The sequence below is a fragment of the Pelodiscus sinensis genome, chromosome 3 (assembly GCF_049634645.1).
Source record: "Pelodiscus sinensis isolate JC-2024 chromosome 3, ASM4963464v1, whole genome shotgun sequence".
NCBI classification, from domain to species: Eukaryota; Metazoa; Chordata; order Testudines; family Trionychidae; genus Pelodiscus; species Pelodiscus sinensis.
In genome coordinates this window covers 154,274,959-154,530,367 of record NC_134713.1, presented here as the reverse complement: position 1 = coordinate 154,530,367, position 255,409 = coordinate 154,274,959, and the positions used below count along the sequence as shown (strand labels likewise).

Here is a 255,409-nt window from a genome sequence, read left to right as displayed (position 1 = left end):
AGTTCTTTACTGAAATCTACAAGGTCAACTGTGAATCTAACCCAGAAATATTTTTCCTCCTCTGTACCTGCCTCTCTGTTTTTCTGACTTAGGTTTATCATAAAGTGTATGCAGTCGAGGTCCAAATATTTAAACTTGTGTGTTATGGAAACAAATAGTCACCCTAATAAAAAAAGTAATAACCACATTTCAGGTTTAAGTGGGGATGTTAAAATACACTTTTGCAAAAATTAATGTAACCACTGAAAATTTCACTGGTTACGTTTACACGCAGCTCTCCCCGCCCCTGCTGCTGCCTCTGTGAGAGGCACAGGGAGCCAGATGCCTGCCTCCCATCTCCCCCACTGCCTCTGATACAGAGGTAGCAGGGAGTGTGTGCATGCGCGTGCCTGTCACCAGGAGTTACCCGATGAGCTCAGGCTTATCAGTTAGCTGTGTACCCGAGTACACGTTAACATCCCTAGTTTTAAGACAGTATCTAAGTATTATGAGGTTAAGGAGGTACTCTCTTGGAAGGCAGATTATCTTACATCTGCTTAGTACCATTTCTTACACATTTCTGTGAAGCATCTGATGTTGGTTATTGTCAGAGATGGGATCCTGGGCTAGATGAACCAGGTGTCAGATTCAGTAAGACATTTGCTATGTGTCCAGGGGCTTCAGATTTTTCAGCTGTGAAGTTTTGTATTTATATAGTATTTATATAATTTTAGTTAGTTCCTCCAACATTATTTGGCTTCTCTGGAAATAGTCTTTGGTATTGGGAAAGCCACCCTGGCTTATTCCTCCAGCTTTGTCACCATTATGGCATCCAGTGTTCCCGCTAACTTTTTCCATCCACGAGTTACTACTGCTCACTGAGCTGGTTTTATGATGTCGCTGTGACAGCTGTCTCCTGTCAGCATAACACAGCTATATGAATGCTCTTACAGCAGCAGAGTTGGTGCAGTTGTGCCACTGAAAGCTAGTAAGTGTATTCACTACGGATGTTAAAATGCATTTAAGTAAACAGTTACCCACTGCAAATTTCAGTGTTGCATGCGGGAGAAAGCAGTTGGCTCCTGTTAAGTCAGCTCCCTATGCACACTGGGAGCCTGAGTGTAACTGTGAAGGTTAACCGATGAGCCCAGTTATACTTTCACACCCCTAGTACACATGGTCTCCAGGTTTGCCTACACTTAGGACTTGTCCACACTTAAAATACTACCATTGCTGTGCTTCAGTATAGACACTACTTACCTATGTAGGTGGGAGAGATTCTCCTTGGTGTAATTCACCTCCTTGAGGCAGTAGTTAGGCTCATGAACAAATTCTTCTGTTGACCTAGCACTGGCTATACAAGATTAGATCAATTTAGTTTACATGACAGAGGTAGCTAGGCCAATATAAGTTCTTGAGATAATCAGTTGCCAACCTGTACCATGAACACAGGAGAAGAGGGGCGCTGATGTCAAGGTATCCTATCCCAGTCCGTATCCTATGTCCACAGAGCAGGGAGGGGGGGCACAACAGGACTTGGAATGGAGGGAGTTTGGCTGCTTTTGGGAATAGTGCAAGGCCAGGGCTGGGGTGAGCCTGTCTTAACCCCACTGCACCACCACCCAGGAGCCACCTGAGGTAAGCGGTGGCCCACTGGAGCCGACATTCTAAACCCCAAGTAATGAATCCCCTTCTGCACTCCAAGCCCCTGCTTTAGCCTCAAGCACCCCTGCAAACACCCTCCCAGAGCCTGTACCTAGAACCCCAACTGCCTGCCCTAAATTCAGCTCAGTGCCCCTCTCGCACTCCAAATCCCTTAAACCAAAACCAGGGCCTGCACCCCAACCCTTTGCTACTGCCTGGTGAAAAAGAGGGAGGGTGGGGGAGGAAGGGAGGGAGGATGGAGTGAGCAGGGGCGGGGCTCAGAGAAGGGGGCACAAAGGAGGCGGGGCAAGGGTATTTGGGTTTGAGGTAGATCTTGGATTGTACTTAAATTCAAAAGGTGATCTCGTGCTTAAATAGGTTGGAGACCACTGTTCTAGCACATCAATTACTAAGTGATCTGATTAATCCTATTTTGCAAACAGCCACAGAACCTGAAGAAGTGCTGTATATGTAGCTCCAAAGCTGGTCTCTCACCAACATCTGTGCGCCCAATAAAAGATATTGCCTGGCCTCTCTCATCGCCTAAGAGCAACATGGCTACAAACAAACTCACTGTAACTCTCCTACCCGCTCATCCAGTGTCAGCAGGCGCATTAGCTGCCCTGCCTTGGGGCTGACGCGCCGTAACGCCAAGCGGGGCTTGCCCCTTATCTCGCCAGCCTGGCCGCGGCCTCAGCTCTGTACGAGGCAGCAGGCGGAGGTCAGAGGCCACAGGGCTCCGCCTGCTCCAGAGGGCAGGGCGGTCCGGCACCAGCCACGCCAGGCCCAGCGCGGCGCCCCGTCCCTTCGGCAGCGCTTGCGGGACGCGCCAGACACCGTGCCACCCGCCCCAGCCCCAGCCCACTGCCCCCGGCTGTGGCCCGGCTCTCGCGGAGGCGCCTGCTGCCCCGCCCCCATTCCCTGAGGGAGCGGCTCACACTACAAGGGAGCAATCCCAGGCCCATGCGACGCCGCTTGCGCACTGGCGAGCTGTCGGAGCGAACACAGCGCATGCGCAACAGCTCAACCGCCTTGGGGCAAAAGTGACGTCAGATCACGTTTTCAGCCTGTCCGTGAAGAAGCCGATGACAGCTTCCATTGCCCGACCCAAACATGGCCGTCTGCGTGTCGGGATGCGGAAACGTCCGTTAGGAGCGTACTAACTCCTGGCACATGCCACGCGCTGTGGAGGAGCCGGGTTGGGGCTGGCCGGCGGGGGAATCTCTCGGTTCATACAGGTGCGGAGGGCTCGGTGGGGAGGGAGCTGCGGGGCGAGCCCGGCCAAGCCAGAAGTGCGGGGTTCGGGGGGGCTCTGAGGTGCTTAGTGCCCTTTGCCCTGCAAGGCCGGGCTTGGGCCATTCCCTGGCTCTTCTTGATTTGGAGTCTGGGGAATTAAGACCAGTGGAAAAAACATCATTTGGCAGCACCGTCAGGCACTGGCCAGGGACTTAGGAGAACTGGCTGCAGCTACCAGCTCTAAGATGGACCCCCTGTGTGTTTGGGGTAAGGCAGGCTCGTGTTCCCCTTGTTAAGTGGTGCTGCTGTAACAAAATAGTAATAGAAGTAATCTGCCTCCCTCTGCTTCCCCGTCCTAGAGCTTTCCCCATCCCCTCACCTATGGGACTTTAAATAAACAGCCCACATCACCATTTCGTGTGTGTGTGAATTTTTTAAGGTGTAAAAGTTTTCCTCGCAGGTGGAAGACATGGACAGTTTTGTTGAACAATTGACAAGAGGGGCACAGGAGGAGTTTACAGAAGAGTCTGCATGGGATGGGTCTGCAGTAAGGATTGAAAGCAGTTCACTTCCAGCTATCCATTTACCTGTACTTCCGAGGTATCTTCAGCATACAAGTAAGTGTAATTTTCTGTTAACTGCTTACTCATAGTAGCACATACTGGTAACTAGGGCTACACTACAATGCTATTTCAAGATACTGGAGTATCCCGAAATAGCTATCCTGTGTCTTCACAGCAAGCCCATTATTCTGGGCTCACTATTCCTGTGTTCCTGTAATCCTCATTCTACGAGGAGTCAGGGACCTTTTGGAATAGCATAAGAACATGTGGCCAATACCAGAAGCCCCAGAGGGAAGGAACACAACAGGTAGTCCTCACATGATCCCTCCCCTGTCGCCCACTTCCAGAGAAACAGAGGTTTGGGACACCATTCTGGCTAATAGCCATTGACGGACCTAACCTCCATGAATCTATCTACCTCTTGTGGTGACCTTTCAGTTTAATAAATCAATTTGTTTGAAAGCCTTCTTTACTGACACCTCAATCTGGATCCATTTGAGATTTGTCACTTAAAAATAATTGCTCAGGTGTGGGAATCTCCCCATATCCTCTGCAGTCAAGACCAATATCAGTAATTCATTTATCTTCTTAGCAACAGCCTTTTTTCCCTTGAGTGCTCTTTTAGCACATGGATCATCCAGTGGCCCTTCTGATTGTTTGACAGGCTCCCCACTTCTGATGGACATAACACTCATTTTGCTGTTAGTTTTGTGTCTTTTCCAGAATGCTCTTCAAAGATGGATTTTTGGCTCTTCAAAGATGGATTTTATATTTTTATATTTGACTTGCCAGAGTTTATGCATCTTTTTATTTTCCTCAGTAAAATTTAACTTCCAATTTTTAAGGGACATATTTTTGCTTCTAACTGTCTCTTGTACTTTAAGACACTGTGATGCTTTCTTTTTTTTTTTTTTTTTAATTTGGCGTATGTGTTTAGTTTGAGCCACTATTATGGCATTTTTTAAAATTGTTTCTGGGCTTCTTGCAGGAATTTCATTCTTGTGACTGTTCCTTTTAATTTCTGTTTAATTAACTTCCGTATTTTTGTGGTGGTCTCCTTTTTGAAGTTATTTTGATATTTTCCCCCTGTACAAGCATGTTTAATTTAATTTAATTTTGGTCGCTATTATTGAGTGGGTCAGCTATATTCACCTCTTAGACCAGGTCCAGTGCTCCATTTAAAACTTTTCCCTCGTGGGTTTCAGGACTTGCTGCACAAAGAAGCAGTCCTTAATGGTGTTTAAAAATTTTATCTCCCTTCTTTTTATCCTGCTTGCCATCCTAAGGCAAAATATATCCAGTCGATATGGGGAAAGTTGAAACTCCCCATTACTATTGGGTTTTCTGTTTTTTAACCTCTGTTCTCTCCCTGAACATTTTACAATCACTGTCACAATGAGATGGTCAGTAATACATTCCCACTATACTCTCGTTATGTAAGCATGGAATTTCTATCCACAGAGATTCTGTTGATACTATTTGATTCATTATGACTCTATGCTTTTTTTTCCATGGATAGTGCCACTTCCCCCACCAGCATGATCTACTTTGTCAGATCTATATAATTTTTACCCTGTTTTCACTATATCCTATTGATTATCACCATCCTGCCAAGTTTCTGTGATGCCCTATTTTATCAGTATCTTTCACATTCAGTTTTACCCATCATAGTGTTCAGACTTCTAGCATTTGTATAGCACTTATAAAATTTATCAATATTTAGTTCTCACATGAAGGCAGACATAATTGAAAAACAGTCTTTTGACTGTTCTTCATTTCCCACCTGTACTTTATCAACTTCCAGCCTCTCTTCTTTATTAGGATGTAGAGTATTCTCTTTAATAAATATTCCCTTACCGTATCTCTGTGTCCAAACTGGACGCTCCACATTTCCAAACCTGCTTGTTTTCTCCCCAACTCCATCACAACCTTTTTAATTTTACATGCCACCATTTTGGTGAAGGTAGAGCCCATCCTTCCTATATAGGTTCTTCCTTTCCCAAAAGATTCCTAATAATCCCTCCTCTGAATACCATCATTTAATTCACACTTTTGAGACCGTGCAGTTCTGCCAAAGTGGCCCTGCATGTGGAACTGGATGCATTTCAGAGATTGCTACCATGGAGGCGTTTAGCAGACTAAATGCAGCCTCCAGGGCCTCTCTCCTACCTTTCCTTAAGTCAGTGGTAACTGCATGTACCATTACCACCAAGCAGTTCCTCCACACACACAGACACAGACACAGAGTTCTCTAAGGTCCACAACCTTTGCACCTGGCAGGCATTTAATCATATAGTTCTCCTGGGCATCACAAACTCATCTATGTTTCTAATAATTGAATCCTCCATGACTATTACCTGTCTCCTCCTAATAACTGGAATTCTCTCCCCTTACAAGGGTATCCTCATGCAAGAGGATATCATCACATCATCTGAGAGGAGAGTCCCAACTATGAAAGTCTTAAGGAAGGAGAACATAAAGCTAGAGCGGAGAGAAACAATGTTCTTTCCACTCCAGCTTTATGTTCTCCTTCCTTCCTTCTGACTTTCATTCTTCTTAGCACAGAAACTATCAAATTAGGTGTGGGACTGCTCTGCTGGATCCCTGAAAGTCTCACTTATGTATCTACCAGTCTTCCTTAGCTCCTTTGGTTCAGCCATGCTAGTCTCAAGAGCCTGTACTCAAGCCATGAACTGTGTGCTCTGAATGCACATATATGCCACCAGTTGATAAGGCAGGTGATTGTACGTGCTGCATTCAGTGCAATATGTTGGGTAGCCCCTACTCTGCTGCTGGACTTCTGCCTGCGTTATTTTTATTCTTGAAGGATTGTTTGTTAGTTTGTTTGGGGGGGAATGGGTAGGGTAGAGGGGGGAAGTTAGTGACCTCAGTCTAAAGTATGTTCAGTGTATCTGGCTTTCACACTCCTATGAATTCCTGTGTTTGCTGTTTCTGTTCACTAACTTCTCTACTTAGGAGCTGTTTTTTTTTTAAATTCCTGTTCTCCCTGAATTCATCCCACCCCCTTCTGAAGGGATCCTAGAGGACAGTGGTCCCCAACCATCTAAGGCTGCCGGGCGCAAGGGGGCGTGACCGTTCGCCTGCTGGGCGCTAGAGGGCGGGGACACTTGGGTGCCCGGGGGCAGGGCTCCCCCCATAGCCACGCGCCCCGGGGTCAGTGCCCCCCCCCCAAGCGCCGCGCGCCCAGAGCGCGGGCGGCTAATTCGCGCCCGGAGCCGCCCTTCCCCCGCCCAAGCGCCGTGCGCCCGGGGCCGGCCCTTCCCCCACCCAAGCACCGTGCGCCCAGAGCGCGGGTGGCTAATTCGCACCCGGGGCCGGCGCCCCTCCCTCCAAGCGCTGCGCGGCCGGGGCCGGCCCCCCCTCCAAGCGCCCGGGGCTGGCGCCCCCCCAAGCGCCGCGCGCCCAGAGCACGCGCGGCTAATTCGTGGCGTTCCCGGGGCCAGCGCTCACCATGCGCCATTCGCCCGGGCCAGCTCCGGCACCATGCATGCGCCACGTGCCCGGGGCCAGGCCAGGCCTGAGCACTTGGCGGGCGCACACAAACGGCTCTGTGTCGGGGACCACTGCTATAGGAATTAAGAATCAAAGGATGGAAGCCTTGACATTGGCAAAGCTATAGATTCTAAAATGATAGCTGTGGGTTTTTTTTAAGAATATTAGTCAATAGTTATGCACAAACTTATTTTTTTTCAGCAACTGGAGGTCGAAAGGCAACAGGATTTCAGGAAACTAAGACAGCTTGTTTCAATTACATTCACGAGGCCCTGCTAGAGAACCAGTGGCAGAGGGCTGCAGAATTCATGACTGCCTATTTGGAGACATTGGAGAGTACCTCTGCTGAACATCGGATGGCTGCCCCAGAGGTAATTAGGAATGAAAAATCAGTAAGCTCTCCCTCATCTGATGCAATAATTTAAAGGGGTATCTGAGATAATCCAGGACCCATATTTAGGCTTTGTTTATTTAAGATATATATCCCCAAAATCTAACTATCAGAGAGATTTTCTTAATTTTCCGGTGTCACCTGTTATCTATTTGTACAACTGATAAGAATGAGGGCCAGATATGAATAAATATTCCACAAATCATACCAGTAGAGTGTTCCACTTAAAATATAGATTTTTCATAATCTCATTCTGAAGCATAGAAATGACAAGCACATTTGCCACTATTTCCTCTACATATCTGTATCCGTTTGAAAACTGCATCTTGTTTTACTTCTCCACCATTTTCCTCCAGTACTGCATGATCCTTCTTGTGAGTCTCTTTCCTGATTCCTCTGTGCATTTCAACAGATGGGGGAAAAAAAATTAAATGCAGAGCTATTGGATATAGGGCTGTGATAGTGTATAAGTTTAAATGGTTAACTGATGAGGCTGGGCTCATTGCTTAACTTTCACCGTTACATGCAAGGTCCTCCTCCTTCCCCCGCCTGGCTGCCTCTGTATCAGAGGCAGCAATGGGGGTAGGGGAGGGAAGCAGGTGGGAGATGGGCTTTTAAGCAGGCTCCCTATGAGTATGTTGCCTTTGTATTGGAGGCAGCAGCATGGAGAGTAAGGGGAGGGGATGTGTGCAGGCAGAAGCCAGCTCCCTATGCGCACTGGTTTCCACAGAGCCACATACCGCCCCCCTCCTCTCCACTGCTTCCTATCCTTCCTCTCCCTTGTATGTAAAAACTGAAAACTTCAGCAGTTACACATTTACCAAAAACCCATGCATTTTAACATCTCTAACTGGATATTACCAGCTTGTTGGCATTGCTGATCTATCTCAGTAGACAAATCTTGATCACAAAGATGTTTTGGTTGGAAGTGGGCTGTCCAAGAGTAAGAAACGTACAGGCAGTCCCCGGGTTAAATGGATCCGACTTACATCAGATCCCTACTTACAAACGGGGTGAGGCAACCCCGCACTAGCTGCTTTCCCCCAGCAGACCAGGGAGACACGAAGCTAGCGCGCGCGCCCGTCCCCCCAGCAGACCAGGGAGACGCGGAGTGGCTTTTCTCAGCAGACACCTCAGCTTGAGAATAAAGGACTGAGGGAAGTGAGGTGTGGGAGAATAAAACTGAGCTCTGGAGAAATGTTTGGCTAGAGTTTCCCCTACAATATGTACCAGTTCTGACTTACATACAAATTCAACTTAAGAACAAACCTACAGTCCCTATCTTGTACGTAACCCAGGGACTGCCTGTATTTCCGTTTGCAATTTCATCTAGTTATCCTCATCTATTTTGGGTTATGGTACCATGAGCTATCTATACCCTTCATTTTAGCAGGTAACATGAAAGGAAAATTTCTTCTTTGCCTGACTTGTTGTCAGTGCATAGAAGTTACCTTCTGGCTTCTATATGCAGTTTTCGTGAATTTTGTTTAAGCATGAGAGTATGGTGACCACTTGTGAAGTTTCCATTGCAATTAAGCTTTATTTTCACTTCTTCTTCATGCAGGTATATTTTACTATAGCAGTAAATAATACACAATAATATTCTATTTGCAGTTAAACATAGCACAGTGATGAAAGACTGTGCACAACAGTGTTTTCACTTCTGACATTTTAATTCATTTTGGATTATTTTCTCCATTGGCAGGTGGTGTGGAGAATAGGAGCTGAAATTTTGTGCCATCATTCCAAAAGCAGCATTGAAGAGTTCAACTACTTTGCTGAGCGGATAAAAAATGTAGGAGTAAAAAACTATTTAAAGGTGAGGACATCTGTAAAAAGGCACTACTGAGTTGAATCACACTTGTCTGAAAATTTTACCACAAATAACTCTTGACACTCTTAAGAATATCACTGATTATTAGAAGCAAGAGACCACATCTTAGATTTGTGTAATCATTATTTTTCCATCCCATTCCCAGTGCAGCCTAACATCTTGTTTGCTTTATTGACTGCATCTGCACATTCTGCTAAAGTCTTTGAGATCTCTACTGTGTAACTGTGGCAGTGTTAGATAATGTGTAATTGAATAGTTGTGTAACTGCTTCACAGCAGCCTCGTCTGCCCCCCTCCCATCTGCTGCCTCTGAGAGAGGCAGCAGTGTGGATGAGGGGCAGGCAGCACCGTGGAGCTGTTTCTGGGGGGGCTAGCTTTTAGTCAGCTCTCCCCAGCACTGGCTTCCTATCTGTCTCCGCCCCCCCCCCCTTCCCCTGCCCCGGTCTCCTACAGAGGCAGTGGGGGGGAGGGCGGGGGAGAGGGGAGACAAGCAGTCTGTGGGCCTGACATATGTGGAGAGCCTGCTTGAAAGTTGGCTCCCCACATGTATTGGCTCCAACCTGTTCCCCTCACCCTCTGTGTTGCTGCCTCTTTATCAGAGGTAGCAGCATGGGAGTGGGAGGGAGCAGGCAGATCTGGTGCTTGTGGAGAGCCTACTTACAGACAGCGCCTCACAGGCACCAGGTCCTGCTTCCCCCTACCTTGCTGCCTCTGATACAGGGAGGAGAGTACATGAAGTCCATAGGATTTACTGGTAATAGGGATGTTAAATTTAGAGTAATTTACTCTGAATTTAGAGTAATTTACTAAACTAATAGTCGATACTAAACGATTAGTCTCATAGACTTTAAGGTCAGAAGGGACCATTATGATCATCTAGTCTGACCCCCTGCATAATGCAGGCCACAGAATCTCACCCACCCCCTCCTAGAATAATCCTCTCACCTATATCTCAGATATTGAAGCCTTCAAATACTTTGAAGACCCCAAGATGCAGAGAATCCTCCAGCTGTGATATGTACCCCATGCTACAGAGGAAGGCGAAAAACCTGCAGGGCCTCTGCCAATCTACCCTGGAGGAAAATTCCTTCCTGACCCCGAATATGGCGATCAGCTAATCCCTGAGCATGTGGGCAAGATTCACCAGCCAGATACCCAGAAAGTTCTCTATAGTAACTCCTATCATTCCTCCATTGACCTATTTCCCACTGATAATGAATGGTCAATTAGTTACCAAGATCATGTTATCTCATCAAACCATCCCTTTCATAAACCCATGGGCTGTGTCTACATTGGCATCCCTTTCCGGAAAAGGGATGCTAATGAGACACTTCGGAATTGCAAATCTGCGGGGGATTTAAATATCCCCCGCGGCATTTGCATTTATATGGCTGCCGCTTTTTTCCAGCTCAGGGTTTTTGCCGGAGAAAAGCGCCAGTGTAGACGCGATTCTCCGGAAAATAAGCCCTTTTCCGTAAGATCACTTATTCCTACTTTTAGGGGGGGGGGGGGGCGGGTCGGCTCTGGGCGCGCTGTGCTTGGAGGGGGGGAGTGGCGGCACGGCGCTTGGGGGGGGGGTGCACGGCTATGGGGGGAGCCTCGCCCCCGGGCGCCCAAGAGTCCCTGCCCTCTGGCATCCGGCAAGCGAACGGCCATGCCCCCTGGCGCCTGGCAGCCTCAGATGGTTGGGGATCACTGATCTACCTCCATATCCTTAGTCCTATTTGTTATGTTACCATTATCCCTGAGCTCTTAATTAGCCTCATTAAAGACTGTAGCAAAGTATTTGTTTAGATATTGGTCCATTCCTAGATTATCCTTAACCTCCACTCCATCCTTAGTAATTAGCGGTCCTACTTCTTTTTTTGTTTTTCTTCCTATTTATATGGCTATAAAACCTTTTACTATTGGTTTTAATTCCCTTTGCAAGGTCCACTCTACATGACTTTTAGCCTCTCACTTTGTCCCTACATGCTCTAACCTCAATAAGGTAGCTTTCTTTACTAATCCCTCCTATCTTCCACTCCTTATATGCTTTCTGCTTTTTCTTAATCACCTCTCTGAGGGTATGTCTACACTACCCCGCTAGTTCGAACTAGCGGGGGTAATGTAGTCATCCGCACTTGCAAATGAAGCCCGGGATTTGAATTTCCCGGGCTTCATTTGCATGAAGCCGGCCGGCGCCATTTTTAAATGCCGGCTACTTCGGATTCTGTGCTGCGCTTCTAATCCGAACTAGCCGGCATTTAAAAATGGCGCCGGCCGGCTTCATGCAAATGAAGCCCGGGAAATTCAAATCCCGGGCTTCATTTGCAAGTGCGGATGACTACATTACCCCCGCTAGTTCGAACTAGCGAGGTAGTGTAGACATACCCCAAGATGCTTGGTCTAACACACCTACCTATACTCTTTTTCCCTTTTCTTGGGATACAGGCTTGTGACAGCTTCTGCAACTTTAACTTAAAATAATCCGAGGCCTCCTCCACCTCAAGATCCATAATTTCTTTAGGCCAATCAACTTCCCTAACTAATTTCCTTAATTTATTAAAGTTAGCCCTTTTGAAATAAAAAACCCTAGTCTCAGATTTATTTTTGTTTATCCTTCCATTTAATTTGAACTGAATTAGCTCATGATCACTCGAGCCAAGGTTGTCCCCTACAACCATTTCATCTATGAGGTCCTCGCTACTCACCAAAACCAAATCTAAAATAGCATCCCCCCTTGTTGGTTCAGCAACTACTTGATGAAGGAATTCATCAGCTATCACATCTAGGAAAATCTGAGCCCTATTATTATTACTAGCACTTGTTCTCCAGTCTATATCTGGAAAGTTGAAATCTCCCATGATTATGCAGTTTCCATGAGTATTTACTTCATTAAAAACATTAAAGAGGTCTCTATCCATATCCAAATTGGACCCTGGTGGTCTATAACACACCCCAAGCACTATCCCAGGGGGAGGATCTGATAGTTTTCTTCCCCAATGTGATTTTTACCCAAACAGACTCTGTCTTCTCCATTCCATCATTTTTTATTTCTTTACAAACTACCTCATTTTTTATATACAATGCGACTCCATCACCTTTACCCTTATTTCTGTTTTCCTAAACAGCACATACCCTTCAATACCTGTACTCCAGTCATGCCTAGTATTCCACCATGTTTCTGTTATTCCTATAATATCTGGTTTCACTTCCTGGACCAAGATCTCTAGTTCCTCCATTTTGTTACCTAGGCTCCTCGCATTGGTGTACAAACATCTTAATTTTTGCTCTTTGGCCTCACTCACATTCTTTACCCAATTTGGCACGGACGTTGTACCTCCAATATGACCTATTAGACTAGTATCTACCCTACCCTTCCTCATGTACATTCTCCTTCCCCCAACTATATCCTTTCTTACTTCGTTTTCCTCCCTCTCAGTATTAAAATCCGGCGTGGAGATTACCTGGACATCTCCCAACCATCTTCCCCCAAATTCCTAGTTTAAAGCTCTCTTAATCAGTTGAGCCAACCTCCATCCTAGAAGTCTATTTCCCTCCCTACTTAGGTGAAGTCCATCCCGAGAGAACTTTCCTCTGTCCATAAATGCCTCCCAGTGACCATACATCCCAAAGCCCTTCTTATAGCATCACTGCCTAAGCCATCTATTGATCATCCTAATCCTGTCACATCTTAGTTGCCCTTCTCTAGGAACAGGCAGAATCCCACTAAAGATCACCTGAGCCTCAATTACCTTGAGCGTCCTCCCCAGCCTAGCATAGTCTCCCTTAATTCGTTCCAGCGAGAATCTAGCTGTATCATTTGTTCCTACATGAAGGATGATCAATGGATTCCTTCCTGCTCCCTTAATAATCCTCTTCAATCTCAGTTCCACATCCCGTATCTTAGCACCTGGCAGACAGCACACCCTTCTATTCTCTGGATCAGCTCTGGTTACAGGCCTATCTATTCTTCTCAATAAGGAGTCCCCAGTCACGTAGACCTGCCTTTTCCTGGTGACAGTGCGATTCTCTAGTCTATCTCTTGCTTCCTCTGGCTGCAAGTCCTTGCCATTCCTGTTTTCCCTTGTAAACCTCTTCAACCCATCCTGTGTCCTCCTGATGCTCATTATTGGTGTTGTCTCCATTAACTCTTCCTCTTTATCTATGGGACTAACCACTCTTCTCTTCTTCCTTACCCTTCCATCTTCACTATCTACCTGCTGTACCCCTTCTTCATTCTCCAACTCCACATACCTGTTCTTGAGCTCTATTTTTCCTTCACTGACCCATCTTTTCCTCTGCCTGGTTCTCTCAGTCACATGCTAAACGATTAGTCGATAGGGTGCCTCCGCCTTTGACTGTTGCTACACTTCAAAGATTAAAGTGCTGCAGGGAGCACGGGGCCAGCAAGGCAGTCCCCCGCTGGCACCGTGCTCCCTATGGTGTTTCAAAGCGGCAGCGCCACTTAGAGCCCAGGGATAGCTGGGGACTCCCCTGCTGACTCCAAGATCCATGCGGCACTGCTGCTTTAAAATGCCACGGGGGAGCCCAGTGTCAGGCTGCACGTGGCATTTCAAAGCGGCAGCACCTCATGGAGCCTGGAGTCAGCTGGGGACTCCCCCACTGATCCTGGGCTCCACGTGGTGCTGCTGCTTAGAAACACTGTGTGCAGCCTGGGGTAGTGTTTCAAAGCTCCACATGTTGCTGCCACTTTGAAGTATCCCCTCCTCTTCCCTCCTCTGCTACCTTGCTGCCTCTTTCTGATAGAGGCAGCAAGGGGAGGAGAGGTGGAAGCGACCTGTCAACCAGCCTGTCGACTATCCGATAAGCATTTACTTATCAGATAGTCGACTAGGTGTTCACATCCCTAACCGATAAGCCCAAGTTTATCAGTTAATTGTTTACTCGACTATACACTAACTTTGCTAATACACAGGTCTTTACCCTAGTTTTATAGTTAATTTAGAATCATGTAATGTATATGGATAGCATACATTTTTTCCCTTCCAATGTGTTTTACTTTGCAGTTATCAACATTGAGCTTTCCATTGCCATCATGTTGCCTGTTCACTTTGGCTTGGTGAAGTCTTGTAGCTCCTCACAGTTTGCTGTAATTCTGATTTAATCAAAATAATTTTGTCATCTACAATTTGCTTCCTTATTGTATACCCCCCTTGCCAGTTTCATATGCTAACGGTACATCTAGACTACACACTTTTTTCGAAAGAGGCTTTTTCGAAAAAGAGCATCTAGACTACAACCAATACTTTTGAAAAAGCAAGCTGCTTTTTCAAAAGAGAGCACCCAGGCAGTTTGGATGTTCTTTTTTGAAAAAGCACTGTTTGCATTATATAGCACCTTTTTTCAAAAGAACACTTTTTTTAAAAAAAAAGGCATTCTCCCTCCTAAAACAAGGTTTTCCATGGTCGAGAAAACTGCCGTGTTCTTCCTATTTACTTTTGAAAGAACGCTGCAGCAGTCTAGGCGCAGGGAAGGTTTTTTTTTTTATTTTATTTTATTATTTTTTGGGGGGGGCTACTTTTTTCGAAAAAACCCAGTAGTCTAGACACACCCTAGATTACTAAGAAACCTTGAGGTACTCTTATGTAAATCTTTTGGCATGATTAAGTTTTTCCATTTCATCTTGCTTTATTTTTTGTCTCCTAGCTAATTTTTGATTTGTGACAATATTACTATTTTATTTGTATTGCCATAGTACGGAGGAGCCCTTGTCATGGAACATGATCCTATTATGTTAAATGCTGTATAAACGTAGAACTAAAAGAGAATCCTTGTCCCCAACGAATTATTTTTACTCCTGTCCCATGTCTAATTAGTTTCTTTACTAATTGTGAAGGATCTTTTCAAAGGCCTTTTAAAAGTCTAAACAAACTATCCTCTGGTTCTCCCCTATCTACTACTTTATCAACCCGTACAAAAGAATTGTAATAAATTAGTGAGATATGATTTTCCTTTTTTGAATCTGTGCTGATTAGGCCCCATCATATTGTGATTTTTACAGATGTTTTCTTTGTTCTAGTTTTAGTTGTCGTTTTAAACCAATTTTTCAGTTACAGATGCAAGGTTTACTTGTACTGTGTATCAGATTGCCACCATTCCTTAAAAACCTATATATATATTTTTAAAATTATAGCACTTGCAGTGTCCTGCATTTTCAGTCTTTTATTTTGTTTGGTAAATTTCTGGGAAAATTTAAAGTTCATTACAGAAATTAAAAAATGGGTGAAGATCAGTGCAAAAATTAACTCAAGTTTTCTGGGTAAATTTCAGAGTTAAGATTGGGATGAGAGGACAGAAAAAAGTAACCAGTAGAGGAACATCAGGGTATTGTAGTAAGAACAGTTTAGTGCTTTGGCTTATTTTGTGAACTAAACATTGTCAGTACATGCACGCATGTGTGTGTCTGTATCTTTCCAACATTGCCTTACTTTAACAGTGTAAATTAGGAAGTTTTAAACAAATTTATTAACAAAAACATATCAAGCTAATATATCAACGTATCTGGAACATAACAAAAACATACCAACATATCTGGAATAGTGGCTGCTTTAAGTGAGGGATTTCATATTTTTGCTAGCAGCTCAGCCACTTCATTCTTAAGCTCCTTCAGAGTGTTGGATGTATGCCATCTGGATTGGTGACTTATTGCTTTATAAACTGTATTAGCACTACTTCTTCTGACATCTCCTTTGCGGATAGTACCTCATCTTTATTACCACAAAAGACCCGGTCTGAATTATGTGTCTCCCCAACATCATCTTCTATGGTGAAGACTGACGCAAAAAATGATTTAGCGTCCCAGCAATGTCTACACTTCCTTAGAGAGAGTAAAATACATGTCTCCTTTTCCTAATACTGTATTTATCTCCAACACTTTGTACAGACACATCATTTGAATTAAAAAATCTATGCAAAACAACTTCTAATTGGAATATTCCAATTCAGTCACAGTTCTAATTAACATGTATTTACACTGTGTTATATTAATGCTACTAATGTGGCTCTTTTTTTGCAGGTGTATGGTAGGAGGTAAAATTGCAGTGTGCTCTTTGGACAGTGTGATATGTATGACATAAAATTCAATATTATAAATCATGTAAATCATTGTAGGTCTGTTTAGAACACGTCTTTCATCTGTTGTGTAATGGACTGATTGATGATGCCTACCGGAACCTGTCCCTGGCAGAAGGCTGGAGGTATGGAGAACAAACAGCTGCTCATGATAAAGAAATGAAACTCATTCAGGCTTATAAAGGATTGCTGGACTACTATAACTGGTCTGAAAAGAGAAAAGCCATGTTAGAGCTTGGTGAGTACCAGGAGCTGTTTAGCTCTGTCATTCTCACAAGTCACCATGGTTTGCTGATGATCCTTCAAGGAGGAAACATTGGTGGTAAAAGCTTGCATTCAGTCTGATCACTTACAGCACAGAGAGCTTATAAAGTTCTGATGCATACATTTTATTTTATTTTTTTAAAAGCTTTAATTAATTGGATATGCAAAGTCTCCTCCAAAAGAATTGTTCTTAGCGGAGAACAAGCTCCTGGCTACCTTCTCAGTAAGAAAAATCTAAACATCTGGGTGGAATTTTCTGCTTACTTCATGATAAACTTGATCTGATTGAGGCTGGGTTTATAGTGGTAAGTGCCTTGGTTTCCTGAGAAATCATCTTGATGTTACCACTGTGGGAGTGGAGATCAGCTGAGATATAGGAAGTAACAGTCCTCACATTTAAATGAAGAAGGGGCCCTTGTTCTCAACAAGAAACCCTTAACTATGTAATTTCTTTCTCATGTTTTTCATGCCATATAATTGTGGGAGGAGGTGGAAAGTAACACTGGAATATTGTTTGACGTTTGTTTAAAAAGTCATTTGTTGTATCTGTGTGCTGTGAAACTTCTACAAGAAGGCATATTTATTATAAATCAAGATAAAATAAAGGTAGATGAAAATCCCCAGCACAGGATCCTGATCACTTAAAAATGTTATTTGAATCCTTTATTCCTCTTAGGGTCAGGAACTGAGAGTTTTATTTGAATGAAAATTATAAGTACTACCATAAAATATTTTCTGCACAAGGGTATGTCTACATAGCAACATTATTTTGAAATAACTAGTGTTATTTCAGAATAACTTAGTCCATGTCTACACCGCAGGTAGTTCTTTTGAATTAATGTCTAAATACTTTCAAGCTGAAGGACTTCGTACTCTGACTCCTGTAACCCTCATTGTACGAGAAGTAAGGGAAGTTGGAGGAAGAGTGCTCTATTTCAAAATAAGTGCTTTGTAGACACTCCCAATTTTGAAATAAGCTATGCAATTGATGTAGCTCAATTTGCATAACTTATTTCGAGTTAAGCCTTGTGTAGACATACCCAAGAGAAACAATACCATTTATTTTAGATTTTTATGGCTAGATATTAAAAAGTCACTTACCCAAAACTCTGACTACCCTTGAATATATTCCAAAACGTGTGCGTGTGTGTAAAAGATGGAAATTCCATCGACTACTCGACAAGTCAGTTAACTGTTACTTAACATCTATTCATTTGTCCTCATTTTTTAGCTTGCACTGAGCTTTATTCTCTTAGGTTAAGATGCTGTCTTTGAAGTTGGATTAAAAGTGTTGGCTTTTTTTTCTGTAAAGGCCACCATGGCTTGAATCCTAACTTTGTGAGACTACCACTTATGTACATTTAAAAAAAATCTTTTGGCAGATGATGATGATCTTGCACAGTTTGTTGAACAGGAAATGCACAGTTTCTTTCGGCAGGCAGCGGTAAATTTCAAGGAGATAATTAAAATACCTGGCGTATGGGACCCTTTTGTAAAGTGTTATGTGGAGGTAAGGACACTTCTTTGCAAATATTACTCAAATGCTCATTTGTCTTATCTTAAACAGAGTGGTTTGATCAAAGTGAAATATTTTCTGATGTTTGATTACTTGCAGTTAAGGTATAGTTAGGAAAGTGATTTTCTGAAATGCTGCCTTTTAAAACAATATATGTAATGTTTTCATGTCACATCTGCTTACAATCCTGATGAAAGGAAGCTTTTATTCTTGCAAGACCATCATAATTATGAGAATACAAGCAGGAGTCTACTAGTATAATCACTGGGTAAACTGGAGATGTTTTTGTTACTTGTGATGGTGCCAGTATTAGAGCATGGCTTGATTGTTCAGATATCAGATTGTATTTGTTGTACAAATGGAATCCTCTTTTAATTATAAGATGATTATAGTTGGATCCTGAAGTCACAAAACAAATATGGAATCTCACAATTTGATTTTCTGATTATAACTGCTAAATCAACTAACTTTTAAAATTGAATTAAACTTAAAATAACTTTAAAACAGTTTAATTATTCTTGCACTGCTAATGGCACTTGGTTTTCTTTGATGCTAGCAAGCCTTTCAGGATTTTACCTTCTCCTGGGATTTGCTATGCTATCTTATTAAATTGACCACTGTCATGGAGAATCTTGTTCACTAAAAAGAAATACTGTGACAGCAAGTATTTACTATATAAATGTTTAATGTATTTTCCCTGTATTTAATGACTTTTAGGTATGAACATTTTCATATATAGTGGAAAGCGAATTACATATTAGAGCAGTATTATTAAGACACATTAGATTTAAATTGAAATCTATTAGCATTATTCATTACTAATCCAGAGGCATCTAGTATTGCTGGGCTTACTGTCCTGTGCACATATATATATATATATCAAGAATCTTTTGCCTCACACTATTACAGAAAAGCTTCACCCCATTTTTCCTTATTCTTGTTACTTGCAGTCCAATGCCTATTGAAATTAAGGGATTATTTTCTTTGACTCCAGCAGGATGCAGATCAGAATCTGTTTTCAGTAGCACACAGAGATCAAGGATAGAACTGGTCACTGGGAGAGCTAACATTTGTGTTTAGAGAGGATCCCTCCAAGTTAAAGTTGGAGAACATTATTACAGGTTGTAGGGGGTAGGGAAAGTATGAGGAATCTGGTTGTGCAGTTACTCCTGTCTGATCTGTAGAGGATTTAATTCTTCAGGGTTGTCAAACAAAGACCTCTCAGAAACACTAAAATGGATTGTGTAGCAAAAGGCTCCTTTCCATCTTAGTAGTAAGTGATTTACAGGATTATCATCACAGTATAGTTTGTGACCATCTAAAACTAGTTGTGATATTTCTGATCTCTGTTACGCTATCAGGCTCTAACAGTGTGCTTACATTTTCTTCTTCACAGCTATTGGAATTCTATGAGGATTATGATGAAGTCCGGCAGGTGTTAAGCGAGTATGCTTACAATTCGAAGTTTCCTTCCAATCCCAATGCTCATGTTTATTTGTATCAGTTCCTAAAAAGACAGGGTGAATCAAAGAAGACACGGATAGCTGTGCTCAAGGTATAAGATTTCGACTATTTTGATATATTGTTTTTATGACTAGTTTTACAGAATATAAATTAATTAAATTGAAAAATAGATTTTCAAAAGTCTATTTCTGCTTTATCAGCAGTTACAGATTTTGTCCAAAATTTTTAACATATTTGGACAGAAGAGAAACCAAATTCTATCCTCAGACTATTGCAAGTCTTCTGATACCACATAGAAAATGGTGCAAATGTTTGGAAAAACAATTCTTAAATGTTTCCTCCTTGATATTTTATTTGGTATCTCATTCTATGGCCCCGTAAGTTATATTTGTGTTTAACTGAAATATCAGGAAACTTCTGGATCATTCTATTCCAGGGTAGGAGATGATGTTGTTGCATTTAATCTGTGTTATAGTTATGGTCTGCTTTTTCTGTTTTTCTGCTTTTTCCGTAAAAAGCATTTGGGCACTTAAGTAAGCCGTATGGTGGATTGAGAATTTCTCCCACTATTTCTCCTTTTTTAGGAGTATTTGTGTTTACCGTATGACAATATCATAAATGTTTCTCTGAGATTAACTATTCAAATTATTTCTGAATAGTAGAGTACCTGTCATTTTAAACTAAGGATGTAAAATCCCATTTAATTGGCTAACCAGTTAAAATATTGTTTAACCAGTTAACTGATTAAGGGGGGCGGGGATTGAGTAGTGCTAGAACCCCTTCCTCCCCCACCTCAGGCAGGGGCTGCACCAGCTGGGATGCTGGAGCAGCCTCTGTCTGCTGCGGGCCAGGATGCCCCACAGGCGAAGGGTGCTTTGGTGTCCTGGTTTGAGTACACCGGTGTGCGGTAAGCCTCCTGCGTGGCTGGAGCAGCTCCCTATTTGCTACAGACGAGGAGCTGCTCCAGCCCCATTGGTTAACCTTAACTGGTAAGCCTCACCATTTGAGGATGAGGCTTACCAGTTAACCCTTCGCATTCCTTTTGTGAGCACAGAGAGCTGTTGGAGAAAGAAATTCTCTATCACTAACATTGATCTGTCTTGTAATTTAACAAAGGTTGTCAAAAAAGGAGGCAGGGGCATTGTGTCTGTGTTTGCAAGGCATTTGAGGGTGAAAAATAGGTATCTGTATGCAGACAGACAAGAAGGGTTGATGGGAAATACTGAGCACAATATATTAAATATGTACCCATTCTTTTCCCTTTGTCTCTATCCTTTTCAGAGTCTCACACAGTGGAGATGTGTACACTGTGGCTGGTGGTATAATTTCCAGCTCAGGGAGACGTATGTACTCTAGCTTTGATCCTGTAGCTGTGGCAACATGCATGCAGCTCAGATTAACTGCCCGAGTACATATCTGGATTCTGGATGTGATTATTCTCAGTTAGCTAGCATAAATTGCTGTTCGTGCTAGGGCAGCTACACTGCAATTTTTAGTGTGCTAGCTAGCTCATTCAAAGCTAGCATGTGTATAACTGCTCAAGTTAGGAATTGTATCTTCAGCTGCAGTATAAAACATGTCCCTGATGCAGCAAAACACCTAAGCAGGTGCTTACCTATATATGAGTGTAAGGGATTTGCGGAATCATAATCTTAATCTCTGAAATCTTCTGGTTTTTAAGCATCATCCACTTGTTTAATTTCTGTCTTGTTCTATTTGATTGTGTTCAATGAATCATGCAGATAACTCAGTAAGTTTCATATTGTAGCCTGCAGCACATGAGGATTCTTGGCTAGCTTGTTCTATTCCTATGTATAGTGTGTGCATGCTGTGGCTGCAAAGTAGAATTTATCCAGTCATTTTGGTAAGTTATATTTTGCCATCTGAGGTAAACTGATCATAAAGGAAGTGGGATGCTTATGTTAGTGACAGGACATCAACATGAAGATTCAAACTTGGGATTGATAAGAGTGCAGAGCAAATTAACATCTGCTGTCTGTCTTTCACACATGTCTAAATTCAGATCTCTCAGTTCAGTCTTGATCATTTGTGGGACTGATTTTCAATTTTATATGTTAATGGTTTCTTGTTAGTTCAGAAAAGATGTTGATGTAGCTTTAAATAGACTTGCATACAACAAATTGTTCTACTTTTATCTTTAAATTTAATTTACTAAAGAAAAAATGGTGTTTGCTTTGTTTCTGCACAGAGATTTCAGTTGGATTTTCAGACATTTTCTGTGAACCATAGAACTAAGCTAGAGTAAAACTTCCTATTCTTGATGGTTATTGGTAGTTATACTCCTCTCCATACTAAGCTAATTTAGCTCCCTTTGGGTAATTCTGAATTGATTTGCCTTGGCTTCCCAAACTGTAGTAGGTTTTTTTGCTTACCATGTTTATAATCTTTTTAGCCACATGGTGGCACCAAAACACTTTACTGTGCATGTTCTAACATTGCTTCCTAAGTTTTTTAACTCAAATGTAGAGTCACCAAATATTCCTGCATTTTACAAAATTCCATATTTCCAGTATTATAACTTTCATCTCACCCAGGATTTTGGGATGAACTAAACAATAGTTCTGCAAATTAATCTCTTACTATAAATTAGACTCAAAGCAAAAAATTACATTTAGATATCCTGTGGTAGAACACAACGATGAATTTTATCACTTTTTGTCACAATTTTTCTAAAGTAAAAACTTATTAACTGTATGGTAATTAAGAAAGCTCTCTTCCCGTTCAGTGTTAACTTGTAATATTGTAAAGCCAATCTTGTGTATATTATTACTTATAGGCTGTGTCTACACTGGCCACTTATTCCGGAAAATCAGCTGCTTTTCCGGAATAACTTGCCAGCTGTCTACACTGGCCCCTTGAATTTCTGGAAAAGCACTGACGATCTACTGTAAAATTGTCAATGTTTTTCCGGAAAAACTATGCTGCTCCAGTTCGGGCAAAAGTCCTTTTCCGGAAAACTGTTCCGGAAAAGGGCCAGTGTAGACAGCACAGTAGTGTTTTCCGCAAAAAAGCCCCAATCGCGAAAATGACGATCGGGGCGTTTTTGCGGAAAAGCGCGTCTACATTGGCACGGATGCTTTTCCAGAAAAGCATCCTTCCAACGTAGACGTGCTTTTTCTGGAAATACTTATAACGGAAAACTGTTCCGTTTTAAGCATTTCCGGAAAAGGGTGCCAGTGTAGACGTAGCTATATTGTTTGAAAATGGGAAGAGCACTTTAAGAGTCCTATAAATGTTTATGCAGTGGGAAAAACATAGTATTTATAAGGTACATGCCTAACATTATAAATCGTGGGGTTTAATGTTTTTTAAAAGCCAATATCTTAATCTTTTGAGATGGACAAAATAAGCACAGAGTATACAATTCTGACCCCATTGTAAATAGTAGAAAAACTCCATAAATTCACTCAGATTAAGTGACTTATCCCAGGGTCCATAGTCATTGACTGATTAGGGAGTAGAAACCTAATGGCATATTAGGGTACATTGGGAGGAGCATTTCCAGCAGATTTAGGTAAGTGATTATTCTACTTTATTTGATGCTGGTGAGGCCACATCTGGAGTATTGCATCCAATTCTGGGGCCCCCACTAAAGAAAGAATGTGGACGCATAGGAGAGGGTCCAGCGGAGGGTAACCAAAATGATTAGGGGCTGGAGCACATGACCTATGAGGAGAGGCTGAGGGATTTGGTCTTATTTAGTCTGCAGAAGAGTGAGGGGGGATTTGATAGCAGCCTTTAACTAACTGAAGGGAGGTTCCAAAGGGGCTGAAGAGATGCTGTTCTCAGTAGTGACAGATGGTAGAACAAGGAGCAATGGTCTCAAGTTACAGTGAGGGAAGTCTAGGTTGGATATTAGGAAAAGCTATTTCACTAGGGGGGTGGTGAAGTACTGGAATGGATTACCTAGGGAGGTGGTGGAATCTCCATCCCTAGAGGTTTTTAAGTCCCGATTTGACAAAGCCCTGTCTGGGATGATTTAGTTGGGGTTGGTCCTGCTTTGGGCAGGGGGCTTAACTCGATGACCTCCTGAGGTCTCTTCCATCCCTATGATTCTATGACACCTGGTGTCTTTTCCCAGTCTGTCATTTAACTATGAGGCTGTGTGGTCTAGTGATCACAATACCTCTGTGAGGGAAATTATTTACAGATGCTTTTATAGCTAGGTAAAGTAAAGAGCTCAGTAGGATGAAGTTACTTGTCCAGAATGTCTCAATTAAGAATGGCCACTGTCTAGTTTTTGTTACACATTTTGAAGGTTATTTTTGTTCACCATGTGTTTGAGTTACTAAGATGATATAGTATTGGCTAAAAGTACCTAATGCGGGGAATACTGTTTATCACTGTACTTCAAGTCCTTGATATATTTCCATATGCTGCACTTTCTACTAAATAATGCATTTTTCAGTAGTCTATCAAATATCAGAAAAGTACAAGAAATGCTTTTTAAAGCTCACCATCTGGATAAATGGTTAAATAATCTAGTTCTCTCAGGCTGTTGCATTCCTTTTCTGGTCCTAGTTTACTCCATTTATTAAAATAAAACATTTTGCTTTTCTCTCTATTCTTTTATGATTCCTGATTGGTTCCACTCCTTGTATTATTGGAGGTGGGGGGAAGGGCTTATTGTCACTGGCTAATAAAGAATCTTGTGGAACATCTGGCTGGGTTAGCAATAATGGAAAAGACTGTGCAGAGCTAGTATACTAAGGAAATCCTGGGGAAAGAGTGAAATTAATGTAAAAGAGGGATGTAAATGAACACTGTGAACTAAGTTGTGCCTACTTCTATGCAGATGAATAAAAGGGAAGGCAGGCACAAGGCACTCACTGTTTGGAGTTTCTAATACCACAGCTGGTGCTAGTTTACAAACCTTGTACATGTATATACACAGAATTCACTACAGAGGGGCATGGTGTGTGCCTTGTACCTGCCTTCCCTTTTATTCATCTGCATAAAAGTGAGAGAAAAGGGGACCATGGTCCAGAACTAGTGCACCACCAGCCAATGAAATTGGGTCCATTCAAGAAGAGTCCACACAGCACTTTGCTAAAGGATGTTTTGGATGCGGCCTCAGGCAGCTCCTGATACATTATGCCTCCATTGGGCACAATGCCTCAGTGAATTGCCTGCCACCAAGATACTGCATCTCCCAATCAAACAAAGTGTCTTAAAACTGCAGTCTAGTATTAATTGTTTGAGTTGTTCTATATGACAGAATTAAAGCACCAAATTGGTTAAGATTCTATAACAGAAATATTTTTTTCCAGATTTTGCATGAGCTTGTTCCTTCTCATGAATTAATGTTAGAATATAATGCCATGCTTCAAAAATCAAGTAAGTCTGTGAATACTTGTTCTTTTTCTTTAAGTTATTCTGATTACATGTTTCATAGAATGTCTGTTGGCTGCTTCTTGTTTAAAATAGTTTTAATGTATTAAAAAAGTATGGTGTAAGGAAGACAGGAGTCTAGAAGACAGTCATTGACAGATAGTTACAAGCCCCTGCAAATAAATGCTTGTCTAAATAAAATTGTACAGAGTGGCAGAGTCTGTAGGCAACACAGCCAAGATCTCAATATTGATTAGTTATTTTGGTTCCTCAATGTTCGTGTGCTCAATGTGTTATCTTAATGAAGCCTCTGACTTTTTTTCAGAGAGGATTGATGTACAGCACTCTCCCTGAACTCAGTACCTATTATTCATTAGATCCAAAACCAAAACTCTCATCTCTTCCAAATGGACCGTATCTGAAAATAATCTCCAGAATTGGCATAGCCCCCATCTCGATCTGCTTGTCACTTGCAATATAAGTCAGACTCTTCTCTTGAATTGATCCTCTGAATTGTATATTGTAACTAACTTGTATGCAATGTGATGAAGGTTCTTTAATTCCAAGATCATTTCTTCCCTGTCCCCCACCTCACTTGTCTTTCTGAAAATGTTCCCTGGGAGGTTGTAGTATCTTTTGTGTTACAAGTGCACATATGATATAAGCACAATTTTTCAGATACTTTTTTCTGCTCTGATAACTCAGTCTTGTTTTAAAAATCCAGACTTGGCTAGCATATTATTTCCAGTGAGGTGCCTGCTTTATCAAGACTGGGAACAAGATAAATACATAGATCCTTTCTGGTTCAAGTGAGCATTAAACTCCTGATCCCATATAGTTCTAAGCACCCTATCCAGCACTTAAATTAAAGAAAGTAGGACACATGGCAATGAGAATATACTGCTCTTTGCAGGGGGTGTGGCACAGCAAGCAGAAGTAAGCCTATAAAGTGAACTTCTGGTTCTATTGACGTTCAATACCCAAAATTCTCCTTGGCTTTTGAAACCAGGATTAGTGCTCAGTGTGTATGTCTGAGTGGAAAGATTGGCACTTCTAAGAGAGTGTGTGTGTGTGTGTGTGTGTAAGATTTGTTCATTATTGTATTTTACCGTATAGAGTTGTGAGTCATTGCACATGAGGAACAAACATAGATTCCTTGATAGATTAGTCTTCTGACATGCCACAAGTGAAATTTAAGACCTAGATTTATAAAACAGGTTTGACTATAAGAGAAAAGTATCATATATAATAAACAATAGTAAATGTTGCCTTGTTGGAATAGCATGGAGATCTGTGGGCTAACTCTGAGGGGATTTGTGAGTGAGTCAGGTTTTTTTTTTTTTTTTAAATCTTCTGGCTTGTGGAAACTTGGAACAAACCAGAAACAGTGTATTCAATCTGCAGGAAGGGGATTAGTCAGGAGCATCATTTTTGGGCTCTCAGGATTTGCTGACCAGAGGCAGCAGTCATGTTGTAAGACAGTCAGTTTAAGTATGAGTGAACTTGGTTCTTCTAGATGATTGCTCTTGCAATCAGTAGTCATTGAGCAGGATTACAAAGACAGAGCGCTGTTCTACTACAAGCTATCCTCCAAAAACTGAACAGCTGTCCTGGATTCTAGATATACTCTGGTTTAAAATCACAAAGAGGGCATCATCGTGACCAGCAGAATGAAGGGGAAAACTAGATCTCGTTGCTGCTTGTTTTATGAATGAATGCAGGATTGTTCATTAACTTGACCTGTTTTAATTCCAGAAAAAAGAAAAAAACATAGACTGGGGCTGCAGGTTATTTTCACAGTCCTGGATTTTGCTGGGTGGAAGGAGCATGTAAAAGCTTGGAGCTGTTTAGCAAAACAGATTAAACAGATCCTGGAAAAGTAAGTATGGTACAGCTGCCATTGCCACACTAAGGGAATTAAACATTACAGTGTGTCAGTGTCTATGGAAACTAGGATATGTGCAGGTGCACTTTGATAGCAAGAAAATGGTTCTCTTGTATCCTTTCACAGGCTTGTTCTTTACTGAACAGAAGAGTAAACTCGCGAGTCCGGTAGTTGTTTACTGTCAGTGCCCAGCCAGCAGAGTGCCCTTTTAATAAAATGTCCATGGCACTCCGTAGTCCCAACCACTGCTTCTTTCAGTGGTAATACTACAGTGTTTGGTCTGCTACTGTTAGAATACTACAAGATCGAGAGATGTCATTATTACCCTTTATTCGGCTTTGGTGAGGCCACATCTGGAGTATTGTGTCCAGTTCTGGGCCCCCCACTACAAAAAGGATGTGGATGCATTGGAGAGGGTCCAGGGAGGGCAACCAAAATGATTAGGGGGCTGGAGCATATGACTTATGAGGAGAGGCTGAGGGACTTGGGTCTGTTTAGTCTGCAGAAGCGAAGAGTGAGGGGGGATTTGATAGCAGCCTTCAACTTCCTGAAAGGAGGTTCCAAAGAGGATGGAGAGAGGCTGTTCTCAGTAGTGGCAGATGGCAGAACAAGGAGCTATGGTCTTAAGTTGTGGTGGGAGAGGTCCGGGTTGGATATTAGGAAAAACTATTTCACTGGGAGGGTAGTGAAGCACTGAAATGGGTTACCTAGGGAAGTAGTGGAGTCTCCATCCTTAGAGTGTTTAAGTCTCGGCTTGACAAAGCCCTGGCCGGGTTGATTTAGTTGGGATTGGTCCTGCCTAGAGCAGGGGGCTAGACTTGATGACCTTCTGAGGTCTCTTCCAGTTCTATGGTTCTATGATTTTATTTTAAAAAGGTGACCATTGCGTGAGTAGTGAGCTCCTGAGCCACCAGGAATTGATATAGTCTCTGGCCAGCACTGAATGGGGTTAACTGGAACTCCAAAAGAAACCATCTACAAGTAGCTCACCCTGGTTAGATGTTTATAGTGATGAGTAGATGTCGGAAAACTGCTGAATGAAGGTGTTCAGAGGTGTGATCCTGGAGGCTTCTCTACTCCCTGAAAGGCAAACTGCACCTGACCCATTCATAATTGCTAGCTATGTGTATCAGTGGTGCCCTTTAACATAGTATGTATGTTTTGTATGTAAAAGGTGCTCCAGGTTGTTTCTAGCTCCGCTTAAAATACTTTCTCAAATATTAAGCTCTGTGGGACCAGGATTATATCTTATGTAAAATACCTTGTAATGTAATGCTTTTTTACACATAGATCTGGTATTGAGTAAAAGTGTGTGAAAACAAGAGCGGCCCTAGACTAGCTGCCAGCAACTGGTGCCCTAGTGAACCGTGCAATTGGCACCCTCACCTCCAGACCCCTCAACAATATTGCACCACCATTTGGCGCCCCATTTAACTTGGCACCCTAGGTGACTGCCTATTTCGTCTATATGGACGGGCTGCCCCTGCTTGAAAAGCATGTAGGCCAACATTCAGTGATGTGATGCAGCCTTTATATAAATATCAACCACTGTTGCTAGTCTCATGGCTTTTCAATTAAGATATTTTCACTGTGGGTTAGGATGAGAATTTGACTTACTAAACCAGGGATATCTTGGTGGTGTTTCTGTTTAGTGAAATCTGTTCAGAAGGCCAGCCTTATCTGCAATCTTGTGTTCTGTGAGTCAACACCAGAGTATATCCAAATGAACTGGGATGACTTCTCACTTTTATTGAACAGTTACCTCCATAAAACAGCCAGTTTGTCAGTCTCTTAAATGGCTAATTTTAAGATGATTTTCTCAGTGCAGCACCTGGGACACATCCCTGGTGTCACTTCAGATTTACAGGCCCCTTTAAATGGAAACAATTTTACTATCCGATTTCTTGCTAATGTAATCATTGTACTAACCTAGCACATAAGCCTTTTTCTGTATAAAATTTAGTTCTTATTTCAAACCCTAATTAGTGCCAGAATGTAGACTTTAAATGAGATGGCACTGCATTCGGTAGTGTAACTCCTGCTTTTCAGCTGGCAGTGCTATTCAGGGAAAAAATGGTATGGATTGGACCTCACTGGTCTGGCACCCTTGGGACCTGACTGGTGGAATTCTGGACTCTCCCTGGGTCGGTCAGCAGACCTAGAGGAGTTCCCCTGCCCCGGGCTACCACCTCCTGACTCCACCCGCCAGTCCCCACTGCCACAGCTCTGCTGCTCTCCAGGGTGGTGTGGCTACTGTGGCTCCAGAGCCTAAGGGTGCTGGAATTCTGCTATTCTGGGATGCCTTGGCTCCGCTGCCATGGCTCTCAGGCACGGGGACTGTCACAGCTCTAGAGTGCCGGAGCTGCTGTGGCTCAGGGGCTGCCGGGGCACCGCTCCCCAGGGTCACCGGGGCTGCTGGACTTTGTTGTCCCTGGCTGCTGCGACTTCCCGGATCCAGGGCCGCTAGGGCTCAGGGTGTTGGAACTTTGCTCCCCAGGGCCACCAGGGCTCTGCCATCACTTCTCTGCCCCAGAGATGCCGAGGCTCTGCTTCCTGGGGCTGCCAGGGCTGCCGTGGTTCCGCTGCTCCAGGGCTGTTGTGGCCAGCCCGTGGCCACCCAGCTCTCTGGTCCAGCAACAGCCGTGGCCCTGCCATATGTTGCCAGACCAAAGAATCTCAGACAAGAGAGGTTCAACCTGTAGTGAGCACGGCAGGGCTGTCAAATGTCTGGTGGACTGAGTATCACACACACTTTCCAGGTCCCTGTTATGAAATGTGCAAAATGTGCAGCACTCAGACCAATGCTTTGGTAATTTCCAGCTGTTACCTGCAAACTCTTTCCAGCTCTAGCAAACATCTTTACTGGATCATGGAGGAGTGGAACTCCAGAAAGGACTGGTGGCCAGCCTTCCACTTTAGTCACCATTTGGCTAAAATAAATTGGCAGGAAAATGAAAGTCTTGCTTGTGAAAAAGCATTCGTGGCTGGAATCTTGTTGGGAAAAGGTAATTTTAAATCATCTTTGCTCTGTAGAACAGATATATTGGCTAGTTCAAGCTTTAATGGCAGAGGATGTGTCTGGTGTGTGTTTTGAACCCCAAGATTTCAAGAAAGAGGTTGGCTTGATTCTGCAAGAGTGAATACAAGAAAGGCTCTAAAATGTTTGGTATTTGCCATTGAGGTGTAGTGTACCTTCCCCTTGTTGAATCCTTGGCAGTCAAAAGAAGAATGAACTAATAAACAGAATAAAATTAGGAGATTAGGAATACAAGGAAAAAATAGTTGCAGGTGGCACATTAGGCTTAGTACACCTGAAGTGGTCATTCCAGAAATACTGTGTGGAAGCTGCTTCCTGAGTGAGTGCTGGCTGTTAATAGATGTTGGAGGCACTATTCACTACTAACTAACTATTCTTATCTCAATAGATAAGGAAACCAAGGAAACTAAGCCTCTGAGTGTGGTGTGCCTAAAACTGTCTTTAGTTTAGCTGGGTGGTTGACTCTCAGAACAGATATGTGGTAACCATTAGGTTATCAGTAAGATCTCCAGTATAGAAAGATGTGGAGGCTTGAGAGATACTATCATGTCATGATTCAATAAACTTAGTGCTTGAATATAAGATATGCCTTTAGTGATTTTTTTTTTTTTGCTTAAATGTTGTGCATCCAAACTTGCTTATAAAGAGAATGATTTGATTTATAAGTCTTGATGCTGTAATGCATCAGTCCACTGTCTGTTGGACCAAGGCAAGCAGAGCTGTGTGAGGTGGATAGCTTGATGGCAGTTCATGGGGCACATGTGGGAGAAGTGGCATTGAAATAGGGAGATGGAGGTGAAATGGAGTGGAGCTCTCTTTGGGTGAATCACATGTGGCTCATCAGAGCACCACTCTAGTTTGCTTCACTAATCCTAGGTTCTTACAGTTCAAGGCCCACTTCTCCCCATCGTTCCTACAAATAGGCCTGTATTCCAGAGGGGCAGAGTCCTCATGTGGCTGTGAGGAGTTGCCAGCAGAATAAGCTCTTAATCAGAGTTCCAGGAAAATCCATGCTATCTGAAGGAGGATGACTAATGGAAAATGGCTGGTCCCTTGTGCCTACAACGCACTCTCACCATGGAAGTCTGGTGTAGAGGACCTTCTATGGATTCCTAAGGAGGGATACACAATGCCATGGGAGCAGCACCCCACCTTCTTCATTGCACCCCAGAGTGAGAGCTTCTCAGTAAAGTCCCTTTGCCCATCGTAGGAGATGATTTAGAAGGTAATCTGAAATTTGTCTGGTAGCTGGGATTTTCCAAGGAAAGGCAATGTCATTCATCCTTTAATGGATCAGCTTTTCCATTGCTAACATCTTCCAGATTTCTGAAAAACGATTTTTTTATTTTAAATATAAAGAGCCCACTTCCAACTACTGGCTGTTACCTGGTCAGTTAACTAATTCAGTTCCAGTTGTAGGGTGATTTTCTGGAAGCTCATTTAAGCTAAAGAAGTGACATGTACATGTTGAAGAGAGAATAGTTTTGCTAATGTTAGGACTTGTGTGTATATATAATTACTTTCTGGGCTAAATGAACTCTTTGTGCTCGTACGTTCTAATAGATCTGAAGGACGTTACAAAATTATACTTGCCAGAAAAAAAACAATGACATGTACAGTTACCTACACTCACTTGCCACTGTCTCTGAGAATGTGTGGGGGAGACTTTCTTGGTCTAAATATTATAACTGCTTATTTGGTAGTGGTAGTATACCTTATGCACAGACATCTTGTACTAGTGACTTCTATTAGAAATTTTTCTTTAAATTTTGTGTTCTTCAGTTTGTATCACAGTGTGGCTTATACTGTCATTTCATTTTTGTTTTAGATTGCAAATACTTCAGATATGTTTCACACCAAGGCCACAAAGCCAAGAAAGGAAGGTTTCAGACAATGAAGAAATTTGTGAAGAAACACAGCTCTTCTCATTTAAGAGCATCTGGTGTTTTGGATTCCTGCATCCACCTTTGATGTTTGAGAGGACTTTAAGGACCACTTATAAAAACTGCTAAATTATTTTCCCAGCATTTCTATGCGGCTTTTTTTCCAGGTTCTTGCTACTAAGAACGGTGAAAGTGGATTGTCAGCTCAGTGCTGGACTCAGCATATTGCTGATTGCAATCTTTGATTTGTATTCTTATTTATAATAAAAGGGAAGTAAATCCATTAGTAAGGGAATCTGTTTTCTTTAATATTTATTCCATATTTGTTTGTGTGAGATTTAATAAGCAGAGCTGACACTTCAGGACCATACATGGAAGTTATTTAGTAATTGTGGAGCCGTGTACCTATTGTTTACTGTTGTTGGGACATATCCTGCTCCTATTTTGACATTGCTTTAAATGGGAGCAAGTAAGGTCATGTTTCAAATCCAGTCAAATAGACCATGATATAAAATAGTTAATATTTGGCTGCAGCTAGAGATTTCAAGTCACTTGTTCCTGTATGGGAACTTTCCACCCTCTCACTTGCTTTGTTGCAAGAAAGGCAGACTGAAAAATACTTAAACAAGTAAACAAGACATGTTGCTAGTTGACACCATCTAGGGATTATCTTCTGTACTGAGAAATCCATGGAATCAATTACTCGGGGAAAAAAGTGTGTGGAGTGCCTGGGCTTAACTAAGTAGTTTATGGTTAGGGTTGGACATTTTTGTTCTTTAAATTTTTATAACTTCACCAGCTAATATCTATCTTTAAGCATTTTCTCCATTTTTATTTATTTACATTATCACAGTTGCAGGAAGTTTTGAGGTGGCGTGTCAGACAATATGAGGCAAGTCAGACAGACTATTTAATTACGGTAGACACAGATTTTAAAAGTTGAAGCTTTATTACCATGAAAATACAAATGGTCAAAATATACTAAGTAAGTATCCAAAAAGCAAATAGGTTTTCAAGTAACATTTTTCTTTCTTTGCCCATCTATAAGTTTCTGTGGAAACATCTGTGGAAACATCTATGGAAATATTTTTTCATTCATTATTACTACCCATTATTACATCATCTGTGGAAATATTTTTTCATCCATTTGTGTGTATGACTTTTACAAACATTTACTGATTAAAAATTGGATCCTACGAAACAAGGGATGTGAATGGGTAACTGGTTACCCGGTAAGCATTACTCCGAGTGGCTCCCCTCGTGGACAGGCTCCCACCTGCTACCCTGCGCAGCTGCCTTTATATCCGGCTGCTGGCCTTGCCACCAGAGACTATCGAATTATCGTGTAACTGCTAAGATTTTAATCGATATCTAACATCCCTAGTCCTGTTCATGAACAAGACTGAACATGAAACCCCCTCCTTCTTAGAATCCAAGTGTTAGTATCATGGGGTCACAAATTATGTGAAATCATCCATGATATAACATGGTTATGAACTTGGTAAAGGTGTTTTTAACAGATCCATGCATTGCTTGTATTAAAATAAAACTCATGCAATTACCTTTCACGCAGTAGTTATTTAGAGTTGTTCATTTTATGTTGTGTGCTTCCTTTTTGGAGTCTTGCACATCAGGATGGCTTTGTCTTTCTTTGGCTCAACAGGAACTAATTGGTGAATATGAGCCATTGGAAGACAAGGAGTTTTCTATAATCCTTTTGGCTAGTAATTGTCTTAGGGAAGGTGGCGGCAAAGATTAAGAAAGAGCTGAGAGAAACCCCTTTAGTCCAGTAATTATTAAAGAAAAGAAAAAATAGCATTTGATTTTAGGCCAAACTTAAGAAAAAAAGCTTAAATCTTTTTAGAATATAAAAAAAGTTTGTGTAGACCCTGATGTCTGATCAGCTTGGGGATCTTGGAAAATGATCCCTCGCTCTCAGAGGCCTTTGGGGAAAGTCCTATTCTCGCTTACAGACAACCCTCCAACCTGAAACGAATTTTCAGGTAACCATGCTACACAATCACATCATAAGCATCCAGGAATCCAGCCCTGAAATTAGCCGTGGTGCCAACTCTGCCCACATATCAATGCAAGTGAATTCATCACTGGAGCCAACAATATAAGCTACCAAATCAGAGGATCATTCAACTGTACATCCAGTAATTTGATCTATGCCATCAAATGCCAGCAATGCCCCATTGCTATATATTGGACAAACTGGACAGTCCCTATGAGGGAATCAGTGGACATAAATCAGATATACGTAAAGGGAACATACAGAAACCTGTTGGAGAGCACTTCAATCTACCTAATTGCTCTTTAAAAGATCTCCAGGTGTCTGTCTTGTCACAAATCAATTCTACAAGTCAAATACACTGAGGCTACGTCTAGATTGCATCCATTTTTCGGAAAAGGGATGCAAATTAGACGTATCGCAATTGCTAATGAAGTGGGGATTTAAATCTTCCGTGCTTCATTAGCATAAAAATGGCTGCCGCTTTTTTTCCGCACGGAGCTTTGCCAGAAAAAAGCACCAGTCTAGACACTGATCTTGCGGAAAACAAAGCCTTTTCCGAAAGATCCCTTATTTCCTAGAGCAGTGGTCCCCAACCATTAGAGGTTGCCGGGCGCCAGGGGGCGAGGCCATTCATCCGCCAGGTGCCAGGGGGCGGGGACACTTGTGTGCCCGGGGCTGGGGCCCCCCCATAGCCGCGCCCGGGGCCGGCGCTCTCCCCCCGCCAAGCGCCGTGTGCCCAGAGCGCGGGTGGCCAATCTGCGGCGCTCCTGGGGCCGGCGCTCACCATGCGCCATGTGCCCGGGGCTGGCTCCGGCACCGCGTATGCGCCACGTGCCCGGGGCCAGGCCAGCCCCGAGCACTTGGTGGGCACACACAAATGCCCCCGCAGGTGCCATGGCGCCCGCAGGCACCGCGTTGGGGACCACGGTCCTAGAGGGATAAGGGATCTTTCGGAAAAGGCTTTATTTTTTGCAAGATCAGCATCTAGACTGGCGCTTTGTTCCAGCAAAGCTCCATGTGGGGGGGAAAATAAGCGGCAGCCATTTTTATGCTAATGAAGCGGGGAAGATTTAAATCCCTGCTTCATTAGCAATTGCGATATGTCTAATTTACATCCCTTTTACGAAAAAGGGATGTAGTCTAGACGTAGCCAGAGAGGTGTTGGAATTACAATTCATCCACAAGTTCAATTCTTGCGCTGATGGCCTCAATTGAGATGAGGGATGACTGGGACATTATCAACCTAACATTCAATGAAGGTGCAAACAGCTCTTTGTGTAGATTCTTGTTAGTACCCTTCCTATCTATTGCTATCTTTTGATCCTTATCTGCTTCTTTTTAACTATCCAATCTTCAGGTGCTTATAGATTGCCCGTTCTGCCTACTTGTTTTTCCCTTTGATATTTTCATACTCTCTGCTTGTTTCCTGCACCCCCCCCTTTACTTTTTTTTCCTTACCCCTTCTCCCCTATTTATTTTGGGTCTGCACATCCTAAACTTAGAAGTCCGGTCATCTGAAGAAGTAGGCTGTGCCCACAAAAGCTCATGATACCATCTATATGTTTTGTTAGTCTATAAAGTGCTACCAGACCATTTGTTTTTTTTTTTAAGTTTATCCTGTACAGACTAACTTAGCTACCCCCTGAAACTTCAGTCATTGGTGGACTTATTCTTTGTGAATTTAAGTAATTCTTTTTTTTAACCTAGTTACACTTTTGGCATCTAGTGGCAACAAGTACCACAGGTTGACTATGATGTGTTAAGTATGTCCTTTCGTTTGTTTTAAACTGCTGCCTATTAATTTAATTGGGTGACTGCTGGCTCTTATAAAAACAATGTCTAGTCCTGTGGCACCTTAGAGACTAATATAATCATGAGCTTTTGTGGGCAAAACTTCTGTATTACAGGAAAGGATAAATACATTTTTCCCACACCGTTTATGATTTTATAGACCTCTATCATATCTCACCTTATTCGTCTCTTTTCCAGGCTGAACAGTCCCCATCTTTTTTTATCTTTCCTCATAGGGAAGCTGTTCCATATTCCTAATCACTGTTGTTGCCCTTCTTTGTACCTTTTATATACAATGGATTTAGATAGTCATTATGATACTTATAGTCGTCTTATCTGTCCTTTTTCTAACATTGTTAGCTTTCTTGACTGCCTTTGCACCTTGAGCAGATGTTTTGAAAGAATTATTCATGATGTTTCCACGATCTTTCTTGAGTGGGAATGGCTAATTTAGATTCCATTTTGTACGTGCAGTTGGGATTACATTTTCTAATGTGCATTACTTTGTATTTAGCAGCATGGGATTTCATCTGGTGTTTTGTCATCCAGTCACCCAGTTTTGTGAGATCTCCTTGTAACTCATCGGTCAGCTTTGGACTTGGCTGTCCTGAGTAATTTTGTATTTAGCAGCATGGGATTTTATCTGCTGTTTTGTCATCCAGTCACCCAGTTTTGTGAGATCTCCTTGTAACTCATCTCCCAGAGTGAGAGCTTCTCAGTAAAGTCCCTTTGCCCATAGTAGGAGATGATTTAGAAGGTAATCTGAAATTTGTCTGGTAGCTGGGATTTTCCAAGGAAAGGCAATGTCATTCATCCTTTAATGGATCAGCTTTTCCATTGCTAACATCATCCAGATTTCTGAAAAACGATTTTTTTATTTTAAATATAAAGAGCCCACTTCCAACTACTGGCTGTTACCTGGTCAGTTAACTAATTCAGTTCCAGTTGTAGGGTGATTTTCTGGAAGCTCATTTAAGCTAAAGAAGTGACATGTACATGTTGAAGAGAGAATAGTTTTGCTAATATTAGGACAGCTTTGGACTTGGCTGTCCTGAGTAATTTTGTATCATCTACAGACTTTAGCTCCTTCTCGTTTACCCGTTTTTCTAGATCATTTGTGAATATTAGCACAGGTCTCCATGCAGATCCTTGGAGGACCTCACTGTCTCTATTGACTGTGAAAACTGTATTTATTCCTACACTTTTTCCTATCTTTTAATCAAGTATTGATAAATGAGAAGGCCTTTCCTCTTATCCCAAGAGCACTTGCTTTGCTTGCAAGCCTTTCGTGAGGGACTTGGCAAAGGCTTTTTGAAAGTCCAAGTACAAATTACTTCTATGAATATACATTATGCAATTGAAATCAGAATCCAATCCTTCTGCCTTTGGTAATATCTCTCACCTTTGCAACAACCATCCTTGTATCTGCCTGTCCTTGGGTTTTCTAAGGTGTTCAGAATAAATGTTTTTCCTAACAGAAGCATCTCTAATCACTAGCTGCTCTTAACTCAGGTGTTGGAAGGATTGCATTTTACAGGGGGTGAAGAAGAGAGCAGAATTTCTTTTAGAAGAGATCTTGTTGCTTTTGAGTGTTGTAATAGAGAGAGAGAGAGAGAGCCTGAAGCATGGGCCTGGTGCAAGACTTTAAGGCCTGAACCAAAATAAGCAAAAGTTATGCTATGAGCAAGAGTTAGGGCTTGTCATAAAGCAGATGCGTAACAGCAGTTTTACTTTCCCGATACATGAACTTGGCACTGGTATTACTAACATTGCTAAAATACACTGAATATGTCAACACATTCCAGCAAGCCCTGACAAGAACACATAGCAAGTGATCAGATGGTTTGATAGAAGTGATGAGTAATAATGTCTTGCCTGAAACTGAATAAACGTTATATATAGATAGTATCATAGGCACAACCCGCTGCTTCAGATGAGTGGAGTAAGAGGCCGCACAGAAACCCCAAAATTTAAAGTGGGAAAAGAAGGGAAAGAGGGAAAAATAGGTGCTGAATAGTGATGTTTTGCCTGAAGCATCAGGAGAGAGTTACGGAGGTGGGCAGCAGATAAGGCAATGCATAAGTTGTGTATCTCAGATTGTTTTTCTGAATTCATAAATGGTGAGATGCCTCACCTTAACCCTTCATCCATCCTTGGTGGGATCGAAAGTCCTGCCATTCATGGGCATACATGTATTAAGTATACCTGTGATGTGCATAGGGCACTAATAAAATGCCTGTAGGTAAAAATTCTGGCTGAACGTCCACACCACTGAACTGAGTTTGTGGTCATCTTGGGCAGTTTGATCGAGGTTTACCATGTTGGCTGTTTGTACAGAGCTGGTGCCGTACACAGAAAAAACACACATGTAGCCAGCAACTGACAAGTGGTGTGAAGGATCTCCATTTCCTGAGAAGAAAATATAGCAATATCTCTTCCTTGCATCATTTTATCTGGTATTTTCTTCTAGAAATAAGAACAGCCCTACGGGGCCAGACCAAAGGTCCATCTAATCCAATATTCTGTCTTCTGAAAATAGCCAATGCCAGGTATCCCAGAGAGAATGAACGGAATATGCAGTTGTCAAGTGAACCATCTCCTGTTGCCCATTCCCAGCTTCTGGCAAACAGAGGTTAGTGACATAGTGGCTATTAGCTAGGATAGGCAGTGACTAATAGACCTATCCTCTGTGAACTTACTGTCAAGGACTCTAGCCCAGACGGCTCGGTTCGTTGTCTGACTGCAAAGAGACAGGCAACACCAGCAAAGTCCAATCACAAGCTCTTTATTCAAGAGTGCACGCAACAATAGAGAGCGGTCTGTCTCCAAAGAGAACCAGCAGCGATTTTAGTAACAGGTAGGCTTATGAAGACAGTTCCGTCACGTCATAAGCTCTTCACCCAAGCCACTTACCCCCCCTTTCTAGAAACTTTTAATATCTATGCATATCTTCGCCAACCATACATTGTGGGCAGAAGCGCTTCATAATGCATCAGCTACTGTCTTATCAATCACAAAAGGCAGGTACCAGGAACAAGGAGACAAGGGAGTTGAGCACAAAGGGCAAAAATAGGAAGGTAAGATTAGTGAAGGGGAACAGAAACAGGGAGTTACTTACCAGTTCCCAAAGCAAGCTATTCTACTTACAGTAGGTACAAATATGTAATTTATCACTTATCTAACTTTTATAACCTAAGTCAGCATGGAGGGTGCACCTCTGTTTGAACCACATTCCTGGTTCTGGTCAAGAATACTCCGAGGCCTATGAAATTAGCCTTTGTTAACTTCCCTTAGCATAATGTTGACCAGGCCTTGTTTTTCTGGGCCCAACATTACCTAGTTCTTTTTTGAACCCTATTATAGCTGTGGCCTTCACAATGACCTCTGGCAAAGAGTTCCACAGGTTAACTGTACATTGTATGAAAAAATACTTCCTTTTGCTTGTTTTAAATCTCCTGCCTGTTAGGTTCATTTGATGACCCCAGTTGTTGTGTTATGAAAATAAGTAAATAACACTTCCTTAATAACTTTCTCCACACCTGTCATGATTTTGCAGACCTCAATCATATCCCCCCTTAGTCATTATCTTTTTCAAGCTAAAGAGTCCCAGTCTTATTAATCTCTCCTCGTACAGAAGCCATTCCATACCCCCAATCATTTTTGTTGCCATTTTCTGAACCTTTTCCACTTCCAATGTATGTTTTTTTTGAGGTGAGGTGACTATATCTGCACACAGTATTCAAGGTGTTGGGTGTATCATGGGTTTCTATAGAGGCAATATGATAATTTCTATTTTCTTATTGCTCCCTTTCTTTGCTTAATAGCTTTTTGGTGAGGAATCTTGTCAAAGGCTTTCCGAAAATCTAAGTACATTGAATCCCCCTTGTCCACATGCTTCTTGTCACCCCTCAAAGAATTCTAGTAGATTGGTGAGGCACAATTGCCCTTTACAAAAAACATTTTGCCTCTTCTCCAGCAAATGATACTCATCTATATGTTTTCTGAGCGGAGAGTGTTGAAAATATCCCAAGGGCGGCAGGGTCCAAGAACTCTTCCTTCATAGGCAGGTAGAGAGATCAGTGAGGAATCCCAGCTTGTCACAATTGTGGGAGAACTTCAGTGGGTCAGGGCAGCACAGAACCAAAGGTCTTGACATGGGAAGCTGTGGTGGATTCCCCAAGATCCGTGGTGGTCTGAAACCCTGCCTGTTTTTACGGGGCATAAATTGCCCCGTATGGTCTTTTGCAAAAACATGTCTTGGGGGAACTCTGCAGTTTCCTGTCCCCTGTATGAGTTCTATTTAGACAACGAATTGGGTCCGTGGAGTACAACAACAAGAGACTGTCACTTGGTTGCCAGTTGACTTGAGGAAGTTAACCCCTTTGTAAAAGCTAATCTGGACACACTCCAAATATTTGTTCCAGAATGCAGATTATTTACCCAAAGAATAGTTTCAATTTGAAATGAAATTTTTAATTTTGAAGAAAAATCCAAGCAGCTTAAACTATATATGGAAATCTTCTACAACATGTTAACGTTTGAAAGGCCATTTTTCATCAACATTTTTTATAACAAAAATTTCAACTCTCTGTAGTGACAATACTCTGTCCTCCACCGGCATCTTCTACCCAAGAAGCTCAAAGTGCTTTACCAACTTCAATGGACTCTTTGGCTATGTCTACACTACAGAGAAAATTGAAGCAGTCGCAGTCGATCTTCCGGGGTTCAACTTAGCAAGTCTACTGAAGACATGTTAATTAGAACTGAGAGGGTGCTCCTGTTGATGCTGGTAGTCCTGTTTCTATGAGGAGTAAGGGAAGTCAAAGGGAGAACGTGCTCCCTTTGACTTCCTTCAGGGTACGTCTAGACTACATGGTTCCGTTGACAGAGCCATGCAAAATAGTTTACTCGACATAGTCAAAGAAGAGGAGATTTAAATAATCCCCATTTCATTAAAATAAAAATGGCTGCTGCACTGTGCCGACAATCAGCTGATCCGGCACAGCACGGCAATCTAGACATGGCGCGGTCAACAAAGGAAGCCTTTGTCGACCGCTCCGGTATGTCTCGTGATCAGCTGATCGTCAGCACAGCACGGCAGCCCTTTTTATTTTAATGAAGCAGGGATTATTTAAATCCCCGCTTCTTTGACTATGCCGAGTAAACTATTTTACATGGCTTCGTCGACGGAGCCATATAGTCTAAATGTACCCTCAGTGTAGACAGCAACAAAATTTGAGTTAAAATACTTCGACTTATGCAACTTCAGCTACATACATTGCATAGTTTATCTTAATTCAAACTTATCCCCAAGTATAGACCAGGCCTTTGAAAGAGAGGTCTTATTTCTGCTGGTGCCATCTCTTAATAAAAACGGTCCCAGACTGAGATATGAGAACTTTCTTGCTCCCTACTAATGCTTCCGCATGTTATGTGATAGGTCCTACACTGCTATAGGTCCTACACTGCTATAGTTTATCAGAGATTTTTCTTTACTTCAAGGAATAGTGGACTATAATTTGAACAGAAAGTTTGTATTGTATTGGTCTGATGTTGGGAGGGGCCTGTGGTTTGTAGCATAATGGCAGTTGTCAAGTTCTGAATGGCCATGGATTTTAGTGTTATAGACCAGACATGCTGCATGAGTATTACTGTACCAACCCCTGATTTGAAGCACATGAGCAAGGAAAGCTTTACAGAGGACGCTGTGATACAGATGGAGAGTGGTGGAGGTAGCCTCAAGCTGCTTGCCATGTTTGCTCATGCACTGGCGCCTGGGCCAAGAAACTTGAGTCATCAGCAGTGAGCATAGCGCACACACAGTGTAGAATGTCTGCGAGAGAGATGAGAACTGGTTTGCTAAGAAGTACAGTCTCAAAAGGCCACATTTTGGCAGGGCGCACTGGGAGGGAAATACGCAAATATCTAATGGGTCTTTAAAAACAAGTTAGATCAATTAGAGCTCACACATTAGTGCTAAAAGTGTGATTGTTGCATGGCCTCACCACAAGATATTTAGTTGTTTGTGTGCCTTAATTTACTTTTCCTACCTTCACATGCTTGGATTTTGTTTTAAGTTTAACCCTAGCTCTGAGTTTGTAGAATACCATGTTTGGTGACAGCATCCCTATGAAGATTTTTATCCTCACATACACTCAGGCTGTGTCTAGACTGGCCAGTTTTTCTGGAAAATCAGACGCTTTTCTGGAAAAACTTGCCAGCTGTCTAACCTGTCCGCTTGAATTTCCACAAAAGCACTGACTTCCTACTGTAAGAAATCAGTGCTTTTTGTGGAAATACTATGCTTCTCCCATTCGGGCAAAAGTCCCTTTTGCGCAAAAGGGCCAGTGTAGACAGCTGAGATTTGTTTTCCGCAAAAAAGCCCCGATCGCGAAAATGGCGATCGGGGCTTTTTTGTGGAAAAGCGCGTCTAGATTGGCCACGGACGTTTTTCCGCAGAAAGTGCTTTTGCGGAAAAGCGTCCGTGCCAATCTAGATGCTCTTTTCCGAAAATGCTTTTAACGGAAAACTTTTCCGTTAAAAGCATTTCCGGAAAATCATGCCAATCTAGACGCAGCCTCAATGTTAATGAAGATGGGATTATCAAGTGAATCTTAAACAGGATGTAGTAGCCCCTGCTTCCATCCCTGTAGAATCGGATGCAAGTTTGACCTAGCTCTTGAAAATTAAACAGAGGGTAGATTCTCATTGAAAATGATTCATTCATTTTTCTTCCCTGATATTTTCACAGCTGCAGCATGCTTTTGCATTGTAAATAGGGAGAGCAGATCTTTCTTGTTATACACATTCAATGAATGATTTTGGAACCTGTTGAAACTAAGTTGTAGGCAGGGAATAGATCTGTGAGTGCTTTGGGGGCATGAGAAATGTGCAGAGGGGAGAGGGAGGCTTTTTGCCATGTGACGTGAAATACCAAAGAAGCAGCCTGCAGGGTTTCTTCCCAGCCCACAAACAGACTTCAGAGGGGGGAGAGAGCCAGTGAGCAAGCAAACCTGAGCAAACACTGAGTTCTGCAGCTGGCAATTTGTAAAGCTCCGAGGATGAATGGGCTTTATCTTAAAGATGGCCAGGTTTCCTATACATCTGACCTCAGGAAACCTCCAGTGGAGAAGGTTAATATTTGGCCACACTGCCACAGATTTGGAGTTGCCATCTCGTCCCCAGACTTCCTTTTTTGCCTCTTTGTCTCCTTGCTATGTCAAGCAGGCATGCTTTGGGGGCACCCCCAGTGCCTGGACTATGGACCCCCTTTCCAGCCTCCTTTCCACCTGGAGTTCTGCACTGCCTATGAGACCTTTGGCTGCTGTGACCAGGAGAAGGACAACAGCATTGGAGCTAAATACTGGGAGATCATGGATTACATTGATCCCCAGGGCCACAAGCTGTGTGGAGGCTATATCAAGGATATCCTGTGTCAGGTAAGGCCGAGAGTTTCAAACTGCATGTTTACACTATGTTTTTGCTTTTGTTTGTGAGCATGCTCATGTGCTCTAGGCTTTCATTATAAGATGATTTCTCCACATGTCATCTCTTTTACTTTATGATGCCGTGGGAATGTATTGGATATCCGTATGGGAGAGGGAGGACGGTGCGGATAATGTTACTGGATATGAGTTGTTGCATAGTTTGTGTTGGGACCAAAGCATGGCCAGGTACCACAGGGATAGATATCTGATAAATGCATGTAACAAGTGACAATAGTTAATAATGAATTTCTATTTTTTGATACCTGTAAGTGCTGATGAAATAAAGAGGGAGTGTCCTGCTGTAAGGAGAGGGACAATACTAGCTCTTTGTAACAAAATGAAGGATTAAAAAAAATCAATATTTATTTTTCATTCTGCTCAAAAATACAAGGTGCCTTGTTTGGCAGATTATACAAGAACAGGATTATACAGAAACAAGATTAAATCAAAGCAGAACATGAAGCACAGTATTTTGATTCCCAGGTCCCATGATGGATGTGTTTGGATTGTGCTCCTGCCTAGTACACTGCAAATGCTGTGGTTATTAAAGTAGAACAAACATTAAACAGCCAGAAGATTCATACAGCTGAAAGATCCCAAAGCTTCGGGTGCCTGGCTGCCTCATTTGTGGGTAGAAAGGACCTGATTTTTAACAGCTATGCTAATCATGGACTGTATGTCAATACAAAGTAGCCAAAAATCATATTTTTGCTTATTACACGGGTATAAATTCTTCCAGCTAATCCTTCTTAGTCCTCAAATATTATCATCCATGTTTACTAAATACTTCCACTTTTATAGTTCCCCTAGTAAGGGAGTCTGGAGTCACCTTGGAGAAACCAACTTTCAGAAAAACAACATCAACATTTCATCAGTCATTTGCAGCCAATAAATCAAGAAAAAAATGTAATGTTGCCATGTCAGAACCTAATTAACATTAATGATTAATGATTGAGCATCCTATGGAGGATTTCTTATGAGTGACAGTGAGAAAATAAGCACACACAATGCATCTTTGTCCTTTGATCATAAGGCATATGTGTAGCTTAGTCTGAATTCATTATAATCGTATTTCATTGGATATTATAAAAATATTGGTATATATTTTAAGAAGTAATTGTCTGAGTAACCTGAGATTCTGTAATAATGACTTCTATATTAACTCTTTGATGAGAAGTGGTTAGTGACTGTCAGTTTTTAATGGATTGCTTCTGCTCCTATTGATGTTAATGGAGGCTCACGGGGAACAGGCTGGGTTCCTTAGTGAGAGTCAATTGTTAATTGGATTAACGGTCAGAAAGGTTCTACTGCATAATGCTTTTTTCCCCAACAGGAAGTCGGCTATAGCTCTTTGATCCAATAAGTAATAAATACAGCTCATCATTCCACCAAAATCAAGGATATAGTAATGATCGCAAAGTGTTGACATGTGATGAATACTGCACATGATAAAAACAAAAACAAAAAAACCCTAAAAAGCTTACAGTGTCAGGACACAGCTTTTGTCTTCCCAATGTGAAGTTCTCACATTGCCATCGCTATAGTCTGCATCTACAGTATGGGTCATATTAGCATAGCTATGGAACCATACCTTTGCCACTGTATCACTTGTAGTGGGGACATGGCCAAAGCCCTTTCAGCCAGGTGTGTGGCAGCCAGTGCATCCATTCTATGCTAGAAAGAGTGGAGAGCGAACAGGCCTGCATTTGACAGTCTTTCTGGTAACAGCAAGTTGCTGTTAGGAGCTGATGTTATGCACTACAAATAGCTTCCTCTTCGCAGCCCATAACAACAATTTTTATTGGGTCTACAAAACCCAGGAGCCATGCTATGCATTCCTGAGTTGCCATCTCCTGGCACCTTCTCGATATCTATTTACTGATTTACAGACAGAGAGCACTCTTGTAGTGGTTTAGAAAGCATTTTTCCTTAGCATCTTTGCCTCTGTCACAGCCTAGATTACCTGCATTTCTCTAATTTTTGCTTAAGTGAAAACAAAAGGTCACAACTCATCAGTTTGTGTAAAGTGACATGGCTCCATTGACTTCAGTGGAGCTACCCTGATTTACACCCACTGAGAGTCTGGGCTATATTTGCTGATTGATTGATTGAAAATATTGAAGGCTCCAAGATCTTCAGAGGCTGTAAAGGAGTAACTAGTCTGCAATATGACAGCTGAGGATCTGGTCCATACAGGCCATGTGAAGCCCTGGTCAAGACTTGCCCTTAATACCCTTAAAAAAGCACTGAAAAAAGGTAGGAGGGGGTTGCTTGACAGCTGGCAATCCCAGGAGGCTAGAAGCACACACTAAAATGGCAGTTCCATCATCCTTTGAGAGGATTAGCTGGCTGGTACAGAGGGAAGGCAAATCAAACCTCTTCAGACTAGCATTGAAAGATGTGATGTTAGCATGTGCTCGCTAATTTAGTAATTGGCATATTTTAAGACTGCTATAGATGAGACAGACTGCATGTAACATGGCACATGCTAGGGGCAAATCTAAAGGCTCAAAAACCAGAAGGTAAATAAAAAGGACACAATATTTATTTTTTAATTTCTCCCCAAAAAAACCCTCCAACCTTTAACCCAGTATCATGATTTGGGGGTGATTTCTGATGTTTGAACATGTGGGGTTAGCAAATATTGTGAATGAGAAGGAAGTGTCTCTGGGCCTGTCTGTCAGTAGTGAATGGAGATTCTTCTTTAGTTCAGGGGACAAGGGGAGGGCCTTTGCTTTTTGAACCAGAAGCATTAGAATTCTGACCTTACTTTCACCATGAAGGTCTACTTGGCATGAGTGAGACAACTACAATGTGCTTATGGGCCCCAGATTTGTCACAAATAATTACATTGTGCTACACTCACAATTACAGTTTGTTACACTTGGTGAGAAATTGATCATTTCTCCTGAAGGGAAAATGACAGACAAGTGACATCTGGATGTGGGGATCTTATTTCTTCAGCTCTACTAATCAGTTGAAAAGAATCCATTTCCTTTTCTCATCCCCCATCCACTGTCCTCCTCTCCCTCCACAGAGACAAATGACCAGGGATTTCAGTGAGACTGCTTAATCCGGGTGGTTTTACATAGGCCCTAAAGGAATGCCATCACCTCATATTTAGCCAAAACAGTGATTGCTGTCTGCATTCCTTGCAACACAGACAATGAATTGGAAATGTAAATAGTTTAGGAAACAGCAGAGGTTAGTGAATAGATGGACAAGAATGTCCTGCTTAGAGGGGAATGCTTTGTTCAATACCTTGAACTGCAGAAGACTGAACACCACAATGATAAAGACTATAGGCTGGCAGATGTTCATTAAGGATAGGGGGGCTGAGGTTGCTTCTTGCTCCAATGAGAAATGCATATCTCCCGCATATGCAAGCACATCGGGATATTCTAGCAGTTCTCAGCCTCCTGAATGCCATGGGCCATCTGCCTCACACAGGTGCAGCAGACAGAGCTCCTGAACTCAATGCAATGACACTAATGCAAAACCAAGGTGTGAAGCGCATCAGACTCCAGGTACATTGCAGAGTAAGGATATTAAAATGTGATTGTTTGGCTAATCGTATAATCAATGTAATTTGTAGTGACTCTACAGTTAGTTGAAAAGCACCTCTGCAGAGCCTCAGTGGGGGTAGCTCCAGAAGAGCTGACTCAAGCAGGGACTGAGCAGTCCTGGCTTGTGCTGGCTCCAGAGCCACCCGTGCTGCAGCTCTGCATCTTAAATGCAGTAGAATCAGCATGAGCTGGGACTACTCGATCCCAGCTCACGTTGAGTCCAGCAGCCCTGGCCACCGTGAACAAGGGTTGCTTGGTAGCAACAGCCCCTGTCCACGTGGGGCCCAGCTCCCTGCTGGGACCCCTGCGGACAGGGGCTGCTTTGCAGCAGCATCCCCTATTCCCCCGCCCCCCGCTGCCTCTGATAGAAGCAGAAGCGGGGGGAGGGGGAGGTTGGCGGCACCCTGGAGACAGTGCTGGGGAGAACTGCTTCAGTCCCTGCTCACCCTGCGTTCCCTGTGGCACTTCTGCTTTTGAAATGTACAGGAGCCCCAGACTGGGAACCAGCATGAGCGGGGACTGAAGCAGTCCCTGCTCGCGCCATTTCCCGCTGTGCCTCTACCTCCGCTGCCCCCCACAGAGACGGTGCTGGAGGGAACTGGCGTTACCAGTTCCCCCAGCACCGGCTCCTGCTCCCCGCTCTTGCTGCCTCTTTCTGACAGAGGCAGCAAGGAGGGGGGGAAGCAACGAGTTGTGTTGACCATCCAATAAGCATTTGCTTATCAGATAGTCAACTAGTCGCTTACATCCCTATTGCAGAGACTGCTGAAGAGAGTAGCAGAAGCTCTCTGAAACCAGGTTCAGGGAAGTACTGGTGAGATAAGACTGCTCTAAGAATTGCATGGCCTAACCTACAGTACAGGGCTCTGTCCAGTTCCCCCATTTCACCCCAGCAACTTCTCAGCAGTCTGTGACCACTCCTTGGTTCAGGATACTCCCACTCTGTGTCAAATATTATGAGAATTCAAATGGAAGCAGCTACCAAACCTAACTTTAGGAGATACACATATGTATACATGTGTGCACACTTCCCAGGGCAGAAGCAGACAGGTCATGGACAATATTCTCTCATATTTTTCCATCCATGTGCAGAATAAATTTTGTTATGTACAGTTAGGCATGTGCGGATGTGCCCCACCAGTGGAAACACATGCTGCTGGCTATGGGCGCTCTGCTAATCAGCTGGCTGGCATTTGAATCTCTACTGGGTGGCCGTCCAAGCACTCAGGTTACAGGAACACTGGTCACAGACAGTTGTAGCAATTCCTGGGGGGAAAAAGGCCATTCACTTGAATCCATGCTCACAGGCTGCTCTTGAGTCAAATGGCAAGCATGAAAAACCTCTCCGGCCTGGTGGACGAGGCTTTTCTGCTGAGACGAGCCAGTAGTTTCTGGCCCCCGCTTTTTATCTTATGGTAAGCAGAGGAAGGTCTCTATGGTGATGCAATTAGACATCAGGGCCTGATGCTCTGAGGTGTGGAAATCCTGACAGAGGCTATTATTTTCAATTAAAATATTGAAACCCTGGAGCATTTGCACAGTTGTCCATGGAGATTTGGATTATGATACATGGAAAATACTGTCTTAATAATTTTTACTTGTGGGCTTGCTGTGTTTTGAACTTATTAAATGACCGCTCAATGAAACTCTGCATATATTTGTGTATGCTGTGGTTGTAAAACCAATTAAGTAAGTAATCTCAGCTTTCCACAGGGTTTAACTGATTATGTTTTAGTTTCTACAGAGCTTGTGCCGACAAATATACAGGTCAGGTATTAACAGAAACACTATTTTCTGAAGGGTCCAACATAGAAACTCTGCTGGGTAAAAAGCTAGTGGCATTTTGCAAGATTAGGTAGGTGTTAAAAATCCCATTATATAGATGAGGAAACTGAGTCACAGAGCTGTGAGCATCCAAATGCTCAAACTTGAGTGCCTAATGTTAGGTACTTACACTATATCCTACATTTCTAAATATCTGATTAAGGTATGGAATATTAGGCACGCAAGTGTGAAAATTTCAACCTCAATATTCAGCCAAGATCACACAGAGAGTCAGTGAGAGATGCAGGAACAGAACCCAAGAGTTTAAAACCTCAATCTAAGATACATTTGATCATAATTCAAGGTTATGCATTGACTTCCATGGGACTCTACACGTAATTAAAGCTAAGTATGTGCTTAAATGCTTTGTTGAATCAAGACCTGAAATATCTCTGAAAAATGTAGTGGCAATGATATTCCAAGGTTGCTTAATCGTGGTTATTTATCTTACTGATTATTTGTATGTTGCTGACCTATGTGCTTAGATGAAGGCTGCTCAGTGCATCAGGGATGTACATATGCAGACAGACGTGTAATTAGCTTCCATTTATTTTCATAGGTATGCTCCCCATATGCTGCCCATCTTTATGATGCAGAAAACCTCCAGACACCTCTTAGGAACCTGCCAGGTCTTTGCTTTGATTATTGCTCTGAGTTCCATTTCTATTGCCGCTCTGCTATTACACTACTGACTAATGATAAACATATTCAGGAGTGCTGCGAGAAGAACAAGACCCGCTTTTGTAACCTCCTTAACATACAGGACCAAGACTACTGCTACCCTGATGTGCTGAAAAACACAGACCTCAATCGCAATCTGGGGTCAGTAGTGGAGGACCCAAAGGGCTGCCTTCAGCTGTGCTTGACAGAGGTGGCTAATGGATTGCGGAATCCAGTCCTGATGCTCCATGCCAATGACAACACGCACCGCATGTTCGTGGCAGAACAGGTGGGGATCATCTGGGTCTACTTGCCTGATGGAAGCCGACTGGAGGAGCCCTTTTTAGATATTAAGAAAATAGTGCTGGCTACCCCATGGATAGGGGATGAGAGAGGTTTTCTTGGGATGGCTTTTCACCCCAAGCACAAACACAACAGGAAATTTTACATCTATTATTCGTACATGGATAAGAAGAAAGTGGAGAAGATCCGAATCAGTGAATTCAAAGTTTTAGCATCTGATATTAACAAAGCTAATCCACACTCAGAAAGGTAAAGGTTATTCAGAGCCATTCTGAACGTATCATATTCTCATATGACCATATAGGAACCTGCCCAACTGCAACATCTGGATCTGAATGCTGAGCTTATGGCCATTCTCCGGTGCACAGACCCACAAGGGCGCATTAAGGAGACTGCTAAACAGAGACCGAAAGATGTGAATGCTGGTTCAAAGTCACACAGCAAGCCTAAAGCAGAATGGAAAACTGAACGAAATTCTCCTTCTCTAACCATTAGACACAGTGTCTCCTGTCCCTGCCCTGTAAGATCTAGCAGTACGGTGGCAGCCACAAAAACACCAACATTTCAAATAATGACCCCTGTAGAGAATGAACTTACACTCTGAAATTGCTTTATAAACAATAATGTTAAATATAAGGTAATACCTTCAATTATATAGGCTCAATATTTTTATTGCCCACTGCAAAGGTATTTTATTGCAGTGATAACATATGTATCACACGCATTACAGAGCTAAAGTTCTTAATGGCACCAGCTTGGTCTCACCTTTAATAAAAGCTAAATTGCTCAGAACAAGAATATCTTTCCTGGAAAGGCAGATGCTGTCCCTTTCACTCATAGAAAAGGATTGGGTACTAATTTTGTTGCTCATGAGATTCACAGTCAGGCTGAAAGACACACAAAAAGCTCCCCAAACTAGCCAGCTATTATATGAACAAGAAAAACCCTGCGCCCATTTCTCACAGGGAAGGCAAGAAGCAGTTTTCACCCAGTGTAAATGTTGAAATGCATTGGAAGATTCATGTTTTTGAATGAGCACTGGTATTTTATTTTGGTGCCTATGGTTGATGGTCAGGGGTGCAATGAAGGAAGATCTGGGGGGAGGCCTCTGACTGAAATTGGAAATTTGGCCCAGCCACTTTGGGATGGGCAGGCCAAATCCAAGTGGTGTTTGGGTCCCCCAGCTCTGCAATCCGTCTGGTACCCATGAGCTTTAGGCAACCCCAGTTCTGGGGGAGAAGACTGGAGATGGGCTTTTTCTGTGCTTCTTGGGGAAGCAAAGATATAGGAGGAGGAGGGGATTAGTCTGTTCCTGCTGGAAATGTTACACTTCAGCTTGATAACCTCTCTGGGGGTACATCTACACTAGTCCTCTAGTTCGAACTAGGGAGGCTAATGAGGGCTACCGAAATTGCTAATGAAGCGCAGGATTTAAATATTGATTAGCATATTCCTGGCCGGTTGCCATTTTGGAAACTGACTAGCCCAAAGTAACTGCTCATGTCTATATGCAGCAGAGAAGCGGGATTCCGAGATAAACCCCTTAGTTCGAATTAACTGTTACTCCTTGTGGAATGAGGTTTAACGGTTAATTTGAACTAAGGAATCCTGCTTCTCTGCCGCGTATGAACCACCAGCGTGATGGGTACTCTGCTACTAATAAATAATACTAAGGAAGTTTTTGCATTTTTGTAATGCCTTTCCTAGAGGGAGCCCAAAGTGATTTCTAAAGGAAATAAGCTTCCAAAGAACTCTCAGAGGGAAATACTATTGTCCACATTTTACAGATGGGGAAACTAGATACTAGGCACTCTCTAGTATCTTTCTTGGTCGTCTGAGCAGAGAGATCAAGGACTGAATGGACACTAGGAGCTGATGTGTCCTTTCACTTCTATAGATGGCTCTTCTGTGTGAAGATGAAAGTACCGTGGGGGAGGGGATAGCGGGGATGGAGCGTGCAGTGCTGCAGCCATGCTGTTCTGTGGCTAAACAGAGACCTTTAGCCCTCAGGCCTTACAGTCTGGCCCGTTTCCCTGGGCACTAGAAGACCCCTGACTGTGTCATCATCAAGTGCTAGAAAATGCACCCAAAAAAATTAGATTTTAAAAATCCTATTTTGAGTATAGATAGATACGTGTTGATAAGGATGTGAATGTTTAACCCCTTAACTGGTGGGTACTGGAGCAGTTCCCTGCCTGCTGCGAGCAAGGGGCTACTTCAGCCCCATGGGGGACCCGCCACGGACAGAGGCTGCTCTGGCTGGTCTGCAGCAGCCCCTGCCTGTGGAGTGCCCTGGGCCCACCGCAGGTCAGGGCTGCTCCAGCTCACCCAGTGCAGCCCCTGCCTGCGGCAGAGGGCTGCTCCAGCCTAGTGGTAGGTGGGGTCTGGAGTGACCTCCCCACCTGCCCTCTCCTTCAATCAGTTAACTGGTTAAACAATATGTTTAACGGGTTAACCAATTAACTGGGATTTTACATCCCTAGTGTTGAATACACTTCAGTGTTAATTATAGCTGAAAAGTGCCTTTGGCAGGTCAAACTTTCTAGGAGCTCTGCCTTACAGTAAGGGACAAAGATCCACTGAGCTCTTTGATGTTACCATTGGCTGAAAGGGCAGTGTGAAATCAATGGGAACAATGAGTGCCCACCTGCTGGTTATGCACGTAACATTGTCAGATTGCCATGTGCCTTGCAGACTTGGGGTATGTCTCTACCTTTAGGGTTGCCGAATGGTTTCAACAGAAATACCGGACACACTTGACATTACATCACAATCTACATTACATCTTATTTAGAAAATACCAGACATTTATATTTTCTCAATTTGTTTCCCGAACAGAAAGCTCAAATACTGGACTGTCTAGTTCAAAACCAGACACCTGGCAACCCTATCTATCTTTGAGCTGGAAGGTATAATTCCCAGCTCATATAGATGTACCCGCAGTAGCTCTGCTCGAGGTGGCTCCTAAAAATAGCAGTGTGTCCCCAGCAATGGGGGTGGCAGCTTGGGTTAGCCACTTATGTAGGAGGTCAGATAGGCTTGTACTCAAGATGGCTAGTCCGAGAGGCCACCTGTGCTGAATGGAATTTTAGACACTAGCTTGAGCAGAGGGAGCATAGATATCCCTGTGCAAACTAGGAATCACACCTCTCCCAGTTCAAATGTAAACATACTCATAAATGGAAGGATGAGATTAGCAAAGAACGTGAAAGGTCCTTGCTTAGTCTGGAACAGTGAGATAGCTTGGAAGGACATGTCATGCAGAAAAGAGGTCATGCAGTCTACTTATTGTGTAGACTGAGTAGTAACACATTTCTCTAACTCAGCAAGACACTGAATCTTGTCCAGTGGCTGCATCTGTGGTTATTTCTCTTTCCTTTCCTTTTTAGGAGTCTTTTGGAGCTTGAAGAACCAGCTGCAAATCATAACGGGGGGCAGCTCCTCTTTGGCCTGGATGGCTATATGTATCTGTTCACCGGGGATGGAGGGAAAGCTGGGGACCCTTTTGGAAAATTTGGGAATGCTCAGAACAAGTAAGCTAAAGGACAGGTTGATGCATCGCTTATGAGTGTAATGCATTGGCTAAGTACATGACAAGACAGAATTTAGACTTTTAGCAAAACAAGGGACTGAACTGATGCAAAAAAAATGCTGCTTTACTAGTTGGTGCAAACCAGGATTATCCCCAATTTACAGTACATCAGGCAGTGTCCTCAGTATACTTTTAGGATGAGATTTACGAAGCCTGAAAATTCAATAGCCTAGAAGATTCAGATGTCCAAATCCTTTTGGGAATTGGCATCCAAATCCCCTAAGTGGCTTTTCAAACTTTAAACTTAATATCTTGGAAGAATTACACACTGGTACTGGCTACCAGGCAAGCGAGCAATTTTACATGACAGCTAAAAATCTGCACATTGATGTTTCCTGTTCAGCGATTGCAGACTGCCCCTTGTTTTCCATGCCAAACTGCATGAGCAAGTCATTTACATTGAATATCTATACTGGTCCAACCCTTCTGCCCTTACAAGGGACACTTTATGATTCCAATTCTGATGTAAGCTATTTTTGCAGCTCCGTATACATATATAAATAACACATGACTTTTGCCAAAAACTTGAAAGTGAAATTAGTGCCCATGGCACAATGGTTTCTTTCTGAAAACAAAATCTTCTGTGCACACCTAGAACCAGTACAACCCAGGGAGCGGCAGTGCAGGTTTCCCCCACACTGTCCCACCTGACCTCTAAGGACTGGTTTTGTTACCACAGTCCACCCATTCCTTTGCTCCTCTGCTGAGACAAGGGTGCCAAATGGCTATTGTACTGTGCCACATGGAACTTCATGGGGAAAGCAGAGAGCAAGCAAGAGCAGAGAACGTCTTTCTCCAGAAAAACCACAAATCATGTGTGAGCTAAAGGAGAAACTCGTGTGCAGCAGAGGGAATGATTGCTCACAGCCAAGCAGATCTGATTCCCTTCAGGAGAGGGCTTTTCCCCCAACCATCTAGATATTTTGTTAGTCTTTATGGTACTGCACTTTTCTTTAAAGTTTTTTCAGTTAGCGTGTATCTACTCTGCACCATAAACTCGAAATAAGGTACACAATTTCTGCTATGCAAATTGCGTAGCTTATTTTGAGTCTATTTCAAAATAGGCTATTTTGAAATTTGGCACTGTCTGCACAGCACCAAATTTCAAAATAAAGTGCTATTTTGAGCCATCCTTTACTCCTTGTACAATGAGGTTTACAGGGATGATGAAATAGTGCATCTGCTATATTTTGGAATAGTGGACACATTCAAAAGATGCAGGGTAGCTATTTCGGGATACCTCTGGTATGCCAAAATAACTTTGATGTATAGACATACCCTTATAGACCAATATGGCTACCCCTCTGAAACTTCCCCTAGCCAGTTCATTTATTAGAACTGGTTAACATTTTAAAAAAAAATTAAATATTTTTGATGAAAAAGGACACATTTTCATGAAAATTTTCACAAAATAATGTTCTTATTTTCTCACCAACTCTTATATTAATATTTATGAGCTTTGATTTACCTGGCAGTCTCATTAACCTGTTGCTTTTGCCTTGATTTACTTTCAGGAGTACTTTACTAGGAAAAGTGTTACGGATAGATGTGAATGGGAAAAGCCCAGATGGAAAGCCATATCGCATCCCACCAGATAACCCCTTTGTCTCTGACCCCAAGGCTCTTCCTGAAATCTATGCCTATGGGGTCAGGAATATGTGGCGCTGTGCTGTTGACAGAGGGGACCCGGTTACTCATAAGGGACGAGGGAGAATATTCTGTGGTGATGTTGGACAGAACAGGTTTGAAGAAGTTGACATCATTGTTAAAGGAGGGAACTATGGCTGGAGAGCTAAGGAGGGATTTGAATGTTATGACACAAAGCTTTGCCACAATTCCTCCTTAGGTAAGCCAGAAACTTCTTGTGTGAGCTTTGCTTGAGACAGCACATGCCATGGAATACATATTTAATTAATGACTATACTGCTGCTTTTCCAATGAACCTCTGTAATCTGAAGTCATGGACGGGGGGGAGATGAGGAATATGTCCCTGCCCGGGGTGGCTGGTGGCCCTGCTGGGTGCCGAGACGGGCTGGGGTGAAGGAGGTCTGACCAGGAGGGAGGGTGCAGGAGATTTCCGATCCAAATACAAAAACATCCTGGCACTTCAAGAATTCTTTTTGTGTACCACATTACACACATGGCGAAGGGCCAGTGCAGACAACAGATGATTTTCTGTGGAGTCCAGTGGGCACTGGATTGGGGCCTAAGTGCATTATGGGAATATTTGCTTTTCTCTGAAACATCAGGTAGTGGCCACAGTAGTAGGCAGGATACCAGGCTTGGTGACATGATCTTATAGCAAATCCTATGTGGGAGGCAGTGTGGCCTATTGGATAGAGCACCAGACTGGGCCTCAGAAGACCTGGAGTCTATTCCTGGCTCTACTCCTTGATGACTTTGTCTCTAAGTCATTTCATCTTTCTGTGCCTCAGTTTTTCCAGCTGTAAAATGTGGCTAATGATCCTGATCTTCTTTGATATCACTCTGATATCAGCCGATGAAAAGCACAATATAAGAACTGGGTACAATTATGTTCCTTAAGGATTTTGTTGACAAACGCCATTTTTAAAATAATAAAAGGTAAACAATTCTGAGAACTAAGCTTGGCATATGAGTGTATGTATGTGGTATCTATCTACCCAATATATCTGTTGTGGTGATTGCTATATGATGCTATTAATGCAAAATACACGAGTAGTTTTTAACAAGGTCCAACACCGTGGCCTAAGAACCAGAAAGTTTACCATGTGCCTGTGTTAGGCTTGGCTGCTAGGCTTCCGATTTTAATTCATAACATTTTTCTGTCTGTGCTGTTCAGAAGAAAACCTCAGTCATTCTGGAAAAGTCTGGAGAGGTCTAAAAGTTTTCAGGAGCAGAATGTTAGTTCCCCTATCCTCACCAAAAAGTAAAAGGGCTGGAATCACCTTTCATGGTGCCAGGCAGAAAGGTGCCAGTAATTTACATTTCTGGTAATATTTGGCATCCAATAGAATGATTGTCAGTTGCTGCCCATGATTAGCATTTACTACATTGGGAGCAACTGCAGTGTATCAATCTGTTAAACTGAACTGCAACTTCCTGCTTCCATATGTTGTCTTTTCAGTAGAAATCAACAGAATGTTAATGTTAATCATTGTTACATTGCTTGATACACTTGGCCACATGTGTACTCTCACTGCAGATTTTACCTGCTAGGTAAATACGATAGCACGACTGAGCGAGTGAACTTCATTAAGCAACCTAGGAAGTTCCTTTAAAGCCTCAGGACCAAATTTTGTTGGTGTACATGAATGAAACCCCTTTGAAATGAACCAAGCAACTCCCATGTGCACTAGCCCTTTCGGTCTCCATTGCATACATCAGTATTGTTGGCCAATTGCTCTTTGATAAGAGAGTCAGTGAAAGCTGTTCTGTTTTGTGTTTAACAGATGACATTCTTCCAATATTTGCCTATGGCCACACTGTGGGGAAGTCAGTCACTGGAGGATACGTGTACAGGGGCTGTGAATCCCCGAACCTGAATGGCCTCTACATTTTTGGTGATTTCATGAGTGGGTGAGGACATTTTCCATTCTTTTCTATCCAGCTGTCCTTATATTTGTATGGCTCCCATGAATGCAATGCCTGCATATCTGAGCATTTTGAAATGCCCTGGCCCACAGCCAGTGAAAGTTCCAAATATTCAGCATATTTAGATCAATGGTTTGATTTGATCCATTACAGAGACAGCACCGGCAAGGTTGTGATATGGATCTGAACTTCACCCAAGTTACAGTTTTCAAGAGTGGGATTTTTATTCAGGCTCATCTTATACAAAAGAAAATTAAACTCAGTTTAAGAATAAGGGTTCCAACTAGCCTTTTACTTCCAGTGATGCATGATTTTTGCAGGAATTAACTGAGAATGGAAATTTGGAATCATGCAACATAAGGTTTTATTTTTCATCCAGTCGCCTTATGGCTTTGCAGGAAGATGAGAGGAGAAATAAATGGAAGAAGCAAGATATTTGCATTGGTAGCACTAAAGTCTGTGCTTTCCCTGGACTGATCAGCTCTTATAACAAATATATCATCTCCTTTGCTGAAGATGAGGCAGGTAATGCATCTCCTTAGTCACGTTTGTATAGGAATTTGGGTTCTGTGTTTCAGGGGTTTGGCTGCCCTTGGGAAATGTTAGTGAAGATTGACCAACTGCATAGTGCTGATGAAATACCTTAGCATTGCAGTGTGGTTGGCAAATGGTTCAGACAGTTGAGAAATCTGCCTAGCCATGAGACTTGTGAGGTTTTTTTCACCTACCCCAGACACACATGATGTACAGCTCAAGATGAGCTCATTATAGAACTCATGGCTCTCTTGAAATCTGAATCTGGATTGTAACTCACCCAAAGTTGGGTGGGAGGTTGGATTCATGTTTTGATTCAGGCCCATTCATATTGTTTGTTTACTTTTCGAAATTTAAAAATGTAAAAGTATGTGTCACTGCAATGGGATCGTATTCATTCCAGTTCTTGCATCCAGCCTAATCTCTTGGGTAGCAGAGTCTGGAAGGAAGAGGAAGTCCTTTAATAATATCTTATGGTTCAGTAGAATATGGATTGCATCCTTTTCTTGTAATGGAAAAGATCCTGGATGATCTCAGACTCAGGCACAATATTTTCTTACACATTTGGCTACAATTTCTAGAATATGAAAAATAAGGCAAGAGATAGACACCTGGGGAATGTAGAAATGTTATTTTATTGTGAAACACTAACTTAGTAGGGATGGATGTTGAATTCTGGTATGAACTCTTCCTCTAAAAATTGTATCAGTGCTGTAATGTAATTTAAATTACACTAATGGTTTCTTCTAGTATTTGCTCGAACTATCATAACCTCCCTACATAGTATACTGATGGCTAATGAAAAGATATGAATTCTAGAGATAGCAGTCAATTTATCAAAATATGACCCTGAACAACCCAGTAACAAAGAGACTTTTGTCCTAATAATTAGCCATTTTAGAGACTGATTTGTTGATAGTTTATAAGTAATTTAAATATTTTGTTTTTGGGTGTGTGTTTCTTTTATTTATAATTGCTGGCTGTTTTACTGGATGAAAACAAACCTTGTAGAAAGTACACTTATAATACATACCAAATAAAATTATATTTTGGAGTGTCCTCTACAAGGACACACAATGGCCATGAAGCTGCACTGGAACAGACACAGGAGTGCTTTGCTTGCATGTAGCCTAGCCTAGCCATTAGTGGGTATGTGCGTGGGGCTATTGTAACCTGCCTACATGGATCACATGGTGAGATCGTTGCCTAAAGTGTGATTCTGAATGAAACTAATATGGTTGTGTCTTCCTTTCTGAGGATATGACATAATGGACTGGCAGGAAGTGGGGGTGTGGAATAGTAGTGCACCAAATCTGCAGTTTGTCTGTGTGTTTGCATCTGAAATGACTTAAGTTCTTTTTGTCTCTATTTATTAAGGGGAGCTTTATTTTATGGCTACTTCTTATCCCAGTGCCTATGCACCACATGGATCTATCTACAAATTTGTTGATCCTGCAAGGTTAGCATTAAGATCTGGTTTTTCTTTGAATGCTGCTTTATAATCAACACAAATTATCTAGTTGACTTAACAGATGTGGAATATGTATGTGGAATCTACCCATCTATGTTTTGATCCCAGTTACTTTATTGTAAATCTTGAGCAACTCCACTAGCTTGAGTGAAGTTAATTCTAGAATTACACCCAGGCCCAAAATCAGTTAAAAGTTTGGGGACAATAAAGTTAAAAAGTATTCATCTTTTTATAAGTCAAAGATACAACACAGACCTGTTTTAATAGTACAAAGTAATAATCAGTACCCTTAGGGTCTGTCCATACGTCAGCCAAGGACTTTGTAAAATAGACATTAATTTTTTAATGCCAAAAAGATCTTTCACCAAAACTTTTCTTTCTTACTCAACATAACTTTAGCCTGGCTGGCATGTACCTCTTATCACAATCCAAAGGTGAGGAATGTAAAGGTTAGGGTAAGTATTAAAACATGACAAGAGGGAGATTAGAAGAGGATTGGTAATGGGTTACAGTGCTTTTACCTCTAGGCCACTACTTCAGTTCCAGCCAGCATGAGGCTGTTATGTCTGAAGTTGTTACTATATCACTAGTGGCTTAAGAAAAATTAATTAGTGTTCTCTAAGAAATTCCCCAGAGACCTTGTTTTTGTTCACAGTTAATGCAGATTGGCCACTTGTTTTCTGTCATCCTCAGCAAACAGGCCTAGAAGTGAATGAGCCATGCCAACAGAAATGTCCTTTCACCATACATGGTGATTGTTCCAGAACACCACTGAGGCACATTTGTGTGGGGGAGCTATTAGGTCAGAATGGGCCATTTAGATTGTCTAATCCAGGGGTTCTCAAACATATTTTGCTGGGCTCACGTATGAAAATATTTCAGGCTGTGACGATCCTCTCCAAAAAAAAGTGATGTCCCATGCCTCATACTAACCTTACTTCTATCCTTGTGCTGGTGGTGGCACTGCCTTCAGAGCTAGGCTCTCCAGCCATGACCCCTCAACAATAGCCCGGTGACCCACTTTTGGGTTGGGACTCCCAGTTAGGTAGACAACAAATCTAGTCGACCCCCTGCCTAGTACAGGCCATTAAATTTCAAACACCCCTATGTTGAGCCCAACGACTTCTGTTAAACTAAAGCATGTTATTTGTGAGGAGACTGAACTGTTGTATGCCACAGGCAGAGAACAGGAGAGACCCAGATGATGCTGAAGCCCCAGTGCAATAGCAGGAGACTGATGAGGTAAAATGTGTCCAGATTATCCCTGCAGGTAAATCATACTGCAGAGAGAGGCAGAAAAAAAACCAATTAAACTAATTTAAATTGAAAACAGATTAAAAATGTTTTGTAGACACAAGTCTCTAAGTCTCCCATGAATGCCAGCGTGATGAGCTGAGGTTGATAGGGTTTAGCAGTGTCAGCTGTGAATCAGTTCTCCAGAGTGAGTCTATTAGGCTACATTTTAGGAGGCTGTTGAAAAGCAATGATATGCTGGCACAACCCTAAATTGTTGTCATCTATGACTTGGCAAATGTATTGTAGGGAGGTCTTCTGGATTTGCACACAAGGGTGTGATGCGTGGGTTCTGATGTGTTTGTAACTGAGGTTCTCCTGTATAAATGAAGAAACCCAGCTTTACATTTTCCAAGATGCCTGTGGAGGGTGGTCAAGTGCCTGCATGTGAGCATGGAGGCAGCTTACTAATGGACAGCATTATTATATAGGAGGCCTTGATGCTTGCTCTACATGTTTGTTTATTTGTGTGTTTGTTTTCTGAAATGAACCAGTTTTCTTAGCTGAGTTTCAGAAGCTTCTTCCTTTACCCCATCACCTGCCTTCTAGAGCATGACTGTGTGTTTAATCTTTCCTTTGGTCCTTTTGGAGATATTTTTTTTCTGCACGTTGGCTGGGTTCCCTGCAAAATAGGCCTCATTGCTTGTCTTTGCTTGTCTTTTAGATGAAGTATCTAACTTTAGTAAGAGCCTGATCTTCAGGAGCACTCAGTATCCACAATTCCAATGGATACTGAGGTTGCTCATCACCTCAGAAAATCAGGGCATTAGGTCTTCAGACACTCAAGCACTTCAAAGGAGGGGCAGTGCGTGAGTTGGGTAACAGTCTAGCTCTCCCAGTTGTGTCACAATTATAGCTCTTCCATCTTGATTTGTCTTTCCTTGCAATTTAACAAAGTTTTCTGTTTTATTATACTTTTCTCTGCTGAAGGTGGCCAGATGTGAGGCGCTTGGCACTTTGGCGATATTTTAGACTATAGAGTGAGGTAGCTAGCAAAGAACAGAGAATTTCATGTGGCACTTTTTATAATTGTATCAGCAAAATATTATTCCACAATAATAAAACATGGGCATTTTTTCAGTGAGGAAAAAGCACACTTTTTTGTGAAAAGGAGTTCCTAATTTTTTACCCTAATTGGTTTCGCCTGAGGGTACATGACCTAACAGAAAGGACTGATATATAATCTCTATCTCTGGAAAAAGTAAACTTCCTGATCATTTCCATGTGCTTTTTAAATTTTAAAATCTGTTTTTAAGGAGAGCGCCACCAGGGAAGTGTAAACACAAGCCTATTTCTTTGAAAACAAAGAGTAAACGTATCCCATTTGTTCCGCTGGCAAGTAAGTCCTTCGATTTTCCTTTTATTGTGTGGCACACTGTATACAATCTGAAAGAGATGTCTGGTTGAAATGTGCAGGCTGTTACAACTCATGTTTCTGTTGCATGTTAAATATACTGCTTTTAATTAGTTTCCTCAGATGAGTTTGGAAGTGATTAAAGTTAGTTTTTTAGTGTTCACAACAGCAACAGAGTGAGCAGAAAACACGAAAGAACAAAGTGTGGTTAAGGCTCTACACTGGGACTTTCAGGGGACCTGCGTGCAATTTTGGGCTCTGATACTGGTTCTCAAGTAACCATGGGAAAGTCTCTGTGGGCTAGATTCACAAAGATATTTAGGTGCCTGCCACCCAGACTTAGGTACCTATATCCAGTTTGTTGGCTAAATTTTTGCTGTAAAATTTCCCTTGCTGCCTAAGTTCTGCCTCTGCACATGCACACTACTGCCTTCCACTAGGCATCCAAATACCTACCTCTCATGTTGGCCCCATAAGTGATTCATGAGCCAGGAGGACACAGGCACTCCTCTACCTATATTGCTTGAGGCACCTCATCTGGCAGGCATGCTCATGGGTCACTTATAGGTTTGCCAGATGTTTAACCAAAAATACACCCCCCCCCCAAAAAATACCAAGAACAAAATTCTGTTGAGGGGGGAAAAAAGGGGGAGACTAAAGTTGTTGAGCAAAAAAATAATAAAATAAAATAAAAAATCAGCATGGCCCCTTTAAGAAGAGGCTTTTTCGCTGGAGGCCATTTTGTTTTTCTGTTTCAGCTGCAAGACAGGCCTCTGCAGAACCAGGTAAGCAGGGGGGTGGGGGGGGCTGGGCCTGGTTGCTTAGTGTGTCATAGGGTTGCCAGGTGTCCGGTATTTTCACCTCCTGTCAGGGAAAAAAACATCAGAAAATACCAGACATTTTAGGTAGCCGGTATTTTCTGAATATTTTTACTGGACAGGAGGCAAAAATACCGGACTGTCCGGGTCAATACCAGACACCTGGCAACCCTAGTCACTTAACTCCACACCAGACACCCAGGAAAAGGTAGAGGTGGAGGTCCACTCTCCTTCCCTCCTAATTTTTAGCATACTGGTTAGTGCACTGACCTTTAATGAGTGAAATGCCTAGTTCACTTTTCATGTATGTGGCCTAACGACTGGGCTCTGGGACTAGGGCTGTTAAATATCGTTTAATTGAATAGTCGATTAAACTCATGAATTCTTATTGGTTAGTTGACTATTCTATAGTCCCCGGGCAGCCCCTGTCTGTGTGTTTCTGTTGCTCTCATTGAATCTGTTCCACTGTAGAATCTCTTCTATGCCTTAGGTGGTAGGAATTTGAACTGGGGGTATTCTACATCTCAGAGAATTACCCTACCAACTGGGCTAAACGTTATGTGCTCATAATAGCTAACTCCCTTTATATTGCTAACTCTTAATCTCTCAGCACCTCAGTTTGCCCAGCTGTAATACTAGGATGATAATACTTCCGTTCTCCTGACCTTTGTCGGTTGTGCATATTTAGATTGTAATGTCTATGATTCAGCGATTGCCTCCTACTAGCTGGGATGAACAGTACCCAACACCGTGAGGCCCCATTGGGACTTGTAGATGCTACAACAATATTAACAATTAATGCTATTGATAACAACCAGTCAACAAACTAGATTTGTCAAAGATCATTTTATTTATCCTTTTATTAAAATCTCCTTGCCAATTCCATCTTACCTTTTATGCAACTTTGGTCTTTTTCTACATAAATGTTTATTTTTTTTATTCTAAGAGAAAGCAAACTTGGTCTTAGCAACCCTACAAAAAGAAGCTAGCATTTGTATTTCATGGAGGAAGCAGATTGAAAATGAGAATAGTGAGGCAGTGTTCAAGCATCACAGTTTTTAATCTCTTTTGAAAGGCAAATATGTTTCTTGTCTGCTTGCTTGTCAATCTGCTAAGGCTTTTTTCAGGGATATGACCGAGTTAGTGTTTTGCCTTAAACCAGGAATGCTGAAGCATTTTAATTACTTTTCACAGAGACTGTCCTTGAGCTGCTTAATGACCCTGCAACAACCAAACCTCCCACCACATCCCCTATCTCCAGTGGAGCCACCCAAACAACCTCTTCCAAAAAAGCCAAGAAGCCAGGTTCCCCCAAAAGCTCCACCAAGCTGTCAGCAGTGAAGCCAACCATGGCTGGCAAAAAGAGGCAGGCCAAAGGATCCAGGATTAAACTAGATCCACCAGAGGAGACAACAAAGGCTCCAAAGGTATATATAGCATCACCTGTGACATCTTTGCCAGCCAAGAGATATTCCCAGATAACTGGACCCAAGAAGAAACTTCTTCCTAAGAAAACTGTATCAGCCAGGGAGAAAAAACAGAAGAAAAAAGGGTCAGTTCTAAGAAGCTTCCTGCAAACACAAGAGAACTTCCAATGAGCCAGAAAGAAAACCAGTGCTTGATTAAAAAAAGCCAATTTGTCATATGAATTGAAGTTTTCCAACATGGACTCATTAGAAGGATCAGACCTGTGTCCAGTTTGTGTCCAAAACACGTTCATAAGATTATGTGGGGGGAAAATTCAGTCTTGGTGAATGTGTACTACTTCATGAGTTTTAACGCAAGTGGACTATATGTCCTATTGTGACTTTAACTGCATCAGGGTTTTCCTAGCCTCATAAATTTAATATTCTGAGCCAATCCTGCTTTGAAGGCCATCTCCTGACTAGTAGTTACTCAAAGCCTTCACTAACTTCAGTTCCACGGGTACAATGAGAGAGGTATTTGGATTGCCTAAATAAGGAGTGCAAGAATAGTCTGCAGGAGACTATCGGTGGGCTTAAGTGCTTATGAGGGAGTTCATATTTTAATCACAGTATATGAAATAAATACAGTGAAGTCGTCTGGTTTTTTTTTTGTATTTTATCATTCTTTGCCACTGAATTTATATCAAGCTATATTTTAAAACTAATTGCCTTTTATTAAATACTCAAAAAAAATCTGAATGTATTTATTTTAGGCATTTGTTTTAAATCACCAGAGGAGCAGACTACTTAGAAATATTTACTATTATAGATCTAATTTTCAAAGTTACTGCATACCTGCCATTGATTTCAAGGGAGGCTGAAAGTCTGGCCAGTTCATGCCCAGGCAATTGCTTTGAACAGAAATTCAAGCTGATTCAAACCACCAGACACTGTTAAAAGAGTTTGGCGGATATCTACATTATGGCATTTTACACTTTGCAAGTCATATAAACTGAGGGAGGGAGTCAAATCCTGACTCCTTCACCAGGCACAGGATGGATATGCAGCAGAAGCAGTGCAGTTTTAAGGTATGGGGGTGGGTAGGGATTTAGGCAGCTGAAGCAGGGATCTGGACCACCTGAACATAATGGTACTCTGGTGAACAAGAAGAGTAGGTGATAAACCAATGGTGCAGTGGCAACAGGTACAGTTCATTTGTGAGAGAAGTCGTTGAGGCTGTACTACTGACTACAGAGCGACAATTCTACTCCTCCGGGGTCAATGACAGGGATTTTTTTTTCTCTCCACTGTGAGAATGTTCCCAGAATCATCTTGCACATACTTTGGTTGTTGCTGATACTAGAAATGTGAACGACTAGATGCTTTCCCCCTCTTGCTGCCTCTATCAGAACGAGGTGGGGGGGGAGGGGTAGAGGATGGAGTGTTTCAAAGTAGCAGCACCCCGGGCTCCATGCGGCAGTCGCTTTGAAACACTGCGTGCAGCTCAGGCCATCTGGGGACTCCCAGCTGGTCCCGGGCTCCCCATGGTGTTTCAAAGCGGTAGCACTGCATGGAATCCAGGTCAGCTGGCTGCCTCCCTGGATCTCCATCCATCTCTGTCTGTTTCACAATCGCAACCCTGACACACTGACATTAGCATCCCATGCTCTAGGCCTCTTCCCCAGGCTTCTGAGTGCTGGGCAGCAGAGGGCTGCCAGGTATCTAGTTTTTGACTGGAGAGTTAAAATCAGATTAATCAACTAATCGAATAATCAGTGGAATTTCCATCAACTATTCAATTAGTTGATAAGGGCACTTTTGCTTTGAAATGTAGCAAGAGCTCTCCTGGCCGTTGCTACGTTTCAAAGCGGAAGGGCCGTGAGGTATTTGAAATGTAGAAGAGCACCAGCAGGGGCTCTTGTGTATTTCAGATTGAAACGCTCCCTCTGGCCCTAGGCTCCATGTGACATTTCCGCTTTGAAGTGCACAAGAACCCTAGCAGGGACTCCTGTGCATTTCAAAGGTGGAATGCAGCCACTGTGCCAGTCCCCTTCCTGGGGGGGGGGGGGAAGAGCTACTAGTCCACTAGTGTGTCAACTGTCGGATAAGCTTTTTCTTATGGATAGTCAGGGTCGGCTCTAGGCACCAGAAAAGCAAGCACATGCTTGGGGCAGCATATTTCCAGGGGCGGCATTCCATCCATACTTGTGTGTACTGTGCTGCCCCCGATCTGGGCCCCCCCCCCCATCTGCGGTAACCTCCACAGGTGGTGCTGCCTGAGTCTCTTTCCTATGGGGCCGGGACCTGCATGTGGCCCACTGCACGCGCTGAGTGGCTGGCCAGTGCCATGTGGTGCAGGGGCATCCGGAGGGGGTAGCTCTCCCCACCCGGTCACTGTGACTGGCCACAAGGGGCAACAGCATTTCCCTAGCTCTCGAAGGGGAAACTGAGACAGCAGGGAAGCGACTTGCCCCAGGCCGGCCAGTGGTAGGGCTGAGGACAGAACCCAGGTGTCCGGGCTCCAGCCTGGTGCTCTGGGTCATTCGGGGCCAGTCTTGATCTCAGGCCAAGCTCTTATCTCTGCGCTGGGCCAGATCCTGTGGCCTGGGCCAAGTGAGCAGAGCAGAACAACCCCCTCCCTCTGTGCCAGGGGCCTAAGCTGTGGCCGGAGACACCCCTGCTCCGGGACGCTGCCAACAAAAAAGGGAAGGGGGGGGAGGTGGCGGCCAAAAAATGTTGTGCTTGAGGCAGTAAAAAATCTAGAGCCTGCCCTGACATGCGTGGACTGGTCGCTCACATCCCCAGCTCAGTAGTAAAGGAGAGTCTCCCCCCCCCAAGCTGCTGCGCCCCCTCCCGCCGCCTTCACGCCTCCACCCACCGCCCGGGGCAAGCGGGGCTCAGGCCACAGCCGGGCTGGGGGCTCTGCCCAACCCGCAGGCTGAGTAAGGGCCGGTGCCGCCCCATGGCCAGCAGCGGGCCTTGGGCTGCCCAGAAGCGCCGCCCCAGCCCCAGCGCGCTCCCTTCAGCCGCCGCCCCACAGCCCCGGACCGGGCCCCCGCTCCGCAACCCCGGCGGCCCGCCAAGCTGAGCCGGGCGGACTCCGCCCCCTTCCCCTCCGCGCGCCGGGAGCCAGTGGTGGCCGGAGGCCCGCGCATGGGAGTCAACAGACCGGCTGCGTAATAGCCCCGCCCACCCGCCTGCCTGGGGGTTCGGTCTCCGCGTCTGAGCCAGGCCCGGGCCCCGCCAAGGAGCCGCTCACGCCGCGGTCCCCTCCCGCCGCTCGCCTTAAAATGATTGAATTTGGGTCGTTTTAACTGACAAAATAAGCTCGAGGCCCCAGCGAGGATCGAACTCGCGACCCCTGGTTTACAAGACCAGTGCTCTAACCACTGAGCTATGGAGCCACCTATCATTTAAGTGAATCAAAATTCTTGGTACTGTACTCATATTCTGTGTTATTCTCATAAATGTTTTTAATTTGCATTAGTCTCTCTTCAGCTACAGCTGTGAAACACCTGGAATTCAGGAGCAGGAATTTTAACATTTTTAAAATATATATATATATATAATGGGGATCTATTTTTGTTTTCAGAGCTGAGTAAGAAATTCCCCAGGTCCAAACCTTTCCAAACTTAAATGTGGGGAGGAAACTTCTGCAATAAATAGACTAATTGATAGTAACTGAATACAAATTACTACTGATGCAAAACTGACAAAAAATTGAAACAACATCCTCCTGTTTAGACTCCTTATATCTTTGTAAAGTGGATTACATTTCACACAGAGCTCTCCATTAAGACAGGTATGTTCAAAATCTTGATTTGCTGTCTTTCTGCAATTTCTGGCCAATGGAAACTAATGAATATATAGGATGGCTGCAAGTATATATAATTAAGGCTAGAATTTTTGTACAGACATCATGGAATCTGTGACTTTCAGTGACCTCTGTGAATTCAGTTCCAGTAGCTGAAAGCTGCAAGGGCCCACCACAAGCCTCCTGTAGCTCTGATGAGCAGTAATCTGGAACTCAAACCTGGCAGAGGGGACTCCTATAACTCAGAGTTGTCCCCTGTAGCCATGCCCACCGATATGTGTGTGTGGGAGGGGATCTGCTCTGATGCCCAGAGATTCAAAGGGGTCTGGAGCTCTCATTACCACCACTGCTACTGCAGCAGCAGCTGCTGTAGCCAGAGCCCCATGCCACTTTGAATTGCTGCTGGAGCACTGCTCCCTGTGGTGCTGAGGGTGGGGGTACACCACAGTTTGGGTGGTGCTAAGGGCTGACTCCCCTCAGCCCTGCCCCTTCTGCCTGAGGTGCTGCCTCTCCCCCGCTCCTTGCCCTAAGCCCCACAGTGGCTATTGGCCTGGCTACCTGTAGCTGACCAGCCTCTGCAGGTGTTGTGAGGACTCCATAGCTGAGCTCCCCATTTTGTCCTGGATATTTTTAATGAAAGTCAGAGACTGGTCACAAGCGTCTATGAATTTTTCTTTATTGCTCACAATCTGCCTGTGACTTTTACTAAAAATATCAATGCCAAAATCTTAATCTTCCTCTCCTGTTTCCCTGTATTCTATGATATACCATCCATGATGTGGGACACAATTATGTTATGGGGTGAGAGTTTTAATGCTAGTGCAAAATCATTCAGAGGGAGATAATCTGTATACATTGTGCCTCCCTAAACCAGGACTCTCTGGTCCGTCAACTTTTGTCCTTGGATCAGAGAGCCCTGGGGCGGGACCAGTGGCAGTGGGCAACATTTGGCAGCCCAAGCCAGAGGCCGGCCACCTGCAGGCCTGGGGGGTAGGTAGTCTGTGGGGCTAGCGTCCAGCAGCCCTGACTGAGGCTGGGAACCTGTACTAATAGAATCGTGGGCCACAGCAGCCCTTGCTGTATCTGGCAGCCCAAGGCCATGAACCCGCAGCAGCTCTGGCCATGTGTAATAGCCTGCTGCATAAGGGCTGGGAGTGCACAGTCACCTGCAGCAGCGGGGCTGGGAGCCCATAGCAGCTGTGGCTGGGGCTGGCCACCCAGCTGGGCCAGAAGCAGGGGAGCCAGCTAGGGCCAGAAGCAGAGCTAGCAGCGAGGTGAGTCGGCAGGCTGGAGGGCTGATGGCGGAGGACCTCCCTTCCTGGTATGGCAAATTCCCTCATTTGGGACTGGTAAGGTCCGCAGGGTGCCAGACCAGGGAGGTCCAACCTGTATTCTTTTTGCATTTTGTCTTTTCAACTTCCTAAACCTCCCCTGTGTACAGATGAAATTTGGCTGATCTGATAGCTAGAACTGAATGGTATGTAGAAGGTTTGGTAGGGAAGGGTCTTCAAGAACTTAGCACGCTTTGAATTTTACTTTATATTTTGAAAATGAAGTAGCCAAAATCCATTAGCTTCAGGGTTGAAATCATGAGCAGCCAGCACATTTCTTAACAAACACGCTTCTTAACAAACTCAGCTAGGCAGTCTTTAAACCTCCTTCCTGAGTAGGGTGACCATCTGTCCTGTTTTTACGGGGAGAGTCCCTTATTTAAGACCTCCTCCCAGCATCCTTTTTTTTTTTAAATGGGCACATTGTCCTGTATTTCCCCTGCGGGGGGGAGAGGGCCTACAGCCGCTGAAGCCCCAGTCACCAGTGGCTTCCCTCCCCCCAACCTCCCTTGCATGCTGTGGAGCTGAACTTCATCCCTGCAAGTGGGTCAGGTTGGGAGGAGAGCCGCTGGCACTCGGAGCTTCTGCCAATGGAGTCCTGAGCATTGGTGGTCCCCCCCGCACTGCAGAGCTGGAGCACCGAGCATCGGCAGCTCCCCCCACACTGAGGGGTTAGCCCACCTTCCCCCACTCTTGGTGTCCCATATTCATCATAGGGAAATATGGAATATGGTTACCCTATTCCTGAGGGGCTGTTTGGTGCTCTGCTCAGGTTGCTGTACTTGGTCTATGTGGCTTTGGGGACTGTATGTAAACTCTCCCCAGCTCAAGGTCACCTTTGAATCCGATATTTGTAAGTGCAGCCCATTTCTGGTTAATTTAACAATACACATTCTTGGCTATAAATCTGAAGCACCAGGAGTTCCATATCTGTTTTTCAGGTTAGTGAAGCGTGAATTATATCCATTGTAAATCTCCCAGTCAGTCCTAAACCAAGGAGACATGAGCATATTTTGTCCATTATATAATCCACTCTACTTTTCATAGCTGAAATGTGTTTAAAAACGATGTATTATTTTTTTCCCACCAACTTCAATCTTTGAATAATGGGGTACAAAGAAACAATGTAATACACTTAGTGATATTTACACCCTTTAATTTAAACAAATTGACCAATGAACCTTGCTATACCTCTCATGATTTTTCAGGCTTTGATGTTACTTAGCCAAAAGGATGGGCTTGACTGCTTTGTAAATTTATACATTTTACTGGGGATGTAAGCAACCAGTCGACTAGCTTATCAGATAGTCAATTAGTCCCTTGACTAGTTGCTTCTACCCTGTTGCTGCCGGCTCTTCATACATTTAAAAATCAGAAGTGCGGCAGGGGGACCTGGCACAAACTAGGACAGCTGATTCCCAGCTCGTGCCAGTCCTGCACCGAGTCCTCCCCGCTGTGCTTAAGCCCTTTAAATATATTAAAGAGCCAACTGTCTCTTTAGTACATTTAAAAGGCAGAGCCACAGCAGGGTTAGCTCCTGGGGCGGGGAGCTAATCCCCCTGCTGCTCCCCCTCTTATTGACTAATTGACTAGACAATGGAAAATCTATCAACTAGTGTAGTCGATTAGTTGATTAAATGAAATTTAACATCCCTACATTTTACTAATGAAATTAGAATGGAAAAAGAAATAGAAAGTCACAGAAAATAAAACAAGATGGTTATAGAATAATAATAAATAGGTTGCCTTGAAACATAATTAGTAAAGATCCAACCACTTCAGACCAAGATTTTATCATAAAATTTAACATATATAGATCTAAGTAGGTGACTTTTGTACGAGGGCTGTAAATGAGTAGTCAACTACCTATAAGCCTAGGCTTAGCAAGTAGTTGATTTGACTACTTGACTTGCATTCCTTCCCCCCTTGCTGCCTCTGAACCAGAGGTAGCAAGGTGGCAGGGTGAAGAAGGAGCCCGTGCTGGGGGAAGCCAGCTTAAAAGCCAGTTCCCTTTAGGACTGTCTCCACAGTACCACCAGCTCCTCCTCCACTGCTGCCTCTAGCAGAAGTGTGCGACCCCCCTGCGGATAGGTGCTGCTGCCAGAGTAGCCTCTGTTTGCGAACAGCCCTGGCTGTGGCGGCTCTGCAGTTTAAATGTAGTAGGAACTGGGCTGCCTGCATGCCCAGCTGATACTATATTTAAACTGCAGAGTCACAGCAGGAGTAGCTCCTGGACCTGGTGCAAGCCAGGACTGAGCCTTCTCTTATCAACTAATCAAGTAGTCGATACCAATTGTATCAACTACATGATTAGTCAATTACCCACCTCTTAACCCCATATTGGTACACAATAAGGCTATTAAATATCCACAGAACAGCCCCTCTGATTTGCAAATCAAATTATATGCTCACAACACTTCAGTAATTCTAAAATAACAATTTAGACATTTAAAACAAAATACAGGACTATGTACCAAAGGATACAATTTTAAAAAAATGAACACATATGAAAAGGACAAATCACATTTCAGAACAGAAGGGGGATGGGGGGGGGGGGGGGGAGAGGAAGGTAAATGTCTGTGAGCAAACAGGGCTTTTTCAAAAGAGAGCGTCCAGATTGCCTGGGTGCTCTCTTTCGAAAAAGCAGATTGCTTTTTTGAAAGTCTTGTGGAAGTTTAGATGATCTCTTTCATAAGAGGCTTTTTCAAAAGAGCTCTTTCAAAAAAGCCTCTTTCGAAAGGGGCTTGTAGTCTAGACGTACCCTAAGCTTTTGCTTATCAATTAATCAGTTAATAGACTACACAATTACATCCATACTGCATAAGAACCAGAGTCCAGTAATACTGTCTTAAGGGTTATGTTTATTTAAAAACTCCAAGTACATACTTTATTAGTAAAGATTGTGAATGACTTAGTAAAAATGTTTGTATTTTACTAGGGAAGCTTTACCCTAAATATTTAGAAATAATTTTAAATCAACAAGTGAGGGGGAAAATGAGCTGAGACTGACTAACACATGGTTACATACAAAGACAGGTGAGACAGCATAATGAGAGTAGTTAAAGTCCAGATATTTCCTGTAATGGAATGTATGCTCAAAATAAAGTGGACAAAAGATACCTGAATGTGGTTTGACGACTTCTGTAAGAGTGACATTGTAACTCTTGTTTAGAGAAATGTAAAAATCCATAGTAAATCAAATGTTAAACTTTATATAGGTAATAGTTCAGAGTTTGAGAATACCTATTTTTAAATTAAAATAACACTTCTATAATTGAATAAATTTAAATGTCTAGTGATAGAAACGTAGCCGTGTTAGTCTGATGTAGCTGAAACAAAAAACAGGACTATGTAGCACTTTAAAGACTAACATCACCTAATAAACCATCTCGTTAGTCTTTAAAGTGCTACACAGTCCTGGTTTTTTTTTTCAAAAGAGCTCTTTCGAAAAAAAAGTGTTCTTCCTCGTAAAATGAGGTTTACTGCTGTTGAAAAAACTACCACATTCTTTCAATTTAATTTTTGGCAATCTAGATGCAGGTGAAGTTTTTTCGAAAAAAGTCCACTTTTTTCGAAAAAACCCTGTAGTCTAGAAATAGCCTTTTAGGTTAATGCTATAGACTGCATGCATTTCTCCGGCCAGCAGCCTGGCTCAGTCCTGGCTTGCACCATGTCCGTGTCCGGGACCTACACCTGCTGCAGCTCTGCATTTAAAGTGTAGTAGGAACCAGGCGGTCAGGCAGCCCGGCTCAGTCCCTCACACCGGGTCCAGGAGCTCAGACCTCCCTGAGACAGGGGCTGCTGCCACCTCGCGCAGCTGCCTCTTTATCAAAGGCAGCAGTACAGGGTGACAGGCAGCTGGTCTGCAAGGAGAGTTGGTTTTTAAAATGGCTCCCCTTGTGGACCAACTCCTGCCTGGCACCTTGCGCTTCTGCCTCTGATACAGTGACTGCTGCTCCAGCCCCCGGGGACTATAGAATAGTCAACTAACCTATAAGAATTCATGAGGTTACTCGACTATTAAATTAACTGATATTTAATATTCCTATTATGCAGTAGTGCCTTTTTTGTTTTATTTCTCATTTCTTTTACAAATATCGGGTGGTCCTATGTATGACAAGTCTCACTGTCCAATTGAGGAAGTCTTCTGTGCCTTGTCCTAATGTTCTTTGAATGGAAGGGGGCAGTATACTGAAGGATTACAGCTTGTTTTCATCTTTCAGGGGTAGTCTAATGGCATTTTTTCATATTTGCCAATCTGACATAAAGCAATCAAGTTACAATGCTTTTCTGATGGAGTTGTTACTGTCTAACTAGAATTTCTTTAATCTTGGACATCACCTTTTCACAATCTAATGAGGCAAAGGATAGTTTCTGTTGTGCTTTTGTTTTGTAGCTCATTGTTTCTAACTGGGTTATTTTCAGAACCACACACAGTCTGTGCATACTTTACGTGCAAACACATTAGGGTCTTGTCCCTGACTCTTCTTTGCAAAATGTAACTAGTGAAGTGTGGATGGACATTCACCAAGAGTATCTTGAGTTTTGCAAAAAGCCTGTTGAGGCTCTCTCTTGTTCAGGCTATAATTTACCAAACATCACTATATTTAGCTTTCTGTTCCTTATGTAGCCTTCCCATATTTTTAGTCTCCATTCATGTGGCTCACAAATTACATAGTCATTTCCTCATAACCTGGAATGGTCTGAAAGCAGAAAAAAGTTACTTATATGGGAAGTCATAATAGCTGTCTGTACCTTTAACTTTTGCATATATTGAGTTTTCCTCTGTCATTTAGTTAAACCACTTGTGCCCTCATGTTTCTAAGTTGGATCTGTGTTTTTCTTTTTTAGCGATTAACTGATCTGTGCATTTACTCTGGTGTTTCTTCTGGCAATACTCTGACCAATGAGCCAGTGCTTATGACAATCTCTTTAAGACTTTGATTTGATTTTTCAACATATCTGTTACATGTCAGGCTTCATTTAGCTTTAACAAATATTGCTATCTTTATTTTTAACCTGTTATATTTTATTTCGGTTGTCATTTTTATAATTATATCCCAAGGAAGTCTTGATTTGAGTATCTCATTGAACTATTTAAAGCCACTGGACAAAAATGAGACATTTCCATTTTTGGTCTTTGCACTGCAGATGTACATTACTTAAGCTTAGTTTGGACCTAAGAACCCACACAAACTTATTAACTCATATTTATTTTAAATTAATATTGATCCAATTTGTATCTTAATTATAGTACCTGTGTTGTCCTTACTCAGCCCTTAATTGAATGGGGGATGTAATCACCACATAAAGAAGGGGAAAAAAATAGCATCACATGCTTTTATATAGTTTTAGTATTTAGGAGAAAATTTGTCATTTGTAACAAGTAATGGACTAGCCATGTTATAGAAGAAATACAAGTGAAATTGCACTGAAGATAAAACAATGAAGTAGTTTAAGGTAAATGCACAAGTGTAAATATTTACTTTACGCTCATTATGTTTATATCAGGCTCAGCCTAGTCTGATTATGTAATCAAAACACATGATCATCAGATTTGGTATATAGTACACACCAGACAATATAACCAACAAAACACACCTGTTCAGGATTTTTCGGCAGCTGATGTAGGTAAAAAGGTGTGCTAATACATTATTTGCAGCATATGAGCTGACTGAAAGAATCAAGTCCACCAAACACAAACTCAGTGACCATTGCTGTGAGACAGCACCATCCAGACAGAAATAAGACTGGAAATAGAAATACAGCACAAAGCAATATTGAAGAAAGGGTTACCCCGAGTTCGTAGTGGTGTTGTAGCAGTGTCGGTCCCAGGATATTAGAGAGACAGAGTGGGTGAAGTAATATCTCTTACTGGATCTCTTGGGTCAAGCTTTTGAGCTGCCCGGAGCTCTTCTTTAGGTCTGGGGAAGGTAATCAGTGTTACAGCTAAATACAAAATGGCAGGGTTTCTTTAGCATAACCAGTTAGCACGTATTCTAAGGGACCATTCAAGGTGAAGTGGCCTGTTAATATCCCTTACAGTCACAGGACAAAAAAAAAAGGCTTTATTAAATAAAGGAACAGTTTAGCTGTGTTGCTTGAAGAAAAGGGCTATGGTAAGTAGCAAAAAGCCACTCTTAAATCATAAATGTAGGCCCAGAGAGGGACTATATCAGTTAAACTAGTAAAATGTTTCCTCACAGATGAGCCCCTAGTATCTACATTATGTGTAATGCCATAGTCACCAAGATACATCACATATGCTTTTTGGGAGTTAAAAAACAACAACTTAGTTATAGCCTGTCTAAATTGTATGCATAAAAATCCCAATTATCTATTAGTCACTAGACAGTTGTTTGTCGTATTTTCAGACCAATGCACATGCTAATCTGCATGGGTGCTAACAGAGTCAGGCTGAGTTGCCCCTAACATCTATGCATACAGTTGACCTTTAATATGGATTTACATGACTAAATATCTAACCCTCAGTGTGATGTAGATGTTACTAGAAGCCACTAGGTGGAACCTAAATACTGTATTAAAGAAGTGGGAAGGGGTGGAAGCATTAGCATGAATTTCACACATTTTAAAAAATCAGTACAGGTTGAACCTCTGTAAACAGTGGAAGGCTGGCAGCTGGAATCGCTGCAGGTAGGCTAACGGCTGCCCGGCAGGGCTGTGGTCTGGTGCATGGCAGCAGGGCTGCCCAGCAGGACTGGGAGCCCAGTGTGCGGCAGCAGGGCTGTCCAATAGGACTGGGAGCCTGGCGTGCCCAACTGGGCTGCCTGGCAGGGCCTGGAGGGGTGGGAGCCCGGTGGGGTGGGATTTGGGCTGGAGCTGGGCTGCCTGGCTTCATTGGGAAGGGAGAGTGGGCAGGCAGAGCAAAGGAATTGGTGGCAGAAATTGGAGCCTGCTGGGAGGCCAGTTGCTGGTCCAAGGCTGGGGGAGGCTGGTAGCAGGAGGGCCAGATATGACCTCTCCTGGTCTGGCAAAATCCCTAATCTGGTCCTGAGGGTGCTGTACCAGGGAGATCCAACCTGTATAATGATTTAGTTTTTAAAATCTATTAACCAAACAAGAAAATTCCAAACTCTAAATATACTTTATAAAATGTGTGGTGACTTTCTGGAGGATGAAACCTGTTTTATGCACTGCTAAACCTCCTCAGTGCTTTCTTTAGCATTATTTCTTTTCAGATGTTCAGTGAGATAATACAGGTTGGACCTCTCGTGCTCAGAACTCTGGTCCAGAAACATCCATCATCCAAATTGAGTTTAGTTACCCAGATATTCCCTTTTTGTGGACGTGGCCAAGTTTCCCACAGTTCCATAAAGTTTTATTTGCAGCCATCAGTTCTAGCTCTGAGTGTTCTGTCCTGTTATTTAGCTCCAATTTACCCCTAAATGTCCGTTAGCAGCCCAGTAAGCAGTGGGACCGTTGGTAATGCTGCTAGACAATTTTGACCTCCCATGGTCTGGAAAATTCTCTGGTTCAGAGCCAATCAAGTCCCAAGAGTGCTGGACTAGAGAGGTTTAACCTGTACTGATAAGTGTGGGATTAATGTCATCTGGCTAGAGACAAGCCCAGTTCAAAACTCCCTTATGTAACTCTGTCAATACAATACACATGTAATATATTCATAGTGTCATTTTTCATGCAGAGGTAAGTTAATGAAAACCTTTAATAAGGGGATCTGTTGCAAGATAAAGAAATATAAAGAAAGTTTTGTTTTGCTATTTAGAGAAGTATGAAACTGTAAGTTGGTGGGTATTACTCTTTTCTATATGCTGCCTCCTGAGTCTGCTTCCTCTTCTTGGAGAGAGTCCCAGGAGAGGGCAAGATTTGGGGAACAAATCTTCAGACAAAGCACAGAGCTAGAAAATGCGTTAACTAATATAAGGTCAAACATAATTTTGCCTTTGTTGTGGACAAAGGGGTACCCTTTGTCTGGTTTGAACTAATGCGTCCTGGTGCTCACTTCCTGGTTCAAGTAATTGATTAACTGCCTCTAATACAGAGGCAGCAGCACAGTGCATCAGGCTGCTCCCTGGGAGTCAAACTGGGAGCTGTATACAGCGGTGTAGTAGTTTGGTTCACAGATAAGCTCATCATACTTATTGGTTACCCATTACATGGCTACATTCTTACATCCCTAGTTTAAACATGTTAACTCATCCAGATTAACCACTGGTTTCTCCAAATGTCCTTCTCCAGTCTGAGAGCAAAACTTGTGATTTAATTTGGAGTTTACTCTGGATTTACACCAGATTAACTAACATCCAAGTCTGGCTCTTAGAATTCACATTCCATATGATCTTGCTACATTGCTCTGAATTCAAATGCTAGCTTGAGAAGTAAACCACTGAAATACCTTTTCAAGTAACTAGACTTTAAACTATCCCTGAAATACTATCTGGGCATGTTAAAAGTGCCCAGATTTCCAAACTTCTTCGCAAGACTAATTATACTGTTACTTGTCAAATTTGGTTGTTTTGTAATATTATCCCTTGGTCACACAAATCCACTTACCTGCCTTGGATGGTAGGAATCTGAAATAAATAGCAGAGACACCTCCTTTTACAAACGTGGCATGCCTCATATCAGATTGTCGTGTCTCATCTAGTTTGTCCTCTGCATGTACACATCATTGTGCACCCAGGATGAGCTCAGCATAAATACAAACCAGCAAAACAGGCCCACTTGCTTTTTCTTGGCAGCCTGTATGTGAAAGGACTTTACACCACAGCTATCTTTTCCTCATCTCATTGGTTTATTGTTCAAAGGCTCTAGTATTTTTTTACTACAAATTAAAAATCCCACCCCCTAAAACTCTGTAATAACCTAATAATTCACAACCAAAATGTCAGTGAATTTCACTTATTACCGTGTTTTAGCGCATATAACCTGCAGGTTATACAAAGTTTTACAAACCCAGCAACCCCCCCGCGGGGTATACATGTCCGCGGGGTATACAAGTTTATTTTTACTTGCGTGGGCATGAGTGTGGCTCCCCTCCTGCAGGCCGGCCAGCAATTATCAGGTACCTAAAAGTAGCATATATAACCCATGGGCTATACACGTGCGCGGATTATCTTAACGTTTTTTTACACATTTAGGAAAAAACGCAGGTTATGCCTGGGTGCGGGTTATAAACGAGTGCGGGTTATATACGCTAATTTACGGTAATTCTTAAGGTTGAGTGAGGGTTAATGGGGTACTTTTATCCTGTACAATCACAGAACTCTACTCAAAGCCCATCAGTCAGTGGAACTGTTTCCATTAGCTTCCGTAGGGTTTGGCTCCAGCCCAGAAGGCTGGCATGCAGGGTGCCGGGTGCCCTCCAGACCTACTGAAGTTGTGGCTTTTGTTCTGACTTCTATGCTGGGCATGAGGGTTTATATTCTCATTCGGCCAAATTGTGAGGTACTTACACACTTTCTACTCATTTTTCTCAGGCAACCCTCCCATTGACTTCAGAGGGAGTTTGCAAACTAAGGTGCCTCCAGACTTGACAATAGGAGTTGAGAGATTTTGAGGGGGACGGGGTAGTGCATGAAGCCTCCCCCTGCAGTGCAGAGAGCCACATGGAACAGCCAGAGCTGCTGGCAGGCAGAGAAGCCTGCCTGAGAGTGCTGCTGGCTGGGAGCTGCATAGCTAAGTGCCTCTCTGCCAGAGCCTGCCTCTGGCACCCCACCCCCTCCTATGCCCCAACTCCCTCCCAGATCCTGAACCCCTTCTTGCCCAGGCCAGAATCCTGTACCCATAACCCCTCCCAGACCCTGCACCCCAGTCTCCTGCCCCAGGTCACAGTTCATCTTTTTAAAAAGTAAGCAAATAGCCCTCATGGTTGCAGAGGTAAATGGGGAAGTGTGGGGCAAGTGGACCCAGAAAGCTCAAAAAGGCAGAAATAAACTACTTAAAATGACTTCTGAAGGCTAAAGGTTGGCAGTACTGAGCGAGTCTGGAAGATAGTCCTCTTCTGGAGAATGGAATTGTCCCATCTGCTCCAGACACCAAGGCTTGCTGACTCTCCTTCCTCCCGGCTGGGTGATTACTTGGAAGCAAAGGCTGGCTTTTCTCTCTGTCCTGTGGGACCGCTGAGAAAGGAGCTCTCCCCTAGTTCTCTGTTTAAATACATGGGGTTTGGTGTTTCTTAAATCACAGTCTAGTCCTCAACTCTCATGATAAGTCTCTCAGTTGGGACTTTCATTTTATCGGCCTTTGCATCTGTTCAATACTCTGTCTGTGGAGCATGCTGGGAGCTGCCAATATAGCAAATGTGCTACATCCACTTTGTAACTGAAAGAATAATATTTACTTATATGTTTAACCAGGCAAACAGAAGCAGAAAAGACTATATAGGAGCAATGCAGGCTATATAAGTTGCTTCTGGGACCTTCCAGTTAGGATAGTGTACATCTGTTAAGTTTCCTTCCTACAGCTCTGGTTTCCAGGAGAGCTGGGTCAGAATCAGAGCTTTAGATATGAACTCCTCTGAATCAAGGGAAATTGAGATTCTGATCTGAGCTTTAGGTTAACAACTGGCAGAATGAACAAACAAACAAACAAGCTTAAAAATTCTGTGAGCTTTGGAGATGTTTAGAGCCCTATTGATTTCCAAATGTAGATTAGGGTCAGTTTTTCAAGTGCTCCACCCCACATATTTTGGTGGAGATGGCAGATGAGGGGAAAGAACAGATTTTCAAAAGAAGTCAGCTCCCATTTAAAAAATGTTCAGCAATCACATGATTCTGTTGAGACACCTATGAATAGATTTTCAAAACACTTGGATGCTGAGCTGCTTTGAAAATCTGGCGCTTTGTCTATACAAATCTAAACCAAAACCACACATCTGAACATCCCACTTTTTGAGGAAGGTTGGATCTATATCCAAACGTGGGCCCAGGTCTAGTGTGCAATTCCTCCTACTTCTGGTTGGGCTGAAAATACTCTGAGAATAGGCCTGTTCATAATACTTTCTACTTTTTCAGGCAGTCCCAAATGGAACCAATCATACAGAACTAAAAAAATAATGAGAAGAGCTAGCCAAATCTTTTTGAATTTCAGGGAAGATTTGGATTACATTTTGTGGAAAGTTTCAGGTTGGTGCTTATTTCAATCAAATTGGCTCACCCTTTGCTAGTGAAGATATAATATTATCTTGGTCTCAGATGGATAATTAAGGTGTGGAGATCAGACAGGTGATATCATAGTTCAAACACTAGTTTCAAGTCTTCACTTTGATAGCTTTAACAAATCCCCTAAAGCAGAATTGTAGAGCTAATGCTGGGATCAAATGTGCCAAAAGCTTTAAAAGCACCATGGAGAATGTCAAAAGAGAGTGATGAGGCTGCCTCACATTTGCATGTGGGGATAAATTGTTCCTGAATCTAATCCATAAATCAAAGCATTAAACTATTGTAATTAGACTCCACAGGAGTCTCTGCAGGGCATAAATATTAGCAGCTGCTCTTCCTATATGACAGATCTTAAAAAAAAATCTATACATGGATATAAATTCCCCTCCTAAAATGAAAAGAAATCTACTTAAAGGTAGCCTTGACCTGCCATAGGACATGTCAGAAAGATGTCTTATGAATAAATACAAGAACATCTTAATACAGTTGAATAACTGAGGAATTAACACTCCACTTACTGTACTGATAAATATTAAATACTAATTACAATGTAAATTATATAAGGACATTTAGTAGTGACTCAGGATCTTCACTCAGGATTGCGTCAGCGCAATGAGTATATAAAATCATGTGTTCCACAATATGAAGTAGGCCTGATTAGGGTTGCCATGTGTCTGGTTTTCGCCCAGACAGTCTGGTAATTGCGTCTTCTGTCTGGTAAAAAATCCCAGAAAATACCCGACATGTAAACATGTTTTCTCGGGTATTTTCCTCCTGCAGCTTGTGGCGGGGATGAAGGTGTGGGGAGTGTGGGAATTTAAGGTCGCCACCCTCCCCTTTTTTTTTTCTTCAACCAATTTTTTTTTCCCTCCCTGTTCGGGATTTTTGTGTGAAAGTATCTAGCAACCCTAGGCCTGATCTGATTCCCACAGGAGTCAATGGGAAGGCTTCCATAAATTTCAGTGGGAGTTGGATCAGGGTCAGAATACTCCAAAACACCAGCCAAATAAATGTGCTATTTGAATAAATATACAAGTCACATTTTATAGGGGAGCCCAGTTTTCTAGAATGGAATGGCCTGAGCTTTTAGGCCTCAGTTCAGCAGAGCACATAAGCAGATATGAGTTCAGTGGGGATCAAGCATGTACTTAAGTGCTTTGCTGAATCAGGTCCTTGATGCCTTTCTCCACATTAATCTTCAGATTTCTTATGCTGCCAGTATGGCTGGAATGCTCTTTCTGAACTCAGACAGATTTCATTTCTTTCATCTTTCCAGACCTGCCTCTTCAAGTTATCCCTTCTTTTTCTCATCATTAGTAATCCTCATACCCTCTCTCCTTCTCCTGAACAGTGTCCCCATGCGGTAAGGGTGTGTAACTTACATTCTGTAGATCTCACACATATTCCATGTAAGTAATACATGATAGTAATACATGTTCTGGACCATTCATATTAGTTCATGTGAGATCATACACTAGCTCATATAAATCCAATATGTAGGACACACACTACTTAATGACAAACTTAAAAAACAACAAATGGTCTGGTAGCACTTTATAGACTAACAAATCAGCTCACTTCTTCAGATGACTGGAGTTTTGAGTTTAGGATGTACAGACCCAAAATAAATTAAAATATAAGTTGCATAGAATTTTATTCCATATGTTATCCTATATCTTATGTGTGTTTTGTCTTACTTAGATAGTAAGCTTTTTGGGACAGGGAACACATCTTAAATGTATTTGCAAAGAGTGATTAAAACAGTGGTATATTTATTATACCTCTCACATCTTACTTCTATAGGCATTTAAATTACTCTGACCAATCCAGATATATTTGATGCCGGGTATGTATTTAGGGCACTCTGCCTCCCTCCCCTTCCTAATAAAACCTCACTGCCCCACTCAGACAATTCTATATTACTGATGTTTCAGGGATGTGGCGTGAGAAGCGTATGTTTAATATGTAAAAGGCCAAACTTTGCTCCCATTTACACCGATGCAACCCCCGTGAATCCATTTTACACAGAAGATTATCTATATTATCTGAACTGTCTGCTTCTTTAGATGATGATGGGAGTCAGGTTGTGTTGCTTCTAGTGGTGGACTGGTTTTTACGTAAACAAGGTTAATGAGTTTTTCAAGTAGTTTTACTTCTAGAGCAACATTGGAGATGGAAGTCAATATTACCTATCCATAATGTGAGATTACCAAAATGCACAGATCAGAGGCTTCTCTTCCAGGCAGTTAAGCAAAATAGCTGTAACACCGTTAGGTAAACTAAAATTAATTAATTTTTGTACATATACTAAATATATATGTATCTGATCAAACAAATAATTTTAAGGTACTCCATATGCTTTTAAATCAACAAACAATTGTCTTTTGTAGGACACATGACTTAGACTTTCTTGGATTCTGCCACAAATAAAGTCTTTAAAAAATCTTTAGTTTACAGGATAGAAAGAGTACTACAGAAACACCAAAATGAGCCCCAGCTCATGCGTTAATATGCATGAGTCATCTTTAGCTACTCTCATGCATAAAGTTACTGGTGTCAGTGTTTTCAGATTTGGGGCATTGGATTGTAAGCTCTTTGTGTAGCATTGCTTCTTTCTTTTATATTTGTGTAAGGTCTAGCACATCGTGGGCACTCTTGGAAACAGAAAATAATAGGCTTTTAAATTTAAATTTTGGCAGTATATAGGAATTATATTGAATATAGAAGGAAAGTAATTCAATGCATAACAATATTAATAGGAATATAAATCAATCCATTACAGACTTTAAATTCTTTTGTGATCTTTTCTTTCTTCTGCAATGATGAAACCATATAGTACTAGGAAAAGGTTATATTAATGTCTTCTAAAAGTTGCAGATCTCTGCTTTTTTCATCAGACTTTCTAGTGTGGACCCTGGAAGGTGATTCATTTTAGCTTAAAAAACACATTAAAAACAAGTGAACAGTGACAAATGTTAATTTAAACATGATTTTGGTTTTTTACTGGATTGATGATCAGTTGACCCATGTCACATGGGGGCTTTGTGAGAAGAACAAGCAGATTGTAGTCTCCTCTAAATCCCTTAATTTACAGTGCTTGTATGACACAAGCCTTTATGGGGTTATAAGAGAGCCCCCTGGTTTTTCTCCCATCCTTGTCTTAATGCATGCTTGTTCTTAAAAGCAGAACTCAACACTGTGAAGTGCTTTCCTTTCTGTACTACTGATTTATGCACATTTGCTATTAATGTTGGTTGTATAAATCCCTGTGATACAGAGTCATTAAGATGGAAGGAGAGGAAAAAAAATTGTAAGCTACACAGAATATACGATAGTTAATTATCCACACTTTGTTGAATAGTGTACCAGAGACAAGAGTGTTTGCTTCAGTCTGATTTAGCTAGTACAGCTGCCACAACTAAAATACATAAATTAAATCAAATCTATTAAAATGTGTTAATTAGCTGGCTTACAACAGCTCTTAAGAAAACTCAGAGCATTTCTGCAAGTGTTGATCAATGAAGTTTCACTTAAAGAAACCCCAGAGAAACTCACTCTACCTGATGTTTTCTTTCGGGTTCAATAAACTAACATCAGTTATTGGCTGCTCAAATGGATGGAGTTCTCTGCATGTTTATGGGCTTGAGGGGCGGGGAGAAAGATTATTTTTTCCTTTATTGCCAAGATATTCTTCCTTGTAAAAATGTGTCTTTGCCATGTGAAATACCTCAATACTTGCCAATCCAATAAATGCAAAGATTATGTAGATGAAAATTCCAGTGGCCTGGGCCTTGGTCACAGTGTTATTTAAATGAATTGGCAGAATAACCCCCCCCCCCCCCCCCCCACACACACACCAAAACCTTTATTCCTTTCCTCCAATGTTTGAGTAATTTCTTTAAAATCCTTTTCCATTCTCATTCTCCTGATTCCCTTTTTAACATTTGTCTCTTGCACAGCAATAAAAGGAGACTTTAAACTCTTGTTCTAGTTAAATGCTTTTTGGGAAAATAATAGAATTCTTCCTGTAGAGTTAGGTCTATCAATCTTCACACCTTGTGGCCTTGATTTTATTCATACAGGATTGATTTATGGAACTGCTATACTGTTGTCTTGCTGGAGAACTTCTCTGATGCGTATCCTCCATGGAGACTCTAAGTCAAAACGTCACACGGGTCACCATAAACCTCTTTAGCTGCGTATGTACAAGCTTTATTCATGTGCCTTTCTAGCAACTTCAAAGGATTCCTCATGGAAGTGTTCACTGACACAAGTACAGGTTACTAAATTATGTCCTTACTACGGATACTTGTGAAAGTGACCCAGACTATGTCCGTTGATATGCTTGTCAATGTAAAAAAATGAACTACAGTAGATCTCTTTGCTCTTATTGCTACTGCTTTGAAGCCCTCTACTAGAATGTGTTCCATTAAGTTTGAGGCTGTACATAGGGTTGCCAACTGTGACTGACGCTATTCCAGGAGGATTTTTTTCCCATGACATAATGTCACTTTCTCAAAGTATCTTATTAAAATCTCCAGGATTGCTTTCAGTAATCCCTGGGAGATTGGTTGCTGAATCTAGGAGACTCCAGTCCAGTCCTAGAGGGACAGCAACCTTAGAGCATCTGTGATTTTCAGGGCCAGATTAAGGCAATCTAGGGGCCTCTGCACTGTAGTATGGCTCCTCATGTTCTCATCCACCTATAAGTCCCATCTGCCAGGTCCCTAAACCTTTGTCCCTCTTCTCCTTGGGGAGGGGGAAAGTGAGAGAGCCAAGGAATCTATATCACTTTGGAAGCTGGGAAAAAAATCCTCTTCCTGAGATAATGTGGGCCAAATTTTCAAACAAGGAGTGTCAGATGCACATCTGGTGTAAGTTATGCTTTCGGTGATGCTAAGACAAATAAATCCATTCAGAAGGAAGGATTTCCTTTCCCTAGAAGCTTTAATAGATATACAAATCCCAATTCTGGACATGCAAACCCTAAAGATGGACACTCAAAATAGTAAATAGGCATGTAAAACTAGAACATAAGAATGGCTATACTGGGTCAGACCAAAGGTCTGTTTAGTCCAGTACCCTGTCTTCTGACAGCAGCCAATGGCAGGTGCCTCAGAGGGAGTGAACAGAACAGGCAATCATGATCCATCCCCTGCCACCCATGATCCATCCCCTGCCATCTTGGCTAATAGCTATCAGATGGCCCCATCCTCCATGAATTTATCTAGCTCTTGGATGAAAGGGTACAGTATATCAATTTTAATAAAGAAAATAGAATCTCAAAACTCTTTACAAATATAATAAATTAAATTTTGGAACCAGCCTGTGTATTAAACACTATACAGTAATTACTACCCTTCTTTTACAAATGGGAGGATTGCTGCAGAGAGACTGACTTCTCCAAGGAGTCACAGCAAGTTAGTGGTAAAGTAGGGAGAGGTTCTAGAATTTCTTACTACCAAGCCCTAGATCTAGTTGCCAGACAATATTTGCTCCTTGCGGGCCAGATCCTGACTTCATCTTAGCTACTCTGATTTACAACAGTGAAGGATCTGGACTGCATTTCTGAGTGAGTGACAATTTTAGCTATGTAATTCAGGATTTGGGAATCCTGTTAAGGTGCTCATGTTGACAGGGGCAGGGATTGAGCAAAGGGGGCAATTGCCCAGGGCCCAGTGATTTAAAGGGGTTTGGGTCTTTGGCCACCGTCAGCAGCAGTGGCTGGAATCCTGGCCCTTTAAATCGCTGCCAGAGCACCGGGCTGGAGCACTGTGTGCTCAGAACATCACTGAGGGTTTAGGGGTGGGGCGTGCTGCACTCTGGGCAGCACTGAAGCCTAGATGTTCTCAGCCCCGCCTCTTCCACTCTTGGCCCCACCCCTTCCAGAAGCATGGAGCTGGCCTCCTCCTGTTTTGCTCATGGGCCCATGGAGGCTACCATCTCTCCTGCCCATATTTAGGAACTTGGCTGTCTAGGTCTGATATCCTTTCCAGATTGTTGCAGACCAAAAGAAAAAAAAATCATTTAACTTGTGGGATGCCATCTACTAAAAATAATTCTTTTAAGTCTCCATTTAAGCGATGTGAACAAAACAGGGAGAGGTGTAAGTGATCACACCAGTAAAATCTCCATCAAATACTTCCCCATGTTTTCATTCTTGCCTCAAGGGCGGGTTTAAAAAAACAGAGAAGAGAGACCTTTTCAGAGTTGTGATTTGAAATTGTTCAATGAAATGACAAGATTTGAATAATGTACTAAAGTTGAAAATGTCACTGTTGTGCAGGGAAAGGCATCATCCAAAGCTGTCAGAATCCGAATACATAAAACTGCACATACTGTAATTCGTCCAAAGTTGCTATCAAAAGGAAAATAAGGGCGATATCTCTGTCAGCCAAAATGTCACACCTCAGAGATTTAGAGGATGTAGTGATTTGTTGACCTCCATACTATTCAGTGGGGGCATATATGTCTTCTCCTTGTATAATTCCTCCAGTCTTTCTTTGACATTCCAGCCAGGGCAAGGTAGCTACTAATATATGATGCCACTAATCCTCTGGGACCCAAGCAATCTGAAGTTCAGCATTTGGCAGGATGCAGTACATCTTAGGAAGTAAGTCTGTGGAAGAATGCATGAATACATTCTGTTTGCTTTTTACTATTTATCTTCATCACCCACTGACTTTTATCAGTAACTCTGCTGAATACCAGTAAGAAAATGTTATGGAAGTGTACCAGGGGACACTGACTAAGAATGGACCAGTTATGCTGCCTAATAGATACATCTTTTTTTCTGTGACTTTAGACTGTTGCTCACAGCATATATAGACAGGAGTTTTTTTGAGTCAGCTGCTTCAGATAGGTGTTTTCCATGGGAGGTTGCATGTATCAAGTTGAGAGAGGCCGGTTCTCCCCCGCTTCTCCTCCCAATCTCCCCTGGCCAGCCCTGCTTCTCCCCCCCCCGCCCTGCTTCTCTTGATCTCCCCCAACCAGCCCTGTGCCCCCCCCCAACTTCCCAGCTGATTCTCCTATGCTTCTCCTCCCAATCTCCCCTGGCCAGCCCGCTGCTCCCGTCCAGCCCCGCTTCCGGCGGCTGGTTCTCCCATCCTCCTCCTTCTGATCTCCCCTGTCCAGCTCCCTGTCCCCCCCACCCCGCCTCCCCCATCCAGCCCTGCTTCCGCTGGCCGCTGTCCCTCCTCCTCCCTGATTTTCGCCAGACAGCCCCGCTGCCCCCAACCCTGCGTCCTGGAGGCTAGTTCCTCCCCACACACACCTCCTCCCAGCCTGCCCCGCTCCCCTCCTGGCAGCCACACTGAGGCCCTTGGCCCATAGTTTGGAAAATGCTGGTGTAGCTGATTAACCGATAAGCAAAAGCTTATAGGTTAATGCTATAGACCAATGTTTCTCAGCTAGTGGTACAAGTACCCTCAGGGGTACTTGAGAGAAATCTGGGGGGGGGGGGGGTATGTCAACACAATTGAAATTTGGAAAAAACTGAATTTGTTTTAAGTTTTGCAGCGCTTTATTTTTTTTGTACTTTTTACACCCCAAAATTTTGCCCATCCAGCTACGATTAAGTTGTTTAAACAAATGTGATGCAATGGTAGAAAAAAATTTGTGTGTCTGAAAACTGTAGGTACTGGGAGTACTTTTTAAAAAAATTTTTTTAAAGGGGGTACTTTATAAAAAAAAAAAGGTTGAGAAACACTGCTATAAACTACACGCATTTCCCTCCTCCCTCCCATTGCCACTAAATTGTTTAGCAGGCTACCCCTGCTGTGGCTCTGGATTTAAAGTGTATTAGGAGCTGGGCAGGTAGGCAGTCTGGCTCAGTTCTGGTTCATGCTGGGTCTGGGAGATCAGACCCCTCCATAGACAGGGGCTACTGCCACTCTGTGCTGCTGTCTCTTTATCAGAAGCAACAGCGCAGGGCAACAGGCAGGCGGTGCATGAGGGAAGCTGTTTTTTTAATTGGCTCCCCTTGCAGACCAGCTCCTGCCTGGCACCCTGCGCCGCTGCCTCTGATACAGAGCGCACTGGCTGCTGTCCCCTCCCCTAGGGACTATAGAATAGTTGACTAACTGATCAGAATTCTTGAGGTTACTCAACTATTCAATTATCTGATATTTAACATCCCTAAAGTTGAGGCTGCCAATTAGGGCAAAAGTGTGGTGGTGAGTTTGATGTTGTAGTTGTAGCTGAGATCCACCAAACTTATCCCACACAGCCATGGTGGTGGGGGAAGGAGGGAGATTTTTACTCCGTACAGAGCTGAATGGGTTTCAGACTGATAAATCTACACGTGAAGAGCTCTGGAGTTTATCAGCAATGCCATGAGGCATCTGATCTCCCAGTAAATGCTACTTGTTACATCTTTAAGGAGGTGGGTTAGTTTCTGCAGCATTGCCAGCACCAAACATTCAAAACTCATCGGTCAAACCCTCCTCCTGACTCCATCCAAAATCACAAGTGGTTTAAAAATCATTAGATTTATAAATTAATAATATACTTTGAAGCCTTTTCATTTGTCTGCTGGTTTTTGAGTCTTCAGGGTACACTTGACTTATGTTTCATGCTCTCCTCTGCAACAACCATGAGACCTAACCATTTCCTTTTTATTTATTTATTTTTTACAAAATTAAAGATGAAGGTCTCACATGTCTTCAGGAGCTGCAGCTTCTTGACTATTACAGGACTCATGATAAAATCATGAGAGTTGGAAGCATTAGGTCTGGAAAGATACCTTTAAGTAGATCAAGTTCTGACCTTAATGGAGTATAGACAAGTGGGGATTTTCCTCTCTCAGTATACACAACAATCTCTCTTGCACAACTTTTGGATTCTTCAACCACATTCTACAATCAAGTGGCCTAGTGGTTTCTTAAAAAGACAGTTTCCATTAACTAGACTACAATGAAAATACAACACGCAAACAAATTGACATTTATTGAGAAAATGTTTGACAAGCAAACGGCAAGTATACAGTTAGCAGTTATCAAGCAAATGAGTACATCCGGGGTCAGGTTTTGGGGTTAGGGTGAGGGGGTACCCGGCACGGGGGAGCCCGGTTACTTGGCCCGTTCCGCGATACCCGGCGTACCCCGTGGGTGAGACCCACTGGTGGGGTGTCCCCATCATCCGGAATGCCAGTCGTGCCCCTTGCGTGGAGAATACAGAATATATGTAAATTCTGTAGGATGATGGGGCGGGAGGGGGAACATGGTAAACCCCCCCAGAAAAAACCCTCCCCTGGTGTCCAATGACACCGAGTCCTTAAACCTTGTTTGTCCCTCGGCGTCCTCTTCTTCCGCTTACTTGTCCTCTGGAGCGATGGGGAGCGATTTTTTTACTTAGTCCTTGGGGAGAGAGGAGGAGCAGTAGAAAAACCAACATCCCCCAAAGAAACCCTCCCCTGGTGTCAAGTGACACTGAGTCCTTCTTGTCTCTCGGCTTCCTCTTCTGCCGCATCCTTGTCCTCTCTGGGCTCGCTGCCACGGCTGCCGAGGGGCCCTCGGGGGGGGGGGGGTAAATTGCCCCTGGAGGGGCCCCTGTCGACCCCCGTAGTAAGGGGCAGCCATTTAGTCCCGCTGTGGCCAGCGGGGTTATAGTTCAGAGGCCCGTTGAAACAGTCCAAGCACCAAGGTCCGGTTTCAAAGTCTCAAAGTCCAAAGGGATAAAGTCCTGACTCGGTATCAAAGTCCTAGAGCGGTCTGGTTTCAAAGTCTCAAGTCCAATGGGATAAAGTCCTGACTCCGTATCAAAGTCCTCAGAGTCAGTCGGGTCCCATGGCTCCTCTTCTTCCGCATCCCTGTCCTCTGGCACGGTTGTGGACCGCACCTGGGAGTGGGCCACGAGCTCAGTCTCGTGGGAGGGAAAAAGAGGGGGGGGAAGGACGAGGACTGGAGGCCCCCCCAAAAAAACCCTCCCGATGTCCCGTGCGGTTCAGTTGTTCTGTGTGTCCTGATATTGGCGGTGGCCCATGACGTGCTCTGTGTAGATATCACGGGACCACCAGAAGGTGTCTGAGACCATCAGCTGTCTCATGAGGCCGGTGTACTTCTTCCCGATGCCGTAAGCTTCCAGCACCAGCTCGTTCTGGGGGTCCCACGACCCCAGCGCCCCCACAAGCAGGGTGTAGATCTCGACCGAATAACCCCTCAGGGTGTCCGCCAGTGGTGTGTATTTGACGATCTTCCAGAGACGGGCTGCCTGAAACGCCGCCGACTGGTTCTCAAAGGGGACGGACACGTCCACCATGATGATCTTTTTCACCTCCTCGTTGGTGATGACGATGTCCGGTCGGAGGAGGCTGTTTGTACCCAGGACGACAGAGTCCTCCATGACGGTGCCCAAGGTCGGAGGCAGGGCCTTGACGACGCGGTCCTGGATGGCGTTGTGGCGCAGTAACCAGGCCCCCGAGTGTGTTTCGCAGCCGCAGAGGACGTGGGGCAGGGTCTCGTTCTCATAGCCGCAGCGTCTGCAGCGCTTGTCCCGGTTGCCGAAGCGGGCGGCTTCGTTGAGGGGGATGCAGTTGAGGCGGGCCCTGTGGACGAAGCGCCAGTCGATGAAGCGGGTGAAGCTCCTCCCGGAAAGGAAGTGGTTGCTGGCGGTCCACTTGCTGGATACCTCGAAAACCTTGCCCTGGTCTGGCTTCTTTTTCAGGTTCTCAGCGTAGAGGCAGCGGAGGGTGGACTTCAGGACCCTCTCCAGTAGTTTCCGGGCGGGCGGTATGACGACCGTGTTCTGGTCGGAGTTGATGCGTGGGATCAGGATGCCCATCTCTTCTCGCTCCTCCGCCCAGGTCCAGTGGCAGCCGATCCTCTTCCCCAGGCGGCGGGTGGCGGCGCGGGACCAGAGGGAGGACATTTCTCCCCCTTGCCTTCCTAGGTCGTTCTCAAGGGAACCGTTGAGGAAGGCTATGGTGTCCTGCGGAGCGGGGGCCCTGGCGGCGCGCTTGCCGACGGTCTCTTTCAGGGTGGCGTTCGCGATGGTCCGCACTTTGCGGTCTGGGCACGTCAGGAGGTGGAAGGCGTGGGTCACGGTTGCGATATCGCACAGGTCTCCCATGTGTGGGACGTTGGCACCCCCTTGCCTGTGCGAGATGTAGATGATGTCCGAGCTGGCCCTTTGGGGGAGGTAGAGCCACTTCCAGACCAGCTGCCTGATGGCGCGGTCTGCGTTGGTCAGGGGACCCTTAGCGACGGCCGAGCCCCTGAGGGTGAAGGGGATGCGGGGGATGAGAAAAGTTATTAAAGTCCAATTCACTTTGAAATACGCTGCAAATGCAATATATATCATATACTTAATTATAATTCTCCTGTGATTTTGAGAGTGTTCTATATATTACATACAAAATACAGAGAAAAGAAGAAAGGTTGCAAAGTCTAACTCTCCAACATTAGCTAATGGCAGAATTGAAGTAATCCATACAGCAGGAGTGCGCAACTTTATTTGGGGGGGTGACTTCAGAAATTTTTGAAGTGGCCCCGAGATGCCCTGGAAGGGGCCAGGCCTCAGGTGGAAGGGGCAGGACCAGGACACTTCTGTGCTTCCCTGCCCACAGACCTTGATTGGCCTGACGGTGGGAGGAGCGCATGCTGCCCCAGAGAGAACCGCCAGCTGTTGTGAACAGCTGGTGGTTCCCTCTAAGCACCTGCGCCCCTGGCAGCAGGAGGAGACTTCACATACTCCTCCCACCCCCAGGTCAGTTGGGGCCTGGGGCAGGGGTGGGAGGGCTCCCTGCTCCCGCCCTGCAAGGGTGCACCAAGCTTAGAGTCAACCACCAGTTGCTCAGTGGGGGGAGGGGGCAGAAGAGGTTTCACATGCTTCCCTATGCTCTCAGGCCCTGATAGGCCTGGGGGCAAGGAGAGTATGCAAAGTCTCTCACTCCCTGCCCTGCAAGGGGTGCATGGCACTTGGAATCAACCCTGATTGTGGATTCTAAGCACTGTGCACCCCGGTGGGAGAGGAGACTTTGCTCAGTCCCCCGTCCCTAGGCCCTCATTGGCCCGGGGGTGGCAGGGTCATGGCAGGGCATCAACCTGCTTGGTGGGTCGGATCTCGCCCACGGAGACCCTTTTGACCACCCCTGCTATGCAGCCTTCATTCAGTCCCCTTTGGATATGAAATAGAATATGGAGCTAAATTACATGATCAAACACTATTTTTCCCCAGGCGAATCTTCAGCAGTCAACAATGGGCAGTCTTGGCCTCAAGACATGTCTCTTGCACTTGAGCTATGTGATTGGGGGGTAGAAGAAGGAAATCATCTGCAAACACTTGAGGTATGTCTAGACTACATGGCTCTGTTGTTAGAGCCATGTAAATTAGTTTACTAGACATACCCAAATGAAGTGGCGATTTAAATAATCGCCACTTCATTTAAATTAAAATGGCTGCTGCACTGAGCCGATCAACTGTTTGACGGCTCAGCGTGCTAGTCTGGATGCTCCGCGGTTGACATCAAAGGTATTTGTCAATCGCCCCGGTAAACCTCATCCCACAAGGCATAACGGGGCAGTCGACAAATACCTTTGATGTTGACCGCGGAGCGTCCAGACTAGTTCGCTGAGCCGACAAACAGCTGATCAGTTCAGCGCGGCAGCCATTTTAATTTAAATGAAGTGGCGATTATTTAAATCGCCGCTTCATTTAGGTATGTCTAGTAAACTAATCTACATGGCTCTGGTGACAGACATTCCCTTGGTAGGTAGTAAGGTTATAGGGAACAGCCAGCATGGATTTGTAAAGAACAAATCATGTCAAACGAAACTGATAGCTTTCTTTGATAGGATAACGAGTCTTGTGGATAAGGGAGAAGCCGTGGATGTGGTATACCTAGACTTTAGTAAGGTTTTGATACGGTCTCTCATGATATTCTTATCAATCATGATAAGATCAATCATATTCAAGTAGGAATAAGAGATCCTCCGGAAAAGGGCTTTATTCCGGAGGATCGCGCCAGTCTAGACGCTTTTTTCCAGCTTTTCCCCAAGCCGGGAAAAAAGCGGCGGACATGTTTATTTAAATCCGCGGGGGATATTTAAATCCCCCGTGGATTTCCCTATTCTGACTTACCTGCTTTGCATGACTATTCCGTTTTATGGGGCCAGTGTAGACGTAGTCTTATTGTACAAGGAGTAAGGGAAGTCAGAGGAAGAGTGCTCTATTTCAAAAAAAGTGTTATATAGATGCTCCCAATTTCAAAATAAGCTATTTCGAAATAAGCTACACAATTGGCATAACTTGAAATAACTTGAAATTGAGCTAAGCCCTGCTGTGTAGACGCACCCTAAGAGGGGAAACAATTGGAAAAATCAAGTGGTTTTTAAAATCAGTTTAATCTGAGTCTTTGAGCACTAATATACATTGCTGATATGCATATTGTTATTGCATAGTGTCATTACAGGGAATGGGTGCCTTCACTGTGCCTTCCATACTGTAGTATGTTTAGATTTCTTTTAAGATAAACCATAGCCCTGAATTTCCTGGGTTCATAATGCTTGTTTTTGGGATAATACAACATCCTGATAATGTAATTTACTCTCAGTTACTGATATAATAGCTTGGCCTCAAATCCCTCTTCACTTAGGGTTTGTCTGGAAATGTAACACAGGTTGAATCCCCGTTTTAAGTGCAAAATTCAACTCATCCTAACTATAGATCTGCAACTTGTACCTCCAACTGTCCCTTTAGAGATTGCCGAGTTTACAGAAATTTAATATTAATAATTAAAGAACATGAACTCAACACCTTCTGCATTTTAGATTAGAGAAACCTCCCCTACGTTACATCTCCCCTACATCTCTTTCTCTTTCAACCCCCAACTATGCTTAGGCATAACAGAACTGCAAAGTACATTTTGGGCATCTACTAAAAAGCTACCGAAACTGGAGTTGGTTAATGCTCTAAGACAGTATTTTCATGATTCAGTTCATAGTCCTTTAGAAATAAGAAGTGTGTGTGCCCAGAATTTTGTGCCTTCTTCTAAAGAGCCTTCTATCTCTTCTGGTGTCAAAGGGAAGCTGTCTTCTTTAGTCTGGGAAGCTGCCAGTCACTCGAGAATTGTCAAGTCAACAGAATGGGAATGCGGATTGATGGTAGTTGGGAGAGAAAAGGAGTGTGGTTAGAACAAGAGCGAGGAAGGCAAGACTCCTGGGTTCTGTTTTCTGTTAACAAAATGCTATGCCTCAGTTTCCCCATCTGCAAATCGGGTGTCACTGCTGCCTTCTCTGGGGTGCTGTGAGAATTAATGTTTGAGTTTCTTAGATAAAAGGTACTGTAACGGCAAACTATTTATGAATAATAATTGTTTATATTTCACTAATATTTACTATTCCCACCTCTCCATTACCTCACAATGCCATGAAGGAATTAAGGGGCTTGATTTGTTTCCCTTCATGGTTGAATCTCTTGCGGTTGGCAAGAAATCACCAAGTTTATGCAGGTTTGTTTTTGAAAGCTTTATAGTAATCATTGGACAAATTGTCTGAGCCCGGGGCATTTCCAGATTGCATATCCTTAATTGTATTAAACTCTTCAGAGCCATCTGATGGATTGTCTCACAGTGCAGCCATCTGTTCTGCAAATTTATGCAAGCTTTACTTTATGGAGAAACTCCAAGGTGATCACTCTGGAGTTACATTTGAGGGTCCTGGGCTGCTCTTTGATGGAAAAGGGTTAGTGTAGTGTAACTGATGATAATATTCTGATTGAGAAAAACATAAGGTACTTGGGGTTTATTAGTTTTAATTAATGAGGCTAAAATGTAACAACTTTCCTGCTATATTTGTAACATTTGGCTAAAAATAAATGAAACCAAAACAAATGAACAAAGAAACAAAAGCTATTAGGGTACATGGGAGTTTCTGTAGAGTCCACTCTGCTTTTAGGACAGAAGTTCTAGCTGTCTAGGAGGCCTCCATTCCTGTAGTGCCAAAGCTCTGTATAGTCTCTAATGCATTCGTTCACAACTCTTCTCTGAAGCAGGGAAGAGCCGTTACCTACCATTCGCAGCTAGGGGATCTGAAGCATGGAGACATGAAGTCACGCAGGAATTCTGTGACACAAGTAGAAATCAGACCAAGGTTTACTAAAGCCCAGGTTGAACCATCTTTCACCTCTCTAGGTTTTATATCTGCCTGTCACATTTATGTGTTCTGTGCCAGATAACCGCCCCCCTCATCTGCTATTTTCACATTTCAGCTTTCTTTTCCAAGCAGATGTCCATAAATAATGTTCTAAAAAAATCAACTTCCAAAAGGTCATTTTTTCCCTAGAATAAGTATCCTTGTTGTTGAGCGGGTTCTAAACTTCAGGTTTTTCAATGGAAAGATTATGACAGGCCCACCTCGACATGGTTAGTATGTTAAAGTGCTGGCCAGACCAAAGGAGACTGGCTCATGGTCTAGGATAGTCACCACCAGTAAATCAGTCTTTCCATGTAATCCTCTACATTCAGCACAAGCACTGTGTCTCATGGTAAAGTGTAGGACAGGAGCTAGAAAACACTTAAAATTACAGCCTACAGCCAGCAGCGCTGGAACAATTTGTGTAGTGGGCGGAGTGGAGAGTCATTGAACCAAACAGTAAAGTTTAACCCTATATATGATGGAAACCACTTCAAGCCGGGAGGTGCAGCAATACCCTATGCCGACAGTCATTTCAGACCATCTTTTGGGAACACTGTTTAATTGCAGAGTAGATGTTCTGGATCAGGCTGGAGCCAGGACTCTGGGATGTTCATGGGACCCCAAAGCCCAGGCTCCAGCCCAAACCCGAATGTCTACACTACAGTTAAATAGCCCCCCACCCAAGCCCCGCAAGCCTGAGTCAGGTGACATGGTTCAACTGTGGGGCTGTGTCTACATTGGCACCTCTTTCCGGAAAAGGGATGCTAATGTAGCACATCGGAATAGCAAAATCCGCGGGGGATTTAAATATCCCCCGCAGTATTTGCATTAACATGGCTGCCACTTTTTTCCGGCTTGGAGATAAGCCGGAGAAAAGCGCCAGTCTAGACGTGATTCTCCGGAAAATAAGCCCTTTTCCGGAGGATCTCTTATTCCTACTTTGAAGTAGCCATGTTAATGCAAATCCCGCGGATTTTGCTATTCCGACGTGCTACATTGACATCCCTTTTCTGGAAGGGATGCCAGTGTAGACGTAGCCTGGGTGTTTAACTGTGGTTGTAGACATACCCTATGTATATGAACAGTGCATAAGTGTCAAAGTGCTACCATAATAAAAACAATAGCACTTTAAGGCTGCATCTAGACTGGCAAGTTTTTCCGCAAAAGCACCTGCTTGAATTTCTGGCCGCTTGAATTTCTGCAAGAACACTGACTTCCTACTATCTGAAATCAGTGCTTCTTGCAGAAATGCTATGCTGCTCCCGTTCAGGCAAAAGCCCTCTTGCGTAAATGCTTTTGCGCAAGAGGGGCAGTGTAGACAACGCGGTATTGTTTTGCGCAAAAAAGCCCTGATCGCGAAAATGGCGATCAGGGATTTCTTGCGCAAAACCGTGTCTAGATTGGCACGGATGCTTTTCCGCAAAAAGTGCTTTTGTGGAAAAGCGTCCCTGCCAATCTAGACGCTCTTTTCCGCAAAAGCTTTTAATGGAAAACTTTTCAGTTAAAAGCATTTGCGAAAAATCATGCCAGTCTAGATGTAGCCTAATAGTTTAACATCCCGTTCAGTGTTTCCCAATTTTATTTGGCTACGGAACCATTTTAAACTAGAAAGAATTTTGTGGAACCTCTAATAAACAGTCTTATATATGGTGCTGAAAAAGTAGATTACAAATAAGTAACGATAATAATAAACAAATGCTAAACAAGGTCATGAGATCAACACAAATGAAAATTGTTTCCAACAAAATTAATAAATGCTTAAATATTATTTTTAAAAAAATCATAAAATTGTTAATGTAATGGAATTTTCTCACAGAACTCTTATTTTCACTTAGCGGAACCCTGGGGTTCCACAGAACATCATTTGAGAAACACTGCTCTAATCATAAAATAATGCTGTTTTCTGGCAAAGAAAAAGTGACAGATATCACTGGTCTACAATTTTTTAGGAGTCGTCTGCTTCAGAGATAAAATGTGCTATTTATTATGTATTTTGATGTGCTGAATTCAAATATGACAATTAAAACAACTGATTGGCTACTGTTTCCAAGATATTTAAGTTTTTACATTTTACATCTATGAATGTTGTGTAGATAGTAGAGTTTTAATCATAAATTGTAAACCTAGGTCTTTTCATGTGTTTATGGTTGCTTTACGTGATCATATTTCACCTGTCCTGTTTATGTAACACTTTAAAAATCAGCAAAAGGGTTATATAAATATGTATTATGAAACAAAAGGCAAAAAACTATTATGTACATAGTTTAGTCCTATTCAGTGTCTACTTGGCGCTTCTTGGCTTGTCTCTTGTATTCATTAAATGGAGCATCTCTTGTCACTGTCCAGCAATAGTCTGCAAGCATTGATGGGCTCCATTTGCCCTGATAGCGTTTCTCCATTGTTGCAATGTCCTGGTGAAATTGCTCGCCGTGCTCGTTGCTCACTGCTTTGCAGTTTGGTGGAAAAAAATCTAGATGAGAGTGAAAAAAATGTATCTTTAGTGACATGTTGCAACCAAGGCTTTTGTATGCCTTGAGGAGGTTTTCCACCAACAACCTGTAGTTGTCTGCCTTGTTGTTTCCAAGAAAATTTATTGCCACTAACTGGAAGGATTTCCATGACGTCTTTTCCTTGCCATGCAGTGCACGGTCAAATGCATCATCTCGAAGAAGTTCACGAATCTCAGGACCAACAAAGACACCTTCCTTTATCTTAGCTTCACTTAACCTTGGAAATTTTCCACGGAGGTACTTGAAAGCTGCTTGTGTTTTGTCCATGGCCTTGACAAAGTTCTTCATCAGACCCAGCTTGATGTGTAAGGGTGGTAACAAAATTTTCCAGGGGCCCTGAATGCAGCCGTGCAGCTGCGGCTGGCTCAGCAGGGGCTCCAGCCCGCAACTTGCTGGCCGAGGGCTGCTCTCCGCCCGTGCTATCCCCTGGGCCACTTCTCGTCTCCCCCTTCCCAGGTACCTGTACCTCCAGCAGGTCTGTCAGGGTATATCTACACTACCCCGCTAGTTCGAACTAGCAGGGTAATGTATGCATACCGCACTTGCAAATGAAGCCCGGGATTTGAATTTCCCGGGCTTCATTTGCATAAGCGGGGCTCCGCCATTTTTAAATCCCCGCTCGTTCGAACCCTGTGCCGCGCAGCTACATGCGGCACGAACTAGGTAGTTCGAACTAGGCTTCCTAGTTTGAAGTACCGTTACTCCTCGCTGCACGGGGTTTGAACGAGCGGGGATTTAAAAATGGCGGCTCCCCGCTTATGCAAATGAAGCCCGGGAAATTCAAATCCCGGGCTTCATTTGCAATTGCGGTATGCCTACATTACCCCGCTAGTTCGAACTAGCGGGGTAGTGTAGACATACCCCCTGAGAGGGGAGGGGGGGCTTGCCGGCTGCCCCTCCTCCCCTCCACCGTTCCAGAGAAGGAGGACGACCCCACCAGCACTACCACCTGGAGGCCTTCCCCTGCTGCCTGCCCACTGCTGCTGCTGCACCCTGCTGAGGGGGAGAAGAGGAGATCACCATCGAGAACTGTGGAGGGGGTTTGTTTAAAAAGACTGAGTTTTTTTCATCTGCCTCAGGGGTGGTGGTGAACTGAGCTGTCGAAAGGGGGCTGGGGGAGAGGCTCAGAGCCCTCCCCCCAGTCCAGCTGCCCCCCCCCTGCTGCCACCACCCCCAACACCCCTTCCACCACCCCTCACCACCTGGACTGTCTCTTCTCCCCCTTGCGGGGATTGCTGCCCCGCCCTCCACCTGGGACTCTGCTGCAGCAGTGGGCGAGGTCGAGCCCCCACAGCGCTCGTGGGCGTGCTCCCTCCCCACCTCCTTGGACTTGGCTCCCCTCCTTCAGCTACATTTGGTTGGGGGGCCACCCTCACCCCTGGTCACCCACCCCCAGCAGCTTGTGTCCTTCTCCACTGCCTGCCCCTCCCCTGCTAGCCTAGTTTTTCATTTCCCCTCCCTCCCCAGTCACTTACCCACCACACCCGTTCCCAAAGTTTACCAGCCACGCCCCTACCCCAGCTAGCCCAACTGTGTGTGTGCCCCGCCCCTCTCAGCTGCTGTTCCACTTCCATTTCGTCCTCCCCCCCGCCCCGGCCGCCTGTCAGCCCTTGAGTACTGCCCGATCTGCCCTGTCCCCCCTGCCCCGAGCGCTTGTGCCCCACCCCTCCCCTTTTAGTTAGCCCCCCTGTTCACCGCACTCCCCCAATGGCCCCATAGTACCCCCCCATTGTATCCCAGTGCAGCCGGAGGAGCCGGCCCCCGCCCTGTACCCATTACCTTGGCCCCCTGTCTGCCCTGCCAGCGCCCTCCTCCTCTGTCTGCAGCCTTACAAGGAGGAGTGGTTGCTGGCCCCTCGGTGTCCCGTTTTCATCCTGCCATTCCTGGTGCCCTCCCTCCCTGCAATAGTCAGCGGGAGGGAGTGGTTGCCTTCCCCCCCGCCCAATCGCGCCCCCCCTTTTTTTCCCCCGCGTCCCTCCCCCTACAATAGCGCCCTCCTCCTTCAGCAGGGAGGAGAGGCTGCTAAACGTCCCCCCTTCCTCAGTTGCCCGTCCCTGAAACCTGTGCCCTTCCTCCCTCCTCCTCCTTCTCCTTACTGACGCCCTCCTCCCCTGCCTGTTGCTCGGTGGGGAGGAGCGGTTAATTCCTGCCCCTCCCACTCCCCCTCTGCCATTTGAAAGCCCTTTCCCCCTTCATGATGGAGGAAGCCCCTGCCCTTGTCAGTCCCACGGTCCCTCCATTGCCACCAGGCCTAAAGAATGCCGCGGCCGACCTCCCGACCCCAGGTCCGAGCTCCGCCGCTGCCACGTCCTATGCTCCCTCACATCTGAGAGCAACCACCACCTTGGCCGGGAAAAAGGGCGGGGGGAGGAAAAAGGGTAAAGGCCCGGCCCCGAAGGTCAAACCCCCCGTGGTCGAGGCCGCCCCGCCCCCTGTGGCCCTATCATCTACCGCAGCCCCTCCTTCCCCTGCTGTTCCCTCCACCGGCTCTGGGGGTGATTCAACCAAGGCCCCCAGAGCGTACGCCCAGGTGGCCGCTGCCGCCCCCTCACCTGCCGTGTCATCAGCCCTGACCGCCGCCTCCAGCTCCATCCTGGGTGGCCGGGGCCTCTTTCTCACCATGACCAGGAGGCACGGCGTTCATTGCCTCCTGGTCGCCACCTCGCCCCACGTAGAAACTTACGTGCGGGCGTTGGCGAAGGTGGTGGGGGCCTCGGCCGTGGTGGCGGCCTCCAAAATGTACGGGAAGGTTGTATTCTTTCTCGCCTCGGAGGCCGCCGCCCAGGAGGCGGTGGAGAGGGGCCTAGCGGTGGGGGGCGTGCCGACCAGACCTACACCGTCCCGGGCCGTAGTATATTTGACAACTTGTATTTGGTCTGGGTTCTCTTAGAGCTCGGGCGTAGGGATGGCTTGTCGTTCGCCCTCCTGTCCCTGGACCAGGAGAAGGCATTCGACAGGATGGACCACGGGTATCTCCTGGGCACCCTGCAGGCCTTCGGCTTCGGGCCCCGGTTTGTGGGTTTTCTCTGGGTGCTGTACGCCCTCGCGGAGTGTCTGGTCAGGCTCAACTGGACCCTGACCGAGCCGGTCAGCTTCGGGCGGGGGGTACGTCAGGGGTGTCCGCTGTCGGGCCAGCTGTATGCTCTGGCGATCGAGCCCTTCCTCTGTCTCCTCCATAGGAGGTTGACAGGGTTGGTGCTTCGGGAGCCGGAGCTGCGGCTGGTCCTGTCGGCGTACGCCGATGACGTGCTCCTCGTGGTCCAGGACCCGGGCGACCTGGCGCGGGTGTAGGCTTGCCAAGCCATCTACTCGGCAGCCTCCTCCGCCCGGGTCAACTGGGTCAAGAATTCTGGCTTGGTGGTCGGGGACGGGTGGCGGCCCGGCTCCCTCCCACCCGTGCTTCAGGCCATCAGGTGGAGCGCGGGTCCGCTGCTCTATCTGGGCGTTTATTTATCCGCCACGCATCCTTCTCTGCCGGAAAACTGGCAAGGTTTGGAGGCCAGGGTGGGTGAGCGGCTGCCGAGATGGACAGGACTGCTCCGGTGTCTCTCCCTTCGCGGGAGAGCGCTGGTGCTAAATCAGCTGGTCCTGTCCATGCTCTGGCACCGGCTCAACACCCTGCGCCCGGCCCCGGAGGTCCTGACCAAGCTCCAGAGGGCAGCTTTGGAGTTCTTTTGGCCAGGACTGCACTGGGTCTCTGCAGGGGTCTTGTCCCTCCTCCTGGAGGAGGGGGGTCAGGGTCTGGTCTGCATGCGCAGCCAGGTCTGGACCTTCCGCCTCCAGGCCCTGCAGAGACTCCTCTTTAGTGCAGGTAGTCCGGCATGGGGCACCTTGGCGTGCGCCTTCCTCCACCGCCTCCGAGGGCTCCGATACGACCAGCAGCTCTTTTTTATTCACCCGAGGGGCTTTCCGCGAGACTTCTCAGAGCTGCCGGAATTCTACCAGGACCTCCTCCAGACCTGGAAGCTGTTTTCGGCGACCAGGTCCGTTGTGGCCTCCGAGGGAGCAGACCTCCTTGCGGAGCCCCTGCTCCACAATCTAGCCTTGTGCGTGCAGGTGGCGGAGTCTCCCTCGGTGCGCCGGAGGCTGATCCTGGCAGAAACCACCATGGTTGGAGACCTCCTGGACTACGACGGGGGGGACTGGGTGGACCCCCGGGCGCTCGCTCAGCGCATGGGGCTCTCCACCCCCCGAACCTCCCTGCACTTACTCCAGGAGGTGAAGGCGGCTTTGCCATGGCCCGCTCTCGATTTCCTACAGAGAGCCCTGCGAGAGGGTACGCCCCGCCCCGCCCCTCCCCTCCTGCAAAGCCTCCATCCCTCATTATTGGGCCCCTGTTCCGCGGGCCCCCCCGGCCTCCTCATCCTTGGACCCCCAGCCGGCTGCAAAATCTGCAGCCAGTCTGCTTCCAAACCGCGCCAAGACAACATCTGTACATGCTCGTGCTCCATACCCTGCATTTCCCCACCCTCGTGTCCCGCCCCGATACTAAATGGCGGGACTATCTAAGACACATAGAGGGTGGGGAACCCCAATGGGCCAGCGTCTACTCTGACCTAATTCTGCGGCCCATTGGGGACATCAGTTGGCGGCTCCTTCATGGAGCTGTGAGCACGGGCGTGTACTTGGCGTGGTTTACCCCCATCCCAGACACCTGCCCCTTCTGCGGCGTGAGGGAGAACCTGGCGCACGCCTACCTTGAATGCGCCAGGTTGCAGCCCCTATTCTGGCTCCTCCAGAACCTCTTATTGAGGTTCTGGCTGCACTTTTCCCCTCACCTTTTCCTATATGCACACCCTATCGGCGGCCCCACAAAGTCGCGAGACCTCCTCATCAACCTGCTCCTGGCCCTAGCAAAGACTATCATCTATAATACTAGGAGCAAGATGTTGGACGAGGGGGTTCTCTGTGACTGTGGGGCCTATTTCCGTTCCTCCCTGGCTTCACGAATCTGGGCAGAGTTTCTCTGGGCGGCGTCCACTGGCTCCTTCGATAGCTTTGAGGAGCAGTGGGCGCTGTCCGGGGTTCTCTGCTCGGTGTCCCCATCCGGTTCCCTAGTTTAAAACCTTTAGCCTGCACCCCTTGTCCCCTTTTGTCATTATTTGTCCCAAGTAATTGATTGAGCATGGGTCCAGTCGTCCCTCCTGCAAGGCTGGGGGAGGGGCTTTTAGAAAGTGGGCGGGCTTTGCCCGCCCTCTCTCCCATGTCCTCAAATAGACCCCACTACAGGATGCTAATGAGACAAGTCAGAATTGCAAATGCTGCGGGGGATTTAAATATCCCCCGCGACATTTACATGAACATGGCTGCCGCTTTTTTCCGGCTCGGGGCTTTGCCGGAGAAAAGCGCCAGTCTAGACGGGATCTTTCGGAAAATAAAGCCTTTTCCGGAAGATCCCTTATTCCTCTTAAAATCAGGAATAAGGGATCTTCCGGAAAAGGTTTATTTTCCGAAAGATCCCGTCTAGACTGGTGCTTTTCTCTGGCAAAGCCCCGAGCCGGAAAAAAGCGGCAGCCATGTTCATGCAAATGCCGCAGGGGATATTTAAATCCCCCGCGGCATTTGCAATTCCGACTTGTCTCATTAGCATCCCTTTTCTGGAAAAGGGTGCCAATGTAGACACAGCCATCATGTATGACGCAATACCAGCTTCAGATTGCATCATTCATTGTTTTGCCTAAAAAGCAAGTACTGTCCAAACCCAGTCATAGATTTATTCATAGATCCAGTCAAAGATGTATTTTAGTCATTTCTGGTTTAAATTGAGATCCCTTCCCTTTATAACTCACTTATCCTCCGCCATTCACAAATCAAGGGTCGTATATATTGACCCAATAGCATATCTTGAAAACTAGAGCCAATCAACAATTTTAAGCATCATTTTCGTTCTCAGTGACCCAGAATTAGTAAAGTTTGACTACATTTATTTCAGAAGCATTTTGGCTGTAGAGCAGTGTATTTTGCCTCTATCTTCCCACAGTCATTTACAAGCAGCACCCAACAGAGGTTGGAAGAGAAAAAACACTATCCCATTTGATTTGGATTCCAAAATATTTTTGGAGATCATCTCTAATTAAAACTTGGCACTTTCCAGGTATTCTAGTCATTGTCCTTTCTTGGTGACTTTCTTCCCTTCCCTACTATAGAAGTGGTAGTAAAACTAGCACCACTGTCAATCATTTGTGTAAAAAAAAAAAAAAAAGTTGGGTAACTGCTCCCCCCCCTTTTAAATGTTTTCAGATTTTTTGGGGGTTTTATCAAAGCATGAACACCAAAACAAAACAAACCCCCCACCCTTCCCGCACAGGCATTTCATCTGAAAACCAGATAGTCAGTCCCCCCCCCCCTTTTTTGCGGAACACAAAAAATAGTGTTTGATTTTGAGATTTTTTTTTTTCATAAAAACCTGAAAAGTATCTTAGAAACTTTTTTTTCCTGTAAAAGATTCTGTTTTGACAAAAAAGCCACTTTTGAACAAACACCAAATGAGAAATTTTGCCCAGTTCTGTTCTAGAACTCTTGGGATTTTATCAGGGTTGTGATTTTGTCATTCAGGCCACAGATGATGATGCTTATTCTTTGTGACTGAAGAAATTTTCTGGCCCTCTCTGCTGCACAGGCGTACTGGAGAGGAAGGTTTTGCAGTTAATACTTATAAAGTACTTTGTGACTCTTGGCTTGAAAGATGCTGTCTAAATTCAATGTATATACTGAAAACTTGTACACTGAACATCTTGCATTGTGTATAGATTTATTTGTCTGTTGGGTTCAGTGCGTGTGAGGGAACGAATTATAAGTTCACAATCCTGGGCTCAGTTATGGACAGGTGTGACTCGTGGCATAATTTAGCACAGTCTCAGGGTTTCTCCAAACTACATCTTCTCTGCCTTTTTGATCCATTGCAATCTGCCTGTCAACTGCTAGAATAAAGTGCTCTTCAATCACAATTTTTCTTTCCCTACGTACTCTTATGCATAAGTGAGCTGGCTATTTTGGTTCTATGTCATTCAGTAATTCCCGGTACACTCAGGAGAAGCCCCAACTGGCTGTTTAGGGCAGCTATATTCCCATTTTGTATCAAAGATCACATACAATTTCTAGCAACGGGGTGTCCTCTGTTGTCAGCTCATCTCCTTTCCCATGGGGTGACTGACCTTCAGAGACAGAAATATGTATAACTGCTTCTAGCGGCTTCTGAGCCCTTTCTCCAATTATTCTATTTTTCAGTTTTCCTTTTTTCTTCTCTCTTCCCCACTTCCAGCTCTGTTCTGGGATGGCAACATGCAGTTCAGGTAACAACTATAGAGATTACATTGCTAGATTAGCAAAATAAAGACTGTTTATTTTCCATTTAGCTGATCTTAGACAAGAGACCCACAGAGAACTTTCTTTCTAGTCTTTTCCCACATTTCCAAGTTCTCAATTTTAGAGTTTATTCCTTACCTCAGAAGGCTATAATTGTAAACACTTTCCAGGTATTGTCTCAAATGAGGAGAGGGAGGAAATGGGTGAGTGCCCTAAACATGAAGGCTGTGTCTACACTGGCATGAACTTCCGGAACTGCTTAAAACGGAATACTATTCCGTTTTCAGTTTTTCCGGAAAAGGAGCATCTACATTGGCAGGCTGCTTTTCCAGAAAAGCCCTTTTTCCGGAAAAGCGTCTGTGGCCAATGTAGATGCGCTTTTCTGGAAAAGAGCCCCGATCGCCATTTTCGCGATTGGGGCTTTTTTCCGGAAAAGACTACTGGGCTGTCTACACTGGCCCTTTTCTGGAACAGTGTTCCGGAATAAGGACTTATGCCCGAGCGGGAGCAGAATAGTTTTTCCGGAATAGCGGCTGATTTTGTACAGAAGAGCGTCGTTGCTTTTCCAGAAATTCAAGGGCCAGTGTAGACAGCTCACAGCTTATTCCGGAAAAGCGGCTGATTTTCCGAAATAAGTGGCCCAGTGTAGACACAGCCGAAGAGCCTCCCACAGATTACTCTCCCACAGAAACTGCCATGGAGAGGACTGAGAGCAGTCTTTTTCATGAAGTTTCCTCCAAATCTTTCTGTTAGAGAAGAGGAAGTTCTCTTCCCCCCCCCCCCCCCAACCTAGTGGGCCTTCCCTCTATTTACATGAAGATTCCATGAAAGCAATGTGGACCTCAAGATCCCATGGTTGCATGGAGCCAGCTATGGGTGGGAGGTGTGTCATCTGCCTTCACACCAGTTCCTGGCCTCTTTGCTGCTCTCTCCAGCTCCTGCTGAGACTTCCAAAGCCATTGGGAATGACATAAGTTCTTCAAAGGGATGTTTACTTAAAGGAGAGATGACGGTGCATGTCCCTTGGCCCCGTTCCTTCCATACCTTCCCCATACAAATGTCCTTAGTGAGCCTCTAGAAGATTGGGGACAGACAACATGCTTTCCTTTCCAGTTCAGATATCTTGGGGGTATGCTAGTGCCCCAGGTTTGCAATTCTTAGACTTTATACCATAGGCTCAGTCAGATTCCACCTCCAGAAGGGCTGATTCAGCTCTTCAGACTTTTGAGGTAGATACAAGGAGAATAAATCATTCTGTTTACTGTGGGGAAGTATTATTGATGAGACTTTTTATAAATAAGGAGTGTGCAAACAATACGTGTCCCATGGCGTTTCCATAAGGTAAAGATTTGTCTCATGGATTTTGCCAAAATTTTCTCTTCACACCACTTTCATGCAATGTAGAGGGTGGCCTGCACCCTTTCCCTTTTATGATGGCTGAATTTCAGTTGTGCTGTAGCCACAGGACCGAAGGCTGCGTTAGCCACTTCTGGGATGAGCAGAGCTAGTGTCAAACATTTCATTTTGTCCCAGTGGCCTGCTCTGTTGGGAAAGGTTCCTTCTACCAGGCAGGTCTGAGGGATATACTTAGCTACTGTACAGACAAGGAGCATAATCGGTATTGGCAGTAAGAGGTTACATTCCAGTCCAATTCTGGACCTTTCCACTGAAAGAAAGACTCTTGCAAGGGTCCCTTTCTGCACTCATCAGCAGAGCCAATGACCAAGTGCCTCATACCCCAGTCACAGATATGGATGGACTTCCATGCACTTCCCTTGAGGTAACCTTACATCACTGACCTGTCCTATTCAAAACCTTCTTATGAGGAGACACTGTCTCCTGGCAATATGGCTCTCAAAGTAGGCTTCAGCTTTTGTGCTAATAAGCTAATGAGGACCATAATGGTTTCTGTACCAAACATAGTGAAATGGATAATGGCCCATCTCTACAGATGTGCAAACTGTGCTCAGTCAGTCAGTTTCAACCATGGTTTTACACTGATTTTAGGCTACTTTGGCTTAAACTGCAGGCCTTGTTGACTGTTCTTCTGAAGAATGGATTTTACGTACTTTGTTGGTGCTTTACAAATAAATGGCAATGTTTTAGTCTCGGTCCTCAACAGATTCTGTTCAGAAAACACAATTCCTAGTCCAGTGTGGATTGGGACTTAGCGAGAAGGACCTGTGTACGTGTGTGGACTGGAGCAATTATCCCACCACTGTGCTATTGCAGAGTACACCCTGTCCAGGCCCTAAAGTGGATATCAATGTACCACTGAGCTTCTTTTGTTTTTGCCACTCATCCATTATATGAATGATATATGAAAATAATATACACTTTTTTTAGCCTTCAGAGCACTGAGCATATGGTCCTCCCAGTACCAGATGTAAAAAGGAATCAAATAACTGAGTTTCCCCCCACCCCCACTGAGTCTGTATTTGTTTATGGTATATTCTCAGAGTTATTGTGCTCTTAGGTATTCAGCAGTTAAATCATCTTATGGCATGACAGCTGTCTTTTAAACCAGAAAAGTTGTGTAGGGTTGCACTAACTTAGAGTGAGTTTTCCAGGGGAAAACTCCATGGGATGTTTTCCAGGGCCAGACTACAGTGCACTGGTGGCCTAGACATATATGGGATTCAGCAAACACTTTCTTAATGGCTCCCTGTCAGCTTCCTCAATTTATATTGGAAAGCAAACAAAACTCTAGGGAAACAGCAATGGCTCAGTCAAGAGGCAGGCCATATTTGTGACTCTGTACTGTCACATGTTAGACTGGGGCTGTACTCATCTGGGAAGCTGCTGTGCTATTGGGCATTCAGTAGATCATATGGTTCACCTCCCCCGAGCCAGTATTAAATCAGTTTCTCAGTACTGTATTATTAGATGCACATGTAATACATGTGCAAAAGGGAAGTTGGCATTGACAGTATGGGTTATAATAAGACTTTTTTAAAATCAAGTCTTGATATTTGTTCTAGTAGAGATTGGCCGAAGTCGAAACCCTGTCATTAGTACGTGCCTGTTCCAACCAACTCTGTGAATGGTCCACACAGTATACACAGTCCAAACTCAGACATGGCTTTATGGCAAAGATGACAAAAATTAGCTCCAGCCTTCACCTCAACATTGGCTGCTCCTCCCTCAGGCTGAGTCAGCTCACATCCTGGATTGTCTGTTCCCCCAGAGATCCAGTGTTTTTGTGGGTGTGATGGGGCGGTGCAGTCCTGCACTGAAGCCCAAGGAGTTCCCCTGGCCGAATGGGCCCCACCCCCACGGCCCTGCTGGGCATGCTCAAGAGTTAGGGGGGAGATAAAAGCCCCGGTGGGCAAACAGTCAGGGGAAAGAGCCCGAGGGGCAGGAGCTCAGTGAGGAGCCCCTGCGTGGCCCCAGCCACCCCAGGAGCAGCACCGCTGGCCCCAGACGTCCTGGGGGCAGCCCCAGCGACAGCGGCTCCCGCACAGCGGGGGAGAGGTGGGAAGGAGCCCAGGGCGCAGGACTGGCCTCCGGGAGGTCGGCGAGTTCCGGCAGCGTCATCAGGGCCCTGGGCTGGGACCCGGTGGAGTGGGAGGGCCCAGGCCCCCCGACCTCCCCTCCCACCACAAACCAGCCTCCAGGACTCTGAGAGGGGCTTACCCAGGAAGTAGGCCAGAAGGCTGGCCCCGCCCTTGGAGAGGGCTCAGAGCTCTCGGACTAGGCCAGAGGGCCGTATTTCTCCTGAGCAAGGGGCATTGACTTTTGGATTAGGCCAGAGGGCCGTATTTCCCCGAGCAAGGGGCATTGACTTTTGGATTAGGCCAGAGGGCTGTATTTCTCCTGAGCAAGGGGCATTGACTTTTGGATTAGGCCAGAGGGCTGTATTTCTCCTGAGCAAGGGTCATTGACTTTTGGACTAGGCCCAGAGGGCCGTATTTCCCCTGAGCAAGGGGCACCGAACGTTGGGACTAGGTTCGGGGGGGGGGGGGGGAGGGGGCGTATTTTCCTCCAACTGGGGCGTGTCCACTGTAGGACCAGGCCTCACCCCCTGACAGTGGGATAACTATCATAATGGAACAGAATTCAATTAAGCCTTTCCTGGAAGGATTGACAACTTGTAACAGTGATGGAGAGATTAAGGCAAACACTTACAGCCACTTTATACATTTAACTAGTTGTAAATACAGGCAGTCCCCGGGTTACGTACAAGATAGGGACTGTAGGTTTGTTCTTAAGTTGAATTTGTACGTAAGTCGGGTACCCCAGGTGTCCCCGATTCAGCCGCTGCTGAAACTGACCAGCGACTGACTACAGGAAGCCCGAGGCAGAGCTGCTTTGCCCCCGGCTTCCTGGAATCAGCCGCTGATCAGTTTCAGCAGCAGCTGACTTGGAGACACCTGGGGTAGAGCAGCTGGGGTGCTGCCAGGTTGGTCCCCGCAGCACTGAGGTGCGGCGCTACCAGACCAACCCAGCAGCGCCCCAGCTTCTCTGTCCCAGGTGTCCAGATTCAGTTGCTGTTGAAACTGACCAGCAGCGGCTGAATCGGACACGCCTGGGGCAGAGCAGCTGGACTGCTGCTGGGTTGGTCTGGTAGTGCCGACCCTTGGCGTGGCGGGACCAACCCGGCAGCACCCCAGCTGCTCTTGGGGACGCCTGGGGCAGAGCAGCTGGGGTGCTGCTGGGTTGGTCCAGTAGTGCCGCACCTCGGCGCTGTGGGACCAACCTGGCAGCCCCCCAGCTGCTCTACCCCAGGCGTCGGCGAGAAAAGCCTGGTCTGCTGGGGGGGGGGGGTGCACTAGCTGCGCCCATCCCCCAGCAGACCAGGGAGACGTGGAGCAGTTTTTCTTGCCGCGGAGGACGCAGGCGGCGTGATCGCGGCGTGTCTCGGCGGTCCCGCTGCCCGCGTCCTCCGCAGCGAGAAAAGCCTGGTCTGCTGGGGGGGGGGGGCCGCACTAGCTGCGCCCCCCCCAGCAGACCAGGGACACGCGGGTGGTGGGACCGCCCAGACGCGCCACGGTCCCACCACCCCCGTCCTCCGCGGCTTTGCTCCGCGTCTCCCTGGTCTGCTGGCGCCCCCCCCCCCAGCAGACTAGGGAGACGCGGAGCAGCTTTTCTTGCCGCGGAGGATGCGGGCGGCGGGACTGCGGCTTGTCTGGGCAGTCCTGCCGCCCGCGTCCTCCACGGCGAGAAAAGCCCCGTTCATAAGTAGGGATCCGACGTAAGTTGGATCCATGTAACCCGGGGACTGCCTGTATACTGTTGTTAAAATGGGTAGGGAAAGAAGTAAAAATAATAAAAAGCCTTCAGTGAAATTGCCATAGTAATATCTTTGGTGCACTAAAATGTTAATCTCTGCTGAGCTTCTTTGAAGCTGTGCCAATGATCTCTAAAGCAGCCCTGAATAATTGGAATATTATTCAGGCCATGATTCAAAGACAGGTTAGCTGCTTCCTTGTTTGAGGATGGCTGGACTATGGGACTGGTGTGGTTGTAAAAGCTTGAAAACATTTACAGTCTTTTATTCTTCAATATAAAATAGCCTTTTATAAAAATGGAACTAAAACTATCCAGATACAAATAAAGTGTAATCATCCTGCATTACTGGTCCTGACTACATTGCAGAAAAAATTGAGCCTTGCCTTTAGCGCATGCAGAGATTGTTGGGAAACAGAAGTGAAAATGGAGGCAGAGAGCATTATGAGTTCAAGACTTTCCTAAGTAGTAGACAGAGTGACCCTTGTGAGTTGGAATCTTTGCAAAGCGATGAGGTAAAACTGTGCCAGATCTGAGAGCAACCTGCCGCTGGATCTGGAATGGATGGTAAGGACAAATGAACATAGGAGATGAGGCTGATTGTGTTAGCCTATATCTGCAAAAAATGAGGAGTCCTGTGGCACCTTAGAGCTTAACAGATCTATTTGAGCATAAGCTTTTGTGGGTAAAACTCACTTCATCGAATGCACTTGAGTGGAAATTCCAGAGGCAGGGATATATTTATATATTAGTACAGTAAACTTCCGATAATACGGCACCTTTAGGACCCAGGGGGTGCCGGATTATCAGATATGCCGGACTATTAGAAGGGGGGGCTATGAAGGGTCTGGAGTGGGGTGGGAGGGGATGCCACCCCAGACCTCTCATAGCCCCCCCTTACGATAGTCCTGCTCTGCCCCAGGCGTCCCTGATTCAGCCGCTGCTGGTCAGTTTCAGCAGCAGCTGAATCGGGGATGCCTGCAATAGAGCAGCTAGGGTGCTGCCGGGTTGGTCCCCAGCTTCTCTGCCCCAGGGGTCCCCGATTCAGCCGCTGCTGAAACTGACGCTGCTGGTCAGTTTCAGCAGTGGCTGAATCCCGTGGCCTGGGGCAAAGCAGCTGGGGTGCTGACGGGTTGGTCCTGTAGTGCCGCCCCTCGGCGCTGCGGGACCAACCCGGCAGCACCCCAGCTGCTCTGCCCCAGGGGTCCCCAAGTCAGCCGCTGCTGAAACAGATCAGCGGCTGACTCCAGGAAGTCCCGGGTAGAGCAGCTCTGCCCCGGACTTCCTGGAATCAGCCGCTGATCTGTTTCAGCAGCGGCTGAATCGGGGACCCCTGGGGCAGAGCAGCTGGGGTCCTGCCGGGTTGGTCCCGCAGCGCCGTCATTTGGCGCTGCGGGACCAACCCGGCAGCACTCCAGCTGCTCTGCCCCAGGCGTCCCCAAGAGCAGCTGGGGTGCTGCCGGGTTGGTCCCGCAGCCCCGAGGGGCAGCGCTACGAGACCAACCCAGCAGCACCCCAGCTGCTCTGCTCCCGGCTTCCCCGATTCAGCTGCTGGTCAGTTTCAGCAGCAGCTGAATGGGGGAAGCCTGTCCGGCTGCCCCAGCACTTCCGGGTTCCTGATGGTGCTGGACCATCAGGAGTCCCGGAGCATTGGATGCCGGACTAATGGAGTTTTACTGTATATCAAAAGAGGGGCGTTGTCTCCTGACATCGAAAATGACAGTCTGGACTTCTGTACAGGCTGAAATTGTGAACAAACAGTATTACAGAATGCAACACTATCAATACCATTTGCTTGGTATTTATACAAATCACCAGTTAGCATCGTAAGGGTTTTATTTCTCCTACATAATTTTGTAAAGTTTTGCCAAGCATCAGATGCAAATCCTGTCACTGAAGATTTTACCCTTCAGCTTTGAGACCCGTTGGCTTGTACTTAGCAATGAGATTAATGCAAAGCTCCCTGAGGGAACAGCTGCCTTTGAGTTCTCAAGCTAAAATAAATAAATTAGAGAGAGAATGGGAGGGGACCCTTATGGGAATATTTATTACATTAAAAGAAGATGTTAACTGATGGATGCCTAATTTTCTTCCCCTGACACCCATGTTTTTGTAGAGAACATAGATAATTCTCAACCAAACTGTTCCTGGGCAGCATTTGCTTGTGCTGATACCTTGCTGTCACAGTGCATAAGGGATCTGTACATGTAATATGAAGTCTACAGGAAGGCTCTCACTTCCTTAAGCATAATCTGAAAATAGATAACTGAGGGGCTAAGTGCACATTTTATAATACACATGCAAAATCTTATGTTAAGGCAACATTATGATTGCACATTTATAATAGCACAATGTCCGGCAATTCAAAAGTAAGGGTTACAGTAGCCACACCAATTCAGCCCAATTACAATTACTCATTCAATAGGGCTAAATACTATTCTCCATTACTGTTTTTTTATCCATACATAGCACAATTTAAAGATGTTGTATTATTTTTTTGCCATTTTTCAGCAGAAATCAGAAAGTGAAGATAAGGGCAGAGGTTAGTAATTAATGTAATAAAATTAGAATGAACGAAGAAACAAAACTGACTTTCATAAACTTTGAGAGTGGTGGAGTTGGGGGCCAAACCTGGGTCTGAATTAGTCAGTGGCCACAGAAGAACTGATTTCAACACCCCTTCAGTTTGCTTCAACAGTCCTATTTAGCATTAATAAAAAGTAGTAACTAATATGCAGATGTGAATTTTACAGTTTGGACCCATCTCTGGTAAGCAACATGAAGAAATGAGGAGATTATTTCAAATCCCAAAGAAAGACTTTGCTTTGGTTCATTTTGATTTTTGGCTGATGATTCAGGTCTGGTCTTGCTTTCACTGAATCTCATTCTAGGGCCTGTTGCTGATCCCATAGAAATTACTGATCAAAGCCCTAATAAGGAAGGTATAGTAAACGATGGCATGAAATAGATATGTGTTTATAGGGATTTGTCCCCCATGTGATGTCTTAGGAGGGGAAAGGAAACTTGAGTTAGAACCTAAAGTACTAGGGATCCAAACGCATGACATAATAGTTGGACTAGAAGGCTATGCTTGTTGTGACAATGAAATACAGAGTCTTGGCTACATATATTAGTGCTGATAAACATTAAGTATTGCCTGTTGTGATCTGAACCATAAGTAATTTACCATTAACGACTTGATTTCTAAAGAAACTTAACCTGTACTCCCTTTTTGTCCGAGTAATTCACATTTAGTGCAAATGGAGTTATGTACCTTACACAAGCTCCACAAAGATATTTAACCCTGGATTAGACAACCAAGTCCCAGTTTTAGGCACCATTGCAAGCCACAAAACACATTTAGCTGCTGCTTAACTCTGTAGGTGCATTCATTCACTTGGCACCCAAACTTTTGCCATTAAGTTCCCTTGGCACCTTAGTTCCTGCCTCTGAGCATGTGCATTGCTGCCTCACCCTAGGCATCCAGATGCTTGTCTCCAGCTCGAGGACCAGCGTGATCCCCAGACCAGGGGAAGATGTGTGGGTGAAGACCTAGCCTGCCTGTTGGGCCCAGTCTGGTGTGTATGTTCAGAGCATGCCTATTGGATCAAGTCCCTTTCAAAATCTGCCCAGAGATGGTATTGATAGTTGCCTTAACTTTTAACACAGGGGCAAGAGCACTGGCCCCGGACATGTCCAGCAGCAGGCCCAGCTCCTGGGAGGGGAGGGGGGAAGAGTGCACAGTGCTCCGTGCAGTGTTCCTACCCCAAGCACTAGCTCCATACTCCCATTGCCTGACAACCTGCTGCTGGCTGTTTCTGGGATGCAGCATGTTCTATGGTGCCAGGAGAAGTAGGAAGCTTCCCTTAGCACCCCTCAAATCATTCGCCTCCTGCCCCAGCCTTGACCCCCTCCAAAGCCAGAGCCCCTCCTACCTCTAAAGGTCTCATCCTGAGCCTCACCACAGAACCCACACTCTAGTCACATTATGTTGGGTCACAGGCATAATCAATTTTCTTCAACTGGATCATGAGAAAAAAAGTTTGAAAACCACTGGCCTAGGCTATGTTTACACTAGGGGGCTTTTACGGGATACTTCTGGACCTTTTGTCCAGGGAACGTGCCTGCTCTTCTGCAATTTTTTTGAGGAAGAGCAGATGCGTTCTTTCAGAAGCCCCGTCTTCCTCTTCCCAGGAGGAAGAAGGGATCTTCTGAAAGAGGAGGCTTTTCCGAAATTTGGTCCAGTGCAGACAGGCCAAATTTCAGAAAAGTCTCTTCTGAAAAAACTATTGGAAAAGAAACGCAAATTGCAGGGCCCTGAATGAGTGTTCTCACCACTGGAGGATCTCTGATTGCATTCTGCCTTTTGTGCATCCCATTCTTAGGCGTCTATTTCTCTCCATCTGCTGCATCTACCTCTGATTTTGTGGAGCCTATTGTTCTATTGATTTTCTAGGCGCCTCTGTTGATTTGTGGATCTAGCTACCTGCTTGATTTGTGGGGAATCATTGAGAGGCATTGCTATGTCTTTCTTTGCTCCCACAAAATCACATCTGTATTTCTTCTTGTCCAACTATTTTTTCATGCATTTGGATCCCTAGTACTTTAGGTTCTAACTGAAGTTTCCTTTCCCCTTCTATGATAGCACAGGGGGGACAAATCCCTATAAACATATATCTATTTCATGCCATCACTTACTATACCTTCCTTATTAGGGCTTTGATCAGTAATTTCTGTGGGATCAGCAACAGGCCCTAGAATGAGATTGCTGATTATGCAAAGACAGAAAGGCCTGATTTTAAAAATCAAACCTCCCAATGAGAATTCCGGGTAAATATACTTCTCACTGTCAATGATGTGGGAAATTCTCTAGTCTACAGAGACATCTGTGGATATTGAACTTTTATTCCTTCTGACTGAAAAAACTTTCTTTAAAGCAAATCTCTTTTTTAATCAGAAACTGATTTAATTGTGCACTGATCAAAGAAATTAGCAAAGAGATTGGTGTTTCAAATTGGAAAATGCATGACTGAGGGTATGTCTACACTACAGCGCTAATTCGAACTAACTTAGTTTGAATTAGTTAATTCGAACTAAGCTAATTCGAACTAACGCGTCTAGAACTAAAAACTAGTTCGAATTAGCGTTTTGCTAAATCGAACTAGCGCGTCCACACTGATTGGACGCAGGGGGGCATTTAAGGGCGGTTGAAACCGGTTCTGGCAGGGCATCAGGTCAGTAGTTGCGTTGTGTGGCTGCTGTCTGAGGCTATCTGAGGCTCGTGCTTAAAGGGACCCCCCCGGACAGCCGGTTCTCAGCTTTTCCTGCTTCCTTGCCAACCTCGCCGAGGGACAGCAAAGCGTTGGTCTCTGTGCCCGTCTGTATCGGTGCTTCCCTTCGGGGATGCCGCCGCAGGTGGCAACATGGAGCCAGAGCTCGCCCTGCACCTTCTGGTGCATTTTCTGGACTTGCTGCTGCAAGCCTGCCACCAATGGCTTGAGGCTGCCTGGCACCTCCTGGTGCACGTCAGCCCCCTGCCTCTCCGCCTGGCCGCCCTGGGGGCCGTGGAGGAGCCGCGGCGGCGCCCCGGCACTGGCGTGCCCTGCTACTCTGGCGTCTGGACACCAGCACCGACTGGTGGGACCGCATCGTCCTGGAGCGCTGGGAGGACCGACAGTGGACCCAGAACTTCAGGATGAGGAGGGACACCTTCCTGGAGCTCTGCGAGTGGCTCGCCCCTGCCCTGCGCAGAAGGGACACTCGCATGAGGCCCGCCATCCCCCTCCAGAAGTGGGTGGCCATCGCCCTCTGGAAGCTCTCCACGCCGGACAGCTACCGATCCGTCGGGAACCAGTTCGGCGTGGGGAGATCCACCGTTGGAGCGGTGCTCATGCAGGTATGGCACTCGTCGGCCACTGCGCCGGGGAGGAGGGGGGCTGCGAGGAGGGGATGGGCCGCCCCAGGGACAAAGGGGGGGCGGGAGGAGGCGAAAGTGCCCCGCACCGGAGGGGTCGGTCTGTCCCGGCCGTACTACACGCCGCCAGGGGGGTTGCTTCCGGGTGTGGGGCACGGGGCACTGCCAGGGCACGAATGCTCCCAGCCACCCGGGCGCCCCACTGATTGGCGCTTTGCTGTGTCTCTCTCCGCAGGTGGTCAAGGCCATCAACTGGGTGCTGCTCCGCAGGGTGGTCCGCCTCGCCGACCCGGACGCCGTCATCTGGGGATTCGGCGCCCTCGGCTTCCCCAACTGCGGGGGGGCCATCGACGGCACGCACATCCCCATCCGTGCCCCGGAACACCAGCCGTCCCGTTACGTGAACCGCAAGGGGTACTTCTCCGTGATCCTGCAGGCCGTGTGTGACCACCGGGGACAGTTCACGGACATTAATGTGGGCTGGTCCGGCAAAGCACACGACGCCCGGGTGTACCGCAACTCCTCCGTGTGCCAGCGGCTGCAGGACGGGACCTTCTTCCCCGACCGCCACATCAGGGTCGGGGACGTGGACATGCCCGTGTGCCTGGTGGGAGATGCTGCCTACCCACTGCAGCCGTGGCTAATGAAGCCGTACACGGGGCACCTCAATCCCTCCCGCCAGGCCTTCAATGCCAGGCTGACCAGGGCCCGCATCGTGGTGGAGGGGGCCTTCGGGCGACTGAAAGCCCGCTTTCGATGCCTCCTCACCCGTCTGGACCTGGCCGAGCACAACATCCCTCCCGAGGTGGCAGCATGTTGTGTGCTCCACAATTTGTGTGAGCGAAAGGGGGAGGCTTTCCTGCCAGCCTGGATGGCTGAGGCTGACCGCATGGCTGGACACTATGGTCAGCCCCGCACCGCCGCCATCCGGGAAGCCCAGCGGGGGGCCGTCCGGATCCAGGAAGCCCTGCGGGAGAGCTTCCAGGTGGAGGAGGAGGACTGACCTCTCCCTTGCATGCCCCACTGGGGCCTTCTTCCACCCTACCCCCCTTCCCCTTTCCCCTCCCTACCTACTGTCAAATAAAGACACCGGTTTTTCAAACAAAAACGTCTGTTTATTTCACATAACTGGGCTGGGGGGAGGGAGGAATGAGGGTGGGAGAGGGGAGGGGGAAACCTGGGACGAGGGAGCTGGAAGGGGAGGGAAGGGAGGAAGGGAAAGGAAAGCTCAGGGGTAGGAGTCCGGCTGCCCTCCCGTCTCGCCACACTGCGGGTCTGGGGGCGTCGGTGGGGAATGGTTGTGGAGGGTGGGGCAGGAGGGACGGGGGGTGTGGAGGAAGCAGGAGCGGGAGCAGGAGGGGGAGCAGGGGGAGCAGCAGGGGGAGCAGGAGCAGGAGGAATTGGGAAGCGGTCGAGCAGGCTCTGGAGGTGGCCTCGCAGGGCACGGCCCTGCTCCTCCAGGGCCTCCAAACTCCTCCGGCGCAGCCTCAGGTCCTCCTGGACCCAGTGGTCCTGGAGACGGAGCTGTTGCTCCAGGAACTGGAGGTGCCGCCTCTGGTAGTCCTCCTGGTTCCTGGCTCTCCTGCTTGCCCGAGCACGGGCAGCTGCTGCAGGCGGGGTGGTGCGCCCTGCAGGCCCAGGTGCTGCGGCTGTGGTGCAACAAGAACAGTGGTCTATTACCCCAGGGCCCCAGGTGTGTGAAACCCAGCTCCCCTCTGCAAGGCCAGGGCTCCTGCAGGATCCCCAGCTGCTGCTCCGTGGTGGGCAAGGCCCAGGCGCACGGTCCCGGGGCTCCCTCTCGCCCCAGCCCCCCGTACACATACGGGGAGCACGATGGTACTCACAGGTGGACACCTCCCCGGCCTCGGACGACACAGGCGAGCGGCTCTGTGGGGTGCCTCGGGGGTCCCAGGTCCTGGGCAGGCTGCCGGCAGGCTCCTGGCTCTCGGAGCCCTCCTCCTCCTCCTCCGTTTCCTGGTCTATCACGTCCTGGGGGGCAGGGACGGCATGAGCCCCCAGGATGCGGTCCAGAGCCTGAAAGTGGGGGCAGGCCTCCGGGTCGGCCCCTGGCAGGCAGGCCCAGGAGTAGGACTGCCGCAGGTCTTTGATTTTGCAGCGCACCTGCTCCTGGCTGCGCTGGTGTCCCCTGGCGGCCAGGCTGGCAGCCATGCGGCTGTAGACGGCTGCGTTCCTGTGGCTAGTGCGGAGATTGTGGACATTGGCGGCTTCCCCCCAAACCTGGATGAGGTCCACGATCTCCGCACTTGACCAAGTGGGTGCCTGCCTCTTGCGTCCCCAGGCAGGCTCCTGGGAGCCGCCAGGCTGGTCCTGGGGAGCAGTGGAGGGCTGGGTGGCATCGGGTGGCTGGCTCATTTTGTGGCAGGTGCAGGGTCTGCTGGCTGGGTGCTGGCAGCCTTGCAACTGGCACAAACTGTGTACCCAGCCCGTGGCCCTTTAAGGGCTCCGGGGCCGGGAGGGGGGCAGACAAGTTTGCCTGGTGTTGGCCAGAGTGGCCACCAGGGCAAGCTGGGAAGGGCTAGCCTCCCACTAGTTCGAATTAAGGGTCTACACAGCCCTTAATTCGAACTAGCTAGTTCGAACTAGGCTTAATCCTCGTAAAATGAGGTTTACCTAGTTCGAACTAAGCGCTCCGTTAGTTCGAATTAAGTTCGAACTAACGGAGCGCTAGTGTAGTGCCTATCAAAGTTAGTTCGAACTAACGTCCGTTAGTTCGAACTAACTTTGTAGTGTAGACATACCCTGAGAGAGAAGAATTATTCAGATAATTTTTTCCTCCACAAAAGAGACATCCTAACAATTGAATAGAAAGAGACTTTTTATTTACTTTATTCATCTCACAGGAGATTTGACTAATCAAATATAATATTATAGTTATGTTGTTTGGAGTATTTTTCAATTTGGGAAAACAAAATCCTTGTTATTCTGAGTGAACTATTTAGTCCTCTTTGTGATGACATAAAGGTCTTTGGCCCAAGCTCAGCTCCCATTTGCATGAGTTGATTCAGTGGAATTTCTCTGGGTTTACACTGACTGCAGTATCTGGTCTGCTGTCTTTAATCAAAAAAGTTGTGATTGCATCCAACTGTCCAGAGAGGAGGGGCTTAGTACACTAAGAATCAGGTGAAGCTCACTGGATGGATGGTCTGAAGGTACAGTTTGAATCCCAGCAATCTCAACTTATTTTTTTAAAAGGTCAGTTTCAATTCACTGGTTATACCCCGTATGACATTTCAATGCCAAGATTGATTTCCATAGAATTTGACTCCTTTAAAAATTTGACTTAATTTTAATTAAACAATATTTTGATTTTTGTCATCAAAGACAAGAGAAGAAACAAAACCCATGGACCCTATTGAAGAGAGAAGCAGCCTGGCATGGGAAAACTGGATTAAGTGCAATTTAAATATCTAACTACATTAAAATAAAAGCCCTCATTCTGTGGAATGCAGCAGTGGATATGAATTTACATAATTGTCCTAATTAACTAGGTATAATGAGAGCAGCTTTTATTGCACATATTTTTATTATTCCCTGCGGCAGACATGCTAGCTAGTATCGACACCCATTCTATTTCCATTGGACATGCAAAGCTTTTCCATTTTCTTAAGATCTCCCTTTTGGCAGCAGTTAAGGCTATAAGTCAATAGGAATATAGAGGACAGATGTAGGATATGATTTATGAGAATAGCTATGCAAAACTTGGCCGTAGGAGCAAATGTAAAACGGGGTGACTAATTTGTAGTAATTTATGTCACAATTTGTATTATTTATGAATTATTGGCATTATAGAAATTTCTAGAGGCCTCAGTCAGATCGAGGCCCCATTATACTAGGTGCTGTACAAAGAATGCTGCACAATTTAATTTCACCTTTTTCTCTGTTCATAAATTGTTCCCAGACAGCTTACAATTTTTTTGGATCTTGTTAGTTGTTCAATATTATTTGCAGGATAATTTCTGTGGATAATTCTCTAGGTGTGTATCATTCCCTAGCAGCACATAACAATAATTCAATACTCCAAAATTCCAGCTGTCTCGGTTACTCTTGACAGGGAATAAACTGTGGGTCATGGGCTATGTTTCTATTCTGTTTTGGTTTGAATCAAAACTCCTGTCAGAATAACCTGCAGCACTCCATAGAGTTTAAGGAGGGGAGACTGTTTTTTTTCACCAGAGTGTTAAATATTGATAAGGACACAGAAGAGGGGTGGAACATAGGTTTAATCCAAAACAAGGTCCCTGTATTTTCCTCTCAGCTAGAAAGGCAAAGGAGACAATGCTTGCTTCAAAACCAGTGGGGAGCTTTATTTCTGATGCCACATCTTCTCCTCTGCACTGGGCCCAGGAAATGTAGGGTATGGTACCTGGTTTTATTGCATAGAACAGGGAATCTCAGGACAACCTGGCCCTAACCCCACAGATCCCTCTTTATGCCTGCCTACCCCCTTATCTTTTGGACTCTCCTGTGCTGCCTGTTCTCTGCATCCCTCCAATGGTGGGATGGTTTGTAGGCTACTACTCAAGGGGCACATCTATTCTCCAGAGCCTCCCAGTCCACTACAACGTGGCTATCCCGCCTTTCCTCCATAATTTGAGGCAGCTCTGCAGGTGACCATATGAGGCAGGAATGTCCCACAAAACTACAACTCTACCATCAGGGGCTTTTTGGTGGGATTTCCGAGGAGGGGGAACAGGGTCTTGAAAATGGATGTAAAAGTGCCACTCCTGCTGAGGAAGAAAGGGGGTTCATGTATCAGCAGAAACTTTGGAATGTACTTTGCCACTTCTCTGTTCCCAGTTTTATCTCCCTCTTTCAGTTTCATGCTGCACTTAAGGGTTGAGACCTCAAATGATTGTTAGTTGAGTTTAATAAAACACCCAGGAAATTGTACATTAAATCTATCAACCGTAGGAGGCAGGTAGTGCATGGAAAGTGTCACAGGAAGAATAATTACAACAACAAATCCTTATATCAGGTATTAAAAAGCACTAATAGCCCCATTCAGCCAATCATAATGCTGTACTAAGCCCAGCACAGTAGGTGAATGAGTCTGCATGTGCACTAGGAAGTTCATCTATTGCCACAAGTTGTCCCCATCATTAGGGCCCTACCAATTTCAGATTGAAATAAGCCCTTCCCTGTGAAATCTGATACCTCCTTGTTCCTAGGAGTGGCCCATCAAAAGGGGCTTCCCGGCTCTGACTGGGCCAGGAAGGTCAGGACTTGTCCCTCCGCTCTGGTGGTGGGAAGGGAGGACCAAGCCAGACTCTCCTCCAGGAGGCTCCCCCCGCTGCAGGATGCTGTCTAGGACTGGACAGCAGCCTGAGGTTCCTGCAGCTGGAAGAGACTTGTGAAGTGGGATCACATATTCCCTGTGCTACTGGGAGGGCTCCATCAAAGGGGGCTTCCTAACTCTGACTGGGCAGTGCAGGGACAGGACTTGTCTATCTCCTGCATAGTGCTGGTGGTGAAAAGAGACCAGATGGATCCACTCTGGGTGCCTCCCCTTGCTGCAGGATGCTCTCTGGAACTGGGCAGCAGCCTGAAGTTCCTGTAGTTGAGTGTAGGGCAGGCGGTGCAGCGCTCTCTGAAGCTGCTCAGAGAGAACAAGTATTATCCCTGCCAAGCCACCCAGGACTAGCAGCGAGGAGACCATAGTTGGGTTGCTCCCAGCAGCACAAGGGAGATTGGACCCACGTCTACCTCTTGGAACCTCCTGTGGCTTCAGGAAGCTTCACGGTTGCTGCCTTCAGAGTCCAGGTCTGAAGGTAGCACAGAAGTGAGGGTGGTAATCCCCTGACCTCCCTACAACAGGTTTGCAACTAGGGTTGCCAGATGGTTTCAACAAAAATATCGGACACACTTGACATTACATCACAATCTACATTACATCTCATTTAGAAAATACCGGACATTTGTATTTTCTCAATTTGTTTCCTGAACAGAGAGCTCAAATACTGGACTGTCCAGTTTAAATCTAGACACCTGGCAGCCCTTTTTGCAACCTCCTACCCCACAGTCTTCTTTTGGGTCTGGACCCCACGGTTCCAATGCCATAAAATTTCAGGTTTAAAAAGCTGAAAATGTGAAATTTACCAATTTTCAAATCCTGTGGCCGGGAAATTAACCATAGTGCACTGTGCAGTCAAGTGAAACTGTGTGGATTTGGGCACCTTGAGAATGTATGAGGAAATTCTTGTCATTGTTATACATTGTTTATTGCCTTCAGGTCTGGCCCTAGCATTTGCATGGGTCTGTGGCAGGGGGAGTGTATTATGCAGCCAGTATGTGCTGGGTCCCTCGTGCTCCATATGGACCATTACAAATCTCAGCAACTTCCCTTCCAAGTGCAAGGTGCATTTCTTTAGCTTGCCCTGTCCAACATCAACACATAGGAGAATGCACATGCAAAACAAACTACTGAAACAAAACATTACACAGTTCTCCCCTGGGGAAAAGCTAGGGATGCCTATTTATCAAGGACCAAAATCTGCTCTGTTACACTGGTGTAACTAAGTAGACCTGGATCATTACGTAGCACAAATGCTGACACATAAGGGTCAGAACAAAGTATGGAGGCAGGCCTATGGAAATGGCATCTTGTATTGCCCACCAATGTATACCACATTGGACTGGGAAGGAACCAAAAGGCTGAGAGGGCAGGCTGTCCCTTCATGATACTTTTATTGGAGCTGCCAGATGTCTGACCATTGGCGGGGGGGGGGGCCCTGAAGGAGGATGAGCGAAAAGACTATCATTGATCTTGTGCCTCAACAACTGATGGTTAGAATTGTTCGAGGGTTCCAGGAACCTTTCTTCTTCTCATTGCAAAGCTCTCAGAAAGCTGAGGAATCCAGATTGGCTGGTTAGCTGGAGTGTGGTGATGCTTTTTTCTTTGATAAAGAAATTCCCTCAGGATATATAAAGAGTGTGGGACAGATGTAACCATTCCCTGCTATATCCTTTAAAAACTTCACTGAATTAAGTGTAAGTGTCTCTGGACTCCATTGTATTAAATGCAAAGGTTATGTGTTAGTGTGGGACAGAATGAACAACGAACTTTATTGAGTAAGGTGGCACAAAATAATTTTGGGACAATGTGTGAAGTGGATTTCATGGGAAATATTTAGGAGGAAGTGAATGCAAATTCTTCCCCTCTTTTCCCCCTCATCTCATCTTTATTATGCAAAACCTAAGTTTTTTGAAGCTATGGCTGGAGGAAGGGAATGCTGCCTATTTAGATTATCTATTCCCAGAGTCTCAAAATCAAAGGCCCAGGCTGCATAAAGGAAAAAGTATCCTGTGCACAGGTTCTCATTCTGAGCTGGGGTTCTGAACTGGTAAGCACAGAAAAACCCATTTGAAGGAATGGCTCCTACCACCACCCTGCCTGGAGTTGGGGAAGGGTCATCTCTGGTAAACTAATATGCGAGTTGGTTCTGTAGTGTTTAATATGCTTCCTCTGTAATGCTTCCACCTGAAGAATAGCACAGGCTTCCTTAGAAAGAGATGTATGGTACTGATAATTGCAGGCAATTATGCTGCTTATAGACTCTGAAGAAAGAGAGCAAAGTGCAGATGCAGGCCTGTAAAGGCTGTCTGGTTTGCCAGGAATAACAGTGTAGATTGGAAACTGTGCAACCTGGAAAACCCTGACTGGAAGGGAGAGACCCATGAGAGGTGATAGCCCAAGAAAGGTGATAGCAGGGAGCCTGAATTGGAGTGTCATTGCTGGACCACAGAGTGGGGATACAGAGGCAGTTGCCCTAAATTGTGACAGGGTGGAAACCCCTGTAAGGGAGAAGATGTTTCTATTGTGGTCTTGTACAGGTTGTACACCTCCAAAACCTGGGACTCTGGTCTGGCAACATCTGTGGTCCGGTAGGACCATGGATGCTCCTGGAGCAGAGAGTCCAGGAGCATAAGGGATGGAGAGCCAGCTGGGTGGGACATCAGAGTCGGCTGGGGGCAGCATGTGACTGGGGTTAGAGCTCTCCAGTAGCCCCCAGGAGCACGGGGATGAGGATGGAGCACCCCGGCTTCCCCTGGCTGCGCAGGACTGGGGTCAGAGCCCCGGTCTCACGGCAGCTCCCGGCTGCACCAGGCCGAAGCCCCGCGGCAGGAGCCAGAGCCTGTGCTGCCCAAGGAGCCAGCAGTAGCTGGGCAAGCAGCTCAGCCAGGTTGGAGAGGGGGTAGAGCGAGGCAGGGTTACTTGCTGGAGCAACTTGCCAGCAGTGGATGACAGGCTTAGGGGCTGGTAGTAGGAGACTTCCTCTGGTCTGGTAAAGTCTCTTGTTTGGGACAGGTCAGGCCCTGATAATGCCTGACCAGAGAGATCCAACCAGTAGCTAGGAGTAATGGAACGACAGAAAAGCAAAGGAAAATTTACGGTGAATCAATGGAAAATGTTCCTTGCTATAAGATCCGTATAGGATACTTTCCCAAGACACAAAGTGGAAGCCTTCACTACTAGAGTAATTTAAAACTGAACTAGTGAATAAACTCTAGGGAATGATCCTGCTCTGTCAGTGCAAGAGGAGTGGGATTTTCCCATCTCTAATTCCTATGAGTTTGTTAATGTACAAGGGTATGTCTACACTACAGAGTTAGTTCGAACTAGGTAAACCTCATTTTACGAGGATTAAGCCTAGTTCCAACTAGCTAGTTCGAATTAAGGGCTGTGTAGACCCTTAATTCGAACTAGTGGGAGGCTAAGGCTTCCCAGGTTTCCCTGGTGGCCACTCTGGCCAACACCAGGGAAACTCTATGCCCCTCTCCCGGCCCCGGACCCCTTAAAGGGGCACGGGCTGGCTACGGTGCCCGTGCCAGGTGCAAGCCTGCCAGCACCCAGCCAGCAGACCCTGCACCTGGCACGGATCGAGCCACCCACCCAATGCCCCCCAGCTCTCCCCCTCTTCCCGGGACCAGGCTGGTGGCTCCCGGGAGCTTGCCCGGGACCACAAGAGGCGGGCACCTGTCTGGGCTAGTGCGGACATCGTGGACCTCATCCACGATCTCCGCACTAGGCACAGGAAGGTGGCTGTCTAGGGCAGGAGAACTGCCAGCCTGGCCACCCAGGAGCAGGAGTGCATGAAAAACAAGGTGGTCCACTGAGACCCCCGACCCTGAGCCCTGAGATTACAATGGCCATCCTGGGTCAGACCAAAGGTCCATCTAGCCCAGTAGCCTGTCTGCCGACAGCGGCCAACCCTAGGGACCCTGGAGGGGATGGACCGGAGACAGTGACCAAGCCATTTGTCTCGTGCCATCCCTCTCCAGCCTTCCACAAACTTTGGGCAGGGACACCACTCCTACCCCCTGGCTAATACCACTCCATGGAACCAACCTCCATCACTTGATCTCACTTCCCTTTAAACTCTGTTCTAGTTCTAGCCTTCACAGCCTCCTGCAGCAAGGAGTTCCACAGATTGACTCTTTGCTTTGTGAAGAACAACTTTCTGTTACTAGTTTGAAGCCGGCTACCCATTCCTTTCCTTTGGTGTCCTCTAGTCCTTCTTTATGGGAACTAATGAAGAACTTTTCTGTATGCACCCTCTCCACCCCACTCCTGCTTTTAGAGACCTCTATTCTGTCCCCCCTCCGTCTCCTCTTTTCTAAGCTGAGAAGTCCCAGTCTCTTTAGCCTCTCTTCATATGGCACCTGTTCCCAACCCCTGATCATTTTAGTTGCCCTCCCCTCTCCCAGCCTCTCTCTTCCCCTCTCCCACCTCCTTTTCCCAGTCTCCCCCAGTTTTGTTCAATAAAGACAGATTCCATTTTTGAACACAATTGTCCTTTATTTTGTACATCAAGAAAAGGGGCTAGGGAAGGGTAAGTGGAAGGAGGTGAGGGAGGAATGGGGCACGAGCCCCCGATGGGGAGGACTGGGCTGGCTCTGTGGGCTTCTGGGGGTGGAAGCTCTCCTGCAGCCCCCCAATTGCCCCCTCTCCCCAGATGGCAGCCTGCGGCAAGTGCAGCCGGGCTGATGGCCGAGTGGTGTGATGTGCCCAGTGTGGGCACTCCGGGCACTCCAAGCCAGGACTGGTTTTCAAGCGGGGCACCCCTGGGAACTGTCTGTCCGGGGTGGGGGTCGGGACCCTTTAAGCACAGCCCTCGGCTAGCCTGAGACAGCATCTCCACGCTCTAAGTCCTCCTCTGATGCCCTGCCGGCACTGCTTCCGGCCATCCTTAAGCCCTGTTCAGGGTCCACTTAATGTGGACATGCTAGTTCGAATTAGCAAAACGCTAATTCGAACTAGTTTTTAGTTCTAGACGCGTTAGTTCGAATTAGCTTAGTTCGAATTAGCGCTGTAGTGTAGACATACCCCAAGAGAGTAATAGAATTCTCACTGTATGTGCCAAAACCTCTCATGTGTGCTTTGTGATTCCCACACCTACATACTATTTGATTCTTGTACTCAAAGGTAAACTCTGTTGGCTGGTTTTAACTTTTCTAAGAATTCTCTGAGCTTTCTGGACAGCTCTACATTATCATCAATGCTTTACATGTGTTTAAATATACAGTGCATTTAAAATATGTTTACAAGTTGATATGAGCATGAGGCCTTACAGATGAAGAGATTTACACGTACATGGAAAAGCCTTATTTCAAGCGGCGATTTGAAGTAGGATGATTTGTTGTTTTGAGATGCTTTCTTTGAGCCATATAACATATCACATGGGAGGAGGATGGAACTATAGAGGTTGGCAAAACCTTTTCTGAATTGGGGCTAAGGAAGTCTGGACTGACTTATTGTTTCAGCTGATTTCTTGTGGTTTCAGTCAGAAATCCAGCAGAACAGCACAGTTGCAGCTGAGTTTTTGGGTTTGTTTGAATCAGTCCATTCTTGGACTGTTGAGTTCGGATGAGGACGTAGGAGGAGACACTGTGGTGACTCTAGGAAGCACAGGGAGTGTTTTAATGTAGGTATTCAGATGGGAGGTGGGTCAAAAGAACCTGAATAGAATAGTAAAAATAGGCTAGGGCTGACAAGAGTCATAGGAAAAACTTAAACAACAACAAATAGGTAGCACTTTAAGACTAACACAATATGTAGATGGTATCATGAGCTTTCATGGGCACAGCCCACTTCTTCCGATTTTCTTCTCCATCTACATGTTTTGTTAGTCTTTAAAGTGTTACCTGACTATTTGTTATTTTTTTAAGTTTTTCCTGTTACAGACTAACTTGGTTACCCCTCTGAAGGGCCATTGGGTCTTTGTGTCTAGTGGCCTCCATAAAGAATCTCCTTTATATTCATTACATCTGATTCCTCTTCTTCCCTCTATGAAGGCCCAAGCTGCAAATTTTGGATCTAGAAGTGGAACTTCATTTTCTCAGGTTTTCTGATCCCCAAGGTTTTTGGTTCAGACCCTTCTGGAGATAGGAAAGTCATGTGGATAGTTTACTGTACGGCATTAGACAGATGATGATTTTCTTTTTCTAATAGCCTGGATGTTTTGTATGATATAAAGGGCCGTGGGTGTTCATCACTCAAAAATCTGAAGCGCACAACATCCAGGGGTCACTTTTGAAATTTCTCTCTCTGGGCTGGAGAGTCTTTGTGTGCAAATTGGGGTATTTGATTTGTTAGCTCACAGGGCGGTTATGAGGATAAATCCATTAATATTTCTGAGATGTTCAGATGCTCTGGTGATTTCCATAGAATAGTCTATGAATAAATTAAATAATTTCATTGTATTTTGGTTTTTGAAATAAAATTTGGTCTGACATGTTTCGGTCATGCTTTACCTAATTCATATCACCATCCGTGAGTGTAACTTTCCTTGACAAGGGGCAATAATTCATGTTAATATTTAGGCATTATTAGCTTGAGTCTGTTGCATAAATTGCTGGTTTCGTCCCCTTGGAGGCTAGTCTGATTTACCCCAAGAAGAGAGTCACACTTTCAGGCTGGGTCCAACTCAAGTTTATTGGTTGCAAGCAATGGTCAGCCAAGGAGCTATTGCTCAAAGCAAAGCTGACCCTGAGCGTTGGCTAAGCATCCTTTTTTATACTTTCTTTAACTTTCTTATCTAACTTGGCACATCTTGATTTGTTACCTTAGCTTCGTGTTGCCGCGTTATTGGTTAGCATATTTCAACTCTATTCCATTCAGTAACAACCACCAGTATAGCTTACTTAAGCAATAGCAATTAGCAAATTTCCCTAACTCAAGTAATACGTGTAATCCAGTCCTTGAGAAATGGGTCTAAACGGCTAGTTCCCCTTTTTACTACAGCTTCTAAAACATGCTCAATTAGCTAAATGATATGTGCTGTTTCAAGCTTAAGTAATGGAAGGGGGAAGAAGCACACATAGTCTTTACTATATTTTACTACAATTCCCTCCTCAAGATGCTTTCTTCGAATTATACTTAATCTGTTTCAGCCATTGCTAGATTCTGGTAATGTACATTTCACGTTTTACAACTGACTGCATAGTCCGCTGTACAAGAGCTATAAGACATGGTGCTAGACAAGGCAATAAGCATAACATTATCATAACAAAACAGAACTAAACAGGAATGTGTACCAACATAGCACAATAAGATTCGTGTTCATGTTCTTCTTACTAATTTTCAGTTTTAGTCTTTTTGTAGTCAGAAATCTTTGGGCTTTGGCGGTGTCCTAGAAGCTGAGTTTTCCTCTTTTTCTTTGCATGCAGGGGAGAGGTTACTAGCACATCACCCTGTAATATTTTATTTTGGTTCTTCTGGTATCCAACAGGTGGGAAAGCAGGACCAGAAGAGAGAGGCTTATCAGCAGTCGGGGTAGGATCATTTTGAGATGGAAGGATCTTTTTGCAGTGAGAAGCCTTGGCCAACAGTCAGTTCTTGGTACTTCACAGCGGTGTTGGTGGTTAGCAAAACTTGGTAAAGGTCTTTCTAGAGTGGTCTTTCTCTGATGGACATAAGAGTATTCTCTGAGCCAAAAGCCAGCTAGCTCTTTTAGAACCAAGGTTATTTCCTAGGAATGAAGCAAACCGTAAAAACAATCCCGCGCGGTTGTTTGATACCGGCCTTATCAAAGTGAGGCCTTTTTGGCATGTAGTTGCCAGGGGAACCAGGGTCACAGTAACTGCTGTAGCATATGCTTCTCAGGCTGACTTAATGATTTGAGTTTGTCAGTCCTCAGCAAGATACCATGGACTGCCTCAGTTTACTCCTATAGTACTTTTCTCTTGACTTTGGGGTTCTTCTTAATCTACTAGGTTAAATACAACAATTTAAGGGGTTTTAATTTACTCTGGAAGTGCCGGTACAGCACCAACATTATTATAAATGTTAAAATCAAAACTCCTCACATAATTTGGCAAACACTATTCAAATCCATTCCCAAGATATTTCGTCGCCTTACTGGCGCTGCCCATGATTATAGGTTTGACCTCTACTGCCTGGTTGAGTGCTGCAGAGATAGGTGTTTGGCATGGTCCACGGTGTTTCCCCATCTGTGCGTACCTCAGACGGCCAGCCCCGATATATCTTTGGGCATTGGCCACCAACTTCTTGATCTTTGCCTGCAGGGCCAGTAAACCCTCCTCTGGTACTTACTTCCGCCGTGCCACTCAGCATCTCAGGCCACTTGATGAGGGACTGTTATGCACACAGACGGATATATAGAGGGGCAGGATGGAGTGATCTGTCTGGGTAGTCAAACACCAGTAGGTACCGTTCATTTGGACCAGCTCAATGTTCATTTGTTTCTCTGAGACAACCACATCAAACCTAGGCAGATTCGTCATGATGTTAAATGGGCAGATACATAAAATTTCCTTATCAAAGTGGGTGCAACAATCCCTGGGTATAGGGAGGCTCCCACACCTTCAGAATAAACAATGCTTCTTATTTTATCTATATGCCCCTGCTTTGGTACAGGCAGGGAGGTTACTATTCTGATCTGATCTGAGTGAGGAATCCCCAGAGAGGCCAAAAACGAATGGTTGTACTATGCCCTGTCCAGGTGGGCCTTTGGGTCCTCATGGATTCTTTCTTTCCCCACTCCCATGGGTAGGCACAGGGGAGATAATCTCCAGTCCAAACATCAGGTTAGGTCTAGTGAAGTAGACACAGAGCTGGACAGATCCTTCAAACTATTTAGGATCAATTGATTAGCTTGGCTGGTGTGTAGGCCTTCACGGGCACTGGATATTACTGCATTTACAAGCCTGGATTCTCATACAATTTCTGGGCTTTGACATAAGTGTTGCTGACAGAGTTTCCAGGCCCAAACCAATCTGCGATGGTATCTGCTAAGCCTTGTCATTGCCTACTCAGGCATTTGCCAATTTGATTAGCCAGTCTAGCACACAGCTGGTCTGTACCAGTGTGGAACATCATCAAGGTAAAGATCAGTGACAGTTGTCCTGGTTCTGGGACAGGGGCCTGTTCAGGGCATGATGCACAATTGGGAGGCTCTATTTTGTCCTTAAAGTCCTGGTTGATGATATCCAAATGAGGGCAAGTTAGCAATGGCCATTCATTAAAGCAAAACCAAACCAGTCTGGTGGGAAGGGGCTAGTACCCGTCTCCCATCCTTCTGTTCACGTGATGCACTCTTTGCTTCTTTCCAGTTCTTTTTGTTCACCTGTGGAGACATTGTTAACATTCTCCCAGCCTAAACAATTTTCTACTCACAACATTTGCAATACGTATTACAATTAAGACACACAAGACAAACTTGGACAGAACACAAACTCATTATGTCATGACACAGAACCATGGTATTTTGTTGTTGTTGTTTTTCTTCAACTGGCACCAGCGCTTTCTGATGATCTGAAAGACAAGAAAACATTTCTCCCCCATCGGGGTGGCCTATTATAACTTAAAATACTGCCTAAGATCTGTTAGGGGAACCGGTTACAGCTAGTTCCTTACCACTTTCATGTACGAGTGAGCTGCAACTTTCTGAGAACAAGAGCGCTTCATCGGTACTCGTGACCTTCCACTCCCTTGAATTACCTTAGAGTTGCTAGCCCTCCCCAACAGTGGCATGGCTCAGTTTCCCTCTTGTATTGCAGACCGGGCTTTTTTTTTTTTATCTTATGATCTGTCTTGATCTTGCTAAATGACTTTTCTTAATTACACAGATTTGTCTAGCATTAATTTGGTAAGGAGAGTGGGCTTTCCAATTAGCCCCCACACCTCCTAATTCTTTTCAGTATAAGGTTTTTATAACGTCCAGGCTGCAGCAGTTGATCTATGCTGCTGACTCTGGGGTGGATCACTTGCTCATGCTCTGTAAGGAGATTTATGTTGCAGAATGTGTCTCCTTGTTAGGGCAGATTTAGTTTTTAGTGATTACATCTTCACATTCAATTTCTACTGGTTGACATTTGGGTGGCTTTTAAGTTACCTTCCCCCACGCCCTCGAACTAATTATAACGGCGTGTGAGGGAAAGGTTTTAACCTTTTTTGTTCTCTTCTTCTTCTTTCTGGACGGCCCCTACTCATGTGTTGTGAAACATCCTTGGGTTGCCTGCGATTCCAGCCGGAGAGGCTGTCGTTATCTATTTGCTAAGAAGGGCTTGAGAATTTCCTGAAGTTGCTTGGATTCGATCCTTGCTCAAAGCTCGCACTCTCTTTTTAATCGCATAGCCTAAGAAGGTGACCTTTGGCTGGGGCTTTTTCTTGTGAGACTTTATATCTCCTTTTTTTCCCTAGGGCATCCAACAGGGACTCCATTGCCCTTTTCTAGTTTTCTAAGTCTTTCTGCAATGCGATCTCAAAGACATGGGGGAGCTGATACAAAACCCTGGGGCAACACAGTCCACAACACCTGAGTTTTGTCATGGGTATGTGGGTCCTCCCACTCAAAGGCAAATAGTTTCTAACTGTCTTTATGCAAAAGGATAGAGAAGAAAGCATCTTTTAAATCTAACACTGAGAACACCTTTGCATCTGCCAGAACTTGTGTTACAATGGTGTGTGGATTTGGGACCATAGGGTGATTCACAAGAACCTTCTTATTTACAGCCTTCAGGTCCCGCACTAATCTATACGAGGTGCCATCTGCTTTGCGTACTCCTAAAACCGGGGTGTTAAAGGAGGAAGAGCCCTGTTTCACCGGCAGCTGCACTACAATACGATCACCACGGAAGAAAATTTCAGCCTGCAGCTTAGTTAGCATATCTCGCCCTAGTTAGGCAACTGGGCATGCAGATGAAACTACAAAGGCATGCTCCAGCATATTATCTCTAATCTTCGTGAGGAGGGGCTTACATACAGGTAGCTTGCTTCGCCTTCTTCCTTCCCCTCCTCATGTTGCTCCACCATGGGAGTTTTTCTACGCCTGCCTTGAGTCAGATCAACTTCACTACTAGAATCATTTAAAACCTTGGGGCACGCTCTCTTGCCTCTCGTGGCCTTAGTTTTTGCTATCATAACTCTACAAGCTCCTATACTACACTTCAGCAGTCACGCAGGTCGCCTCTGCATGTGATTCAACCAACAATTAATATTTGGGAACTAATCTCAGTGCCTACCTCGAGTAACAATACTATGCACAGAGGCAACTAGATTTACATTAAAAGACTCTGTATCTAGCCAGCCTATCCCAAAGGTTGGCCACTCTAGCTGACAGAACTTGATTAAATAATCCTTTGTCATTTTAATCCCAAAATCACCCTTAAATTTACTGAAATTGCGCAACATGCATCCCAATGGGGTTACGGAGTTTTCTACCCGGGAGCGACCTGGACTCATGTCTATATATTTATTACACACACACACACACACACACACACACAGTCAACACGCTTTTACCACGGCTCCGTATGTCGATAGAATGACACCACACCAGCTTTTAGCGTCCGAACTCAGAGAGGGTCCAGCGCTTGGCTGCCTCACTAGAGACACCGGTGTGCCCTTGTGGAACCGTGACACTTAAGACAGGTCTATCAGACAGCAACAAATATAGACAAACAGGGGGCTTGGAGACTCGCTGGGTCACGAGGTTCGGCTGACCCCCCTTGCAATCAAGAAATCCTGGTCCTCGGGTTTCCCCTTGCAGGATTCTTGGGGCGGCTGGAGTCAGCTTAAGTCTCAGACCTGGTCAGCGACAGTCATTCATACACACAAACTTTTAGTTTCACAATTTAGGTTTCTAACAAATCATTAATATCAAGAACAGAAGTACTCCTACTAAAAACAAAAGCAATCCCCTGGGGTTTTTCTAACTCCTCATAATTTCCCCACGCAACCCACTGGTTCATGGTGTTCCTTCTGGGGCTTACAGAGGTTTTTACCATTTGGGTGCGACCCAATTCCACAATATTGTGTTCTTTCCAATGTTCAGACCTATGTGCTGAACGCAACGCCCCCGGGGGACAAACAAATACTCAGACCTCTGTGCTGAGTGCAAACTTACAGATCAATATCTACAAGAACACAGGAATAGGTATACTCACTCCGTCTATACCCCGGCGCCTTCCTCTTTTCTTCGGACCTGACAGCCTCGTGTGACTCATTCAATAGAGACTCCTTTAACTTTCCGGATGTCCCGACTCACGCTTTCGGTGCCGTGACGGACTCAAACAGTCCGGTGCGCACTTCACGGTCACCTACAGCGAATCTTGTCGTCCGACTCCGGAGTAGTCCAAGGGAGGTCCCATCTGGGGTGCCAATTTGTTGCATAAATTGCTGGTTTCGTCCCCTTGGAGGCTAGTCTGATTTACCCCAAGAAGAGAGTCACACTTTCAGGCTGGGTCCAACTCAAGTTTATTGGTTGCAAGCAATGGTCAGCCAAGGAGCTATTGCTCAAAGCAAAGCTGACCCTGAGCGTTGGCTAAGCATCCTTTTTTATACTTTCTTTAACTTTCTTATCTAACTTGGCACATCTTGATTTGTTACCTTAGCTTCGTGTTGCCGCGTTATTGGTTAGCATATTTCAACTCTATTCCATTCAGTAACAACCACCAGTATAGCTTACTTAAGCAATAGCAATTAGCAAATTTCCCTAACTCAAGTAATACGTGTAATCCAGTCCTTGAGAAATGGGTCTAAACGGCTAGTTCCCCTTTTTACTACAGCTTCTAAAACATGCTCAATTAGCTAAATGATATGTGCTGTTTCAAGCTTAAGTAATGGAAGGGGGAAGAAGCACACATAGTCTTTACTATATTTTACTACAAGTCTAATTGTGTTCTACAGCTGAGCAGCAAGGACTGCAAATAAACTTTTATAATATAGCTACAATATGTAGAGAGCTGCTGTTGTAAACATACGCTGCCAAGCCTTTAGCACAGATCAAGCCTGAAGCCGGAAATGCTCAGACAATATTTCATGGCAGTTATATTTCAATGGAGATTCATTATTTATGAATTCCCAGTTGTCACCATATTTGAAAACACATGAAATCTGTTGGTGAGCAGAAAATAAGCCTGAAAGAGGTCAGCCAAAATAGCAAAGTGTGTGAAAACATGGCAGACCTCCACTTAGTACTATAAATCAAGTACTGTGTTTCCCTGGTTTTCATGCTGCTGCTCAGTTCTGCTGGATTTGTCGAATAATATAATATTCTCTTAATCAGATCAGCCACTCTATTTAGTTTAGTGTTATAGGAACCATATGTGCTCCGTTATTATTTGGGGAACCATGGCGTGTCAAGAAAATAATTGCCAAAGTTTGAATGGTAGAGGTAATTTGAATAGAGCACTGTGTAATGGAGGCTGCTTGGAATGGCATAGAAATCAGGGAGGGTTAAAAATTCATCTCAGTGAGCCATTAAAAAGCTTTGGTTCAGCCAAGTATGTTTAAGCCTTAGTTTATTACATTTCCTCATTTCATATACAGCTCATGAGATGAACTTTATGTGGCTACTTATTTGCTCACTGTAGGGCAGCCACCATTTGGCTGAATTTATATCCAGATGCAAACGTTCTGATATAGAGTTTTGATTTGGGCTTTATATACATAGGGAGCTAATTGTGAGCATATCAGGATTTGGGCTTCTATCTAGAATTGATGTTTTATATGTGTTTATTTTTAACTTGTGAGCTGCCCTTGATACGGCAATGAAAATATTCCAATAAATATTAGACTTAAATATGTAATAATCATGATAAATATGACATCTGAATTTTGTTCTGTACCATTCCATAAGACAACTTATTTAAAATGAATATTTTAAGTTTCATTTCTGGTTGTGCATTGGAAGACAAAAAAGATAAAGAAATATATAATTAGAAACCATGCTGGGAATATAGTGAACTATGCATTATAGAGATATCAGTCATCACCGGTTGTAAAACTATTTCAAAATACTTAGGAAGCCACTGTGGTTTAGTAGTTTGGACACAAGCCTGGGAACAAGTATCCCTTCAGTTATAATTCTGGTGTTCTCCATGGACTCAGTGTGACTGGTTAAATTTATTAACTGCACTGTGCCTCTTCACCAGCTGAAAATGAGGGCTAATACTATTTACTTAGCTACATCACAGAAATGGTGTGCAGATAATGTTTGTATAGCACTAGATAGTATCACTTTTTTAAAAAAATAACTAATGAGTAAAGATTTATGAGACTGGGTGCTGCAAAGATTTCTTTTTATGTGAATTTATTAAAAGAGCTCTCAGCTTCAAACATCCCATTTCTGTTTCTTTTTAATACGTGAGTTCCCTCCTCTCCCCCCTGCTTCTCAAAGAAAATGTCTGACTTTTTTCTATAAGGAGGTGGGCCTGGGAAGATTATAAAAGCTTTCACAAAAGGGAAAACACACCTTTTATCAGCCTGTTTAGTAACCACTGGATGTCACTACAACTCTACATACATATTCCCGAAAAAGCATTTATCTTGGAATGAGAAACTTGAGTTATAAATTGGAAAGAATTCTGACAAATCAATTTTGGGGAATACAAAAATCTGCATTATAAGACAAACACACATACATTAGAGATGGCTCAATTGTCCAACAGTTGTCCAATCTAGATGTTAGAACCATAGGTTCAAATCCTGGTTAGGCTAACACGGCCCTTCCTCATTTTGAGGTAAAGACATGGATGTCTATTCAGTTTACTTTAGATGGATCTGTTAGATATGACTTTAAACAACCCAGGGTTTTCTCTGGACATTAAATATATCACAGTTAATTTAGGTGTTTGCTTATTAACCTTGGCCAAAATGCCCCTTTTCCTTGCTGCTGAACAATATACTGTTGGCAACCTTCCCTCTTAGATAAGGCTGCAAGAATTTCAGTGGTACTTTATGTACTTAGCTATAAAATAATTTGGAATGAAATAAATATATGTAGGGTCCTACCAAATTCATGGTCCATTTTGGTTAATTTCATGGTTATAGGATTTAAAAAAATCATAAATGTCATGATTTCCTGTATTTAAATCTGAAATATTTTAGTATTTTAATTTTAGGAGTCCTGACCCGCAAAGCATTTGTAGGGGGTTCCAAGGTTATTATAGGAGGTTGCAGTACAACTATCATTACTTCTGCACTGCTGCTGGCAGTGGCGCTGCCTTCAGAGCTGGGCAGTTGGAGAGTGACAGCTGCTGGCCAGGAGCCCAGCTGTGAAGGTAGAGCTTCCACCAGCAGTTGAGCTGAAGTAAGGATTGCTACCCTTATTCCTGCACTTCTGCCTGCAAAGCTGGGCCCTCACTCAACAGCCTCCATGCTCCTGCTGCCGAGCCCTAAAGGGAGCAGCATATAAGAAAGGATGGCATGGTATGGTATTGCCATCCCTACTTCTGCTCTGCTTTTAGTGGGGGGCTGCCTTCAGAGCTGGGCACCCGGTTAACAGCTGCTGCTTTTCGGCCACCCAGCTCTGAATTCATCATAGAAATAAGGGTGGTGATACTGTGAACCTCCCTAAAATAACCTGGTGATCCCCTCTGCAAATTCCTTTTGTGTGTCTCCTCCTATCCCCATGAAAGCTGTATAATACAGGGTAAAAGCACAGAAAAGACCAGATTTCATGGTGAGGAGGAGGAGGGAGACCAAATTTCATGGTCTGTGATATGTTTTTCATGACCATGAATTTGGTAGGGTCCACACTATTTAGTGTGATTATACAGGAATTATGCCTTTATGAACTGACTATTTAGTGAATTTTTAATCAACTGTCTAGTTAATGCTGTTGGCAAGGAAGCTCCGCAGATTATTTCCCATTATGAAACAATCAGATCTATCATTTCAATGTTTCTTTGTTCCAATGATTTTGGTCTAATTTGGAAATTGACCTCCCCAGAAGTGTGCTTAAGTGGGACTTACCTGATACAAAACTGTGATTTCTGAAACAGATTTTCCTTGTGACAAAAATCACTTTGCTCTGCAAATATGTAACATTTCATGTGAAAATGCCCATTTAAATTTTTTTTCTTGGAAACTAAAATGAAGTGGTTTATGAAATGCCTCACAGTTTTGTACACAATTTTATAGAAGGATCTTCTCTCACTCATACCACACTAGGTATTTCAATAAGATTTTTTATAAATCCTTAGTTGATATTCATATGGTACGAAATTCATGCTTGTGCAGAGGACTAGTAACGCACCAGGTAAGTCCCACTTAAGCACATTTTTGAGAACTTAAATGGGACTTCGTGGACAAGCCCTCTTCATTAGAGTGAATTTCACTCATACATAATCAAACTCCTATTGCTTTTTGCAGATCAGGCATTACTGTCTGTGTTGTACTGCTTAGAGATAATGTTTTTCATTAATAGTAAAGTTTAACCAGAATAATAACTATATACAAGAATCACTTCATCAACTAATAAAATGAAGCGTGCAGTTGAGGAAGGTATTGCAGATATTTAACAATACACATGTAACCCCCAAGAATATTACCAAGATTCCTAGGGCTCTGTCTGCTGGCAGCTCAGGAAGAGGCACACTGAGTTTGCCTTGGCTCCCCCTCCCTACCAGGGACAGAGTCTACCTGGCAACCCGTAGGGAGTGAGAGGCCCCTACCAGAGAGTTCGGGGGGGGGGAAGGAGGAGCCATTGTCGGAGAAGTCTGGAGCCAGCCAGGGCAAGGGGAGGTCTGGCTGTGTGGGAGCTAGTAAGCCCCAGGCCTGCACGCAGGGTTCCCCCTGAGAACTGGCCTCTAGGGACCTGAAGGCAGGATCCCTCAGCTGGGTTTTATGTCTCCACTGTTGATTCCCAGTTTGTGGAGTTTGCTGGGAGGCTTCCCCAGCCAGGTTGAGTTGAGACCAGTCACTGCATGGTCAGCTCTGCTCTGTCTGCTGGTTTGGAGCTGCTGCCTGCTGTGTGTGTGTCTGAATGCTGGGCTAGGAGATTACAGTTTGAATTTTAGTGCAGTTGTGTGGCCTGCACTTTGAGCCTTGCACCCCTTTGTGGTGAGGTGAAATTCTGGGACCGAAGCAGCCTGATTCCTGCCTGAGGAGGATCCCTGCCAGAAGAGACCAGCCTTTCTGCAGTGACTGAGTCATCTCTGAACTTGAGCCTCATTCATGGAGTGTGTGAGTGCACCATCTTTTAGTTAGTAAGTCAGGGAATTTGTTTGATGATTTTATAACCTGTTGCATATTAAACCTGTGGAGGGATTTACCACTTGTGAGTCCTTTGGGCTGTACTGGACCCAGTCAGCCTCACTGCTAAACCACTGCAGAGAAGAAATTTGTGGTCATAAGTCATCAAGCGCCCCAACAAAGTACGCGTACCAACGGGACACTAATCTTACAGTTGCTGGGCACCGGTGATCCTAAAAGTAGTGTTTTACCCTATTCTGTTATATTTGTCTCCTGTTTAATATAATTGTGTTTATTATAGTGTATGTGTTTGTGCTATTTTCTGGGAGGCTCCAACTATCTGGCAAGTTCGTGGGGATTCCCCTGGGTTAGAATTTTCCTCTCAAGCTGCACTGGTGACCCTGCCAGGAAGGAATGGGGGGGGGGGGGAAGCACCGCCAAATAAATCATCGGAAAAAATAAAGTTGAATGGGTGGCGGGATCCAGAAGAACCCAGACCTATCCATCAAAACCTGTAAGCAGATTGGCATTAAAGAAGGTAACCAGGTGGAGAGGGGGCACTACACACAATCAATAACTAATAATATGAAGAAAAATTTATCTCATTCAACGGAAATTGGAACTTTAGCAAAAACACGACAGCTACTAGTCCTGTCTTGCAAAAATGATTTCAGATCTAAACTGACCATAATGGTCAAAGATTTTTTTCTTTACATACCATTTGACTAATATCATCTTCTGCAACACAGTGCTCCACAATACCATGCTAAGTTAGGGTTAATATGGGATAGTCGCTACTGAATTAGCATAATCACTTCTTTTGAGAAATAGGCCCAAGCCCATTTATGTCTAGGACCCATATGTTCACAACTAGTGTTGGGTTGGACCCATTGTTGATGTGGAGGCCCGCTGAAAAATTCAGATGCCAATTTCAAGTACTTCAAAATCTCAGGAGTGTTCAGATTGAGGGTTTTGTTCAACCCCAAAATGAATATAGCAGGAGTAGAATGGATAGAGCAGAGGTGTGTGTGTGTGTGTATTCAAAGACCTTACGCTTTTATTAAAAACAAAGGTGATGTCATGTTAGGAGTCTAATACAGGCCCAGGTGGAAGAAGTGGATGAGGCTTTTTTTAAACAACTAACAAAATCATCCAAAGCATAAGATTTGGTGGTGATGAGGGACTTCAACTATCCAGATATATGCTGGGAAAATAACACCTGCGGGGCACAGACTATCCAATAAGTTCTTGGACTGCATTGGAGACAACTTTTTATTTCAGAAGGTTGAAAAAGCTACCAGGGAGAAAGCTGTTCTAGATTTGATCCTAACAAATAGGGAGGAACTGGTTGAGAATTTGAAAGTGGAAGGCAGGTTGGGTGAAAGTGATCATGAAATCATAGAGTTCACAATTCTAAGGAAGGGTAGAAGGGAGAACAGCAAAATAGAGACAATGGATTTCAGGAAGGTGGATTTTGGTAAGCTCAGAGAGCTGATAGGTAAGGTCCCATGGGAATCGAGACGAAGAGGAAAAACAACTGAGGAGAGTTGGCAGTTTTTCAAAGGGACATTGTTAAGGGCCCAAAAGCAAGCTATTCCGATGTGTCAGAAAGATAGAAAATATGGCAAAAGACCGCCTTGGCTTAACCACGAGATCTTGCATGATCTAAAAATAAAAAAGGAGTCATATAAAAAATGGAAAGTAGGACAAATTACAAAGGATGAATATAGGCAAACAGCACAGGAATGCAGGAGCAAGATTAGAAAGGCAAAGGCACAGAATGAGCTCAAACTAGCTATGGGAATAAAGGGAAACAAGAAGATGTTTAATAAATACATTAGAAGCAAGAGGAAGACCAAGGAGAGGGTAGGCCCACTAGTCAGTGAAGAGGAAGTAACAGGAAATTTGGAAATGGCAGAGATGTTCAATGACTTATTTGTTTCGGTCTTTACCGAGAGGTCTGTAGGAATGCCTAACATAGTGAATGCTAGTGGAAAGGGGGTAATTTTAGAAGGCAAAATAAAAAAAGAACAAGTTAAAAATCACCTAGAAAAGTTAGATGCCTGCAAGTCACCAGGGCCTGATGAAATGGATCCTAGAATACTGAAGGAACTGATAGAGGAGGTATCTGAGCCTCTAGCTATCATCTTTGGAAAATCATGGGAGACAGGAGAGATTCCAGAGGACTGGAAAAGGGCAAATATAGTGCCCATCTATAAAAAGGGAAATAAGAACAACCCAGGAAATTACAGACCAGTTAGTTTAAATTCTGTGCTAGGGAAGATAATGGTGCAAGTAATTAAGGAAATAATCTGTAAACACTTTGAAAGTGGCAGGTGATAGGGAACAGCCAGCATGGATTTGTAAAGAACAAATCATGTCAAACCAATCTGATAGCTTTCTTTAATAGGATAACGAGTCTTGTGGATAAGGGAGAAGTGGTGGATGTGGTATACCTAAACTGTAGTAAGGCGTTTGATACGGTCTCGCATGATATTCTTACCAATAAACTAGGTAAATACAAATTAGATGGGGCTACTATAAGGTGGGTGTATAACTGGCTGGATAACTGTACTCAGAGAGTAGTTATTAATGGTTCACAATCCCGCTGGAAAGGCATAACAAGTGGGGTTCCGCAGGGGTCTGTTTTGGGACCGGCTCTGTTCAATATCTTCATCAACGATTTAGATATTGGTATAGAAAGTACGCTTATTAAGTTTGCAGATGATACCAAGCTGGGAGGGATTGCGACTAATCTGGAGGATAGGGTCATAATTCAAAATGACCTGGACAAATGGAGAAATGGTCTGAGATAAATAGGATGAAGTTTAATAAAGACAAATGCAAAGTGTTCCACTTAGGAAGGAACAATCAGTTTCACACATACAGAATGGGAAGCGACAGTCTGGGAAGGAGTACGTCAGAAAGGGATCTAGGAGTTATAGTGGACCACAAGTTAAATATGAGTCAGCAGCGTGATGCTGTTGTAAAGAAAGCAAACATGATTCTGGGATGTATTAACAGGTGTGTTGTGAGCAAGTCACGAGAAGTCATTCTTCCGCTCTACTCTGCACTGGTTAGGCCTCAGCTGGAGTATTGTGTCCAGTTCTGGGCACCGCATTTCAAGAAAGATGTGGAAAAATTGGAGAGTCCAGAGAAGAGCAACGAGAATGATTAAAGATCTAGAGAACATGACCTATGAAGGAAGGCTGAAAGAATTGGGTTTGTTTAGTTTAGAAAAGAGAAGATTGAGGGGGGACATGATAGCAGTTTTCAGGTATCTAAAAGGGTGTCATAAGGAGGAGGGAGAAAACTTGTTCATCTTGGCCTCTGAGGATAGAACAAGAAGCAATGGGCTTAAACTGTAGCAAGGGAGGTTTAGGTTGGACATAAGGAAAAAGTTTCTGTCAGGGTAGTCAAACACTGGAATAAATTGCCCAGGGAGGTTGTAGAATCCCCATCTCTGGAGATATTTAAGAGTAGATTAGATAAATGTCTTTCAGGGATGGTGTAGACAGTATTTGGTCCTGCTATGAGGTAAGGGGACTGGACTCGATGACCTCTCGATGTCCCTTCCAGTCTTAGTATTCTATGATTCTATGATTCTATTCAGGTAAAACTCTCATTGAAGATCTCAATGAAAGTTTTCTCTGAATCAGAACTGAGTCTGAACGTCACATTTTGGAATTCTAATAATGTGTAACTGCAACTCAGTTATTTAAATGTTGTTATTAAAATACCTGACCAAGGGCCATAGCTGACTAAACCTCATTTAGTCCTCACTTCAGTGACAGTTAAGGGCCTTACAACTTGCAGGAGCAATCTCAGCATGTGCAGTGCTGTAGCGTGGGCACTTATGTGGTAGAATTCTTATCTGATTTCAGCTGGTGATTAGCATATGGCCGTAGTTTTAAGGGTAGATTCTGGTTTTTAAACTCATATATGCCTAAGTTAAACAACAAACTTTTTAGTTGCCTTAACAATACCCTGGGTGATAGGAATGTCGCAGGTTGAGGATACACTTGTACGCTTTTAATTACAAAAAAGTTAGGTTGCACTACAGAGCAGGGAACCGGGGGAGAAACTCAAATGTAACAATAATCATTACAAAACAAGTACTCTCTGATAGCATGGGTTAGTGCCAAATGCTTCTTGGTTGGTCTGGAGAACCTGGGCCATTGTATATCGAGCACATCTCTAACTTTATCAGGTATCTTCTTTCTTTACTTATGATACGTACCTTTCAGCTTTCAATGGGGGCTCCTTGTGACTCCTTGGTCCCTGTAAGTAGGGTCCTCATTGGGCTGGGGCCTAGTGATTAGTACACATTCAGTCAGACCCATACACTCCATTAGGCTTTGACCCAGAACCCTGGGTAGATTAGCACCATTGACCCTGGGAGGCGGGGGGCGGGAACACCTTTGAATTACGCTCCCTAAGTTTCAGAGGGATAGCTCTGTTAGTCTGGAACAGAATAAACTAAAATACAACAAATAGCCTTACACATTTGACACCTGCAGTAGAGGTTTAAACTAAGACCTTATCTGGATAGCCCACTACATTACATACCCTAATGACATAAAAAGCCAAGCACCAGGTACGTAGAGTACTTAGAACCCACTCTGTCAGCCTCATTTACCATGGACACACTCATTGACAATATATTGTTTCCTTCTCTTCCACCCCACCCCCCTCTCTGCTATTTATTTGTCCCCTGGGCCACTTAATTCCATTCATCTGAAGAAGTGGGTTGAGCTCACGATACCATCGACATGTTTTGTTAGCCTCCCTAAATTGCTTCCTACTGCTGCTCCCTCTGCTTCTGGTCTCAGATAAGTAAACAGAAAAAGAGAACCAAATCATCAGCCCCAGCTGGGTTCAGCATGCAGTCTTGATACTTCAGAGAGGCAGCTATAGCCCCTTTTAATTGGAGCCTGCCGTGTAGGTCTGTTCTTCTCTCCAGCCTTCTGAGTTGGGTGGCTCACTTTTCAACCCTCTCTCCAGCAGTAGCATGTTCTGCTGGGCTGGAGGGATGGGATTAGCTGGACCCAGTACAGTTATTCCTTCCCAGCAGGTAGGTTTGTACACTCCATTGCTGTCGCCTTCTCTTCTTCCTTTACATGTTAGCTCTGGGTAATCTCATTGGCAAACACAAATTCAACTACCATCTGTGTGTTGATGACTCTGACCTACCTATCTACTCCAAAGCTGTCTCCTTCTTTCTAAACTAAAATCTTGGCCTGTCTTCTTGACATCTCCTAATGCATGTCTAGCAGTCAGCACAAGCTCAACCTGGCTAAAACAAAGCTCCGAATCTCTTTACCCCTCCACTACTTCCTTTCTTGAGCCGGATGTTACTCAGACCTGGGAGTCCTCACATCCAGTCCACATCTAAATCTTGCCTATTCTTTCTGCATATCACAGAGAACATGCCCTACAAAAAGACAGGCATCCATCAAAGCCTTTGTGCTATATCTGTGTATATTGTTTCTGCTTCTTCCACTTGAGGGATCTGTAGGATTATTATTATTATTATTATTATTATTATTATAAATGGAATTTCTACTGTTAAATATTCAGTAAGTGCTGAGATGCTTAGGGTATTAGTACCAGGCATGGATGAGAGCTCTCTGCTATGGTTCCTTGGGATTTATAAAGTTCTTTGGAGGACTGTTGATAACTGTTTATGGTGACACTGCAATCTCCTAATCCAAAAAGTCACTACCAGGCTTAGTCTTTGCATACATAGGACAAAAATATGGATTTTTTTTTTCTGAAGAAAATGTGCTGAGCAACGTGCTGTTTTCTCCTTTTCTCTGACGACTAAGCTAGAAGGTTTGATAGACTCACTAATGTACTACCAGGGCGAAGGGCTTTTTCCACCAACAAAAAGCAGCTTTTTGACCTCTAAGAAAATGCAATTATGTGGATGTTCCAGTTTCACATAACTTCATCTACTGTGCTGTAATAGCACATTATTCTTCAGATAAAAGCTTACAGTTCCACAATTGACCTACAAAGCAGGACTCTAAACCAGGGGCGGACAATAATTTTTGATGGGGAGCCACTCCGAGATTTTGGAAAGTGGTTGAGGGTTGCCCTCTTCCATGATAGTAATGGAGGAGGTGCAGGGTTTGGGATGGAATTTGGGTGCAGAAGGAAGCTTGGGGTTAGGGATTGGGGTGCAGGAGGGAGAGTGGGGTGTAGGAGGGAATTTGGGTAAAGGAGGCAGTTGTGACCTAGGGCAGGAGACTGGGGTGCAGGGGTTTGGAATGTGATGTAGGGCAGAAGGGTGCTGCGTCTTAGGGCAGGGGACTGGGGTGCAGGGGTTTGGGTTGTGACCTAGGGTAGGAGCGGACTGTGATCTGGAGCAGGGGATTGGGGTGCCAGATCTAGGAAAGAGTATGGGTGCAGAAGGGGGACGGAGGGTTTGGGTATGTTGAGTGGGGGGCTGAGGGAGGAGGAAGGAGGGAGGGGCTGGGGTGCCAGAGGCAGGCTCTGGTCAGGAGACTTACCAGCCAGAAGCCCAACCACCCTGCCTGCCTGCAGAGTTAAATGCTTGCAGAGCTTAAAATGTTTCTCAGCCAGCTAGCCTGCCTGCATAGGCAGCATAGCCATGTGCTTGTGTGAATAACTGAGCTAGAGGGGAGGGGATACGGTGCTTCCTCCAGGGATTGTGCTGGGGATGGGGGCAGTGCATGAAGCCTTCTCACCTCCTTTCCAGATTCACCGTTTTAAAAGAGAAACGACCCCATAGCCACTTTTCTGAGCAGTGTGTGGGGCTGTGGGACAAGCAGGGGAGCCTGCCTGCGCTTGGTGAGCCAGATCCTGCACACTGGCCATATTTTGCCCAGGCTTCCTCTAAACCAATCTGATGTTTTCTTGGGTAAGGACAAGGCTTGATAGCAAATGTATTTTTTGAGAGAGCAGAAGAGGGATTTTTTGTTTTGTTTTTGCTCTCTGGGTCTGACCCCAAACCCATTGTAGTCCCTAGAATTTTCTTCAGTAGCTTTTGGAGCTGGCCTTCTGACATAAATGTTTCCAATTTTAAGGCCTAATTCTACAAATTGTGTTGATTATCTCCTGCAGGTGCTGAGTGCCCTCAGGTCTTTGATATTTGGAAAGATGCTAAGTGCTTTTCAGGGCTGAGCTCTTAGGTTGTGATCTACTAAAAGGACTTTTGTATGTGATCCTGAGCGATACAGTCCCAAACTTTTAGGCACCTAGAGAATCACAGGATCAACACTAGGATCCAAAAGCGCTGGGGTGGGGGTCAGGTGTAGAAGGAGAAAAGAACAGGTGTCCCTAAACACTATGCTATGGAATGTTCCTCTAGATCAGTGGTTTTCAAACTTTTTTTTTCTCATGATCTAGTTGAAAAAAATTGTTGATGCCTGTGTCCCAATGTAATTTGACTAGAGTATGGGCTCCAGGATGGGGCTGAGGATGAGATATTTTGGGTGTAGGAGGGGGCTCTGGCTTTGGGGGTATCAGGGGTGTGGCAGGAGGGTCTTACCTCGAGTGGCTCTTGGTCAGTGGTGCAGCGGTGATGTTAAGGCAGCTTACTGCCTGTCCTGGTACTGCAGACCATGCTGTGTCCTAGAAGCCGCCAGCAGCAGGTTCCCAGCCAATGGGAGTGCGGAGCTAGTGCTCCGGGCAGGGGCAGTGTATGTAGCCCTGTGCACTCTTTCTCCATCCCTCCCCCCCTTCCCAAATAGGAGCCAAGACTGCTGCCAGTCACTTCTGGGGCGCAGCGCAGACTGCGGTGCCAGGACAAGCAGATTGCTGCCTTAGCACCCCCATTGGTCACTTGATCCCCCTGCGCAATGCCACCCAGTACCTGACATTCCACGACCCAGTCCGGGGTCACAACCCGTAGTTTGAAAACCACTGGTCTAGCTTGCCTGTTGAACTTGTTCCACTGTTTAATTAGCGTAGAGATGGAACCCAGTACACTTAAAGGGCAGATTTTCTCAACCCAATCCTAGTTTGATTAATTCATTTAACCTTTAATGAAAATCGGAAGCAATTAGTTCTAATATGTAGGAGGAAATTCACCCTGTGCAGAAAGAAGCCAGGCATGTGGACTTCAGTAGCGTGTGGGCTTTGATTGCTTTCTGCATCGGGGTGAATTACATCTCCAAGACTGCAAAAGCGGCAAGGAGTCCTGTGGCACCTTATAGACTCACCGAAGTGTTGGAGCATAAGCTTTCGTGGGCAAAGACCCACTTCGTCAAATGCACGTCCCTAAGATGCATCCCCATGACTGTTTTACTGAGCACAAATTCATTTTTAAAATGTTTTCTTAGAAATGTCTGTCCATTCAGTGCCTACATCAGTGGAAACTGAGTGACACAAGAATCTATCAACAGCAGCTGCCAATTTACTGACACTCCCCTGAATGTGAGTGTCAGGTGACTTTCAGAATGGTAAGGTCATTTTTATTGTCATAAAATGTTTCTAGCCCACATTAGTGCTGTAGGGACTGACAAGTGCTTTGGGTAACTAGCAGGACAGGAATGAGCCAGTCTGACTACTCTGAGACCGCTCCTTCCAGAGGCTGTAAATCTGGAAGTGCTTTCACAGCAACAGTCAAAAGCTGAACTGTGTGATATCATCTTTGAAATGACAGAAAGTTCTTCCAGAAGTAACAGAACTCAAAATGGCAGCAGTCACTGCTGTGGAGCTGGATTTGGTTGTTAAATTAATTGCATCTGAACATTGTTTCACCAGTAGTGAAAATTTGTATTAGGCCACCTTTATTTCTTTCTCTTGGAATTGCAGAGACAGGCTGCATTTCTAGACCGTCTAGATCTCTAGAACACATTCCCGATGAATATCCACACTCATTGTTCTATTGAGAGACCTGCATTTTGAATATCACTTTGGCCTATGTTCTGTTCTCTGTTCTCCTTAGCATGACTTAAGACATTTACTCAACTTGTGATTCATTCTGACAGGGATTTATCTTTCAGGGGTTCAACTACAGACAAAGTTTCAGTGAGCTTTCTTACCACGGAATTTTTTTTTTTTTCAGAATTGAACTGATGAGAAAACTGTGAACCCATCTGTCAGTCCATGGTGCACATATTGCAGGCAGCTGTGGTCAATGAGCCAGGCCTATGTGAACCCAGTGGACAATCAGTGGGTGATCTGCACATATGATTTGCATGAGTCGGCTGCCTAAAGTTGCCTAAATAGCTAAAAGTTCTCCTAATTTATTGGGCTGCTGGTTGTGGTAAGCATCTGTTCATGTCCTGCTTATTGTAACTAAAGACAGAGACATGGAATAAAAAAATCTTGGAACACTGGGACACTGATGGATTAAGGTATCCTTTTTTCTTTTTAAAAAATGTGTATTCTAAATAAATTACTGGACCAAATTCTTCATTTGTTTGTGCTGGTGTCATGCCACTGAATATAACTCAGAGCCAAATCTGGCTCATTATGTATGCAGCTATACATGTTGTACTTGTTTAGCTGAGAAGATTTTGTCCAGTCCTCTGTTATTAAGGAGTAATGGAAAATGACTCTGACAATAAAACGGGAACAGGGCTTGCCAAAAGTATCATGAGAAGGCACCAGATCCTGCTAGTAAACTCAAGCAGCAATTCAATCCTCTTAATCTAGGAAAGACAAACAAAAGCAAATATTATGCCATTCAAGAGCCAAAAAATGTTACTTGTCTCTCAGGCTAACCTCGACTGAGGAGCTCTCAGTTCCTATGGAAGAGAAACTCCTTTCCTGGTTGACAAATGTGAGTTTAAGATTCCAGGCCTGCCCCTACTGTAAATATTTAATCTTCTTAAAATACATCTTAAACGTATGTGTCCATTAAGTTTGGCTCCTTGGTTACAAGACAATTGTGGGCCTCCCTGAATAATTAAGATTCCCTATCAAATACTTTTGACCTGAGATTCAGCCTGATGTAAAACCATTAAAATTCAGTGGGGAACATTCCTTGAGATAAATTTGTGCTACTCTTTTCTGCTGCTGCTTGCAGATATAGAAGGGGGAACACAAATTATAAAACAATCCAAGATGAGGGCTTGATCCAAAGCCCATTAAAATCAATGGAAAGAATCCTGCTGACTTCAATGGGCTTTGTAGCAGGCCCTTAAAAAGCCAGTGTTTGTTTTTGTTTGTGCTCACTGCTAATCCTCTGACACCAGTGAAAAAGGGCAGGTGCAACTAAGAGCAGAATGTGGACCATTACCTTCAAGCATTAGCATGTGGACTTTGTGTGGAAATAGAGATTTCTCATTTTTCCTACAGGTTGGCTTGGCAGGCATATTTGTATGCTACCTTGCACAGGTAAAGAAAGCTACCTTATTGAGGTTAGAGCATGTAGGGACAAAGTGAGAAAGGCTAAATGTCAGGTAGAGTTGGACCTTGCAAAGGGAATTAAAACCAATAGTAAAAGGTTTTATAGTCATATAAATAGGAAAAAAACAAAAAAAGAAGTAGTAGAATCGCTAGTCACTGAGGATGGAGTGGAGGTTAAGGATAATCTAGGAATGGCCTAATATCTAAACAAATACTTTGCTTCAGTCTTTAATGAGGCTAATGAAGAGCTTAGGGATAATGGTAACATAACAAATGGGACTAAGGATGTGGAGGTAGATATTACCATATCCGAGGTAAAAGCCAAACTTGAACAGCTTAATGGGAGTAAATCGGGGGGCCCAGATAATCTTCATCCAAGAATATTAAAGGAACTGGCACATGAACTTGCAAGTCCATTAGCAAACATTTTTTATGAATCACTAAACTCAGGGGTTGAACCATTTGACTGGAGAATTACTAATATAGTTCCTATTTTTAAGAAAGGGAAAAAAAGCGACCCGGATAACTATAGGCCTGTTAGTTTGACATCTGTAGTCTGCAAGATCTTGGAAAAAATTTTGAAGGAGAGAGTAGTTAGAGACATTGAGGCTAATGGCAACTGGGACAAATTACAACATGGTTTTACAAAAGGTAGATCGTGCCAAACCAACCTGATCTCCTTTTTTGAGAAAGTAACAGATTTTTTAGATAAAGGAAATGCAGTGGATCTAATCTACCTCGACTTTAGTAAGGCATTTGATACAGTACCACATGAGGAATTATTGGTTAAATTGGAAAAGATAGGGATTAATATGAAAGTTGAGAGGTGGATAAGCAACTGGTTAAAGGGGAGACTACAGCGAGTTATATTGAAAGGTGAACTGTCAGGTTGGAGGAAGGTTACTAGCGGAGTTCCTCAGGGATCAGTTTTGGGGCCAATTTTATTTAATCTTTTTATCGCTGACCTTGGCACCAAAAGTGGAAGTGTCCTGATAAAATCTGCAGATGACACAAAGTTGGGAGCTATTGCCAATTCAGAAAAGGATCGGGATATCATACAGGAAGATCTGGATGATCTTGTAAATTGGAGTGATAGCAATAGGATGAAATTTAATAGTGAGAAGTGTAAGGTTATGCATTTAGGGATTAATAACAAGAATTTTAGTTATAAGCTGGGGACACATCAGTTGGAAGTAACGGAGGAGGAGAAGGACCTTGGAGTCCTGGTTGATTATAGGATGACTATGAGCCGCCATTGTGATATGGCCGGGAAAAAGGCTAATACGGTCTTGGGATGTATTAGGCGAGGTATTTCCAGTAGAGATAAGGAGGTGTTAGTGCCATTATACAAGGCATTGGTGAGACCCCATTTGGAATACTGTGTGCAGTTCTGGTCTCCCATGTTTAAGAAGGATGAATTCAAACTGGAACAGGTACAAAGAAGGGCCACTAGGATGATCCGAGGAATGGAAAACCTGTCTCATGAAAGGAGACTTAAGGAGCTTGGCTTGTTTACCTTAACCAAAAGAAGGCCAAGGGGGGACATGATTGCACTCTTTAAATATATTAGAGGGATAAATACCAGGGAGGGAGAGGAATTATTTAAGCTTAATACCAATGTGGACACAAGAACAAATGGATATAAGCTGGCTAGTAGGAAGTTTAAACTTGAGATTAGACGAAGGTTTCTAACCATTAGAGGAGTGAAGTTCTGGAACAGCCTTCCAAGGGAAGTAGTGGGGGCAAAAGATCTATCTGGTTTCAAGATTAAACTAGATGGGTTTATGAAGGGGATGGTTTGATGAGATAACATGATCTTGGTAACTAATTGACCATTCATTATCAGTGGGAAATAGGTCAATGGAGGGATTATAGGAGTTATTATAGAGAACTTTCTGGGTGTCTGGCTGGTGAGTCTTGCCCACATGCTCAGGGTTTAGCTGATCGCCATATTTGGGGTCGGGAAGGAATTTTCCTCCAGGGTAGATTGGCAGAGACCCTGGAGGCTTTTCGCCTTCCTCTGTAGCATGGGGTACAGATCACAGCTGGAGGATCTCTGCATCTTGGGGTCTTCAAAGTATTTGAAGGCTTCAATATCTGAGATATAGGTGAGAGGATTATTCTAGGAGGGGTGGGTGAGATTCTGTGGCCTGTACTGTGCAGGGGGTCAGACTAGATGATCATAATGGTCCCTTCTGACCTTAAAGTCTATGAGTCTATGAGGTGGGAGCAAAGAGGACATGTAGCACAATCCTTGTAGAAGGATAAGCAGCTCTGCTTAATGAACTTCAGAGGTGAGGTTCTAATGCTGGATTCTTCCTTAGTCAGAACTAGTTTTAAAAAATATACTTGTGTTACTTTTAATACATGGGAAAATAATAGTCTGACAGCCCTATAGCTTACATCTCTGTTCATCAATCGAACAGTGATCGCGTAGGACAATAACACTACAGACATCTCCACTGTACCAAAATATCTCAAGCAAGCCTATGGCTCGGCAGCCACAAACCATTGCATGCAACAAGGAAAAAGAAATCATATAACTTTACAACAGGACCAGACTAAATACACAGCAATATGGAATCCCATGCAGGCAAAAGAATGAGAGACCTCCAACTTAAAAAAAAGAAAAGAAAAGAAGCATTCTGAGAACAAAGACGTTCCAAAGCAAAGTTTTGAAATTTAAACCAGTGCTATTGGGCTAAAAGTAGTAACATTACTGTCTCTATTGTTGTGGTGTTAGGAGCTTCCTTAGCATGCAATAGATCCAGTGCTTATAGTGTGCCAATAAAAATGTTTCTAAGCTAGCTCTTGTTGAGTACACATAGCATGCCGATTGCCATGTTGTGCCTCATGGGTCTCTGATGAACTCAAAGGGAGGAGATGCTGTGGTCACAGTGATGGACCTAACAGGTGTAAATTAGTGGAACATGATGGTAGCAGCAGCATTTTAAATGGACAAGAGGTGAGTGGACATGTTGTAAAGAACATCAGAGAAATGGAGTTTGCAGTTGTCATAAAAGAAGGCGAGGGCCTGGAAAACAGAGTAAATGGATAGAAAAGGCTGAATCTTAGAGAGAGGATGAAAGAAGCAGCAGCAAGATTTGGACAAGGGCATGACGAGGGAAAAGGAGGCATGGCCATGGTTTCTGAGGCACTTTGCATCAACCTAATCTTCCTCCCTGTAATTCAGTCAAGTCCCAAACAACTGGAGCTGCCTGGAGAGGTGGCCTTGGTTGAATGAAGCATTTTGAAGTTAAAAGGAAACCAAGTTTGATAATGATGTTTTTAGGCAGCTCCTTGTCAAGTTTCCATCCAAGCAAATACTGGATTCCATCATTAGTTTCTGCTCCCAGTTGGAACATCCCCAGAGCCTTGAATTTGACAAGTTCAGGTCAAAAAAGGGTAACAGTGCTTTTGAAAGTGAAGTGGGTGATTCAGTAAGTAGCACTCCAGGATGGTTGGGGGGGCATTGTGTTGGTATAAGTGCAGGTATAAATATATTTTGACCTGAAAGATGCCTGTTTTGGTTCTGTTCTCATTCCGGGTGAGCAGTTGCATCGTGCCAGACAAAGCGCCTAGATCTGGTAGGTACCAGAATCACTGAGGTGCTCCACACTTCAAGCTCAGCCACTCAACTGCCCCAAGAGGTTCAATGAGAAATTAAAAATGTAGTGTGGTCTGTGATGTTAAACAGCTCTTATGTTCCTTCCTATGGATGATTGCATTTGACATCAGAGGCCTTGTTTATAAAGGTACCATATTTATAAAGCCTTCCATCAAGCATCTCAAAGTGTTTTACAAATACTAATGAGTTAAGCCTTTCAGTACATCTGTGAAACAGCTTAACTTCCATAAAAGCTATATATTTCAAAATTAGGCTCAGGGAGAGGACAAGTAACCTTCTGTGTAAGTAGCAAAGCTGGGAGTAGAACTTGGCTGTGTCTAGATTGGCAAGTTTTTCCACAAAAGCAGGTGCTTTTGCGGAAAAACTTGCCAGCTGTCTACACTGGCCGCTTGAATTTCCGCAAGAACACTGACTTCCTACTGTCTGAAATCAGTGCTTCTTGCGGAAATACTATGCTGCTCCCGTTCGGGAAAAAGTCATTTTGCGCAAAGCTTTTGCACAAAGGGGCCAGCGTAGACAGCTCAGATCTGTTTTGCGCAAAAAAAGCCCCGATTGTGAAAATGGCGATTGGGGCTTTTTGCGGAAAAGCGCGTCTAGATTGGCACGGATGCTTTTCTGCAAAAAGTGCTTTTGTGGAAAAGCGTCTGTGCCAATCTAGACACTCTTTTCCGCAAATGCTTTTAACGGAAAACTTTTCCGTTAAAAGCATTTGCAGAAAATCATGCCAGACTAGACGCAGCCCTTGAGTTTCCTGACTGCCAGCCTGGTAGCCCAGGGTAAAATTTTCAAAGCCACGTAAGTGATTTAGAAGCTTAAATACAATTGACTTCCTCATGAAGTAAATGAGAGTTAGGTACCTAGTGCCCTAGTGGGATTTCCAAAAGCACCTATCTGCGTTTATAGACATGAGTATACTTCTCTGATCTGACCCTCTATGTCATTGCTGAAAATGGGCTAAAGTTGCTCTTGAAAATTGTACAGCTGGTCTCTGGCATATGCTCCCTCTCTGATCATATTATTTGATTTATAAATCCTTCTCCATTTGCTCCTCTCTGGATTTGAAAGATATGTTCTGCTCATCTATTTTGGATTTTATTGTTCTTTATTATTTGCATTATAATAGCACATGGAGGTCCCAGCCATAAGTAGTGCCCCATGACTCATAGACTGTAAGGCTAGAAGAGACTCTCTTGATCCTCTAGACTGAATTCCTGCACATTGCAGGCCCGCACAACCCACCACTATAGTAGATCCATATTACTGAAGTCCAGTGCTACAGCTTAGGGCCTCTTTATATGAGGGACCTCTTAAAAAAAATGGACTCCATTTCAAATGTTATCAAAATTGATCAAGACATAAAGGAGAGATGGGGAAAAAAGTTTTTCTCTAAATATAGACATTTTTGTTTAAATATGCCAAAAATATACATATCTGGCTACACAAATATCCTTACCCTTCACTAATTGTCCATTATTGACAGGTAGGAGGCCAGGACCGAGAGAAACCATAATTTAACTTGTAAAATGAGTATTTCTATGAGCAAATCTGCTATCAATCTCCTAAAAACATAAGAACGGCTAAAATAGTTCAGACCAAAGGTCCATCTAGCTTAGTATCTTCTCTTCTGACAATGGCCAATGCCAGGTACCCCAGAGGGAATGGACAGAACAAGTAATCATCAAGTGATCCATCTCTTGTCACCCATTCCCAGCTTCTGACATAGGCAGCATTTTGTTGACCTGCCCCTACTAGTAAAATTCTGACTGGGCCTTCATACTTTAAATAAAATAAAACAATCTCACTGCTGATAAAATTGGGAAAAATGTGAGGTCAGAGACAGCAGTGTTGTGAAGCAATTCTGCCAAGCACTAATTTGTATGGGACTTGTCCGAGCAGTGATGTCAGGTACAGCATCCCCTTTGACTGGTAACCGTTAGAAGGCTGCCATCATTTGTTTACACTTCAGTGCACTCAGTCATATAATGCCTTTGCTCCTGATTTTCTGAATTTTCTTAACTGGTAGTGTGTTGTTTGTTCTTTTGATTTATACATATGTGCAGTTGTGTTTTGCAGTGTGCATGCAACTTCCTGCTTAACTAACTATTTATGTTTCAAATGATTGAGTTTGCAGGAGATTGTCTTATGGGTTTTGAGGAGGATAAATTTGTGTTGGTTTCCTTCTCTGTCAGTTCCAGGAACCTTCACTGTAATTTTATAGTATGTCAAAAGAAAATCCTAATAAGTCACTGCTTGCAGTGAAAATTAAATTGGAATAAACATTTGTAAATATATTTTAGATAAACTTTATATTTCCCTAACAAAATTAATCAAATGGTTTTTCCATCTACTCATATGAAAAAAGAATAATTTTCATTATTTATGGTGAAAAAAATGATATATTCTCTTGTTTTTCTGTGAGAACACATAGCATTTGTGTTTATATTGTCAGTTTCTTTCTATGAAAATATAAATATTATTAATTTTTATGGTATTGGGCCTCTTACACTTGACATAGCTTAGGGCCTCAGAATGTCATACTTTGGCCCTGCTGAAATCCTCCTGTCTTGACCTCAGATGCTGTACAAACACAGTACAAGACAATCCATGCCCTGGGCTTCCAGTGTGAGTAGAAAAGACAGACAAAGGGCAGGAAAAAGAAAGTATTATTATTATGGGTGCACGGCTGGCTTGGGGAGGCTAGCCCCCAAGTGTGATGGGATGTGGTCAGAGAAGACCCCTTGGGGGTGCTTCCTGGAGTGCTGACAAAGCCACTGACACTCGCCTCCTTGCTCTCTGGGGCTTCTCACTGCTCTGTCCTGCTGGGCCAGGTTCCTGGTCTCCCCCAGCCAAGCCACAGAGCTAAGGTCACTGCCCCCACAAGGAGCAGTTCAGACACTAAAACTCTTCAGGTCTGAGGAAAATGCAGTTTTGGGTCCAGCTTCCTGGGATACCACTCCCGAACTGGGATCAGAACCTCAAATAAATTATTCAGGTAAGCCCCCTTTGACAATGAAGGGAGGATGTGCACACTGATTGCTCCCCTAGGTAACAATTATGTACACTGGACTTGATGGTAAATAAAAGTGATTTTATTAAGTACAAGAGGTAGGATTTAAGAAGTTGCAAGTGAAAAAAGACAGAACAAGGTGAATGACAAATTTAAAATAACAAAAACCACTCATTCTAACACACACTCAACCTTATTATAAACACTCCCCCAAACTCTTATTCCAGCTAAGCCTCCACACCAGGGAAGTTCCCTGCGGTCTCTGGTTCATTCTCTCGGGAGTCCCATGCCAGCAAAAGACCACAAACTGAAAAACGTTGTATCTTAAATAGCTTCCCTTTCAGACAGGAATTCTCTTTTTTTAACATTCTCTTCTATGAAAAACTACCTGCTCAGCCCCTACCAGTTGGGATGGTCACAAAGGAGGCTGTTTACAGATGATCACCCAGACTTTGAGGGAAACACCTTGATGACTTTCATTTGCACATGTTAAACCATAAGCCATTCCATACTCCATGGGTATGTCTACACCAGTCCCCTAGTTCGAACCAGGGAGGCTAATGTAGGCATTGGAAGTTGCAAAACAAGTCCGGGATTTAAATATCCTGTGGTTGATTTGCATCTTCCTGGCCAGTCGCCATTTTTTGAAATTTACAAGTCCAGACTAGCTGCCTGCATCTACAGGCAGCAGGGACCCGATATTTCGAATTAAAGCCCCTAAATTGAACTACCTGTTATTCTTCCTGCAAGAACGATACATACACCAAAATACAGATCCAACAGATTGAGACATGAAGCTTGATAGGTTACATGAGGTATTTTGTCCAAAGCATCTTTGAGTGATGCATATTTATGCCCATAAGTCCATTTTATAAAGTATGGGGGTGGGGTATGAAACCATCACACCAAGCACCAATCCTTCTGCCCAGGCCCAGATCTCTTCATTGTAGCTGCTGGCCCCTACAGGCCACAGAGTGCTGGAGGCTGACTAGTGTGACCTGCAGCTTCCTAACTCTGGAGTGTGGGGTTGCTGGCCAGCACAGACCCTGTCTTCCGAGCCCCATAGTGCAGGGAGGCTGGGCAGTGCAGTCACAACCCACCCACCCCCTGGGCTTTGGTGAACAGACTTGGCCTCAGTCTGTCCTCCCCTTGGCCCTGGAGCTCAGGAGGGCCAGGTAGCATGGACCCAGCATGCCTGAAGTGGGTGGAGTGAAGCCAGCCAGCACTGCCCCTACATTTCCAGCCCCAAAGCATGGGGAGGTGAAGCAGCCAAGCACAGACGGAGAGCCCTTTTGAAACAGGAGGGATAGTGGGGGTGGGCCGCACGTGTCTGTTTGGGGAGGTATAGCCTCCCTGTGCCTCTGATACCTCTGATACATTTTATGGTGGGGAACGGAGAAAGCAAAAATTGAGAAAACTTGCCCAAGATTAGATGTCTGTGTCAGAGCCAATAATTTGACCTCATTCTCTAGTGCTTTTGTCAAAAATAATCTGTCTTCTCTAAATACTAGATTAGATATGATATATTTTTCCTTATATTGTGTCTTTTTCTTTGAAAAATAGAGACATCCTTTGAACTCTTCATTCATCAGCTATTTCAGATAATGTAGAAGTGTGCTGCAGTTCTCTCTAGCCAATATCTTCATGGTCATTTTAAAATGCACCTCACTATGGTATCCAGGCTGCTGAACCCGTTAAAACCCAAATATGTAATGTACAGGCAGTCCCCGGGTTACGTACAAGATAGGGACTGTAGGTTTGTTCTTAAGTTGAATTTGTATGTAAGTCGGAACTGGTACATATTGTAGGGGAAACTCTAGCCAAACATTTCTCCAGAGCTCAGTTTTATTCTCCCACACCTCACTTCCCTCAGTCCTTTATTCTCAAGCTGAGGTGTCTGCTGAGAAAAGCCGCTCCGCGTCTCCCTGGTCTGCTGGGGGGAGGAGGGGACACGCTAGCTTCGCGTCTCCCTGGTCTGCTGGAGGGGGGCACTAGCTTCGCGTCTCCCTGGTCTGCTGGGGGGAAGCAGCTAGTGCGGGGTTGCCTCACCCCGTTTGTAAGTAGGGATCCGATGTAAGTCAGATCCATGTAACCCGGGGATTGCCTGTAATGTGTGATGTAGACCCCAAATCAGGGATACAAATAATTATTCAGACTGGAAATATTAAATGCTGTGGGATTTGTTTTAGTCATTCTAGTTGTTTGTATAACCCTCAATCTCATAATTCTTTATTTCTGATGTCAAAAAATTGTCAGCAATAAAAGTTATGGGAGGGAACACCAAACTGACATGGAATATAGTAAATCTGGCACTAAAATGAATGGATTGCTTCAGAAAGATGCAGGCTTCAATGGCATGGTGGCATCGAAGTGCCAGTTAGAATAGTCTCAAAATGCATTCTGGTTTATTGAAATTTTACTGGCTGCGATTCATAAAAATAATTACCCTGTGTGCATGGAAAATTTACATGTGGTGATTTAGTAATCTAAGCTGTCAGAAGGTGTTCTCTGGGGAATCAGACATTCCTATAGGCACAACTTCACTGAAGAAAATAATTGAGAAACAGTGTTTGTGGGGCGAGATTTTCTGAAATGTGCCATCTCAGGAAACAAACAAATGTTTCTCATGCTTTGTATTGCAAATAATCCAAGGCAGCTGGTGAAAGCAAGTAAAGAACTAACAGCCCTTGTCAATAGTTCAGTATATGAGCCACTGGAAGCGGCTGTCTTTGGGAATCCATTAATTTCCTTATTTTGCCTTTAGCCTTCCTATATTGGCAGTTCTCCTACATGCAGGTGCACATACTCTGCAAAAGCAGACCCCAGTGCCTTATGAACTTAACTTACACCTGAGCAAAGTGAGTGTAAACAACTATAGTTTTGGTTTGGGAACATTTTGCTCCATCATTAAACAAAGGTAAATTATTTCAAGTTGAAAGGTAATGGAGAACCAAGCCCTTATCTTCATTAGCCAGCCTTCTTTGGGGAGCAGAAATCATGACAATAGTCTTATTGTGTGATATTTTGGCACTTTTGCTTCTAGTCCTGACTACTAGATGCTCTATGGATGTGTGAAAACCCAGGATGGTGTATGGAGAAAATTTCATACCTTAAAAATATTTGTTTTTCCCCAGAGATAGGATGAAGATTTAGGCCAGTTATTATTTTATCTGAAGAGATGTGTCCAGTGGGGCTAGCCAGACTCTCTCTCTGCTGCCCTACAGGCCAAACAAACCATAAGTAAATATAGTATGTTTGTGTGAGTTTTAACAGCACTATACTACACTAATGGGGCACTGCCAATTCAGATTAATATTCTTATCTGTTTCCATTTAGAGTATTGAAACTGACACACAGTTAAATAACAAATTCACTTTTCACTGTTTATGAAGGGTTCTTGTTGATTTTCACTGAGATTAGATGATGAAAAAATCAATTGCACTTTTTTTTAGTCTGTTTCACTTTTTGATTCACCTATAGCATTGCAGTGCTGTGGTGTCTGAATTGCAAACAATGAGGGGGGAGTATTTTTAAAGCCAAACAAAAGATCTGTTTGTAGTGGGCTTTTTAAAAACATGTTTCTACTGATCTTACATTTTGTAAAACATATTTTCTAGGCAACTAAAATTTGGGGTAAAAAAATCAATCTGATGTCTTTCCTTAAAGGCAATGGGAAAAAATGCAGAATTTCTAACATAAATAAAATCCTTAAAAAAAGTTAACGAAATAATAACTGCCATCCTCAGTGATGAGAGTAAATACTGTTGGGATATGTAAAAATTAATAGGGATCTGCTGGTTAAGGAGTTCAGCCATAGCAGGCATTACCCTAAAATGTGTTTTTTTCCTTTGTTTCTACAGTCTGGAAAGATAGATTAAGAGTCTGGCCAAAACAGGTATTATCCTTCCTGATGTGTAAACATGCTCTTTCCCTTCATTTTTATATCCTTGAAAAATAGATAAGTATGCAGTTGCTCTTCTTTGTTGTGTCTTTTACTTACCCTCACTGGTGCTGTAGAAGATATTTTCAGGGTTACATCTCTTGTAATTTCTGTAACCTGTTGATATGAAAAGTTTGTAGTGTAAAAAAGTGTTGATTTAATTAGAAATTTTGTAAATAGTAATTAGGGGCGGGAATAATATTCGTCACCTGCTTGTTAATATTCATTATATGAAAGTTAACATTCTAAATATGATGTTAGGGAAAGTAATAATAGACGTGTGAATTAACATACTAAAATAAATAAAAGGGTGTAATTGGTGCCAAATTGTTGCCACTTGGACGTTGTGTTGAATTCCGAGGTAAATGTGTGTGGGCAATAAAGCTGTTCCGTTTGCCCCATCCGCTTCTGAGTCGCCTGTTTCTTCTCTAACAAATACATCATTTAGCAAGGAGGAAACAGTGACCGAGTTAGAACTTAATTTTTCTTCTTTCCCCATAGATCATTTAGAAGATAAGAGTATTAGTTGAAAACAAATACCAAGTCATTCCTGTGTTCTAGAATTGGGTTTTACTCCTCTTATCTTGATTGTCTATCAGGTTCCTTCTCTGAAGCAATAAAATGAAAAATATTAAAGACAGAAAAACAACTTGAAAATACCAGCCATCCTTCCTAGAGTGAGTTATCTGAATATTATGGCTCCTAGTGTTTTTAAAACTCATACGTCTCTAAAACATATTATTCAAGAATCAGAGAAAGAACTAAAGGACACCAGATTTTGATGAAGTACTGCAAAAAAGCACAACAGAAGGAATATTAATAATGGCTATTTGTGAGGTTGAGGCTAATGTTTTGATTGCACTTGGACACTTAAAAATGCAGCCATTTTTAGTAAAGGCCCACAGGCAGGGCCGTCCTTAGGATTTATGGTGCCCTAGGCAGGATTATTAAACTGGTGCCCCTATGCCTGACTTGCTCTTCTACCCCTACTCCCTTCCCTTCCCAGAGACCCCAGCAGCCAATCCCATCCCTCAGTCTGTGCTGTAGGCAGCGCATTAGGCTCTCTCTAGGACCCAGCCCTACTGTTACATGCTCCACTGCAGTGTTTCCCAATTTTATTTGGCTATGGAACACTTTTCAGCTTTTCAGAATTTCAAGGAACCCCTAGGTTTGTCAAGCGCAAAAAAAAAAAAAAAAAAAAAAAGGAACCCATCAATACATTAAAATCACATTCCTTCCCCAAGACCCCACCCCTTTGAGGCCCCATCCTCTCTGTTGCCCTCCTCTCCATCACTTGCTATCCCCAGCCCTTATACACTCTCATGGGGTTGAGACAGGAGGTGCAGGCTCTGGGGTGGGAATGAGGGATTTGGATGTGGGAAGGGGTGAGAAGTGCAGGCTCTGGGAGGGAATTTGGATGCAGGAGAAGGGGATGCTGGCTTGGGGAGGGGGCTCCAGGTTGGGGGGTGTTGGGCTCAGGTGGAAGGTTGGGGTGCTGAGCAAGTCACAGGCTTATGGATGTGAGGGTGCAGGAGTTTGTGTTGGATACATGAGGGGCTCAGGGCAAGGAGGTTGTGAGTATGATGGGCTCAGGACACACATTTGTCATGTGTGAATGGTGCAGGAGTGTTGTGGCAGAAGACTGAGGATGTGGGGAGTCAGGAGTTTGGGGATGTAAGAGGCTCAGGACAGGTGGTTCCAGTGTATGATAGGCTCAGATTTGGGGTCAGGTGGTGCAGGAGTGTTATGATGCTGCAGTGAGATGGGAATTTGGCCCCAATTGGGGGCACGTTGGCCAGGCTTCATTTTTAAATAAAAGATTATGTTAAACTCAAAAGGTTTCAGCATTGTCTTTATGTATGAGAGGGGCAGGGAACCTGTTTTGAGTCAAGGGTCACTGACCCACAGAAAAGTCAGTTGGGGCCACACAAGTGAGATGCCAAAAAAACCAAACAAACCCAAGCCTCACTAATGTGGTCCCAAGGATGCCGTCACAGCTGGCAGGGTGCTGGAACCAGAGACAGGGTGGTGCTGGGTGCTACAGTGGGTGGCAGGGTGCTGGGGACGGTGGTGCTGGGTACTGGTGACAGTGTTGGTGGGGGCAGTGGGCAGGGGACAGGGGCACCTGGAACCAGTACCTGGCAATCCTGTAGCACTTCTGGAAAGTGCGTGACTGTACTCCCCCTCTCCAAACAGCTGGCATGCGCGCTGCCTGAGCAGCAGGGGCTGTTGCACCCCAGCAACTTACCTTGGCGATGCCGTCCTACGAGGGGGAGGGAGAGAGGGTGCGGGAGTCCCAGGGCAGAGCGCACTGCTTGCACAGTCGGAGCTGCGCAGACCCGGGTCTCCTGACCTCCCCCTCTGCGCAGAAGGGCCAGAACTAAGTTGCCGGGTGCCACAGCCCCAGCTGTTCAGGCAGCTCGCGCCGGCTCCTGTGGGGAGGGGAAGTGCTTCCCTCCCCGCTGTGGGTCTCATGGAGTCACTCCTGTCTGGAATTCCCTGGTGTGCTGGCCGGGAGCAACTGTTCCCTCTGCCCCCGCCTGCCTATGCCTCTGCGTCACCTGGGAGGAACGGGAAACAAGTCTGCTGCTTCTTTAAGCAGCTGGCTAGCCGGCGCCTTTTCTTTCAGAGGCGGTTGGGGGAGTGCTAGCTTTTTGCACTGCTCCACTGCTTCCCGACCGTCCCAGCAGAGTGGTGCCCCAGAAATACTGGTGCCCTAGGCAGCTGCGTACTCTGCATATGCCTAAGGATGGCCCTGCCCACAGGTAATATCTTCCTGTTAGACTTTGCAGCTTGATGCCCTGCTGCTTTTCTCTGTAGCAAAAGCTGACATCAGTTTATGCTGTTCTGAGTGAACATGTGCAGTGAATATGGGATTCAGATTGAAAAGCAGTCAGTGATAACAGCTCTTTTTTCTAAGCACTCTCCTTAGCTCCCAGTTTCATTTATTTATCATTAATGTTATTGATCTCTACAGATAATTTTTGTATAATTTCCAAAAGGTATCACATCCAGACAAGAAGATTGGGTAACTCAGGGCATTGGTGATTAAAACCTCTTTGGAGGCTTATGTGAAATAGGCTGATGGTCTTTCTCAATTTTCTAGTTTTCAGAGCATGATTTTCTGAGCACATGCGACTTGTATTTACTTCAGATGGCATGGTAAGTGCTCAGAACATTTGGAAATCAATTAAAACTAAAGTGCTACATTGTCCTGCATTTTGCTTCAACTACCCCAGACTAACACGGCTACATTTCTATCACAATTAAAACTAACTGGCACCCAGCTAGTAGCCTCACCAGAGATCCTAAAGAGTGAAGGGCATGAACCTGAAATCCTTGGTGCTTAAGTGGTTGAAGTACATTTTTGAGGGCCTGGAATGGGATGAGGGGAAGCTTGCACATTCTGCCCATGCTGAGGCTGTTGTGTGAATAAACACAAGTTTTCAGTTTCTCGTTCTAAAAAATATTGATGAGCACTGAATTTGTTAGAATCAAATTATTTCTATGAGTGGTGTGAACCCTGGGTCTGCTCCTGCTTTTGTTCCATACACAGAACTTCTAGGAGTTACATGCAGGAGCACCAGCTGCAGAATTAGTGCCTCCATTTCTCAGATCCATCTCACCAGGAGGTTGTTGTTCTATCTCCTGTGTTGTCTCTTTTATTGCCTGAGTGATTTGTCTCTACAGCCTCTCGACTTCCACATTATTCTGGGCATGACTGGAAACTAAAGGTAATTAGTGATGCATTTCATTATTCCAGATCACATAGAACAGTGGTGGGAAACCTGCAGCCCTCAGGCCATGCATGGTAGGTCAGGGTAAGCCGTAGGTGGGCCGCCAGATAGGTTGTTTACCTGGCATCCACAGGTATGGCTGCCCACAGCTCCTAGTAGCTGCAGTTCACGGGTTCTAGCCAATGGGAACTGTGGCCAATGGGAACTGTGGGTGGCCATACCTGTGAATGCAAAATAAACCTGTCTGGCAGCCTGCCAACAACAGACCCTGACGAACTGTGTGCTGTCCATGGACCGTGGATTGTGCACCATTGTCTTAGAGCCTGATTCACACCAGGCTGTGCCCTCCGTCTTTATGGCTTGACACTTATACAAGGCTGGCTGCCTGCTCTTACGTACCCCCTAAACCAATTTGGTTATGCTTACCAGCCAGTTTGTTATATGTCGCTGTCCTCTAATGGACAGGATCAGAACTACTCAAATGTGTGTCAGCCTTGATACTGCTTGCAACAGTTCTTTATCTGAAGTGCTTTTACAGCCAAAGAATATGGGGTTTATCCCCATTGTCTCTCTCTCTCTCTCTATAAAGTTTTTCCTGCTGGGTGACAGAATGACGTCATCATGTGCTCTGGCCACGAAAGCAGTGAGAGAGAGGGGGATTGGTGAGCATAGCGAACACAGTCTGCTAGTTGTTGTGGATTTCCAAAGGCCCAAGGTAGGCAGCAGAATAAAAAATCTGAGAGTGTCTGATTTATAGAAAGTACACTGTTGCTATTCCTTGGTGTACAAGCTTGATGTAGGTTTTTAATATGTGGAGAGCATAATACACTGGTTGAGCAGCTCACAGAAAAGTACATATTTATATTGTTTGACAGAGTTCCGGGGAGCCTAGAGTCAACTTACAGTTTCTGTGTTACTTTTACCCTTCATTATTTCCCCCAGGAACCACATTTCCTTGTAACTGCTGCCTGCCATCTAAACAATTGCATGGGTGTGATCAGGGTGCTGATCTCTTTGGAGGATCAGGCCTGATGTTTGCACAGACCCCATTAAGATCTCACCCCCCAGATTTATGAGCAAATGACCAACAAAGTCTTCAAAATCAATTAGCAATGAAAGTTTTTATTCTGGAATTAATCCTAAAAGAGCGCCGCTCAAAAAACTAGAGTTCATTTGCATTGGTCTCCTGGGAGAAACATATCAGTATTTTGCATTTGTTGGCACATTCCTTGTTTCTAATGCATGAGGAACTGGGTATTTTATGAAGCTAAATCTCTCCTACCAAATAGCTTCTTTGGCTAGGGCCGTGGTGTTTCTTTCACATAATGGCAGAGAGAAATCCATTGCTCCAGCTGTACATTCAAGCTGATATGCTAATTGGGCTTTCATTAGTGCCTGGCTGATGTCACAAATAGAGGGTTTTTTTAAAAGGATAAATAGATCAAGTACTTTTCCATTGTTAAATTGGTATGAGGGTTACCATGTACTTTAGCTGCTGGGTTTTTTGTTTTTGGAATAGTTCTAATTTTCTGTGTGACTGCCACTGCTCACTGTAGCATTCAAATATTTCCCTGGCGTATTACTTCAATAACTCAGTTCTTTATGAAAAAGAAAGCTGGAAGAGGTTGGGAAATATCATTTTTTGAACATTATTACTGCTTCACTTAGGTAGAAAGGGTAACTAGGAGACTGAATGCATTTAGATTAGTTACATAAAGTTTCACATTCATCACTTATATAATTGTGTATATGCACCTAAGTAGCAACAGAGTTCAACAATCCTCCACCCTCAGTCCACATAGAACCACCAGCTTATGCTGCTTTGAGCTTAAGCAGACTCTCTAGTAATGAGGTTTTAAATATGCCCTTTTTTTCAGGGCTGCCACTAAAAACCATTGTAGTGATGGAACATCTGAACAAGTGTAGCATACAACCATTCTGTTACAATGCATGAGGGATCTAACATGGACAGAGTACTAGACTGGGAGTCCAGAGAATCTGGTATATTTCTTAGCTCTGTTATGTGACTGCCTGTGGACTTTGAGCAAGTTATTTCACCCTTCTACCTTAGCTTCTCCAGCTGTAAAACAGGGATAACAACCCCTTTCTAAAGTGCTTCACTGCACCACTTACTCTAAGATGTGCTGGTCCTACATGGCTAACTAGAAAAAAAATAATTTTAATGTATTTTTGTAATAAAAATGAGCAGTTATGACATAAAGGCAACATATCTGCTTGGATAGAAGCCATATTTACATGAAGAGCCACACTTTACATAAAAAATAGCTGGATGTTTGGGATGATTTAAATTCAGTTTCAATTGTGAGTGATTCTCACAAGCTGATTTTATCCCTAATTCAGATCTAATAAACAGAGAGAGAGAGAGAGAGAGAGAGAATTTGGAAATGAAAAATCTAGAGCAATACTAATTTGAATCTATCAGAAACCCAGTGTTTGAAAGTTCATTGGGTTAACATCAGGGAATAAATGGGACCAGTAGGAACACTGATACCCTGGAACTGAATATAATGGCTAGGAACCTATTATTACCACAAGTACAGAGATATAATCTTGGGCTTGTTTCCATATGTCTGTTTGAATGGGAAGATTAATGAACTTTTAATGTCATTGGTTTTGAATCCAAATGGCAGACAATGGTATTTAACTAAATATATTTTATTTGCCTCTATCCTTTGCTTGGGTGCATAGACAAAATGGCTGGGACATCCTGCTTTTTGGTTCAATTAAATAGGCAGAGCATATATAAAACCTTTTTTTAAAATATGGGAATCTGACAATGCACGAGCAAAAAATACTCTCATGTCTGCCAACAGGGCTGACAAACAAAATCCATCAAGAGTTTAAATGAAGCACAAGAAGTCCTGTGGCACCTTATAGACTAAAAGATTTACTGGAGCATAAGGTTTCGTGGGCAAAGACCGACTTCAATGGATGCAAAGTGGGTCTTTGCCCACAAAAGCTTATGCTCCAATAAATCTGTTAGTCTATAAGGTGCCACAGGACTTTTCATTGTTTATTGAGATTCAGACTAACATGGCTACCCCTCTGATAAATGAAGCCATGTCCTTTAATTTCATGTCTTTCATTTGACCTGTGTAATGTTTATATTTTGTTGTTTGGGGGTCACCTGGACAAGAACAAACCTAATGACTGGCTTGTCTATTGCTGAGTGTCTTTATATGAGCTTCTCTTACAATTAGGGCCCTAGCAAATTCACGGCCTATTTTGGTCAATTTCAGTAATACGATTTTAAAAATGTGAAATTTCATGATTTCACAGAGTTAAATCTGAAATTTTGCCGAGTTGTAATTATTAGAGTTTCTGGTCCAAAAAGGAGTTGTGTGAGGGTTGCAAGGTTATTACAAGGGGGATCGCAACACTGCTGCCTTTACTTCTGATGTGGGCAGTGGTGCTGCCTTCAGAGCTGGGCAACTGGAAAGTGGTGGTTGCTGGCTAGGAGTTCATCTCTGAAGAAAGATTGCTGCCAGCAACAGCCCAGAAATAAAGATGGTACGGCATTGCCATGCTTATTTCTGCACTGCTGCCATTACAAGTGACTATACTATTAAAAAGCAATTTAAAAAACCAGCTGGAGAGAGAAGCTGCGGAACTTGCTTTCATTTACAAGTTTGACACCTGGAATCAAGGTTTTAACAAAGACCTGAATTGGATGGGCTGCTGCGTTCCACACTCTAATGACATCAGAAGCTAAGAACCGGGCACTTACAGCCCACGCTATTAGCCTCATGTAGCATGAGCACTCTAATTGACACATTTTTTTTCTTTTCCTTTTTTTCCCTTCTCCGTCCCCTCTTTTTTTTTCTGCTATTTATTTGTACCTGAGGCCCCTTATTCTATTCACCTGAACAAGTGGGCTGTGCCCACGAAAGCTCGTGATACCATCACATTTTTTTGTTAGTCTCTAAGGTGCTGCAGGACTATTTGTTGTTTTTTCGCCATGTATTTCTAGGTAACTCTGTAAGGGAAACTGCCACAATAGCAGTGTTATCGGTAACTCCTGTGGACATCCCTTCCAGCTACCTGAGCCAGATTTTAGTGACCAAAGAAGAGACTGTGCCCTGAGAAGCCATCCCAGGTTTTATACTGAGCTCCTGGTGCAGTGCAGACACGGGCCCCAATCCTTGCAATCCACTCTATGTTGTCAGATCCATGCATCTATGCAGGGCTCAGTTGGGTAGGTAGGAACCATCAAAGTAAAAGTAAGATATAAAATCTTGGCCTCATTGACATCAGAGGAGCCAAAATCTTATGTGTAGTTTATGCATCTAACTAATAATAATAATAGGCAACTGTTGATCCGCTGGATCATGGAGTATGTATAAAAAGATCCTGTCAGGTACCTGATTAATCTGCTTATGGCAAAGAAGCCCAATTTGAGAGTGACACAGCTTGTTATAACTTAGACATATCTTAGTGGTATCTGAGTTGGACTCCAAGGTCACAGCACGCTGCTTTCTTCTTTCTTGCTTTGTGTCCATTCTCTGCCGTAAGAATCTCCTTACGGTATAAAGTCATGAGTCATTGTGAGAGTCAATGCTGTAACCTTTTGACCCAGCAGGTGGAGCTAAGAAATCTCTTCAAGTTTACTGGGTTATAACAAATGCTGTCTGACCTCCTAATCGACAACCTCGAAATACTGTTAATTCGGTGACTCACTGCCAGTAAAACCAGTGGCTAACTCTTATTACATCCCTTTGCTCAGGCAAAGGAACAAGCTACCTGCTGGGCATTGTTGAAAGAAGATGAAGGTCATCATTGTCACAGCATCTGTGTGCAAGTTGCTATATTTCAGTCTACCCGCATTCTGCTTTCATCTTGTTTTTTTCAAGTGTGTCGTTCTTAGAAAGGAAGTTGCTGGGGGACCATGAGCCTGCTTAGTACAGAACATGGGGGAAAGGGTGGCATGTTTTCACAGAAACTTCTGGAACTGAATCTAGAAAATTTGCATTTTGGGTCCGAGGTATGCAAATGCAGGTATTGAAGGCAGGGATGACTGCATGGTAGGTGCTGCTGCTGCACTCCCTAGTGTGAAGTGGTTTGCATTATACACAGAGTTTACAGTTTGGTTCTACGACTCTTAGCACCCCCACTATCAAAATTGTTCCAGCATCCCTGACTGCATTCATCTTGGGAGTGTACATTAGGAGGTAGGCCTCTTTGAAAACTTAGCCTGTTTACCCGCTGATCCTCCAAGTATCTCTTCTGAGGTAGTCAGCGATCTTCTCAACTCTAGTTGATTTCTGCTCAGTCTGCTGCTGAAGGCAGTGGGGAGATGAGAGTACACCAAACCCCACAGGAAGAATTCAGCCTGTCTATCTAAAAAGAGTATGTGTACATAAGGAATTATAATTGTTGTAGTACCAATAGTTGTAGTGTAGATCTCAGGGAGGGTCAGGCTCGATTGTCCATTTTGTTTCAGACCAATTCCACAAGCCAAATACACAGAGAAGGGTTGGAACTTAACTTCATTCATAAGTTTAATTCTTATGCAAATGGTATGAATCGGGATATCGGATGTATAGCACATTATCTTCCACATCTTAATGGCTTAACCAACCAACTAAACAATGAAGGTGCTAATGGTTCCTGATGTCTGTGTAGAATCTGGTGTTGGTCATCTTCCTTTCCAAGTGCAAACTAATGGTTCTCATCGGCCTCTTGTAACTATATAGTCTTTAAGGTGCTACTAGACTATTTGTTGTTCTTTAAGTTTTTCCTGTTGCAGACTAAGTTGGCTATCCCTCTGAAACTTATCTTACTTACTGTCTCTTTTTTCTTCCTCTCCTCCATTTATTTCCTTCTCCCCACCTCCCTCCTTCTCTTATTTATTCTTGGATCTGGACTTCCAACACTCCTGTTATCTGAAGAAGTGGGCTGTGCCCACAAAAGCTCATGACACCATCTACATGTTTTGTTAGTCTTTAAGGTGCTACTAGACTGTTTGTTGTTTTTTTAAGCATTAGAAATGTAGTTACATAAACTAATAAAATGCTGAGTTTCAGAGTTCCAAATCAAGTGCCAGTAGCCAACCCATGACCTTTACCTAATCCGCCACAGAAACTCTCTTGACACTGCTGTGTTGATTGACTAGATCATATATATAGAAGTGAGAATTTAAAAGCCTTCCATTTAAGTCATTTAAGTTTTCAGTGGAAAAAATGGAGAGAAAAAAGATTTGATTAGAAAAATCTTCCCTTCTCCCTCTGAAAATGGTCATATAAGGTTCATAGGAAACTATATGAATTGAGTTAAAAAGCACAATATATTACTGTATGTATGTATCGAGACTTGAACTCAGGGCTCCGTGTTTCCTCTTGTTTTTGATATCACTAAACACCCCAATTGCCCTGCTCTGTAGTGAGAGTCTGCTATCTCATCAGCTATTTCAGGGAACAAATCACATATTGGAATCAGGTCTTGGCAAGTAATACCTTTTTTTAGCTCATTTTTCACATATAGAGTGACAAATCCATGGCCATGTCAGACTTCATGTTTAGCATGGTTGAGTACTGTGGCCTTCATAGCTTCACAACAACAGTGAAGATAAAATTCAGATCTTCCTTGGTCAAAAGCATACAAAAACATGAACAGAAAACACTTGGGGTATGTCTAGACTGCATCCCTCTGTCAGCAAATGAGTCAGAGATTTAAACATCCCATGCCTAATTTGCATAAAAATGGCCACCACATTTTGCCAACTCAGAACTTTGTTGGCAAAAAGCAGCAGTCTAGAGGGGAATCTGTCGAGAAAGAAAGCCTTTTTCAACAGGTACTGTAAACCTCCTTGCAGGAAGCATAAGGGATCTGTCAAAAAAGGCTTTCTTTCTCGACAGATCCCCCTCGAGACTGCCGCTTTTTGCCGACAAAGTGCTGAGTCGGCAAAACGCGGTGGCCATTTTTATGCAAATTAGACACGGGATATTTAAATCCCTGCCTCATTTGCAATGTCGACCTGCCTAATCTGCATCCCTCAGCTGACAGAAGGATGCAGTCTAGACATATCCTTGAATTGAAAGAGAATGACTCATAGCAATAGAGGGACTTACAGAACTGTAGCTGATCAAAAGCTAGGTTAAAACTGATAAAGCAAACGGATCCTCTTTTATAAGGCTAGGTCTACACTACAGAGTTTTTGCACAGAGCATTCATACCTCAAGTGCATTTTTGTGCAAGTAAAACGAAAGAACAGAGGGGTTTTTCTGGTGCAGGTATTCCTCTTTCTATGAGGAATAACTCCTTTTTGCTCAAGAGCTCTTGCGCAAAAAGGTGTGTGTGGACAGGCAGCAAGGGTTTTTTTGCGCAAAAAGAGACAATAAAAAAAAGCCCAGGTGCGTTGGTGGCCATTCTGTAAATAGCAATCAGAGTTTCCTTTCGAGAGAGCGTCAATGCTTTTTCGATGTGCTTTTGCAGTGTGGATGCTCTCTTGCGCAAGAATTTTTTGCAGAAAATCTTTTCCGCAAAAAGCTTCTTGAGCAAGAAACCTGTAGTGTAGACATAGCCTAAGAGATTTTGTTGAGACTAATTGATATGGAGTAATGGTAGGGCTTACAGGTTCAGCTGTGAACCTTTATAAGACTATGCCTTAGAAAAATCTCCCTTTGGAACTCTCAGGAAGAAACAGCTAGAAAAGTGTCTGTTTGGAGGGGTCTGATTTAAAAGTATTTCCCCTCTTGTATTTTTCTAAGAAGTACACTGTTTAGCAGGGGTTTTGGCTAGATGTTCATTATCTTGATGATTTCTTCAGGACAGTATTTATTTAGATAGGCATTCCTTAGAGTCTCAATTCCTGCTATTAGAGGAACTTACTAATGGCATAATATTTGTGATGCATATTCCATTTTTACATTGATTTTGACTCAGCATTTCCAGAAAATAAATAGCTTAGCAACAAAATGATCATTAACTTGGGACTTCTGCACCACAGACATGCAGAACACAGCTGAGTATATTTGACTTCATTCATTTGAGGTGTTCAAGCACTGATCCTACAGTGGAAGCTTGGCTGTTGACTTCAATAAGCACAGAATGAAGCCTTTTGGTATTAAAATGATGGGAGGATTCTTAAGTTTCAGAGGGGTAACTGTGCTAGTCTGTGATTGAAAAAAAAATGAAAAAAACAACTAATAGTCCTGCAGCACCTAGAAACTACTTGTTAAGTTAGACTGGCTGACAAGGCAATGACATTACCTAGTTGCTAAGTCTTTTACTACTATATCTTTGAAAAAAACATGGATGAGCCAACTTATAAGTTTGTCCTTAAAAAGACACAAGAAAAATACTCGTGACCCTCAAAGTACAGCAGGTAACACAAGGAAAATACAGATCTTTGTCCATCTGTAGTGCCTGGCCAGCATAAGAGATCTGTGAGTCTGTCAACTGCAAGATGTTAGACCTAGTCCTTTAGCTGAAGTGCAGTGGCTCATTCTTTCAGTACTGAAAGTTGCCCATGGTCTGAAAGGGAAAATAGAAACAGAAAGGGAAAATTTCTGCTAAATTAAATGATTTTGTTTCAATTCATATAATTAAAAATAAAATCAAAATAGAATAAAAACTGTGTTAAGAATCCTTCCCAGCCTGATGTGCCAAAGTGAAGCTTTACAGCTGATTGGAAGTTGCCTGAAAAAAATGGTCTTTTGGTGGAAATCCCGAGAGACAGAAAATGTGTAAATGTGCTGAGCTTTTGGAAGAATGCAGAATAATTTAAAGTGACCTCTAAACTATTATGATTTATAAATATTTGAATCAAAATTAGATTTTAATCCAGATTCTAAGAATCATTGTAAGGAAGATATGGCAGGTATGAAATGGGAATCTATGTTTATAGATGTAACGTCATACTGGCTTAGTTTTTTGCATGACAATTTCTATGTGATGTGTTTAGTGTTGAGAGAAGGCAGTTACAGGTCTAATGTTTTAGACCTAGTCCAGTCACTGGCTTGTTTTGGCAAGTCATTTACTTTTCGTCAGCTGTAGAAAGGGCTGTACTTAAGCCAAGTTCCCCTAGAAGATAGCTATTTCATTAATGATTGAACTATTTTGAGAGCCCTAGATTAAAAGTGCCCTAGATGAGCAATACGTTATTAATGATTCAGACACCAATTTTCTCCTCCTTTACTGTGCTCCTGGTAAGAGAGGTAAATTCACACGGCTTCTTCTTCCTTCCCAGGTCTTTTCCCCTTGAAGCAAAATAATAGTACATTTCTCAGGAAGACAGCCTAGTAAATGAAGAATGAGTTCCACTTTACATAAATGAATCATTTCATGTCTTTTTCAGATGAGACCGTCATCTAAGATTAGTTTGTTGTGGTTCACGCTGGCAAGCAAACATAACACAGCTCTTTTGAGGTGTAATGCAGAGCAATTTAAAAACTATTTTTAAAAAAGCCTGCCCACTGGTCCTTAAAAAACATTACCTCAGTGTTAACAATCTTACTAAACAATTGACTATTTTATATTTTATTGGTTAGATCGCTGCTTTACTGTTCTTAGTCCATCAATTCAAAGTCCTTGTGTATCCAAATGCTGCCTAACTCCATAAAATTGAATTTTATTATCTACCTGTTCATAATTAAAACTTTTTATCTGAGAGACTGAAAAATAATGACATCCTATGAGGGCGGAGGAATTTAAACTCCATCTGACCATAAATACAGGGAATATTATGGTTTAGCAGGGTTATACTTACTGTACACAAATGTGCTGATATTATCTAAGCCTAACAATTATAGGGACATCTTATTCCTTGGGAGACTGAATACATTTGCAAATGATGCAGTGATTCTGTCATATCTGGCCAGGTTCCACATATGTACATGTTCCCAAGCACTAAACGTTCAGAGCATCAGAAGAGCATTTCTTTTAGAGCCAGTTCAGTCCTGTGTTTGTTCATCCATTTTTCAAAGCTGAATTTAGGGGGTTTAAAACATTTCTTCATAAATGGGTAAGATCAGGGACTGTACTAAACCAAACCTGCATGGGCAACTATTATCTAATATGACCCTGATTATGCTGGTTCTTCTCCCTTGTGCCTGGCTTAGGGGACTCTCCAGGAGTTGGCAGGGGGCAGGAGGTGGGGAACGCGTTACAACTTATTTCAAGGTTGTTTTAAGTTCTGTTCTAATTGCCTCCCCTATTGGCCCTGGACTCAGGTGGGATGGGAAAGAGCAGCTTTAGTGCATCTCAGGATCGAGTCTATTGATTTCAGTGAGGCTATGTCTAGACTGCAGGCTTCTTTCGAAAGAGCATCTTTCGAAAGATCGCGTCTAGACAGCAGGTGGATCTTTCGATAGAGGAAATCCGCTTTTTCGAAAGAGAGCACCCAGCGAGTCTGGATGCTCTCTTTTGAAGACGGCCTCTTTACATTGAAGAACGCCTTCCTTCGAAAGAGGAACTTTCGAAGGAAGGCGTTCTTCCTCGTGAAACGAGGTTTACCGCCATCGAAAGAAAAGCCGCGTTCTTTCGAAATAATTTCGAAAGAACGCGGCTTGAGTCTGGATGCAGGGGAAGTTCTTTCGAAAAAAGGGTACTTTTTTCGAAAGAACCCCTGAGTGTGGACACGGCCTGAGAGGTGAAGTGCTCAGCACCTTGCAGGATTGCATCCTCTGTGTTCAACACAGTCAAAAAAGACTTGGGAGAGTGTCCCTGGGCAAGCAGCCCTTCAAAAGACATCGGGGCTAGCTTGCTCAAGATGGCTCTCTTCTCTTCACCTAAAAACAACTGGGTACTCCAGGGGGTGACTTACTGGCCAATTAGTGATGGCACATCTGTTCTCTATAAGCCCCCTGAGGTGTCTAAAAGAGCTCTCTAGCCAGGAAGAAAAGGGGGTGACTCTGCTGAGGAGGGGGGTAGCAGGGAAGAAATACAAAGGTGATTCAAAAGTATCCTGTGTGGACTGTGTTCCTAGGATGGGAGAAGCTAGCTAGCTAGGGAGAGAGAGCAAGAAACGGAAAAGTACTCTGAGGGAGAGTATAGTCCCACATTTAGATGAAGCCAAGAAAGAGGTAACACCGAGGGAGAGAATTTAATCCCATCCAAGATGTGGAGGAACAACTGGCCAGAAGTAAAAGGGCTTGTAACTGTTTTCAGCGACAGAAGAGCAAGAATTTAAAGAGACCAAATCAGAGACTAAAACTCTTTCCAGAACTGATGTTTACTTGTGTCAAGTGATTATTAATAAATTAAGCCCTCTGGATGAGGGGTTTATTAAAGGACAAGTTTCTACTGAGCAGAAGGGAAACTGAGGTACAATCTCAGACCAGGATCTTGGGCCACATACCACTCATAACTACTTTCTTTGTACATCTTATCCCATCTTCATGCCTCCTTCCACACTGACCCCTAAAGCTAAAGTTGAATCCTACTACTTGGGTAGCAAATGACAGGTCTCTTTTCATTGAAATGTCTTCCTAATACTTAACCTTAATAATAGCAACACTGTTTAGAGACTGAACTGTCATCTAATGTACTGTATGGTCAGAACTGAAATCCATCTCAGCATTAATAATCTCCACATTCTATTTTAGCTGAGCATGAGCTGTTTTGTCATATTAAAGGTCTGAGCCTTCCAGAATGAATAGGATTTCATGAGTCCTCAGCAGCTTCCCAGATACATCAGTTGAATTCACTGTGAATTTCGCTACTGACTTCAGTGGAAGAAAGATCTGGTGCGGTGTTTGTAAAGTACCATATACATTTATAGAGTTATATCAGTGACTTTAACAAATAAGAACTCACTCATAACAATGAACAGTGTTGCTACTGGTCTAATTCAGATTGTCAATGGAGATGGTAAAAAATTGGGGAACATTTTTCATTAATTTTTTTGTAGAAATTAAAAAAAAATGTTGTTCTGTCCTAATTGTAAGACTTTAGGCACAAAGAATTGGTGTTTATTTTGGCACTCAGAGACATGAATCATTATCTGAAGCATCTGATGTCCATGTGGATTATCTGAACCTCTATAATCTGCTAATCTGGGCTGGGAAACTCATAAGAGAAAATTCTTCTACCTAGCTCATATGTCTGTCTAACTATGTGTCTATGTACTAATCTGCCCTTCTTAAATCACAGGCTATGTCTATACTACAAAGAAAAGTCAGAAAAAGATACGCAAATTGCAAAGTGCAAATTCTGACATTTGGCCTGTCGGAAAAAAACCCTCTTTCAGAACATCACTTCTTCCTCATAAAATGAGGTTTACAGGGATGCTGACAAAACACCTCTGCTTTTCCAAAATTTTTTTGGAAAAGCAGCTACATTCCTTGGATGTGGCAGAGCTTTTCTGAGATACCTCCAGTATCCTAGAAAAGCTCTGTAGTCTATACGTACCACACTATCTGAACACCAGCAATTTTTTGTTCCTTAAGATGACAATGACCTTTCTATTTCTCGCTTCCTTTCTTGGCATCAGGAACAAGTCTTATGAGTTTTGGGCTACTATTGTGGGAAAATATGGATGAAGAGAGATTTTATGCTTGGGTCTCTGACTGCAACAAAATTAGTTTGTGCCTGTTTCTTCTGGCATCATGGCCCATATTGGTCTGAACTCTTCTGGTCCATTCTCAGCTAGCTGGATACACTGCAGCTCCTCCTTTTCCCCCTTTTATGGAATCTCAGTCATTATGCTTTGGGATATTGTGCTGCTCAGGTCAAATGAAGTCCTGCTGCTGGCCTTGGCTAGGACATGAAAGTTCAACAGAAAACATTGGAGGAAGAAAACAACCACATTTTTGGAACATTTAAAAAACATATCAGTTGAGTTTGCTTTAGATTTGGCTGATGGTTCCAATATACAGGCAGTCCCCGGGTTACGTACAAGATAGGGACTATAGGTTTGTTCTTAAGTTGAATTTGTATGTAAGTCGGAACTGGCTCCAGATTCAGCTGCTGCCACTGAAACTGACCAGGGGATGACTACAGGAAGCCGGAGGCAGAGTTGCTCTGCCCCCAGCTTCCTGGAATCAGGCTGATCAGTTTCAACAGCTGCTGAATCTGGAGCCTGGGACAGAACAGCTGGGGCGCTACCCGGTAGGTTCCCACAGGACCAACCCGGCAGCACCCCAGCTGCTCTACCCGAGGTGTCCCGCAACAAAAGCCCGAGCAAAGCCCGAGTCCCCCCAGCACCCCAGGGAGACCCGAGCAAAGCCGCACAGGCGGAGGGACCCCGCTGCCTGTATGGCTTTGCTCCTTTGCCCCCGAGCAAAGCCGTTGGACCCCCCCAGCAGACCAGGGGGACAGGAGCAAAGCCGCCCAGGCGGCAGGAGTCCCACTGCCTGGGCGGCTTTGCTCCCGGGCAAACGAGCAAAGCCGCCCAGGCGGCGGCTTTGCTCAGGTGTCCCTGGTCTGCTGGGAGGGGGGGATCTAGCAGCTTTGCTGGACCCCCCAGCAGACCAGGGAGACTGGGAGAAGCTTTTCTCGCCCCGGAGGACACGGGTGGTGACCCGCCGCCCGTGAGCTCCGGGGTGAGAGAAGCCCCGTTCGTAAGTGCGGATCCAACATAAGTCGGATCCGCGTAAGTCAGGGACTGCCTGTAAGTGTGTGATTTTCCATACCAATTTATCTATCATATAATACACATGGTCTGATGTTGGAGGGCTCAGATCTGTTGTGATTGTAGGATTGTACCAGTTTTTGTAAATTAGAAATTGGATCACATTGTTCTTTCATCTTTAATTGCATTTTAAAGTGTATAACTCGTCACTATTCTTATCCAATAGTTCTGTGCTGTTTCATGAAGGAGTTTCCAGGATTGGAAACACAGTGCCTATTTCTTCAAGGAGTCTTAAAAGCTTTCTCTTGAGTTATTAGTTGCCTCTGAGGCTGAACCGCAGGTAGCTCCAAGCTATCATCCAAAAATAAACAGGTAGGGAGACTGGATACTGCAAGGGGTTGGTACTAGTTATAGTGGTTATCATTTAACTGTTACCAGTTGAAATCCAGGCCTGGTGGGTTGTAATTAATTTTTTACCACCTGATGATTGCTTATTAACCTGTGTTAAATGATGCAGCTGATTCCTTGGCTTTAGCTTATTTGATGCAAATCAAATTGTTTCTTTGCACAGAGGCATAGTTTTAATGAATGAAAGTTGATTTATTTACAGATTCACTGCTCTTTCTTGATGAGTGTCACTTTACAACAGGAATATAATCAGGGAATCCAAACTCTCTGTCTAATCACTCCTAATTCACCCACTGATGTAGTTATTAAAGGCAAAATTTCTCATTTTCATGGCCCAATGGGTAAGTGAATCAGTCACCTGTTTCCTCCCAAGCCTAGTATTTTACTTGCCTGGACTCATTTCCTCTTCCTTCTCAGAAGCACCAATTCAGGAACACATGTCTTATTCAAGACAGCACTTAGGTGCATGATTAACTTTAACCACACACTTAAGTCCCATTGAAGTCAATGCATGTAGTTAAGGAGCGTCCTGAATCAGAACCAGAAGGATCTTAAGCAGATGGACCATTGCCCACAATTCTTCCAGTTAAAGAGAAAGGGCTCAACACAAAAACCATGTGTATAAATGTTAGCAAAACCTGTTGATGATATTGCATAATACAGTGATGAGCAGGTGTAGGTCCTAAATTACTATAAAAGGTCCTTTTTTAGAATACTGCAGTATGGCTAACAAATAAAGAAGAGAGCTTGGAATAACTGCCTTCTGAGATAAAGAACTAATACTCTGTGGAGATATTAAGGTGGATTTCCTGGGTGCTGTAAATAAAATACCCTAATACAGACTGGTGGCCTGGATGGATCATCAGAACAGGAGTCAGATGTCTGCCTGGTTCTAAAGGATTCTGTGATCTTAACTGCTTTAATTTGCAGCTGTGAAAAGCAGCATATTGTACTCCACAAAAGCGCTGAGTCATACAGTAGGTGCACACGTTTATTGTGATGGTTAATACAAATCCTATAGTGTTATGATTAGAGGCATATCTATTTAAAATTCCACATTGCTGATACGTAATTACATTTGTTATATTGGTTGCATAATGGGATGGGTTTACACAAATTACACATAAAACACTTTTAGAAGCAACAAGAAGATGCCCAATTGTGGCCTGATGGTTCAGAGGATTAGTAATGGGATATTAATCCTTCTGTCAAATCTAGCTAAAGCTCAAGATTTTCAAAACTGGGTACCTAAACTTAGTATGCGAAGACAATTGGCATAGGAGGGTGGCTAGCCCTTTCCAAAAACAGACTGCTGACTTAAGCATTTCACTACAGATTTAGGAGCCTACTGTTGGGAACCCATTTTTGAAAATCAGTATCTGAAAATAGAGAAGAGTTATTTTTTTTTAAAAAGAGTATATCTAGGCAGGGCCTGGGATAAACAAATGGAAGACAATAGGCAAAAGGTTGAGAGAATAAATTATCAGCTAGGGTTGGAGTTTAGTAAATGGAACAAAACAAGAGTCTTTGTATCTCTTGTCTGTAAACTGGGATGTCCTTTCCCATATACAGCACATGCAGCTGCGTAGTCCACCCATCCACTCTTCCTATTCTTGTTCTGTGGCTCTGCTTCCTCCACAGGGGATCTAGTTAACTTAAAAGTGGAAAAAAAAACCTGCCAGAACATTGAACCTATGAAAGAACCATTCAAATAGTAATGAAGCCATCTAACAGGAATTTGCCAACCCCAAGTATATACTGTCAGTATCTGAATTTACTGTGTTAGTCTACAGGACCTTAGTTTAAAATTTGCGTTAAAAATATTTCATTAGTGTGTTGCTGAAAAATATAAAATCGCTTCTCTGAAAATTTGTTTTCCCTGCCCCCAGCTGCCATTAGGCACAGGTGCACCAGTTTAACAGTACTGCACAGGGTCCTATAAATCCTAACGATGGCGCTGTCTGTAAATTATCTACATAGCCTACAAGACTGTTGCCTGGAGCACTTTTGGACCTATTACCTCCTACAATTATTTATGTAATGTAAAATGTATATTTTAGGTGCTCGGACACATGCAAAGATGCCTGCTTGTCTGGCAAGGAAAGAGAACAGCCAGGTGAAAAGCTGAACCAGCAACCTGATCAGCTGAACAATTGAGTTAGCAAACTAATCTTAGTGCTAAGTGAGAAAAACTCTATGTAGTACATAACAAATAACTTTGTAACAATATATTTAAGGCAAACCCCTAAATATGGGAGCACGCTTGCATTTAATCCTATGCTGTGCCCTGTTTCAGTGAACTGAAGCAGAAAATAAATGACATACTTCTACTTTCTGTCTTTTCTGGGTAGCAGGGAAAAGAGTCAGTAATAAAATCTAGTAGTCATAAATCAAAGTTATGCCTATCTAACATCTCTGAAAACAGTTGGTGGCTTCATTCTAACTTCTTATCAACTGGAGAAGTATCTACCTCACAAAAATCCCTCGACATAACATTAATTGAGCCTTTCATGTTGGCATTATCAAAAGGGAAGGCATGGTCTGACATCAGTTATGGAGACTGACCTGATCTCTCCTCTACAGGAGATCCTTCAGGTCAAAGATGTAGTTTATTGGCAGGTGTCAACGTGAAAGATGCGCCTAGACCTGCTGCCTGAGCATTGGCTCTTGTAAGGTAATCAGAGAATTTTAATCTTCAGCGCTGGCAACTTATCTTAGCATCCAACACTATGTTCCTGAAGGCTGTGGGTGAAAATAAAAACCCCTTACTTTGTCTCTGTTGCCTTTTGTGGCCTGGAATTAGTGGTTCCATTTTGGCCTTCTTTCAGTTAGTTTTCCAAGTATAAATAGACTTGGAATGAGTTGATTTTACCAAAAATTAAATGATTACCTTCCGCCCCAGCTGAGACAATTAAAATAGATAAAAATTGGTAAAAAAAACCCCTTAAAAACCATAATTTTGCTCAACTGAAAATTTATTTAAAATTTTAAACAAAAACTTGTTTTACCCGTTTGTTGTTATGAGTGGTATGAAACCTTGCTATGAGGTGAGTTCAAATCTAATTGAAACTGATGGAGGTGAACATACCTTTTAATTAACATACTGTAAGGTTAAATTAATCACAGTACCCACCTAAGACAAGAGAGTTATGTGACCTGTTCAGTAGGGGTGCGTTCACCCAAGGCTCGAAATAAGCTACACAATTTGAGCTATGCAAATTGCGTAGTTTATTTCAAGTGTATTTTGAAATAGAGCACTATTCCAAAATGACTCTTAATCCTTGAGGAATGAGGTTTACAGGGAACTTGAAATAGCGTGTCCATTATTTCGAAAGCTATTTTGAAATAATGAGAGCACTGTTAAGATGTGTAAAATGCTATTTTGGGATACCGGAAGTGTCCCGAAATAGTGCCGCTGTCTAGAGGCACACTCGTTGAGTACTGTAGGTTCAGGAATGCAGAGTACAGAAGGAGAGAGAGGCAGAGGTAGCTTGAAGAAATCCAAGCAGAAACCTGTAAGAACATTGCAATCCTTGAAGAAACCTAGAGAGAAAGTTTCTGGGTTGGGAGTATTGGCGGGGGGGTGGGGGGGGTGGAAGGAAGAGAGATTGCTTTATTAGCTAAGAACCTACTTCTTTTGCCTTTGGTTTCTTCTGCATACAGTGATGCAGGATTCTACACACTCCTGGTAAACAAGACTGCACGAAACACCAGGAAAAGAAGTACCAGAATCCATTGATTTCTAGTCCCAATCTGAACATCTCCAAAGTCATGAACTTTGACTAGGTTCTTGGGTAGAAAAGGGTAACCTCATTGATAATCCTTTGCTGACAACCTGCTAATCTTTTTTGGAAGTCTACATGAATAAAGATTGTCCTCTAGTCATACAGGTGATCATGAAAGTGAATACTCAGACCTTGTGCGATGAATGTGTCCTCCTTAATTGGTGGGGCTGTATGTTGTAAGCTGTAGAAGACAATGGTTAACTGGAACTGGCCAGAAAACTAGGGATTTTTATTTTATGTGTCTGAAAAATTTCAATGAAAAACAAAACAATTGTTGTTTGTATCAACATTTTCCCATAGACTTCAACAAAAAACTGAAAGACTTCAGGTGAAAACTGAACATTTATGTTGGGGAAAATCGAAATTAAAATATTTGTTTTGGATCAGCAAATACTTTGGTTTATTGAACTGAAACATTTTATGTAGGGGCAATTTTACATTGATGCATGTCCACTCCTCTCTGGCTGAGCTGTTGTGGGGCATCATGACAGTTGTAGTCCGGCTGCAAAACCTGGCTCATACTGGAGAAAATCCTGGGGCATTTGGACCACAACTTCTCTTAGGCATGACAGTAGTTCTGGAGGACACACATTAGTGAAAAACTGATCCAAAACGACATTTTGATAAAAAACGTTGAAACGTTTTGTTTCAGCATTTCCAAATGGGATTTCTAACTTTATTTATGAAAAGTCATAATTTTCCTGGAAAGCAGACACATTTTGCAAAAAATATCATTTAGCTAAAAAACAGTTTCCCGTAGGAAAACAATATTGATGGAAAAAATTTGACCAGCCCTTTAGTTAACCGCAAATACCCTGGAATTATCTGGATGAGAATCACTTCTGTTCATCCAGACAAAATCATGCAGGATCCATCAATGATAAATCTGGCAGGGGATATTGCAAAGTCATAAGATTGTCAACTATCCTTAATCAGCCAGGACTGGGGTTGGCAGAAGACCAGCCCAAAAGTGGTTGGCATAGGTTAGTTAGTGACATTTGTTAGGAGAGTCTAGGGGTATGCTAATTCAGTGTTTCTCAAAGTAGTCCATGAAACCACTTTGAGAAACCTGCTAACTAGCCTTTCTAGTGTATTTACTTACCTTGCGGCTCCCGTTGGCTCTGGCTTGCCATTTGCAGCCAATGGGAGATGCAGGAAGCGGCGTGGGCCAGGCCACTGCTTCTCATGGCTCCCTTTGGCTGCGAATGGCGAACTGGAGCCAATGGGAGTTGCGAGGCTCCACGGCTGCAGAGCCGGTAGGTAAACATACCAGAGCGGCCAGTTAGCGGGTATTTGAGAAATACTGTGCTATTTCAATGTATTCCCACCTCACCCCTCCTGGGAGCTTCCTCTAACATCTCTTTTGCGACCTTGTTGGAAACTCAAGATGCTCCCAAGAGAGGACAGTGGGTGGAAATGCTGCCTGCTCTTCTTTGGGACCCTCCCCTGGAGGCAGTAGTCCTTGATACTGCAGGAAGGTGTGATTTGCACTTCCATGAGATAATGGGGCTGAATCTAGCCTGCTGGTTTGGGGCTATATAGAGCTCTTTTTAATTGGAAAACTTGTCTCTCTCACTAACTGAAGTTGGTCCAATAAAATATATTACTTCACCCACCTTATCTCTGTGTTTAATAGTCATTAATTTGACTCTGGCAATGTATTAAATGCACAATCAGTTGAGATTTTATTTTATTTTTACATCTACATATTAAAGTGATTCAAGGCATATTTCTCTCCACTAAGAACATTTTTGTGGATGGGTTCTTGCAGCATTGCCTTGAGAAGTATCCTGTTATGAGATGATTTCATGATGAAATCATGTTGTTCTTGATGAAGATTTTTTTCCAGTTCATAGATATAAAGGACAGCTGGGGTAAGATCAATGACCCATGAATCATTGTTATTCACTATCTTAAATAAAAAAGCAGCAAGACACAGGATTTAAATAAGATCAGGTCCTTTTAACCTTACCCGATTAAGTAAATTAATTTCTCCCAACATATTTATTGGAACAATCATTTTCTGCAGTTCAGGGTTTGGGAAAGTAAGGCTTGTTATCGATAACTTCTGTGTCATTATTGCACACTTGTCTTTAGAACTGAGTTTGAACACAGTTGTTATAACCCAATCTGCTGCATTACTTGAGCTGAGAATTTCAGATCTTAGTGCCACACCCGCTACAGTTTAATCTGAAGGTAAAGCTCCAGCTATTTTTCCTTTTGTCAGCTGGTGTCCAGAAAATTAAATCAGACCAGGGATGAGATATGTGTTCTATTCTGTGAGAAAAGTTCAAGACATGTTCATATGGAGTGCAATGAAAGGCAGTGTTACCACAAGTGGAATTTTCAGTCATCAACAGTGGAAAATATTGCTGTGTTGGTAAAAACTTATTCTGACAACAGGCTGGTGAACAAGAAAATGCTTTTATTGAGAGCACAAGCTTAAAAGTGTGCATGCAGGGTCTGAACCTGTGAAGTGCTGAGTTACCATTCAGACTCAGTGGGCGTTGTAGGAGCACAGCCCAGAGTTAGGGCTGGAGAAGTATTTCATAATGTAATCTAAAACTTTCCTGGTGTCATATTTCATCATGAACTTGAAACTCACCTCAGGTTCCTGAACAGGTTCTGAGGCAAGTTTTAACACCATTTCTTTCTTGTCTGACTCCTTACCACTCCCTTATCATATCAGACTTTGTTTTTTTTAAAAACCCGCATTTTCAGTGTTGAAAAATAATGAAATAGGATTCACTGTGGCTCCGTCCTACTGCTGCCAATTTCGGAATATGTCATCAGCTCAGGAATGGGGCTGCGGTGATGTATGGTACTAATTGATCAGAATGTCAAGGCTAAGCAAGGAGAGACAGTGATGGGTTTTGAAGAAACAGGAATGTAATAATGAGATGCTCTAAAGATAATTACTTTGCGAAGATATGGCTGCTTTGGTGAAATGTAAATAGATCAAATAGGAGAGCAACATTTTTCAAGTGGTTGGGCTAAATTCCAGGTGAAATTGGGTAAAATTTTCAAAAGGGCCCAAGTGAATCAGGAGCCAAAAGTCCCACTTTTAAAGTGATTTAGGAGCCTCACAGCCTAAATTTCATTGTTTTTCAGGGCAGGTCTACACTACCACTTAAGCTGATATAACTTACATTGCTCAGAGGTGTGAAAAAGCCACTCTCTTGAATGATGCAATTTATAGCAACCTAAGCACTGGTGCTCTGTAAGCTGGGGTATGTCTACACTACAGAGTTAGTTCGAACTAACTTAGTTCGAATTAGTTAATTCGAACTAAGCTAATTTGAACTAATGCGTCTAGAACTAAAAACTAGTTCGAATTAGCGTTTTGCTAATTCGAACTAGCAAGTCCACATTGAGTGGACCCTGAACAGGGCTTAAGGATGGCCGGAAGTAGTGCTGGCAGGGCATCAGAGGAGGACTTAGAGCGTGGAGATGCTGTCTCAGGCTAGCCGAGGGCTGTGCTTAAAAGGACCCGACCCCCACCCCGGACAGACAGTTCTCAGAGGTGCCCCGCTTCCAAAGCAGTCCTGGCTTGGAGTGCCCAGAGTGCCCACACGCGGAACATCACAGCACTCGGCCATCAGACCAGCTACACTTGCCGCAGGCTGCCCTCTGGGGAGAGGGGACAATTGGGGGGCTGCAGGAGAGCTTCCACCCCCAGAAGCCTGCAGAGCCAGCCCAGTCCTCCCCATCGGGGGCTCGTACCCCATTCCTCCCTCACCTCCTTCCACTTACCCTTCCCTAGCCCCCCTTCCTGATGTACAAAATAAAGATAACGCTAATTCGAACTAGTTTTTAGTTCTAGACGCGTTAGTTCGCATTAGCTTAGTTCGAATTAACTAATTCGAACTAAGTTAGTTCGAATTAGCGCTGTAGTGTAGACATACCCTGTCTTTATTGAACAAAACTGGGGGAGACTGGGAAAAGGAGGTGGGAGAGGGGAAGAGAAAGGCTGGAAGAGGGGAGGGCAACTAACATGATCAGGGGTTGGGAACAGGTCCCAGATGAAGAGAGGCTACAGAGACTGGGACTGTTCAGCTTAGAAAAGAGGAGATGGAGCGGGGACAGGATAGAGGTCTCTAAAAGCAGGGGTTGGGTGGAGAGGGTGCATACAGAAAAGTTCTTCATGAGTTCCCATAAAGAAGGACTAGAGGACACCAAGGGAAATGAATGGGTAGCAAGCTTCAAACTAGTAAGAGAAAGTTGTTCTTCACAAAGCAAAGAGTCAACCTGTGGAACTCCTTGCTGCAGGAGGCTGTGAAGGCTAGAACTAGAACAGAGTTTAAAGGGAAGTGAGATTAAGTCATGGAGGTTGGGTCCATGGAGTAGTCTTAGCCAGGGGGTAGGAGTGGTGTCCCTGCCCAAAATTTGTGGAAGGCTGGAGAGGGATGGCACGAGACAAATGGCTTGGTCACTGTCTTCGGTCCATCCCCTCCAGGGTCCCTAGGGTTGGCCGCTGTCAGCAGACAGGCTACTGGGCTAGATGGACCTTTGGTCTGACCCAGGACGGCCATTGTAAGCTCAGGGTCGGGGGTCTCAGTGGACCCCCTTGATTTTCATGCAAACCTGCTCCTGGGTGGCCAGGCTGGCAGCTCTCCTGCCCTAGATGGCCACTTTCCTGTGCCTAGTGCGGAGATCGTGGACGAGGTCCACGATGTCTGCACTAGCCCAGGCGGGTGCCCGCCTCTTGCGGTCCCGGGCAAGGTCCCGGGAGCCGCCAGCCTGGTCCCGGGAAGAGGGGGTGGGCTGGGGGACATCGGGTGGGTGGCTCTGTGCCGTGCCAGGTGCAGGGTCTGCTGGCTGGGTGCTGGCAGGCTTGCACCTGGCACGGGCACCGTAGCCAGCTCGTGCCCCTTTAAGGGGTCCGGGGCTGGGAGGGGGGCATAGAGTTTCCCTGGTGTTGGCCAGAGTGGCCACCAGGGAAACTTGGGGAGGACTAGCCTCCCACTAGTTCGAATTAAGGGGCTACACACCCCTTAATTCGAACTAGTAAGTTTGAACTAGGCTTAATCCTCGTAAAATGAGGTTTTCGTAGTTTGAACTAAGCGCTCCGCTAGTTCGATTTAAATTCGAACTAGCAGAGCGCTAGTGTAGCGGCTATGAATGTTAGTTCAAACTAACGTCCGTTAGTTCGAACTAACATTGTAGTGTAGACATACCCCTGGAAATGCTTTCCTGCCAATATAGCTTCTGCCTCTGATGGAGGTGGCGTAATTACGCTAGTGGGAGAACGCTCTTCCATCAGCACAGAGTGGTTTCCCCAGATGTGCTATAGCAGTGGTCCCCAACACGGTGCCCGCGGGTGCCATGGCATTCGTGTGCGCCCGCCAAGTGCTCAGGGCTGGCCTGGCCATGGGCACGTGGTGCATGCACAGTGCCGGAGCCGGCCCCGGGTGCATGGTGCACGGTGAGCGCCGGCCCCGGGAGCGCCGCGAATTGGCCGCCCACGCTCTGGGCGTGCGGCGCTTGGGGGGGGGGGCGCCAGCCCCGGGCGCGCGGCCCTTGGAGGTGGCCCCGGCCCCGGGCGCGTGGCTTTGGGGGGCCCCACCCACTGGCGCCCGGCAGGTGAACGGCCACGCCCTCTCGCGCCCGGCAACCTCCAAAGGTTGGGGACCACTGCGCTATAGTGTCGTAGCTGCATTGTTATGGGTGTGTCCTCTGTGCATCTTGTTGCAGTTTTGAATAAAATGGCTGCTGTCTCCATGCAAATAGGGTAGGATTTCTCTGACCCAAGTACGTGCAACTCTCATGTGAGCTAGTTTGGCAAATGTGAAGGAGATTTTTGGCCAGGAGGGTAATTCCTTATTCCTCAGAACTCCAGTCTAAGGGTGTGTCTACGCCGCACCATTATTCTGAAATAACTGTGTGCATTTACACAGTTGTTCCATTATTTCAAAATAATTTTGAAACATTATATTTTTGAAATAGCTATTTTGAAAAAAGGCGTGTGTAGACACTCTACTGCTGCTATTTTGAAATAGCAGGGCCATTCTAGGTTATTCCTCCCCAGTGCCTCCTGGGGCTCTAAATCAAGGTAGCATGTCTACATTAGGGAAGCCTGCCTCAGACTAATTTTGAGGCTTCTTTGCAGTGTAGACGTGCTATTTTAAAATACCTATTCCAGAATAGCTTATTTTGAAATAAGCGTGTAGTGTAGACGCACCCTAAGTGGTTTTGGCTGGGATTTTGCAGCCACTTGTTAGAAAAAATACAGTTTTATTTCTTTGGGCACCACAAACTCTTAAATGAAACAAATCAATCCCCAAAGATTTTTTTTTCTGTGCTTACATGCAGAGATTTTTCTCTTGATGAATGTTATTGAACCCATTGATCTAATGGTTCACTAGCAGCACATAAAGAAAGAGCTGCCAATAATATAAAGCGTTGTTGGTATTTACTGTGTTTCATATTGAAAACCATAATTCCAGGGAACATGATGCTATTCAAGGTACTACTCGGTGCTTAATTATGAAATCAAGTGATGCTCACAGTAAGACTGCCAGAATCTGGTCCTTTACTCTTCTCTTTGAGACAAATCCCAGAGCATCTGGAGCCACTGAATTGTCTTGTCAGGAGCTCAGTGCCAATTGGGAGTTGCTCTTTTATTCTCTTAAATATGACAGAAAATCTAAGCTCAAGAAATGAATTTCTTTTCATTTCAAAAATTTACTGTGGCTGATTTGAAGGGTGTGATTCTGCCCACTACACACCCACTTCTCTTTCCTGTAGCTGCTGGGTAACACCACGTGCAGCAGCTGAGGCCATCAGAAGAGGAAACACTCATATGCGATTTGAATTCGGTGGAGAGGAGAATAGAGGCAAAATGTAGCTGCATTGAAATGTGGTGACAGTACCAGGGGTAATATTTCTCCTTAAGAAAAAAAAGTGATGAGGAGGACTTCCTTTTCATAGCTCATCAGCTCGATTGAATGAGTTAACTGATTCCCAGTTAAATCAAGGCTGTTAACACATTTGTTAAGACAATTGTGAACACTCCCCACACTTTTGATCCAGGCCAATGATCTCTAATAGCAGTGTCCTCTATCATACCTGAGGTATGATTCAGCAGGGCCTCTAAGATAGCCATCAATTGAAGCATCAACACCACCTCCTACATTACCTATCCAGGGGCTGACTAAGGACAGGCCTACCCTAGAAATGCTGCATCAGTGGACCAGCACTGATGCAGCTGCACTGTTCTAGCACTTTGATGGAGACGTTGTAAGGTGATGGGAGAGAGCACTCCCATCTGCTTGGTTACTCCATCTCTGTGGGTATGTCTACATTTTTCTTATTTCGAAATAACTTTCCTAGCATCTACACAGCCAAACCGCTATTTTGAAATAAATTCAAAATAGCAGAGCACTTATTTCGAATTTGGTAAACCTCATTCTATGAGGAATAACGCCAAATTCGAAATAGCTAATTCGAAATAAGCGCTGTGTAGATGCTTATTTTGAAACAGGGGGTCTCCAGCCCTTCCCAGTGTGCCCTGGTGGCCAGTCTGGGCCAAACCAGGAAAACTCCTCTCCCTCAGCCCCAGAGCCCTTAAAGGGGTAGACTCTGGCCACAGTGCCTGTGCCAGCTGCAAGCACAGAGCCAGCAGTTGCTGCCCCGACCCAGTGGCCCCACCATGAGCCAGGCAGCCAGTGCCAGCCAGCCCTCCACTGCTCCCTGGGCCCAGTCCCCTAGCTCCCAGGAGCCTGCCAGGGGTCAGAGAAGGTGGGCACCTTCCTGGTCCAGTGTGGATATCATGGACCTGATTGAGGTCATGGGGTATCCAATGTCCATGATCTCTGCACTAGACGGAGAAACACGGCCACCAAAGGCCACATGCGCACCCAGGAGCAGGTTCTCATGAAACTGAAGGAGCTGCGGCAGGACTATGCCAGGTCCACATGGGGCAGCTCCCAACCAGGGGCAGATACCTGCCCCTATTTTGACATCCTGGACTGCATCCTGGGGGGGCGGGATGGTCTGTGCCCCTCTGGGGGTCATCGATCCTGGAGCAGAGGGCCCTGACCAGGACATGCAGGAAGAGTGCCAGGAGCTGCAGGAGCCCAGAGGGAGTGTGCCACGCAGCCAGGATACCCGATCCATACCAGCAGACCCGTCACCAATGTCATACGGGGAGGCAAAAACGTGAGTTTTTGACATGCTCCTGACCCTGGGGTGTGACACAGCAGGACACCCTGCCTCCACAAGGCCATTCTATACAGAGGCAGAAGACATCTCCCCCTTACCTCACCCACACTATACACAGCACAGGGGCCTGGGTGCGGTCTTGGGGCAGCTCCCACTCCTGGGGATAGCTGGACATTCCGACCATGGCCTGTGTACAAGCACATCGGCTCTGATGGTGCAGGGAACGGTCATCCCACCTTGCACAGGGGGGTTGGGCTTCATCCACTGTGTCCCCAGGGATAATTGACCACTACTCTTGTTTCTCCACAGCTGCACAAGCTGCTCATGCAGGGCGCACCCAGGACATGCTCCTGCACCCGAGGGCTCCACAGGACCACCCGTGCAGTGGAGGAGTACTGACAGCAGCACCTGAGGGCACTGCGAACACTGCACCGCACCCTCCAGAACTGGATGCAAGAAGACCTGGTGCTCCGGTCGGAGCAGCTTGCCGAGGGCCATGCCCTCTGCCAACACCTGCAGACCCTGGTGCAGAGCGTACTGCCTCATTCCGCTCCAGCCCCTGCTCCCCAGCTACCGCTCCTCCTCACACTCCTTTTCCCCCTCCCACTTCTCCCTCCATGACCTCTACACCCTCCCTCTCCTCCACACTCTCCAACCCCTCCCCATCTCCCTGGGGACACCGAGGTGCCCGCATCCGCAGTGCTGGGAGATATTTGGCCCGGTGAGATCCCCACCCCTGAACCCTGAGCTTCACTTCCCCCTTCCAGCTCTCTCCTCCCAGGTTTCTCCCTCCTCTCTCCCATCCGCTCTCCTTCCTTCTTCCATCTCCTTTCCCCAGTCTCACCAGAGTTTCATTCCCCCCCCCCCCAGTTTTGTTAAATAAAGACAGTTCGTGTTTATGAAAAAACCATGTATTTTATTGTACATCAGGAAGGGAGGCTGGGGGGGGGGGGGGGTGGTAAGTGGAAGGACATGAGGGAGGAATGAGGCACAAGCCCCCAGTGGGGCAGACCAAGGAGGCTCTTAGTGCTCCTCTCCCGCAGGGCCTCCTGGATGCTGACAGCCCTCTGATGAACCTTCCAGATGGCTGCAGCAAGTGCAGCCAGGCTTGCAGCAACGTGTCCAAGAGAAGCACCAGAGTGCCCAGGGGCAGCTCTGGCTCCATGTTGCAGAGTGCTGTGGTATCCTGAGTGAGGGCAACCAGAGCACGCAGAGACAAAAATGCTTTGCTGTCCCTCAGCGAGGTAGACAAGCAAGCAGGGAAACCTGAGAACCAGCTGTCTGGGGGAAGGGAGGAGGGGGCCCTTTAAGCACAGACCTCAGTTAGCCTCAGGCAGCAGCCTCACACAGTAAGTCCTGACCTGGTGCCCTGCTGGAACTGGTTCTGGCCAGCCTTAAATGTGATTCACAGTCCACTCAGTGTGGACGCACTGTTTCGAAATAGCAAAACGCTATTTCGAGATGCATTTTGTGTGTAGATGAGTAATTAAGAAATAACTTATTTCAAATTAACTGTTTTGAAGTAAGATATTTCGAAATAATGCTGTAGTGTAGACATACCCTGTGGGAGGCGATAGCTATGTCATAGTTGGCGGGGTGTTTAAGGTCAGTATAACTGTAGCCCCGGGGTGTGGATTCATACTCCCTTTCCCCAGGTGACATAATTATCCTGAATTAAGTGTGTAGTGTGGACTTGGCCTCTCTCCTTGTTTAATTTGAGAGTTTAGAAGGGTACCATCCCAGTATGGAGGGTCTACAATGCAGAACACCCACTGGAAGACAATTGTAAACATAATGACTCTTCTTTGCTTAGGTCTCAGGAAACACATTCAGACAGGAGGCCGGGGAGCAGTGGTAGAGTGTAATGTAGTTGAGCACTCTGCAATATGCAATCGTGATGTTTTAGTGGCTTCTGCTCTGGGGATCAAATAGTGGCTAAATGGATTTTCAGAATGGGGCATACAATTAATAATTCAATGATAATGAGTTGCTTGTTAAATATTGTTTTAAAACTATAAATAATAACATTTGCCTGATCAATGCATTTGCCTTCTGATCTGCTTGCATCACAAAGGCGATGTGACAGTCAGTCCTGTGTTCATTAGGAATAATTCCCTATAGGGAAGAACAGCAGCCGTGCACAAGCGAGGGCCACAGTACAGCTGAAAAGCACGGACACAATTAATTCTACCAATTTTGGGAAATGAATGCATCCTGCTCTGAACAAGCAAATCAGAATGCAAGCACAAACTGTCTGCAAAGGATATTGTTCCTCGGACAGTTTATGGCATGTAATGGAAGCTGTAATGGAGCTACTTACAGTATTTTACTGGGTAGCACATGCTGCCAGACATCTGCAAAGTCTCACCATGACTCATGAGCATCTGCCTACATGTATGAAAAAGACTGGATGGGCCAGATTCCCATTTGCTCTCAGGCCCCTATGCACCACTCTGGGAGTATGACTAGACTACATGCCTCTGCCAACACAGGCATGTTAAATAGGCTACCCGACATAGTCAATGAAGCGGGGATTTAAATATTCCCGACTTCATTAAAATAAAAATGGCCACCGCGCTGTGCCGGCTCAGCTGATTGTCGGCACAGCGCGGCAGTCAAGACGCGGATTGGTCGACAGGGGAAGCCTTTGTCAACTGCTCCTGTAAACCTTGTTTCATGAGGCATAAGTGTGCAGTTGACAAAGGCTTCCCCTGTCGACCGATCCGCGTGGCGCGGAGGTGAGCTGGTGCGACCCAGGGACTGTCTGCCGAGGAGACGCCGGCTGGGAGGTTGCAGCGAGCTAGGCGAGTACAGGGGAAGGAACCCCAGGGAACCAGGTAGGAAGTGGCCCAGGGCAGGAGCGGGAGCCGCTTCCTCCCGCCCAGAGAACCTCAGCGTGTTTCAGCCGGATTGCCCTGCCAAGGAAGTGACCCGCTATCTGGTCACTCACAGGGCTCTGGGCCAGGACCCGGTAGAGTAGGGTGGGCCCAGGTCCCCCTACCTGGGGTGTGTCCCTGCTACAACCTTAATCTGTGTTCGAGACTCAGGCCAGAGGGCCTTGGCCTTGACTTAAAGGGCCAGCTTTAAACTGTGCTTCGGACTCAGGCCAGAGGGCCTGGACTTGAGAGCGTAGGTGGGAGGGACCCGCCACATCCCAATTGTCTTTTTACTAAGATGAGTAGTTCAATACCACTAACGTTTTTGTGGGCCTTCTTTGTACTGTTTCCAAAGCTAATACATTTTTGAGATTGTGTGACCAGAACTACATGCAGTATTCAAGGTCTAGGCACACCACAGATTTATAAAGTGCCATTATGAACATTCCTTCTTCATGATTTTGGGTTTGAATATGGTCTGCAGAAAAACAATTTAGGGAATAACTATTTTTTCTGTCAGTTGCTACTTTGATCTGTTTTATTAGGTTGTCTCAGAATTGCCAGATGCCGACACCCATTGCTCATTATTCTATCATGTCTCTCAGCTTCAGGGAACTAAATCCTCACTAAACTGAGATAGGAAGTTTATAAAAATAAGACTATTGAAGTAACAGTGTCTTGACTTGACAGGATGTTGTCACATAGCCTGGTAACTCTTGGGGAATATATAGTCATGCTGTCAAACAAGGGATGCAAAAAATATTTGTAGCCAGCCATGTGCTCAGAGCTGATTGGTAGAATGGAGATGTCTCCAGGACAGCTGCTTTGGATAGATAACTGCGTGAGTTGCATTGTCTAATGCAGGGAGGCACAGTCAAAGGTGGCTTGGGAGCCTTAATCTGAATACTTCTTGATTTGGTACGCTGAGCATGTTTGAAACACTGAGGGTCAGAAACACAAATTGAACTCACACCAGTGAGAGTCTCCATAGAGACTTTGTCCTAGATAGGGGGAAACTTCAGATGGCATAAAGCGGGCACCTTATCTGTCACTGCCTCCTATGCCTGGTAGAAGGAGGGAAGGGTTGTGTTGGGACCATGGAATTGGGGTCATCGGAGAGGTCATGTCTGGAGAGGAGAGGGCATGTGGTGGATGAGGCTCCATTGCACTTTAATTGTCTGCTGGTGGAAAGGTTTCAATAGATTCCACCAACACTGTAAATTAAAGCTGCCCGCCCCCCCAAAATTGTAACTTCAAGTAGGTCTCTGTCTCTGAGGATTGGTTGCTGCAACAGGCTTCCTTCCAGTCCCTCACATCCTCCTGCACCTGAGCTCAGAAGCAAGCCCTTTCATTCTAATTTGTTTTCTGCACACTTTTCACTCATGCTCAGGGGTAATTGACTATCCAGGGCACATGACTATGGAAAATCAAGCCCACTGGCTCAGATCTTGGTAGGGTCAAGACATCTTCCTGAGGAACATGTATTGGACTTTTCTCTCCCTTGTACAAGTTTTACAGGAGTTGCTTTGATGGAGTCACCCCAGCTCATATTGGTGTAAATGAGGGTGGAATTACATCCACTGAATTGACCAGCTGACTGTGTTTGAAGGAATCTCATCTAACATTCTGGTTTGCTCAACTGCCACTGGGAGGCCAGGTGGTTCATGAGACACTTATGATGTGGTCAAATCCAGGAAAAAGTGTAAAGATCTCTGCTGAAAAAACGTTCTGGAAATAGGTTTTTTCTGCACTGTTGGTGGCATAGGCTTGTCCTGTGGTAATACGTCATGCGGTGCAGTGGAATAAGATTTCAATAGCACTCATTTGGGGCTGCCCTCTATCACTCACTCTAGATGAACAAAAAAGTGCCCTTCTAGCGTCAAGCTGATATCCAGAGGTACATTTTAAATGGGAGTTAAGCTCCTAATTGCTCTTTGTGCCTTTGCTAATCTCTCGCGCTCAAATGAATACAAGAATCGTAAGAATGCAGCACAGCTGTGTGCTTTGTTTCCCTGCACGTGGTTTCTTCTTTTTTAAACTGTGCTAATAAATTCCCCACGGGGAATTATACCTCCTTGTGGCTAAATGTAACCAACACTGAGAGTCCCTGTGCAGGAACACAAAGTCGATGAAGACAGAGTTGTCTTTGCATTTTATGGATCTAATCGCCCTGATGTGTAAGGGATTAGTTACTGCAATTACAAGAGTGACATTTCCATTCCTCAGCTCCTCCTTTTATTATTATTTAACATCTTCATTTTCCTCTACTTACTTCTTAAAATGCTTGAGCCTCAAAAGGTTCACTACTGCTCAGGGAATATGGCCTGACTGTCAGAGATGCTGAGCACTCCGCGGGTGATTCTGGTGCTTAGCACCTTTGGAATTATGCTGTGAATATTCTGCGGTTATATTGTACCTGTCACCTGAAAATTTCATAATGCTCTAATGATCTTACATGAAGACACTCAGCAATTCAGTGGCAGAGCTTAGACAGCAACAGGATCCAGAAATAGAGCCCTGGAGTGAAATCTGGATCCTGTTGCTGTCTAGAGGAGTTTTGCTATTGATTTTCATGGGACCAGGATTTCACCTCAGGGGTCATTACTTCCAGTCCCATTCCTCTTGTCTAGTTACTGGCGAACGTTTTCCTTGAAAGGAACGTGCAGCGCAGTTGCCCACAGACCATGCCACACACTGTTTCAAACACTGATTGTTACATCAGTGGTCAGTCTGTATTGCAGCAGGTAATGTGCCTCCTAGTCCAGGTAGACTGACATAAGCTCACTTCGCTTGAGCTCATGTGTTAAACACAGCAGAGTGGATACTGTCGCACAGCAGAGCCTTCCGAGTACAACCCCTCCAGCCTTCTGTGTTGGAGCTCAGGTGGTTCCTCTTAGTGCACTAGCATGAGCAGGGTTAGCTGCAGTGCAGACATACCTTCAGGGCCTGCCCCTGCCTCCACTGACATGAATGTCATGTCATCCTGGGAAATGTAGAGCACTCTCTGCTCCTTTTACTTTATTTTGCCTTTGGCTCGTATATTCCTCTGACTTTCATGTCTGTCCTAAAGGTGCAACACAAATCAACTCTGCTGTGATCAGCTCCACAGAGAGACCAAACCTCACCTACAGTTCTCTGCCACTGTGCCAAGCAGATATTATGTGTCAGCTAGTTGCTTGGCCAGGAAACAATCCACCCGTGTATCAAGGTGCATGCCAATGACTTTTGTATCCTGTACCTCAAAGGGCTCCGTGGGAAGAAAAGTCCACGTGCAGGTTAGTAACACCCTTCCATATTGAAATGCTTTCCTGTGAGTACTGTAGAAGCTTCCTAGCCTCACATCGGATGGCTAAAAAACCCCCAGCCAGCTCCAATTGTGGAAAGGAGTCGCTTCATTTTAACAACACAGGTGTAGATAGTGTAACTCTCAGTCCACAGCTGCGGGACAGACACAGCAAAGACAGTGGCAATTTCAGCTTCTCTCAGGCAACCAGCTGCTATGCTTGAACGTGCTCCAGTACCACAGTGAGAAATAAGGTTTAAAAGTCTAAATAGATCACCAGTTTCCATGTCTAAACAACTGTGGCATTTGGTTTCCACCAGGGCTGTCACAAGTTGTGTCTGTGGTGATGGCGGTTTTTGTGCTGTAGGCACCTATCCACTAAAAATGGGCCTAAGCCAAAGCCTTGAATTCACGGAGCATTCCCAAGATTTGAGTGTGTTCCAAATCCACCCCTGAGCCGCAGGTCACCAGTGAACCTGAGCCAACCCGAATCCACAAACCCTGTAACTGCAAAACCATCTCTATTGTCTCTCAGGAACTGGACTGATACCAGTAACAACTCATTTCACAAAAGCCACTCATCAGCCATCACGCAGTGAGAGCCACATGGTGTTCTATCCTGAGGATTTCTTTCATCTTGCCTCCAAAAGATCAGCAGAATCACATGCCTTTCCCTTCAACTGGGATAAATGCCTCGCCCTGATTAGCAGCCAGCTGAGCCTTCTCAGCAGGGAAGAATCTCATTTAAATGGTTTAATTCCCTTCCTCCCATGTTTCTCTCCCATAGCTTAACAACATCATCAAGGCTGTACGTTGTCATCCTGCACGTATGTACGACAGCTTTCCCTGCACAGCTGCATGCTGCTATCTCCTCTCATCAGCTGAATAAAACATCCTGGCACTCCATCAAGATAACGCCTGCATGGCTGCTCTTTTTAATCTTCTTTTTTAATGTATTTTTGTGTGCATCTCAAATATAATTTAAATGGCATAATAAAAGGCCAACATTATGAAGTTAATTTTTTTTAATTCTTTCCTGAATGGGTTCCAAATGCTAATGGGAAATATTATTTATAGTGTGTTTTTATTATTCAAAATGATATTAGAGTTTAGTCAGAAATTTTCCTCTTAGACCTCATTGCACCTCTCTCCTTTCCCCCTTTCTGCTGCTGTGGAGGGATCTGTTTGTCTGATGCATGAACTGTGTTAAAGAATTATTATTGTTATTACTTTTGGATTTGGCAAAGATGTCATTATAAATGCTGAATTTGTTTTCCACAGGTCAATAGACTAATAAATGGGGTATATCAAACTGGGTGAGTGTTTACTTTTACGCTTTAAATTACAATATACTTTACGTCAAAAGAAGAGGCTTATCATGAAGAAAATAAAAGATGCGTAGAGAAATCACTAATCTGCCTCACCATACAAGCAAATCCATTGGGGTGGTTTTTTTTGGTTTTTTTTTTACAGTAGTCTAGTGGGAAAAAGAGTTTCCTTGTGGTAGGATACTAGGCTTCTAGAACTTCCTCTGGCTGACTTCACTTGGTTCAAAGCCTGATCCAAGCGCTGAGCAGTCCAGATTTTTATGGCTAAGCCAGGCTCTGTGTCCAGAGAGTGTTAGTCAAATCCTCTAAGGGCTTCTTTGCCTCATTTATGTGTCTCTTGAAGACACATCTTCCTACATGCTGACACTAGGATGACTAGGACTCTAAGGCTATGTCTAGACTACAGGCTTCTTTTGGAAGAGATCTTCTGAAAAAACTTCTTCCGAAAGAGAATGTCGACACTGCAAAAGTGCATCAAAAAAGCGATCTGCTTTTCCCTAAGAGAGCGTCCAGACGCTTGCTCACATGTAAGCTATGATTGCTATGGACGGAATGGCCACCCTGGCACCTGTGCGTCTTCCTTTTTCCTCTTCTTCCGAAAGAACTCCTTCTTCTCTGTCCACACACGCCTTTCTCCTAAAGAGCTCTTTCGCAGAAAGGCTTCTTCCTTGTAGAATGAGGAATACCGGAAAAATCCTTCTGTTCTTTCGATTTTCTTGCAGAAGAATGCAATTGCAGTATGGACGTTTCTCAAGTTTTGTCAGAAAAATGGCCGTTTTTCTGATAAAACTCTGTAGTGTAGACGTACCCCATGAGTACACTGCCTACCTTCACCAAGAATAGAGACCACGGTGCATCATACGAGATGCAGGCCAACTGCAGGGCCCAGCCTCTAGATGAAATTAGGACCATGATACACAGCAGCCACACCTCCCATGGGGCACCGTTGCAGTACTGAATAGCTGTCAAAGCTATGTAGTATGAAATTTTGGCTGATTTTTTTTTTCATTACAAATGAATTTTTCAGTGGGATTTTCTAACCAGCTCTATCTCTTTTTATTTTTTATGTTATTAAAAATATAGTAACAATAACAGAACACCTCGTATAAAATCCTGGCCTGATTGAAATCTAAACTCCTGTCAACTTCAAGGGGACTTACCTGTTTAGTGCCAAGTAACTGCATGGTTTGTGTTGTTACAGCCCTTGCCCTTCTCCACCCCCTCTCCCTCCCCATCACCTCTGGACAGCTTGTTGTCCTTACTTATTTTCTCATGCCCCATGGGCATCACATAGATGAAAAGCTTTGGGGACAGTGTTGCTTTGTAATTGCTGTAAAGCGCAACTTCAGCTGCTACCACACATCAAGCAAGTGTATCATTTTGTGTCCTTTTTTTGACTGACACTCCTCCATTTGCAGCAGTGTGGTGCATCAGTGCCCCCTCCCCCCCGTTCCCTTATGAGACATGCCTTATCAGACATCCTCCTATCAGAAGGAGTAAGCCAGTGAGTCAGCAGCAGCTGACGCCACACAAAACACCAAATTGTCATAGAAAGGGATTTTTCCTTCCCTTCCATGCTGTGGGGCTAATTAAATGACAGCTCTGTTGGGATAATGGCAGATAACTGTATTAAACTGACACTAGAGATAGCAGGGGTGGCATTTCAGAGGGAAACAGGATCGCTCATTGACTTTAGCTGTATGTGGGTGCTGGTGGGGTTGATATTTCTACTTTTTTATTGTTATCTTTATCCTGCTACGTTGAATGGCAGTGAGACTGGCTGTTTGTAAAGTCACAGATATTTCAGGGATTGTAACTGTTGTCAGACACGCAAGCCAACTGTCATGGTGTCTTGCGGTAGCAGGGCCCAATTTGATAAGAAGAATGAAATGGCTTACACATGCACTGAGCTTTATTGCTGCTTGTGCTGTAGTTTGGTTTGTGTCTTGGTTTCCATTATTATCTCCTCTCTTCAGGGCTACTCAGCCATACATTGCATTTTGCGCTGGAAATTTCCATCCGAGACAGGAAGTGATTATTTTAAAAAAGAAATCCATCTGGCTTTTAGACCAACATTTTCAAAATTGACTAGTGATTTTTGGGTTGCTTTAATTTTAGGGAGCCTAACTCGAGACATGAATGAGGAGTCTGATTTGTGGAGAACTTTTTTATGGGCAGGCAACAAATTAATTCAGAAAGCTTGTCAATCCTCACATTTTCTAAACTGAATTTTCATCTGATTGGTTTTTTTAAACTTCCGAAGGATTTGTGCACATTCAGCTTCTGATGACAACCGGAAGTTCTAAAAACTTGATGATATGTCCTGTTCTTTCATAGGACTTCCAGCCCACTAGTGTATAACCAAGAAGGTTTGGATAAGGATGTGCAGCTGAACAAGAGGCTGAAGCCCAAACCTCTTACTATTCAATCCTCCTTGCTCCTTTCTGCTGTGTCTGGTTCAGTAAGGCCCAAAAGGGGTCTGACAAGCCTATGTTGTTTTTCATTTTGTATTCCAGCTCATCTCACTACTAAATTAATAAGGACCACTTAACCCCAGCTATAGAAATTCTTCCATAGCCATGGAAGCTTCAAGATGGATTCCCATTTCAAAAAGCATATTGTCATCTCAAACCACATTTCATTTTCTGGAGTTGGAGTTGGACCGGCTTTGAGTTGGGGTTTGGCCTAGATGACCTCCTGATGTCACTTCCAACCCTAATCGTCTGTGATTTTTCAGAGCTTGTCTTGTTTGGATGCTGTGGTGCCTACCTACAAATATCATGCTCTTTCCCTTGGACCCAAGCATAAGAGGATAAGAGGGTCATTCCCAGACAGAAAACTAGCAGCCTAAGTTTTCTCTAAATCTTCTAGGTTCTTCTCTTTATCTGGAGGTGATAGATTGAATCTCCTTTCTAGCAGTCCAAAATTGCCTTCTTTCAATGGGAGTGGGTTGGGATGTGTGAGGGTGTGACTGTATGTTTCCCATGCTATGGCCATCCTTATTGGTTATCCAAAGCCATAGATTACAAAGAAAGCCTCAGACTGTCAGTGAGAGAAGACCCATATGCAGGCAGACTGTGATTTTGATTTTTTGTGTTTATACCCCTGTAAGTAGTTAAGGGTATGTCTAGACTACATGGCACCGTCGACGGAGCCATATAAACTAGTTTACCCAGCATAGTCAAAGAAGCGGGGATTTAAATAGTTTCATGAGGCATAAGGGATCGGAAGGCAAAGGCTTCCCCAGCCGACAGGTCCGCGTCTAGACTGCTGTGCTGTGCCAGATCAGCTTATCGTCGGCACAGCGTGGCGGCCATATTTATTTTAACGAAGCAGGGATTATTTAAATGCCCGCTTCTTTGACTATGCCGGGTAAACTAGTTTACATGGCTCCGTCAATGGAACCATGAAGTCTAGACATACCCTAAATGGTAAGAATACACCTACATTCTTAAAAGTATAGACCTTCACAGACAGGCCTGAATATCCATATCCTAACATTCCACCCCTTTTTTTTCCCTTTTGGAATCCTCCTGCCCAGGTATCTCTGGAAAAGCACAGGACATATGGTGACACTCTTCCTGATAGGGCAAAGTGGAAGGTGTTGATACTCTATCTGCCCTACTGTCCCCTGTATAGCACAGTGCCCTTCACCTTCTCTCATATGGGCATACTACACACATTCCATTTAGTGTCTCAGACTTCCCATTATACTGGGCCTGGTTGCCAACAAGAGAGGTTGTTTTGCAGACAGTAAGCACTGGTGTCTGGGAAAACAATTATGACCCCCTGGGGTCTCATACAATATGTAATCAGAGTCTTTTTCACCAGCTCTCTGAGAGCAGGAAATCCCATGGCAGACAATAGCACCATGGGATCACACAAAGGAGTCAGAGCAGATGATTTTATGACACATGTTACAAACTTTTCCAAGCAACAGACAAGGAGCATAACCCTAAGTCACCAGAACCAGTATGTGCAATTGTTCTTTGTAAATGGCCAAAGCAAACTGGTAGAGAGTTTTTTCTATATCTCTAAAGCACATTACAAAGTTGGAATCGAATTCTCATGTCCTTAACTCACGTGGTATATTGCTCGAGTAAGGAATTCATGAGTTTTCCTTGAATCACTAGCTATTGATTAACATAAGATGCCACTAAAAGCCATTGCAAATAGTGTTTCAAAGTCTAGCGGACATCATAGCAAAAACGTGACTGTTAAGAACATTGCATTGACAGCTTGTCTTCAAGGCAGGTGAAAAATAAGAAGTGCTTGCAACTTTGTAAATGTTTTTGCACCACAGTATTCTTTGGTGAGCTTTGAGATAGCAGAAGTAGTGTACTGGCTTGTATATTCTGTACTACATACTGGAGTGCTTACATGCATATGTCCTTCATTATTGTTGTCAATTGCTTTAGCAGACCATTTCAAAGCAAGTGGTAAGATGGACTTTCTTCATGAAAATAAGAAATTGCACACATTTTGCAGCACACACATTTTTTCCTTGAAGTGTGCATTGCAAAAGTTCACCTACCAGTTTATCCATTTTAAATTGTGGGTAGATAATGGTTAAAGTGGGTATATGTGACTTTTCTTAAGGTAACAGTTGAGTTGGGCCTCCTTCTTTTCCTTTCCAAGTTCTGGGAGTACCCTTCACCTCAAAGCAATAGCTAGAAGAGGTAAGGCTGATCTTTGAAGAATTACAATGCACTTCACAAACAATGGGTTAAATTCAAGGTTGCATGGGGAAGATTTATCCCCATGTACATTCAGCAACTGTGAAGTGCAGCATTTTCCGGGGTAAGGGTGGCAGCTAGACAGGCATCTGCTTGGCTGTGGAGGTCAAGAGGGGTATGTCTACACTACAGAGAAGATCAAAGCTGCTGCTGTCGATTTTCCAGGGTTCGAATTAGTGGGTCTAGTTAAGACAGCTAATTCAAACTGAGAGGAGCACTCCCATCAATGCTGGTAGTCTTGCTTCCATGAGGAGTATGGGAAATGGAAGGAAGAATGTTCTTCCTTCAACTTCCTGCTGTGTGGACAGCACCAAAAGTCGGGTTAAGCTGCTTTGACTTCAGCTATGCAATTAATGAAGCTGAAATATCTTAATTCGACCTTGTCCTGTAGTATAGATGTACCCAAGGAGGAAAGAGGAGTTTTAGCCAAGTATACCACAGTGAACCTCCGACATTTACAAGATGAGATTTTTAATGTCTCTAGAGGAGACAACAGAGGAGACCCTAAATCTACCCTGATTTATGCTGGTGACTCATCTAGTCCCTGGCTAGTCCAGGGAAAGGGGGGAATTTTACCTCCTTCTGGTCCAGTGATGTAGAGAGCTTGACCAGAGTGGAGAATCTAAGCCACAGTATGCAGTACTGGTTGTTCTTAAAATCTCAAATCACAAATCTTTCGAGGGAATCTTGCCAAGCTGAACATTTGTCTTGATGGGTCTTATGGGCTTGTCCATTTTAAAGTTGAAAACTATTTATTTTGTTCCTCTACATCACCTTTTGCATAATGTTATCTTGGTCTCATCAATTCTTCCCTGAATGCAGAAAGATGCCTCGATATTTAAAAGGACTTTAATAGTTGTTTCTCTATGAATATGAACTTGGTCTTGAAGCTGGCATGACAGCACTCTGATATTTTGTTCTGAGTTTTTCCAGCTGTAACCCAATGCACTATGAGTTGAAGAAAATTATTTTTATCTCTAGTGCCAGATGTTAAGGTCCTCAATGCAGATTGCAAATTGCTTTACTCGTGCAAATGTCTGACTTGATGTTTCACTTCTGACTAGTTTGTTGGATTTTTACTGAGCAAAAATATTAAGAATTATCAAGTATTTTAATGAGTCATCTTCAGATGCCAGATTTGAGCTTAGACCCAACAGATAATTTCAAAACATGAGCTAATGATACAAACTTTTAAATTGTTTAGTGTAAAATGTGCCGTTGCAAAACTAGTTGGATGGTGGCAACAGAGAACTGTTGATGCATGTATTTGTATGGCCATATTGTTTTGATAGATTATTTAAGATGAAAAGATTGATTTTTTTTAAATTAGTGGATTTTTAAATTTTGGATTTAGGTGGTATTGTATAAAGCTTTATTAGTCTTGTTGATGGAAATTTCTGGGCCTGATTCAGAGCACTGTTACAAACATAAAAACTGGTGTAAAAATCAGTTGAGATTATTCATGTGACAGGAGTGTAAAACGAGTTCCACAGAGTAGCAGAGCAAGCTGTCTGTTTTGGAACCTAGGGGCAAGATCCTCAGCTGGTATAAATCATTGTACCTTCTTGCAACTTGACTGGAACAACTGTGGGTATGTCTACACTATAGAATTTTGTCGGAAAAATGGCCGTTTTTCCAACAAAACCTGAGTTATGGCCACAATGCAGTCGCATTCTTTCGAAAATAAATCGAAAGAACAGAGGGGTTTTTCCAGCATTGGTAGTCCTCTTTCCATGAGGAAGAAGCCTTTTTCCAAAAGAGCTTTTTTGGAAAATGGCATGTGTGGACGGAGAGGAAGGTCTTCTTTCAAAAGAAGAGGCCTCAGGAAATAACACAGGTACCCTGGTGGACACTCTGTCCATACTAATCACAAGTTTATAGTTCCTGTCTCTTGCCAGCTCTTAAAGCTTCAGGCACCCTGGACAAGCCTTGTGGCAGGAAGCTGGCCTGACAGCAGCGCCCTGACCACACAGCTCTCCCTGCCACAGGCCTTGCCACCCATGGCAGAGCCACAGGCCCCCTGTGATCCCTCTGGCCCTCGCAGGGAACAGCCCCAGGGGTCCCAGGACCCATCCAGGGGGACCAAGAGGCAGGCACCCTCCTGGTCTAGAGCAGAGATGCTGTCCCTGCTTGAGCTGTGGGGTGAGGAGGAGACATTGCAGGATCTCCGCTCCAAGCTCAGCAATGTGGACATCTTCGAGTGCATGGCCGAGTCCCTGGTGGAGTGCATACACCCACCTCAGATCTTGGAACAGGTCTGAGGAAAGTAAGGGTATGTCTACACTACCGCCCTAGTTCGAACTAGGGTGGTAATGTAGGCAACCGGAGTTGCAAATGATGCAGCATCGCCCATGGTGCACAATGGCATCTGCACATCACCAACTGCTAGTTCATGGTGGGGGAAGAATGTGCCCTCCTCCAGCTTTCCGTACAGGCTAGAGTTCCGAAACACGTGGGCATCGTGTGCTCTGCCCGACTACCCGACAAAAATGTCTGTGAACTCTTCATGGTGGTCGGCCAGGGCCTGCAGCACCATGGAGAAGTAGCCCTTCCTATTAATACTGGGCCATTTGATGCTCCGGTGCCCAGATCGGTATGTGGGTCCCGTCTATGGCCCATGCACAGTTCGGGAACCCCAGGGCCGCAAATCCGTCCACGATCAGGTCGAGGTCTCCCAGGAGGATGACCCTTCGCAGCAGGATCAAATTGATGGACCTCACATCCTACAGAAGGAGACAAAGAAACACACAAAACAGAGAATGAGAAAAGGAGTGCCTGAGTCCCTGGGACGTGCCCACCCCCCTCTTCTTTCCTCCCCTCCCCCAAACACCCCAAGAACCACCCCCATGAGGCCATGCCTCCATCCCAGCAGCAGGCCTATGGGAGGGCAGGATGGCACAACCCCACAAGGACGGGGCTTCCCCACCACTCCTACTCCACCGCCCACAGCCCTCAGCCCTCCTTTCCTGAGGAATCCCCTTTTTCAAGACTCCCCCCCCCCCCCCCCCCGCAGGGACTGCAGCCCCAGAGCACCTTACCTCCATGAGGAGGGTCCCGACAGTGGACTTCCCCACGCCGGACTGGTTGCCCACTGACCGGTAGCTGTCTAGGGTGGTGAGCTTCTCCAGGGGGATGGTGGGCCGCAGGTGAGTGTCACACCTTTGAAGGGCGGGGGGCCAGCCAGGCACACAGCTCCAAAAAGGTGGTCTTCCGCATGCAGAAGTTTTGGAGTCACTGCTGGTCATCCCACCAGTCCGAACTGGTGTCGAGCATCCAAAAATGCCTCTCCACTGTGGGGTGTGGTTGCCAGAGTGTAGCTCCCACACCCAGGGAAAGGGTCCCAAGTATGAGCTCAGTCAGAACCAGGAAGGCAGCTGGCAGAAAGTGCTGCAAAAATTGCAGCATGGCCATGTGGGGTTGTCACATGCCTCGGGACAGCTCCAGCTCCACGGCACCAAGAGAAAAGTTGTGGCGTCCCAAAAAGCGGAGCAATCACAGCAGGCACTGTGCGAGGTTTGCTGTCTCTTGAAGAGGTAGCAAGCACACAGCAGAAGCAGCGAAACGGCTGTTCGGGGGGGGGGGGGGGTGTCTCTTTAGTGCATCTCTGCAAGTCTCCAGCACCAGCATTCAGGAGCAACTGGTGACCTAAAGTCCTCGCTGAATTGGTTCCAGGTGGCCTTTTATGTGAGAGTGTCCAATCAGGACATAGGATATAGGGCAGGGTGAGCGGGGCGGCCACCCCGGACCCTGCGCTTCAAGAAGCCTCGCGCATGCACCGTGGCGCCACCGCACATGCATGTGGCGCCACCGGGCATGCGCCGTGGCAAAGGAGGGCCCCACGAAATTGTGCTGCCCTGGGCCCCACAAAATGGCCATCTGCCCCTGCCCTGACATACCTTCTGTGGCTCACACAGGTGGCTTTATTATGCTGACAGCAGAGCTCTTCTGTCGGGATAGTGCATCTTCACCAAATGTGCTGCAGTGACACAGCAGTATCAGTGCATCTGTGCCAATGCAGCGCCATACATGTACATGTTCCTTAAGTGATTGTCCCTTTCTATGTGTTAGTATAGTGCCTCATCTGGGTTGTGGGTCCCTTAGATCTACTGCAATGAAAATATCATTAATCATAGCAGAGGCACAAACACAACTGAAGAGAATTTATTAAAAATTAAAATCAATATTCATGGACACTTATTGCATTATTCATGCAGGTTTTGTCACTGAGGTCTTTTATTTGCTTTTGTGTTTTTAGAAGTCTAACAACCCACCCTCTGAAATCCAGAGAAGAGAAATTCCCATAATAATGAGAAAAAGACATTTTTTTTCTAGTCCTGAATTTAATTTGTTTGCTACATAACTCATAAATGTCTTCCAAGCTTCATTTTTACTGCTCTGTGATACAAACTCTAGGTCACAAAAGAGGTGATTTTTGACATCTCCATACAATATGGCATTGTACAATACAATATGGCATCTCCGTCCAATATGGCATTTTACTTTCAGTACAGTGCTGCTAGAAGTGCGGATGTTTATGGTAGGAAGGGCAGCCTGGGAAATCATGAAGGTGCTTGTCTGAACATTTAGCAAGTAATCAATGGATGCTGGCGACATTGGCTGATGCGAGGGAGCAGACATCTCAATAGTGAATGAGATGTGATAGGTAGAATGGAGATGTGCGATGAAGGGCCTTGAAAGTAAATACAGGTAACTTATATTTGATGTAGAATAGTGATAGAGATGCAGTCGTGTTAGTCTGGTCTAGCTGAAACAAAAGACAGGACTATGTAGTACTTTAAAGACTAACAAGAAGGTTTATTAGGTGATGAGCTTTCATGGGCCAGACCCACTTCCTCAGATCAATATGTGGAAGAAAATTGGCAAGACCATATATACCAAAGTGATACAATCAAAAAAATGAACGCATGTGAAATTGACAAATCAAATTTTAGAACAGAGTGGGAGTGAGGGTGGAAGGTTAGTGTCTGTGAGGTAATGACATAGGGGTGATAACAGGGGAAGTTTCTGTGAGGTAATGACATTAGGGGTGATAATTAGCTGGATAATCCATGTAGACTCTCTTCTCAAACCCTACGTAACCAACACTCCCAGCTATCTCCGAGATACTACTGACTTCCCGAGAAAACTACAAAACATCGATAACCTTCCTGATAACGCCATCCTTGCAACCATGGATGTAGAAGCTCTCTACACCAACATCCCACATGAAGATGGATTACAAACAATTAGAAATACTATCCCAGAGAATACCACTGCCAATCTGGTAGCAGACCTGTGTAACTTTGTTCTCACCCACAATTATTTCCAATTTGGGGACAACTTATACCTCCAGATCAGCAGCACAGCCATGGGTACCTGCATGACCCCACAGTACGCTAACGTCTTTATGGCTGACTTAGAACAATGTTTCCTCAGATCCTGTCCCCTTTTGCCCCTTCTCTACTTACACTACATCGATGACATTTTTATGATCTGGACCCATGGCCAAGAAACACTGGATGCATTCCACAGAGACTTTAACAACCTACACCCCACCATCAATCATTCTACACGAGAGATCCATTTCCTGGACTCGACAGTACAAATCACCAATGGTAAATTAGACACCACTCTCTACAGAAAACCCACTGACTCCTACAGTTACCTACATGCCTACAGCTCCCATCCAGGACACACCATACAATCCATTGTCTATAGCCAAGCCCTCAGATACAATTACATCTGCTCTAATCCCACTGACAGAAACCAGAAACTTCAGGATCTTTACCAAGCATTTTTAAACCTCAATTACCCACCCGGAGAAATAAAAAAAAAAACAAATTGAAAGAGCCAGACGAATACCCAGAACCATCTACTTCAAGACAGACCCAGGAAAATGAACAATAGAACACCACTTGTCATTACCTATAGCTCCCAACTTAAACCCGTCCAACACATTATCAATAAACTACAACCTATACTGGAACAGAATACTACCCTCTGAGAGGCTCTGGGAGACAGACCCATAGTCTTCTATAGACAACCACCTAACTTCAGGATGATTCTTACCTACAACTACAGGACATACCACACTAATACCAACCCTGGAACTTTCCCTTGCAACAAACCCCGTTGCCAGCTTTGTCCACATATTTACTCTGCTGACACCATTATTGGACCTAACTATGTATATTACAAGATCAAGAACACATATTCCTGTTCATCCAGAAATATAATTTATGCCATCATGTGCCTAAAGTGTCTGTCTGCTATGTACATTGGACAAACTTCTCAGACACTTCGCCAAAGAATCAATGCACGCAAAACAGACATAAGACTCTTTCACAGAGAAAAAACTGTTGCTTGCCATTTCAGCCAGACTGACCATTCCCTCAATGACCTTAAAACATGCATATTGCTTCAAAGAGACTTTAACTCCAGACTTCAACAAGAAGCTTCAGAATTGTCATTAATACTTAAATTTGACACTTTATGTATGGGTCTAAACAAAGACTCTAATTATCTCACCCATTACAAAGATAGCTTCCCCGATTATCACCCCTAATGTCATTACCTCACAGAACTAACCTTCCCTCCTCACCCCCACTCTGTTCTAAAATTTGATTTGTCAATTTCACATGCGTTCATTTTTTTGATTGTATCATTTTGGTATATATGGTCTTGCCAATTTTCTTCCACATATTGATTTGAGGAAGTGGGTCTGGCCCATGAAAGCTCATCACCTAATAAACTATTTGTTAGTCTTTAAAGTGCTACATAGTTCTGTCTTTTGTTATATTAGATGTGTTAGGAAAGCAGAGCCACTGGAGGGTTTTAAAGAGAGGGGGATGATATAGCCAAAATGATGGGCTCAGAGCAACAGTTGTGGCAACATTGTGAACTGATATAAATGGGGAAAGATTGCATGAATCAAAGGCTGTTGTGTATTCAAGATACAAGATCATGTGAGCCAGGAAGAGAGTTTCAGCTGGCTGGCTGAACAGGAAGGGCTATATCTAAGGGTATGTCTACACTACAAGCCTCTTTCGAAAGAGATTGTCTAGACAACCACAAGACTTTCAAAAAAGCAATCTGCTTTTTCGAAAGAGAGCACCCAGTCAATCTGGACGCTCTCTTTCGAAAAAGCCCTGTTTGCATTCAAGAATGCCTTTTTTTGAAAGAGCTCTTTCAAAAAAAGGCGTTCTTCCTCATAAAATTAGTTTTATTGCTGTCGAAAAAATGCCACGTTCTTTCAATTTAATTTCAAAAGAACGCAACGGCAGTCTAGACGCAGGTGAAGTTTTTTTGAAGAAAGGCTACTTTTTTAGAAAAAGCTCTGTAGTCTAGACATAGCCTAAGAGATACAATTTGCAGGACTTAGGCATGGCCTAGATGAGAGGACCTAGAGACCTGAGTTGAACATGATCCCAGGGTTACAGCCTGAGTGACAGACAGGGTAGTGTTGTCCACAGTGATTGAGAAAGGAAGAAGGGAACAATTTGGGGGCGGGAGAAGGGAGATTAAGAGCTCTGTTCTAGCCATGTTCAAGTTGAGCTGAAGGCTACACATCCACAAGGAGATCTCACTCAGACAAGCTAAGTTTGGGCAGAGCAAGACAGGTCTGGAGAAGAGAGGTAGATCTGTGAATCGTCAGCATAGAGATGGTAATTAATTTGTGTTTGCGGATGAGATTACCTAGATCTAAGGCACAGATGGGGAATAGAAGAGACAGAACTCTGTAGAGCCCCACAGAAAATTGGAGGAGGATTCTCCAAAGGACATGCTAAAGAAATAATTATAGAAATATGAGAATAATTAGGAGAGCACAGAGTCACAGGAATCAAAGGAAGACAAGATTTCAGGAAGAACATGGTCAGTTATCCTGACAGAAACTGACACATTAAGGAGGATGAGGATGGAGTACAGGTTCGAAGCTTGAAATAGGAAGAAGTCGCTAGAGACTTTGATGAGAGTGGTTTCAGTGGAGTGTAAGTGTTGAAAGAGGATCTACCATAGAATTAGAAGAGAGGAACTCTGGGCAGCAACTGTATATATTCATTCAATGAACTTAGAGAAGTGAAGGGGAAGAGAGATGAGGTAGAATGGGATTGTGAGTGGGTGTTTTAAGACAGGTGAGACTAAAGCATGCTTGTATTGTAAAGAAAAATAGGTTAAGAAGAGTAATAATTGATGTAGAGACTATACAATGGGGTGGTACAAAGGGTTTATTACTAGATGTGTAACATGGTTGAATTACAAGAGTGCAAGAAGTGTGATAGATGTAAACCCAGGTGTTAAGTACATTGCTTCTCTTATTCTGAGCAGAGGCAAACAGTGAAGAGCCAAATACTATAGTCATTCAGAAACCATGTCTGACTACTGTTTTATGCCATTTTAATTCTTCGAGCAGTATCTATACATATTTACATTTGACTTTATTTTCCAGGCCATTGCCAGATCCCAAGGAAAACTGCATCAGGCTTTTATGATGTTATGCTTGTTAAACTACAGAAATGCGAGGGCAGTGGTATTTCACCATGTTTACTAGTGAGCTACCATTGGATTTCCTTTATCTCAATGGGTATGTCTACACTAACCTCCTAATTCGAACTAGGAGGGTAATGTAGGCATACCGCACTTGCAAATGAAGCCCGGGATTTGAATTTCCCGGGCTTCATTTGCATAAGCCGGGCACCGCCATTTTTAAATCCCCGCTAGTTCGAACCCCGTGCCGCGCGGCTACACACGGCACGGAGTAGCTAGTTCGGATTAGGCTTCTAATCCAAACTAGCTGTACTCCTCATGGAATGAGGAGTACAGCTAGTTCGGATTGGAAGCCTAATCCGAACTAGCTACTCCGTGCCGCGTGTAGACGCGCGGCATGGGGTTCGAACTAGCCAGGATTTAAAAATGGCGGCGCCCGGCTTATGCAAATGAAGCCCGGGAAATTCAAATCCCGGGCTTCATTTGCAAGTGCAGTATGCCTACATTACCCCGCTAGTTCGAACTAGCGGGGTAGTGTAGACATACCCAATCTTAGCTCTTCAGGTTTGGGATTCAAATAATTTTTTTCTCTGCCATGATTTTAATCCTCATTTACATGATCCTATTGATTTTCTGAGATTTTCACACCTATTACAGATAAGAATGATACTCATTTCGTAGACAGGTACTGAGAGATTAACGACCATATAGTCTGGAAAAACTTAAAAAACAACAAATAGTCTTGCAGTACTTTAAAGACTAACAAAACATGTAGATGGTATCCTGAGCTTTCATGGGCACAACCCACTTCCTCAGATGAATAGAGTTATTCAAGGTCCAGTTTCTAAATAAATCTGGGTGAAGGAGGAAGAGAGGAAGAAAAAAACAGGGAAAAGAAATAGTCAATTAGAGGGTCCATGCTACATGAAGCTGATAGAGAAGGTGCAAATTGTTCTTTAAGTACCCATTGTTTGGCTTTTTATGTCATTAGGATGTGGAATGTAGTGGGCCATCCAGCCATATTTTCTCTGTTAGATTGGGATACTTCTGTTGAAATCAGTGATATAACTGAGATAGGAATTTTTCAAGATTGGTCACCCTTTCAGTGGCAGAGCTGGAAATGGACGCCATGAGTACTGACTCCCCATCCCTTCCTCTGATCACATTTTCTTTCTAATTAATGAATCCATGCTACAAAACTTAGGCGGTGTGGCCTGATCAATGGAGCACAGGATTTGCAGTTGGTAGACTTGGTTTCCATTCCCAACTCTGCCACCTGATATATTGAGTGACTTTGGGCAAGTCACTTAACTTTTCTATGCCTTAGCTTTCTGATCAATAAAATGGGGATAATAATATCTACCTAACTTAGTGGCACATGTGAAGATCTATTGATCAAGTGCAAAAGTAATTATAATTGTCTCCTTTTTTAGAATCATAGGACACTAGAACTGGAAGGGACCTCAAGAGGTCATTGAGTCCAGACCCCTGCCCTCACGGCAGGACCCAGTACTGTCTAGACCATCCCGGATAGATGTCTGTCTAACCTGCTCTTAAATATCTCCAGAGATGGAGATTCTACAACCTCCCTAGGCAATTTATTCCAGCATTTAACCATCCTGACAGTTAGGAAGTTTTTCCTAATGTCCAGCCTAAACCTCCCTTGCTGCAATTTAAGTCCTAGCCTCACAAGCCAAGGAGAACAATTTTTCTCCCTCATCCTTGTGACACCCTTTTAGATACTTGAAAACTGCTATCATATCCCCTCTCCGTCCTCTCCTTTCCAAACTAACTGTCCAAAGAGTTGTAACTTTCAGAAGCTTTGCCTTCTCGTTTTTTAGAAAGGGCTGCTGAGAGGAACAGTAGGGCTAACTTGCGATCCATGACAAATGACTTCATTTGTATTCCTCTTTTATTAATAGAAAACCAAACTTTACTTGTAAAATATAGCTCTCTTGACTGGCTCGAGTTCAAAAATAATCTCCTCCCTAGATGATCTTCGGTGTACTGTCACGAATATGATTACTTCTACACATTTTTTCTGATCTAATTCACTCTTCACTTCATGTATCTTATCATGCATCAAAAACAACTTGAAACATTAATTAATTTTAGACGCTCTGCAGGCCTGGAGGAGGTTGTTCAGCTGTCACACTCTCTCAACTGATAGAATTCAGAGGCGGAGCAAATGATTTCTACATTCATTTGTGAGTAGTGAATTATGCAGGTATGTCATTTCTTGACCAGCATCTGCCATTTAATATCTAAATCATCCATCTCTAGATGCTAAAAGCTACCCTGTGTATCCTACTGTCCGGGCCTTTCCCCACTCTGGCACTCCAAGTGCAGACAATGGGGGCCCGCAAGAGACCTTAAATACCTTGCCTCTAAGGCTCTGCTTACAAAAACTCCCCAGAGTCACAGAGTCACTGGCTTTTGGAGGGGGGAGCAGGGGAGGCATAGCTGCCACCACCAAGTGAAATAAAAGAAAAACCCCTTTCTTCGTGAACCCAGGAAAAAAGCACTTGGACTTCTTCCAGAGGGGTACCCCCAAGCTCGTTTAGAGCTTGAAAACAAAGAGAAAACAACTAGGCTACATCTAGACTGGCATGATTTTCCTCAAATGCTTTTAACGGAAAAGTTTTTCTGATAAAAGCATTTGCGGAAAAGAGTGTCTAGATTGGCACAGATGCTTTTCCGCAAAAGCACTTTTTGCGGAAAAGCGTCCGTGCCAATCTAGATGCGGTTTTACGCAAGAAAGCCCTGATCGCAAAAATGGCGATTGGGGCTTTTTTGCGCAGAACAATACCGCGTTGTCTACACTGGCCCTCTTGCACAAAAGCATTTGCGCAAGAGGGCTTTTGCCCGAATGGGAGCAGCATAGCATTTCTGCAAGAACACTGACAATCTTACATGAGATGGTCAGTGTTCTTGCGGAAATTCAAGTGGCCAGTGTAGACAGCTGTTAAGTTTTTCCACAAAAGCATAACAAAAACTTGCCAGTCTAGACGCAGCCCTGCAGTCTCTAGTAGCTGACCTCTTAGTCTGAGGCATGCACACAGACAGACCTCCTGGTTCTTTCCAGGACACAAAACTCACATCATCGCCTTAAAAAAGATGATTTTATTAACAAAACAAAAAGATATACTTGATAAAGCATACTTAATTGCTAGGTGTTACAGAGCAACTGAGTAAAACACATTAAAACACAGAGACCATCTCTGGGAACAACTCTTAGATAGTGAACGGGGGAGGAAAGGCATGGATTCACACAGAGAAGTTTAACCAAACAACCAAAACAAAGAAAAATACCCTCATCCTGACTGAGTACACCTTTTCCTTCTACTCACGATCTGTGCTGATCTGTACTTCAAGGCCCATGTCCAATATTTCTGATTACTGCATCTGCTCCCTCTAGCCCTTAGAATTCTCTTTCAAAGAGAGCAGGCAAGGTATCTAAATACAGTTCAAATTTCAGCACTGTATCCCCATTGGTTCTTCTGGCCCCCTGCCAACACCCTAGCTAGCTACCTGAGTTAACCCCTCAGTCACTAGGTGCTGGCCAGCACTCCTGTTATGCATCACACCTACACTGCAAGTGAATTAGAATGTATGTCTCCTCCTTCCATTTACACTCCCTTAAAACATTTTACAATTTGCTTGTGGAAGCTATTATTGTAAAACTCATCCACCAAACCCTATGTTATCATTTATTTCCATTTATTTGCCTATATACAAGCTGAGTATCTTCCAAATGCCTCTGAGGCTAGAAAGAGTTCCTAATGATCCAAAGTAGATCCTTCTTTAATCCTGTCCAGTGTTAGGAGCAAAACACTTTGTCCCAATCAAGAAAAAACTCTCCTATACATATTGGGCTCTATCCTAATAATCAATCCAATTTTCAATAACTAATTTCTGGTTGAAAGACAGACTGAATATGATATCTTGAATTTAAGAGGCAAAATTGAGATCCAGTCATCTGGAATTTTAGCCTTGTGGGAGATGGCAGCCTATTAGGAATTGGCAGATGAAAATCCGGAAAGAAGTAGAGAGGTGGAAAAATATACAAACTCATACTTCTGCTCTATACCCCTGTCACTTCTCCTTCTTCATTTGAATAATAATAAATAAAAAATAATAATAATACAAAATCTAATAAGCATTTGCACTTCAATTCAAAGGACTTTGCAATGGCCATAACATTGTGAGAGGCTGCTAAGTATTGCTGTCCTCATTATAGAGATGAGGATACAGAGGCAAAGGACCAAATGCCACTAGGGGATAGTTTTAGCAGAGAGAGGTTAATGGATACAGCAAGGGAGGTTACAATGGCACAGCTGTGTATTGGCATCAGTGTAGTTATTCCTGGCTGACAGGAATGTAAAGGAAAGAATGGAACTGGGGTGCCAGGTCTCTCCACTCCCACTCCTGAACAGAATCATCCAAATCACGGTGCCTGTCAAGTTAACAACACAGCTCAGGACAGGGGAGGACATTTTGAAAGAGAATATGGAGTTGAGTGTAGTGAGCTTTGTAGGTGTCAAGCAATTTGTTAATACCATCTATCACCACGATATTAACATTTTGAAGACTGAGTGAAGCATGGCTATTTACCTTGGTAGTATTTGAAGAGTATAGAGCAGTTACAACTGGTTAATTATGAGGATTTTCTCTGACACTTATTATTGTGAACTAAGGTTAAGTCATCACAGTCAGAGACACATTTGGATAATGATGAGACTGCAGAGACATGTTTACTTGAGCATTTAATTAAAGCAGATTGTCTAATTTCTTTTCCACTTCACATATAATCTCTACATTGTATTCTTAGATGGGAATGGTTGCCTGTTTTATGTCATTAGCATTGTCTTTGCTTGACTTTAGTTAAGCCATATAATTAAGTGTGATAGGGGGTGGGGGAGAGCAGGGGCAATTAACTGCACAGCAGGGCCAGCCCACAACATTTTGGCACCTGAGGCAGGGAGCTCAAATGATGCCCTCATTCTCCCTCACTTGGGCCAAAACTTTGAAAGGTCTCAATTCTCTGGGTCCTAGTGGCACCTCCCATCCAGACTGGCACCCGAGGCAGCTTCCTCAGTTCACCTCATGATAAGGCCAGCCCTGCTGCACGGGCTGCACCTGGAGGAGGAGCCAGGGAGCAGAACACCAATTGCAAGCAGGCACACCTGTGCTGGAAAGGCAGGGCCTGTATAAAGCCAGGTAGCTGACTACAGCCTGGGGCTGCTGGGGGGGACTTTAGGAGGCAGGTAGTGGTTGCTCCTTGGGCAACAATAGCTGAGTTGCTGCACTAGCGAGAGAAGGGGAGCCAGGTGTGGGAGGAAGTAGTCCAGAGAAGATGTAGGGAGGGGTGAAAGAGGAAAAACCCAGATTTGCTGAACTTCTGGAAGGAAGCCTGGACTAGAGGGCAGGCTTTGGTTTCTCTATTAGACTCTGAGGCAGCAGAAGGGGAAACTGCCTAGAACTTCTAGGGAGAAAGGAATTTCTATACTGGAATGGGGAAGGACCCTAGTGTGACCTGGCTGGAGTCATGGAGAGGTTACTGCAAATCCCTGGAAGGAAAGGGCCAGAGACTGAGAGAGACAAAGTGACAGCCTGCAAACTTTGCGGATAAGCCCATAACAGTTCTGTCCAGAAGCCTTACTCTAATCTAGGTGCTGACAGCCTGGCTTTCAAAGAAGTCTTATGTGTGGGGTGACTGCTATAAGTGTAAGAATCCTCATTGGGTCACCTCTGGCATAGCAGAGATGATGCTGTCATAAGTACTTTCTCCCTGAAAAAGCAAAGGCTGCATTTCCATCTGCAGTGCTTACAGGCTGAGCAGATGGAGTGGCTAACATAGTTCTGGTATCTCTCTCCTGTAGAACCAGGGCCTTGCTGTTCTTAACAGCAGCTGAAACAGAGATGCTGATGTGGTCTCCTCATTAGAAAAGGTTCAGAGAAGGGTAACTAAAATGATTACGGGTTTGGAACGGGTCCCATACGAGGAGAGATTAAAGAGACTAGGACTTTCCAGCTTGGAAAAGAGGAGACTAAGGGGGGATATGACAGAGGTCTATAAAATCATGAGTAGTGTGGAGAAAGTGAATAAGGAAAAGTTATTTACTTGTTCCCATAATATAAGAACTAGGGGCCACCAAATGAAATTAATGGGCAGCAGGTTTAAAACAAATAAAAGGAAGTTCTTCTTCACATAGCACATAGTCAACCTGTGGAACTCCTTGCCTGAGGAAGTTGTGAAGTCTAGGACTATAACAGGGTTTAAATGAGAACTGGATAAATTCATGGAGGTTAAATCCATTAATGGCTTTTAGCCAGGATGGGTAAGGAACGGTGTCCCTAGCCTCTGTTTGTCAGAGGGGGTATGTCTAGACTACATGGCTCCGTCGACGGAGCCATGTAGATTTGTTTTTTTTTGGCAAAGGCAAATGAAGGCGCGATTTAAATGATCGCGGCTTCATTTAAATTTACAGGGCTGCCGCACTGAGCCGACAAACAGCTGATCAGCTGTTTGTCTGCTCAGCGTGTTAGTCTGGACGCTCCCCTGCCGACATCAAAGCCCTTTGTCGGCAGCCCCGTTATTCCTCGTGGGATGCAGTTTACCAGGGCTGCCGACAAAGGGCTTTGATGTCGGCAGGGGAGCGTCCAGACTAGCACGCTGAGCGGACAAACAGCTGATCAGCTGTTTGTCGGCTCAGTGCGGCAGCCATGTAAATTTAAATGAAGCCGCAATCATTTAAATCGCGCCTTCATTTGCCTTTGCCTACAACCCAAATCTACATGGCTCCATCGATGGAGCCATGTAGTCTAGACACAGCCAGGGTGGAGAGGGATAGATGGAGAGAGATTGCTTGATCATTTCCTGTTCAGTTCACTTCCTCTGGGGCACCTGGCATTGGCCACTGTCAGCAGACAGGCTACTGGGCTGGATGGACCTTTGGTCTGACCCACTGTGGCCATTCTTATGCTTAGACTGGGGTGGTCAAGAAGAGCATGTGAGATTTGGTAGCTAGACCACGTGATCAGAGTGATGGATCTGGAAGTGAAACGAGATGGACAAAACAGTGCTGAAAAAAAGAATCCTACTTGTTTGCCTGCTCTTAGAAATCATCTAGAATTAAAATTTATGTTATGAGTCTCTGAAATACTTGGGGAACACCTTCCATCCCAGTTAAAACAATGTCTATACCATCAGCTTCCTGTTTTCCCAAAGTGAATCCAACTTCCGAATATTTGCCCATAAATGTAGACAGCTGGGTCTGACAGTTTGCATTTTCAAGGCAATGCCAGGTTTCTTTTTTTTTTGGTCCAGCTCTGAAGCAATCATTGTCCTTCTCTAGTTACACCATGGTGCCCAGATTTCTTGGAGGTGGGTCAGGAAGGATTGCAAAGCACAGATTAATTACTTTGCTACCCTTTAAAAGACTAGTGGGGCTCTTCAGATTTTTCCCATTTATTATGTTATAGTTGCTAAAAGCATTTACTTGGTACTGTCACCACAGAACCTAGGCACCCAGTATATAGTTTGAATTAAATCAGAAACATAGGCTGGCTGCGTCTAGACTGGCAAGTTTTTCCATAGAAACAGCTGCTTTTGTGGAAAAACTTGCCAGCTGTCTACACTGGCCACTTGACTTTCAGCAAGAACGCTGACTTCCTACTGTCTGAAATCAGTGCTTCTTGCGGAAATACTATGCTGCTCCTGTTCAGGCAAAAGTCCTTTTGTGCAAAGCTTTTGCGCAAAAGGGCCAGTGTAGACAGCTCAGATTTGTTTTGCTCAAGAAAGCCCCGATCGCGAAAAATGGCCAGTCTAGACGCTCTTTTCCGGCTTTTTTAAAAGCCGGAAAAAAGCGGCGGACATTTTTATTTAAATGCCGCGGGGGATATTTAAATCCCCCGCGGATTTCCCTACGACGACTCGTGAAATTTACATGCCCCTTCCGGAAGAGGGGCCAGTGTAGACGTAGCCGTAGTGTATTGGGCAGCGTGAGGAGCATCTGTGGGCTGCACATGTGGCTGCAGAAACCACAAATCATTGGAAAGTGGGGCTCTGGACTGCAGAAGCTTTGAGTGGAAGCCAGCAACAGGCTCTGGCTGCTGTTGTGTAAATTTGCTCATGTAATTATTGCACAAAATACAAGCTTTCTTTGCATTAATAAACACCACCAAATAAGTGTGTGTGTGGGGGCGGGGGGTGGGGGGGGAAGAGGAGGGGGAAGGCTGGAGCCTGGATCTCCTGGCTCCTAATCTTATTTCTGACCATGAACCACTGTGTGGCCTTGGGCAGGTTTTTAATCTGAGCCTCAGTTTCCTCATCTGTAAAATAGGGTAATACTTTCCACATAGGGCTAGTGTGAAGACTCACTAGTTAGTGTTTTTATAGTGCATTGAGCACTACATCATACAAATCTAAGTTCTGAGGGATAAATTCCGCACCCCCCTGGTCTCCAGCTTGAGAGGAATGGGATCAGTTCTGCTCTGTAAGTGGGGAGAGCAGGGGTTAGGGAGCATGTGTAAGGGGTCTGTGCTCCCTGGCTGCCCTGGAGCCTGTAGCTACTTGTAACGTGGAAAGTGGTGGCAGAAGAGAAAAGGCTGGAGGAGACTCTAGTCTAGGCAGTACGTCTCTGTACAGATGGCCAGGGATGTTGAGCTGCAGTTTAGACATGAGCCTTCAGGTCTTATCACCCTGCATTTGCCTATGAAACATTGCCCAGCTCCCTCCATGGGCTATTGATTTCAAAGGAAAACAGGTATAGGAGTCACAGGCTTCAGCACCCTATCTGTGGCTATAGGCTTGCCGACGGGAGGAGGGCAAAGGGGACAATTGCTCCTGGGCCTGGTGATACAAAAGGGCCTGGAGGGCTGCCAGGGAGAGGCCTGGCGCACTCAGGGCAGTGCTGAGGCCTAGCCCTAGCCCCAGCCCCAGCTCTACCTCTTGCACCCCGGACCCCGCCCCTTCTGTGAATGCGGAGCAGGGCCTCTCCCACCTACCCCCTGCCTTGCCCAGGGCTATGATCAGGGCTAGCTATGTTGCTAGTCCATGGTCTGCTACGGGCATTCTTTGATTCCCTGTGCCAAACTCAGCTACCTAAGCTAGGTGCGATTCGATCCCACAGACGATGTTCATTAGTTTATTATTTATATTTAATCCTTGGTAAATACTAAAACAATGGGAAAATGCAATAAACAGGCTCTCAGTTCAACAATATTTTCAAGATTCATGCCCAAACTGAAAATAATCAATATTTCTTCCCTCCCCTCCATCAGTGAGACTGAAACTCACCACCTGCCCGCCAGGCTGAGCATTAAAACCTAGTGAGTTATAGACTTACAGTGTGAAATGAGGAAATATGGGCTCTTGGCACTTTTAAAATTCTGTTGGTAGGATCACATTTTCCCAGCAGAGTTTCACCAATTTTTAGCAGAATCAAATAGTGAATTTTGCTCGAGAAAATAGAAGCTTGTCTGAAAAAAATGTTGAGAAATCTATAAAATGATTATGGTGGGTACGAAAAAACTGACTTTGCATTGCGGATTATTTTCTGAAATGTACAGAATTCCAAGAAGCTTCTCAATTTTCCCTCAGCAATTCTGCAAGTCAAACCTTTGATTCAGGTCTGCTTCTCATTCCAAAGTTTAAGGCCTTTTGTCCACCTGATTCTGACAACAATGATCATGTAGTAAAAAAAGAAAAGACCCAGAAGAGTGTTTTACAATGTATCATTCACGCCTTGCGTTTATTTTTCGGCCAGTGAGAGGTTTTGCCTGAAGCACTGTAAATTCAGTGGGTGATAAACTCCAAGCATTTTAATTGGAACTGGATGAATCGCATTTGCTCCTGTCTTAGTGAGCCTCTGCTGAGAAGGTTTAGCTATAATACAAAGCTGGAACGTATGTACATTTTTAAAGGACATTGAAAGAATGGAATTTTCTAAAGTTCAGCTCTCTTCTTGGGTGACACACCCTTTTTGTGTACAGGCAGTCCCCGGGTTACGTACAAGATAGGGACTGTAGGTTTGTTCTTAAGTTGAATTTGTATGTAAGTCGGAACTGGTACATATTGTAGGGGAAACTCTAGCCAAACATTTCTCCAGAGCTCAGTTTTATTCTCCCACACCTCACTTCCCTCAGTCCTTTATTCTCAAGCTGAGGTGTCTGCTGAGAAAAGCCGCTCCGCGTCTCCCTGGTCTGCTGGGGGGAAGCAGCTAGTGCGGGGTTGCCTCACCCCGTTTGTAAGTAGGGATCCGATGTAAATCGGATCCATGTAACCCGGGGAGTGCCTGTATTATGTTGGAATACTCCGCTTCTGCTTGACGCCTCCTAACTTGACAAATAGTAGTCTACACTAAGGAGTTTTTAAAGGGACAGTTCCATATTTAAGTCTCCTTGCAGATGTCTTGACTTTTTCTTTAAAAGGGCAAATTGTCCCATATTCTCTGCCTTCCTCTACCCCCAATCAGTACTGGTGGGTCCTGCAGATGGCTGAATCCCTGCTCATCAACCGCCTGCCCATCAGTGTTGTGTGGGGGAGGGTACAGTGGTTGACGATGGGGACGGATGTGCAAGACAAGATGTAGTGATGGGGAGCTGGCCAGTCCCCCACTAGTCTGTCAGTGCAACCCCTGATGTGTGCCGGTTCTTGGCCAGCAAGCTCCCCTGTCTCATTTCTGGCTGGCATTGGCTGTGAGCTGTGGTGGCTGGTGAGCATGAGCAGGGACCAGGTGGCAGCAAGTTACATATCACTTTTGCTGCCCACTCATCAGTCCTTTACATGCTCCCCCTCTTGCTGCTCTCTCCCTGTTTTGCCCCTTCACTTTCATCCCCATCTCCGCGGCTCCTCCATATTCCCCAGCTGGGCGTCCCATTCCCAGTACTGTGCAGAGAACCGGCCCATGGTCAGAGCGCTCGACTTACCAACAGCCTGGCCGGCACGCTCCTCCCTTCCCCCACTGCCTCTGGCTGGGCCAGCACCCTGAGAGAGCCCAACACTTCCAGCCTGTGGTGCTGGCCAGGAAGAGCCAAGCCCTGCATGTGCACAGGGCAGGCATGGGGAAATCTTTCCGCCTCTCAGCTAAGCTGTGGAGTAGTGAAGAGAGGGGGGAAGTGAAGTGACTTCTAGCCTGCTCATGCCCCAAACCTTCAGACTCCGAGGCAGGAGCTTAGCACCTCTTCACCCAGGCCACTCCACCACCTCCACCCTGGGCCCTGCTCCCTAGGGGCACAGGTCTGCTCCATTGTCTAGGCACCCCCCTCAGCTGAGCCACCTCTTGGTTGTATTCACTGAAGCCCCTGCAATCAGGGTCCTGATGTACAATGAATCCTGCCTGTGCTGTGGCTGAGGACAGGCAGTAGCTAGGTTATGTTGGTGGCCAGCAGCAGCCTGAAAATATAAGCTGCCTTTCAACCCAGTGCAGGTAGGTAGGTGCAAGTTGCTTTCAGCCACATGGGGAGAGGGGCAGGAAGGAGGGAAAGAGAAGAGTTCTGCAGAGTTGAGCTCTCAGCCTTGGCCAGGACTGTGGAAGAGGCCAGAGCTCCAAATTCAGAGCCCTTCCCCTTGTGGCCTGGCCAATGGCCCCAGCTTGTTCTGTCCCCCCCCCTTGATGCTCTGCCCCTGGTGCAGTCTTCTCCCCTCCATCTTCCCTGCAGCAGCCCTGAAACTGGAAAAGCTCTGTCTCCCCATTGCGTCTCCTGCCTAATGAAAGGAGGTATGGAGAGGCTTAGCCTATTCAGAGAATGAATTTCTTGAGTGTTCTCAGTCACTCCCATTTGGAAAGTTGAGAGATATTGCAGGCCTTTGCAGATGTCACCTTAGATTCTTAATCAGATAAGGTATTGGGAACCACCATAACTTCTATCACCACAATCTCTATGGGAATGGCAGGCAAGTAGGAGGTGGCAAATTGTGGAAGGGCAAGTTGGATATTTTGGGCTTTTGCAGCACTTTCTATGCAAGGATTGCTAAGTACTTCATAACATTTCATGCCTCTGTAGGTAAGTATTCTTCCCATTTTACAGTTAGAGAAACTTGAGCACAGGGAGGTTGAGTGATTTGCCCAAGGTCTCAGAGGAAGTCAGTGGCAGAATAAAGAATAGCTCCCATATCTCCTATGCTCTGCAGTAATGCAATTCATTCCTATATTGTGTGCATGCCATCCTTTCTTGAGGTGCTGGCATCAGAGAAGTATCTCTCTCCTACTTCAATAGCAGGAGGATCAGGCCACTAAAGAGTGTAAATGAAAACATGGTTAAAAAAAATCCTGTACATCAGCCTAAAGCAGAACTGATAGGAAAAAACTCGTAACCTCTGTTTCAGACCTAGATATCCTAATTTTTAAGTTTCAATACCAAGTCTTCATTAACGAACATTTACCTTCATATTGGGGAAAAAACAATTAACCTGGGGCTTTTTGGAGGAGGGGGTGGGGAAACCTTTCAAATTAAACAAGCCTTTCTCTGAAATGAAAAACTTTTCCCCTCATAAAGACTTTCAAGGGCTTTGGTAAAAAAACCATTAAGATAAAATATATACCACAACTCACTCTTCCCAAAAAGCCTTCTTATGTTCATTCCCATTAACTCCCTCCTCAGGGTATTTCTGATGTCTGTGGAACATATTATAGCCATTTGTTTTGAATGTTTTTGCAGGGCTGTCACTGAATTTAATTCAAGAACGACTAAAACTGTGAACAAGCTTTTGAAGACTTACATGAGAGATTGTTTCAATAATAAATAAGGAGGCAAATAGAAATGTCTGTCTGGTTCCCTGTTAGGCCAGGCACAGTGAGGACTTGAATTGGGAGGTAAGTCATATTTGATGTATCCTAATAAGACACTATTTTAGTGAGCATCTGCCATCATGGTTTTTTTACACTGAAAAATCCTATTCAAAGATGTTTAGTTGTCATTAACTCACTGGTTTCTTTCTGTCTTCAGCCCTTTCTCTCCTATAGCCAAATGTGGAAAATTGGCTCAGCTGATGATCATTTTTATTTTAATAACCAGGGTTGTGTATCTCCGTGCATGGCCAGGTACATGGCTTGGTAAAGGCTTGTTTAATTATATCCAGGAGGGAGCAAATGGACCCATAGTACAACAGTACTGTCTCATCTTGAGACATGTAAGTTCCCTTCACAGCTCCGTGCAGTAGAAGAGTTAAAATGCTTTGGTCTCACCAAGGATTAAGCCAAATAGCTATGTATATGTAGGTAGGAGTCCCTTTATATTGCTGGTCTATTTAAAAAGACATAGGAAAAGGCTGTAAATCGGTTTGAATTTCCTGCTAGCCAAAGGAAAGAAAAGCTCCTGTTTGGCAGGAAGGTGGACTGCTATGTTCATTATCAGCAGAGCTGCCTTGAACGGTTTGCCAGAGATTCGAAGCAGGAGGTGAAATCACTCTCATCCGTCCATGTTATAGCACATAGAATTGCTCAGAGCAGGAGAGTGGAGCCTTTTTTATAATTTAGATTTTTATTCATTATTAGCATGTACAGAGAGAGGATATCACGTGCATACAAAAGCAAACAGCCAGAAGGTACTCTATCAGTCAGGGAACTATCAGAAGGGGCTGGATTAAAGCAAAGTTTGCACTGATATAATTAAAAAAAAATATCTAGTACAGGCAGTACCCGGGTTACGTACAAGATAGGGACTGTAGGTTTGTTCTTAAGTTGAATTTGTATGTAACTCGGAACTGGTACATATTGTAGGGGAAACTCTAGCCAAACATTTCTCCAGAGCTCAGTTTTATTCTCCCACACCTCACTTCCCTCAGTCCTTTATTCTCAAGCTGAGGTGTCTGCTGAGAAAAGCCGCTCCACGTCTCCCTAGTCTGCTGGGGGGGGGGGGGGGGGGGCGCTAGCTTCGCGTCTCCCTGGTCTGCTGGGGGGAAGCAGCTAGTGCGGGGTTGCCTCACCCCGTTTGTAAGTAGGGATCCGATGTAAGTCGGATCCATGTAACCCGGGGACTGCCTGTAATAGCTGAATCAAGGTGATGGAGAATATGGACCTCTGACACAGCAGTGAAACACGATCCGGTATTGATGAGAGTCACAAGTTAAAAGCTGAGAGGACTTCAAAGATTCTTTGTCCAAATTTGAGTTATCAAGTACTGTATAGACAAAAAAAGCTGCTTACCTGAACCTTTTGATTAAAGCTGTGTGAGATAGTAGACCTCTCATTCTCTTTCACTCACTCTCTCAGGCTTCCCCAGGCAAATGGAAGGGATTGGGTTCCAGATTCCTAGCTCTTTTAAGGAACCCAAATCCTGCGAGGCTCAAAAATCATGAGCACAGTATGGCAGTAGTTGCAATCAATGCGATATGCTGTTTTTGCTACGAAAGAATTACAAATGGCAGGTTTATAGCCAGGTTTTCTAGTCAGTTCCCTTCTTTTGTGCCATCTGGCCATGACTCCTATCTGCTCCCATACAGTTGGGTGTGTCTCCTCACAGATCTGGTGCAGTGGTGCCTAAAGCAGAGCACCTTTGCTTAGGACAGATGTTACTTCTGCCTGGGCAGGGCTGTGGGGTTTGGAATGTGTGTTATGAACATCATACAGGGGATTCTGATAACTTCACACATTATGTTGCAACATTCATTTTAATTGGATTACTCCTGACCAGCAAATACAGTTTTTACACAATATCTTACAAAGCATGTCTTACATAAACATTATCATAATAGCATGTAGGGTGTGAACGCAGGCATGTTGTTACACGCATCCATTCAGGTTTCCTATTAACGGGGACCAAGGGACTGGATCCAGGTCTCTCTCTCTCTCATTCTGGATGTTGCTGTAGCTGTCCTAGCTGCCATAAAGTTATCAATTATCTGGATGGCATTGTCCATTGTTCTTCCCCCAGCGGGAGCATCTTCATAAACTGTTAGTAGCATAATGATTCTGCTCAAGGACCCCTGTCTTTGCCTGGGGTATGAGCTACTGCCCACTCCAGGCTGACCTGCCTTCTCCAGTAGCTTGTTAGCCTCCTACATTCTCCACCACATTTGTAGCTGGATTGTTTATGGCCCATCAGGGTAGAACTTACCTGCTGTCTCTGATGGTTAGGTGTTACCCCTCACAGTTGCTATGCTGTTGTGCCTTCGCCCTCCAGCTAAAGCACACTGGGGGCCTTCAATCTTCTATGTATTAGAGTCCAAAACGGAGAGATCAGCATACTAAAAATCAGAATTGTCTGAGGGTTCATTGCCTTCGACTCCACCTTTCTTCTCCAGCCTTGTTTCCATGCACCCGTTTCCTTCATTTCTGCCATAATCATTCCAGCCACCAAATAGCTTATTGTCTAGACAAGCCATCTGAGGCTCTTGGCTCTCCCATCATGAAGGAAATAGAAGAGCTCTACTCAGCTGCCTGGTTAGTTCTTAGCTTAGATGGATTCCTTAGTTTAACTCTCTTCTCCATGTTTAGTATTGGCTGCAAATGTAATGGGGTGAGGGCAGGTCCTCAGAGTCTCTGGTACTCTCTCGTTGCCAGTTTGGGGTTTATCTGCCCCTTGTGGGCCTTTTTAATAGCTTTTTTTCAAATTGGGAGTTGCAAACATCAAAAGCCAAGTTTTTAAAAGATGTCTTGGGCATGTCCATAGAAATACATTTGTCTGTAACTATGTAGAAAGGAAGGTTTGGGTTATTTTTGCCTGAAGGGGAAACAAGTGCATTTTTGCAGGTGCCCTCATTATGCCCTGAATGAAACTGTGAATCATGCCTAATATTGCAAAGGAAATGTAAACGAAGCATTGAAATCCCTAAAAGAAAAGAGACATTCTGAATGCACACAATCCACCTCGTGCACTTGATCCACATAATGTTTTGCTATAAACCCATTTCATTCCCTCATTGCTGATGGCTGTCTTTGAAGAGTAAACTGGCTCATTAAGCTCTTTTATCCTGTGAGTGAAATTCTTACTCTGAGACAAATGGGAAGATCTAAAATACTGCTTGTTGATTTTTAGTTAAATGTACCAAAGCTGACTCAGTCTAAGTGGTCAATAAAGCACCACGGGAGATCTTTTAGATTCCAGATCCTTGTAAGTGAATGGAGTAGTTCCCTTCCATTTCTTGTCCATTTCATGATTGTGTAATGTTGAATATTCTCCTCAGTTGTGCTTCACAGTGGCTTACAGCAAATTTGCTATCCTGCTTATCCATTTGGTAACCTCCCACTCTTCATCCAGCCTGATTCTGATCCCAGTGTAAATCAGGAACATGCCAGTTGAGTTACTGGTATAAAACAGAGGTAAGATCTAAATTAGGTTCCCAGAAAATCAGGGCCTTCTGTTAATTTTAAAAGATAAAGGCACTCAGCATATTATAGTGCAGTTTCTCAATCTTTTTTTTTTTTTATAAAGTACCCCTTTAAAAAAATTATAAGTACCCCCCAGTACCTACAGTTTTCAGACACACAAACACATTTTCTACCATTGCAACATATTTGTTTAAACGACTTAATCATAGCTGGGCAGGCGATGAAATTTTTGGGTGTAAAACGTACAAAAATAATAAAGTGCTGTAAAACTTAAAACAAAAATTCAGTTTTCTCCAAATTTCAGTTGTTGACGTACCCCCCAGACTTCTCTTGAGTACCCCTGAGGGTACTCGTACCACTGGTTGAGAAACACTGTTATAGTGGTAGGGAAGTTAAAAAGAAAATTTAGTCCCATGAATTAAGGCTAATTTTTTTCTATAGTTTTTAGTGGAGCAAAATAGCTAGTGCGATGAGAGTATCACCCCCTGAAGTAAGTTCACTTCCCTGTTCAACAGGCTGCATGTTTCTACCTATGGGTTTAAGTCATTCCCTTCCGTTTCACTCTGTAGGCAGCTGGCCCTTAGCTTGTGCACAGCAGCTTTGAATTTCTTGCTCCTGTGCCCCTACAGGAGCCCCCACTCCTGGGCAATTCTACTGTTCTTTTTGGCAGGTCAGCTTATGCCCTGGAAGAGCCCAGTTTACAGTCCCATTGCCTCTCGCCCTTGGCACTGCTTCCTAGGACCCACTGTAGGTCACTGTCTGGAATCAGCCCTCCATAGCTTTCACTCATGTTGAGTTTGCGGTGTCTCTCTGCCTCAAGCAGGGATGTTGAAGGAAAAGGGTCAGCAGCTGCCTCCGAATGAGTCCCCCTTTCTACTGGAGCTTGCTAGGGGTCCCTGGCAGCCTACTTGTTCCTGGGAAAAGTCCCCCACCCCCTTCTTGGGGTCAGTCCCTTGTCCTCGCCATTTCTTCCAGTGAAGCACCTTCTGCTGGTGCACCTAACTGGTGCTACTTGAGCGCAAGGGTTGTTCAGTAGTCTTTCCACCATAGGGATGGGGCTGTATCCCATCACACAGTGGGCTAATATCATAAGTATACAAGCACAAAGGCTTCATTGCTTTCCTAGAGATGGGGAAGAGAAAACTTAGTTTTACACTTTCTGATTTCTCAGTGTGCCAGCCCAGCTTCCAGTGCAATGTCGTTCTGGGGACAACTCTGTGATTGGTCATGATGAGCCATAGGCTGCTGGTGCAAATGCAGGTCAGTAGTGACCCAAAGTGACCATCTGGTTGCTCTTCACTGTCCTTGTGGAAAGACTGGGGAAACTCTCTTTAGTTCGCAGCAGACATGTGGCCACGTCACAGAACTCACTGTCACATCTGACTACCAAATGGCAACACGATGGTAGTGGCAGCCCAGAAACCAAGGGCTGAGTGAACCACCGGAATGAAACCCTCAGTAAGGTCACCCTTGTAGGTCAGGAGATCAGGAGGCGGTGTGAGAGCTTGCACTATCATTGGCAGTGCGTCTGCTGTAAAAAATGTAGGGATACAGAAGATGTCAGTTTGCACAGCTGTCAATGTGGGTACCTTGCAGGAGCATATAAAAAGAAAGGAAAATATAACTGCCATCTGTTTCATTTGGCAGTGCAAATGCAGGAGAATGTATCGCTGCACACTGTTTGATCACAATGACAACACTCTTATGAAAGCAACACTGACAAATTCTTCCAAGCTAATGCAGGTAAAACTGCATGAATGTTGCTAAGGATCGAGTGGAATTAATGCAGGCAGGTGATCCCTTACCTAGATTGAGGCAACAAATAAAGATGTTTCGAAGCACAAGAAACAGTGTGTGATATAGTATAGACAACCCGAGGTGCAGCCAGGAATGCTGGTTTAATGTCTGTCTCTGATTCTGATGCACTTTGTGACATTTGATAAGTTGCTTAACTTCTGTGCTACACTTTACAGCTGTGTTTCTCAAAGTGGTCCACGTACTCACTCTAAGAAGGCTGCTAACTAGCTCAGAGGTGGGCAATAATTTTTGACCAGGGGCCACTTTAGAAATTTTTTAAGTGACCCCAGGCCACCGCAGAAGGGGCGGGACCTCAGGCAGAAGGGGTGGGGCCAGGACACTTCTGTGCTTCCCCACCCACAGACCCTGATTGGTTTGGAGATGTGTGGGAGCACATGAAGTCTTTGCCCCTCCCCCCTCCAGAGAGAACCACAAGCTGTTCTGAACAGCTGGTGGTTCCCCCTAGGTGCCTGTGTCCCTGGAGGTGGGAGGACACTTCACATGCTCCTCCCTGCTGCCCCCAGGTCAATCAGGGCCTGAGGAGGGGGAGCACGTGAAGTCTCTTGCTCCCTGCTCTTGCTCTGCAAAGGAGTGCCACGCTTAGAGTCGAGTGCCAGCTGAGCAGCATCTGGCAGTTGATTTTAACTGCTGAGCCCCTTGCAGGGCGGGAGGTGACTTCACATGCTCTCCCCACCCCCAAGCCCTGATTTGGCCTGGGGGTGGGGGGAGAGTGCAAAATCTTCTCCTGCCCCCGCCTTGCAAGGAGCGTGCAGCCGTTAAAAGCGCCACACCCTTCACAGGGCAGGAGGAGACTTCACATGCTTTCCCTTGCCCCCAGGCCAATCAGGGCTTGGGGGTGGGGGGAGCACACGAAGTCTCCTCCTGCCCTTCCAGGAGCACATGGTGCTTCTAAGCACCGCACACTCCTTGCAGGGTGGGGGCAGGGTGGGAGAAGACTTTGCACGCTTTCCTCCCCACTCCCAGGCCCTGACTGGGGGCAGAGGGAGCGTCAGGGCCTCCGTGGGCCAGATCACCTTGCTTGGCAGGCTGGATCTGGCCCGTGAAGGCTCTTTTGCCCACTCCTGAACTAGCTGCTCCAGTTTGTTTATTTACCAGCTCCACAGCCACAGAGCCTCATAGCTCCCATTGGCTCCGGTTCACTGTTTGCAGCCAAAGGGAGCCGCGGGAAGAGGAGTGGGCTGGGTCGCTGCTTCCTGCAGCTCCCCTTGGCTGCAGATGGTGAACTGGATCCATTGGGAGCCGTAAAGCTTCACGGCTGCAGAGCCGGTAAATAAACAATCTGGAGTGGCCAGTTAGCAGCTTTCTCAGAGTGGGTCCGTGGACCACTTTGAGAAATACTGCTTTACAGGCATGTTGTGAGACTTAATGTTTTGGGAACCTCTGATGAAAGGCTCTATAGAGGCATTAAGAGTTCTTATAAAGGATTAATTTACATCAAACAAAGCTAGATATCACCATCGACTACAAGGGACTTTGTCTTGACACATCTGAGTGGAAATCCTGGAGTCTAGCCTGACAGCTGAGAAGTTAGATAAGACATGTCAATGTGAGTTCATCAAATTCTTGAGGCATGCTTTTCAGGAAAATTGAGAGACTTGACAGGTGCCATTCCAGGTTATCTCATGAATGACACAATTTGATTTGTCCTCTTATCACCACCACTGGAAATTCCAATTAGCAACAGGTGACCCTCAGAAGTTTGATTTAGGTGAGTTATGAGAGTTTGGCTGCTTATTCCAAATTTTTCCATCGTGATTTGAATTAGGGATTAGGGTAGAAAAGTGCTATTTTCACCAAATTTTAGCCCTCGCTTTTATAGAGAGACTATGGCAAACTGCAAAGCATATGTCTACATGCAGATCCAAACTTTCCAAAAGATCAGACATGTTTGGATCCAAGGTATTGACCTGTGCTCATTTCTGGTCTGAATACAGAAGAAAATTGCAGGTGTAATCCACTGCTAAGAGTTAAGATTTATATACTCAGATACCTCAGTTGCCTGACCCATGCATCTGTAGCATACTGGTCTTTAGTTTATAGACATAATTAGTACTGCTGGACTCACTGATGTGCGACATAAGAGGGGCATAAGTCTGCTAATGGACTCCCCTGTGCCGTTCCCAGTAACAATTTTCTCTGTTCTTGCTAAATAGCCTTTCCACTTAAGCTCTACTGAGAAATCAGGTTATTTAAGGAGTTTTGTTTTTTCAGACCCACAATTGGTGCTTCACATATGAGTCAAAAACAGTTTAACTGAACTTGAACCACTTCACTTTTTCATGTGCCAGCTAGCTGGCAGTTAACAGTAATTTAATCCCACAGTCAACAGAAGCATGCAACTTAGCAACATGGTAAAAAAGGGAACAAATATTGGAGCTACTCTTCTGTAGCATGAAATCAAACATTCAGCTTTATTGTGAGTAGAGTCGGTCTTTTACAAGAATATTGTAAACATCAGCAAGTATCAATTTACTTGGACAACTGGTCATGTAAAACGCTGCACCATTAAAGTCAAGTGTTGTCTTATGGCTTTTATCCAATATAAACTCAAACCCCTGAGGTTCTTTCCCACACAGATCACAGATACATAACAAAGCTAAGTAATGGACATGGGGTAGAGCATACATGGGGCTGGGAATTAAGAATACCTGCATTCCAATCTTATCATTCTGTGGGATTTTTGGCAAACCACTTCCCTTCTTTCTCTGAGGAACTTGGGGCTCGCATTCAGTGGTGTAGCTGCATTGAAGTCAATGAGCTGTCCTGGTTTACACCTATTGAGAATCTGAAAAATGGGGATTTATACCAACTCATCTGCTTTGCAGAGGTGCAGATTAATGTTCAAAGATGTAAAATTCTGTGTAGGTGCTAAGTATCATCATTTAAAAAGATAGTTTTTCCCACCAAGTTCCACCAGAGACAAGGCTGTTGTGATCCCAAGGGAAGGAAGACCTTCATATTGGACATTTTTTCACAAATTCCTTGAGAAATCATAGAACCAGGAACTGGGAAGAGAGATGATCTTTGGGGGTCCACAAAGTTTTAAGTTGTGGAAGCATCTTTGACTTTGGGAATCCTTTCAACATTAAAAAACAAGAAATCCTGTGGCACCTTATAGACTAACAGATTTATTGGAGCATAAACTTTCGTGGGCAAAGACCCACTTTGTCAGGTGCATGTAGCAAAAAGTTTCTATTCTGATGAATCAACATTTTCCAATGAAAATGTTTGGTCAGAAAATTCCCAGCTAGATGTCTTAGATAGTGTTTGGACACTGCAGTGCAAATACCGTAAGTAATGTAGAGTAATTACCTCTCTAAGGGTATGTCTACACTACCACCCTAGTTCGAACTAGGGTGGTTAATGTAGGCAATCAAAGTTGCAAATGAAGCCCAGGATATTTAAATCCCGGGCTTCATTTGCAACTTCGATTTCCTATATTAACCACCCTAGTTCGAACTAGGGTGGTAGTGTAGACATACCCTAAGATATATGGATAGTACTGTCTTCTACATGTGTTTTAAGATTCTCTGACTATCTGATGCAGATTCTCCAGAGGCTCAAGCAGTAGGGGACATGTTTTTAGAATCAGAGCATCTGAGCCTTCTCCATGGGGCTATGCAGGAGTTCCGAATGGCCAAGCCATGCAGTTTACAAATAAAGGAAAAACTTAAAAAACAACAAATGGTCTGGTAGCACTTTATAGACTAACAAAACATGGAGATGGTATCATGAGCTTTCGTGGGCACAGCCCACTTCTTCAAATGACCCAGAGTGTTGGAAGTCCAGTCTTGGGAATCCCAAGGATTTGATATCAAGTGTTGGTGACCACCACAAAGATGAAACAGATGATGTAGGTGGAAGAGTGACTGAGGACTAGGACTGCAGGGACCACAGCAAGGAAGAAGTGAAGCAAAGGGGAAGAGAGAGCATAGCATGGGGAGGGGGGTGGGTGTGAACAAAAGGCAAGGGAAGGCTGCTTTTCAAATAAAAGAAAGCAACTAAAAAAGTGAAAATAGCAATAAAAATACCAAAGGAATGGGGATCAAGAAATGGAAGGGAATAAGCAAATGTTAGTGACTTTGTCATTTGTTTATGTTCCTTTACTTAATAATACCTTCTTGGCTGACATTCCATGCCTTCATGGCTGGGAGCAGTAGTGGCAGAATCCCCCAGTCAGCTGGGACAGCCATGGGATCAGGTGCAGGGCAGCCTTGTAATGAAAGTGTAGTAGAGAGCTGCCATAACGCAGGGCAACAAACAGGGACCATTGTCTCAGAACAGTGGTGTTTAAAATGCTGTGTGGCATTATGAGACTGCCACTTCCGGGGAATACATACTTCTCTTCTGCATGTATGTACTGAGGTGAGGGTCACACAGTCATTTTCACTGAGTGAAGATGAAATGCTCCCTTCCCTGAAAATTACATTAATTTGCATTGGGCATGGTTAATGAGTCCATCTACGATAGTCCGGCAGGTGTTGCTTTCAGAGTTATTTAGCTGTGCCTGACCATAGTCTATTTCATGTTTCAGGGGGTGTTGTTTTATCCTGCCATGTTAACTGCAGAGCTCCCACAGTGGCTTTAATACACTAAAGAGCCTCTTTGCTGTGCACTTTCCTTCTGCTTTCTAGGACTATGCCCCTTGATTTCCTGGTGGTGAATCTGACTCATGGCTGTATTCATAAATAATTTCTTTCCACTCAACCTTTTCTATATAGATCTCACTGCTTAGCAGGACAGGGTCTGATAAGGCACATACAGCTCTTAGCAGGTACAGAATTTGACCTTCTTTGCCCTTTAGACAAAGATGTAATTTAACTGTAATAGAAATGTAGCTGTGTTAGTGTGGCATAGCTGAAACAAAAAACAGGACTATGTAGCACTTTAAAGACTAACAAGATGGTTTATTAAAGTGCTACATAGTCCTGTAATTTAACTGGAAATGGTAAACAAATGGGCTTATTTCAGTTCCCATCTGCCAACAACTATAAGGAAGTGACATCAGCTTGTGGCTTACAGAAATTGGCATTGGCACGTGCTACACCAAGCCTTTTAAAATCCAGGAAAGACCTTTCTTCATTCTGTGGTTAATTTTAGTATCATTAAAGCAAATCAAACAACTTTACTCTTGGACCTGGTATTGCAATCACATTCTGGGAAGAATGTCCCCAGGACCCCTTGTCATGGGGCTGCCCTGGTCATGTCCCCCAGCCCTCTTCTCCGCTTCGGTTTTCCTCCCGTCCCGCCGGATCGTGAGGTTCCGTTGCTCCCTGATTGTCCAGACACTAACCCGAGCGGGGAGGGGAGGGGGGTCCGGGCCCTCCCTCTCTCCAGACCCCAGCCCAGGGCCCTAAGGCAGAGGAGAACATCCTCTCTCTCCTTGCCTGGCTGATGGGGCTACGTGCCGCAACTCATCAGCCCACGGGCTACTGTCTGCCTCCTCCCTGGGCTGCTTCCTCACCCCCGCTCACCAGGGTGCTTAGGATGCTGCTTCCTCGAGGCCCTGAGCCCCCTCATCTGGTGCTCTAGCTGGCCTCCCCTGTCCAGGTGCCTCTGCCCTCTTTATCTTATGGAGGTGCCGCCCCTCCCCTCCAGGACGCCTGTGCCGGCGTCCCTCTGGGCAGCTCCTCCCCCTTCCGTGCTGCCCCCACCCCCAGTGTCCTCCCCCATGCCGCCATCAGCGTGCGGTGGGGTTTCATCTGGGGTGTCGGTGGCGGCATCGGCTCCGCCGCAGTCTTTCCCAGAGCTGGGGAAGCCTCCCCCGATGCGTCCAGGGGAGCGCCGGCCAAGCCGCCAGTTGGGCGGCACACTCCTGCCGCCTCCGCCGCCGCTTCCCTCACGGTGCAGGAAGCCGCTTCACGGTTCTCCATCTCCCCAGGAGGGGGGGCCCGATTAGTGCGGGATTGCGCCACCCCGTCACACCCCTACAAATTAGTATCTTCAGATCCAGATTAATGCTCTGTCTGCCTATTAAACACCTGAGCACTACATTGCTCTTTGGTTTCCTTAAGCCCTGTGCTAGAAGTTCTTTGAATCCAGAATGGATGTGTAATAGATTACTACATGCAGCTCATAATAATCCTTTGGGGTATGCAAAACTCAGTCTGATCAATGACCCTTTTACAGTATATTACAAGATCACTTAAGTGCATTCTATATAGGGCCTCATACCATGCTCATGATTATATTGAGTGTTTTCCAGTAGTGCATAAATGTGGCTAACGTCTGTCATGGGAAGCGTGATAATGGCAGACAGGTTGACAGCTGATCCCTAGTTCTCACTAAACACTGACAGATACATAACTGGAAACCAGTCTGGCTCGCTTGGGTTAGTATTGTTAAAAAGGTATTGGATTAATAAAATGTGTTTAGAGTTAATGAAATGCAATACCTCACAGGCACAAGTTACTCTCATTTGCTATACCTAAGGTAGTTAAAAGGTAGAATTTTTGAGCATTTGCTCTGAAACTGGAAACTTCAAAGTCGGGAGAGAAGCATTATCACATGTCAAATTCTTGCATATTTGTGGAATGTTAGTGGATTAACAACTGATTGCTCCCCCCACTTCCATGAAGAGGATATGTTCAGGTGGACTCATTCTGTCAACTTGAACTCTGACTCTGGGGGAAGGGAGTAAAGATAGCCTGACCAGAGGAACTGGATTTCTATGCTGTTTGAACTCTGAGTTTTGAAGATTTCTAAGCAGAAGCAGAAGGCCCTCACGGTTAAAAACAAACAAAACATTATCTATTCTGTTGACATCTGCTGTTGAGCCCATAATGGAAATCAGGCCCATAGAGCACAGTCACTAAGCGTATGTCTATACTAAGGGCACAAAGTTGAATTAAGCTACACAACTTCGGCTACGTTAACTGCGTAGCTCAAGTCGAAATAGCATAACTCGGCTTTTGGCACTATCCACACAGCAGGAAGTCTCAGGAAGAACACTCTTCCTCCAACTTCCTTTACTCCTCGTGGAAGCAGGGTTACCGACCTCACCTGGAGCGCCTCTCTGTTTGAACTAGACCGCTAATTCAAATCCTGGAAGATTGACAGCAGCAGTTTTGATCTTCCTCAACAGTGTAGACCAGTGTTTCTTAAACTGTGTTCTACGGCAAACTGGCGTGCTGCAGAGAACAGAGTTCAAAATGGTTGCTCTTAAAGGGGCAAGTGACCTTTTTTTTATTTTGTTCAACAACTTCCCCCTGACCTTTTTTTTCCTCAATAAGTTTCTCCTGACCTTTTTTTTTGCTCAACAAAAAAATCCTTGGTGTTCCGCATAAAAAAATTGTTTGGTGTTCATACATTTAGCAATTCATATTGCATATATCACATGGTGGTCAGGGTGAGATTCCTGGTGTTATTTAGAAACTTTATGAGCCTTTATAACACTTGTTGATTTTAAACCCAGTCCTTAATCTTCCTGAAAAGATTTAATGCTCCCCTCCCGTGCCCGTTGGCATTCAGCTGGGAAATATGTCGAATATCAGAGTAACAATTGCAGAGATCAGCACATTCATCACTTAAATACAGAGCTAATTGTAACTCCAAACAAGACTTCAGAAGTCAACTTCTGTTTTGACCAGTGTTTTGGTTAAAGCGGTTCTTCAGGATTCTGAATTGTAATCCAGTGTTTCACTGAAAGGCCCAGAGAACACAAGAAAACTCTTGACTGAAATGTTTTCATAGAGGAATTTGTTTTATTGCATTCAGCATACATTGTCTTTCAAGTCTACTACAGTGTATCTGTAGAAGCAATCAGAGGCAATTGATTTTCCATATCAGTGAATTGCTTGCTATATCTTCTTTTGAGTACAGGCTTCCAGCACTAACAAACTGAAGTGAATAATGTCATTATTATTACAGATTCTTTTTTAGTGGTTCTTATTTCTGCCACCATTGATTGCTTTCATTTGCCTTGGTTTTAATAGTATTTGTGGGTTTGGATCTCACCACAACGAGAGACATTTCTAGTGAATCTTGACAGGAAGGGGAAGCACTGGAATTAGGTACAGTAGCAGCTAGATCCATTTTTGCACACACTCCACCACTCCCATCAGAGTGTCTAGATATCTCCAAAGCTTAAAGAAGAAAACAAAAACAAACAGGGATTGCTTACAGGACAGCATACGTCATAGCACAATAATACACTGTGCTTGACTTCACAGAGCCTTTGTGCACGAAAGGTCAGTGCTTTTTACATGCGCTAGGAGGCTAAGCAAGCATTCAAATGCACTGAACCCTGACAAAATAGAAGCTCTCTAAGTACTTTGAGGACATGGGTTTTTGACTGGGAACACAAAGATATCAGGGTATGTCTACACTACAGTGTTATTTCGAAATAGTTTATTTTGAAATAACGCGTCGACACACAAAATGCATTTCAAAATAGCTTTTTGCTATTTTGAAATAGTGCGTCCACACTGATTGGACGCTGAATCACATTTAAGGCCGGCCAGAACCAGTACCGGCAGGGCATCAGCTATCTGAGGCCTGTGCTTAAAGGGATCTCCCCTGGACAGCTGGTTCTCAGCTCTCATTGCTTGCTTGCCTACCTTGATGAGGGACAGCAAAGCATTTTGTCTCTGTGTGCTCTGGTTGCCCTCACTCGGGGCACCACAGCTCTCTATAACATAGAGCCAGAGCTGCCTCTGGGCATTCTGGTACTTCTTGTGGACACATTGCTGCGAGCCTGGCTGCACTTTCTGCAGGCTGCCATCCAGGAGGTCCATTGGGGGGCTGTCAGTATCCAGGAGGCCCTGCGGGAGAGCTGTGCTCCACCTTGAGGAGCACTAAGAGCCTCCCTGGTCTGCCCCACTGGGAGCTTGAGACTCATTCCTCCCTCACATCTTTCCACTAACTCCCCTTCCTGATGTCAAATAAAATACATGTATTTTCATGAACACAAATTTTCTTTATTTAACAAAACTGGGGGGGGAGGGGGATTGAAACTCTGGTGAGACTGTGGAAAGGGGGCAGAAGAGGGGAGAACAGAGGGTGGGAAAGGGGAGAGGGATACGTGGCAGGAAGGAGCTGGAAGGGGGAAGCAAGGGGAAGCAAGGGGGAGGGGAAGCTCAGGGTTGGGGGTCTTGTCAGACCAACTTGATTTTCATGCTCTTGGGTTCTCATGTAGCCAGGCTGGCAGCTATCCTGCCTTAGATGCCCGCGTTCCTTCATCTAGTGTGGAGATCATGGATATTGGGGACATCCCCCCCAAACCTGAATAAGGTCCATGATCTCCACCCTGGACCAGGAAGGTGCCCGCTTTCTCCAGGCTCTGGCAGGCTCCTGGGAGCTGGCAGACTGCTCCTAGGGAGCGGTGGAGGGTTGGCTGCCAGTGGCTTGCTGGCTCATGTTTTGGGGCCACTGGGTCAGGTGCAGTGACTGCTGGCTCTGGGCTGGCAGGCTTGGAGCTGGCATAGGCACTGTGGCCAGAGTCAGCCCCTTTAAGGGCACTGGGGACAGGAGAGGGAGAGGAGTGTTCTTGGTTGAGGCTGGAGTGGCCACCAGGGCACCCTGGGAAGGCTGGAGGCCCCCTATTTCGAAATAAGTGTCTACATAACACTTATTTCAAAATAGCTATTTCAAATTTGGCATTATTCCTCATGGAATGAGGTTTACCACATTTGAAATAAGCGCTCCGCTATTTTGAATTAATTTTGAAATAGCGATTTGGCTGTGTAGACGCTGGTAAAGTTATTTCTAAATAAGGGCTGTTATTTCGAAATAACTTTGCTGTGTAGACATACCCTTAGATAAAGGGGAATACCAGCTTTTATTTTTATTAGTAGCTGATTCAAGATGAAGACCTGAACATAAAACTGATTTTAAACTATTTTTAGTGCTGCTTGATGGTTTGGCTTTCTTCAGGCTAGGAGTTTTTTCCCATTAACATACAGAATTATTCAAACCAATAACTTCCAGAAACAAGAATCAGGAGAATCTCTAACTATATATACCTGGCTTGCCTTCTGATCTTAGCAGAAATGGGTACGCCATTGTTGTAAACATGGGATGCATTTTCTTTCAGGGATTGTTTATCCATGACAACTTGTCAATCACCTGGAATGATGATTCTGATATGCCTTTCATTATTTTCCTAATTGTACTATCTTTCCTGGATTCCTAATTGTTCTTCATGGGTTGTAAAGCCGATGTAATTTACTTTAGTGACAAACATGTGTTCTGATTTATATGACTTCAATTATGCTGTTCTATTCATGTAGTTTTACATCCAATCTGATAGCAAGAAAGCGCTCCAAAAAGAATGTGTGCTGTACAGCAAACCAGCCTTCTGTGTTTGTTTTCCATCATCCCTATGGAGTAAAGCCTGTTCCCTTATAAAAACGCTTGAAGCTTTATTGTACTTTGGCACTTTACGAATAATTTATGCCTTGGCATTACCAAAGTGCTGACTTCAGGACTGACCCTGTCAGGGGAAGAGTGTTGCTGTTTCAGGGTAACTGCACCTGTATTGCCTCCCCTCTCCCCCATGGTCCTCCTCATCGTGCGCAGTCAGGACTCTGTTCTCCAGCTGTCACCTGTCTCTGGGAAGTGACCTTGACCCACTCTCTTCTGACCAGGGCATTTAAAGCTGCACAGCTCCCTTATATTGTCATATCCCCAGCAAGCCCTTGTGCCTAAAGGCTGGCACCTGTGCCTCGCTTTCTCTCGGAAGATAATGATGACAGTGTTTTTACCAGTGGTCACATTGTTCTTTCAAAGCAAAATGCAATTATTTTTAAGCAGGAGCCTGTCAGAAAACCATGCAATAAAAGAAGGAAAGTTCCTACATGCTTACTAAAACCTCACCAGAAATCACTGATCGGTGTCTGTCTTTCCTACCCTTCAACAAGGTTGAAATGCCTTAGGCCTGGTCTACACTAGACCAGGCAGGTCAGCTTAAGCTATGCCATCCAGCTATACAAAATGTTCCTGTCAGCTTCCCCTGCACCTCACAGAATGAGGAGTACACAAGACTGGCAGGGGCTGCCCTCAGCATTCATTTTGAGGGTCTATGTTGGACCCACTAAATCGAATGCTAGAAGGTCGACCTCTGGGGCGTCGATCTTCTCCATAGTGTAGACAAGTCCTTAGGGCTCAAGGTCCTGTAAGTTTGTTGAATCAGAAAGGAAGACCAGAAGTTCATTGAAACTCATCTATTAATATCAAAAACCTTTTTGTGATTTTCTAGGGCAGGTCTACACTGGTGGAGAAAATCGATGGAAGATACACAAGTCCGGCTATGTGAATTGCGTTGCTGGAGTCGACGTACCTTGCATCAATTTTGGGGTGGCCCCACAGCAGGAGGTCAATGGGAGAAATGCTCCTGTCAACTCCCCTTGTACCATGGTTGACAGGGGCACTCATGTTCGATTTAGTGGATTGTTACTAGACCCGCTAAATCAAACCCTAGAAAATCAATCGCTGGAGTGATTCTCCGGTAAGTGGCAACAAGACCCTAGTCTCTGAAAATCCAGTCTAAACCCAGAGGGCAGTACCTCTCTGGAATTGTTTGCAGACTCAATTATTTTCCTGAATGCCCAATCCCCTTCACTATTTTTAGTTCTTGTGGTACTTTTCCACTGTGGAGTAGAGCACGCTCATATATAAACCATTCGTAAGTTTCATTCAATGGTCCTCAAAGATATAGCATGGGATTGCAATATTTATCCTACTAAGCATCTGCCACTGAAGTTTGAAAAAGCATGGAATCATTGTCAACTATTATAACTTTGTGAGGGAAAGGGGGCATGGATGGATGAATGCCAGCATTTTCCCTTGACCCTGGATAATGATCAGTTTGTATCTATTCTGGTGCATGCAGACAGCCAGCCTCAATATCTTTATTCTAGCCAGTTAAACTCTAGAATTCTTTTTTTAAAGCATACGAGGCTATTTGTCTCACCAGTACTCTGTCCGCTGCAGGAAGAAATATCTTCTCTCAATTTTAAATTGGTACTTGTGATGGGGACCACTTACTGCCAGGGGTGGGGAACCTTTCTGGGTCAGGGGACACTGTTCCACAGAAAAATCAGTTGGGGGCCACACAAAAGTGAGAAACAAACAAGCAAACAACAACCAAAAAACAAAAAATCCCAAAACAAACCATTATTGATGTGGCCCCTGACTGAAAAAGGGAAAGACACTCCCCACATTCCCCTCACACACCTATGGGGGCCCAGCCTACTAGATTTTGTGTGCTCCAGCCCCATAATGGAACAATGTGGGGATTGGAACACCAGTGCATGCTCCCCAGTGCTGAGGGGAGCCCCCTGAGCCTCAGGGGCTAGATCTAGGCAAGCCATGGACCGCATCTGGTTGCCCACCCCTGACTTACTGCCATTGGGGCCTCCTTCTGGTCACTCTGGGGATTAGCTCTTGCCAGGCATTGCACGTGCCTCTGGTGGTTTCTCCTAATATCATACTCGCACCTCTTGCTCCAGGAGCTGCTGCCTCCTCTTCATGACTCAGCCTTCCAGTCAAGTCACTATGAGTTCCCCCTTCAAAGGGGAATAAAATCTTCCTAGAACAAATTGTTGCAGGCAGACCACTGTCCTGTGCCTGGTCCGTGCTCCATCCTCAGTAGCTGGCAGAACTCTAGTCCAGCCTCCTGGTTCTAGCACAGGAGCCCTTCTAATCAGCAGCTGTGGTTTTTGATTACCTATTCCTTGCTGCTATTTCCCTGAGCCTTCTCCTACCTTTCTGGCTGATATTCTCTAGATATCAATTATTGAACAGCCTACTTCTACCATGATTTCTGAAGCCTAGACTCCTAATCTTTCCCATCTAGTTCTTAAATATTTGAATGTTGTTCATAATTATTCCCCAACTTATTGATAAATTCCACTTATAATATGGCACTCTGCCAAAATTCAGAGCTGCTACTGAAATAAGGCCTGTTTCCTGCTTATACAGTAATTATAATCAGCCAGTGTCTTTAAAATAACATGCCCAGTAATGGCGTTGTAAACAAGTTACAAGCTGCAAGTTTTCTTTATATAGCTCCAAGAACCAGAGGAAAAAAGTATTCATCCAGCAGCTATTTCTTGATCTGTCATGAAAAGATATAAAATATTAGCAGCTTTCGATCTGCCTTTATTCATGTTTTCCTTAATGTTCTCCATTTTGTTGTTTCTCTCTGTGCTCTATTTTTTATTTGGAAGGCAGGTGTCAGCACAGAATCTAGATTTCCCCCTTCTCTTTTATTCTTCAATAACAATAGATGTTATTGAGTCAGGCAAGAACGTGAAACTGTTTCAAGAATGGGATGGTTAAAATTGGAGGCGTTTATCCTGAGTTTTTCTGAATCAAACCCTTTGAAACATGACCTTTTTTTTTAACATTCCAGAAATTTTGCTTCTTGTCCCCTAAAATTGCAGATTCATGAAAATGCAAAAATAAGGAAGGGGGAAATCTATGCCCATTAAATATGTTTCAAACTCTCTTACATGTCTAGATAAGATTTGATTAAGTTTTAAGGCACAGTTACGAAGCATAGTTATTCTTCCACATTTGTTCTCATAGCTCTATCACTCACCTGCATAGTTCAGTCCAAGATTTAAAGGAGGCGGTTAATATCACATGCTTCACATCCTGGGGACTGTGAGCACTTTAGCAATGGAGAGTGAATTAGAGATAGGACTAGAGGTTAGAGTGAAGAAATTGGTGTAGTGCTTTTTTGCTTTGCTTAGAAAACAAAATGCTGTTGAGTGACTTGCAGGTTCTGAATGCCAGTGTGAGATCAAAAGCTCACCTGCATGTTAACAGTCTTTTGCTGGGAAAGCCAATGCTCCCGCTTTAAGAAAAAACTTCAGCTTGCCTTTAGAGGGCACTAAAAACTTGCTTTGCTGGTGATCACCAATGTGGATTTACAATGGGAAAGTAATAGCTGTTTAATGGGCATTTTATTACAATCAGACCACAATAAAATATTTAGGTCTTCAATAGTTTTGCTGTCACCTTGATTGCAGGGCCTGTGTTTTAGGATATATCTAGTGCAGCATGCTGAACTTAAAGAATTCCCTTTGCCAGTAGGGATGTAAAATCCTGTTTAATTGGTTAACCAGTTAAACATTGCATTTAATGGGTTAAACATTGCAATTAAAGGGGGTATGGACGAGGGAAGGCCACTCTAGCTCTGCTGAGCTGGAACAGCAGGTGGGGAGCTGCTCCAGCCCACGGGTTAACTGGAACCGCTAAGCATAACCCACTAAGAGCTAACTGGTTAACCGTTCACATCCCTATCTACTAGACTGGTGTCTTTTAGGGTTGCCAGCTCTCGCAGAGTAGATGGAATTTGGTCCATCCCGGGGGAACAGTTGGCAACCCTATTGTCTTTATAGAATAATGGTATGTGATAGCGCCTTAAAGGTACAGGTATAATCTAGTCACAAAAGCCATTTAATGTAACTCTTGATGTAGTTCTCTTTGAAACATCAAGAGAGTTACAGTTTTTCTGTGCTGTACAAGCAAATACCACCTCTCCCCCCAAACCCTTTCTCTGTCTCTCCGCTGTACATAATATTATACAGATTGAACCGGGATTCTCGGGTCCAGCAAATTCCGTGGTCTGGCAGGACCATGGATGTTCCAGGATCAGAGAGTCCTGGTGGGAAGGCTGGTGGCTGGGAGCCCTGCAATGGGGCTCGAGTCCAGTAGCAGGGCTGCCTTGTAGTGGTGAAACCGGGGGTCTGGCAGCGGGGCTGCCACCTGGTGGCGACACTGCGTGGCAGGGCCAAGAGGTAGTGGGATGGTCTGGTGGGGCTGGAACCCAGCAACGGGGCTGCCATCCAGCGACACAATTAGAGCCTGAGAGCAGGGCTGCCACCTGACAGCAAACATCCCCAGCAGGACCGGGAGGCAGCAGGGCTGTCTGGCAGCGGGGGCACGGGGAAATGTTCAGAAGGCTGGGAGCCAGGTTATGGCTGTGAGGGGGAAGAAATGACCTCCCTGGGTCCAGCAAAATCCCTCATCTGGACCAGGGAGGTGCAACCTAGGGCCTACACATTGTGACCCCATTGTGCTAGGCTTCATACAAACAGAAATAGTCCTTGTCCTGAAGAAGCATTTCCAGTCTGAGGCCTGCTCTGCACTGAAATCTTAACTACATCCCAGGGTGTGAATTCTCTCAGGGGAATAATTTTTCCATCAACTTAGCAGTTGCCTCTCAGAGTGGTGTCTCTAATGCCATCATGGGAGATCTCCTCCTGTCACTGCAGTAAGTACCTATGCTAGAGCTTTAGAGGCACAACTGCAGTGATTCTGCTGTGTCACAGTAGTTAGCGTTTCTAGTGTAGACATACCGTAAGTAGAAAGGGTTGTGATTCTCATCTAATAGACAGGGAAAAGAGGCACAGAGAGAGGGGAAGTGTGGGGACAGGAGGGTTTGTGGCATTGAAGTAGATAGACAGCAGTGGACAGGTACTCCTAATATCGATATACAAATCTAAATACATGAATCATCAGATCACACAGGAAGTCTGTGGCAGAGTTGGGAATTCAACCCAGATGGCCTCATGGCTATTCTTCCTCTCTAACCTTAAAGAATACTGAAGTCTGAGGAGATGTCTGCTTTTCAGTGAGGTCCTGTGGTTCTAAAATCTCATTTTCCTTTTGCATAAACTGAGGCACAAGACAAAAGAGTGAGTTGTCTATGGGACACAGTACATTCATCGACTATAGGGAATTAAAACCAAATTCCCTATTCTAACCACCATCTTTTCACACCAGTCTGGCAATATTGGCATGCACATTTAGCAAGCAGGCATGGTGAATCTATTCACCTACACTTAGCATGATGATTAAGAGAATAAACAAAGCTATATTATTTAATTGACCTGTCCAAAGCGAAACAATGCAAAAATGGCTAATGGGCAAGGAAGAATTTCAGATCTGTCTTATGATATAGAGATGTGCTCTGAAGTTCCATGTACCTCTAAATACTGGGATGTTTAGACAGCTATTTGGTTATCAGGTGGCAGGTAATGAAATATCACTCAGATATCATTGGACAAATATTAATTCTTCCAAAAGGAACTTCCCTGGAGGGCATTTTATCAGTTACAATAATTATTTGTTGGGATTAAATCTAATTTATAATTTACTTCTATCTGAAGTATTAGTTAAAAAAGGGAGTGGGCTCCTACGGGATTTTGGTAGGAGGCTCTGATTTCACCTAAAACGATCTAAAAAAATTAGTGTCAAGTACAGATGGGCTCATGAGGAACCATTGACTTGCCTGCTACAAACTGAGTTCATAATTCTTACAGGAACTCAGATTCCTTGTAGCTAGATCAACACTTTTCAACAAACTGAAATGAGGGCCAATGTGACTCGAGACCAAGTATTCTGATGGAAAATACATTTTTTGGTAACGTTGTCATTTTTCCTGTGGAATTTGCCATCAAAAACAATTTTGATGAAAAATTTGGGTGACACTGCAAAGACCAAGTCTCACCACACTCCAAGCTTGCACTTATTTATCATGAGAAGGCATTGGTATTATTATAAGAGAGAAACACTTACGAATGGGGTTAATTCCTGCTTCTTCAAAGGCAGTGGAATGGAACCATGAGGTTTAGGCCCATTAGGAAGCAATAAGGATTCTCCACCCCAGGCATGTGTATTGAAGTTTGGGGAGAATTTAGCAAACTAGGGTCCCCCCACTATGTTGGACTTCAGCCCTTTTACTCCTTTATTGTCAATTTATATTCATCTGACAGTACCAACAGTTCCTGCAGATGTGAGCGGTAATCTGCTTACTTCATTCTGGTACAATTTTGTTGCCTCTAGGCTAGTGATACTCACATTAGGAGGTCCCATCTGTTGTTATCCTGAATGATATAGAAATAGGATCTTCTGCAGGCAAATGGTGCTTTGCTTCACAGGGTCAGATGTGAGCTCCTTATGTGACTCTGTGCTCATTTTGAATCCCATAAAATACTCACAGAAAATCTGGGCATTTTAGCTGCAATATACATGCCAAGTAAAAAGTCTATAGTGAAATTCATACTTATTTAAAAATCTAGCTCCCTCAAGTGAAGCACCCCATTAATAAGTGCAACAGGGTGACAAGGTAACCCCCCTCTGCATTGACGCAGCTAGCAATTATGAGCAAATGCTTTTATGTGTGTGCTAATCAGTGCTTGTTCTGCCTCTTTTCCTCCTTCCCTTTAAAACGGCAATAATCTACACAGTTACTAAATAGGAACTCTATTGTTTTTGTTGCATGTGCTTGCAACCAGTGCAGACTGCATGTAGCTCATAAAACAGAGGCATAAAGTGGTCATACTCATTGATTAACACCAGAGTATAATCAGAGGCGAGCCTGAATTTAAAACCATAGACCTGAACATCTCCAAATGGTAAGCAATTCAAAATCCTGATCTGGCCACTGAAATCTAAACAAGGCAGATTGATTTATTTAACCCCCCCAAAGGCACAATTAGCTTGTTGTGCATTAATGGTCTAGCCTTCTGTATTACAGAATAGGAACAAATCTCAAAGCCCCATTCTGGAGATTTTTGGGGTCAGAGCAATCAACACTCATTTGCTTACCACATCTCTTTCTTGACTTGGGCTGATGCATTTCAAAATGCAGGCATACCTACTCAGGATCAGTATGGTGTAAATATGTATCAAGTCATTGCCTAAAAATGCATACACAGAGGCATAGGTATTTCCATACTGTATCAGACCCATGGTCTATCCACTCCAGTATCCTGTCTCTGATACACCAAATGCATCAAGGGAAAGTACAAGAAACTCTGCTGGAGGCAGTTCTGGGGTAATAAGCCCCCCATGGAAAGTTTTCTTCAAACACCCATTGCTTAGATGTGGATACATGCCCTGCATCATAATGGTGAAAGCAAGAAATTATAAAACACCCATCTCTAAGGACCTTCAAAGCTAATCTTCAGTTACTATTTGTACTGGAAAAACTTAAAGCAAGAAATAGTCTTGCAGCACCTAAGGGTACATCTACACTATCCCCCTAGATCGATGTAGGGAGGCTAATGAGGGCGACCAAAATTACGAATCAAGCCCGGGATTTAAATATCCCACACTTGATTTGCGTGTTCCTGGCCAGTCGCCATTTTTAGAAATTGACTAGCCCGAAGTAACTGCCCGTGTCTACATGCGGCAGTGAAACGGGATTCCAATTTAAAGCTCCTAAATCGAATTAGCTGGTAAACCACATTGCAGGAGGAATACCAGCTAATATGAGTTAGGGTTTTAAATCGGAATCCCGTTTCACTGCCGCGTGTAGACGCGGGCAGTTACTGCAGGCTAGTCAATTTCTAAAATGGCAACCGGCTGGGAACATGCAAATCAAGCGCGGGATATTTAAATCCCAGGCTTGATTTGCAATCTCGGTCACCGTCATTAGCCTCCCTAGATCGATCTAGGAGGCTAGTGTAGACGTACCCTTACAGACTAACACAAAACGTAAATGATGTCATGAGCTTTCATGGGCACAACCCACTTCTTCAGACTTTCATCTGAAGTCTGCGGGGGGAGGGCAGAGGGGTGCAATTCAGGTGCTCCCTAAGAGCGGCTGCCGTCAGCTTTGCCCCTTCCACCTGAGGCCCTGCCCCTATCGGGAGCATGGAGCCAGCTCACCCCCCCCATCTTGCCCGGGGGCTCGGTCTGGCTGTTGGCTCCCCTGCTGGGGTAGAATCAGGAGTTGAACCCAGAGCTGCTGAAGTCCTGCTGGTGCCCAAACAGAAGCATAGGATCTTAAACCTCCCATTTTAGGGCCGATTGTATGCATCAGTCCTAAACCATTTGTACCCATATGTAGTCTAAGGCTATATTTGGGCCACATTTTCCAGCAGGTAGTAGTGTTTAAATCTATGCTGAAGAGTCACCTGTAAATCCAGAGCACTCTACAGCTATGTCTAGACTACAACTTTTTTTGAAAAAAGGTACGCAAAATGCAGTCCAACATTTGCATACCTTTTCCCGCTTTTTTTACATAACAGGCTTTTCCGAAATTTTGCCCATCTGCACTGGGCCAAATTTCAGAACTCCCCCCCCCCCCGTCTTTCAGAAGATCCCATCTTCCTCATGGAAGGAGGAGACAGGGCTTCCAAAAGAGCGTATCTGCTCTTCCGCAAAAAAACAAACAAACAAAAAAACCTAAACCAAAGAGCAAATGTCTTCCCTGGACACAGAAGAGGTTTTTTTGGGATACCTTCAGTATCTCGAAAAACCCCCGCAGTCTAGATGTATCCTACCATGACAGCAATTTTAACTCCCATGGTCATTGTTTGGCGCTATTTTCCTGAGATAAATTCAGACTTCTGAATCTGGATTTTAACTGAAACCTCAGATTTCTCTTGGAGTAAGGCACCAGGTCAGATTCTCTGTTGACCAGCATCATGTTCAGTCTCCTATCCCAGTGCAAAGTGGGTCTGAAATGCTACCAATTTACAGTGTCGGCATGTGACACTCGCACTGGCATCAGTGGTCAGAAGACAGGTGCAGACCATTGATTAATCATTATAGTGTGAATCAGATTTCCTCAGCTTGGGCCCAAGCCATGGCGTCTAGCTTTGTTTTCAGATAAAATTGGCCCTAAAATTGGAGATTTTAGATCCTTGCTTCTATTTGGGCACCAACAGACATGATTTCAAACCCTTACATTTTCAAAACAAAGAAACTGGAATGATTCTGCTATCACTAATAGTGCCAGCGTAGGCTCGGTAAGTTTTGCATAGCATGCTGGTATCTATGGAGGAAACATAATATAAATTGTTAAGACTGATTATTTATTGTTTTCTCCCTTCTGGATGTTTCTGCATCCTGTCATCTGTCTCTGCAGCCAAATACACAAATGTTTTTCAGAGAGGTCAAACTGGCAAGCAGGAGGTGGCAGTTTCATGGTCTGTCCTGGAAACATCATTTCACTGGGCACAGGTTAAACAACTGAAAAGTTGGGTACTCCCAATCATGTCAATGCTGATCTTTTGATGGATGTAGGATGCACTAAACACTGAGCTCAGGTGCCAAAGCGTGTGTTCAGAATGTAATAGGGTGAGTGGCCAGATGGAGGGAAAAGGGCCTGTTTGATCCAAAACTTGAAACAGGTAACACCTGTACATGCAACCACAGTGCAAGTGCAGTAACATTGGAGCCTGAATATTTTATCTCTGTATTAAGAGATAAAATATCTCTTGCAGTCCCTTCTAACCCTACAGTTCTGTTCACTTATTACCAACATTGCACAATGTGCCTTTCACCTCCTGATACGTCTGGTATTAGCCAATGTCTAGGGGGAGGATAACAGACTTGACTGACCAATTGTGAAATCACTCATGGCCAATCTTGTTTTCTTGAAGCATGGGAATTGCGTAGTATGCTGGGATGCCATTAGGTAAAGATCAGTCAGACAGTTATATGTGAAGAAGGCACCTGTACTGCTCTGGCAGAGGGTTAATGGAAATCCCAGGAAGGGGGATTAAACGAGGGTTTATTTGCAAGCAGATGAAAACAAGCAAATTAATCAGCAAGCAAAAGGAAAATGACATCCTGGAGGACTTAAGCCGTCTGAATCATGTCCCAGATATGGAGCCAAAGGCAACCTCATGCTTGCCAGCCTAAGTGCCTGAGGAAAATGCAGATCAGGATGATGATGTTAGTGAATAAGCCTCTAATACAACCTGCCACTTGGGCTCTGAGATTGTAATCCAAGGAGGGAGTCAGGCAAGGACAGACACTCAGCATTTGACATTTTGCTGAATAATTATCCATTTGGAAAAGAAGAGTTAAAAAGAGAGAGAGAGAGAGAAAAGAGAGAAGAAACCCTTTTCTTAAAAAAAAAAAAAAGATGCAGTTTGTTTCAAGACAGCCTGTTTTAAAGGACTCTCAGCAAAGACTTTCAAAAAGCATCTGGTGACCAAGAATTTATTTTTGGGTGCCCACTGTGAGACCTCTTTTAAAGGAACCGTGTTGCAGTGCACCATATATCAGCAGCTACATTCTACCCCAGAGATGTCTAAATCTCTAAATCAATCTAAATTTTCCATCTATATTTATTCCAGCTATCAGAGTAAAGGAAATCTGTAGTTCCATAGTACAACTGTTAGGCTGTGTACGGTATGTTCTGCAGCAAACTCACTTGGGGGAATGATGCAGTATAATACCTGCTCAGAAGTTACGAGCCTAAATTTTTGGCTCCTGCTGTTCAAAAATGAACACATCAGCATCTAGTATCACTACAGGGATGGGTTTACATGCAGTTTGTTATTGGAAGTGGGTTAGAGGAAAGGACAGATAGCCAGACATTTAAAAAGACTTTAGCAAAGAGAACACACTAAATTATGTTTACTGCCTCAAATATATTTAACACACAACAAGAACTAAGTGAACATGGCATAAAAACAACAACAACAAACCAAAAACCAATGAACCAAAAAAACTCCAACCCCCAAAAACCAACCAACAAATAAAAAACAACCCATCGTCATTCACAATTTTAAAGGAATTTGTTTAGGGCACATCTACACTTAAAACACAACATGAGCACACCTGGGAGGCTCTTGCACTTCCTGAGAAGTGGTAGCTATGTCTATTGAGTGCTTTCTAGACCGGGAGAGGCAGAGTCAGGTTGGTATAACTACATCGATTAGGCGTGGGTATTTCTCACACCACTGAGCTACGTAGCGATGGGTCTGTTGTGTAGACCAGAAGTTTGTGTTTCTTTTGCTTTTGAATTCACTTTCCATGAGTATCCTTTTGGAGGAATGTTTAGCATAAAAATACATTTCAAGTGAAAGTTATGGAGATTTATTAAAAGCACATTTTAAATTTGTAACCATCGTGGGTGTTTGCACTAGAAATCTGATCCCAAGAGTTACACTCATCCACTGAAAAAGCAGAAATAATACCATGTGATGCGATGATTTGTTCACACACAATAAACCCAACAGAGAAGGGGGTTAGATTGATTGGTTAAATGATTTCATCCAAAATTTTCCTCACTACTACTTGCAAGCACCTGACTTCTGGAGACTTTAAAATTTCCCGGAACTGAGGGCCAGACTGAGAACCCAATACTCACTGAGGTCTACTTACTTACACAGGGTATGTCTACACTACAGAGTTAGTTCGAACTAACGTCCGTTACTTCGAACTAACTTTGATAGGCGCTACACTAGTGCTCCGCTAGTTCGAACTTAATTCGAACTAGCGGAGCGCTTAGTTCGAACTAGGAAAACCTCATTTTACGAGGGTTAAGCCTAGGTCGAACTAGCTAGTTCGAATTAAGGGGTGTATAGCCCCTTAATTCGAACTAGTGGGAGGCTAGCCCTCCCCAGGTTTCCCTGGTGGCCACTCTGGCCAACACCAGGGAAACTCGTCTGCCCCCCTCCCGGCCCCGGACCCCTTAAAGGGGCATGGGCTGGCTACGGTGCCCGTGCCAGGTGCAAGCCTGCCAGCACCCAGCCAGCAGACCCTGCACCTGGCACGGCTTGAGCCAGCCACCCGATGCCTCCCAGCCCTCCCCCTCTTCCCGGGACCAGGCTGGCGGCTCCCGGGAGCTTGCCCAGGACCGCAAGAGGCACAGGAAAGTGGCCGTCTAGGGCAGGAGAGCTGCCAGCCTGGCCACCCAGGAGCAGGTTTGCATGAAAATCAAGGGGGTCCACTGAGACCCCCGACCCTGAGCCCTGAGCTTACAATGGCCGTCCTGGGTCAGACCAAAGGTCCATCTAGCCCAGTAGCCTGTCTGCCGACAGCGGCCAACCCTAGGGACCCTGGAGGGGATGGACCGAAGACAGTGACCAAGCCATTTGTCTCGTGCCATCCCTCTCCAGCCTTCCACAAACCTTGTGCAGGGACACCACTCCTACCCCCTGGCTAATAGCACTCCATGGACCCAACCTCCATGACTTGATCTCATGTCCCTTTAAACTCTGTTCTAGTTGTAGCCTTCACAGCCTCCTGCAGCAAGGAGTTCCACAGGTTGACTTTTTGCTTTGTGAAGAACAACTTTCTGTTACTAGTTTGAAGCCTGCTACCCATTCCTTTCCTTTGGTGTCCTCTAGTCCTTCTTTATGGGAACTAATGAAGAACTTTTCTATATGCACCCTCTCCACCCAATTCCTGCTTTTAGAGACCTCTATCCTGTCCCCCCTCCGTCTCCTCTTTTCTAAGCTGAAAAGTCCCAGTCTCTTTAGCCTCTCTTCATATGGGACCTGTTCCCAACCCCTGATCATTGTAGTTGCCCTCCCCTCTCCCAGCCTCTCTCTTCCCCTCTCCCACCTCCTTTTCCCAGTCTCCCCCAGTTTTGTTCAATAAAGACAGATTCCATTTTTGAACACAATTGTCCTTTATTTTGTACATCAAGAAAAGGGGCTAGGGAAGGGTAAGTGGAAGGAGGTGAGGGAGGAATGGGGTACGAGCCCCCGATGGAGAGGACTGGGCTGGTTCTGCGGGTTCCTGGGGTTGAAGCTCTCCTGCAGCCCCTTGATTGCCCCCTCTCTCCAGATGGCAGCCTGCGGCAAGTGCAGCCGGTCTGATGGCCGAGTGCTGTGATGTGCCCAGTGTGGGCACTCTGGGCACTACAAGCCAGGACTGCTTTGCAAGCGGGGCACCCCTGAGAACTGTCTGTCCGGGCTGGGGGTCGGGTCCCTTTAAGCGCAGCCCTCGGCTAGCCTGAGACAGCATCTCCACGCTCTAAGTCCTCCTCTGATGCCCTGCCGGCACTGCTTCCGGCCATCCTTAAACCCAGTTCAGGGTCCACTTAATGTGGACATGCTAGTTCGAATTAGCAAAACGCTAATTCGAACTAATTTTTAGTTCTAGACGCGTTAGTTCGAATTAGCTTAGTTCGAATTAACTAATTCGAACTAAGTTAGTTCGAATTAGCGCTGTAGTGTAGACGTACCCTCAGATAGTTCTTATTGAAGCCAATGGGATTACTCAAGGGAGTAACTGTTCCCCAGCATGAGTAAGAGGTTTACAAGGTCCTTAACAGCTTCTGAGTATGTATCTTTCACTACTACAGTTCTCATTAATAAACTGTGACAGAACATTTATTTCCCACCCCCCAAGCCTTCACTGGAGATGTCCCTTCCAAGTCAACTTATTAGCAAGCAGGTGGGGTCACCCGGTTCCTCTTCTTTCCGTCCAGGCAAAATCTGATGACAGTAAGCAAATAATAGGTTAGATTGGGAGAGGAGATGCTGATCAAGCAGAATGTGGGGTGACACCAGTGACAGTCACTGTCACGAGTCAGAAGATGACATCAACACTTCAGCTCCAATGACAGGTTTGCTAGCTGCAAAAAAAATGGGCTTAGGCCTGTGCTCCTATTGTGTTGCATTTAATGCGGGCATTCACTGGCAAACAGAGGCCACTGTTAGTTAATCGGATAACATGCAGTTTAACGGGACAGATCGCAGCAATGTAAATTCTCAAGGGGTGATGCCAATGAAAGCAGGCCCAGATATTATGGAGCAGCCAGCATTTCACCTCACTACTTTTTCAGTATGCAAACTCTGCACGTGGGATGGGACAGCTCTGTGGATGCTGCAGACATCTGCCCCTCACTTGGCTTAATAGAGAAGCCATAGCTAGTGACTGCGTTAGAATGAAAGGTACAATGGCGATCCTGCCCCCTTGTGGTCATTATTAGAGATCAGCGGTATCTATGGTAAAAAAAAGGGTTGTTAACCCTCTATCTTGGGCAAATTCTGGTAGGGGTGGTAGATGAGGAGTTACCTCAGGCCAACTGTATCCCTCTTCCTGCATGGATTCACTGCCTGTCTGGGAACATCGCCCCTTTCCTCATGCTCCACGGAGGTTGCTCCAAGGGTCTAGAGATGGTACAGAGAAGTGAGCAGACTGAGTGCCAGACTAGGCGAGTTGAGTATCTTCCCATCACTGGCTTAGCAGAGATTCTCCAGGAAAGACAATACTGTCCCACGCTATGTTATTTTTTCTACAGACACCAACCTTGCAGTGAGGAACATCTTTTTAGGGGACCCTTAGGGCAGTTGCCCGGTGGGGAAATTGGATTCATTGGAGCCATACTAATGAAGGAGGCACAGGAGGCCAGGGCCAGGGCCAGGGCCAGAGAAGGGACTCAAGTTCTCTTTGCAGATAGCCCTAAGCTCCAGGTTTTCAGGCCAGTCGTGTAGCCTCTTTGTCTTACAGAAAAATCGGGATAAGTCACTCTGTGGGGAATCCACCAGATTTCTTCCCCTTAAGATCTTGCTAACAGGTTTTCTGCAGGCGACTATGACTGAGATCAAAATCCATTCAGTCTCATCTGGCATTCCTCACCCCTTGCCCCAAAGACTGTATAGCATTGCTGAGTGCTGTTAAACAACTCTCATGCTCCTTCCAGAGGTGGCTGCATTTTATTGGGTGTGTGCAAATGGGAAAAGGTTTCCTACTTGAACAATATACAGTAGTTTGCAAATTGTCTGTAAAAGATTTTGGGATCCCTGGGATGGAAATGCACAAAGATCAATAGGCCCCATGACTGTGCAATATACCTCCCTCCTTGCGTCTAATTAAAAACAGGTTTTCTGTATTTATTTTCTCCTGCTGTGTTTGCAGCCTGAACATTGCAGCTTAGTGCTAATGAGTGAAAGCGTGACACTGATTAGGAAACAGCCATAAGGAAAAGTGAAACTGGCTTTGCTATTTTCATGGTTCAAATTGAGAGAAATGCAAAAAGTCAACAATCAGCTTAACTGTGGAAAGTAAATCAGGCTATTAAAGTTCTATTGTTAATAATTCCAACTGTCATTAATAACATAGGTATTTAAATATATAGGGCTATATCCTGGCCTATAGTGTGACCTCTTTGCATTTTGCTGGTGGGGATTTCCTCCCAGTAAGGGAGAATCCACAGATGGCATACAGCTGGGTCTATGTCACCTCCTCCAACTCTCTCCTACAAATGGGATATGTCATAACTGAGGCATGGCTAGAATTCTGTTGCATTCTGGCTATCACCAGCTGGGAATTCAGTAGGATTGTTTAACAGTTGGCACAAATTAGATCTGCCTAGAGGATGTTTTAACTTGTGCGGGAGGTGGAACATGTCCCCAGCAGTCTTGGGTATTCACCGAGCTCAAAGATGTCATTACAATGCTGCCCCTGACCGCACACATTTTGGGTCCCACACAAAAAATGGTCCGAAGATCTCAGTGCCACTGAATCTGGTCTTGAATCTTTAGCCTCAGTCTAGCTGTACACTAGATCTCTGCCTCCTTCTCCTGCCCTTACTTTCTGAATCATGTCGCAACACCACAAGGCCATTGCATTTGGGATCATGGCACAGCGAGGAAATGCTTAAATCTCCCCCTCCACTATTGTAATTGGCCGTTACATTGAAAAGAACCCCATGACAATATATATGTGCACGTTAGGTTTTATATAACGTTGTTTAGCCCAAATCTAAATTTAGGGCTGGTAAAAGAAAGCACTGCATCACTAGAACAAATCAAGCCAGCCTGTAACGGAATTAGTTCCAGCCCACATAACAGGAGTGAATGATGTGAAATAAGATTTCACCAGCAACCCTATGTAAAAGGATTACATATCTAGCACCACTTCTGTGTCTAATCCAAATGGATTTTGCCTGGAAGTCAGGTCACCGACTCACTGAATAACCTGGGGCAAAGCATTTGACTTCTCTGCATAACTGTTGCTCTATTTGTCAAATGGGAAGAGTACTACATACCCACTTTTGTAAATCGCTTTGAGAGTGTTGATTAACAAGCACCGTAGCTGATACATTCAAATAGTGTTGTAGTTATAAAATTTCCATTACAGGAACTCAGGACTTCAAAAAGGGAAGCATTGGTTTAGTTTGATTATTGAGTCTAACCGTATGCAGTCATGGCTGTGTTCATAAAATGCCATTGCCAAATATCCAATCAACTTCCTCTGGTGTCATGCTTTTGAACATCAGAGAAGGAAAGACAAATGCTGTATGTGCCAGTCTCTAGATTTTCAGAATGATTCACTGGAGCAAGTAGCTGTGTTAACATTAAGGATGGGCTCAGGCCACAACATTCACAACTGTATCTGGTGTTCAGCCTCTCTCTTCCCTCTTCATTCCCTCTGACTCTGATGATGTTTTAAGACAGACTTTTTAGCCCCTTGTAAAAAGAAAAGCCATTTGCACATCGTGGGATCAGATCTGTGTTTGGAATCAACCCCCCTGAAAGCTCATGGGCTACGTCTACACTGGCATGATTTTCCGGAAATGCTTTTAACGGAAAAGTTTTCCGTTAAAAGCATTTTTGGAAAAGCGCGTCTAGATTGGCAGGACGCTTTTTCAGCAAAGCACTTTTTCCAGAAAAGCGTCCGTGGCCAATTTTCGTGATCGGGGCTTTTTTGCGGAAAACACTACTGTGCTAGCTACACTGGCCCTTTTCCGGAACAGTTTTCCGGAAAAAGACTTTTGCCCGAATGGGAGCAGCATAGTTTTTCCGGAAAAGCACTGATGATTTTACATTAGATCGTCAGTGCTTTTCCAGAAATTCAAGCGGCCAGTGTAGACAGCTGGCAAGTTTTTCCGGAAAAGCAGCTGATTTTCCGGAATAACTTGCCAGTGTAGACACAGCCATGATGTTTGAGATATGTAGGGTATTAGTTCAAACTCATCCCCAAAATCATAACTGGAAAACACCAGCCCAGTGGGGACCCCTATAGGATAAAGAGACCTCATATGAACAACAATTCATAGCTCTAAGATAGTTGCGGCTTTTGTGTGCTATTGCTTATGCTGTGCTAGAAGCTTTTCAGATATACAAGAAGGGATGATCCCTGTTCCAAGGGCCCCAGTTTATAAGCAGAGAGACACGCAAACAAGGAAACAGAGGTTACAGTTAGGACAACAAAAGGGAGGGTTTATGAACATATATGAGAGTCACTAAAGGCAGCATGGCGAAAATGG

The 255,409-nt window shown here is 44.4% G+C and overlaps 3 protein-coding genes, 1 long non-coding RNA gene and 1 other non-coding gene across 8 annotated transcripts; 3 read left to right on the top strand and 2 right to left on the bottom strand.

Moving 5' to 3' along the window:
* The first annotated feature begins 2,519 nt into the window (after positions 1–2,519).
* TAF1A (TATA-box binding protein associated factor, RNA polymerase I subunit A) lies at positions 2,520–31,932 on the top strand. 2 transcript variants are annotated; one of them, XM_006115590.4, is made up of 11 exons: positions 2,529–2,861; positions 3,320–3,476; positions 7,137–7,306; positions 9,032–9,145; positions 16,276–16,474; positions 17,883–18,010; positions 19,413–19,571; positions 24,772–24,838; positions 26,588–26,711; positions 29,562–29,722; positions 31,583–31,932. In XM_006115590.4, exons 2-11 carry the CDS (start codon positions 3,329–3,331, stop codon positions 31,723–31,725), a joined length of 1,413 nt encoding a protein of 470 aa, XP_006115652.2. In that variant the 5' UTR covers positions 2,529–2,861; positions 3,320–3,328; the 3' UTR covers positions 31,726–31,932. The 2 variants fall into 2 exon arrangements, with proteins under 2 accessions (XP_006115653.2, XP_006115652.2); XM_006115591.4 differs by lacking the exon at positions 29,562–29,722 and having other exon boundaries at positions 2,520–2,861.
* A 9,999-nt stretch (positions 31,933–41,931) lies between these two features.
* Positions 41,932–64,555, top strand: HHIPL2 (HHIP like 2). 2 transcript variants are annotated; one of them, XM_075925233.1, is made up of 10 exons: positions 41,932–42,884; positions 48,882–49,534; positions 52,675–52,818; positions 54,392–54,723; positions 56,309–56,435; positions 56,830–56,975; positions 58,362–58,443; positions 61,005–61,087; positions 61,861–61,887; positions 63,115–64,555. In XM_075925233.1, exons 1-10 carry the CDS (start codon positions 42,507–42,509, stop codon positions 63,516–63,518), a joined length of 2,376 nt encoding a protein of 791 aa, XP_075781348.1. In that variant the 5' UTR covers positions 41,932–42,506; the 3' UTR covers positions 63,519–64,555. The 2 variants fall into 2 exon arrangements, with proteins under 2 accessions (XP_075781348.1, XP_006115651.2); XM_006115589.4 differs by lacking the exon at positions 61,861–61,887 and having other exon boundaries at positions 41,934–42,884; positions 63,115–64,418.
* Positions 64,556–66,657: 2,102 nt separating this feature from the next.
* TRNAT-UGU (transfer RNA threonine (anticodon UGU)) lies at positions 66,658–66,730 on the bottom strand. Its single transcript has one exon. It is a non-coding gene; the product is annotated as a tRNA-Thr (tRNA).
* An 8,347-nt stretch (positions 66,731–75,077) lies between these two features.
* Positions 75,078–196,141, top strand: LOC112544557 (uncharacterized). Of its 2 annotated transcripts, XR_012902380.1 has the most exons (5): positions 75,084–75,125; positions 146,470–146,589; positions 147,198–147,489; positions 194,632–194,836; positions 195,632–196,141. It is a non-coding gene; the product is annotated as an uncharacterized LOC112544557 (long non-coding RNA). The 2 variants fall into 2 exon arrangements; XR_012902379.1 differs by lacking the exons at positions 146,470–146,589; positions 147,198–147,489 and having other exon boundaries at positions 75,078–75,125.
* On the bottom strand, positions 89,555–99,845 carry LOC112544562 (uncharacterized). Its single transcript, XM_075923134.1, has 3 exons — positions 99,806–99,845; positions 94,619–94,670; positions 89,555–90,824 (listed from the first exon to the last, which is right to left on the bottom strand). The coding sequence occupies exons 1-3, from the start codon at positions 99,843–99,845 to the stop codon at positions 89,555–89,557; spliced, it is 1,362 nt and encodes a 453-aa protein (XP_075779249.1).
* Positions 196,142–255,409: the final 59,268 nt, after the last annotated feature.

Coding starts and splice junctions, on each gene's coding strand:
- LOC112544562 (XM_075923134.1), bottom strand. CDS start 99,845: ATGGAGCTGGAGGCGGCGGTCAGGGCTGATGACACGGCAG. Junction 94,671..99,805: donor CAGGGCTGATGACACGGCAG/GTGAGGGGGCGG, acceptor CTTGTGTCACAG/AATTCCTGCGTGACTTCATG. Junction 90,825..94,618: donor AGATCCCCTAGCTGCGAATG/GTAGGTAACGGC, acceptor CTTCACCCTCAG/GGGCTCGGCCGTCGCTAAGG.
- HHIPL2 (XM_075925233.1), top strand. CDS start 42,507: ATGAATGGGCTTTATCTTAAAGATGGCCAGGTTTCCTATACATCTGAC. Junction 52,819..54,391: donor TTTGGGAATGCTCAGAACAA/GTAAGCTAAAGG, acceptor ATTTACTTTCAG/GAGTACTTTACTAGGAAAAG. Junction 56,976..58,361: donor CTTTGCTGAAGATGAGGCAG/GTAATGCATCTC, acceptor CTATTTATTAAG/GGGAGCTTTATTTTATGGCT.
- TAF1A (XM_006115590.4), top strand. CDS start 3,329: ATGGACAGTTTTGTTGAACAATTGACAAGAGGGGCACAGGAGGAGTTT. Junction 7,307..9,031: donor ATCGGATGGCTGCCCCAGAG/GTAATTAGGAAT, acceptor CTCCATTGGCAG/GTGGTGTGGAGAATAGGAGC. Junction 24,839..26,587: donor TGCCATGCTTCAAAAATCAA/GTAAGTCTGTGA, acceptor TTTTAATTCCAG/AAAAAAGAAAAAAACATAGA.